At 47.1% G+C, this 288,358-nt stretch overlaps 1 protein-coding gene across 1 annotated transcript; it reads left to right on the top strand.

Annotated features, from left to right (window-relative positions):
• The first annotated feature begins 61,202 nt into the window (after positions 1–61,202).
• SLC37A3 (solute carrier family 37 member 3) lies at positions 61,203–258,524 on the top strand. Its single transcript, XM_078668180.1, has 15 exons — positions 61,203–61,338; positions 97,538–97,864; positions 123,103–123,217; positions 153,647–153,739; positions 160,031–160,114; positions 160,587–160,732; positions 184,216–184,312; positions 184,781–184,865; positions 191,578–191,762; positions 216,118–216,259; positions 217,645–217,746; positions 227,772–227,819; positions 248,365–248,516; positions 250,284–250,349; positions 257,754–258,524. Exons 2-15 carry the CDS (start codon positions 97,767–97,769, stop codon positions 257,844–257,846), a joined length of 1,506 nt encoding a protein of 501 aa, XP_078524306.1. The 5' UTR covers positions 61,203–61,338; positions 97,538–97,766; the 3' UTR covers positions 257,847–258,524.
• The last annotated feature ends 29,834 nt before the right edge of the window (positions 258,525–288,358 follow it).

The raw sequence follows: 288,358 nt of genomic DNA, 5'->3' as shown, positions 1-288,358 counted from the left end.
CTCCCGTAGCAGGAGCAACTGGAGGTCTCGCTCAACCAGGAGGTCCCCCGCCAGGAAGGGAGATACGGAGACGGCGGATCCTCCAGACACTCAGACGGCGGACTCGTAACAGGGGATGGACCCTTTTGCTACCACTTTGATGTCATGCTGAGATATGGGTCCAGTAAGCGATGATACCAGCCCGGCTGGTGCTGGTGGCTAATGTGCAGACACACTGACATACTGTTTTGCAGCCCTCTGATGCTACGCATGGGATGCGGGATGGGGGAGGGGGGGAACAGACAGTAAGGCGGACATTGCCTTAGGGTCCTCCGTAGGTGTTGCGGGCTCCCTTAAGGGGCTAGCTGGGAGTTGAGGGTGTGGTTGATGGGGATCCATTGGAGTGGGTGGCCCTCGACCTCCCATTGGGGGTTGGGGCGCCCCTGCACCGCGACAGATACTTCAATGTTACTGAGTTATAGGGGTGGGGGGAGCCCAAGTTTGGGGAATCTGAGTTGGGGTTGGGGTTGGAGGGTGGGGGGTCATGAAAGTTGGGGACCGATCGGGGTAGCCTTTTACTGCACGATGATACACCAGGTTCTATTGGGGTCTTGTATACAGATGCAGCCCCCTACGCCCGGGCATTTGGTCAATTACCCAGTTGATGGCGGCTAGGGGCCTTGCATTGGAGCCCCCCAGGGCAGTGTTGCGAATAGTAAGCTGGAATGTACGGGGAATGTTGGACAAAATCAAGCGGGGCGCTGTGCTGTGACAGGGGAAAAGAGAGAAGGCAGATGTCCTACTGATGCAGGAAACGCACCTTCTGGGTACCAAAACCCTTAGTTTGCAGAGATATGGATATCAACAGGTGTTCCATGCTGGCTTTGTTCGAGTGTCCCGGGGGGTGGCGATACTGATTCACCGTAGGGTTCCCTATGAGCACACCACACAGTGGGTAGATGTCCAGGGCAGATATGTGCTTGTCAAGGGGATGGTTGGTGGCGAGCCAGTGGTTTTTGGCAGTGTGTATGCTCCCCCTCCGCTGCAAGGGTCTCTGATGGAGAAACTGTTCACCATCTGGGCGGAGATTCCGGATGTGATGGCGGTGATCGGTGGAGACTGGAATGATGTTATGGATGGTAATGTTGATCGCTACAGACCGCGTGGCGGGCAGCCGATATCTACCCCCACTAGATTGAATGACATGGTAAAAGGTATGGGCTGGACGGATGCGTGGCGCTATCAACACACATATGGCCGGGAATACACATTTGTATCGGCGGTCCATAAATCCTTCTCCAGATTGGATTACATATTTGTTCCTTGCACCAGGATAGGGAGGGTGGAATCGACAGCTATACTGCCGCGCGGGCTCTCTGACCACTCCCCCGTTGCCCTTAACTTACTGATGGATAGTAGGCAGCAGCAGTTTCGATGGCGCCTCTCAACCTGGCACCTCCAGCAGGACGACTATCAGTCTCATATGCGGGAGGCCATTGCCCACTACTGGAATGACAATGAGGCGTCAGGATTAGATGACGTGACCCTCTGGGAGGCTATGAAGCCCACACTTCGTGGAATAGACATTGCCTGGTGTGCCTCAGCGCGTAGGAAGCGTAGAGAGGGCCTAGAAAGTGCGGCGGCTCGGGTCCGCGTCCTGGAAGAGCGATGTACCGAGGCGGGAGATGAGGGAGATGTTAGGCGGTTGCTACAGGCTCAGCAAGACTCTGCGTCCCTGCACCTAGAGGAGTCGCGCCAGGTTTGGCTTGCCAAGCAGAGCCGGATCTACCAGTGGGGGGATAAATCCAGCATGATGCTGTATAGACTTTGCCAGAGCACATTTCAGGCACAGCTGCTGCCGGGGCTACGAGATGCGGCCGGGGCTTTCATGTCAGATACGAAGGCGATTGCCGCCAGCTTTGCGAGCTACTTTGAGACACTGTATGCCCCCAAGGAACTCCTCCCAGCTGAGGACATTGATAAATTCCTTGCGGATCTCCCGCCACGGGGGATCTCGGATGACGATCGCAGTCGCCTTGAGCTCCCACTATCCGCGGAAGAGCTAGGTAAGGCTCTCGGCGAGCTGAATACAGGTAAGGCCCCGGGACCCAATGGATTCCTGTGCGAGTTCTTTCGGAAATACCACCTCTAGCTAGGGCGGCGCTACCAGAAGGCGCTAGATGCTGCTAGGGAACTGGGTCGCCTACCAGGGGACTGGAGACATGCGGAGATAGTGGTCTTTTGCAAGCCAGGGAGGCCCCCCGACCGTCCCGAATCATATCGACCTATTTCGCTGCTGAATATAGAGGCAAACATACTAGCTAAGGCACTTGCTAACCGTCTTCTCCCGTTGATTACGGACCTGGTCCACCCGGACCAGGACGGTTTTATGCCACACAGAGCCACGAGACACAACATCAGGCGGGCCCAGGTGGTGTTAGAAATGATGCGTGCCACCGGTACTCCGGCAGCGCTATTATTGGCAGATATTGATAGAGCCTTTGATTCACTGAGCTGGGTATACCTACACGCGCTCCTTCCTCGCTTAAACCTGGGCCCTCACTTCCTCTCCTACATACGGCTACTTTACACGGATTTAACGGCGTCTGTGAGAGTGGCAGGCGCGGTCTCGGGCGCCTTTCCTATTGGTCGCGGCACCCGGCAGGGATGCCCCCTGTCGCCGTACCTGTTCGCCCTCGCCATGGAACTGCTGGCGGCGTGGGTACGCATTGATGCACAGATGAAAGGCTTTGAATGGGAAGCTGGACCGTCTGATAGGATCGCGCTCTACGCGAATGATGTGCTCTTTTTCCTCACAAATCATAACAGGTCGGGACCGAGGGTCCTGGAAATTATGCGAGTCTTCGGGGAGGTATCGGGGCTCCAACTTAATGCGCGGAAATCCACTTTATGGACTCTGGGAGGTGGTGTGGAGCTAGGGGACTGGGCCGCGACCCTACAGAGGGCTACCGGGGGTATCAAATACCTCGGGGTCTTCTTGACAGATATACCGGGAGTTTCATGGGAGCGCAATGTGGCTCCAGTATGGGACCGAGTCAGGTCAGACATGAAAACGTGGTCCCGTATGCCCCTCAATCTCTATGGCTGCTCGGCCATCTTCAAGATGGTGGTCCTCCCTCGCCTGCTCTACCAGCTACAGAACCACCCATACCCAGTCTCGCCGCAGTGGTTTCGCCAGGTGAATTCGGCACTGGGACGCTTCCTTTGGGCCGGGGGCACTGTTCGGGTGGTGCTCCGCACCTGTTTCCTCTCTACTTATTGTGGCGGCCTAGCATCGTCAGATATCCTGTCCTACTATCAAGCTTCCCACTTGCTGGTGCTGAATGAGTGATGGTACGGGGATCGGGGAGACCCGGCGTACGCCCTAGAGAGATATCTGATGGAACCAGACACTATCCATACGCTCCTATACTCCACGGGAAAGAGGAAGAGGCTCCCGGAGGTTACTCAGGTGATCTTTAGGATCTGGCGTGGAACACTTCGCCGTATGGGATGGTGGAACAGGCTAACGGGGGAGACCCCGCTGTGGCGGAATGGACGACTGCCGGCCTTGGCGGTCTTGCAAGGATTCAGTGGATGGGATGCGATAGGGATCTCAGCGCTGGGCAATGTCATGAGGGGCACGACCCTTAAATCATTTCAAGACCTGAGAGACGAATATAACATGCCCCACACTCAATTTTTCAAATACTTGCAGTTCAGACATGCCATTTCCCCTGCCCTGGAGGGACTGGACTCCCTTCCGGAGTACAGCCCGCTGGAAGCCAAGTTATTTATGGGTGACTTGGAGGAGAAGAAAATATCCTGCATCTACCAGTCACTGGTTACTCACTGTTCCCCTTCTCTAGACATGCTTCCGTGCGCCTGGGAGAGGGACGTAGGAGATATAGATGAGGGCTGGAGGGAGGCTCTTGCCGCCCCGAGGGAGGCGGCCACTGCCGTACGCTTGCGCTTCATCCAATTTAAATACTTACATAGAGCCTATTTTACGAGGGAGAGGTTGTGGCGGGCCGGTTTGATTGCTTCCCTGACTGTCTGAGGTGTGGCCAGGAGGTTGGTACGTTCTTACACACAGTGTGGTCATGTAGGGTGCTGGAGAGATTCTGGATGCGGGTGTGGGATTGCCTGGACGAGGTTCTTGGCTGGGAACTTCCACGTATATCACAGCTGGGCCTTCTTCATGTCATGGAACAGGTGGGTGAAAACATCTACAAACGACACTTGCTGCTACTAGGACTCACGGTTGCCAAAAGGGACGTGGCCCGCGCCTGGAAGAACCCCAGGGCCCCCCCGATAGAAGTGTGGAAACAAGGGTTGGATTATTGCATGGGCTTGGAGCGTCCAGTATATGAGGCTGCCCCAAAAAGCATTATAAAATATGGAAGAGATGGGCGGAGTACAGAGGGTTGTGGCTTGCGCCGCCGTTGCAGCGGTATGTTGAGGATCATCATGTGTTATGAGAACTGAGGTAGGGGCGAAGTGCATCACAAATTCAAAAGGACTCCTTACTTTGTGGACCTGAGTGGACATCGTGCATAGAGTTAGGGTGGGCATAGGGAGGGGGTGGTTCTTATAGGGTTGGGGGGTGGATATTCTTTCAAATTATACTGGTAATTTGGCTTGCTGTATTGATTGCAACTTCTTGCATTGTGCCTTTTCTTCTCACAGCCCCTCCGGTGTTCGGAGTACTGTGGTCTTTTTGCAATCTTATTTTCAAATAAACAATAAAACTGTTCTGAAAAAAAGAATCTGAGAATAGCAACACCTGTAAAACACATAAGTACCGAGAATACAGTCTCTTAGCTGTACCCAACAAAGTTTGTAAAATAAAACCTCGCAACACCAACAAAACGATTTAGAAGCTACATTTAACATTCCATCTAAGCATTACAATTCCTATCACGGTCCATTAGGTTAATAATGTGTTTTATTTATTATCACTAAAATGATTATCCCCCGTTTATTTGGCAGAGAACAGGGTCACTGGAATTATGCCATTTGGCGGTTGTGGTGTTTTCTGCATAACTAAGGTCCATCAACTGCTGGATTTGCCGCATATTAACAAAAATAAACTAGCACTAAGGGAGGCTGACACCGGGGGACAGTCTGAGGCCTGGAATGCATGCTTAAGGAGCATGTGGGGAGCTGGAGTGAGAGCCCTGGGAAGGGGGACGGTAGGGTGTGTGGGAGGTGAAGGGCTCTTAAGGTCAGTTGGGGTGGGGAGCCTGGCGATTGTTGGTGCCTTCGCTTTGACTTGGTGCAGGTGGGTACACAGGCTCTGGCCGATTGGGGGACAGGGCAGTGAATGTTTGCCATGCGTGGGGAGTGTGTGGCAGTGGGAGACCCCGTGGATGGCGACGCCAGTTAGCTGGCTGTGGAAAGACGGACAGTACCACTGTTGGTATGTAACTGCCACAGTCTATTAACACGCGGATCTCATAATGTGCAGTCGGGCCGACATTTAGGGGGTTTGGAAATGGGGTTGTTGCGGGGAGGGGGGAGGTGGGAGGGAGCTTACCTTCCATGTATAAAGTGCACAATGGCTATTCGATTAAACATGTGCACCTCATATCAGTGCGCCGGGGCCTTGCGGGTGAGGGGGAGCCGCCGCAGGTGTTGGGACACTCACAGGCCCGTGGTGCACATGCCGACCGTGAAGATAACGCAGAGGCCCGATAGCACCGCCATGAAGTCTGGCATGTTGGCGGTGGGGGCGGGCACGGTCCATGAGACTCCACCGCTGCTCTGATGACAGGAAGCTCGAGAGCCGAGGAGGAGAGCTGCTGCTAATGGAGCGAGGTGGAAAAACTACATTTTGTATACCCCTCGTGAAGTCACTTTCTTATAACAGTAACATGAATTAATCGTGTGGTTTTGAAAATTAATCAACGTAGAATAGAAAGCACACACACAATTACACATGGGAAAACTAATTTGCTTATGTTGCAACCATAATCGACTAACTGAGTGATCTTGTTACATCCAACACTAATGCATTCGCTATAAATTAACCAAAAGCGGCATGAATGTGCTTTCTGTTTATGTATTTGTGGCAAAGACATGAAGAAAGGTGAGTATAAAGTGCATATGTGTTGCTTAATTTGCTAGGTAACAACTAACAGGGATACCTTAGTAAGGGGGGAGGTAAACAGAAGGGTTATATTTCAACAATTAACATTTAATTGTGTTTGTTTCTACAATAGTTCCCGTTCTGGCCTGTGAGGCCTAGAACAAGATGGACGTTTCAATAACTCCGAGATAGAGATGCAGTACGCATGTGCGTGATAGGAAAAGCTGCAAGTTGAGTATGAGCTGCTTGTGCCCGAGCAGAATGGTTCAAGGACAGTGTGCCCTGAAAGTCCAGCTGAGTGCCAACAAAATGGACATCCGTGGTGAGAAAGCGTGAGCACGCAGATCAATATTGCCATTTAAAGGACTGGAATGAAGAGGATATGTTTTGAACAAAGTACATTTTCATTGAAATGATCATGTGGAAATAAAACAATGAAAGGATGAGGTTATGCTCATCCACCCCATGGACTGACCAATCAAAAACTGTAGAAGACCCCAAATGTTTCAGAATTTAGATAGATTAGCTAGAGAAAAGGGTATAAAAGAGTATGTCCGGATTTAAGAAAAAACTCTCTCTTCTTCGATTTCCATCTGCGTATCCTGACATGCTGTCCGAATGCTGAATTTTCTTGAGGCGTAAGAACTTTGATATTTTTCTGAACTTTAATTTTCTTGAATGAGTACGAAGTCCTTAGATGAGGTTAATAGCTAGAGAGAATAGGGAGGTGAGCTTTGGGAACTATTATGTCTTTTGCTAATATTTATGTCCAATAATCCCAATAATAATGTGCTTATTTCTATGCTTTGAATTAAATGAAATATAAATGTATGAGTTAAATTTCTTTCTTTTCCTTAAATCTCTTTGCATTGAATGAATAAACAAATGAATAAATACAGGTCATGCTAGAAGTTTCCTCTTTAAATAAAAATTAGATAAATGAAGAATTAAGCTGGTCTTGTTCATCCTTAGCCTAATTTTATACTAGCAGATCAATCGACAATCAATGGTGGTGTGTCTGAATAATTTGTCGTATTGATGAAACCATGGTAAACAATTTAAACTTCAGATGTATATATTATAAATAGTTAGTTAAAATGTATTTGATTCACACCAATTCATGAAGTAGAGAGAAAGTGTGTATGAGTGACTCGCAGTGTTATGGGCCCCACTGATGAGTAAATGCATGATTTAATACTTCAGGTAAAAGGTGATGAGGTTTTAGAAATTATTTCCGGAGTAGCGCTGCATCACCGCCTCCCGGGTCTGGCCCTCTCCGCCCCGCCTCCTGGGCCTCGGCGTGTCGCTCCCGAGACGGGCTTGGCATGGAGGCTGTGTACGATGCAGGAAACAAAGGCAAACTACAAAAGAATATATGTAAGGTGTGGTGGAATATGCATGCACCAGCAACAAATAACAAGATGCCGTGAGCGTGCACATGGGCTGTCCAGGCACCCTCGTGAAAGTGAAAGCGTGGCAGAGCGCGAGAGGAGACGCGCGCGTTCACAGCGCTTGTCTCCTAAAGCGCGCGGTCACAGCCATTTTCTGCAATGGGTTTGGTAAGCTCGTGCACCTCTCCTGTCTTCACTTCGCGAACTACCCTTTGACAATAAGTCTCGCTACGCGAGCAGTGCATGCGCTGCATCGGTAGCGAGACCTAAAAACTGTCCTGGAGCCTTGTCTGCCTTTGCTGTTTTAGGTTGCCAGGCAACAGAAGGTCCCTTTGTTCCAAGTACCAGTGGGACATTATCAGGTGACGAGAGGTGGGAGGAGGTTTGAGGGATCAGCCAGACCAGACTGGCACAGCAGCAGTTTAGCAAAGTGCACCCCCCTGGACCTTGAATGAAACTCCCTCCACTGAGCCTTGCAGCACATAAAGTAGTTTCATGGAACTGGGAAAATAGTTACAAGTCCTGCTGTCAATTCTAAACCCTGTGATTCTGGGAAAATCACTTAAACCTCCCCATGCCTAAAAAATAGAATCTAACCTATTGTAATGTAACTGGATTCATGTAAAGCACTCCAATGACCCTGGGCCGAGTTCACACTATATAAAACTGCAGAAAAAAAGAGAAAGACAACACGATGTCACAGTCACCTCAGGTCCTGGTATTAAGCATCACTGAAGATTCATGACTTCCAAGTTTTCAAATTGTCCATGTGCAGGGGCACGCGACCCTTCCCCCTCAGCCCCTTCCTGCAGCTTTACATTAGCAGCCACAGCAGATGTGGAGTTTGTCTCAGTCTTTTCTTTCTGCAACTCCGTGGACAAAGGCTCATAATTAATGGAACAAGGGGGTGAGTGGGTGAATGAAATGATGGATGAGTGAAAGGGTAGATAAATGGATGATGAGAGAAACAATGGATGAGTGATCGGATGGATGAGTGAAAGGGTCAATGGAAGGACGGATACATGGATTCATGGATGGGTGCAAGGGTGGATGGTTGAGTGAAAGAATGGATGGCTGAATGAAAGAAAGGATGTATGATAAATGAGTGGAAGGCAGGACGGATGGATGGAGTGGAAGGGTGGATGGATGGACAGAGTGAAAGGCTGGATGGATTTATGAGTGAAATGATGGATGAGTGGGCGGATGTGTGAAAGGGTGAATGAATGGACAGATGATTGAAGGGATGAATATAATGTAAGAAGGAATGAGTGTATGGATGGACGGATGAGTGAAAGGGTGGATATGAGTTGGATGAGTGATAAAATGGATGGATGAGTGAAACAGAGGGTGTATGGGCGAAAGGATGGATGAATGAGTGAAAGGAGGAATCAATAGATTGATGTCTGAGAGGATGGAGGGATGAGAGAAAGGATGGATGACTGGATGAGATAAAGGATGGATAATTAATGAGTGGAAGGGTCAATGGATGTATGGGTGGATGGGTTGGTGAAAGGATGGACTTCTGAGTGAAAGGGTGAATAGATGAGTGTAAGGGAGGATGGATTGTTGACAGTATGAGCGGATGGATAAGTGAAAGGATGGCTGTAAGGGTGGGTGAGTGAAAGAATGGATAGATGACTGAAACGGAAGTTGGAGAGATAGATGGATGGATGGATGAGTAAAAGGGTGGATGGATGTGTGAGTGAATGGGTAGATGGATGAGTAAGTGAAATAATGGCTGGATAGGTGAAATGGTAAATAGATGGATGAGTGGATGGTGGAAGGATGTCTGGAAGGATGGTCAGAGTGAAAGGGTAGATGAATGTTTGAAAGGATAGCTTGATGGAGGAGTTGAAATGTGGCTGGAGGGATGGGTGAGTAAACTAATAGATGGATACGTTTGGGGATGGATGGATAGGTTTGGATATGGATGGGTTCACAGATGGACTAAATGGTGAAAGGCTGAATGATGGATGAACAAATGAATGATTGGCAGAATATAAAGGTGAAATGGTGGATATCAGCAGGTGGATGGAAGACTGAATGTATAGATGCTTGGATATAAGAGACAAGAGAGCTTTTGTAGGAAGGATCGTGATGACTTACTAGGTGCCATAAGAGCTTTGATTCAAAGTTTCCTCTGTCAGCCAGGGCTAGCTTCCTGTTATGACAAACATATTGTAGCTCTCTGAAAAGCCCCCATAAACAAAGTCTGACTCCCTTGTTTAAGTCCCACTTGCTGGCACACCCATAATGCATTGCCTTTAGTGCGTCCGCTACAGAACAGCATGCAATGTTGACGCAAGAACCTCTTAATGACTCCAAAAGTATAAGACCAATTCTCCCGGTATGAGTAGGGGGTTGGCTTCCAGTTTATAGCTAAGAAACTGAGCTGTGCGGCAGTAGCGTTGGGGCAAAACCTAATTGCAGATATTGTTTCTCTGTCCAAATGATATGAAGATCTACATTATCGCTTCACCACAGTGCATCATAGGACTTTCTTTTCAAGTCACAGTAAAAGGAATTCATATGAAAACTGTAACTTTCACCAGTAAAGACTTCCACCAGAGGTGGTGTCAAGTTACTTCTTCATACCATAGTTCATCCTGTTGTTATGTTATTTCCTTGATTCTGGTACTTGCCTTTTCATTTTTTCCTTATTAAGGCAACAGTGGTCCATTACAAATAATAATGCTTAATCAATAAATATAGACGAGGTCGTTGCTATATTTGAAAACGACATGCCCAGCCGGGCAGAGGTCTAGGTATTTACTTTTCAGTCAATGTAAAACATGAATAACACACAATATACAAGACAGGGCACAAGCCTGTACCCAGTCAATCACACATTTTCTTCCATCATAAATGCAGCAGTTCCAAGTGAAAATACGAGGTCACTTTAGCAATGCCTAAGAGCATATATAGTCCTGTGATGGCAATTTGTGTGATGTCACTTTGTGTGATGTCACTTCTTGTGATGTCACAGGCCAATTAGAGGGGCCTCACATCTTCCCTTTTGCCTGGGGACCCAAGCGTCCTAGGACCAGCCCTGTCGGCGGTCCTGGACAGAGTAACAAGGTCAGTCCTTCCCTTTAGCTGAGATGTCTCTAGCTGCAACCAGTGGTGCCCGTGCTGGCCCCCCTCCAGACCCCCAGGCACCCGAGTCTCCAAAGAACACAAACTCCTGAGCCCCCTGCTCTGCTCTCCCTCTAAGCCAACCACCAGGCATTCTAGGGGTGACCTGGCAGAGGGTCCCCTGGCCTGGAGAGGGAGGAGCAGTGGTGGTCTCCTCTGCAGAAAGGGGAGATTGTTTTTATTAAATAGTTTTACATCTTCAGAGCCACTGGAGCGAGGACAATCTTTCAATATAGTGCGGGACAGCGCCAGCTAGGTCACAAGATCATTGCAAATTGTAATTGTATGCGTCAACCACAATCCTAGTTATATTTACAATGCTTGGGGCAATAATAAACTCTGTTTGTCAACCACAAAGCTCTAGGCATAGAACACTCAGAGCACGAAATGTACCAAGCTGAGGTAAAGCAAATACAAGTTCAGAGCTGAGCCAAAGGGTGTCTCGGCCACTAAGGAGAACTACAAAACCAGCACAGCAGGCAGAGCTGCAAAACCAGATGCCAACGATTTTTGACTTCTGCAAAAGCAAGGAAATTCAGCATGCAGAGATCCCAGAAACTACTGACAAGACAGCCAATTAAGAACAAACATTGGCAAAGCCAATATCTCTAGAGGTATTGGCAATGTGTTTTTAGCCCTGGTGTACACAAGTGTGCCTGAACTGCTGTTCAGCATGGATAAAAGTTAGTGGCGTGGAGTCGGGTGCGGTGGGATGCGGTACACTGGAATAGATCAGGGTAGAATGGAATGGGGTAGATTGGACTAAAGTGGAGTGGTGTAAATTAGGGTAGAGTGGAGTCAGATAGATTGGGATAAAGTGGAATGGGGCAGATTTGGGCAGAGTAGACTGGGGTATTATTGAGCATAATGGTGTATATTATAGTGGGGCAGATTGTAGTGAAGTGTGGTAAATTGGAGTGGAGTGGGGTGGATTGGAATGGAGTGGGGACGATTGGGTGGTTTGAGGAGGTTAGACTGGAATGGATTGGTTTAGATTGGGGTAGATTGGAGTGGCGTTGGTAGATTGGAGTGGGATAGATCGAGGTAGACTGTGTGGAGTGGGGATAGACTGGAGTGGAGTGGTGTAGAGTGGAGTGGGTTAGGTTGGAGTGGAGTGTATTGGGATAGAATGGGGTGTAGTGGAGTAGATTGGGGTGGATAGGAGTGGGGTAGCTTGTGGTGGGGAAGATTGTAGTAGGGTAGAATGGAGTGGGGTGCAGTGGATTGGGATGGAGTGGGTTAGATTGGACTGAGTGGGGTAGATTGGAGTGAAGCAGAGTGGGATTGATTGGGGTAAAGTGGAGTGCAGTTTGGTAGATTAGGGTGAAGCGGAGCGAAGTAGATCTGAGTGGAATGGAGTGGAGTGGGGTAGATTCGGTGGGTTAGAGTCGGGTAGATCCGAGTGGACTACAGTAGATTGGAGTGGGGTAGATTGTGGTACTTTTGAGTGGGGTAGATTTGGATACGGTTAAGTGGGGTAGATTGGAGTGGAGTGGAGTTGGACATATTGTAGTGGGGTATAGTATGGTGGAGTGGGATAGATTGGAATGGAGTGGGGTCAATTAGAGTGGCGTGGGGTAGATTAGCATGAAGGGAGATAGATTGGAGTGGGATAGTTCGGAGTGGTGTAGATTGGAGCGGAGTGAGCCAGAATGAGGTAGATTGGGATGGGGTTGGAATGGGTAGAGTGAAGTGAAGTGGAGTGGGGTAGATTGGGGTAAAGTGGAGTGGAGTGGAGTGTGGAAGACTGGGTAGAGTGGTAAAGAGTTGGGCAGATTCGGTGGATTGAAGTGGGGTAGGTAGGAGGAGGCTATATTGTGGTAGATTGGAGTGGGCTAGATGGAGTGGGCTTGGATACATTGGAGTGGAGTGGACATTGGAGTGGAGTTTGGTAGATTGAATTGAGGTAGATTGTGGTACAGTGGAATGGGGTATTTTGGAGTGGAGTGGAGCGAGTAGAAAGGGGTAGCTTGGGGTGGAGTAGATTGGGGTAGTTTGGAGTAGCGTAGATTGGAGTTAGTTAACCTGGAAGCGATGAATTGGGGTGGACCGGGTTAGATTGGAGTGAAGTGTGTTAGAATAGAGTGAAGTTGAGGGGGATAGGTTGGGGTACAGTGGAGCGGAGTGAGGTAGATTGGGTGGATTGAAGTGGAGTAGATTGGAGTGGAGTAGCTGGTCGATTGAGTGGGGTAGATTGGGGTAGAGTGTGTGGGATTGGAGCGGAGTGGGGCAGATTGGGGTGGTGTTGGATGAATAGGAGAAGAGTGGAGATTGGATTGGGGTAAATTGGAATAGAGTGGGATAGATGGGACTGGGGTAGATTGGAGTGGAGTCAGGTAGATTGAAGTTGATTAGGCGGAGTGAAGTCGGGTATATTGGAGTGGAATGGAGTAGATTGCGGTGGAGTGTGGTCGATTGGTGTGGAGTGGGATAGACTAGAGTGGGGGTAGCATGACTTATTCAGACAACTGTGAGTTTAAAGCTGCCCTGAAGGTAAGAACTTCGTGGGAAGTTCAGACACTCGTTTGCAGTGTATGAGGTTGTCTATGCCATGGGGACCTGTCTCAGGTCAAAGACGAGAATGGAGAATAGAGGTTTATATACCTCCCATTCCAAATAAATGGAATATCTGTTAAGGTTAATCGCCAGAAGCCATAAATAATAAGGCTGCTCCTTCAATGGCCGTATGATTGTTTGTTCAAAACAGAGGGGTCTCGAGGATTCGCAGAACTTCATGGCCCCTGAAGGGTAGAGAGGGCCTTGTAATTGAGGATGAAGGAATACACCCTCACTGTCAAATACTACTAACCAAAGAGTATCCTTTCTAGAGTTCCAGCATCTCCACAAGGAAATGAGGGGGATCTTAGATGATCCATGCCTGTGCACACTCCTACTGGAGTGTGGAACTTAAAACAACACTTTTCTTTATTTAACCCTCACCCACTCTAATAGTGGCATGCTTCATCATCAGTATCACCGTGACTCCTAAAGGTCAGGGTGGGCTCGACCATATTCCAAGGAGCATTTACGGAGATTGTTGGTTGGTTAGGGAGCGTAACTTTCAAGATAAAAATGTTCCCCCTAATTCAACGTACCTCACACCAAATCTACAAAAACCACATCACCATTCAGGCCTTTTACTCCCCCAAGTATGACATTTTCCAGTGTAGTGTAAACACAACTCCCAGGAGCAATGATGCACTCACTGCACATCAACATAGTGTCTAGTGACAAGAAATAAGTCATATGAATCACTTCATACTAACATAGTGAGAAAGCCTTCGACACTGCCTAACAAACGCGGTGAATAAAAAATACATTTCCCAGCCAAGAAGGGAGACTACATTTCCCATGATGCCCCAGCAGACGAGCATGTATACATCGATCAGAGCTGGCATAAACATGGCGCTGCCGGAGGAGTACTGTTTCCTCCAAGCTCAGGTGCTGTCGAGGCCTTTCCTCTACTCAACCACATCTGCCACAACGACCATCTGCATGGCAGCTTCTGCCCTCAATTAGCCAATTGACCAATTATGAAAAAATCTGTACGAGGTCCATGAAGAGGAGACTTCTGAGAGGTCCATGAAAAGGAAACCTGTGAGAGGTCCATGAAGAGGAGACCTGTGAGAGGTCCATGAAAAGGAAACCTGTGAGAGGTCCAGGAAGAGGAGACCTGTGAGAGGTCCATGAAGAGGAGACCTGTGAGAGGTCCACGAAGAGGAGACCTGAGAGAGGTCCATGAAAAGGAAACCTGTGAGAGGTCCAGGAAGAGGAGACCTGTGAGAGGTCCATGAAGGGGAGACCTGTGAGAGGTCCACGAAGAGGAGACCTGAGAGAGGTCCACGAAAAGGAGACCTGTGAGACGTCCACGAAGAGGAGACCTTTGACAGGTCCATGAAGAGGAGACCTGTGAGACGTCCACGAAGAGGAGACCTGAGAGAGGTCCACGAAAAGGAAACCTGTGAGAGGTCCACGAAGAGGAGACCTTTGAGAGGTACATGAAGAGGAGACCTGTGAGAGGTCCATGAAGAGGAGACCTGTGAGACGTCCACGAAGAGAAGACCTGAGAGAGGTCCACGAAAAGGAAACCTGTGAGAGGTCCAGGAAGAGGAGCCCTTTGAGAGGTACATGAAGAGGAAACCTGTGAGAGGTCCATGAAGAGGAGACCGTTGAGAGGTCAAAGAAGAGTAGACCTGTGAGAGGTACATGAAGAGGAGACCTGAGAGAGGCCCACGAAAAGGAAACCTGTGAGAGGTCCATGAAGAGGAGACCTGTGAGAGGTCCATGAAGAGGAGACCTTTGAGAGGTCAAAGAAGAGGAGACCTGAGAGAGGTCCCGAAGAGGAGACCTGTGAGAGGTCCACAAAGAGGAGGCATGGGAGAGGTCCTTGAAGAGGAGACCTGTGAGAGGTCCATGAAGAAGAGACCTGTGACAGGTCCACGAAGAGGAGACCTGTGTAGGGTCTATGAAGACAAGACTGGTGACAGATCTACGAAGGGAGAATCTGTGAGAGGTCCACATCACAAAGATGTTTCCAGTTACACAGTGAGGACAGAAAGTGACCAGGGAGGTCCCTGTGAAAAGTAGATCACTGCAAGAGGCCTGGTCAGGTGAGAGAGAGAGCTGTAGAGAGTCAGTCATAGGGGTAGGACGTGACAAGGAAGAACCTTGTGAAGTGCACATCACATGGAGAGGCCTGGTTTGGAGGAAGAAGAAAGGAAGATGGAAGTGGAGAAGAAAAGTGTGGCAAGAGGCTGCAGCACTAAAGTGCGAAGAAGAGAATGGTGTGTAGTAGACACATGACACACCACAAAGTACAGAATAAGAACTGTGAGTGTTATTGCAATCAAGTGCATCCTTAAAAATATCCAAGGAGCACCGGACATCTAGAGTGGAGCCCGGTGCTTATGAAACAAGTAGAGGTCAATGATGCATATTAGCTCTGTGGAAGGCTAACCGCCCTGGAACCAAGTGAGTGCACTGGTGAATCTGACGCCTGCTGGTGAGAGCAATCTTAACCATTAGAACACCCACCCTGGGATTGCACGTGAAACTTAGATGTGGACCTGTTGGGATGCCTAGGAGAGGTCTGCACAGCCCACGGAGTCCCATGGCAATCCAGGGGTTCCCATGAGAGGGGAGCCCTACCAAGAGAGATGTGTCTGCAGCCGCTCCACAAGTATCAGGAAGCAACAAAAGCACGTATGGAGACTGGGTAACCCCAAAGACTGACATGTAGATGCCTGTGAACTAGAGTCTGGATGGCAGGAGTACACTGACCTTCGAACAACTACCCTTGAGGCAGAGCGAGTTACTTGAAGGTGGGACTGGTTGCATTGCCTCCATGGCCCCATGGTGTTGTTTGTGTGGGATACAGCGCAGTTCACACATCCCGTGGAAGCCTGGTGAAGAGGACCTTGTGGGACTCCCATGAGAAAGAAATCCTGTTAAGAGAGGGGAATCCTGGTGAGAGAGGGAAGCCAGAAGTTGTGCCACCATCGGGCAGCTGGAGGCACTACTGCATCCGAGGAAGAATCTGCGACAGTTACCTGTGCATCATCTGTCTTTGGAGGATTGCTATCCATGGAGCTAGGGCGGTTTTGAAGACGTATAATAATAATATTAATAATCCACATTTGTAAAGCGCAAACAATCACCCGTAAGGGTCTCCAGGCGCTGGGGGCCGTCAGGAAGATTAAGAAAGCTATTGCCCAGAGTCACAAGGTGCTGGGCTAATCTGCCGTCAGCACCCAGAATCAAACGTGATCCCAGGATTCCAGCGTCAGTCGCCCTGACTGTGGCGCCACACTTCTCCCAGCGTCAGTCGCCCTGACTGTGGCACCACACCTCTCCCTCGTATCAGCAACAGACTTCACTATTGCTCCAAATGCACCCTTACAGCGAATATTGTAAATATACTTCCACACAGTTAGTGCACAGAGTAGTCTAGTTAAAATGACGTAGGAGTGCCATAATGCCTGGTGCTCCCAGCTGCATCTGTTCACTTATCCTGTCCTGCAAGCAACCTGAATAGACTCAGTGGAGTTTTTATTTTGCCATTTTGTTCTCTCCCACAGGTTGGACTTGTTGTCCCATTTTTAATAAAGTTTGGGAGGGATGTACTGACCCTTCTGGCCACGGTCTAGTGTTTCTAGAATATGTGATTCCACCAGCCACTCCTTGATGGCTGGCTTCAACCCTCACCCCACACCCATCCATCACAGGTGTCACTGGTCAGGTTACCCTGCGAATAAAAGGGGGCGGGCACTTGCCCTCGGACAGTTCCAGATAGTGTAACACTGTGTCTGTGTGGTCATTTCTACTGCATGGGGTTCTAGGGCTCTGATGCTTACAAGGGAAAGGAAAGCTCACATATGAGAGATGAAATGGGAGACAAAAGCACACTTGTAAGGGAGGGGGCAGGTGCCCAAATTACAGGCAAAGGAGAATGATGAAAAGAGAAAATCCAACGAATTTAGATCAACACCAGCTACTCCTAGAAACACACCAGGAGACACAGCACTACCACAGGACAATACGTTGTTATTGTAACCCGAATACAACTCCAAAGGCTCGCATTGCTATTTAAACAGGGGAAACATAGTAAAGTTGCTGAGCAGTTTCCTGCCATTGGCACATTTAAGAAATGAGGACTTAGAAATAATAGAGTTCCTTCCCTCTCAAGGTATGCAAATAAACGAGCCAACACTAACAACATGGCATAGGGCTGAGCAGCCAGACGAAATCCTTCATGAAAAAGAAACTTTCAGACAGTGAGGAATCCAGATCACAATATACAAGCAAGCTGCATATCCAGTGCAGTTACTGGAAGATCTCTCTGTAGAGTGAAAACATAAACAAGTGACCAATGGAACCTACTCAGTGTTGAAAAACCCCATTGGAGTAAATTTAACCCACAGAAATATAAGTGATCAAGCATCGGTGATATGGGGAACACAAATTAATCATAAGGAACCTCAAGGGCTACGACAGGGTAACAAGCAATCAAAAAATCAAAGGCCTGATTGGTTGTGGTTACCATCAGTATTAGGAACTTTGGGTCTTGTGTATCGCGTTTTTGGGGTACGGTGCGTACGTACGCGATTTTGGGGTACGGTGCGTACTTACGCGATTTTGGGGTACGGTGCGTACATACGCAATTTTGGGGTACGGTGCGTACATACGCGATTTTGGGGTACGGTGTTTGTACGGTGCGTACACGACCAGTACCCCTTCATCGCGTATGTACGCACCGTACCCCACTTTCCGTGCCATCCGTACGCACCGTACATACGCACCGTACCCCTGTATTCATGGGGTGTACGACGCGTACATGAGGGGGTCTGTCTCGTACTGTTTTCGGGGCGTACAAGGTTTTTCCAGCACTTTTTGGCTCTTGTAAAAAAAGAGCTGTATGGAGTGCCGTTTGTACGAATCGTACTTGCCGGGTTGTAAACTGCTTCCGGGAATACATGGGAACGTCGTGTACAGAGCAATCCGAATCAGGATCGCTTGTATATACGAGTTGTATGGTCTTCTTTACAATTTGTATGGAGTGCGTCTATTTGTACGGATCGTACTTCCTAGGTTGTAGGGGCCTCCTTACAAGTACGAGTTGTATGGGGAAAACGCTCCATACCACGATTTGTACAGCGTTTTTCCAGGATCGGAATCGGCCCCAAGGAGTCCAGAGGTAGCTGGGGAGATGGGCAGGAAGGAGGTTGGTGGGGAAATATTGATAAAATGGGTACCGTGCAACAACATCATTCGCAGCTCCCGTGCATATTAAATTAAGCGGGCGTCGTGATTATGTGCGGCGCCCGTGCATATTTTAAAATATAATAATGATAAAATGGGCGTCATGCAACAACATCATGCGCGGCACCCGTGCATATATTTTTTTTTTTTTTTTTTTTTTTTTTTAAAAACCTTTATTCAGAAAAACAAGAAGATACATGCGCAGGCCCACAACCATCATGGCCGGCCGCAAAAACAGGCAGTCAATAACAGGAGAAATGCACACCAATCGGCAAACAGGATATGTTGAAATACACCAGACACGGTTGTGGGGACTGTCACAAAGGATATAAGGGTTTCATTTTTAAATTTTAAAGAGAAGTAGGGGCTGCCACCACAGGAATATAGCACCTCACCAAAAACCATAAGAGACAAGGGGGACATACCCCAATGGTAAACTGAGGCAGGCAATGACTATAGCGATTAAGTAAGCGAGGCCACCGAGACGGTAATACGAGACAACAGGCCACAATAAGTAAACAACATTCCTAAATATCACCCCCTAAATCCCACCCCAGAGAAGGAAGAGACAGGGCGTAGGAAGCCGCCCGAAAAAGAAATAAGGTGCAAGACCAAGGGACAGCCAGCCCTACGAAAGAGGAAGAACCCTCCAAAAGCCAGAAAAGAGCAAAAGGGACCGTAGAACAAAATAAACTAAAATAACAAACCCCCCCATACCCGCCACCCTGCACCCCTGTAATGGCTACGGCCTAACCCATAAACAGCGTGCCTGTCGCCCCGAAACTGCCCCAAAGAAGGGAAAAAAGTACAATAAGTACAAGAAGTGGAGGAGGAGAGAAAGAAACAACGAAGGCATCCAGGATCAGTGGAGGAGAAAAACAACCAACAGATACATTCCCGGCCGCCCGCTCCCGGCTCCCGCATCCGATACGATACCGATGGTCAATGCAATCAATGTCTCGCTCATACCACAGAGTCCCAGCAATGTAAGGAATAGTGACCCAAATAAACTGTCTCAACCTTGCCCCCTGCGATCAAGTTGGTCGATGGAGTCCAACAATCCAGCCGGCGCCATAGATGAAGGAGGCCCTCGGGACAGGCAGCACATAATGGGGGGTCGCCCACAAAAGTCCACGCTAACCACCATTGCGAGTCCGACAGCGAGACAAACATGAGCAAGGCAGCGCAAGAGTTCGTCAGAAACAGCCGGCCTGAGCGACCACAACAGCTCCAGGAGAGGATGGAAAGTCTCGCCACCAGCACACAAAGGAGATGAAAAACATGGCGCCCGGGGACGATTTACCAGCAAGTGCATGGAACCACGAACTCCAGACCTCCCCCGGACCCTCATGGTCGGCACTTCAGCAGGGTCGGCATCGCGATCCGCCAGCATCACCATAGGCCCCTCGGGAAGGAGAGCAATGTGGACCGGTGCAGAGTGTGGCTTAATAAGTAGCACTGGGGGGCAACCACAGCCCACAGAAGATATAGCAGCAAGACGGCACTCCAGATCTCGGGTGTAAACACTAAGGGCAACTCTAACAGTCTCCAGGGCAAACAGGACAGCACCCGTCCCCGGCGGTGCCTCAGGAAGAAAGTGCGTGTTTTTTGCACCGTCAGGGAGAAAGAGCACAGCAGTGGTCTCCAACCCAGGTTCAAGAACGTGTGGCAGTATAGGAAGCCGTTCGCCATTGGCACTCGTCACCCACAGATCATTCCGCCAACACTCCGCAAAGGACCACTGGGCCAGAGACTCGGGGGCGACTGATGACATCGCAGTATAGGCGGATTCGCTTTCAATCCGCATCTGGACCCACGAGCAAGCTCCAAGGATTCCACTATCGGGCGCTGAGATGCACTGCAGAAAATGGCGTCCGTCTCGGGCCGGGGTAACAAAGAAACGGGTCGGACCACATCCAAGCCGGGCGATGCTACAAAGTGGTTCCAGCAGACACAATGTAACCAGGCGTTTAAAAGCACGGGGCGGGACGAGGCGCCGCAGCGACCAGCACAACGCGGCAGCCTCTCACCAGCCGACCGGCTCCTCCTCCTCCGCGTTGGCCGCTGCTGTCGTGGTCACGTCCGGCCGACTCCGAAAACAAAGACCCGGCCCCACTGCCGCGCCGGGCCGGGAAGGGAGCGAGGACGGTTCAGCACCGATAGTGCATGAAATGCACAGAGAGACACATCAGCATGATCAGGATCGTTTCCCCATTGTAGTCGCTACGGGAAAATTCAGGATAAAGAGCAGGATGATAGGGGAAGGCAGGAGGGTCGGCGGAGCCGAGGGTCTAGGCGGCCATCTCGGTTGCAGGCTAGGCTCCTCCCCCACCCGTGCATATATTAATCAATTGACGGGCTGCTTGTAAAATAAAAACGTGCATCGTGCGCTGAATGTTGCAGGAAAGCATATGGTGCCTGCAGTTGTAAAAACACATTAAAGAAAGTAGTGCCTACAGACTTAAAAGACTACAGTGTAACAACCGGAGTAAAGGGGCCAGAAGCCATGGGAGGTTACAAATGAAGACAAGAAGCCAGCATTTACGAAGGACAAAGACACAAGTGAATGAAAAAAATGGGTGGAGAGTGGGCAAGGCTTCTGTTCCATACTCTACTACAGCAGATCGCCAGAGCAACGCATGCGCGCTGGCTCAGGCTCAACCGAAAAATTGCAATAAGGGAGGTGTTATTGTAGTGCTTGACACCGCTACATAAGTGACAAAAATGATTGCTCTTTTAGACAATCCAGAATATTATTTAACAGTCAAAATAGAGCCCACTGCTAGAGTGATGAGAAAAATACACTCCATTACAAAAAAGATCACTAGAACAAGGAATCATATGTCAGAAAGAATACTGTTTTCTGAACATCGGCCATCCTCGTACAGCTAGTATTTATGAGGTGCCTAAAGTACAGAAGAATAGCAATGATTCCCCATATTGTCTTATTCTTACCACCATAGGTTCAGTCACCAAACCCATTTCGAAATATGTAGACTTGATCCTACGTCAATGTATACCAAAAACTGAGTCTCATATCCAAGACACCAAAGATATGATTAAAACAGTGGAAAACCTTCCCTTTAATGCCAACAGAGATTCTTTTCACTCTTGACACTGAATCTCTGTATAGCAATATCCCTCAAAGGGAAGCTTTAGAAGCAGTTCAGTTGTTTCTAGATCTATCCCATATTGACTGTTCCACCACTTTTCTTATAGATATTTTACAAGTGGTATTAGAAAAAAATACTTTTGAGTTCAACCGTGATCTTTTCAGACAAATCAAAGGAGTCAGTATGGGAGCCTTCTAGGTATCGAAGCACTGTACACAAAACTAAGCAAGCAGTATAAACAGAAAGGGTAGCAATTTTAACAAATAAGCAGACAGTTAACTAAAAACATGAAAAAAAGTGGCATAGAAATAGGAGATATCAAGCAAAACAAATGCAACATTGATCGATCGATTAAGAGTACTGAAGAACCAGAAAAATGTGTTTCAGTTCGGATGGTTTCATGTCGATTTTTGCAAGTGGCTGGTCAGGAGCAGGCCTTCGACTTCTTTTTAGGTCTTGCCTGGCGATAGCAGCGCATGCACTGCTCCCTCCATGCGAGCGCCTTTTGCAATCGATTCTCTGGAAGCCTTACATGCACACGTAGGGATGGACAAAGATGGCAGCTCTTGGCATTTGTCCAAACCTAACAGCATGTGTGTGTACGTACGGACAGTGGACAGTCCAACGCCATCTTGTGCTAAGCTTTCCATTGTCGCGACAACTAAGCTGCCGCTTCACTTATGCAGCTTGCCGGAGTTCGCTGTACCACCGAGAGGCAATTTAATATGTGCACGCGCATGTGGACAGCCCAACGCCATCTTTATTTACTTTAATTAGTGTAGGGATGTCCACATGATGCGCATGACGGTGTGGTTTCACTTTTTGCCTCCCTCCCCTGTAAGTTTACTTTAATTAGTGTAGGGATGTCCACACGCGCGCTCATGGCAGCGTGCTTTCGTTTTCCCTCCCTCCCCCGTAAGCCTCCAGACAAATAAGGGACAAAAGCACAGGGCGCCCATGCCCAGCAGCAAGCACCGCCACTGGCTCCGACTCCCTCTCAGCTGTAGGCCGACCAGGGGTCCCTGCCCTCCCGGTCTCACCTGCTACAGTTACTTCCTATTTTTATAAAAAACAAGGGAACCCACTAGGTAACCAAGGACCTGGGGTATCAATTAACCTGTGAACAATTGGTCCTTGACAACAGAGAATAAAACTATGTAATAATTATAGGCCACAATGAACTCTATAACAAGAACAAAGTCCAGCCGGACTTGGAATTTAATTCAATGTTTTGAAAATGTACTTAAATCAGACGGACAAACAATAAAGCAGTGGGACACAGTCCTGCATCCACGATGCTACACATACATTTAAACATACAATCACAGTGGTATTTCAGGCAATTAGAAAACGTGAGCAAGGAGATTGTTTAGCATACACTTGCTTCACATATGCGAGAAACATACAGTTTTGGCACATAATAGTACACTTAATGTTTAGCCCACATATAGTGTCAACGGCGTTTCGATCCAATTATATTAAAGGATCATCAAAAAGCAAAAAGTCCTGGTGCTCGATCGCGCCTAGGAACAATCCTAGGCGCGACCGAGCACCAGGACTTTTTGCTGCGGTTCCACCGTGAACCTAAGGAGCATAATATCACGGCAATTTGGCCAAGACTCCAATCAAGGAAGATGACCCTTCTCCCTGATACCGCCTACCTTGACGGTCACATCATTGTCCTATAACTATATACCTGGGCTTAATTCTGATATTAGACCTATACCACAGACGTCAACTTATTCGCATCTACCCTTATCATCGGTCTGGACCAATTCCAGGCTGTCTACATTCAGGCTGACATTGAAAGTCCTGATGATGATCCTTTAATATAATTGGATCGAAACGCCGTCGACACTATATGTGGGCTAAACATTAAGTGTACTATTATGTGCCAAAACTGTATGTTTCCCGCATATGTGAAGCAAGTGTATGCTAAACAATCTCCTTGCTCACGTTTTCTAATTGCCTGAAATACCACTGTGATTGTATGTTTAAATGTATGTGTAGCATTGTGGATGCAGGACTGTGTCCCACTGCTTTATTGTTTGTCCGTCTGATTTAAGTACATTTTCAAAACATTGAATTAAATTCCAAGTCCGGCTGGACTTTGTTCTTGTTATAGAGTTCATTGTGGCCTATAATTATTACATAGTTTTATTCTCTGTTGTCAAGGACCAATTGTTCACAGGTTAACAGTTACTTCCTACTCAGCTCGGCTGTCACTCCAGGTGTGCTACCCCTCTCCGGGGGTCGCAGAGCCCACTACACGGGTGAGAGTCTCCAGGGCTGCTGCAGTTTTTTGAGGCGCGGCTGCAGGGGCAGCGGCACGGCGTCTTCTCGGTTAGTGCAGAGCAGCTTCATGGCATTTTAGCCCAAAGACTAGTAAACAACAAGCATTTACAATGCAATGGTTTCGCCTTTTGAAATGTTTGAGCTATTGGCATTGTAAATGACAAAATTTGTATTTATGTGTTGGTTTTGAAAACAGATCAATAAATGGCATTGTCATTTACAATGCCAATAGTTTAATCTCTGGCAAATGCCACACAAAAACACACAGACCCACACACACACACAGACCCACACACAGACCCACCCATACCAACAGAGCCCCACCCACACCAACAGAGCCCCCCACACACACACACACACACAGAGCCACACACACACACAGAGCCACACACACACAGAGCCACACACACAGGCCCACACACACACAGACCCACACACACACAGACCCACACACACACACAGACCCAGACCCACACACACACAGACCCACACACACACAGACCCACACACACACACACACAGAGAGCCACAGAGCCACACCCAGAGCCACACACACACACCAAGAGCCACACACACACACACACACCCAGAGCCACACACACCCACCCAGAGCCACACCCACCCACCCAGAGGCACACACACCCACCCAGAGCCACACACACACTCAGGAGAGCAAGCACAGCGAGGGGGCAGGGAAGCAAGCACAGCGAGGGGGCAGGGAAGCAAGCACAGTGAGGGGGCAGGGAAGCAAGCACAGCTAGGGGAAGGGGAACCAGAGGTGGGGGAGCAAGCACAGCCAGGGGGCAGGGAATAATAAACCAATATAAAAAGTGTATTCAATATTATTTTACCTATTCCAAATCACATATTAGTTTTCCATATATTAAATGAATGTAGTAGACTGACTTAAAAGGGACTGTGTCTCATCAGAGTAGGTCGCACCAGTGGTGGAAGTGAACTGTCCCGGGGTGGAAGTGGTCGGTAGTCTTCGAAGACAAATTCTGGGCACTTGCACTTTCTTCACCAAATCAAACACTGAGTGTGGAGGTGCGCATTGGGGCATGAACTGTACCTCTGTGTGAGATGGGACCTGCGTTGCTGGTGCCCATGAGGTGCGTGTCCCCTGCATGCGAGTAAGGGGCTGCCCAAGCCCAGTTGTTTCTAGTTGGGGAGAGTCTCGCACATCTGTGGTGATTGTGTGTGGCGGGGGACTGCACCGCTGCTGTTCACATGCAGTATGCCTTGCTAAAATTAAAAATATAAATCTTTACAAAATCCATAATAAAGGCTGGCTTTGCAGATGCTTGTGTATAAATGCAGTGGATGCAGAACACGCCTGCTGTACTTTTATTTCAGTAGTGTCGACACTTATCAGCGATAAATGTAAAACATTGAAGCCAGCAAGGCACTTGGATAAGTCCAGAGCTTGGGAAGGACAGGTAGTGCGTTCACTGTGGGTTAAGGTGGTGTGTGCCTCTTGCAGTCCACATTAAGGTCTGCAGGGCGCGTGCTACCAATGACTGCCACTGACTGTATTGCATAATACCCTAAACTAGAAGATGTCTGCGATTCTCAACACGAAATATCGAGGTCAAAGATCTAATCGCGGCTTTCCCACTTGACAGCGCTGTGTTATTCTTGTCAAATTAATGTCTCTGAGGTTTCCTTGCCAAAATCCTGAGCGCTTAATTCAAGCTCCGGAATTAAACGCTTTAAGACAAAGAGGAGGTAGAATAACGGCCAAGAGGCCTACCTTGTGAAGGTTCGAGCTCGTACGACCACCTCCTCCCTTGCAGACATAGCTGTACAAGTTGCTGCTCGGGACGGGCGAGCTTTTCCCCTCGAGGCCGCTTCCTGTGAGTTGAAATCTGGTCAGCAGCCAAGCACGAGGGCCTAAAGGGTCGCCAAGGGAGGTGGAACTTATTTATACTGGGTGCGTGGGGGCACCTCATGTTGCTCTGAGGCCCAGGGCTGGGCGCATCTGGACAGATGACACTGCTGCACCGCCCCCAGAACTTTTTGTGATCGCTAGATCGTCGTAGTGTGTGTGAGACAAAGCCAGGAGCGCTTATAAACAGGTATATTTGTACCACGGAATGTATTCAAAATGCACTTTACACAATTCAGATTAGCGAAACACAAGAAAAGAAGCTATTGACGGAACACATAACTTGTGTGTCATTACTTACGGCGTTAATGAGAATAGTGTCTCAAACGCAAGAGTGTGTAAACAAATGTGTTATGGCAATAAATGTACATCTATCTAGTCATTCGACAGTAATGGGAATGGATTCACAAAGTCAGAGGTATGGTTTCCGCATTCCCCAAATAGAATCCATCCTGTCAAATACAAAACAAACCCACCTCTCCTTAATCAGCGATAGCGGCGCCGGCTCTGCCCATCTACAGAGGAGAGGGTCCAGCCTGCACCATCCCAAAAATCCCGATGCCCAAGAGCCGCCTGTGACAAAGGAGGCAGCGGCGGCCACATCCTGCAGCTGTCACCTCCCAAGCACAGCCCTCGGAGGGTTCCTAAGTTCCTTCCTCATGCCTTGTAGCCTTACCGATCTTAATCTGGACGCTCTGGAACACCCGCAGCCCCTCGTCCTCCATCGCCATGCCGATGCCCCTGGTCTACAGCTGCAGGTGCGCAGCTTTCGACAGGCGAAACCTAAAAAGTGAGAATGATGTGAGGGAGGGATTATGGTTTGGTGTAAGTTGGACCTGCAGCAATTCTATTTCTTGTTGCCTCTTTGACAGCATAAGAATTTCTGTAAAACAGACATACTAGTTTTGATATTGCCTTTATTTGATCTCTTAACTATTCTAAACTGTTATCAGTAGGCAGCACTACCTCCTGCTTGGTCACGCCTTACCACCTCGCCAAACTACATCAAGGGTGATGGCGCTCTTAGGAGAAATGTGCTCACATTTGTCAATAGCTGGATTTAAGTGTTGCACTAAGTCAGGTTGCCTGCAGAGAAGCCCCGCTTGTTATTCTACCTACTTCTGGACAGTGACTTCCTCTGACAAACAGCCTTTTAAACAGCCTTCCTGCGAGAATGCGGTTCATTATGCACCATTTGGAGCCATTCAAAAGTACATCTTGGGGTTTAACTTATTGGTTACCAATTGCTTCTGGCACAATGTATAATACATGTTTACAGACGAGCCTCAACTGTTATTAGAGATGAGGAAGAAACATTTTTCTCTAGGACCGCCGGGATACTGCACGCAAATCCTTCACCATCTGCCATATTCCAGCTTGTTTCTCTCTAGAATTAGGTTTACTTTTCTGTGCGCATTTCCACTTAATCAAATGTTCTTTTTAGAGTTCTTAATCTCTGCGTGAATTGTTTGTATTGGGTTAAAGCTGTATTGACCAAGCTTCAGCGCATTTCCTGGGCAAAAATGCCCATGGTGAAGTGAGGTGGGAGCAGGCAATGTACTCATTTCAAACACTTGTATGTGCCGACCCTCTGTGCTGCTCTGGAAGAAACCCGCAGGCATGTAAAGGTGAAGACAGTCTGTGCAAGATACACAAACACACGCTCACTGCATGCAGGAACACAGATCAGACGCAGTACTGGTGACGATGGATTGAATTAATGTACTTCTGATTTTACTTGCGTCTTGTCACATCCCTGCTTCCCATCTGTGACACTGACATTCACCCACCTGCCTGACTTCCTAGTCTGGCTACTCCCTCATTAGCTTCACCCTCCCTACAACTCCCAACCTCTTCTCCCACAGGCGCTGCCGTTGAAAATACAGCCTAGCACCCGTAGGCTGCTGAAATCTCGATGTTGGTGACATTCCAAAATGAGAAAACCCTTACCCTCTAATGGATTTAAAAAAACTGGACAATGCAACTCGGGGTGACAACACAAGAAAGGAAGTAAGGAGAAAAGAGGGAGGAAGTAATGGCAAGAGGAAGGGAAATAGGAACAGTACCATAGGTGCTGTGGTATATGGAAGGGGTATTGTGGTATAGGTAGGTTTAGAGGTTCTATGGAATAGATAGGGTGAGGGCACTGGGTAGAGAGAGGGTAGTAGTAGAGGAACTAGGGCACAGGTAAGCAGGGTTAAAGATACTTGGTTCTGGGGAAGGGGAAGCGTTATGAAGGTATAGGAACCGAGATCTAGCTACAGGCAGAGATACTAGTGTCTAGGAATAACACCGTTTTGGTGGAGGTATTAGTATAAAGGCAATATGCTAAAGGTAGAGGTAAAGGGGTAGTGGTAGGAGTAGAAAACAAGCATTAAAAATGCAATTAGTCTCGCCTTTCATTAAGTTAAAGTCATTTGCTTTGCTATACAATACCATTAGCAAAGCAAATGGCTTTAACTTAATCAAAGGCGAGACCTGTTGCATTTTCTTTTTTTTTTTTTTTTTTTTTTTAAATATCTTTATTCAAGAAATTTTTTCCCCCCCCATTTTTCTGTTACAACCAATGTGTTTTTATACATTTACATATTCTTTTATAACAAATACAGATTGGTACTGCTAAATAATAGTAAAGATAATTTGCAGATTTAGAATGCTAATATTCAAAGACATGAGTGTGGCACATAATATAACATCTCTATTTAACCTTCTATCTTCAACACGATTCTCAATTATTGCCGCACACCATTTCTCCTATTCTTCCACTGATCAATGGGAAACCATATCTTGCACCCCATAGCTTTTGCCTTCCTTCCTTTCCTGTCATAAATAGCCCTCTCCAGGTTATATGTAGCTAATAATCTTGCAACCCAGGTCTGGAATGTTGGTGCAGTTTTGTCCTTCCATGCTTTTGCGACAATTATCCTATATACTGCTGCAGCCATGAATAAGAATTCTGGGTATGTCATATTATCCTCTGAGCTTACCCCCAGGATTATTAATTCCTCAGATAGTTTGATTTTTATATCCAGTGTATTCTCTAGAAACTCTTCTATTGCCAGTTTTAAAGTGTATAATTGTGGACATTGTGCGAACATATGTGTTATATTAGCTTGGGCTGAATTACACCTTGGACACGTTATTCCCGTGGAACCCCCCCAACTGGCTATTCTGGCTGGTGTATAATATAATGAATAAACTGTTTTGTAGTGTTGTGTTTGGAGTGTAGCAGAGCATAAGATAGTTCTACCAAAATCTAAGGAGATCTGTAAGTCTTCAGGTCTTGCATTTACCTGCTCTCTCCATTTACTACTGAATTTCTCTCTGTCATCAGTTTTATAGGCTTGTAATTCCGCATACAGCTGTCTTATTGAGCATGAGAAATTGCTTCCCAAATAATCCATAATCTTACATCTCGCCATCCCTCCTGCACCCCCCGTTTTGGTATAGAAGTAACTCCTCGCTTGTAGGTATTTAAAGAAGCTATGTCCAGTTATTTTATACCTATGCTGTACGTTTTGGAACGTTAAGATTGCTCCCCCTTCATCCATTAAATCTCCCAGTTTCTTGATCCCTTTCTCGTCCCATTCTCTCATAACTGTATCCCAAAAGATTTCTATCGGAAGGCTATCATTTCTATAAAGCCTTAAATATCGATTGTACCTTCCCAGTCCCAGTTTTTTCCTTATCGCTTTCCAAACTTTGTATATCGCAGTCAGTGTCTTAAATCTTGTGTGCTTAAAATATACAAAATCCACCGTTGCAACCAAGGCGTTTTCTGCCGCTTTACCTAGAAGTGCTTTATATACATTCTCCGGCCCTTTCCTCCCCATCTCCTCCTCCTGATCACTTCCGCCTAATAATCCTTTGGAATATTGTAGAGCTGCCACCCAGTAGTAAAATCTAAAATCAGGTGCTCCCCAACCTCCTCTCTCGCGCGGTAGTGTTAAAAACCGGTATGCTCTGCGTGTTTTCCCATGTGCCCAGATTAACTTATTTACGGCCGATTCTATTCTATTAAACCAAATCCCTTCGAAAAAAAGTGGGATTGCCCTGAACAGATATAAAAACTTCGGAAAAGTAACCATTTTGATAAAGTTGATTCTACCCATGAGAGTCAGATGTAAGTTATTTACTCTCTCCAAGTTGCTTTTAACTTTGGCTAGCAGTGGTTCCATATTTATCTCAACTAGTTTTTCTAGGTCTGCCGTAACCCTGACACCCAAGTACTTTGTGTCTGAGACAACTCTTGCATCTACAAATGTAGTGTATATGTTCTGAACAACCTGTGTTTTCCCCCTGTTTATTGAATACCCAGAAACCTCTCCGAATTTCCTGGCCTCCTGTTCAATTTCAGCCAGTGACTCCTCTGGTGTCGGTGTTATGACAGCCACATCATCTGCGTAGGCAAATAACTTATATTCTTTCCCGTGTAATATAACTGGGGTAATCGTCCTATTTATTGACAGTCTTCTCAGATAGGGGTCCAGATATATTGCAAATAATAGTGGTGAGACTGGACAACCCTGCCTGGTCCCTCGTCTAATCTGCACTGCCTTAGAGTATGATCTATTAATACGGATCCTTGCGCTAGGATGTTTATATAATGCCTGGACTGCCTTTATGTATCCTCGACCTATACCAGCCCACTCCATAGCCTTCCAAAGGTAAACCCAGGAGACCCTGTCGAAAGCCTTCTCGGCATCCAAAAAGATAGCCGCGACAGGATCTCCTGCGGCCGCTACAGCGTCCAGAATGGTTATCAGCTGTCTAGTGTGTTCCGTGGTTCCCTTCCCTGGTATAAACCCATGTTGTATAGGGGAGACCACCTTCTCTATCACCTTGCTCAATCTGTTGGCCAGTGCCTTGGAGAATATCTTCGCATCAGCATTAAGCAGTGTGATAGGCCTATAAGAACCCGGTTCAGTGGGGGGTTTATCTTTTTTCAATAATACAATTATGTCGGCCCCCGCCCAAGAGTGAGGGACCGTTCTGCCTCCTTGTGCCAAGCAACAAATTATCCAGATATCTTTAGCTAGTACATCCCAGAAAGTTTTGTAAAATTCTACTGGGATCTGATCTTGACCCGTAGCTTTCCCAGATGGTAGACTAAAGTTGCGTCTCTTATCTCCTGTAGTGTTAGTTGTGTATCAAGTTTATCCCTATCCTCTATGCACAACCCCTCCTGTTGGCCTTGCCTTAGATATTCCAAGCTCTTTGCTTCCATCTCCTCATCTTTTTTATCCTGCTCATATAGTCTCTCGTAAAACCTACTGAACTCCTCCTGCACCTCCTCCACTTTATTAACAATTATCCCATTACAATCCTTAATTTCTTTGATTTCTCCTGCCGCTAGGGTTTGCCTAGTTCTAATCGCAAGCAGATGTCCCACCCTCTCGTTACATTCATAACATTTCTCTTTGTGTGCTAAGTATTTTCTTGCTGTTTTTTGTGCCAGAGTAGTCCCTGTTTCTGATCTCTGCATCTCTATGGCCACTAAGATCTGTTCAATAGGTTCTTGTTTTTCTATTGCTTCTACTAGCATTTTTTCCATCTCCAACAGCTTTCTAATATCCTCATCCATCTTGTCTTTTTCCTTTTTACTTCTTGTCAACGAAAAGCTTAATGTCTCTCCCCTTACTCCTGCTTTAAAACTGTCCCACACCATATCTGCTGAGGTTGAGTATCTATTAATGTCCCAAAATTGAGTCAACCATTCTTGCATCCTTGCGACATAGTCCTCATCCTTCAACAAACCTCTCTCAAATGTCCATGCCGGGTTTGTTTTTTCCTCTTTTTGTAGTGTTGCTAAGCTTAACACCAGCGGATTATGATCCGACATTATCCTTGGGAGACAGTCTATTCTAGCCCTATTAACTATTGAGCTAGAGATAAGGAAATAGTCCAAACGGGCAACTGTTTGATGTGGAGCTGAATAATAAGTACTACCTGATCCTAATGGATTAAGCTCCAGCCATATATCCACCAACGCGTTGTGTCTAGCGAGATTTTGTATTGCTTTATGCACCTTTTTTTTTCTTCCTTGATAACCACCTCCGCTTGCGCCTATTACCCCATACAGCCCATTGATATTAAAATCCCCGCAGCAAATCACAGGCTCTGGCCACAAAGCTAACTCACTATCCAGGAATTCTAATAAATCTGATTCGTCTTCATTTGGACCGTATATTGAGACCAAAGTACATCTTCCCGCTGTTGTTTCTAGGTCTAGCATCACCCATCTCCCTTCGGAGTCCTCTTTTTTCCTTTTAATTTTCACCACCCCTTTTCTGGCCAGAACTGCCACCCCCTTGTTTCGCTCTTCTTGTCCTGTATTAGCAAGAATTTCCAACCCCATCTGACCAAGCAGGAATTTATCCCCAGCTGCTACGTGCGTTTCCTGTATACAGGTTATATCAATTTTCCAAAATCGCAGCAGTGCGGAGAGCTTCTGTCTTTTCTCCAAATTGTTTAGCCCACAGATGTTAATTGACATTATCCTAAGTGCCATGTTTCTAGTTTAGCTTTTACCATCGCCTCAGATATTTTTTTGCCTTTTTCTATATGCTCATTTACTACACTTCTACATTCTTTACAAATCTGTATTAACTTACACCAACACCTTTCCCCCGTGAATTCTTCCCTTCCCCCCCCCTTTAAGCCCCCCCGCCCCGGCTGCTGCCCCTCCCCCCCTGTGACAGGCAAATAGGTCATCCCTGACCTATGTGTGTCCGCTTGACGTTGTAGAGTCGCTCCCCCTCTCCTCCCCTCTTGTCAACTACTACATTGTACTATCAGGCATTTAGTCGCCATGTATGTATACTTTAAATTTCTTCTACTCCCTTCCTTGCCTATTTCCTTCTAGCCCCCCCTTTTTCTTTTAACTCTGTCAAAAACTCCCCCGCTTTTATTTCAGAAAAAAACATTCTGTTACGGCCCGCTACGACAACCTTAAGCTTTGCTGGGAACAATAGGTATGCCTCTGCTCCTTGGGCCTGAAATGCATTGATCAATTGTCTTAGCCGCCACCTCCTCTCCACTGTTATATGGCAAAAGTCAGGTCTTGCGAAAAAAGTTATCCCTTCCACCGTTTTTTTGGCATCAGGTCTGGCTCTCTCCATTAGCTCCTGCCTTGCGAGAAAGTTTCCAAAGAAGACTAACATAGCCCTGGGGAGTGTGTTTGAACCTTCCTTGTGTGATTTTTTTACGAAAAGTGGATATCTATGGGCTCTCTGCACTTCTTGGTCCCAGATCCATGGTGCTTCTGGGAACGCACCCTTTAACAACTTGACGACGAAGCCTCTCGGATCTTGGCCTTCAATCCCTTCCTCTATTCCGAGGAGTCTGACATTGTTTCGCCTCTGGCGATTCTCCAAGTCCTCCACTTTCCACTGCAGATCTTCCATGACCTTAGTCTGCCCCTCTCTAACTGATTGCCACTCAGTTGCATCGTCTTCTAGACGTCCGGTTCTTTCCTCGACTCCAATAATTCTTTCCTCAACTTCTTCAAACTTTTTGTTTATCTTCCTTATTGAGGCTTGGGTTTTTTTCGTGTCGTGCCTGGCCCTCCGACTTTCAGCCCTGGCTTCCATTTGCATCTGTTTCAGCATAGCAAACATTAGGTCCAGTTTCCCTCCATCTTTTTGTACCTCATTCTCGTCTTCCTTGTATATGCTGGAGGTGGCAGAATAATCCCATGCTAGCTTTTTATCTGTCCCCTTATGGAGGTTCTGGGGGGAGCCTGCTCTTCTAGATGATATTTTACGCTTTTTTTGTGTACCTCTGCCCCTCGAGCTGTCGCTAGCCTCTGAACTCGATAGTGAGTCAGAAAAGTCTCTTTCTTCCTCGCTGCTTGCCAAAGTTGAGTCTGATCCCTCAGGGACAGAGAAAAAATCTCCATCAGCTCCATCAGCCCCATCAGCCCCATCAGCACGAACCGTTTCTGCCAAACTAGCTTGTTTTTGCTCCTCGCGTATTTCAGCTTCTACCTCAATGAGGGCCTCAAGCATTAGCCCTGTGTTCAGCGTCTCACCCTCACCCCCACAGTCGGCCTCTCTCACCTCTTTGTTTGGATCAGAGTCTTGGGTTTCGTTCTGTTCTTTCTGGTGCTGCGGCTGTTCCTGCTCTGGCCCAGCGTCATCTCGCTCTGCTGCTGCTTGACTCACCACTCGAATCTCTGCGGGCAGCGTGAGCACCGTAGCCTCCGGTTGCATAGCAACGCCTCCGCTTGCGTCCTCGAGGACGCTCTGAGCAGCTCCTGCGGGCGGCCCGGTTGTTGTACTCTGCTGGGCTTCCGATGTTCCTGAAGCCCGTGCTGCCTCTGCGTGGATTTTGGCTCCGAAGACCTCGGATACAGAAGGTTGCCGATATCCAGTATCAGGTTTCTTTTTTTCCCCCGCTGCATCCCGCGTCGTTGTTGTGATACCGGTGCTTCTCACGTCTTTTGGTTGAGTCAGCATTTTTTCCTTTTCTCCGGCTCTCTCCAGTTTACGTAGCTGTGCTTTCGTGAGGGAAGAGACCGTGGGGGTTATCTTCTTGTTGCTGGATGGCACTTTTGTTTTTGAAATAGCGCCCAGTTTACCAGAGTCCTTTTGTATAAGATCTTTGTTTGTGATGCCTGGTATGGGTACTTGTTGCTGTGATTTCTCCTTTCCTCGGGTACCCATTTCTGCCAGTAATATATTACGGAGCCTTAAGTACCAAAATTTTGCTTTTTCCAGTAAGTCTGCAAGATTAATAGTTCCTCTGTGTTGGATTATAGCGGCGAATTGCATGCTGCTTTCAAATCCCCATTAGTGCCTGAATTTTCTGCTTAACTTCAGGAGAGGGGTCTGGTTGCGACTTACTCCCACAGCGCCTCGGCGGCCATCTTGCCCCCCGGAAAAAAAAAAAAAAAAACCGACCTGTTGCATTTTCAATGCTTGTTTCAATGTGGTAATTGAAGGGTTGGATCTAATTTCAGGAGGAAGAGCATTCCAGGTTCTCGGCGCCAGACCAGAGAAGGCTCAGGTATAGGTGTTCTTCTAATTGCATTTTTGTGGTTTCCGCAGTAGATTCTTAGAACTTCTTAGGGGTCGATTCAATCTGTATAGTTTAAGATTGTTTGCCAAGTAAACCAGAGTGTTACAGTGAAGAGCTTCATGTGTCAAGCAGGCAATCTTGAAATGAAGCCTTGTTTCTAAAGGAAAGCCACTTGAGTTGAATTAAGTATGGGGTGATATGTTCACATTTTCTTGAACTAGTAATGAGTCTGGCAGCAGAGTTCAGCGACTTTCCTTAAGGTGTTAAGTTGGTGATTAGCTCCTCTGGCTATTGCCCTGATGTGGTCTTGCATATTTAGGTGTTTGTCCAGTATTATACCTTAAGGTCTAGTTGAGTCCACAATATGAAGGGTGCATTTGAGGGCCGTTAGTTGTTTGAGCCGGTCATGAATGTGGGGGGTTGAGTGATTGCGAGGGGATATCAGGAGGTATTCGGTTTTCAAAGTATTTAACATAAGATGATTGTGGGATAACCAATTTAGCATTTTTGCAATGGCAGCGTTAAGTGTTTTGATGTCCGCCGGAGTAGAGATTTTCAAGTACAGTTGAGTATTGTCTGCGTACATGTGGTAATGTATATTTGAATGATTCAGAATTTCAGTGAGAGGTTGCATGAATAAGTTGAAGAGCGTGGGAGAAAGTTATAAACCTTGAGGCACTCCTATAGAGACCTGGGAACTGTTAGAAAGGGAATGGTTGATTTAGATTTTTTTAGTTCTATTTTGCAGGAATGAGGAAAACTAATTTAGGAATGGTCCTGCTAACCCCATGCTTTTTGTCCAGCAGAGCAATCAAGTGGTCATGTTTGACTGTGTCAAGCGCCGAGGAGAGATCTAGAAGTATAAGAAGGCAGCTTTAATTCTGGTCCAGAAGTCACAAGGTGTCGTCCACGATGTGGATCAGTGCAGTTTTAGTGCTGTGACCCGATCTGAATCCTGATTGGTGAAGGTCAAGGAGTTGAAATTGCTCAATGTGATTACATAGTTGTGTGTGCACACACTTCTCAATTAGTTTGGCTAAAGGCATTGTGTTAGAAATTGGTCTGAAGTTGTTGGGATCTGTTAGGCCCGCATTAGGTTTTATTGGGATGGTGGTAACTTGACCCATTTTGAGGCAAACAGGAATCAATCCTTGCAGGAGAGATTCATGGACAGTTTTCGACCAGAATTGTAGAACTGAGCATAAAAGATCTTTGACGAGATTGGCGGGAAGAGGATCATTGAATTGGTTTGAGGGTTTTAATGAAGAGATAGTGATAAATAACTCAACGTTGTCTGGGAGTCGGAAGGTATTCTACAGTGCTTGGTTTTTTGGAGATCAATACAATGAATCAGAGAGGGGCAATTGACAGGGGTGAGGTAGAGTTAGTGGATCGGGATACACCCTGTGTATCTGTAGTGATGCGCAATAATTCTAACTCAATCTTTCTTGTCTTTTCCAAGAAGTGTGCAGAGAATTCCTCGCCATTTGGGGTAAGTCAATGAGGTAGGTTGTTAATTGAGTGATTATTGGCTTGCTGTTTGATGACTTTGAACTATCTTTTCGGCCTGTTTTTGGCAAGGTTGAATTGTGCTCTAAAGTGGTCAGTCTTGGCACTACGGATATACTTGTTGTATGTGCTTCTTGTTATCCGCAGTTGTTTGAGGTTTGTAGCAGAAGGCGAGTTTCTCCAGGTTATCTCATCCATCCTTAACTTGCGTCTTTCATCATTAAAAGAGCAATTGAACCAGGGTTTGGATAATTTACTGTGAATTCTTTTGATTTGTTTAGGAGCAATTGAGTTGATATTAGCCATGGAATGAGAGTAGTGATCGTTGAGGTCCTCAAGATTTGTCAGGTTGGGGATGTGAGAAGTAGTTTATTACTGATACTAGTTAGCTCATTCAAATTGATGTTCCTCAAGTCTCTTGACCATTGTTTGGCCTTACGAGGTTGACTTGCCTGAGCGCCACTCTTTCCAAGATGCTGAAAGAAATTAGGTAGTGATCAGACCAGTCACAGGGGGAGATGGCGTCTACTTGAATAATGTTGTGTTTTGCAATGATTACGTTTAGGGTAGACCCTTTGATGGGGTAAGACCATTGCAGGATTGGGTGAAGTTTAGATCAGAGAGGAAGGCTTTAAAAGTGCACAGCAAGGGATCATTTGCATTATTGCCGTGAAGGTTGTCACCGAGGAAGATATGCAGGGGATTTACGTCCGCATAGGGGGATATGGTCTCCATTATTTGTTCTACAAAGAGAAGGTTATCGCTGGGGGGGTGATAGATTGTATGTAGTAAACATACTAAGTTGTGGTTGTTCCAGAGTTTGATGGCCATGTGTTCAAAAGAGGACATCGGCCAGTTTTTGTGTGTTTTAGGTTAAGAAGTGATCGAACGATGCAGGCTAAGCCCCCTCCGACTTTAAGAGGTCTGTCTAGTCTAATGATGTCACTGAAAAAAGGAAACCTCTTAACTGACCTATTGGTTTTACAGCTTATGGACTAAATCTCATCAATTCACATATGATGCATCATGAGAATTTTTTTTTTCAAAATAGCATATTATTCTTAAGTTTTCTATTTATTTTCATTTTCATAATTTAGGATGGAAATACATTTTTATAAAATTTTTCATATTTTTAAGAAATAAATACAGTGCAAAAAATTCATTAGTTATGGTAACAAGTTTGATACGAACCCCACAGAAAAGCATTGTCAAGTGCTATCAGTCTATCCATCAGTCATACAACATCATTCATTCTCAATCTTACATACTCACACTGGTGACAGAAATACATATGAAACAAACATAGTATTCGCATTGCTACGGAGAGCTTTTTTTTGACAAACAAACAAAGGACAATATTACATCTGAGATCCTAATTGATCTTTATAATTAGATAACCATTTTTCTTTCGCTTAGTAACATCCAATTTGTAGGTTATTTGGTCGTAGGCTTCGTTTTTGCTCTTTTATCGCCTTTATGTGTGCTTTCAGCTGTTGACTCAGTTGATGCTTGGCAATGGTGGGATGAGAAAATTAGTCGTGGAGGATAAGAGGAGGTTCCAACACTTCTCCATTTTTATAGGGTGGAGTGATAGGTTTTGAAGCTCCTTGTTTAATAGATGTAATTCCTTCTTGAGGTCTGTCAACTTATTCTCAATGTGGAAAGGGTGTAGGTGAGGTGTGGGTGGTTGTGCTGACAACTCACCATGGAGGGAGCTCAGTGGATATCATGTAGTCATGGAGGTTAATCAATGGGGAGGTGTTGGAAGGTTGAGTGCTAATGTTTATAGGGGGTGACCAATTGGGTATGGGGGGCCAGGAATCAGGAAGATGGCTTCCTGATTCCTGGCCCCCATCTTCCCTGGGTGTCTTTTGCAATGGCTCTTTAGAAACCTGAGTGTTAGTGAGCATAGTGTGTGTGTGGGATGTTCCTTGGGGCAAGGATGGGGCAGGGGAAGAGGCAATAGCTGAACTCATAGTATTCGCGTTGCTACGGAGAGCTTTTTTTTGACAATTAGAGAATTCATCAGTTTCAGGACACCTCGCTTCCGCAACTAAAGATCTTCCATTGCTTATTTGCAATTTTGATTCATACCTGTATATGACTCTGTTCCTCCCTTTTTTTATTTTATTTTTTATAATTATTTTTATTACAGAACATCGACATATCAAGCGATTATTATACACAATTAGGAGACAGCATAAATATCAGGCATTTGAACTAGTAAACAGAATTTCTGGTACACAGTGCAACATGTACAACACTTAGGGGGGCGTGAGGTGCATGTCTTCTTCTTGAGGTGCTGGCGGGGTGCATATGTCGCCCCTGTAAGAGTTCCACGATCCCCAGACCCTGTTCCATTTCCCAGGACATCGCCTTGCTACCTAGACCGACTTTGCGCGAAACATGCACCAGTCTAAATCATCCATCCACTACCCAACCCTAGGCACTTGACGGGCTCCCCAGTTCTGTGCAACATTTCTTTTTGCAATCATTACGGCTAGTGTTGCCCATTGCTTAGTGCTTACGTTGAGGTCAGTTGGCTCCCACATGTTCAAAAGGCATCTTCGAGCTTCAGGGCACAATTCTATCGTTAGGACTTTGCTAACTGTGCGGTGTATAGCTTCCCAATAAGTATGTACATGTACATGTTCACACACCTATAAAATATGGAAAAGGGTGCCTTCTCTCCCAAATCCATGTCTGCACTCCCCACTCTGTGTTCTACCCATACGCACCCATCTGGGGCCATCTACATATACTCTGTAGGTAATCTTAAGCTGTACCAACTGCAGTCGTGCCTCCTCATCTAGCTCCAGCCCATCTCTCTCCCATTTTCCTTTGAGTGACTGAAGTGGATCCTCCATGTTGTTAATTAGCTTTTTATATCAATGAGATATTCTTTTCTGGCAGATGGCCATCAAGAATCCTGTCTTCCAATGGGGAGACCGGCGGAAGGACAGATTTTGAAATAAGGTGTGGGTGAAGGGCATGGCAGACCTGTAGATATCTATAATGTTCTGTGTCTGCCAGGCTATATTGCGTCTGGAGTGAAGTGAAGGGGACGATTGCATCCCTGACCCAGAGATCTTTAATCTGGGATATCCCAATCAGGTCCCATTTATTGAAACCCTTGGTTTGCCACAAGTTCCCCAGCTTTTGGGAGTTCCAAAGAGGGGTTGCCAGGGTAAGTCGCCCCTCCCACCCCAGATACTTATTCAGGACATGCCAAACATGTACTGCATGCGCAGTCGGCCTGGTTAAGTGATGTTTACCAGGTTTGGAATAAAGTGCCCTGCCATAGTCTCCCCCGGGGAGGATCCATCTATCCATGGTTTATCCGGGATCGCCCAATTTCCCATAGGTCCCCTGGTTGATGGCCGCCAATTGGGCTGACCAATAACACTTTTTAATATCAGGGAGGCTGATGCCTCCATCAAATCAGTTCAGGGTGAGTTTGGTCAGTGCAAAACGAGGTTTCCCATCCCACAGAAGATCCCTCTGCAGACCCTCTCTTTCCTTAAAATACGATGCTGGGACTGGATCTAACGTATTCTGCAGGGCGTAAAGGAGGCGGGTAGGGCCTTCATTTAAAAAAAGGTGGATTTACCCAACAATGAGAGAGGCAAAGCTTTCCAATGTTTTATATCCTTTTTCAATCTTTGTATAGGTGGTAGTAGATTGCGCGTAAAACTGGTCAAAGGACTGAGGGAGACAAAGATTCCCAAGTATTGAAAGCCCTCAGTCGCTATCTGGAGTGGGCAGTTCCCTGGAAGGGCAGGAGGATCCCTCCCTAGGACATAGACTACCAACCTTGTTCGATTTATAGTAAAGCCGCAATATCTGCCACAGACTGCAAGGATATCAAATAAACATATCAAGGAAGCCCTTGGGGAAGTTAAATACAACAGAATACCATCCGCATATAAGGATATTTTGTCCTCCCAATCTGGTGATCATGAACTACTGGGTCCTTGCGGATCCACGCAGCGAGAGGCTCCAGGGCCAGAGCAAATAATAAGGGGGACAACGGACATCCCTGTCTTGTTCCCCATTGCAAGTGGAAGGCTGGTGATGAGCGGTTGTTCACCACTACTTGAGCCATGGGTTTTGAGTACAATAATTGGACCCAACTCACGAAGCTGGGTCCAAAACCCATCTTATTCAGTACAGCGAACAGGTACGGCTGCTCCACCATGTCGAACACCATGGTGCCGTCCAGCGAGACTAGGACCACCGGCTCTTGGATGGTTTCCACTCTGTCCAATACCCCATGTACTCTGCGCAGGTTCAAGGCTGTATTACGGTGCGGCATGAAACCTGATTGGTCGGGATGCACTAAACCATGGGTACTCACAAACTTTCTCTTGGGGGCAAATTTACAGTGTGGTTTGTTGCCGAGGGCCGCACAGGTGGGGGCGGGGTCAGTGGGGGACGGGGGCAGGTCTAGTGCAAAAAAAACTGTGGCCATGAGGTTGAACACAGGTCCCTGCAGCGGACGCCTTCGTCCACTGAGCCACCAGACCCGGCACACACACACTCCTCTCTCTCTCTCTCTCTCTCTCTCTCTCTCTCTCTCTCTCTCTCTCTCACCCTCTGTCACCCTCACTCTGACTGTCTCCCTCTCTCTCTGTCTCACTCCCTCTCTCTCTCCCTCTATCACCCTCTGTCACCCTCACTCTGACTGTCTCACTCCCTCTCTCTCTCTCCCTCCCTCTCTCTCCCTCCCTCTGTCTGTTTCCATCTGTATCCCTCCCTCTGTCTTCATCTGTCTCCCTCCCTCCCTCTGTCTCCCTCCCTCTGTCGCCCTCCTCCCTCTGCCTGTCTCCCTCCCTCTGTCTGTCTCCCTCTGTCTGTCACCCTCTTTCAACCCCCCTCTGTCTGTCACCCTCTGTCTCCTCCCCTCTGTCTCCTTTCCTGTCTCCCTCCATCTGTCTCCCTCCCTCTGTCTATCTCTTCCTCTGTCTCCCTCCCTCTGTCTCCCTCTCCCTCTGTCTCAGTCTGTCTCCCTCCCTCTGTCTCCCTGTCTCCCTCTGTCTCCCGTTTCCACTGTCTCCCTCCCTCTGTCTCCCTCCCTCTCTCTCCCTCTGTCTCCCTCTCCCTGTCTCCCTTTTTTTCCCTCCCTGTATTCCTCTCCCGCTGCCTCCTTCCCTCTGTCTCCCTCTCCCTCTGTCTCCCTCTGTTTCCCACTCTGTCTCCCTCTCCCTCTGCATCCCTCCCTCTGCCTCCCTCTCCCTCTCCCTCTGTCTCCCTCCGCCGGTCTCCCTCCGCCTGTCTCCCTCCGTCTGTCTCCCTCTATCTCCCTCTGTCTGTCTCCCTCCGTCTGTCTCCCTCTCTGTCTCCCTCTCTCTCTGTCTCCCTCTCCCTCTTTCTCCCTCTCTCTCTGCCCCCTCTCTGTCTCCCTCTCCCTCTGTCTCTATTTGTCTCTGTCTGTCTCCCTCCGTCTGTCTCCCTCCCTTTGCCTCCCTCCCTGTCTCCCTCCCTCTGTCTCCCTCCCTGTCTCCCTCCCACTGTCTCCCTCCCTGTCTCCCTCCCTCTGTCTCCCTCCCTGTCTCCCTCCCTCTGTCTCCCTCCCTCTGTCTCCCTCCCTGTCTCCCTCTCCCTCCGTCTCCCTCTGTTTCCCTCCCTGTCTCCGTCTCCCTCTGCCTCTCTCCCTCTCCCTCCCTCTCCCTCCCTCTCCCTCCCTCTCCCTTTCTCCGCCTGTCTCCCTCCATCTGTCTCCCTCCGTCTATCTCCCACCGTCTGTGTCTCTCCGTCTGTCTCCCTCTCCCTCCATCTCTGTCTCCCTCCCTCTCTGTCTCCCTCTCTCTCTGTCTCCCTCTCTCTCTGCCTCCCTCTCTGTCTCCCTCCCTCTCCCTCTCTCCCTCCCACCCTCACTCCCTCTCCCTCCCTCTGTCTCCCTTTGTCTCCCTCTGTCTCCTTCCCTCTATATGTCTCCCTCCGTCTGTCTCCGTCTGTCTCCATCTGTCTCCCTCCCTCTGTCTCCTTCCCTCTGTCTCCCTCCCTGTCTCCCTCCCTGTCTCCCTCCCTCTGTCTCCCTCCCTCTGTCTCCCTCCCTCTGTCTCCCTCTCCCTCCGTCTCCCTCTGTTTCCCTCCCTGTCTCCGTCTCTCTCTGCTTCTCTCCCTGCCTCCCTCTCTGTCTCCCTCCCTCCCTCCCTCCCTCCCTCTTCCTCCCTCCCTCTGTCACAACTCTCCCTCCCTGTCTATCTCCCTCTGTCTCCTTCCCTCTGTCTATCTCCCTCTGTCTGTCTCCGTCTGTCTCACTCCCTCTGTCACCCTCCTCCCTCTGTCTCCCTCCCTCTCACTGTCTCCTTCCCTCTCACTGTCTCCTCTGTCTCCCTCGGTCTGTAACTCTCTGTCTCCCTCCCTCTGTCTCCCCCTCCCTTCCTGTCTCCCCCCTACCTCTCTATCCCTCGTCTGTCTCCCACCCTGTCTCCCTCCCTCTCTGTCTCCCTCTCTCTGTCACCCTCTGTCTCCCTCCCTCTGTCTGCCTCTCTCTCCCTCCCTTTCCCTCCCCCCTCCCTTTGTCTCCCTCCCTATGTCACCTCACCTGGCATGCGTGTGGGGCTGACATAGCTTCCCGGCCGCACCGAGTACTTCACAGGTCTTTAAAAGACTATGTACTTGCTATTCAGGCTTTGTTGTATTTCACCTCTTCTTAGCGCCCCTGCATCTCCACTCTGACCTTAGCTGTAATCGCCCGGGCCTCATAGACGATGCTGCAACCGACAGTGTTTGCGGACAATCTTTAAAAAAAATTACAAAAACACAGGTAGGATGTCTGCAAGGTCCGCGGGACGCCAAGGAAGGCTTGCCGGGCCGCTGACAGCCCGCGGGCCGTAATATGAGTAACCGGAGATATGGGGCTATTTTGTCTGGCATAAGTTTGTAGAGTTCGACTGGCAGGCAGTTTGGGCCCGATGCTTTCCCAGAAGGCATCGCTCGTATCGCTTGGGCTACCTCTTCATTAGTGAAGTCAGACTCCAGATATTCCCTATCGTCAGTTGTCAGTGTGGATAGTAAGATATCTCGGATCAAAGAGCAGTTCTCTTTAAATGAGTATTTCCCTTCGGCACCATATGCCGTTTGGTAGTATTCAGCAAATCGGTCAGCGATTTCCTGGGGTTCAGTGATCAGGCCAATTCCCTCTACATGAATCTCAGGGACCAGGCACTAGTCCATTCCTTCCTATCTAGCCATGCTATCAGCTTTCCTGCCTTGTCCCCGTGCTCGTAGCTACTGTTTTGTGTTTCCCTTCCTTGTACTTTGGCTCGGTCTGTTGCAATGGCTTTGTATTCGTCTTGTTTGAGCTGCAAGAGGTGCAGCTTCTCGGGGGTAACTGATTTTTCTAAATCACTCTCTAGTCCGAGTACTTTGTCCTCTACCTTTATCAATTCTTTCTGCTTCTTTTTTTTCTTGCCTGCGATCAGCGACAGGGCTTGTCCACAGATCACGGACTTATAGGCTTCCCACAATATTTGGGAGGACTCCACCGTGCCCTCGTTTTCGTGACAGTATAGGACTGTACTTTGGATTCTTTTTTTACGGGTGTCAGGGTCTCGGATGTACCCTGGGTTAATGGGGGCAACCTTCCCCGCTCTCCTCTGGCCCAGGACTACTTGCGTCCAGATCGGTGAATGATCCGAAATACCTCTACTCAGATATCGTATGTCTAGCGCAAGAGCAGCAGGAACAAGTATATAATCAATACTAGAGAGACTACGATGGGCACCCGACAGTTAGGAATACTGAGACATGCCTGGTTATATGTCCTCCAACCATCTACTAGTCCCATGGCATCTACAAAGTCAGGCAACCATCGATGTGCGGGTCTGATGTTCCACGGAGGGTGACGATCCAGTGTGCCAGACACCACTGCGTTGAAGTCGCCCCCCAACAGGAGGAGACCTTATGGAAATGTCAATAGTATTGAGCCTAGATCTTTAAATGTGTTGCTCTGAGTGCCAGGGGGGACATATATTGAAACAGATTTGACGGTTCTGTCCTCTCGGAGACCAGAAATACCTATATATCTGCCCCTTTTATTGGACCATGTGGAGTGCAGAGCTAAGGGAAATACGTTTTTAAGTAATATGCCCACTCCTCGCGACCCAGTCGTAAATCCGGCATGCACTAACAGCTTATATCCTCCCCTATTTATAGCCTTACACAAATTCCCAACCAAGTGTGTCTCCTGTAAGAGAACAATGTCTGGGGCTTGCCTCTTGATGTACTGAAGGACCATGCTACGCTCGTAGTAGAACTGAATCTGTGTTCTAGCCACTGATTGTTATTCAATTGTATAACCTCATGTGCTATAGACCAACGTTTATTGATCTTTATGAAAGACGAGATATTTATCAGCATATCTGAATTGGGTTGTTTTTGTACCAGTCATTGCACCTGTTTTATGGTGTAGAATGATTTTAGAATGCATGTAGATACGATTGCTGTGCGAATGTAAATTACATAAATATTTATGAGGGCTTGTTTGAATAAAATTATTTTTGTATTGGTTTATAATATGGTGTTGTTCTCCCTATATGTTCATGTAAAGTTATATTATGTTAACTTTGTATACATTTGAGTTGCCCTATGTGTCTACACTATTTTCCATCCCGTTTGATTTGGGGGTCTCTAGTTGGCACAGGTAGGTACTTGTGACAAATAGGGACCCTCTCCTCTAGTCAGGATAAGGGGGATTACACTCCTAAAATAACCCCTGTTCACCCCCTTGGTAGCTTGGCACGAGCAGTCAAGGCTTATCTCAGAGGCGTTGTAAGTTAAGCAGTTGTGAACACATTCAGCAACCCAGTGACAACACTACAAATCGACACCACACAGGTTTTATATAAAAAATAAGTAGACTTTATATAAAGTTACCACAAGACCATAAACGACAAAAATACACAATACTATTACTTTAAGAAGGTAGATTTAAGCTTAGTTGAGTTCAGTTCTTAAATGCAACACTTTGCGTCAATATACCTTAGGATGCGTTGCGCTTCCACGACAAGCAATGTCGCAGGGATGGGAAATGCGGCAAAGTTCAGATACAAAGAAATAAAGACGTGAAGATCTTCCAGATGCGGCTTCTCGGAGATAGGAGAAGTTCTCGGTTCGATGCGTGGACTACAGCGGCAACATCCAAGATGCGACGGCAGCAGCTCCATAGTCGACACTCTTCTCCCACGATGCATGAAGCTTCCGCACGATGCGACAACTACAGCGGTGATATCCAAGATGCGACGGCAGCAGCTTCGACGGCGGCGCACTTCTCGGGGAGGCGAGGTGCTCTTGGTTGATGCGGTGCAGTGCGACAGTTCCAGCGGCGACACCCTCCTTCGGAGTTGCGACGGCAGGCACAGCGACGGCGACACGCTCCGACCTCGTTGCGAGATTCTTCTCCTGATGCAGTGCAGTGTGACAGCTCCAGCGGCGCCACCCTCCTTCGGAGTTGCGACGGCAGCAGCATCGACGGCGACACGCTTCCTCTTCGTTGCGGCACGCTTCTCTCCGATGCGGTGCAGTGCGACAGTTCCAGCGGCGACACCCTCCTTCGGAGTTGCGACAGCAGGCCCAGCGACGTCGACACGCTTCTTCTCGTTGAGTCACGCTTGCAGCTCCTTGCAACACGCAGTTCCTCAGAAGGCCCAAAACAGCAGCAGGCACTTCCAAAGAACTCTGGGGAGCTGGGGGTGAAGTCTGTTGTCCCTGAGACTTCAGCAGGAGGCAAGCTCTTTTCCAAGCCCTTCGAGATCTTTCACAAGTTGAAAGCAAAGTACACATAGTTCCTTTCTCCTTCCTTTGGCAGTAAGGCAACCACTGCAGGCCAATTCCTCAAGTAGCACTTCAGCTTGGGAATAGTCTCGCCTCAGTTTCTTCAGGTTCCTCTCCTCAGTAAAGGTTTCTTCTTGTGGTCCAAAAGTGATCTAATTTCTTGGGATCAGGGTCCCAATATTTATACCTCAAAATCCTTTGTTCTCTGAGGGGAGAGGGGCCTTTGCCCAGTCCAAACCAGTTCCTGAGCACTCTGTTTACCAGACTTCTCCTTTCCTTTCACAGTGTAGGGCAGAAACATCAGACGCCCCCCAGGAGGTGGAGCCAGCATTGTGGAAGGCAAGTACAGTCCTGGAGCACTTTGTTTACAGGACTCCTTCTCTTCTTTCAGTGTGCAGGACAGAGACATCAGTCGCTCCCCAGCGGGTGGAGCCAGCATTGTTGAAGACAGGCACAGCCCTATATGCAGATCTCTCTATTCACCACTGGGTGACTCAGCCTGTCTCTTGGAATCCCCCAGCCCGGTCACTCACAAAACCAGACAAAGGAATACACAACCTAGCAGAGGCAGGTTTGAATGGTTAGACAAGCAAATACCTACTTTCTAAAAGTGGTATTTGCAAACACAGAATATTAAAATAAACTTCACTAAAAGATGTATTTTATTATTCTGAGTCCAGGCATACTAAACTTGAATTCCTACCATGTTCTCTGTGTCTGTTAGGATTATAAACATGTAATAATCTAATAGCCTATTCTGGCCTATGGAGAACAGGTAGCCTTGCAATAGTGAAAAACGAAAATGGCTGTAATTCACTATTAGGACATGCCACACACATCAGGGCCTGTCCTACCTTATACTTACAATGCACCCTGCCCTTGGGCCTACCATATGTGTGACTGATATGAAGAAAAGGGAAGGTTTAGGGACTGGGAAGTGGGTGCACTTGCCCAGTCAGCATGACAGTACCAGACTGCACGCAGGCTCTGCAATGGCAGACCTTAGACACATTTTACAAGGCTGCTTCTGTGGGTGGCACAACCAGTGCTGCAGGCCCACCAGCAGCATTTGGATTACACGCCCTGGGCACACTCAGTGCACTGTACTAGGGTCTGAAAAGTAAACCAAACATCCAATCATGGAATCACTAATCCATATGATAGGTGGCACCCCTGAAGTGGTCCCTCTGTAGCAGGAAGCCGACTTCCACAAGGTCTCCGATGATTTATATAAAAAAGAACAAAATTGGATACCTGAAGGAACATTTTAGTCTGCTGACAAACCAGAAACCTGTGGTTGAATTTACAGTATTAGGAAGGGTGTAGACTTGCTGTGGTATCCACCCTTGTTTCTACGCTATGCTTGGATGTCCTTCTACTTCACAGTTGCCTAATTGTGAGCCTTCAGGAAGAAATGTTTGGAATGATAAGAATTCCAGAGGCAGTAAGCGAGAAGTCAGGTACACGGAAGAAGAATGCAGTCTACACCCAAACAGGATCTGAGACTAAACCTGGAGAACTAGTCTGCTACTACTGCAACTGATGGAGACACTCTTATGTTACGACGCTGTAACCAGTCCCGACAGCTACTGAGTACCTCATCACATGCTGCCAACAAGTCACCAACGAGGGAGAGTGCTTAGTGACGCACCAATGCCATGGTGATGAAAGAAGACTACACTGGAAAACCTTGGGTGGCAATGCTTCAAGTGATGCACGGCTGAAACCTTTGCTAGTCGATAGAGCCGAGGGATGCTCTGGAAAACTAGGGTGACACGGGGACAAAGCAGGTCTGGCTCCAGGAATTTTTATGTGGATGGGTCAAGGATGCATTTGGGTGGTCCACTGCGGGCCCGATTTGTCACTTATATGTCTAGCCAGGCCTACTTCAGGGCCCTCCTTTATCTCGCCTTAGTCTTACAAGGGCCCAGGAAAATGCATCCTTTTCCTTCCAAATCTCTTTCTAAGTGTAATGTCCCTTTGATGGGAAGATGAGGTTTCTGAGGTGGGACTATCAGGCAAGTGACACTTCTCAGGCTCTCCCTTATTACCCCCTCCTCGGATTCCCACACTGCCACCCTCCACCAGCGCCCCTCATTTCTCCGTAGCCCCCCTCATGGACCTCCTCCTTGGATATCCTCACTGCCACCCTCCACCAGCGCCCCTCGTCTCTCCGTAGCCCCCCCATTAACCTCCTCCTCGGATTCCCTCACTGCCACCCTCCACCAGCGTCCCTCGTCTCTCTGTAGCCCCCCTCATTGTCCTCCTCCTCGGATTCCCTCACTGCCACCCTCCACCAGTGCCCATCATCTTTCCGTAGGTCACCTATTGGCCTCCTCCTCGGATTCCCTCACTGCCACCCTCCACCAGCACCCCTCATCTCTCCGTAGCCCCCCATTGACCTCCTCCTTGGATTCCCTCCTCCAGTGCCCCACATGTCTCTGTAGCCCCTCCCCCTACTAACTTCCTTCTCAGGCACCCTCACTACCACCCTCCACCAGCGCCTCTCATCTCTCTGTAGCCACCTCTCTCATATGCATTTCATTTGTTGAATAGCGCTACTCATATTAGTGTAGGGTGTCACTGTACTTCTACACCACGCACACATTATACAGAAACAATGAATCATAAAGTATGTGAATCAGTCTACAGGGAATGTCACATAAGCCAATGAGGATTACAAGGTGTAGGAATCACATGTCATCCACTGGTGGGCAGTATATTTTAAGAGGGTTTGGTCTGGAGAAGCGCAAACACAGGATTTAAAGAGTACTCCAGTGGTTGGGGGTTGGCTTTACTGATAAAAATGTTTATCTGCCCAAACAAACTCATTTCAGCAACATTAGAATGAAAGACTGGGGAAGTTCCAACTATATGACAACACAAAATAAAAAGCTATGTTCTAACTATACAATTCAGGTTTGCAGGCAGCTCTTTGATGACAGTTCATAGGTCACTGTAATATGAAAGGATTGTAACTTCTCAACTGCAAGTAAAACAAGAATCCCTGTGACAAAGGCAGTTACCCACTGCGCTACCCACATAAAATACAGTTTATCTGCATTTCCAAACTGCCAACATAGAAATGGTTGCTCTCCAGCAGGATCATAAATCACCAGAGTTCTCTGGTCATTTTTTTTATTGTAAATGAAGCATACACGAAGTATGTGTCTTGCTGTGCCTTCCCTGATTTTTCAAAACAAATTTTTATTGATCAATTGCACACAAGGTGCAGCTCTCCACATTCAGGAGAAACTGCAAACAAATCAACAGCAGCAAATGATTGGCAATCCATACATCTTTCAGCTTCCCTCTAACCCCCTCCCTGTCCCTAGCCACCCCCCCACTGCCAACTCCCCCCCACCCGGATCCCTCCCTAGCCCACTGCACGATAACGTCTCATTCTCAAGTAGTGTTGCATGTAAAATCGTGTACACAGTTCCTCAATTTCGGCCCCCTTCCGCTATCTACGAGCAATCCTAACGTTCTGCCGGTGGTTCTAACCATAGACCCCTATATTCCGCCCACCTCTTCCATATTTTGTAGTGTTTCCTAGGGCTGCCCCGGGCCTCAAAAATAGGACGCTCCAACCCCATACAAAAATCCAGTCCCTTTTTCCACACCACTACTGGAGGTGCCCGTGAATCTTTCCAAGCTTGGACCACATCTCTCTTGGCTACGGTGAGGCCCAACAGCAGCAGATGCCTTTTATATATGTTACCCTCCACCCCCTCTAGAACATGCAAAAGACCTAATTGTGGGGTACGCGGAACTTCCCATCCCAACACCTCAGACAAACAGTCCCACACCCCTTTCCAGAACCTAACCAAGACACTACAGCACCATACCGTGTGAAGTAGGGTGCCCACCTCTCGACCACACCTCAAACAATCTGGAGACGCAATCAAACCCGCCCGCCACAGCCTCTCCCTAGTGTAATAAGCTCTGTGAAGATATTTGAATTGGATGAGTCGTAAGCGTATTGCAATGGCTGCACCTCGGGGAGCTTCAAGAGCTTCCCGCCAATCTTCCTCTTCCAGCGTTCCGACATCCCTTTCCCAGGATTCCCTCAATTTGTGTAGGGAGGAGGAACAGTGTGTAACTAGAGTCTGATAAATGCGGGCTATTTTCTTATCCTCTAGATCCCCCTTAAATACCTTTGCCTCTAGTGGGCTAAATTCAGGTAAGGAGCCAAGTCCCTCTAGACTAGGTGAAATGGCGTGGCGGAACTGTAAATATTTAAAGAATTGGGTTGGAGGCATGCCATATTCCTCGCTAAGGTCCTGAAATGACTTAAGGATCGTGCCAGACATAACATTACCCAGTGTGGAAATACCTATGCATTCCCAGCCCCTAAATCCCTGCAGGGACGCCAGTGCAGGCAGACGACCATTACGCCATAGGGGGGTCTCCTCCGTTAACGTGCCCTACCATCCCATGCGACGCAGCGCCTGCCTCCAGACCTGAAAGACTATCCGTGTAGCCTGTGGCAACTGCCTCCTCAACCGCACTGAACATAAAATTGTGTGCAGAGTGTCGGATCCCATAAGATAGCGCTCAAGAGCATAAGCCGGGTCCCCCCTATCGCCATACCACCATTCGTTTAGGATCAAAAGATGGGAGGCCTGATTGTATGACAGGATATCGGATGTTGACACCCCACCACAGTATGTCGATAAAAAGCAGGGGCACAGCGCAACCCGCACTGCACCTCCCGCCCAAAGAAAGTGCCTAGCACTGAATTGACCTGCCTAAACCAATGAGGTAAAATCGGGTAAGGGTGGTTCTGCAATTGGTATAGCAGGTGTGGGAGGGTGACCATCTTAAAGATTGCTGACCGGCCATAGATAGTCAGGGGCATACGGGACCACGTCTTTATCTCTGTTCGAACCCGGTCCCAGACCGGCACTATGTTGCGCTCCCAGGAGACTACGGAGGATTCAGAGAGGAACACTCCTAAATACTGAAGGCCCACCACCGCCACCTGCAACGTGGATGCCCATGGTCCAATTCCCGTGCGATCTCCCAGCACCCACAGGGTGGATTTACGCGGATTCAAGTAGAGTCCAGATGCTTCACCAAAGATTTACATTATCTCCAATATACGCGGTCCCGACCTATTAACATTAGTAATGAAAAACAGAACATCATCCGCGTACAGCGCGATTCTATCCGAAGGTCAGGCCTCCCATTCAAAGCCTTTCAATTGTGCGTCCAGGCGCACCCACGCCGCCAACGGCTCTATAGCCAGGGCGAACAAATACGGCGACAGGGGGCATCCCTGCCGAGTACCTCACCCTATGTGGAATTTGGTAAATGTGGCCCCGGCCACCCTCACCAACGCCGTCAGGTCTGTGTATAACAGTTTTAGATACGAAAAAAAACGGGGTCCAAGGTTAAGACGAGGCAGGAGCGCAAACAGGTAGACCCAACTCAACAAGTCGAATGCCCTATCTATATCTGCCAACAGGAGTGCTGCCTGCTCCCCAGTGCCTCTAATCGCCTCCACTGCGACATGAGCACGTCTGATGTTATGTCTCGTTGCCCTATGGGGCATAAACCCAGCCTGATCCGGATGGACCAGCTCAGTTATATAAGGAAGGAGACGATTCGCTAGCGCCTTGGCCAGTATCTTTGCTTCGACATTTAGGAGGGAGATGGGTCGGTACGACTCATGCCGTTCCGGAGGCCTACCCGGCTTGTGGAACACCAACACCTCCGCATGTCTCCAGTCTGCCGGCAGGCGACCCTGTTCTCTAGCCGCCTCCAACGCTGCCCTATAGTGCGCTCCTAATTGGAGGTGATATTTCTTTAAAAATTCACTCGGGAACCTATTGGGCCTGGGTGCCTTCCCGGTGTTAACCTCCTCTAGGGCCATGCCCAGCTCTTCAGCAGTTAGGGGGAGTTCGAGACTCTCCCGCACCTCATCTGACACCGCACGTGGCGGTAGGTCCGCTATAAACGTATCCACCACCGCCGCAGGGAGGCACTCCTGCTGGGCATATTGTGCGGCATAATATCGTGCAAAGCTGTCCGCTATCTCTTTGGGGTCTGTGATCGAGGCCCCGGCCGCATCCGTGATCCCCGGCAGCGTCTGCGCTTGAAGCGTATTTTGGCAGAGCCTATGAAGCATAGTGCCCGACTTATCTCCCCATTTATATATTCTGCTACACGCCGCCAACCACACCTGCAGAGCCTCGTCCAGTAACAAAGACGCAAAAGACTGCTGTGCCAGTAGTAGCTGCCCCACCTCTCTACCCTCCCTAGCTTCACTGCATCGCCCCTCCAGAGTCTCAATATGTGCTGCGGCCTTCACTAATTCCTCTTTGCGCTTTTTACGGGCTGCTGCATACCAGGCGATGTCCACCCCCCGCAGTGTGGGCTTCAGGGCCTCCCAGAGTGTCACAACATCTGCAACCGACCCCACATTATCTTCCCTATAGCCTCCCCCATGTGTTTTCTATAATCCTCCTGCTGAAGATGCCACGTGGAGAGACGCCACCGGAAAGGTTGCTGCCCTTTGTCTAGCCAAATGTCTACCGCAACCGGAGAGTGGTCCGAGAGCCCCCGTGGTAATAAAACAGCTGATTTCACTCTACCGATTGCTGCACGGGGGACGAACACATAATCCAATCTAGAAAAGGACTTATGAACAGCGGAAAGATATGTATATTCCCGATCGTGAGTATGGAGGTATCGCCAAACATCTACCCAGCCCGTCCCCCCAACCATGTCGCCTAGTTTAGTGGGCGTGTCCGCATGCTGTCCACCCCCTGGTCTATAGCGATCCATCCGACCATTCATAACATCGTTCCAGTCACCCCCAATTACCGATATTGCCTCAGGAATTTCTGCCCACACCGCAAACAACTTTTCCATTAGCGACCACTGCAATGGGGGTGGGGCATCCACACTCCCCAGCACCAGGGGCTCCTCACCAAGCATCCCTTTAATAAATATATATCGGCCCTGCGGGTCAACCTGCTGCTTCGAGTGGACGTAGGACAACCTGCGATGCACCAGAATGGCCAGCCCCCTGGACCCCCTAGTAAACCCAGCGTGATAAACCTGTTGGTATCCGTAGCGCTGCAAGCTAAGTGTTTGTTGCCTAGTAGATGCGTTTCTTGCAGTAGCAGAATGTCTGCTCTTTCCCTTTTCCACAACCGCAAAACTGCCCCTCTCTTCACCTTATCAAGCACTCCCCGCACATTCCAGCCAAGAATCTGTATAGACGCCCTGGGAATCATCGGCCTGGTTCCATCAACCGCCATCTAAGGGGATGCATGTCAAGAGCCCAACAGACGGGCCTAGAGGACGTATACACACCAAGTATTGAGTCCTCATATTTATCGTGCAGATCAGACCAAGCCCCCCCTCAACTCCCACCTCACCCCCCTCAATCCCCTCAAAAAAAACACACCCACCCCCATACCTCAAAAAACGCTGAAGTACCTGTCGCGGCCTGGGCGACCCTGATCCCAAACGCAGGACCTGAGGCCGTCCACACCAATGGATCCCCAAGAAACTACCCATTTACCCAACTCCCCCCTCCAACAAGCCTGAAACCCAGGGAAGTGGTCCTCCCCTTAACTACCCCCCACCCAATCCCAAAATGCCCCATATCCTCATAATCACTGTCATTTAGTTGTCACAATTACCCTTCTAAGCCCTGCGGCCACTCCGGCCGAGTGTCCCTTACACTTACAACCACAGGGGTATATGCACACCAATGTTCCATCTCTCGCCGGTTAAATGTTCAAGGATCTGTGGTCGGATGCTCCGGGGCGGCCTCTCCGCCGCCCGCGGCGCCCCCCGGTGAGGAATGCCTCCTGGATCTGGACCTCCAATTCCTTCTACTCTGCGAACTCCGGGCTGTCTGCACCTGTGATCCGCTCAAGGAGGAGTCTGAGTCATGGCCCGGCGGCGTATGTGCCCTCACCTTCACCGTTTCATCAGTCCAATAGAAAACTTCCTCCGGGGTGTCAAAGAAGTTGGCACGAGATTGAAACACGACTCGCAGGCGGGCCGGATAAAGCAAGTCATAGGGGAGCTTAAGATCATGGAGGCGTGCTTTGGCCGCAGTGAACGACTGCCTCTGCTGTTGGACAAGCCTGGTACAGTCCGGAAATATTTCACACATGAGAGAGTCCTTCGCCCTTGCTTTTCGCAGAATGGTATCGCGATCATGATAATTCAAGAGCTTGGCTATTACAGGCCTGGGACGGGCCCCACTGGCGGCTTCTGTACCAGAGCCCGATGGGCCGACTCAATCACGAAGCATCGTGATAGGGATTCAGGGGGGAGCCAACTCTCCAGCCACTGGGTCAAGAAGCAATCCATGTTGCCCTTCTCGCAGCCCTCTGGAAGTCCCACAAATCGTAGGTTGTTTCGCCGGGCCCGTCCTTCCGCATCTTCCACTCTAAGGGCCAACTCCTTCTGGACACTCTCCATGTCGGTTACTTTGCGCTTAAGGGTCGCCACATCATCTTCCACCCCCGAAATCCTGGTTTCGGCCTCCGTGATGTGAGCCACAGCGTTCCGTAGGTCTTGACGCAATAAAGTGACATCCGCACCCACGGCACCAATTTTCGCGTCGAGCATATCCCTTGACTGGGTGATCGCCGCCATCAACGCCGCATTATTGGATCCCTGGCTGTTCTGGCCCCCAGCGGCTCGAGCTCCACCACTTGGCCCCGTGTACTTATCGATGGGCCCCTGCTTCGCTGACCCTCCACCACTCCCGCCTCTGGTCATTTTCTTCGGTGGCCAGAGACACACTCCACCAGGATTAGCCACCCGTATACCCGGATGTCGCCTCCTATATCTCCGGTGTGCAGTGCGTGCTAGGACCCGCGGTGCCTCTCCAGTTCGGTTGCCCTATCACTCCCCCAAGGTCCTGGTAACTGTGCGTCTGAGATGTGCACCGGCCACACTCTGCATGAATGTCCCTCACCAGGCCTCACACTGCTGGGCAACTGACCACGGCCACTATTACGTGCTCAGAGCACTCACATTACCGCTGCCCACACCAAGGCCGATCCACCCCCGAATCACCTGCTGGCGCAGTCCGGTGCATGGGCTGTCCACACGGATATCGCGTGGCGCCGATCTTCAGTGGCGCCACCAGTCACTGGACCTCACTACACAATAGCCCTCGCAGCACGGGCCAAATGGAAAAATGTCGCCGCCACTTGGTGGGCCTTAGGGACTCCTCTGAAGGCACTGGCTGTTTCACTAACGTGGCCCCAGGTCTCGGGTATATAGGGGACCAACGCCAGAACCAGCCCTCCGCAGAACCTCCGACTACCGCTGGCAAGCCCCACTGCTGGTCGTGCACACCCCTGCGGCACCCACCGAGGGCCGGCCTGCCCCCCGATCACCTGCTGGTGTTGTCCCCCGTCAGGGCGCGCCGCTTCGGATGGCGTCAAACTCCAGCTCCCGGCTGTGCCCTGGACACTAGGCCACGGCCCCATTCGCCCGGACCGCACGCTCCTCCCTCCATCAATGTCCCACCATCAGCCGGGCCACCACAACAGGGGTCCTCCGATGACTTCAGGAGCGTTCCGGCCTTCCAGCACCTTTCCGCGGCACTCCGACGCGCACTGCCGCCCCCCGCGCTCCCTGGACGGGATGCGCGAAACTCGAGGTCCCGGCTGCACTCGCCCGTTCCAGGCCGCAATTTGCTCCTCCACTCTGCTCGTCAACCGGGGCCACCAGAGCTCCGCGAACGGCACCGAAGCACAGCCGCTCGATCCAGGGCACTGCGCCGTCCTCTAGGGCAGCGGGATCAGGACGGGAAACAGGATATTTAGGAGGATATTTGGTGGGCTGGACGGAGCTCTTCTAAGCTACGTCCGCCATTACGTATTACGGCCCGCTAAGCCACGCCCCCTTCCCTGATTTTAAAAAGAATAACAAATAGCCACACATTATCTTACCTGCTCAGCTCCTCGTCACAGCCCAGTCTGCTAAGCAAATGCAGGGGCTAGGAAAGGTAAACCAGGATAAGCAAACTTTTTCTCTCCAGCATGGAATAGAAAAGGAAATATCCACGCAGCAAGAAGGTTAAAGTTACCCGGTGCCAAAGAAAGGATTTGTCCCCTTCCCATGCCCCTATTTTACATGCATGAGTGAAGGTTAAGGTTACCCGGTGCCAAAGAAAGGATTTGTCCCCTTCCCATGCCTCTATTTTACCTGCACAGGTGGGTGGGGACACAGTCTACCTTTCTAAAAGGAGATGCGTGATTGGGGGTGCCTGTGATAGAGAGCCCAGGCCCAATCACTCAACTCTCAGAACAGGAAGGAAAACAACATTCGGAGGAACGTTTTCAGTGAAAGTGGCCATTTTCTACTGGCCTTCATGTCGGCACTTCCAGGGCCAAGGCTCATGTTTGGGTGGGCCAGACTCATGCTTGGGTAGGCCTGGCCCACCCGGCCCACCCTCTAGAACTGGGCCTGGGAAAAAGTGGGGGATAGTTAAGTATGGCGACATGCCTTTTATTGCTAAGAGGCTGAGTATCCCAAGATTCCTTGGGTTCACCGCAGGAGGGAGAGAGAGTGTGTGTTCTTACTGAGATGAGAGCCAAACTATCCAGTTCTCGTCGCCAGTGTGGTAATTAATGAATCACTCAAATGACCGGCTTTAGTTTAACAGCATATTAGATTCTTTATTAGTAGAAAGAAGATCCCATTCAATCAATCAATCAATCAGTCATTTGTAAAGCGCACTACATACCCACGAGGGTCTCAAGGTGCGGGGGGTGCTACTGATCGAATGATCAGCAGGTCTTGGGTCTGTCGTAGGCTCAGTGGGAAGGTGTTCCATGTCTTGGCGGCGAGGTGGGAGAAGGATCTCCCGCCGGTGGTTGTTCTTCGGATGCGCGGGGCGGTGGCAAGTGAGAGGTCAGCGGAGCGGAGCCGGCGGTTGGGGATGTAGAAGGAGAGCCGTCTGTTGAGGTAGGCTGGGCCGGTTTTGTGGAGTTCCTTGTGTGCGTGGATGAGGAGCTTGAAGGATATCCTCTTGCTGACGGGGAGCCAGTGCAGGTCCCTCAGGTGTGGGGTGATGTGGCCGAGGCGTGGTACGTCGAGAATCAGTCGTGCCGAGGCGTTTTGGATGCGTTGTAGTCATTTGATGAGTTTGGTCAGGGCTCCCGCGTAGAGAGCATTTCCATAGTCGAGTCTGCTGCTGATGATGGCCTGGGTGACTGTCTTTCTTGTATCTGTTGGGATCCATCTGTAGATCTTGCGGAGCATGCGGAGGGTGTTGAAGCAAGAGGAGACGGCGTTGACCTGCTTGGTCATTGAGAGCGTTGAGTCGAGGATGATTCTCAGGTTGCGTGCGTGGTCGGTGGGTGTCGGGGCTGTTCCCAGTACCGTCGGCCACCAGGAGTCGTCCCAGGCTGAAGGGTTGGAGCCGAGGGTGAGGACCTTTGTCTTGTCCGAGTTCAACTTCAGGCGGCTGGTCTTCATCCAGACGGCGACAGCCTTCATTCCTTTGTGGAGGTTGGCTTTGGCGGTGATGGGGTGCTTGGTGAGGGAGAGGATCAGTTGAGTGTCGTTGGCGTAGGAGATTATGTTGAGGTTGTGCTGTCGGGCGATGTGTGCAAGCGGGGCCATGTAAATGTTGAACAGTGTCGGGCTGAGGGAGGATCCCTGGGGTACGCCGCAGATGATCTCGGAGGCTTTGGACCATTCAACTGTCTCCTGGCATAGCCTCCCAGTTTCTCCACTACTAACATTCCATATCATCCCTACACATTCTCTCTGACAGACAAAGTTCTCTAATAGGTATTACCCATTTCATACATAATTGTTCACCATATATGGGACGTGAGCTTAAGTGGAACCGGAATCGTGCTTCCTACAGAAGTCATTCTTCATTGGTTTTAATATCAGCTCCTTTAGGGACATTCCTCTGAGTAAAAGCCCTTCTTTTTTACTGCTTCAAACATGTGACTGTTTTGTTTTCGAAGTTTTATATCACGCGAATTCAACCCGAAGGCACTGGAGCGCTTTACATGAGCACGTGGTCCTACTGATTAATTCAAGCACGGGAACATCAAGTTATTCGTACAAAATAAGCAGATTTATTTATTTATTTGTCTTTATTTATTTTTGCAATTTTCTATAGCGCGAACTTTACCCGAAGGTGTCAGAGCGCTTTACATAAGAACCAGTTGAGAACATAGCAAATTTTTGCTTTACACGAGAACCAGATGAAAACTTAAGGATTTAGGATTACATGTGTTACATAGAGGATACAAACAGAAAAAAATTGCACATGTGCAAGAGGTAGAGTCACATAAGGAGGAGATACAAATGGAAATACTCTAGGCATATACTGGTGATATCTCTATCTACATAGGGAGGGGATACACATGGATATACTCTAAAAGTCACGTAGGAATGGTAGAGAGCACAGCGGACTACTGCATACACTAGTGATTAGAGTTATCTCTATATACATAGGAAAGGGATAAGACTGGATATACTCTAAGAGTCACATAGGAATGGTAGAGAGCATAGTGGACTCCTGCAAATTCTAGTGGTTAGAGTTATCTCTATATACATAGGGAGGGGATATGACTGGATATACTCTAAGAGTCACATAGGAATGGTAGGTATTACAAAGGTCTACTACATATACTAGTGATTAGAGTTATCTCTGATGTCGAGTCAACACCAGAACTCGAACCTGACTTTTAAAGTTTATGTGTGTGTATACCCCGAGACAATAATGATATATTGCGTAATAGTGAAACATATAGTTCACAGTGTTTAGAAACAGCAGTGCGGCGTGAAGCGCTATGGTAAAAAGGGACGTGAGTCTGAGTGTATAATCTAAGCAGGTTTACTAAAATGAATGTGCTTCGTTGCAGTGTAAGAAACTTTGAAAACCCTAACCTAAACAAAGTGCAACCGCAAAACATAGTGTTCGACCATGTAAAGTGATTCAAGACACTTTGCATCCTCCACAGTAATTCTGAAAGGTACACTGTTATTTGTTTGCATTTACATATCGCGAAAAGGCCCGAAGGCGAGTTCCAATAACTGAAATTAAACTCGGGCGTATACATCGATAGATGCGTGTAGTACGAGATACCACATGAGAAATGTGTAGCAGTAGTAGCACATGTTTAGGTCTCGCAACCTATCGATGCGCGAATGCGCATCGAGCGGAGCGAGAATTCATGTCGGCAAAATCCTCTTCAAACTAAGGGCTTTCAGCCCGGCGTTTTCTTGCAGTTCACGTGAACATGCACGAGCATTCACGGCAAGGGCTTCTCCTCCCCTAACAGCACTCCTCCCACACCAGCAACTCCCCCCTCCCACACCAGCACCTCCCCTCTCTCTCCCCGCAAACACAGCCTTGCCGTAGCAGCACTCCTCCCACACCAGCACCTCCCCCCTCCCACACCAGCACCTCCCCTATCTCTCCCCGCAAACACAGCCTTTCCTTTCATTTCTCCTCCCCCTCCCCAGCCCGTAGCAGTTGCCGTAGCAGCACTCCTCCCACACCAGAATTTTCTATTTTTCTTTCGATTTGGTACGGGAACTAATTGTTCATTGCCCGGGTAAAGCATATTGCTTCTGTTTTTAATCCAGCTCTCATCATAATTGGTTCTCCAGGGCTTGCAGAAGTTCGTGGGAGTGAACCGTGCCGTTTTGTGAGAGCTGTGTGCGGTATAACTCCCCACCGCAGACCCCATTATGGGGCACCCGGCCCTTTCCTGGAGAGGCGAGCCTCGAGTTTCTTGGCATGGTTTCATCTCTTCCCCGTGCTTTGGAACAGACGTTACTCACAAACTGCCCACATTTGTAAACCAGCATTGCTCAACCTCAGCAAACTATGCAGTGTCCTTCACCCCTCCCTCGCTGCTCGCTCGTCTCGTATTGCACACGCGCCATGTTTGGTAACAGAGTCTCTGCCTCCCGCGCTCTTTACCCCTCCTCTCTCTATCCCTCTCTCTCTCCCACCCTGCCGCTCATTTTTTTTTCGCTCCCCTCCTCTCCTGTCGGACCATGCCTCCCTCCTCTCCTACCGCCCCCGCAGCCTCTCGTCCTTTTCTCCCCACTCCTCCACTCTGTTTTCCTAAACCCTCCCTGTTCAGCTTTCTTCTCTCTTTCTCCCCCGTCTCCGCTTCCCTCCTTCCTCCGCGTAGCTTCTCTTCGCACCCCCGTCTTTTTCACCCACTCTCTTTGACTTTCCTTCGACAATTCGCGCTCCCCGCCCGCCTTTCTGCTCTCGTTTTCCGCCCATAGCCTCTTCCCCCTCTCTATCTTCTGCCTCCTTATGTCTGGTATTTTCACGTGCTCTCTTCTTTCCCCCTGTTTTTCAGATGCACTTAAAGGGAACAACACTGCGGTGTGAGGCGCTGGATGTAGAAACAAGCATTGGCATAGCCAATAGGTCTCGCTTGTGGGACCTTATAAGTATTTAGTAACAAGGATATTGTGCTGCAAAACAAAATACTTATAAGGTCCCACAAGCGAGACCTATTGGCTATGCCAATGCTTGTTTTACCTTTGATACTTGCACAAGTGCCACCTTTGCCTACGTAACGCTTGTTTTTGTGCCTGAGTGTCTAGCACCTATTGCAGTATTATACCTCAAATTATACTTTGTTTTCTCTTGTAACTGCACACTTGTCACTTTTTCCTCTTGTGCACTTTTTACAACCTCATGTATTTTTGGTTGCTCACAATTTTTACTACCTCATGTATTTTGTTTGCTCACAATTGTCACTATTACCTTATGTAACGTAACGTATGCTTTTGTAATCTGTTCTTGTGTAATGTTTCTCATGATGTTTCATTTCTGTTCCTATTGTGAAGCGCTCTGACGCCTTCGGGTAAAGTCCGCGCTATATAAAAATGCATAAATAAAATAAATAAATAAATAGGTAAAAGGTCGAACACAGTTAAAGCATCATATGCAAATCCTGACTCCGGGTCGGATTGAGTCAGTACCAAACAGCAAGTTTACAGCCTCTTGCTTGGGTTCTCAGGATTGCGACACCGAAGACTTTTTAAAGCTAGACCGCACAAGTTAATTTACAGGCGGCCATGTTGGATGTAGGTCTCGGCGGGCGATTTGTAGATTAACGTTTTTTTTGGGGGGGGGGGGGGGGGCCTGATTGCTCAGTCTTTCTTGCTAAATGGAACAGCAGGTCGTGTTTTCCATTGGTCGACCGGGCCCAGCGGCCCCCACCCAGGAATCTACCAATGCCGCTTGATGACTACAACTCCCAGAGTGCAATGTGACTGAGCCGGAAGTACTCAATGCGAAATAGTCAGCCGGTTACGTGGCTGGGAATGTTATTTTATTTGGATGGCTCCTCCAGACCAGAGGACGCGCCGGAGAGGAAGTAAGGGATGGTAAGTAGGACAAAGGGGTGTGCTCAGTTCTGCCGTCCGCGGGGTATTTAGGTGGGCACCCACTGATAGCTGGAGGAGAATGTGTGATTGGAGGCACGTGATAACAAGCAGGGCGTCATCCAAAATTAAGGTTCTTGTGGGAAATACGAGAGGCCAGATGTACCCACTGGTAAAATGCATTTTCCATTTTACAACCTTGTTTGCTAGTTGCTAAAAATCGCCATTTCCAAGTCGCAAAACCTGACGGTTATATATGTGGCCCTAGATTTGATGGGCATTTTGGAGCCAGGTTAAGGAGGAGTCAGTTAGAGCATGGGTTCATGAGGAAGGGGTAAATAGAGACAGGGTTGCGTAGAAGTTGGACGCCTATCAAATTCAGACGCACAAACCGAGCCCTGAAAATGATTGCCATGTAAATTACACAGTTAACATTATGTAAAATATGAAGAAGTCGCTGCACAATTGAAAAAAAGTGTACTTCTTTAGCGTAAAGAAACTTTGACATTAATACATCACATTATAGAACAGCATTGATAAGTCCTTATTGACACTGATTTTTAAACATGAACTTGGAACCATTCTTGGCCCATCCTGACGAAAATGAATTAGTGAAGAAAGAGGCAAGACATTTATCACGTGAACCCCTCATGTGGCTCAGGTTCTTATAGATGGAGGTAAATTATACTCTATTAAATCAAACAGAATTGGTTTGTATACAGCTGGTAGTCTGAACTCACATATTTGGAAGTCCTTTTATTGAAGAAAAAAGCGAATCGATGAAATAAAATCTTTGCCTATGATTACTCGGCTTGGTTAAGCAGGGAAGCAGCGATTAATCGTGGTTTAACAGTTTCACTTTGTACAAATTAAGCATTAAAAAAGTATCCGTTTGTCTCACCTTTTTACCTCTAGTGTTAGTGTTTTGTTTTTACGTCTTTGTTCATGAGGGTAGACGTAGGTCGGCAGGCAGCAGTCACATGAAAGCTTGACTTGTTACGGGTTTGTGATACCAACAGGACCTCGAGCTGAGCCCAGAGCCCGGCTTCATGCTTAAGCCTGGCTCGGTCTTTCAGCGGCACGCCCACCTCTCCAGGTAATTGAAGGCAGGTTTGAGAAATTGGGAAATTAAAAGACCGAGGGGCGGATTTATGATGCCCTTTCGCCGCAATTGCGTCACTAAATGTGATGCAACGGCGGGGCAAACAATGCGCCCTATTTACAACGTGACGCATCTAAGAGATGCGTCACGTTGGAAAGCCCTGCGCCATAAGGAGGCGTTCCTGCGCAGGGGGGGCGTTCCTGCGCAGGAACGCCTCCTAAAAGTGGCTGAGTGATATCTATGAGATTTCACTCAGTCACTTTCTACGTCAATTCCTTACGCCTGCTTGAAGCAGGCGTATGGGTGACGCAACATGCATTGAATAGGAGGCTCCTGTGCATTGCAGGAGTCATGTCGCACTTGCGACATGACTCCTGCAATGCGCCGCCCGTACGCCGAGAGATGCGTCACGCATCCTCACTGCCTTGCACCATGGTGCGCTGCATCATAAATGCGGCGCACCATGGGTGGCGGAGCAGTGTCGCACTGTGGCGCATGTTAACTGGCGCATCCCTGGGGATGCGCCAGTTAACATAAATCTTCCCCTGAATGTATTTATTTATTGCATTTGTATATAGCACGAAATTACCCAATCAATCAATCACAGGCATTTATATAGCGCACTACTTACCCGGAGGGTCTCAAGGCGCTAGGGGGGGGGGGTGTTGCTACTGCTCGAATAGCCAGGTCTTGAGCTTCTTCCTGAAGGAGAGGTGGTCTTGGGTCAGGCGCAGGTCGGTCGGTAGGGAGTTCCAGGTCTTGGCGGCCAGGTAGGAGAAGGACGTCCCTCCCGTTGTCGTTCTTCGGATGCGGGGGACGGTGGCGAGGGCGTGGTTGGCTGATCGGAGGTGTCGTTTGGGAGCGTAGAAGTTGATGCGGTTGTTGAGGTAGCTGGGGCCTTGATCGTGTAGGGCATTGTGTGCGTGGGTGAGGAGGCGGAAGGTGATTCTTTTGTTGACGGGGAGCCAATGCAGGTCTCTCAGATGTCCGGAGATGTGGCTGTGTCGTGGGATGTCGAGGATGAGTCTGGCTGAGGCGTTCTGGATCCGCTGTAATCTCTTCTGGAGCTTGGCGGTGGTTCCGGCGTAGAGGGCGTTGCCGTAGTCCAGTCGGCTGGTGACGAGGGCCTGGGTGACCGTCTTCCTGGTCTCGGTGGGGATCCACCGGAAGATCTTCCGTAGCATGCGCAGGATGTTGAAGCATGACGAGGAGACGGCGTTGACTTGTCTGGTCATGGTGAGGGAGGAGTCCAAGATGAAGCCCAGGTTGCGTGCGTGGTCTGTCGGTTTGGGTGCGCTGCCCAGGGCAGGGGGCCACCAGGAGTTGTCCCAGGCAGAGGGTGATGATCCAAGGATGAGGACTTCCGTCTTGTCAGAGTTCAGTTTCAGGCGGCTGCTCGACATCCACTCGGCTATGTCTTTCATCCCTTCGTGAAGGTTGGCTCTGGCGGCGGCGGGGTCGTTGGTCAGGGAGAGGATCAGCTGGGTGTCGTCAGCGTATGAGATGATGTTGAGGTTGTGCTGGCGTGCGATGGCCGCAAGGGGGCTCATGTAGACGTTGAAGAGTGTTGGGCTGAGCGAGGAGCCTTGAGGGACGCCGCAGATGACTTCGGTGGCCTCTGACTTGTACGGTGGTAGACGGACTCTCTGTGTTCTTCCGTTGAGGAATGAGATGATCCAAACCAGTGCCTTCTCCTGGATTCCGATGTTGCTGAGGCGCTGCACTAGGGTGCGGTGGCAGACAGTGTCGAATGCCGCGGAGAGGTCCAGGAGGATGAGGGCCGCTGTTTCTCCGTTGTCCATCAGGGCTCGGATGTCATCGGTGGCGGCGATGAGGGCGGTCTCGGTGCTGTGGTTGGCTCGGAAGCCCGACTGAGAGGGGTCGAGGGATCCATTCGTCTCGAGGAAGGCGGCCAGCTGCTTGTTGACGGTCTTCTCGATGACTTTGGCTGGGAACGGGAGGAGCGAGATGGGGCGGTAATTCTTGAGTTCGGTGGGGTCCGCTGTAGGTTTCTTGAGTAGGGCGCTGAGTTCGGCGTGCTTCCAGCTCTCCGGGAAGGTGGCGGTGTCGAAGGAGGTGTTGATGATGTCCCGCAGGTGGGGTGCGATGATTGCGTCGGCCCTGTTGAAGACGTGGTGAGGGCAGGGGTCGGTCGGAGATCCGGAATGGATGGAGTTCATCAAGCGGATGGTGTCTTCGGTGCTGATCGGAGTCCAGGCGCGGAGGGTGGTGGTGGGGGGCGGTGGTTCGGTTGTGACGTGCGTCGGTTGAGTGCTGAAGCTGTTGTGTATGTCCGCGATCTTGTTGTGGAAGTAGGAGGCGAGGGAGTTGCAGAGGTCTTGCGACGGGGAGATGTCGTTGTTTCCGGCGTTGGGGTTGGAGAGCTCTTTGACGATGTTGAAGAGTTCCTTGCAGTTGTGTGCGTTGTTGTCCAGCCGGTCCTTGAATGCGGTTTTCTTAGTGGCGCGGATCAGTTGGTGGTGCTTCTGGGTGGCAAGCTTGAGGGCGGTCATGTTGTCCGGTGTTGGTTCTCTTCTCCAGGCTTTCTCGAGGGCTCGGCAGTTCTTCTTGGAGCTCTTGAGTTCGTCGGTGAACCATGGGGCCTTCTTGCTGCCGGGTCTGCTAGGCGGGGTCCTCAGTGGGGCGAGTTCGTCCGCGCAGTAGTTGATCCACTTCGTGAGGTTGTCGGCGGCCTGGCTGGGGTTCGTTGAGCTGGCGGGGGGGTGCTGGCTCAGGGAAGCGGCGAGCTGGTCAGCTGTGATCTTGTTCCAGTTTCTTCGAGCAACCGGTTGCTGGTGGTGGTGGATCGTCGTTCTTGTGAAGGTGAAGTGGATGCAGCTGTGGTCTGTCCAATGGAGTCCGGTGGCGTGGCTGAAGGCGATGTCTTTGCTGGATGAGAAGACGGCGTCGAGTGTGTGTCCTGCGAGGTGGGTGGGGGAGGATACCAGCTGCTTGAGTCCGAGGTTGGCGAGGCTGTCGAGCAGGGTGGTGGTGTTGCGGTCGTTGTTGTTCTCCAGGTGGAAGTTGAGGTCCCCCAGGAGGATGTAGTCAGCGGAGGGGAGGGCATGCGGGCTGACGAAGTCGGCGATGTCCTCGCTGAATTGTGTGCGTGGTCCCGGGGGTCGGTAGATCAGGGTGCCTCTGAGGGTGGTCTTCGGGTCGGTGCGGATCTGGAAGTGTAGGTGTTCGGCTGTTTTCAGGGTGTCGTCGGTGTTGGTCGTGATGTGGATTGTGTCCCTGTGGATGATGGCGATGCCTCCTCCAGTCTGGTTGACGCGATCTCTCCGGGTGATCTTGTATCCCTCTGGGATGGCGATGGCGATGTCGGGCGCTGAGAAGTCGTTCATCCAGGTTTCCGCGAGGAAGGCGACGTCAGGAGCTGTGGTGTCGCGGAGGTTCCAGAGTTCGATGGCGTGTCTGTGGACGGAGCGGGTGTTGAGCAGGATGCACTTGAGGTGGTTGCTGCTGGTGTTCGGCTTGGCGGGTGCTGGAGCGGGGCAGGTCCGGATGCAGGTGAACTTGCAGGCGTGGCAGCTGAAGGGTCCGTGGGTGCGCTTCGGGGTGGCTCGGTAGCATCCAGGGGTTCCGACGATGTTGAGTGCGAGGAGTTCGGTGGCGTTGTAGGACAGTCGGGTCGTCTTCAGTCGGTGGGGGCCTGGGCGCGGTCCAGGCGCGGACGGGCGCAGACGGGCTTACCTTTGGCGCGCCTTCGGCGCACAATCGGCGCGTTCGCACGGTCGCCACATATGGCGAAGTGCGAGGGAGGGCGGAGCAGCTGGGAGGCGGGAGCGGGGAGGGTACAGAAAAAAAGGGGCGTGGTTAGCGGGGGTGGCGGGAAGCGGGGAGCGGGGAGGGAGGAGACCGAGAACAGGGGACAGGCGAAAATACAGGCACAATACAAAAGTACAAAAAAGAACAGAAATTGAACACAATATTACTCAGCAGTCAGGGGGGCACACAGCAGGAAAACGGGGTACAGGAGCACAGCGCTATCACGCAGGAGACCACGCCGCTCGGAGGCAGGGGGCGTGGTCACACGGCGGCAGCAGGGGCAGCGAGGAGGCACACGCAGCAGCTGGTGGCCGTGCGGCGCGGGGGTGTCCTAGATTAGGTCACCCAAAGCTTCTAGAGCGCCTTACATTAGGCGTGCCATTACAGAGGGTTAAAAATTACCAAATCTAGTTACATAATTAATGAAGGTAGTGTAATTCTTTGCTAAGAGGTGACTGAACATGCTCTTACTGGAGAGGATTTGCTGCAATGTCTTGGAAAAAAAGGATTGAAAAAGGCAGTGCAATAACTAAACTGAGGATGTCCGGGCTATTGGGATGAGTTGTCATTAAAGATAAGTGACTTAGGAGCCACAGTCAGTAGAGCCAGAGTTCCCAATCAGAGGATTAATTACTTAGGAATGGGAATTTAAGGTTAGGATTGAAGAGGGATGTTTCGGACATCCAAGGCGGACAGCTCAGACTCGCCAGGTAGTGTGTGGAAGGGCTCAGCCAAGTCCAGTAGTTAGATGCTGGAGCTATTTAGAGGTAAGGAAGGGGAAATTCAAGGTAGGCCAATTTCCAGTTAGGATTAGTGATAGCGAACTGATGCTTAAGTGAAGTAATGCCTTTTAAAATATTTGTTTGTTGGAGGTTGTAATTGGAGTGTGGTGGTAAATTGGACCAGTAGCAGCTAGGGACTAAAAAAAGATGGGGTAATTAAGGGATAGATTTGGCTGAAATAAAGGCAGAAAGGATGTTGCAGGAAGAGTAGTTTTTAGGTCTTGTTTGTTTGTTTACTTTTTAAGCAACAGTGGCACCCGCCGCGCTTTAGCTTAAGATGTTCAAAGCTCTAAAGCGCCCGTGCTGCGATTGTAACCAAAAAGTACATAGGAAAAAAAATGTGCAGACCCTATTTTTAGGTCTCGCCTAGCGTTGCAGCTCGCATGTGGTGCTCGCTCGGCGAGAGATATTGTGAGAGAGGGATTTCAGAAGGGGACTTGAAGCCCCGCCCATCATTTTCATTGGGTCGCGTCAGCGTTTATGCTAAACGCTGGCTTCCCATTGAAATGATGCCTTTTGGCCACTGCCCTTTCTCCCTTTCGTCAGGCCCATCCGGACTGGGTCGTCTGCTTCATGGCTGAAGCACTTTCTTATCTTTAAGGGGGGCCATCTGTTTCTAATTGGCGATGCCATGCTAATAAGAAACAAATGGCCCCCCTAAAGATAAGAAAGTCTGCAGGCACTAACCTGCACACTGAGGCCCAAGCGAGCGAGTGTGCCTGTGCGGCTCTCCGGTCTCCACCTGGAGGAAAGGGGGAGGGGGCGAGTTAGCAGCAACAAATATGCCCTACGTTGGAGCGGCCCCCTATCAGGCGGGGGCCGCTCAGGAAATTTCCAGCATAACTGCCCGAGTGCCTCGAGCACCAATAACACAAAGAAAAAAAGAACGGCCTAGGCCCCATTCCCTGGGGCTGGGATTGGGCTCTGTCTCCCCTCACGGCTGCATACCTCAGGAGAGCCCTCACTCCTTGGGGACTGTCTTCTCATCTGGCAGCGCGGGGCTTCCCTCAGCTCATAGCAGCCCCGCCGACCAGCTGCAGCACCTCTCCTCACTGCTGGTGGGCACCCGCGAACAATCTCCAATGCGGGGTGGGCTCCCGCGCAGCACGAAAATAATGCGGGGTGGCACCCTCTCCTCGGCATCATGGGGAAACCCTACGACGGGGATTCCCTCTAAATAGACAGCAGCTCAGCGCTGCACAGCCCACACTCTCCTCCTTCATGGGGCAAATAAAGAAATGAAGCACAGCGCTCACGAGGTGCTAAAGGTTCAAAAAGTCTCCCAAAGTTCTGGAAAGTCAAAGGGAAAATCCCTCCCAGGGCGCAAGGGCCCGTCAGGGTCCAGGGGGCATAGCTGGGCCCAGGCAGGCCAGCACACGGGGGGTGTAGCTGGGCCCAGGCAGGCCAGAACACAGTGCCCTCTAGCTGGGAGGTAAACCCCCTTGGCAGTCCCTCCTGGGCACCAGCAGCAGCAAGCCTCCAGCAAGTCACACCAGCATAGAACCAAAACATGGGGTCACAGCCCCTACATTTATAGCACTTCCCTCCTTTGTCTGCAGTGCGGGGTTTGGGGGAACCAGATGCAACTGGTTCAGGGGGATTTGGAGCACTTTGTTTTTCAAGCTCCTCTTCCCCTTTGTCAGGTGGGGGCTAGGTGATCAGACACATCACAGGGGGCGGAGCCAGCATTGTCCATTCTAGGCACAGACCTATTCAGGGTCAGGGGATTACTCCTACTACTACTTCCAATGCAGATGTCCCATTCAGCCTAGTGCTGATTCACCCTTCCCCACCTGGAGCCACAAACACACCTCCCAGACATGCAATTCACATCAGGAAGGCAGACACATAGCACACAGAAATGCCAACTTCTAAAAGTGGTATTTCACAAATAGTCATAATAAATCTGCGCACACCATTGCGCAGCATTTATTACAATTCCAAAAATACTATACTTGACCACTCTGCTCCTCCCCTGTTAAGAATTACCCCTGACACACTGATCAGGGAATCCCCAATGCATTCCTATAGGAGTGCTGGCCAATCTTACCCAATGTACAAAGAGAGCGCACGCACTTTACACTGGACAGCAGTGCTAAAGTGCACAGAGGCCTAAAAACACCAACACCATGTCAGAAATAAGGCAGGGAGAAAGGCAAAAAGTTTAGGGATGACCCTGCAAAAAGGGCCAAGTCCAACAACTTCATGGCACTAGAGGACACCTCAAGGGTGTAATTTGCTTATCGCACTACACCACTATTAATATGTAAGTGGACGTAAGGTTACAGGGTGAACATGCTTTTATCGGTATGAACCCATTTCATATAGTAAGGGTGACATTGTCGCGACCCCGCAAATTCCGTGAATAATTTTTTTACGGATAGATCTGAAACAGTCTGACCAAACCCTCACATCCTTCGCTTCACCTTCCCACGTGGGTCCCAGCCTGCTGGCATGACATGGCCAGTGCAGTGGCACAGGTGCCTAGATGCGAGTGAGGCGCACTGCTGCCCCTTACGGCTGTCCTGGGCCATTTCCTTGCGTACAATAGGGTTCGTGGTACCACCTTCGGGTGACAGACAGCTAGTCTAATACATTTATTTTGCTTCCCCTGCTTCTTGGATTTTCCAGGACTCAGCCAGGCTTGTGTTAAAAAAAAATACACCACATGGTACCCATTGGATACTCAGTCGAACTGTACTGGCGCTTCTCAGCTGGGTTCATGCATATTCAGTCGAACCGTACTGGCGCTTCTCAGCTGGGTTCATGCATACTTAGTCGAACCATACTCGTGCTTCTCATGCATACTCAGTCGAACTATACTCACGCTTCCCAGGTGGGTTCATGCATACTCAGTCAAACCGTACTGGCGCTCTCAGCAGGCCTGCTAGAAGGAGACCTGGAGCACACATTTTTCTGTTCCAGTGTGGTAAAATAGCGAAGTAGGGTTTTGCACTTGCCGGTAGTAATCTACAAACAGCGCCTATGGGGAAGAGAGACGAGGTCGCTTTAACGTTTATTCTTCCAGGGCCGTTTGTGAGGTAACCGTACCCCTTTATTGTCGCTGTGAGACCGATGGACCCAACCTACATTCTGTACCATAACGTCTAAACCCCTAGCAAACATTTGCATTCTTAAAACCGGGACCGGCTCAGCGTGGGGGGAGGGGGGTTCAGAGGATCGACACCGTTTATTCCTCAAACCGAGGGGTTATTTTATTGCTGCATTTTAGTGCTGCAAACGTGCCGAGGGCTGCGAGCTGTGCCTGCCTCTGAACCCAGCTCTGGTGTTGAAAGCACAGATGCTGCCTAGGGTGCCGGATCTGGAAGAAACCAGCGCACACTACATACATCAATACTTCGTGTCCTAGGGATCAGCCGACGGATATCGCATAGGCAGGGACTGTGCAAGAATTCCCACCCTCACACAGCAATGTGACGGATGAGCCTCAATGAGTGAGATAGAAAGTAGCTAAGAAAGAAAGATAGTTGCATGCTTTGCACTCTTGCAAAATAAACAAGAATTGTCATAGCACATAGGTCTCGCCTTTTGGACCTTAAAAGTGTTGGCACTTGAGTATTTTATATTCGTTGAGGCTTGACCTAAAAGACTACATGGATTTTACTTGATGGGTGAGTAGAGCATGCCGAGGCATACAGGTAAAAATATATTGTGCCCCAATGTAAATAATCCAACACCAACCAATGGTCAACGTCCCCAGATTCGCATGAGGTGCAGTAGCTCACCTTCACAACATGTGGGGGTATACTTTCTGTTTACCCTTGACGAGTAGAGCTGCGCTCCTCTGGTGGACGGTAAAACAACATGGAACACACCCAAAGGACCTGTAGAGTGTGATCACTTCTGGGAGAAACAGGGGATCCCGCAGAAACGTTGAACAGAGGCAGTGTGACAAAACTGTCGACTCAGTGGCAAGGACTTGCATCTCCTCAATAACACACATAGGCACATGCAGTTTCTTTGTAAAGTTCATAAAAGGTGGAATATCCTGAAACAAAGCAGACACGCTAGCGCACACTCACACACTCTCTCTCTCTCTCTCTCTCTCTCTCTCTTTCTCTTTCTCTTTCTCGCAGGATGGCAAGGGAATTCAGCTTTATAAAAAAAACACACTCTCTTTGGTTCTGTAGAACACTTAAAGTGAGGTGAAAAGTGAGCAACTACGAAAGGAAGAAGAAATATTTTAGGAAACCTTCTCGCATCACGACAAATATAATGCCACAGGGCTGGCCCTGTTATGAGTATAACCATATAATCCCCAGGGTTGTCGCCTCTGGGTCCTAATGATGAAACAGCACTTTATCCTGTGTCTTAGCTGAAAAAGTATCATGTTAATGCTCACTCAGTGCGGCCATAGGATTCGATGCAGAGGGCTACTCCTACACGGTCTGTTATGTGCAGCCCAGCCTTTTATTCTTAAAAATCCACCGGAGTGCTAGGGTGATGTTGGCTCCTTAAAACAGAGTAGCTAGAGTCCCATCAACCCAAGGAGGTGTAGACGGCCGAGCAAGCGGTACAATGATGCCTGCTTTGCGGGTGTTCGGTATAGTGAGAGCTGTGTGCAGCACAGCGCGAGGGATGCTGATAAGCTGACTGATAAGCTGTGTGGTTGCCTACATGTCTTCTATTTTCGGAAGCTGTCGCCTAAGATATTCTAGCATCAACCTGACACTGCCGACCCAAGCAACCCACCTGCAGAACCGAACAAGTGACAGATGCGTGTCTGCATCACTGCCGCTTCAGAACACAACTTCCCAGGGTTGCGCCCTTTAGAGCACGGGCTCATTGCTGACACACACTGGAAATATTGTTTGATATGTAAACAAAAAGGCATACACAGGCACTGAGTCAGGGATCAAGGGAGCTGGAGCGAGGCAGAGTAGGGAATACAGGGCATGGTTTCAAGGCTAATGCTAGTGTGTCATGCGAACACCTACCTTCTCTGTGAAAACTGAAACGCAGCCACAATGTGTTTATTTTGGAGTGAAACAGTTTCTGTTGAGAGAAAATGAGAGCCTTGTAAAACATATATTTGGAGCGCGGAGACCTGAGGACGCGCCCGCGGTGCTGTCGGTATTGTAGCGTCATTGTTTTGGAAAGCAGAGGTGAACTCCCGCCCCCAAAGCATAGAATCCCAGCGCGTGCCGGGCTCTGAGGCTCAAAGGGCGTGCAGTGTCAGAGCGCTGCGTCGCCCCATGAGCACTCTGGCCAGTATGCCGTCGACACTGCAGACAGGGAGACAGCCTGACCGCCATTGTGTTTAAAAGGACCTGTCTATAAAAACAAATTGGCAGATGGGATGCTCTATGAACAAGTGCGGCTGCTCGGAAGTGAAACGAAAACAAGAAAAAACAACCATTAAAAATGCAATAGGTTTCAACTTTCATTAAGTTAAAGCCATTTGCTTTGCTATACAATACCATTAGTAAAGCAAATGGCTTTAACTTAATCAATGGCGAGAACAATTGCATTTTCAATGCTTGTTCTTCTTGGATTTGGTTCTCACATTTGGTTTACTGCGACATCTTGTTTCCGATGTATGAGGGTCAGAGAAAGGCCAAACTGGCGTATCCACCACGAAGAATTAAACAAAGTACATAAAACCGGTTTAGAACGGGGGTGGGACAAGCACCCATTTATATATTCTAATGCACACTGAGATGCGGATACAAAGTGTGGGAAGCAAAGGCAGTGGACGTGGACTTCAAAGCATAAGTACCTAGCAGGGAATTCAATGTAGGAAGTATTACTGGCGCATTACTTCAAGTAAGCTTCCAAGTTATAAACACCAACAATCGTGATGATTCATTTTTATATTTAGTTTTTAAAATACTAGACACATGCTACACTTTAAATAAACCCCTACTTTCAAAGTATTACACTAGTGTGGACCATTTCGTGGGAAGCGGACGAAATGCACTAGCAGCTTCAAGAGTTATTTATATTTCAAAGTCATTTGAAAGAAAAACGTATTTAAAATAACCAAATACGAGGAGGAGCTACGATAGCAACCAAGATGGCCGCGTGAGTTCCCGGCTCCGCCGACCTCCGTCTCCTGCCAGTAGATCCTGTCATAAATCCTGAATTTACGCCCTGCCTTCTTGTGTCTGAACTGGTCTGGATCGAAATGGTGCAATCCTGAGATTTCTGCCACTCCGGTGGAAAAAGATACGTCGTGTGGCACTTTGCGGCCTACACCAGCTTGAAAGCCGGGGTCTCGAGTACTGGCCCAGCCGGGCTGAAGTTGAACAACATCGGCTGTGGTTGTGTGACAGGGTCCGGTCAGCTGAGGTGGCAAGTTTTCTTTTGACCCACTACGGACGGCGATTAGAGTGCTTGGTATACATTGAAAGAGGGGTGACGACACATAATTGCAGCAACGGACTGGGGTTCCTGGCCCGGTGGGCCGGTTTTGGGAGCGGCCGGTGCTCGCTGGGGTTCTCCGCCTGCGGTAGCTGCGTCCGGACTATCATTGTCGCCAACGGAGTGTCCCCCTCTGCAGTCTTCCGTTCCGCATCCACTTGTTTTCCCCTCCGGGGGACCGGGCTCTCCGGAGCCGACACTATGATTGAGACCGAATGCAGTGTTGTGGAAGGAACCGGTAGTGTCCCGTCACTACTAACTGTGTTGGCGGCCATAGGGTAATTTCATGAGTGTATTGATGCACACCTACGCAAGATGAAAACTTGCTTGACTGGAATTGACCGGACCCTGTTCCACTGCGGGAAGCGGAATTACTCGAGATGCCCTTGATGGCCACTTCAACGGGGATCCAGACCCTGTGCTGTGGGAGGTGTCGGAGCCTTTGAACGGTGTTGTGTGTGAACGGAGAGAACACGAAGTGGTGACTGGATCGTGTAGCCTACGACTACTCCTGATTATGGATGGACTACCTGCTGCTCCCCTTCCGAAACCCAACGCTGGGAACTGTTGTCGGCCTGGGCCTGCGTTACTCCCCGATGTGTCTAGGCCGCCAAGATGGAGGCCGCAACAACGCTGTGCATCCATGAGGGTTAGGGGAGTCTCGGACCCCGGTGGAGTTATCGGCACTCTCCACCCTGTGCTACATCCTGGTTTTTACTCTGTCCGATCTTTTTATGTTTTGGCTATCCAGCTGAAGCGGCTGTTCGTCCGGAAGGGGTTCGTGTGTCTGCTCGAAGGGGACAAGGTTGAGATTGAGAGACTGAGTTTCACATCGAGTCTCGCTGGACACGGGGTTTGCGATGGTACTATCTATGGAAGGCAGGGCGGTATTTGAAGTTTCCCCTGTTACACTACGAATTTGCAGCTTACTACGTTTTTTGATTTACTTCAGGGGATTCTTGGGTCGGGCGTGGGGAGGGGGGCCGGGGATATGATAGACGATGCCCTCCTCCGTTTCTTCCTTCTTTTAGGGCTTAGTTAGCTGGGGCGACAGGCACGCTGCTAGTGGGTTGGGCTGTAGCCATCTGAAGGGTGGGGGCATGTTTTTTTTTGTCTTTATTTTGTTTCTATGGCCTTTTCTTCTTTCCTTTCTTTCTTGTACGAGATGTGGGTGGATTATCCTGAGCTGCTCTGTTTCTCATATTCGGGTGTCATGTGTTCTGGCTATAATTATCCTGATTTTGCGGGTGGACGGGCCCTGAAGGTTTCGGCCTAGCCGGGTTGTGGATTGTTATGTCCTTACTCCTGCTACGTATTTACTAGTGTCGACGTCTCAGTCATCGTTTAATTGATATGTACTCCTTTAGTCTATTTGCCTGTTTACCTCCGCAATGTGCTCTGTTGTACGGTACCCGATCTGTGTACTCACACTCTTGTTTTTCTTCAAATAATAAAAATATATATATAAAAAAAAATAACCAAATGTTAAACCAGATACTAACTCTGCGTGCTCAGTCATGTAAAAAGATGTGTTGCTGATGTTCGGTTTTAGTTGTTTACAAACCTGTGCCTATTTATGGAAGATTGCCATTACAGTGCGCACGATGCAGTCTGCAGTGATTTACTGGTTTGACAAGTGTCTACCACCAAGGAGAACTACCGTTATGAATAAGTGCATTACATCATGGCTTTAATTATATGCACTTTATTCATCTTTATACATCTTGGAGAGGCAGTGTCTAAAACGGAAAAATAAATATTGCCCAAATAACGGTGAAGAACCTCTCAACGTGCTTTACATTGCATCAGTGGTCATCCAGAGACTAGACAGAATGTGAACAGAGCATATTAAAGAAAATGAGTCAATGGCTGTTAGACATTGATCAAGTTCCACAATTTACAGGATACTATTCTGGGCCCCAGCTACTACTACTACTGCTCTCAATGTCTTCACGCACTGCAGCGTTCAAATCAAGGCAGATAACGTCCCCTTGTCAACTGTGTCTTCACGTTCTGTGCTATACATTAATCTGCACCTGGATTAAAGGCGTTTTTCACAAGCAGGGCATGTATTTCAAAGTGTTTGTGAGAAATGTAGATCTAAACTACTGCAGGATATCAGGTCTCAAAGCTTATGTCCTATAACAAAAGTACATCAGGGGACTAAGTGGGGGCGGATGAGCATCGCTTCAACCACATAAAAGGAGGGCGGGCACGTCGAGATCCTACCCCCGAAAACAAACACACTGACAAATACAGCAGGGTCTTGACAAGATTTTATTATAATAAAAAGAAATACTGCCCCCTTAATATGGGAGCCATATCCTTGAAATTAACATAGGGGGTGGGAAAGAAAATACCCATAGTTTCTAATTTTAATGGAAAATTTCAAGTCTTTCCCAGCAGGCATATGTACTTGGAATAAGTAAAGTTTACTGCTTTCCTTTTAATAGATACCACAGGAAAATACAACTTAACTTGGTGCAAAGGAAATGTACGAATGGCTTTTAATTAGTGTAAACCAAATACATAGTTTCAACCCATGACGATTACACTTGTAATCCACATTTAAAGAGCCTCAAGGGGTGGGGCAACAACAGTGTTCATGGCTTGGCCCAGGGGAGGCTATATATAAATACATTAAAAATGTATAAACAATTTAAAAAATAAAACACAGGGAAGGTGTGCAGAATGCAATGGGGAGGCATGAGGAAGCAGCACGGAGCATGCAGTGGGCAATTGTATATGGAACTAGGAGCACGCAAGGGAGCAAGTTATAAAACCAAATGCACTCTTATGAAGTATTTAAAGAAAACCAGCATTGGCATAGCCAATAGGTATCGCTTTTGGGACCTTATAAGTGTTTGGCCATTGCACCAAGAATATTGTGCTGAATAACTAAATACTTATAAGGTCCCAAACGCGAGACCTATTTGCTATGCCAATACCCTTGCATATAACCCCTGCAATTAATGTTGATTCAAGGTTAGAAACAACTCGTGCAGCAGCATCAACACAGTCCGGGCAAAACAGAGTAGTTTTACAGCAGAATCGGCAGTCGAAAATCCTAGCAAGGCACTAAGACGGGAGGGGTTGGTGGACGGGTAAGAAATGAAGAGACAGGAAAAAATTTAATGGGGGGAGGGAATAGGGAGGGGCCAGGAACGACTGGAAAGATCGCAGCGCAGAGGAAGAGATACAACAGCCTTCAAATGCACTAATATCGAGTGCTAGATAGCAAAATAAAAACTGTGCTCCGGGTACTTTAGCAAGAAAGGAAATATTAATCGAAAAAAGTTTGTTTACAAAGTTTCCTGTCCAACTTAATGAGTGCCTGTTGCAAGCCGGTCAGTAATGCCGTAGAAAAGGTTCTAAATGTTCCACCTCTTCCAGATAAGGACGTGGATGGTTGCTCACTCTATGCACGGGGAAAGAGTGGGTTGAGGGAAACCTTGCATTCATGCTTGGAGGGTGGGGGAGGGCTCAACACCAATCCGGAAAGTGAGAGCACTCCCTTTGAAGCTCTGTGGTGACCTGATAAACAAAACCAGTTAAAACACTGGGAGGGGGGAGGAGAAACACGAGAGACGGCCTGCGGCCGTCAAAGTGAAAGTACGTCCGGCATTGCTGTGGGGAGGGGGGAGGAGAAATGCGACACGCCTGGATATAGTGTGAAGCAGCAGAGGCCTTTGAAGTGAAGCTTCACTTCAAAGGTGTGGGAGGAGTGCGGCTCAGCTGAGCCAGAGCGCACGCTGGGGGAAGCTTGTGGGGCGGAGCGGGAAGAGCTGCAGGGGAACAGATGGCTGGCGATTTGATGCTGTGCACGCGCATTTTAGGTCAATGCGCTTGCGCATTGACCTAAAAGCGCACGGGCACAGCATCAAATCGCCAGTTAGTTAAAGTCTGTTTAAGCCCCTATAGTCTCGTGCCGCTCAATGCGCATGCGCATTGACAGGTCGCGAGACCTAAAAAGGACTTCCCTGAATATGAGCAGTGGAAGAATAAAAGGCATCCGAACGAACGGATGGTAAAGGGGGCTGTGTTCTGAGGAGGGAGAAACGCAGGAAAAGGAATGAAAGCAGTCGATTGAGAAGTAAACAAATGAGTAACAAAGACAATCAAAGGTATGCTGTGGGCAGGCTTGAAGACCACTACGTTTTTTGATACAGTCCACATGAGGTCTTTCACAGACATCCAAAAGCTGTCTTTTACGGGAAACCTAAAAATAACCAACAAATAAATAATAATAATAATAATAGTAACAATATGTAAGCGTATGTTTTGATTTACTCATAAGTCATTGCCAAAGTGTTAACAAAAAACTGATTTTCTGAACGAAAGCTGTGAAAGCAAGGTTATGTTAATGAAACATATACAACAACAAAAAAAGACTGTTATTCTTAGCTAAAGAATCCATAAAGCTAGCCATGACCCACCGATTAAGTTGCAAACGTAGATTAGATCATATAACGTGCCCAATTACATCTTCGATGACAACACTACTGCAAAGATTAATGGCCATACTAAAGACATGTAAGCTGACCGTAACATGACTTCATACCAACCACTTGCAATGGGCATGCCTGGAAGTCACTCATCTGCATATACCCAATGACTACATTGACAACTTGCATTCTGGTGGCTTTCATCCCCAGCTATCCATCCGAGTAGAGGACTTCCCTACAGAAAAACCTCAAACTGTCACTTACACTGATTTATTGGTACACTTTTAATAACAAACAAACAAAGGCTTGAGCCCCAGATGGTATTCTATAGTCTGAAAGGTACCCCAAGATCATACAACCTGAACACTTTCATACCTGTGTGCTTTGTTTAAATATTATGCTTATTTTTCCAATACATTTATACAGTGATTGTTACTTAAATCATGGGTAATCTCATATTCCTTTACATACCCAACCCATTTCACCCATCGCCAAGCTCCCCTTTGGTGCTTAAGTAATGCACTGTATAAGGATCTGTGGCTTACACAAAAATCACTTAGGTGGCTGTGTAGGCAATGACACCGAAACTGGATGGTTTAACTTGCACACTATGGAGCACAGGCCTAGACAGAAGACTTACAGGCAGAATTCTCATCGAAGGTTGTATTACAGGAAACCTATCACGCTGAATGATCTGCTTAGTTGAATGGAATGTGTAGAGGAGTATTAAAGTTGGACGCAAACATCAATCCTCTTACAATTTGAGGAGGGAAGCACATTTTCTTCTGGTGTTCCCTCCGTGATCTCAGCTGAGTCACTTGCAGAGATGAAAATATTTTCTGGGACCAATTGAGCTCCCTCAGAATCTGGGCAATTGCTTTTGAAACATGCCATCAGGCTTCAAGTGTCCAAAAAACCAACAATTACCTTGGATGGCATAATGATGGATGCCCTCGCCCGTAGGAGACTGAAGAGAGAAAACTGTGCAGTGGCAATCAGAAGGAAATAGAAAATGGTCTTGAAACACCAGTCCGTTTTCCCCAAACTTGAGCTGCAACAATTTTATCAGTAAAAAAAAAAAGTTACAGGTGGTATAAAGAGAACTGAAAACGCTGAATCTGGTTTCATTGGACGTCCTGTAAGGCTCAAGATTGTCAACCAAGGAAAACTTAATTGTCTCCCAAACTGAATTGCCCAAACTCCTTAAAGCGTGCCTATAGAGGATGGCTACAATGTGTGTGTGCTATGAGTATCTGGAATGTGTCATCAGGGTTATCTATGTGGCCTAATAGCCAGAGCTGCCGACTCTGGAACTGAAGACCCAGGTTCGAGTCTTGTCTTTGGCTCAACATCCTGTAATTCAAGGAAAATTACGTAAACTCCTGGTGCCATTAAAAACCAGAGCTGCCGACTCTGGAACTGAAGAACCAGGTTCCAGTCTTGTCTTTGGCTAAACATCCTGTAATTCCAGGAAAATTACGTAAACTCCTGGTGCCATAAAAACAGGAAAGAAGTACATGATCTTTTAATTGGTGCTCATGTAATCACTGAGATGGAATGAATAGCGCCAGGTTTGCTTACAAATATCTTTAGTTTATGTGATTATTTCTATGCCACTGACATGATTGCTCGTATTTAGACAATGAAGTGTCGATATACATGCTGCACTTTTTTTGTTTGTTTCTTCATAACCAAATGAGTCCAATTAGTAGTGTCACCATAAGCGCTAAAGGCCCTCCTATGCAACGCATGCACGCTGCATAGGCGAGACCTAAAAAAGCCAGCGAGTGGTGCGCGCGCTTGTGAAATCTGACACAAAACAGAAGGCACACTGCGCGCCTCTGCTCCTAGCCGCAAGCCCTAGACCGTTTCACATGCACGAGCGAGTGAAAAGTGCAGAGTGATTACAGGAAGTCGCTTTCCAAGTGCAGCGCATGCGCGCTGCGCTCGGCTCGACCTAATAAAAGGCGCTTCTGGAGTAGCTGGCCATGGAGAATTGCTTAAACAGGGGTTCCCTGGGAGCACACACCATAAAGATAGCTTAGTGGGCTGCGCACATGCTGCAGAAACCTGTGTTTCTAACTCACTGGTCACGTGCTCGAATCCCAGCAGACCCAGCTGAGGCGTTCATTCTTCCTAGTTCTATCATTGTGAAGTTGGAACACTTGTTGTTCAGAGCACCGAGAGGCCGTTCACTTTACTGTTGTGTGCCTTTGGAAAGGCCAGTACAGCGCCTCCTCTAACACTGGGTTAAGAGTCTGAATGATTGATTCCGCTGAAGATAAGTTGTAGGTCTGAACGTTCATATACACAGCTATTGCATTCTGGGAGTTGTTGTTACAGTGCTTCGAAAATGATGGACCTGCATTGCAATTGTGGGGGTGATAGAACTGCAGATCTGGGCCTGACAGGCCGCTTACGCGGTGACGTAGTCGCTTGGTAACCCTATCCCTGTTTCACACGAGCAGCGCCCTCAGACTTGTTATCTGACAGGATGAGCAAACTTATTTTCTGTCATTCCTGCCTGAGCCCAGATTAGGACCTCTCCTCTGAGAAGAATGCGCCACACAAAGCGACGGCTCAGAATAAAGGCAGCCCTCTGCGCGCAGGCAGTGGTTATTTTTAATTATAATACTCAAACCGGGCAAGCAGATATTATAATCGAGCCGTCTGGGCCGCCGCAGCTTCCTGCGAAGCTCTGGGTTTGGCTTGTTGCGGGAGAGCTGGCGGCGGAGATACCAGGCCGCTGCCGAGGGCACACGATGCGACAGTGGAGGGCTAGAGGGGCACAGGGACATTCTAAGACCAGGGACCTGATTTAGGCATGGGTGGTAATGAAAGACGCTCTGATGTCTAGAGAAAATACTCATCATGAAGTTGACGTCACAAACGGTGCTTCCTCCACCGTCACCATGCAACTCTAAATCTGGCCCGGCATGGGAAAGGGCCACACAGAGCCTGGTATGAGATTGAATATGCCCCAATCTCCCCTATTTCCCCCCCCCCCTCACCCCACCGCCCCAGAATCTTTCAGAGATACCTGCCTGAAGGTTTTTTGCCTGAACGGCTGCTTGCATGTATCCGCCCTACCAGTCTTCCAGATGCAATAGCGCAGCACAAAATTACCCACCGCGCAGGAGCTGATTATGGGCACCCTGTATTCCCTGGCCTTTGGCTGAATAGCCGCCCCCCCAAGGGTCAGGCCCCTCTGTGCTGCATGGGCTTGAGTTACCTCCCTGATCAGATGTAATTCTCTGACGTGTGCCTGTCTGCCCCATCTCTACTGCTTACTTATCTTCAGAGGGACTGACTAGATTGCAACTGACTCTACCTCAGCCCGTCTCATCTTTAAGTGGGACTGGTCCATGGATGGCACCTGAATAAATTAATCAAGTTTTTTGTTTTGCGCTTAACCTTCACTTCCTCTGATGCATCTTGTCTCGGGGTCATGAAAGCAGCAGCAGTGACCCCAACTTGTACTTTACCCTGCTCCTTCCTTGCACGTCTTCTAACTTTTCAGCAGTCAGTTGAAGTGTTTTTTGGGCTACGGATGGAGCAGTGGGTCAAATCTATGGTGTCATGTGGGACCGGGTGCCTGCTGGCATTTTGGTGACCCTACGCCCATCCACTGCCCTGACATGCCTAACTGTTCTCAGAGGCACCTTGACTGGACTCTCTGGCCCAGCCCTACCGGCCGCTCTGCATTCCATCTCGTTTTCTTATAGACCAGTGTAGCAAATGCTTGACTGCATTCCTATGCCGAAGCTGATGCCATTAGGCAGGCATCCTCTCTGGCTGCCAGGTATCTGGCCTATCGCGTGTCTATTCAAAGCAACACTGTTCAATATTGTATCATGTGAGTTTCCACCCAGCCAGCCCTACCAGGAGCAGGAAGGCGCGTGAAACCCCTGCGAGAATGAGGGTGTTGGGCAGCAGGGGTATGAGCTGCCCCTCAACAAGTCCTGTGTTTCACTTTGCATTCTGGTATAGGCCGCCACACGTTTTATAAAAGAGGAAGCAAAATGGCAAAATGCAAACCCAAAGTTTGTTTGTCAATTTTCTGAACGATAACATGTAGTACATTGTGCACAGCACAAATTAATATTTTCTCTTGGTGATTGGAATTAATATATTTCCAGGCAGTTGTTCCAAAAGTAGACCGACAAATGGCAGAAGCCTCCCATGTGTGTCCGCTTTAGCCAGTCCCAGCTTTTAGGCCTAGCACTTTTGAATTCTGTGACTTGTAGTTTCGAATTTGCTATCATAGGCACTGCTTCCCTAGTCCCCACCACCTCACGTGCTGTTAGCTACAGGGGTGTGGAATTTAATAAAATATCTACTTGTCCATGGGGCAGGTTGCTTCATAAACCTACTTGTCCTGTAACAAAATCCACTTCCCCTTTTGTGTCATGTAATACGTGACAAATTACAGCAGCAATCTAATTATACAAGAGTTCTGGTATAGCCTCTCTAATTATGCCAGGGCTCGTACCATAGTAGGGTTTGAATACTAGCAATTCCCTTCTGTTGCTATGTTTCAGCAGGTCTACATACTGGGGCTGAAGGTAGTGGTAAGTAATCAATCAATACTTACCTGTGAGGGTCTCAAGGTGCTGAGGGGAGGAGGGGGGGTTCTGCTACTGTTCGAAGAGCCAGGTCTTGAGGAGTCTTCTGAAGGTGAGCAGGTCTTGTGTCTGCCGGAGGTGGGTAGGGAGGGTGCTCTAGGTCTTTGCCGCGAGGAAGGAGAAGGATCTGCCGCTGGAGGTCGTTCATTGGATGCGGGGCTGGCGGATCGGAGCTGGCAGGTAGGGGTGTAGAAGTTGAGTCTGCTGTTTAGGTAGGCTGGTCCGGCGTTATGGAGTGCCTTGTGTGCGTGGGTGAGGAGCTTGAAGGTGATCCTCTTGACGACGGGGAGCCAGTGTAGGTCTCTCAGGTGGGAAGTGATGTGGCTGCGGCGAGGGAAGTTGAGGATCAGTCGGGCGGAGGCGTTTTGGATGCGTTGTAGTTGTTGCAGGTGTTTGGCCGGGATTCCTGCGTAGAGTGCGTTGCCGTAGTCCCGCCTACTGCTGACCAGGGCCTGTGTTACCGTTCTTCTCGTTTCGGTCAGGATCCATTTGTAGATCCTGCAGAGCATGCGGAGGGTGTTGTAGCAGGATGAGGAGACGGCGTTGACCTTCTTCGACATGGAGAGGGAGGAGTCGAGGATGATTCCGAGGTTGCTTGTGTAGTCAGTGGGTGTTGGTGCTGTTCACAGCATGGTCGGCCACCAGGAGTCGTCCCAGGCTGAGGGGGTCGGTCCGAGGATGAGGGCCTCTGTTGTATCGGAATTCAGTTTCAGTCGGCTGCTCCTCATCCATTCTGCAACAGCCTTCATTCCCTCGTTGAGGTTGGTTTTGGTTGTGTGCGAATCCTTGGTGAGGGAGAGGATGAGTTGGGTGTCGACGGCGTAGGAGATGATTTTGAAGTCGTGCTGGCGGGCCACTTGTGCGAGGGCGGCCATGTAGACGTTGAACAGCGTCGGGCTGAGGGATAAGCCCTGGGGTACGAGCATATGATGTCGGTGGCTTCGGATCGGAAGGGTGGGAGGCGGACGCTCTGGGTTCTGCCATGGAGGTGACCGTCCTGACTCGTTCAGAAGCGGTCGCTCCTCGCGCTCCCTAGCCACTTGGGTATCGTAGCGCTATACTGCTCACTGCCGCATTGCTTTTAAAACTATTTGTGCCTGATTATTATCGTAGTGCTCTATTGCTCATCACCATCATCGCATTGCTCGCATTGCTTTAAAAACTATTTGTGCCTGATTATTATCGTAGCGCTCTATTGCTCATCACCATCATTGCATTGCTCGCATTGCCTTTAAAAGTATTTGTGCCTGATTATTATCGTAGCGCTCTATTGCTCATCACTATCATTGCATTGCTCGCATTGCTTGGTAAATTAATTAGTGCCTGATTGTGCCGGTGCTACTGCCCATAGCTATATTCCTCATTGTGCCCCAATCTCGTCCTGTTTCGCTTTTGTTTTTGCTGCCATTTTGTTGTTGTGCCTCCTAGCCCGTCTCTCCACCCCGCTCCCGCCTCCCAGCGGCTCCTCCCTCGCTCCGCCCCCTCCACTATCCACTAATGACGAAGGCATTTGCGCGCAGCGTTCACGCCGAAGGCGCGCCAAAGGTAAGCCACTCCTGCAAGTTCGACTGCATCAGAACCCACACCAAATCCACTAACGCCAGACAGAACCCCGACACTAACCACCTGAAGTGCATCCTGCTCAATACCTGCTCGGTCCACAAACACGCCACTGAACTATGGAACCTACTAGACACCACAACGCCGGACGTCGCCTTTCTTACAGAAACCTGGATGAACGCCTCATCAGCGCCTGCCATCGCCATAGCCATCCCGGATGGCTACAAGATCATTCGAAAGGACCGCATCAACCAAACAGGAGGAGGCATCGCCATCGGTTCATAAGAACACCATCCGCATCACGACCACTTCCGACTATAACCTCGCAGCCGCCAAACACCTTCACTTCCAGATCCACACCGACCCTAACACCACTCTCCGAGGCACCCTCATTTACAGACCCCCTGGACCCCGCACACAATTCAGCGAAGACATCAAAGACTTCATCAGCCCACACGCCCTCCCCTCCGAGGAATACATTCTACTAGGAGCCTTCAACTTCCACCTGGAAAAGAACAACGACAACAACACCACCACCCTTCTGGACAACCTCGCCAATCTCGGACTCAAACAACTGGTAAACACCCCCACCCACTACGCCGGACACACGCTCGACCCAATCTTCTCCTCCAGCAAGCACATCTCCTTCAATCACGCCACGGGTCTCCATTGTACCGACCACAGCTATTCACTTCAACTACAAAAAGACCACGACCCACCACCACCCACAACCAATCCCCCGCAGAAACTGGAACAAAATTATCACCAACCAGCTCCTCACATCGCTTTACCAAAACCCTCCTGCCAAATCATTAGACCCAAATCAAGCAGCCATCAACATCACACAATGGATCACCCACAGCGAATTAGCACCCTTGAAAAACCATCAAAACAAGCCAGGTAGCAAAAAAGCCCCCTGGTTAAATGAAGACCTTAAGAAATCCAAGAAGATCTGCCGCACCCTCGAGAAAGCCTGGCGAAAAAACCCAAACACTGACAACATGACCACCTTCAAGAATGCCACCCGCAAACACCACCAGCTGATCCGATCCACCAAGAAATCAGCATTTAAGGATCGACTCAACAACAACGCCCACAACAGCAAGGAACTATTCAACATCGCCAAAGAGTTTACCAACCCCACCGCCGGCACCAATGACATCACTCCCTCTCAAGACCTCTGCGACTCCCTAGCCTCGTTCTTCCACAACAAAATCGCTGACATACATAACAGCTTTGGCGACCAGTCCACCCCACTTACCTCCGAACCAAAACCCCCCTCCAACAACCTTTGCGCCTGGAACCCAGTCACCACTGAAGACACCATCCGCTTGATGAACTCTATCCACTCCGGATCGCCAACCGACCCATGTCCCCACCACATCTTCAACAAAGCAGACTCCATCATCGCCCCCCATCTCCGAGATGTCATCAACTGCTCCCTCAACACCGCCACCTTCCCGGAAAGCTGGAAACATGCCGAACTCAGCGCCCTCCTGAAGAAACCCACAGCCGACCCCACCGATCTCAAGAACTACCGCCCCATTTCGCTCCTCCCATTCCCTGCTAAAGTCATTGAGAAAAGCGTAAACAGTCAGCTCGCCGCCTTCCTCGAATCTAACGGCTCCCTCGACCCATCACAGTCCGGCTTCCGAGCCAAACACAGCACCGAGACCGCCCTCATCGCAGCAACAGACGATATTCGAACACTACTGGACAACGGAGAAACAGCTGCCCTCATCCCTACTGGACCTCTCCGCTGCCTTCGACACAGTCTGTCATAACACCCTTATACAACGCCTCAGCAACATCGGAATACAAGGAAAAGCATTGGACTGGATCATCTCGTTCCTCCCTGGAAGAACCCAGAGAGTCCGCTTTCCCCCTTTCAGATCGGAGGCCACTAAAGTCATCTGCGGCGTACCACAAGGATCTTCACTCAGCCCTACTCTCTTCAACGTATACATGAGTCCCCTAGCATCCATCGCACGCCAACACAACCTCAACATCATCTCCTATGCAGACGACACCCAGCTGATCCTCTCCCTCACCAAAGACCCAAACACCGCAAAAACCAACCTACACGAAGGGATGAAAGAAGTAGCCAGTGGATGAAGAACAGCCGTCTAAAACTGAACTCAGACAAAACGGAAGTCCTCATCTTAGGATCATCCCCCTCCGCCTGGGACGACTCATGGTGGCCACCGGCCCGGGGCAAAGCACCCAAACCAACGGAACACGCACGTAACCTGGGCTTCATCCTAGACTCCTCCCTCTCGATGACGAGACAAGGCAACGCCATCTCATCATCATTGTTGGACCTGGCCCTTTTGGCAGGTTCACCCCGAAACTTTTTGCTTTTTCCTAGCCTGTTTCTGGAACCTGGGTTGGTGATTTTAGGCCTCTGCGCACTTTTTCACTGTGGTACAGTGTAAAGTGCGTGTGCTCTCTGTGTATGTGTGATGAGTGACCTGCCCTCCCATAGGAATGAATGGGGAATATGTATGCCCATGGTAGTTCCTGATGTGTGGGGAGTGCAGGGTCGAGTTTGATATGGGTGAACTCGTGAGATTGAATGCTGCGTAATGGTGTATGCGGCATGGTTGTGTCTAGTCTAGAAGTGCCACTTTTAGAAGTTGGCATATTTGTGTAGTGAGTCTGCTGGCACGTGATTGGCTGGTGAGCCTGGCCCAGGAGTGCCTGGGCCTGCTTGTGGATTGACTGTCTGGTTTGAGTGTGACAGGGGCTGCAGAGCCCCCAGGAGGTTGTCTGAGTCAGCCCGGGGATGAAAGGCAGCATCTGCTGCAAGGGAAGTGGGAGGAGATAGCACCTGATAGTGAAGGGCTGTGCCTGCCTGACCACAATGCTGGCTCCACCTCCCCGCTGGGCGACTGTCACCTCTGTCCCTGATACTGAAGGGACTTCCCTATAACCAGTCCTAGCTGGTTCTCACTCTGCCTGCACAAAGACTTCAAAGACTTTTCTGTGTATAAGAAGGGGTTGTGTCCCCTTCCAAAATGTTCTTGTTTTTTACTTGAATCTGCCAGGGGCGTGCTGCTGCTTGCACTCAGGGGAATCCCTTGGCCCTGCCCAGCCCCTGGACACCTGATGGACTTTCCTGGACTCTTGCGGGACCCCTCTGCCTTGCTTGGGCTGATGGGGGGACTTGGCTTTGCCCCCTGGGAATCTCTGGGACCTTTTGCAGCATGGAGAAGCTGCATTTTCCTTGCTGGGAGCTCTGTTGCTCCATCCTTTGATCTCCAGGACTGCTGATACCTTTTTGGATGGCTTTGGTTTTGCCAAGGCTTCATTACAGCCTTCCTGCGCCTTATTTTTGGGCTTGGGTGCTTTTATCCTGATTTTTGGCAAAGCGCTGTGGTTATCCCGTGTGGGAAGCGCTCCTACCCTTGGTGTGCCCTTCCGAGTGCTTCGTGTGCACTTTATTTTTAGGTACGGGTATTCTCCCGTTTATATGCCCCTCTGCGAGTGCCCACCTCGCTGGTATATTTCATTTTAGTCGCGAGGGTGCCCACCCCTCGTTATGCCCCTTTGTTCACCGCCGCGGCCCGAGCTGTGTTTCATGGCCGCCGGAGATGCCGCGCTGTGATTGGCGGGCCTGGGAGGCTCGCCCTGTGAGGCCGCGCACTGATTGGGCCGCTGTTGGAGGCGGGTCCCGGAGAGCCGCGCTGTGATTGGCGGGCCCCGGGAAGAAGTTGCCACGTCACGAGGGGCTCGTGTGGAGAGCCGCGCCCTGATTGGAGATCGGCCTTCCGGTCTCCCGTGTGCAGAGGGAGACCGGGGATTCTGCTGGCCCGGATGAAGGGCGGAAAACAGAGGCTGAGGCCGCTGGTAGCAGCGCAGAGCTCCCGTAAGGAAGGAGGGAGCCCCGCAGGTGCCGCGCTGTCCGCCGGCACAGGAGTCCTCTGAACCGGTGAGTGAGTGGGGAAGAGGAGAAGGGAGGGGCGCCGGGACACATTGTCTGTGTCCGCACCCCACCTCCCCCCGCAGTAGCGCGATCTCGCGCTCGTTGCTAGTATGAAGCCACGAGGGCTTCAGGGGGCATTTCTTTTGGCCAGTTTGGATTATTTGGAGCCCCAAGAAGGCTCCAGGCGCCACACTTGTTTTGCGAGCCTGAGAGGCTCGAGGGGCATTTGCAGTATCTCGACTCCAACCAAGGGCGGGCCCGGTTGGCAGTGGGTCGCCCCCACGTTTGGAGAGTCCAGTGAGGCTCTAGGGGGCACCATTGTTTTCAGAGCCTGAGGGCTCCACGGGGCCTATTGTTTTCAGAGCCTGTCTGGCTCCAACGTTTGACCAGTGTTTTTAGAGCCTGTGTGGCTCCAGCAGTGGTGCAGTTTGCGCCTAAGGGTCAGTGAGGACCCTGTCGCAGTTTGATTCCCAGCTGCCCAGCAATTAGTGGGCAGCTGCACCGTTTAGATCTTGGGATGTCCACAGGTGCCCAGCAAGTAGTGGGCACCTGCCACGTTTAGGCCCCTGACATTGAGACACAGGGCGTCCTAGCCCCAACAAGGCCAGTTGGCCTAGGGACTGCCACAGGTGGTGGCTTATGTGAGTTTTGCGCAATTGTATGGTTATTACACCTCTGAATGTGTTTTCTTGCATCGTGTGTTATTCCTGCACCTCTGAATGTTTTTAGACATCATGTGATTTCTGCGCTATTGTATTGTTCTGGTACCTCTGAATGTATTTTTATTGCATCATGTGCTTTGTTCTTAACACCGCTGAATGTGTAGGTTTATGCATCATGTGTTTCCCTTTACTACTCCTCTGAATGTATATTTATGCATCATGGGTAATGTGTTCTTTCCTAGACCCCTAAATGCTGTGCGATACTTAGGTGGTTGTTCTTTTTAGTACAGGTGGTCCTAGTGAGGTCCTGGTCCCCTGCGTGACATTCTCCTAAGGTGTTTAGGGATGCGTAGGTGGTACTTACCCGTTCCCAGTAGTTACTGGATGTGATTTATAACAGTGATTTTATATCCTTTTATTCTAATTTCTTACAGTATTTCTATTTCTAAAGATTCTGACAGTGGCCCATGTGGCCCTGTCTTGTAAATAATCCCTGGTGAATATTGCCCGTGCCAGTTGGCACAATGTACATGTGTGATTTCTATCTGATGTGTTTTGACAATACAGAAGTTATTTTCATATAACCTTGTGTGGAGTTCCTTTTGTGGTGTGCCTAGGATGTTGTTGCTGTAGTGCGCTGGCGCAAATGCTTTACACATTGCCTCCGAGTTTAGCCTCACTGCTCGTGCCAAGCTACCAAGGGGGTGAGCAGGGGTTATCTTGGCGTGTGTCTTCCTTTCCCTGACTAGAATGGTGGTTTCTGCCTGGCTTTGGCATCAGCCTTAGCCTACCAGAAATAGCCAGTTCTAACAATCATGCTTCAACATCCTACGTATGCTCAAAAAAATCTTCCGCTGGATCCCCACCGAAACAAGAAAAACGGTCACCCAAGCACTGGTCACAAGCCGACTGGACTACGGAAACACCCTTTACGCCGGAACCACAGCCAAATTACAGAAAAAACTCCAACGCATTCAGAACGCCTCAGCCAGACTCATCCTAGACATCCCCGCCAAGCCCACATATCCGGTCACCTTAGAGACCTCCACTGGCTCCCCATCAACAAGAGAATAACGTTCCGTCTCCTCACCCACGCACACAAAGCCCTCTACGACCTTGGACCCAAAAACCTCAACACACGCCTGACCTTTTACACCCCCACCCGCCAACTACGATCGTCCAATCAAGCCCTCGCCGCGATTCCACGCATCCAAAGATCCACCATGGGAGGAAGATCCTTCTCCTACTTAGCGGCCAAAACCTGGAACTCCCTCCCTCCTCACCCACCTCCGCCTCACGCAGAACCACCTCTCCTTCAGAAAACAACTAAAAACGTGGATATTTGATAAGTAACGTACCCCCCTCCCTCAAGCGCCTTGAGACCCTCTGGGTGAGTAGTGCGCTATACAAATTTTAACTTGACTTGGAGGAAGGACGTGGTCCAGTCGAGGGCCTTCTCTTGGATTCCGGCTTCTTGGAGGCGTGTCTTTAGTGTGCGGTGGCAGACCGTGTAGAAGGTGGCTGATGGGTCCGGGAGAATGAGGGCTGATGTATTGCCGTTGTCTAGTTGGCGCCTGATGTCGTCTGTGGCGGCGATGAGGGCTGTTTTGGTGTTGTGTTTTCTTCTGAATCCAGACTGGGACGGGTCTAAGACGTTGTTGTCCTCTAGGTGGCGGGTCAGTTGCATGTTGACAATAGTTCAAGGGTTGGAATGCCCTTTTGAGTCTTTGCAAACCTACTAACATGCATGTTTTAAGGGGGTTTAACCAAGTCTTTTCTTATCTTTTCCCATACTGAAAAGGTTAGAATGTATTCTTGACAGTGGAAGACGTAAATCTTTTTCCAGGGTTGGGAAAAATGTGGTTGGATGAAAAGTGAACTTGAAACATTCAGATTTTCACATGCACATTTGCTCATGCTAAAATGTAGTTCACAAATATTTTCGAGGAGTACTATTTCTTGGCCTACTTCTGTAACTTCTTGTGAATTCACGGATTTAATAAAATTCTGCCTCTCTCTCTCGCTCTGTCTGTCTACCATCTGGCTTCTCTGTGATTTAGAGTATTCCACTCTTTTACAAGGAGCATATTGGAACACAATGTAGTTTTGATCAGTGCCAGGAACTACTGTGGCAATGTGCTTTTTGAGACCAAAAATATGTTTTTGCTTTTGCCAATGCTTCTCAGAATTGTGCGGGTTGAGCAACTCCCACACCAATAAGGTTTTTCAAAAACCATGCTTAAACAAGTCACTCATTGACAAAACCAAAGGCTGACCACCAATTTCAGACCTACTGGCTCTGCCAATGCTTGTTTATTTTTGTTTCCCATAATGTTATTTAAACTCGTTACATTGATTTTCCATTATGAATATTTTTGGCAAATACAAGCATATGTCAACATGTTACTAAATGATGCTGCAAAGATATGGTACCTAAACTCTTATAGTAGTTTAGCAAAATATTTTTTTTTATTTTGAAAGCAAAGAATTATCACTCTTGCTTTCAAGCTTCTGCAAATATTTGCATATAATTAGAGAGCATTCTGAGAGCATTATACATAGCCTCATATTACTAAACTTTGAAAACGTGTGTACACATTTATACTGGAACCACCTTCAGTAGTGCAGGCCGAGCTTACAACATTTACTTTTAGTGCACGCCCTAATATTAAAGGCTTTACATTAAGCAAGCATAAATACAAGTTTGAACGGCATTAATACATGGACACACATATTACCTTAACTGCAAATATAGTCCTTCCCTTATCCATAATGTGGTACTGCAAACTGGAAGCCAAAGGGGTTGTGCTGCAGGGGGTTGGGCCTACTGGTCCCAAGGACAAAATACACATGAAAACTTGTTGCCCTTGACCCCGAACAATATGTCCTGGGCGTCGGGCTACAGGAATTCCACATCCCTGTAGCTAACTCAGTCTGCATTAGCACCTTAAATTCCCATTAACAGACCCAGCCCTGTATTTTATTTTAAAGAGAGTTTAGCTTATAGGGTGCAATAAGCAAAAACAAAAGAATCTGGTGCAGCCAGACTGCAAACTGTAACCATTAGTTGCTGGAAGATTAGGTGGCTGAGATGAGTGACGTGGCGGGCAGGAATGTGAAGGTGACCTAAAGATGTACTATATATCCCAGTGGATCAGCACAAAGTACGCTACAGAAGGACCCTGAGCAGTTCAACAAGCTGTTGAAACATGTGAAAGTCTTAAACTTCAAAGTGCTGTGAGTTGAATGGCTATGTCTTCGAGCGCCGCGTTAAGTGACAAGTCTGAGGCGCTCAGGGCCTCAGTGGCGTGCTTGTACCTCACAGTCCTACGTCATATCATGGTGGCTTTTGCCCAGAGTATTTGCATTCCTTCAAGCTTAGCCTCAGCCTCAAGAAGCGCAGGTGGCGCCTTGAAGCAGGGGTGTCGCTGGAGTTCGTCGTATGACGGATGGGTGATCAGACGCGCCAATGAGCTGTGAACGAAATAAGCCTCAGTGTCTAGTGTGGCTCTGTCGTCGGAGTAGCACCTCGGCGTGTAGTGCCGGTGCCTCTCATTAGCCTGCATTAGCCTGCATTCACTGACATCATTGGTACAAAGTGTTCAGGTTGGCAGCACAGCCTGCGCCTGGCTCAGGGACGCGCAAACCTTGACTCTGTGTAAAAGCGGGGTTGTACATGAGTGAAAAGCATGGAGTCTGTTGGGAGGGGGTTGCGGGGGGAGGGGGGACACAGGGTCTCCGGGGAGAAGCAATAGGTGTTGCTTTTGGTATTGTAAATTACAATTGTTTATAATTTTTTTACAATGCCAGTAGCTCCAAAATTCGCAGTTGTGAGACCTATTGCATTGTAAATGCTTGTTTGTTCTATGCATTTACTTTTGTTACAATCGTGGGACTTGCACTAATCTTTACGATGTTGAAAGCTACAGTGTGGGTGCCGCTATTGCATAAGGGCTCGCATTTGCGAGAGTTGAGCTGTTGGAATTGTAAATGGCAATGTCTTTCTTTTATGTGTTTGCAAAACCTGCAAGCTATGTTTACGCACTGCTTGCAGGTTTTTTAAACTCACAAATAAAAGGCATTATCATTTACAATGCCACTAGCTCACACTCAAGCAATTGCATGACCTATTGCATTGCAAATGCTTGTTTGCATTGTAGGTGGTGAAAGTAAAGAGACAAGGTGATGCAACTTATCTGGTATGTCTATCTCTCACACCATTCACACACCATATCACTAGGCTCTAGGTCCCAAGACAAGAAAAGTGCGCCTCTCTGGTCACTTCCACATGACACAACAACAATTACAACGTAGGCTTACAAGTAAGACAACACTTTTCGAACTGTTCAAGTATCTTGTTGCTGGTCCAGGAAGGTGCTTTGCCGCCCCACATAGGAGAATGAAGCACTGTGTAAATGCCTCAGTCAGCCTTTTGGATATAAAACAAAAAAGGCACAACGGATGAGCTGGTTTAAACAATCTAGGTGTTAAACGGCTCCATATGTATGAAACCCTAAGCCAGTAATGGCCTTCTAATTGTTAGCGTTTTTCATTCCGGGATGATAAAAGCGTAACGTCAAGTTGCAGTGTGCTATGCACATAAAAGGTCAGGTCAAAGATGAAGGTGTCACGTGACATGGGGCCGTTTGTCAGCTGTAAGACAATTGATATGCTATGACTAAAGAGGCGGTACATTTGAGATATTGCTGGTAAGTGAGTACCTGTATTTGGGTGGTAAGGTTCAGGACCTAAAATACTGTTGTATTTGGGTATACTTTAATTCTGTTGTGAGGGCGGACTGAAGACTAATGTGATGGATTTGACTACACGCTGCCTATGAGGTGTTCAATAGTAGACCACTTATGAATGAATGAGGTGGAATTTATATAGCGCGATGGCTACCCTGAGGCCTCCCAGCGCTGCGAATGATTACAGAGAGACAGAGAAGGAGAGAGTTATGTATGGCTCTTAAAAAGAACGTTTTTTAGGAGCCTACAGAATCGCAGCAGGTTAGGCTCCTTCCGCATGAGCAGTGGGAGGGCGTTCCAAGAGATGGCAGCGTTATGCGAGAAGGAGCGCCTGCCCCATATGACTTTCCTGATTCTGTGTGTGGCGACTAGGAAGGAAGACTTGAAGCGGAGATCTCTGAGAGGTTGGTAGGGGGAAATCATAGATTGAATTATCGCTGGGTCCTTCTTTCAGAAGGCCCTATGTGTCAGACACATGGCTTTAAACTGGATTCTCGCCTTTGTTGGCAGCCAATGAAGGCTCCTTAGTGCTGGTTTTGCAGATTGTCGACGAGGGATCTGCAGGAGCATGCGAGCAACACAGTTCGGGATGATCTGGAGTTTATAGATGGTAGATTGGGGCGCTCCCAGATAGAGGGAATTCCTGTAATCCAACTGAGGGAGGATGAGAGGTTGGACCATGATCCTTCTCGCTTGGAAAGGGAGAAGGGGGAGGATCTTGCGAAGCATCCTCAGAAGGCCGTAGCAAGTGGCAGAGATCTTAGCAGCCTGGTAATTAAAGCTGAGCGTGCGGTCGAGCCACATGCCAAGGCTCTTAATCTGGATCTTCGGGTCTGGTGTCTGACCGAGGCAGTTAGGCCAGAGCAGAGCAGGATTGAAGGAGTGGGAGTTGCCAAGGAGCACAAGCTTGTTCTTATCCCCGTTGAGCTTCATGCAAGAGAGCTCCATCCATCGGCAACTTCCTCAAGGCAGGGGACTAGGGTGCTAGATGACCTCTCGGGGTGGTTCGGTGCCACCACGAGCTGTGTCATCTGCATAGGTGATAAAAATCTAATGCCAGATGGTTGGACAATCTCCGCCAGGGGTCTCTTATATATGTTAAACAGTGTGGGAGCCCTGAGGCACCGCACAGCTGAGAGGCAACTGGTTGGACATAACATCTCCTGCAAATACTTGAAAGGATCGGTCGCTGAGAAAGGACTGTAGCTCGGTTATAGCAGTGCCAGTCACTCCCACATTCTTTAACCCGAGAATCAAAGTGTTAAGGTTGACAGTGTCGAAAGCGCCACTAAGGTCAAGGAGGATGATCGCTGCCGTACCTCCTTGATCCAGTATCCTCCTTGCTTCCTCCGTTACAGCAAGAAGGGCAGTTTCAGTACCTAGTTGGGGGCGAAAGACAGTTTGGGAATAGTGACGGTCATTAGATTCCAGAAAATCTACTAGAGTAGTATTTGTTTTTCTAGAATCTTGCTCATCCAAGGGAGGAGCGAGATAGGGTGGTAATTGGCTAAATTGGACTGGTTGAGGTTAGGTTTCTTTGAAAGAGCCTTTACCAGTTCACATTTCCATTCCAAGGGAATCGTTCCAGATGAAATGGAGGAGTTGATAAGATCAAGGACTACCAGGAGAATGGTGTCGGTAATCAAGGTGAAGGGCTGAGGCGGGGCAGGGTCATACGGGGAGGCCGAATTTATTTTTGCCATGATCAAACCTAAAGAGACAGGATCAACAGGGATGAATTGCCCTAATGACGTTTGTGCTACTGCAAATTGCTCTGGGCCGAAGTCACAGAATGTTGATTCTGGATAGCCGGAGGGACATATATATGTTATGGATTTTCTGTTGGAAAAACTCCGCCAAATTATTGCACCTTGTGAGTGCCCCCTTTGATGTAGTTTGTTTCTGCGGCAAATTGTAGAGGGTTTTAGCGATTCGCAAAATTTTATTTCAGGGAGTTTGCAGCTGAGATGATTTTCTACTCATAGAAGGCAGCTTGTGCAGCTTTGATTTCAGTTTTATATGATTTGCTCGCCTCTCTATTTAAGTTTCCTGGATTCTGAATAATTTTGTCTCCAGGATCGTTCAAGTTTGCTACACGATTGCTTTAGTTCTCTTAGCCTTGGAGAGAACCAGGGAGCAGTCTTCTGCCTGCTTTTTTGTGAATAGGTCTTTTAGGGAGAACTAGATCAATGGAGGTTTGGATCCAGTGATTAAACTTTTCGTTGGCTACAATGGGGTTTGTGTCACTAGCTGGTCTGGTAGCTTCAATCAATCAATTAATCATAGTACTTCTAGAGCGCGCTACATACCCATGAGGGTCTCAAGGCGCTGAGGGGAGTGGGGTGCTGCTACTGCTCTAAGAGCCAGGTCTTGAGGAGTCTTCTGAAGGCGAGTAAGTCTTGAGTCTGCCGTATGTGGGTAGGGAGGGTGTGCCAGGTCTTGGCGGCGAGGTAGGAGAAGGATCAGCCGCCGGAGGTCATTCGTTGGATGCGGGGGACAGTGGCGAGGGCGAGGCTGGCGGGTGGGGGTGTAGAAGCTGAGTCTGCTGTTCAGGTAGGCTGGTCCGGTGTTGTGGAGTGCTTTGTGGGTGAGGAGCTTGACGGTGATCCTCTTGTCAACGGGGAGCCAGAGTAGGTCTCTCAGGCGGGGGGTGATGTGGCTGCGGTGGATCACATTGACGATCAGTCGGACGAAAGCATTTTGGATGCGTTGTAGTCATCGTAGGTGTTTGGCTGGGATTCCTGCGTAGAGTACGTTACCGTAAGAACTGAGATCCAATGCTCTGTTGGAAGCTTGGACCAATTCCGTTCCGAGGCTGGGCTTGTAATAAGGGAAAGCGTGGACCTATGAATCTCCCAGGTTATGGGGTTTAAGAAGTGGTCCGACCATGGAAGTGGGGTGGGAATCCCTACAGTAAGCTCTCGAAGATTGCTAAAGACCGGATCCAATAAATGACCTTTGCTATGCGTGGGTTCAAGTAGTCTTTGAGTGAGCTGGAGTGCAGAGAGATTTGATATCAACTCATTAGCTGAGTGGTCAGAAGGGTCATCGAAATGGAGATTAAGGTCCCCCAGCACCGTGAAATTGGAAGGTGTGCAGGCTAGGTTAGAAATCCTGGTCGTGAGGGCAGTGAGAAATTGGCCGGGTGGTCCTGGGGGGCGGTAAATTAGCAGCCCAGAAAAGGTATTGGTTGGGGAGAAATCTATAGAAAAGGGCAAACTTTCACAGTCCACTAAAGGGTCTGTAGTAATACGCCAGTTAAGTGTCCTTAAAAACAACAGCTATACCCCCACCTCTACCGTTCTTATCCGCCCATTATCGCAGCTCGTAAATCGTTGCCAGACGAAGGTGGGGTGGGGGTTCCTTTGTGGGGACTTGGGGGGTATATGTCCCTTGGCAGATCAGGCTATGTTGACAGTCCTGTGCTACCAAATAGGGCCAGTATGCAGGATCAGTGGGAGGCAAGTCAACTTATTTCTAAGTGTTTGATTTGTTCAGTACATATCAATACCATTACAGTAAAAATGTAACTAGCAAAAATGGTACCAATCATCAGTAAAATGCTTTGCTCACTGCACAAAAATTGCCTAGAGAAAAACATGAGGCTAAATTATTTGTGTATGCAGCAGTAAAAATAACTGTGGCGCATTTATATACAACATCCTGTCGGGGACAGGAACTGAAATGTTACTTAAAAATAAAATAAAAATTCCGTTGCTTTCCGCCTGGACACTTGGATCTTTCTAAAAAATACATATTTTGCACTACGATTTTCTGTGAATGCATTCATTACACCCTGATAATTTTCCACCAGAAGGAAAATAACAACTTTGACACACATTGCTTTAATTTGTTTTCTTTGCACAACATTGTCAAGCACGTTCTTGTACCTGAAAGTAAATACTGCACCAAATATAAAAATATGAGAACATTTTCACTTCAACCAAAACACAGTGCAGACTTTGTCATTGGGATATAACATGTTAGTTTTGAAAGATACAACACACCAGCACGACGGGCAGTTTCAACTAATTCATATTTTTTCTATTTTCCAGAGAAAGAAACCGTGCACATTTATTTGTCATGCACATTTATGTCCTACTGTGTAAGCAAGTACAAACTTATGACATGTACATTTTTAATATATTTAGCTTTCTCAGCTGAAGCTTAATAAACATTATAACTTCTTGTTTTTTAGTACACAGTGTGAATACTGCCCTCTGCCTCCATGCAGTGTCCACCTACACCATACAGATGAGGACTGCTTGAGGACTGGTAATGGTTCTGACTGAAGAATCTCCATGGTAGCGGTACCAGATGAGGACCTGTACAGTGCTGATCCAGGCTGATGAAAGACTGTCCTTTTTGAGGCTACACCAGATGGTACACATTGACAACACTACCTTAATTAGCCGCTCTTTGGAAGGATGGCAAACCCTGACATTTTTAGAAGACCAGCTGCACGAGGCTTCCTGGCAACCTATTCACACCATCACATCGCAGTTTTTCTTCTTACTTTCTTCAGGTATCTCTGTTTTATTTTTAGTTGTAGAGGTGTGTATCGCATGTTGTACCATTAATATGGCTTTGGAGTGGGAGTTTGGGTACCTTCATGGCTTGGTGTGAATGGTTCCGTTAAAGACCGGAGTTTCATTTCTTGTTTTTGAGAGTGAACAATCAGTATTGTGGGTTTGAATCTAATGCTGCGTTTGGGTATATGTGTGGGCACATGTGGTAGGAAGTTGTATAAGAAAGTGATCACTGCCCGGAAAGAAATCCTCGGGTTACAAGCCTGGGATGCTCTCCAGGAAGAATATCCTTGGGTTGACCAGAAGTCTTTCTGGTCTACTACTAAACAGCCTTTTCTTAAAGATAACAATGATCCCTTGACCGACTCGTCCATTACCGGTCTTGACTGGTCTATTTTCTGTAGGGAAGTTTATTCCAGCGAATCTGGGAAAACCAGTGCTTCATCTGTTGTCCCAGAGGTGGGCTTTCACCCCAAGTACTGCCCATCACTGGAAGAGGTAATCCAGGCCAGTCCGGGCTGCAAAGCTCCTGGTCAGAATGGGGTCTCTCTGGACTGCTTTACGTGCAACCTAGAATTATGGACTCCTGTTGTTGCCAATGGCCTTACAGCAGAGAGCCTATCCATAAAGCACCCTCCTTGGTCTAGACCTCTTATTGTCCTGATCTTTAAGAAGGGTAATCCGGAGGACCCTGGCAGCTAATGTCCTATCTCCCTCCTGCACTCTGTTGTGAAGGTATTAGACCGCATCCTCCTAGCCCACCAGCAAATCTTTTGTAATGTGCTGTGGTCTTAGTTGGATCCAAGGCCAGTTTTAAAACTCCAAGCATCCCCTGTCTCAGATGTGGATTATTTTAATTATGTGCTAACTTTATATTGCAGGAGTTTTTGGTTTCCGCAGATAGTTAACAGTAACCAGTTTGCAAGAAGTATTAATACAGTGTTCCCCTTTGCCGCTAAGCTAGGCTTTTTGGCAAGTTATATGCATACCAAAAAGAGTTATGGTGTGCACCGAGTCCAGTGAGTCAACAAAGGTATAGCAGAGGATGAATTGGATAACACCTGTTAGAGGCTGGCGTTGTATTTGATGTCCACTAATGTAAGTGGGCACCTTGCACCAGTCCAGACAACCCATATGGTGATTTAAGAGTTCTCAGACAACCGTAGAAATCTATCCAAGTGGTAGCTGTGGAGAGCAACCTTCAGGCTTAGTCTTGAAGGAGTGTAAAGCAGCTTGTTTTACCAGAACGCAATCTTATAGTATAGATTAAATGAAAAAGAACCTCACAAAGTATTTATAAAAATATGTATTTATTATAGAACACTCTCTAGTAGGTTACAGTGTCTCCTAAACGTAGATAGACACAAAGCACACAATACTTTAGCAAACAAATCACAGTAAATAGCACTAATATCATCAGTGGGCCACAGGAGGAGACCAACCCATATACTAAGAAAGTGATATAAGAACCACAACTCGAGTCAGGACAATGTCGAGAGGACTTAGAATTGCTGGGGACCCACAGAACCACCCAAAGTAAGTAGATGGGGACCCCACGGAGAGCGTGTGCAGTGTGTGAACATGAGTGCGTGCTCCTTACAAGTCTACGTGCAAGTCGCAGTTGGAATTTTGAAGATTAGGCACCCTTCCTAGTGGATCCTGAAGAAACCCTGTGGAAGACAGAAGGTTGGAGAGCCATCCCACCCCACCCGTGGATACCGTGATACCCAAGTAACCTATCTCAGGAGGCCGGGTGCATAGGTGTGAAGTGGCGTTGGAAAACGCAGTCGAACCCAATGGAGGACTTCAGGAAAGTGCTGCTGCTGGAAGAGGAGAAAGTGTCTGGAGGAATCCAAATGTGGATTCTTGAAGAGGAGTACCTGAAAGTAGAGGGGACTGTGTCTATGTCACTCAGCAGTGATTAGGAGACTTGAAAGACAAATGCCCTCCGATGTTGGGTGCTTCAGGAAGGATGACGGTGACCTTGACTCTGCTGCGAGGACCAGGCGATGCTGAAGACGACCAGGACTTGGATACGAGCTGTCCCACGAAGGATGTAGAGTGCTTGGGGGTCGGTGTCCGACGGGAGCACCAACAAGCCTTGGAAAATGCAACCCACGCAGGAAGTCAAGAAGGTGCACGGTTGGGACCAGCAAGGTCCAAGAGACTCGCCACAAGCAGGGGAGTCGGGGCAGGCCCGAACACTCAGGGGAGCCCAAGGAAAACAAAGGTGACCCTCAAATGGACCCACAGGCCGGAGGCACAAGAGTCGCAAGTGGACCTCAAGCAGGTCACCAACGGGAGCAGGCCACGGTGCCTACAAGGCGGTGTGGCTGAAGATCTTGGTGGAAGAAGTTGCCTGAGGTTGGGGCTACTTGGAGCCCAATGCACTTGTCACAAAAGTTGCCAACAAGCGTATGAACTTGCAAAAGTACGCTGTGCACAGGGGTTCGGTAATGAAGCCCCCACGAGGGATTCTGACCGCAAACTCGGTGAGAGGACAGCTCAGGCTTCGAGAGACGTAGATAACCACCAACTTTGTTGTTGAACCCTACTGAGTCCGCGGGAGCTCGGGAACAGCAGACTGATCAGCAGTGTTGAGGTGCCTGCAAATGCAGGGAAGTGACTCATTCACTTCAAGGGAGATTATCTTCAAGTGTCTTGGATGCTCCACAGGTCCTGCACGGATCCTGAATGGTGATCAGACGATGCAGCAGACTGAAAGGGAGACTAAGTCAGTCCCAAACGAAGTCCTGAGTGCCCAGATGGTAGAAGTGCAGTGGTTTCAGTTCTGAATCTTGTCAACGATGAAACTATGGTCCTACATTCAGGTAAGCCCTTAAGTACCCTAAGGAAAGGGTTGGGAAGATTCAGGGGACCCTCCCAGGGGAAGGTCTGGACAGGGGGGGCGGTTACTCTCATGTCCTTTGTCCAGTTTCACTTCAGAGCGGGAGCCAACTTCCAGCAGCACTGGTTTGAACTGGACTATGCACAGGGACACCAAATGTGCTCCTTTTTTTTTAAAATATATTTTTATTAAAAGTTTTTTATAATTTTCCATCGTAACAAACCAATAAATGTTACAGCACATTTATACATTTCAGGATCATAATCATTTCATTACAGTATTCATACCAACATTATAACTCGTGTAATTAAAGCAAAAAAAAATTATAGCCTCAGCTAACTAATCGATACGATCAGACATCCCTACCCGATTTATCATTCCATTTTTCCAATTTGCCACTGGGTACCAGATCTTCTTTCCCAGAGATCTACTTTTTTTCCCCTTTCTATCATATATCGCTTTTTCTAAATTATAAGTTGATAATAACCGGGCAATCCACATCTGAAAGGTTGGTGGAACCCTGTCGAGCCATGATATTGCTATACAGATTCGGAAAACTGCGGCCAACATAAAAATAAACTCAACAGGAGCTTTCTCAGTTCCTCCCGAGACCCCCAACAATAATATCTCATCTGTGAGCTTAATTTTACATCCCAACGATACATCCGAAAATGTCTCTATCTCTTTTTTGAGGGAAAACAATTGTGGACATTGCGAGAACATATGTATAATGTCTGCCCCCTCTGAGTCACAACGTGGGCATGTTATTCCTGTATTGCTCCCCCATTGTGCTATTCTGGCTGGAGTATGATAAAGCGAGTATATAGTCTTGTAGTGTTGCGACTGTAAGGTAGCGGAGCATAAAACCGTTCGGCCCAGGTCAAGAGATAACTGGAAATCTTCTGGCTGTAACCCCAGACTATCCACCCACTTCCTGGCATATTTTTCTCTATCGTCGGTTTTATATGTGCACAGTTCTGCATATAAATATCGAATCGTACAATGAGGGCTACTCTCTATGTAGTCCATTATACGACAAGTCCCAAAACCCAACATTCCTCCCTGTTTGTTTGCCAGGTAACTTCTAATCTGTAAATATTTAAAAAAAGCTGTTATTTGTTACTTTGAATTTGCTTTGGATTTCTTGAAACTGTAGGATTTCGCCCTGTTGGTTCATAAGATTCCCAACTTTCTTGATCCATTTGTTATCCCAGTCCCTCATCACCATATCTCTAAAAATGTCGCTAGGTAGAGATCTATTTGTATACATTCGTGTGTAGCTGTTATGTCTCCCTAATCCCATTTTCTTTTGTAGCACCTTCCAGATACTATATGCAGCTTTTAAAGTTTTAAACCTAGTATGCTTGAAATAGCTGAAGTCGATTGTGTTTAAAAATCCGTTTTCCGCCCCTTCTCCCAGCAGTGCAACATAAATATTAGTGTATCCCTGTGTATCTTCTCCTGTCTCTGTGTCCCCGCCACCTATTAGTCCCTGAAAATATTGCATAGCTGTGGCCCAGTAATAAAAACGAAAATCAGGTGCTCCCCATCCCCCCTTTTCTCTTGGGAGTGTCAGGTGTCGATATGCTCTCCTGGTTTTGCCTTGTGCCCAAATAAATTTATTTAAAATAGCTTCTATTTTGTTAAACCAAAAATGTTCAAAGAAGAGTGGTATTGCTCTGAATAGATACAGGAATTTTGGAAAGGTAGTCATTTTGATCACATTTATTCTGCCCATCAACGTCAGATTAAGCTTATGTATCCTTTCCGTGTTCTCCTTCACTTTGGCTACCAATGGTTTCATATTTATCTCTACCAAGTTGTCTAAATCAGCAGTGACTTTAATTCCTAAGTATGTGGCTGCTTTAACAACTCTGCTGTCTTGATATATTATAAAGGAATTTTGTACTATTTGTATTTTCTCACTATTAATGTTATATCCAGAAATTGCTCCGAAGCCTGTTGCTTCTATCTCTATCTCAGGAAGAGCAATATCAGGATTATTGGTAATTATAGCCACATCATCCGCGTATGCGAATATTTTATAGCTGGTATTGTGTAGCCTAATTGGAGAAATCCTACAGTTTTTTTCCAATCTACGCAGGATAGGGTCGATGTACAAGGCAAATAATAGCAGAGATGCCGGACATCCCTGCCTTGTACCACGTTTGATTTGCACTGGATCAGTGTATCCTTTGTTAATCCTTATTCTAGCATTCGGTTCTGCGTACAATGCCTGAATTGCCTTAATATATCCGTCCCCCAGCCCAAACCACTTCATTACTTCCCATAGATTTTCCAAGAGACCCTGTCGAAGGCCTTCTCTGCATCCAGAAAAACGGCCGCGACAGGGTCCCCTGCAACTCATATGGCATCTAAAATCTGTCTCGTGTGTTGTGTGGTCCCCTTCCCTGGAATAAACCCGTGCTGCGAAGTGCTCACCAAGTGCCCTATAATCTTACTCAATCTTTGTGCAAGTGTTTTAGAATATATTTTGGCGTCTGCGTTCATAAGTGTTATCGGGCGATATGACCCGGGTTCTAATGGGGGTTTGCCTTTCTTAAGTATTACGATAATATCAGCCCCACCCCATGAGGGAGGAATTTATTTACCAGACTGTGCCTGTAGGAGAGTTTCGTGCATGTCCTTCTCCAGTACGCCCCTAAAAACTTTATAGAACTCTGCTGGGATTTGGTCTGGGCCTGTGGCTTTTCCTACTGGGAGGGGGCTTACTGCTTCCTGAACTTCTTGTACTGTAAATCTAAGCTCTAGGTTTTCCTTCTCCTCTTCCCGTAGCCCTGCGCAGTGTATGCCTTCCAGATATTCCGTGATCTCTTGTTCTGTATTTTCAAGTGTCTGATCATAGAGATTAGTGTAAAACTTTCTAAAAACCTCCTGTATTTCTGATATCTTATTTACTACCTCCCCTACCTCATTCCTTACTTCCTTTATTTGCCCTGCAGCCAAGTTCTGCCTAGTACGGATTGCAAGAAGGTGTCCGATTCTATCACTATACTCATAGCTTTTCTCTCTTTTAGTCAAATAATTAGCAGCTGTTCTCCTCACTATACTTTCGCTTGTGTCAGCTTTATTCAATTCTATATTTAAGAGTATATCTTCCAAAGGTTCTTGTTTAGAAATGGCTACTATTAGGCGCTCTTCCAAATCGGTTAAGTCCCTTTTATCTTTTTCGTCATTTCCTCTTTCTCATCTCTTGTCCTTCGTAACGTGTAGCCTAAAGTTTCCCCCCTGACACCCGCCTTGAAGGCGTCCCATACCATGCCAGCCGAGGTTGATCCTCTGTTAGTCTCCCAGAATTGGCTAATCCAGATTCTCATTTTATTCAGATAGTTTTCGTCTTTCAGGAGGCCTCTTTCAAACGTCCACATATAAGGCTTCCCTTCCCCCTTGTCAACGAGCGGGAGAGTTAATACAAGAGGATTATGATCCGATAAGATCCTTGGTAGTCTCTCTATGTGACTGTTGCCTAACAGAGAGTTGGAAATCCAGAAGTAATCCAGTCTAGCCACCAATTTATGCGGTGCCGAGTAGTATGTGCTCCCCGTCCCACATGGATTTTTATAAGACCAAACATCAGTTAATGCGTTATGATAAGCAAAGTTACCTACTGCTTTACATACTTTTTTTCCTTCCACCGTATATCCCCCCTCCCATCATACCCAGACCCATGAATCCATTAACATTGAAGTCCCCGCAACAGATAATCGGTTCAGGCCATAAAGGTAACTCATGTTCTAAGTATTCAAAAATCTCCGGATCTTCTTCATTAGAGCCATATACCGAGACAATAGTACAGAATCCTGCCTTTGATTCGCCCTCGATCATAACCCATCTCCCTCCTTGATCCTCTTTCTTCCTCTTTACTGTAAACACTCCTTTCTTTGCTAGTATGGCCACCCCCCTCGTCTTTGATTCTTGTCTCGTATAAGCTAATACCTCCAAACCCATTTGGTCTAACAGATATTTATTATTTCCCTCAATGTGGGTCTCTTGTAGGCATGTCTATTTTTAGCATTCTTAGCATGGCAGAGACTTTCTGTCTTTTTCCACCGTCATTTAACCCGCAGATATTTATGGTAGCTATCCTTATCGCCATCTAGGTATTTTTAGCTTTCCCTTCCTGTAACTCCACTCATAATTATTGTGACCACATGCAAACAGTGCTCCTTTCCAAAAAACTCTGCATACGTGACCTTCATCTTCTTCCTCTCTTAGTGCTGTATTTGCCAACTTTAGCTCCACCCCCCCTCATTACAGGCAGATAGGTCAATTTTGACCTATGTGTAGCCTCTGTAGTCTGTAGTGTCGCCTCTCTCCCCTACCCTTTCCTCTTCTCATTCAGTTTACAGTTGTAATCTTTCCATTTATATTGTTTACTCTACGGGGTTTTTGGTGGGCTTCTTCCTCTGTTCTCCCTCCCCCCTATGCTGCTCATTAAGCTCTGCCAGAAATTCTCCTGCTTTTATTTCAGAAAAAAACATCCTAGTGTGCCCCTTATTGATGACTTTTAATCTTGCCGGGTATAATAGGTATGCTTCTACGCCTTGTTTCTGGAAGGGGGCAATCAGTTGTCTTAGCTTCCACCTTCTTTCAACAGTGACGTGGCAGAAGTCAGGCCTAGCAAAAAAAGTAACTCCATCAAATGTTTTCCTGGACTCTGGTCTAGCCCTATCCATAATCTCTTGCCTCGCTAAGAAATTCCCTAGAAACACCAGCATTGTCCTGGGTAGTGTATTCTGTTGCACCCCTCGATTTTTCTTTAAGGATAGCGGATATCTATGGGCCCTTTGGACTTCTAGATCCCACTGCCACTGAGAATCCGGGAAGGCCCCTTTCAAAAGTTTTATCACATACCCTCTAGGATCCTGCCCCTCCAGCCCTTCTTCAAGTCCCAAGAGTCTCACATTGTTCCTCCTTTGGCGGTTTTCAAAGTCTTCGACCTTCCACTGCAGATCCTCCACTATCTTCCCTTGTTCGATTTTGAAGGTCTGCCAGTCCGTGACCTCGTCCTCCATCCTGCCGGTTCTTTCTTCCACCTGCGTTACCCTTTCCTCCACCTCTTCATATTTTCTATTTACTTTCCTCAGTGATGCTTGTAGTTTTTTCGTGTCGCGTCTTGCCCTCCGGCTTTCTGCCCTGGCTTCGATTTGCATCTGTTTAAGCGTGCCAAACAACATCTCCAGTGTTACATTCTGGGGCATAGACTTAGGTAGCCCGTCATTATCCCCTTCTCCTTGACCGCTTTCTTGATAGGTCCCTGGAGTGGCAGAGTAATCCCATGACAATTTTTTATTCGTTTTACTCCTAGACCCTCGCCTGTTTCTTCTTGCTTCAGCTTTCTTTCTTTTCTGTGTACTTATGTCTTTAGAGCCTTTGCTTGTATCTGAACCAGTAGTAAGATCAGTAGAGCTTCCCTTCTCCTCATTTTCAGGTTCACTAATATCAGTAGTGTCCGTCCCCTCATTAACTGAAAAGAATTCAGGAGATTCCCCTCTATTGCTTCTATTGCCTTTACTGCCTGCTTGCTCCTGCTCTTGCTGCGATACAATGCTTAACATACTTCCCCACTTAGGCTCTGGAGGTTGGTTGATGTTAGTGTTAAGCCCCGCTTCTACTGACAGAAGGGCATCTAGCATTTGGACATTATTATGTCTCTCCATCTCCTCTAGGGACCCCAGAGGCTCCTCAGGTGACTCTTTTGCTCCCTCGCTTGCCTTTGCTGCGCCTTTGCTCACCTCTGAAACAGTGCTCCCTTCTCCTCTGCAGCTGGCGCCTTCCGCGAGAAGCGTGCTGTCTGACGTGCCTGCCGGTTGCCCGGCAACTGTACCACCACCGCTTGCGTCCTGGAGGACGACTTTCCCGGCTTCTTCGCTGTCCGCGCTCAGCGCGGCTGGTTGCTGTAAATCACCGAGCTGATTTTGTGGAGCTGGGGGCCCTTTGAGAGCGAAGGATTCCGTCAAGGTAGGCTGCCGCATGGGGTCCTTTATCGGAGGAGGTTGTGCCCGATGTATTCTGCTTCCCTCGACATCCTGCGGCGTCTCTCTCTGTGCTTTGTTAAAGCTGGACGCGGCGAGTCTTGTCTCTGGTTTCCTCTCGGGTCTGTCGCCTTTTCTCTGTTGCGAAACTTTTGAGGAGCGACTGAGGGGATCCATTTGTTTCTTAGCACCAGTCAGTAATTTTGGGATAGCTCCTGAACGTTGATCGTCCGGAGTTGCCGGACCTTTATTCGTCCCGGTTATTGTTGTAGCCTTCTCTTTATCCTGTTTGCGCTGTGACATCGTGATGGGTATGTTGAAAGCGCTGATTATGCTTCTCCAATACCTGCCCCAAGTCTGTTTCGCTGCTAGAGTTACTTGAGTTAGTCGTCCCTTGCCAGTCGTTCCAGCAATAATGCGGTGTATCAGGCCAGCCGAGTTCCACATCCCTGTATTCAAACCACCGACACCATAGTAACAGGGTAGGAGAGAGGTGAAGTGCGACTTCCCTCTACAGAGCTACAGCGGCCATCTTGCCTACATCAATATTATTCTAAAGTGGGACACCAAATGTGCTCCTCATGCAGACTTTAAGGCACTGGCATGCGCACTCACCCAGCCCTAATACAGTAAATCCTGTCTGGATGGTGGTCACACCTCCCTGTGACAGGATGCCTATTGTTCTGCCTTCCCCTGCTTGAGCTTGGCTCAGCAGCAGGAGAGCAGAAATGTGTCTCAGGTCGGCAGCAACCATTTTGTGCTGTCTGGGACTAGAAGGCTGGTACCGGTAATACTGAGAGCCTAACGGAGGGCTCTCCTGGTGCTTGGAATCATACCTCCTACACAGTTACGATGTGGGGGTATGATTCCACCATGTTTAAAACCAAACATGATAGGATTCATAGCTGCCGTTTTCGAGATGGTCATCGTGCAGTAATGCGATGCTCCTCTATATAGTGTATGGCTGCTTCACTGACAACCCGGGAGAATGGACTCTGTAGGCTGCAGGGGTGTCCTCATGCAGGGGGACCCCCTCACTTAGAACCAAGCTCCCTGCCCTTAGGATTGTATAGGCCTGCTAGAGGGGTGACTTATAGGTTTTAAATGCAGTGACCCTTAGCTCTAGTAAACCTATATCTTTAGTAAGTGGTGCAGCCACCAACTTACACAGGCTGCAATGGCAGGCCTATAGTTCCATTTTGAATGGTCTCTCATGGGTGGGATAATGCATGCTGCATGCAGCCCATGGGAGACCTCTGTGGTACCTATGCCCTGGGTACATGGGTACCATATGCTAGGGACTGACACGGGTACCCCTGTATCCAATCTGGCATGTACCTAAGTACTGAACTCAACAGTTTAGGGAGAAAGCAGATCGACTGGGGTCCTGATTAGCAGGATCCCAGTCAGGCTAGTCAAAAACAGCATCACATCAAGCAAAAAGTGGGGGTAACCATGAGAAGCAGATCCTACTTTCCTACAACACCTTACTCCTAATTTAGTGGTACATGGGTGAGCAGTTAGGCGTATCGGAGGGCAGTGTGAAAGCATTTGTTGTACATACTCATTCAAGGTTGGAACACACACTCCATAACAAAAGTCCAGACCAATAGTTGTAAAAATATTACTTTAGTTAATTTTATTTTAGGAACCAAGTTGCACTCCGTTACAGCTAAGTAGACTTTTCACTTATGCAATACTTTCAAATTATTATTGGCAAAAGGTCTGTATAGCATAAAAAAATATTTTACATGTATTCCAATGTGGAAAAAGATATTTTGTATTCAGGATCAACACTGAGTATAATACAGTGAGAGACCAATGCAATCCTGTGAGAGGAAAGACAGGTGAGTAACTTACCGGTAAGTAAACGGTTTTCAGGTTCAGTCTCCGAGGGTCCAAGGTAGGTACTGCACCACCAGCGGCACTGGGGCGGCCGGGTGCAGAGGTCACTGGGCCAAATGTCCATATCCTATGGAGGCTGGGAGCACCTCTAAGATGTACAGGTTGCAGGTCAGTAGCTGCGGTTCAGGTACACCGGCCCTGGGAGTTGAGGTCAGCACTGTAGGGGCCACCAGGTAGCACTGAGTGCACCAACTCAGCGACACAGGGGTGGCTGGGTGCAGAGTGCAAAGGAGGCGTCAGATGCCCTCTGGGAAGCAATGGAGATCCTGGGTCGGGGAAAAGGGATGTAGGCTCGTTCCTGAAGACTGACTGAAGGAATTCATAGACTGGAGAGGTAAGTTGGATATTGGGGGGTATACGATGGCACCATCGGTTGGGCACACCAAGGCCTGGGGCTGCGGGTGCAAGGGTGTCTTTAAGCGTCGGGTTGTCTTACCGAATATGGTCCGGGGAGATGCTGAGGGCATCATGGGGAAGTTCAGAAGAGGTCGTCAAACGCTGGATCCTAGGTCAGGATTGCCGGGGGTACTTCACTCGATCAGTGGGCACCTGGACTCTGGTTGTGGGCATGGGATGCAGAGTGGTGCAAGGGTTGCAGATCCGTCTGGAACCGGATTCCTTGGGTTAGTTTCTTGCTGTACAAATCCGGTGTCCTCTGGAGAAAAGAGTCTTTGTTGAAGACAGCCCAGGTCTCTGGGGTTCTTGGAGGTTGCTGGCTGCGGGCGCAGCAGATTCTTGGAGCAGTGTCACTGAAGGAGGAGTCAGACCGGTGGAGCTGGAGCCAAATCAGTTGTTGTTGTCTTCTCCACTGCTGCACAGCTCTTCAGTCCTTCTTTGTAGGTAGTCACTGAGGAACAGGGTTCAGGGAAGTCCTTAAATTCTAAATTTAAGGTCATTACTGGGGTTGGAAGGCAGTAGCCAATGGCTATTGTCCCTTAGGATGACTACACCCTTCACATGTCTCATTCATTTGGGTGGAGGGGCATAGCCCTATTCCTATTTGGCCTAATTCTCCAAACCAAGATGGAGAATTTTCAAGAGAGGTTCGCCTCTCGCTCTTAACTGCATTGGATGATTGTGTTTGTTCTGTTGGTTGCATATTGTGATTGCCAATTATGGTTAGTAGAGTTGTAAGCTCGCTGACAAACAACTGCATTCTATATCTGAGCTTTGTTTGGTCTGTCGTCAGTATTCTATTGTATGCGTTCAGTCTGATGTTGCGTGTTTCATAGTGAAAGCATGATTGCACAACGACCTTGGTAACTTGGGATTCAAGAGTGTATTTGGAGGTTTGTGCTTGCCTCCGATACGAGAGTACCACCAAACGTGGCAGGCATGGAGGAATAGCCTCTGCTTATTGCTGCTGGGGCAGGCCCTGGTCAGGAGCTCCTCCTGTGTCTGAACTTAAAAATAAATCATTACTCACGAAAAAGCTACATGTAGTTTCCTTCCAAAATGGATTGGCTTGTCTTTCTGTACACTATGTTATAGGGGGTGCTTCTATAGCGCACGCCTACTCCGAGGAGTGTCCCGGCGCTGTCAGAGCCTCACAGGTCCAGAGTGGAAAGAGACAGGACAAATGAAGGGGGCATAGCACAGCAGGGCGGTGTTATTGCAGGAAAAGCAGGGTCTTCATGTCTTTCCTGAAAGCCAACAGATTGGAGCTGGATCTGAGAGAGAGAGGAAGATCATTCCACAGCCGAGGGGCGAGATGTATGAAAGAACGCCCCCCACAGCGGGCACGCCGGATCATGGGAGTGACTGCCTTGGCCTGGGTTGAAGAGCGCAAGTATCTGGATGGTGAGTAAAAACTGATCAATTTCTGAAGATAGCGGGCGCCTGTGCCATGCAGAGCTTTAAACGCGATGGTCAGGGCCTTGAAAGTGATCCGCTTCTTCATGGGTAGCCAGTGAAGAGTTCTAAGAAGCTTACTGGCCCTTGCTCTCCTAGAGAGGCCGAAGATGGCACGAGCCGCCGAGTTCTGCACCACCTGGAGACGTGATAGGAGGTAGTCTGGCAGTCCAAGGTAAAGGACGTTAAAGTAGTCCAGCCTTGAACCAATTAGGGCCTGGACAGTGGTCTTTCTGTGTTCCAAGGATAGAAGCGTCAGGAACTTTCTCAGCATCTTCAGGATGGCAAAGCATTTGCCGGCTAGGCCCGACACCTGAGCCCCAAAGGAGAGACAGTTGTCGACCTGAATGCCCAGATTTTTTGCAGCCCCTGATTCACCGGTGGGAGGGAACATGGCTGCCGGCCACCACTCTTTCCATTTGGGGTCAGCAGGGCAGCCGAAGAAGAGCACCTCGGATTTGTCGGAGTTACACTTGAGGCTGTGCCGACTAAACCAGTCGAACACAGCCCCAACGCAGCCCCGAATAGATGCCCCGTCTAAGTCATGACCCCTGTCACAGGTGAACAGGAGCTGAGTGTCGTCGGCGTACGACACGATCTGGGCCCCAAAGTCCTCCGCAAGTGCCGCCAGAGGAGTCATATAAATGTTGAAGAGTGAGGGGCTCAAAATTGAGCCCTGCGGCACTCCGACCTCCAGAGCCGGCATTGCGGCAGAGAAAGGTGGAGCCCAGATAGTTTGCTGGCGGCTGGTGAGGAATGACCTGAACCATCTAAACACAGTCCCCCTTAGACCTACCTCCCAGAGTCTAAATAGGAGGCGATCATGGGGGACGGTATCGAAAGCTGCGGAGAGGTCAAGCATCACCAGCATAACTTTTCCTCCCCTGTCCAGGGTTTCTTTAATCACTTCGGTGACCTCAAGCAGAGCTGTTTCGGTGCTCAAATTAGAGCGGAAGCCAGATTGGGAATTGTGTAAAATATCATTAGATTCTAGAAAGTGGGACAAAGTGGTGTGGACATGTTTTTCAACCACTTTCACCAGAGCTCGCAGAAGGGAAATGTTTCTGTAGTTGACATGTGATTCAGGATTCAGGTTGGCTTTCTTCAGAAGAGGCAAAATGAGGGCCTGCTTCCAAGATTGTGGTACTGAACCTGTGTTGAGCGAAGGGTTGAGTATGGGATTAATGAGGTGATTAAGGGTAGGGGCCATTTGTGCAAGAAATTTAGCAGGGCAAGGGTCGAGAGGAGAGCCAGATTTTAATTTGGAGAGGAGGTCTAGGGAGGACTGGAGAGACAATGGAGGAAAGTTCCAGAGGGAGGGAGTGGTTAAGGTCTGGGGGGGATTGAGAGATCCGGAGAGGGGGACTCAAATTGGCGGTCCCGAAAGAGGTCTGGATAGTCCTGATTTTGCTGGTAAAGAAGTCTGCCAGTTCGGAGATCCAGGACTCAGAATGAGTCAGTTTGGGGGTGCACCAGGGGGGGGGGAGATGAAATCTTTGACTAGCCTGAAGATTTCTTTGTAGGAGATGGCGGCGCCATCAATTCTGCTAGCCGGATAAGATTTTTTGCTGGCCGCGATGTCGTGATGATAGTCTCTGGTCATTGCCCTGTAGGTTTCCTTAGCACTGGCGTCATAAAATTTGCGCCAAGTCCGTTTGGCTTGCTTGCATTGTCGTCGTTTGGCAGCAAGAGCCGGGGAAAACCAAGGGGCAGAGGACCTGACCGAACGCGTCTTTGGCGGAATGGGGGGGGGCAAGGACGACAAGTTGTTGCGTCAGCCTTTCCTGAAAAAGATCAAGGTCCGTTTCGAGCGAGCCTGTTAGCAGGCAAGGGTGGGTCTCTAAGGCCTTTGACAGCATGGCTGGGGAGACATGCTGAAACGCTCTGGAAGGAAGCGCATCGCGCCATTGTCCATTAGCTACTTTCTTTATAGTGAGAGGGATCTCAAAATCCGCTAAAAAGGGGTCAGACCATAGAACAGGGGCAAGGGAGGTCAGAACCACAGGAACAGTAGAGAAAATTTTATCTAATGTGTGTCCTTTACAGTGTGTAGGGGAACTAAGGTACGGCAGAAACTGTAAGGAAGAAGTGATGTCCTTAAGCTTGATACTGTCCGGGTCGCCCTCCTTATCCATATGGATATTGAAATCGCCCAGTAAAAGGCAGTGGTCAGACCTAAGACATAGTGTGGAGATCAAAGAGTGGAGTTCTTCAAAGAAAGTGCCCATAGGACCAGGGGGCCTGTAGACCAGTAGCCCAGTGCAGGATTGGTGAGGTGAAAGGGAAAGCGAGAAAGCAAGAACTTCACAACCCGTAATGTTGTCCGAGGGAATGATGGAGCAAGCGATGCGCCTGTCGATAATCAGGGCGACACCGCCCCCCTTCCCATTGGCTCTGTCTTTCCTGTAGACAACATGGCTCGGGGGGATGGCAGTGGCAATGTCTGGTCCTGCGCCCTCATCCAGCCAAGTTTCTGTCAGGAACAGACAGTTGGATCTGGAGTCTATCGGGAGATTATAAATGTCAAGCACGTGCTTGATTAAAGATCTGGTGATAAGCAGTAGACAGCTGGTGCCATGAGAGGGAGGGGTCAAAGAGGTGATGCGGCCATAGCCTGGTATCCAGCCACAAGCCGGACACCTATTGTTTGACCGATGCGACGTAGGAAAGACCTTAGAACAGATATTGTTCGTGTGTCTAAGAGCGAAAAGCGCGTCCCTTGTAAATGTTATCCTGAAGGGCACCCTACAAGCCGGGCCCGCGCCCGGTCGCCTCCGGGGCGCAGATGGGCTTTCCTTTGGCGTTTCTTAGGCGCCTCCGCAGCGCGCGTCCGCTGCGCGGAGGGAGGTGCACCTAGTTTTAAGGCGTCGCTGGCCATCCGGCGCGATCCCGCACCACTAGACTGCCGCCCGCGAGCCTGCCCACCCAAGATGGCTGCCAAGGAAATGCGCGCCCGCAGATCCAAGAGCACCCCTCGGTGCCACGATACACCGGCTGGAAAGGCACGAGCACCCCAGGCAGAGCAGCGCGACACAGGCGAGGGGAGAATAAGAGGTAGGAGAAGTAGCAAAAGCTAAGAGGCCTAAGGTCACCCGGCTTTCCGCCTCAGGTGCCTGAAAGGAGTGTCACAGGTGCAATGTGCAGATAGCAGCAATGGAAGTGAAGAAAGCTCGAAGTCAGCTATTAAAAGTATGATACAGTTTTAGCAGCAGTGGAAATAAAAGAGCTCGTAGTCCGCTTTTGAAAGTATAATACGATTTTAGCAGCAGTGAAAAATGGGGAAAGCTCGTATTCAGCTTTTAAAAGTATAACACAATTTTATAGAACATCACAAGTAAAAATAGCAGTTTAAAAGGTCTAAAAACGCTAGTAGCGCTAGTAATCAGCACGATTATAGTTGCTCGCTCGCCCACACCCGGCGTCCGTCTCAGGTGACAAAGGAGAGTGAGGATATAACCTGAGCTTTTCTTCTGTGCAGTTTTAAGGCGTCGCTGGCTGTCCGGCGCGATCCCGCACCACTAGACTGCCGCCCACGAGCCTGCCTACCCAAGATGGCCGCCAAGGAAATGCGCGCCCGCAGATCCAAGAGCACCCCTCGGTGCCACGATACACCGGCTAGATACAGCCTGCCTTGTAGTGTTCTATGCTAATTTGCAAGGTTTAGTGTGTGTGTTAGGGGGTAATGTCCAAAACAATATGTGCAAAATATGTATGGGATCTCCATTAAATGCTGGTCATGACCTCTTCCTGCTGACTACAGTGCTTGCATCCCTCATATGAGCTTCAGCTGAAGTCTCTACTACTGCCCTCAGGCAGCAACCCACTTTTGTGTCTTATTATACGAAGTGCCGTTCCTGGGTGGCCATTATTTTTTTATTTAAAAAAAAAATCTTTTTATTTAAGTTACAGACCAAACAGCGGCCAACGAAGTCGCACATAAGGGTTGTTGTGACGCACCAGAGATCATACTCCTTTAACAACATTCTATCCGTAGCATGGCAGATACATTAAAGCGATCAAACACTTATACGTCTACCTCAAGCACCGTCCGTCTAAGCTGGGGGGGGTTCACAAATGTTACCTCTGTATTCATTCCATTTGTCCCACACCTCCCCCCATTTTTTGGGGCACCCCCGTGATGTATACACCGTTTTTTCTTGGAGCATATCCCGTTTCCATTCGTTGAGTCGAGGAGAAGGAGCTGCCCCCCAATGTCTTGCAATGTTGTGTTTCGCAACCATTTGACCAAGCGTTACCCAGAGCCTCCCCCTCGCAGTTAGGTCTGTTATCTCCCAGATGTTTAATATGCATCGTTTCGCCTCAGGGCGCAACTCTACCCCCCAATCATCCTGCATGCAGCGTATCACTTTTTTCCAGTAGTTCTGCAATATCGGGCACTCCCATACCATGTGGAAGAAGGAACCCTCCATCCCGCACCCGCTCCTACCCATCCTCTTCAGCCTGGTGCATGAAATGTACACTCTATGTAGTACTTTGAGTTGTATGAGTAGCAGTCTGGACGAGATAGCCACCTCTTTAGGGGCGGCCAGCGCACACCTCCACTCCTCCTCCTCATCGATCTCCAAACCGTCTGCCTCCCATCTCCCTTTAAGGCTCAGGAGCAAGTCAGGGAGGTTATTGATCAGTTTTTTATAAGTGAGAGAGATTGCATGTTCCTGTATGTGACCATCTAGCAGCCTGTCCTCCAGGGGGGAGGCCTGTGGGGGCATCGTGCCCTGTGGGATGTTTTTCTGGAGGGAGTGCCTGACCTGCAGGTATTTGAAGTACTCAGTTTGTGCGAGGTCAAATGTGTCTTGTAAGGATGCGAAGGATTTAACCCCGCCTGAGACCCAGAGGTCTTTGACCTGAGAGATACCGATGAGGTCCCAGTTTCGGAACCCCTGGGTGCGGCCCAGCCTCTCAGAGGCCCAGAGTGGGGTGGCCAAAGAGAGGGTGTTATGCCAGCCCATCTGCCGTTGGACAATGTGCCAGAGCTGCACTGAATGACGAGTCGGCCCTGTGAGTGCGTGTCTGGCGGGTCTCGAATAGAGTGCTGCTTCAAAGTTCCCACCTGGGAGGAGCCACCTGTCCATTCCGTACCCAGGATCGTTGCCGTCGCAATATGTGCCTTGGTTGACAGCCGAGAGGTGTGCGGCCCAGTAGTACCTACGGATATCGGGGAGAGCAATCCCCCTCCCCCCCCCCCCCCCCCCCCCCCATGGTACCATCCAAGTGTTAATTTCTGAAGGGCTATCTGGGGAGTACCGGACCACAGGAGGTTTCTTTGCGCCGCCTCAACAGCTGCAAGTATGACAATGGTACCAGATCGGGGTAGTTCTGTAGGACATAAAGAAATCTGGGCAACGCCATCATTTTAAAAAGTGCCGCCCGGCCTAGCAGGGACACTGGGAGCCTTTGCCAGGTAATGGAGTTGTGCTTGAGCCGCTGAAGGGGCGGGAGGAGGTTCCTTTCGTACATGGTGGCTTTGTCCTTGGAGATAAAAACTCCCAGGTATGTGAAGCCCTTAGTGACCACCCTGATGGGGCAGCCGTGAGGAAGCACCCGGGGGTTACCGTGGAGGACGTAGAGGAGAGATTTACTTCAGTTGATGCTGTACCCGGAGTTCTTACCAAAGTTCGTAAAGATGTCGAGCGCTACAATTAGTGACCTCCGGGGCCATGTGAGGTAAAGGAGGATGTCGTCAGATCCTGTCCTCCCAGCTATCCGCCCACCGGAGCCCCTTCAGGGAAACGTCCTGTCTAATCCAGGTGGCCATTGGCTCCAGGGATAGGGCAAACAAAAGGGGTGAGAGCGGGCATCCCTGACGTGTCTCCCTCTCCAGGGTGAAGGCCTCTGAGACTTTGTTGTTTACGACCACCTGGGCCAAGGGCTCCGAGTAAAGGAGCCTCACCCAAGAAATAAAACATGGCCCAAAGCCCATTTTTCGAAGGACCGCCATCATGTATGGCCATTTAAGGGTATCTAAGGCCATAGTGGCATCAAGCGATACCACTACCGCATCCACGTATCGTATGGCATCTCCCCATCACCCCATTAAGTCGACGGAGATTTAGTGCCGTATCCCTGCGGGGCATAAAGCCCGATTGGTCCGGGTGGGCTAGTGTGGTGAGGACTGGCTGGAGCCTGTTGGCCAGGACTTTTGCTAGGATCTTGGGTCCTGCGTTTAACAGGGAGATAGGCCAATAGGAGGCACAAAGTTCCCTGGGTTTCCCCTCTTTCGGGATTGCCACGATTGTTGTCAGGCGTTGATCGCGGGCAGTATCCCCTTGGATTTGCTTTCGTCGAACATACGTTTAAGATAGGGGCTAACGCCATCAGGTTTGAGCTTGTATAGCTCGATCGGAAGGCCATTGGGCCCAAGCGCCTTACTGGGGCGGAGTTCTCTAATAGCCTGCTCCACCTCCGCTGCCGTGAGCGGCGCCTCAAGGAGTTCGCGTTCTACGTCAGAGAGCCGGCATCCTAAGGTCAGCTAGTAATGCAACTGAGTCTTCCTCCGGGCGGTCAGACCCCTTGCTATACACGGTCTGGAAATGGCAGGCAAATTCAGCAACAACGTCTTGGGTGTCAGTGACCGCTGTGCCCGCTTCTGTCCGGAGCTCGGCCACCACCTTATTTGCTTGTTGCTTTTTGTCAAGCCAGGCAAGAAGCTTACCAGCTTTATCTCCCTGATCGTATATCCTGCCTTCCCTTGCGCTGGCCATCTTTTTAGCTGCTTCTGTCGCTAGGGCCTGGTACTCTGCGGTCTTGAGGAGCAGCCGGTGGTGCGCTACGGGTGTTTCATCTCTGCGCGCCGCCTCCTCTAGCGTCCTGAGATCGGTCTCAACCGAAACCATCTGCGCCTCCCTGTCTTTGCGCCTGCCTGCTATTGCCGAGAGAGCCTCAAATCTGATGACCGTTTTAAAGGCCTCCCATAGTGTCACGGCCGATTCCACCGACCCTTCATTACTTTTGAAATAACTGTCTATGGATAGGGTAAGCGCCTTTACGGATGTCTTCGTTACGTAAGTACCAGGCGTTGATAGGCGCCGTGCATCCCTCCAGCCTATTACAGATGGTGAGGTGGGCGAAGACAGGTGACTGGTCGGTGATGCCACTTGCCAGGTGTATGACGCTACATACCTCAGTGTCTCGATGTAAGGGGGTGAGGATGTAGTCCAGTCGGGAGAAAGAGTGATGCGGCCCAAGAAGAATTTATAGTGTGGGTCTGTCGGGTGTGCCAGTCTCCATATATGAGTGAGGCCAAAAGACTCAAGGAAGTCACTGAGCCATCTCTGTCCCTGAGGTATGTCCCTGGGAGGGTGCCTATCAAGAGTGCCAGAGACTACCGCGTTGAAATCACCCCCCACTAGGAGCTGCCCGTCTGGGAGGGAAAGGAGAAGTTTCCCCAGGTCGGTGTAGGCCTGGTTCTGGAGACCCGGGTGGATATAGGTGGAGACTAGAGTCAACCTACGACCCTCCCACCTCCCCGAGATTGCCGCTAAGCCACCCTGTGGATCTGTGTCAGTGTGATCTAGAAGAAAGGGGAAGGAACGACGGAGCAGAATTCCCACTCTCCGGCACCCCGAAGTGAAGCCCGAGTGCACTGCTAAATAGTACCCACATCTATTCAGGGCGTGACATGTGTTGCCTAGTAAGTGCGTCTCTTGCACAAGAACTGCATCAGGGAGGTGGCGTTTCACGAACTGCAATACCATAGTTCGTTTGAGTTTATCCCCCAGCCCATTGACGTTCCAGCTTAGTATCTTGAGGCTCTTATCCCATTTTTCAGCCATATCCACGTTTCACCGCTGACACCGTTCCTTGTACCTCGGCGCGTCCCATGACCCTCTTCAAACCAATAAAGTGCAAAAAGAAAAACAGCCCCCCCCCCCCTTCCAGAACTCCCCCATTCCCCCCAACCCCAAAAATAGCATGCACGGAGACAATCAAACTTTCTTGCTGCATCCGACCCAAATACCCCCCCCCTCCACCCATCCTCCCCCTCCAACCCTCCCCCTCCAACCCCATCCCCTTCCCGTCCCCAGCCCCAAGCAACCAACCCTCCATGTCCCATCCTAGCCCAACCGGACTCAAGTGCCCCCTCCCCCCAACAGGTCCCCTCCACCCTGCTCCCTAAGTTTCAAACTACCCACTACCCCAATTAGCAGAGCGCCTTTCGCCCAACCCCAACCCAGGAGTGAGGAAACCGCCCCCTCCTGAAGAAACTCCTTTATGGGAAACGTGTGCCGCCCCCAACTCCAGCCACCTAACCGCCACTGCCCCCGCATTAGTAAGGTCCCCGCAGCCGCGGAGCACCCATAGCACGGCCGCAAAGTCGTAGAGTCACTGGGCAAATTTGCACACCACCCCTAAACCGAAACAAAGGTATTCAACCAGCACCAGTACAATATACATTACAGTTCAGTAGGGTCTGGTCTCATGGTCCTAGTCCTCAGCGTGAGGCCGTGTCACGGTTAGTCCAACCGGGGACTGGCCGATCTCGAACACCATGAATGCTGGCTCTGCGCGTCCACTTCCGATCTGTCTGCCGCGGACCCAGGGGATCCGCTCGATTCTCCCTCCACGAGCTACGTTCTTGCTGTGCCTGCTCGGCCGGAGCTGCTGTGTCAAGCCAGTTTTGGACCTCAGCTGGCGTGGTGAAGAGCAGGGACCTGCCCCCCGCGATGACCTTCAGTTTGGCCGGAAAGAACATCATGTATTTTATGCCTCTTTCTCGGAGCGCCGCCTTTACTCCCATGAAGGAGCGTCGTTCCTGCTGGACTTGCAGTGTAAAGTCAGGGAAAAACAGGATTGTGGCTCCTTCATACTGTAGGTCGCCTTGTTGCCTTGCCACCTGGAGGATAGCGTCGCGGTCCCTGTAGTTCAGTATTTTGGCAATGATTGTCCTGGGTGGCGCCCCCGGCTTGGGTCTAGGGACCGGTGCACGGTGGGCCCGTTCAATCGTGAAGATGTTGGACAACCGTTTAGGCTTCAGATGGTGGAGGATCAGGTCCTCTAGGAAAAGTTCCACGCTGTGCCCTTCCGTTCCTTCCGGCACACCTACCACTGGAATGTTGCTTCTTCGGGCCCTCCCTTCCTGATCCTCGAGCCAAAGGGCCATTTGGCGGTGTTGGTGCACAAGGTCATTGATCTGACCTTCCAGTTGCTTTTCCGAGGCTTGCAATGCTTTGATGTCCGTCGCGTTTGCTTTAGATCTCTCTGTGGTCTTACCCAGATCTGTTCGTAATAAATTCACTTCAATGGAGATCTTATCCATTTTTGTCTCTAGGTTGGTACCCAGCGTCAGGATCGCGGCCATTATGGAGGTCAGGGATGGCTCCTTCTGACCCGCCTGGTTGTCAGTCGCCGCACCTGACTGTCCTTGACCCAGCGGCACAGCATATTTGTCCAGCTTGTTGGTCTGGGTGTTGGCTCCTCCTTTAGGCCTCATATTGAAAGAGTTGTCACACCTGTTGCCTAACCACCTGAGTGCTAGGAGCTGAAGGTCTGTTGGACGGCTGTGTGGAGCACTTGCGTGATCGTCGCCACTTCGAAAGGCCTGTCCCCTCCCTCAGCCGGGAGGTTATCATGCACCGCACTCCCTCGAACCTGCAGCAGTATGGACACCACCACCGGGCCCCACCTTGCCAGCCGCCGCTTTTACCGTTCCAGGCAGCCTCACCTGATCCGACACGTACTTGGCCCAGTACAGCCGTATAAATGCACAGTGCACCTCTGCCCCCGGGAGCACCCGGGGCACCCACCGTGAACCCGCGATCACACTGCCTGTGCGGTATTTTTCGCGTTGTTCTCCTCCGGGCCCCTCACTACTGTCAGGCCTTGGGTTCCTGACCCGGTATAGTCCAGCACCCCGTCGGGGCCTCCTCACCTCACGTCGTGCTGAAGATGCAGGGCCTGGGGCCCGCAGCTCCGGGTTCCACGCTGCAAGGGCATTGTCCCCCCGGGGTACCTCTGCGGAGGCTACTTGCTATGTCCCGAGGCTATATTCCGGCCTTCACCACCGCGGTGGGTGCGTGACTGCCCTCCACCAAAGCAGCGAGCCCCACTCTCGCACCAGGGGCGCTCGCACTGATCTTCGGGCCCCACTGTGCGCGTTTTCCAGCTACGCGCCTTCCGTCTCGGCCCCTGAGAAGGCGCGGTAAAATGGCGCCGCACCGTCGCTTCTCTGGGCACTCGTTGCCCCCGGGGGACCAGCGTCCCCCGGGGGCCCTGGACCCGCTGGGTACCAGGGCCCTCCGAATGATCTACTGGGCCGCCGCCCGGGTGCCGAACAGGCAACAGGCCCCCAGGCCGGTCGCTGGCCTCTGGCGTGAGCACTCTGGTTAGGCCCCAGGCCGGGGCCTCGGGTCCGCCGGCGCCCGACCTCAGGGCTCCATGTGGTCCGTCCCCGGCGGCCGCGGAGACACGAAGGGCCGCGACTCGGTCACCATGTGTCTTCTGACTCAGCTCCTTGCGCCAGTCGAGAGCGCTCCACAGCAGGGTTCCAGGGCGCAGATGGAAAGGCGCCCTGGTCAGGGTAAGAGTCGGATGTTTGCAGGGACAGTATCGGTCCCGGCAGAGCCCGGGTCCTGGCGGCCATCTTCGTCGCGCCTGGCCACGCCCCCGTGGCCATTCATTTTAAATGGGTTTTTCTCTTCAATTTCTTAATTGGACCTAAGCCGTATAGCAATAGGGCTTGTTCTGAGGTCTGAATAAGATTACAAAAATTGTCTAATTGTGAACTTTATTCACATTAATAAATTACAGTGCAAATGTATCAAAATAAAATCTGAGAGCAGCATTTGTAAAAGGCATACGATGGTGGTGGCTTAGTTTGTGGTTACTGGAGATACAGTGTAAAAGAGCAGAACTCATAGCTGGCATCATTATAGACTGACTGCTAGTAGGCATATGGAAAGTGCTGCGAAGTTGGTTGTGGGTCCTTCACCACACTCGCTTCTTTGCCTAACACCTACCTAACGTATGGTACCTCTGCAATCTTCGGCATTCGCTCATGTATAAAACCGTTGAGGGACGCACACCAGAAGATGCAGAGAGATTCAAGCCTCAAGATCATTGACGTGCTTTGTCTTACTATTATTAGACATGTTTCACCTGTTGTACAGTGCTTTATCAAGGTTAACATATAAACCAATAGTATACTAAATGTATTGACCACTATGAAACATTTGCATTTGAAAAGTAACATCATTACCTTAAGGCATTACACTTGTTAGTTTGAAAGTTTAATAGTTTCCAAGTTTGATGTTGCATTATAAGAGGCATACACCTGTTTCTGATTGTAAGAAATGTGGCGGATTACGGTTTGAGAGGAAAGTGGAACTTTCAATAACAAGTTCAGCTTTCCATTGTCAACCATGCCCATATTCTTTTCACGTAGGAGTTGACTTTCAGTGGCTTCACACATTTCCCCAATGGTTATGTTAAAGTGATTTATTGAGTGATTGATTACCCGGAGGTGTCTTGGCGCTAACTACTCAAGAAAACAGGATCATACCACTAATTATCAAAAAAGCCATCTTTCTAGCTCCTTTCTAACTAATATTAGGAAGGGAAAAGTCCAAGTGTAAGAAGGAAGAAGATTCCACATCTTGGTCGTAGCTGTTTTTTTTTTTTTTTTGCTGTGTTCATACCATTTAAAGCAGGGGTCTCCAAACCGGTCCTGGAGGGCCGGATCCATGCCAGATTTTGTGCATATCCCCATAGAGATACATGTAGTTATTTTAAAAATCTGGCATGGATCCGGCCCTCCAGGACCGGTTTGGAGACCCCTGATTTAAAGGCCTCCTTCAGAAATTCAGGGCAGACACACACAAGTGGAGTTTCCAAAAAGGATCACCTCTGTTCAAAAATGCAACTTTTGGGCAGTTTTTGCTCATTCATTTGCTGAAAGCTAGCATGCAACCATGAAACCTAATTCCAATGTTATTTTCGTTGTTCTATACTGACACCACAATTTGTGTGTTATTCGCATAGGAGGAAAGGGTGAAACCAAAGGATTTAATCAAAATTGCCAACACTGTAACATAAACGTTGAACAACGTTGGACTAAGTGAGAATCCTTGTGGGACTCCGCATGGCAGAGAAGTTTTGAGACAAAATTATCAAGAACCACACACAGTTTGCTCTCTACCAGCAAGAAAATAGCTCAACAGGGCAAGTGCCTTCCTTTTGACACCTATGTCCCTTGAACAGTCAACCAAAACCTTATGGTTGACCGTATCAAAGGCTGCTGACAGATAGATGAGAACAAGGGCTGCAGTGCCTCCCTTATCCAATGCGGCCCTTATCTCCTCAGTGGCCTTAATTGAGGCGGTCTCAGTTCTGTGTCCAGGTCTGAACTCAAATTGAGTTGGGTCAAGAAGTTGATCTTGTATAAATTGTGTCAGCTGTTGATTCATCACTTTCTCAATGATTTTTGCATTGGCTGCTCTTTTGTTGCTGTTTGCATGCTTGCTTCTAGTGCGGAGAATAACGTTTCACTTCCCTGCTTCTCGTTTATATGTTTGGGGTGCTGATTGCAAGGTTTCACTTCTCTACAGTTTATTTGCATTTCCTAATTTTTTTTCTGTAGAATGAGTTCTGTGTAACCTCTATTGGTTCTCTTTTGTAGTTATGCATTGCTCCATGCATCCAGGAAAACATTTAGTAATGTGAAGGTCAGCATCTCCAGCCAGTGGACTCCTTCCAGCCTAAATACCTCAGTCTTCGTTCTTCAGCCAAATGACGTAAGTATAGCTTACTACAGTTTTAAGTCAATGTTATGCTCTTCTCAAGGTTGAGAGCCCTCCTGCTTCCTGTGCAGGGTTTGTTGAATTCCAGCCAGAGCCTACTTTTGGAAAAGACGCCAGTGATACCAGAGTTGGGGTAATGCCACAGCATTCACAGAGCTAGTATTATTTAAACTAGCTTGGGTCTGGAGTCCTCCTTGTGCCTCTTTACCTGGATTGTGTTGGATTGCACCCCCTCTTGCTGCCAATGGTACCTGGCTTTGGTTGGTGCATTTTTAACCGGCTTGGAATAGGGTACATGCCATGATGTTGGTTGATTGAGGGATAGTCTCCTTAATGCCAGTGTTACCTAGTTTCTTATTGAGACCAGGTGGTGCTAGTGTTTCTCATTTTTGTTTAGGGGAGCTGTTCTTACGGGTGTAAGTATTAATGCATCAGGGTTGTGACTTCATGAGATGCTCAGTGCTGATTGTCTTCAATTGACTCATTGCTGAAGCTCTCTTGCTATTTTTGTTTTTCAAATTGGGACACATTTGTAAGTCCTTATGTTAAAGGCGCTCATTGGAACCTGGCTTTACATTGTCGCCCGCCAATTTTTTTTTAGAAGCTGAAGCGTTGTTTTAATACAATGGCTGCATTGATCCAATTGTGCACACACTTCATGCAAGCTGTTCCCTGTAGAAAATATCTTGTAATTATGTATTTGTTATCACTAAAGTCTGGTACCCCATATTTGAGGTTGCTGCTTGTATTATGTTAAAATGCTGCATGCCCTGAGCAGCATTAAGCTGGTAGCTCTCTCGTGTGTTTTTTTTTTTTCTTTTTTCTTTAATGGCTGTTTATCACTAGACCGATTTGTCATGTAAACACAGCTGTGAATTGTGAGAAAATATACAGAAATCAGAATGTGCACAGCCACTGGTGTAGAAGAGTTGTGAGGGTGTTCCGTGCCCCCGGGTATCACTCTCTGAATGTAAATGAATATCAATAAGGTTGCATCCCCACATCCATGGGGTGTGTCCCCCGGGCACTGGAAAAAGTCCTTACCAGAGGTTTCAACTTTTTAATATGTAGTTCAGTGAAACGCGCTATTTCCATTGGTGTCGGTATTTTTTAATATTGTTGTAAGATCACAATATTATCTCATCACTTTCTCAAGGACTTCAATTCCCAGAATACAATGTCTCTAGTGAGTTTGTTTCACAAATCCCAAAGTACTTCATTCCCAATGCATTTCGGCCATTGGCCTTCGTCTGGGGATTATCTGCAAATTAAATATTGTCTACTTAAAGTCTATAAAAACTTCCCTAAAAACTGTATTGAAACCTAAACTCCATTGGCATCTCTGGCCACAGGTAGGCCCCTGGTAAATTGTACCCTGGTAAAAGGACACCGTGACAAGAGAAGACCCCTAAGGGCTGCAGTACTTATAGGGCCACCCTTAGGGGCCCTGTACCTTGACACACACACACACACACACACACACTGCCTTTGCAGGTTGAGTGTCTGGGCACCATTGAGTCGACATGGCACACATCCCTGTGTGCCATGCCCACAAACACACTGCCCTGGCATACTTCAGTCACCCCTCTAGCTGGGTGCACTATGCCAGTAGTGTGGGCACAGGTGCATGAGCCCTGTGCCCCTACAGTACGCAGGGCCATTCCTGGGCACTGTAAGTGCAGTGATGCCATTAAGAGTATCTAGTGCTGGGAGGTTGTCATTACGAACTCCACCGCACCATAATGGCTACACTGAAGACAGATGTTTGGTATCAAACTTCTCAGCACATTAAACCCACACTGGTGCCAGTGTGGGATTTAATGTAAAATGCACTACAGAGGGCATCTTAGAGATGCCCCCTGAAACCTAACCCACTTCTAGTGTCCTGACTGCGTGGCTGCCGAGGCTGCCACCACCAGACATGTTTCTGGACCCCTGGGTCGAGAGCGTGCCGCTCTCGGGGGCCTGAAACAATGCACATCCTGGGACGAGGTGCCAGGCCTCCTCCCCCAGGATGGGCAGTGGAAGCTTCAAAGGCATGCTACCTTTTGTGAGCTTCCCCAGGCCAATTGCTGTACTCCGCAACTGGCCCCCACCGGTTCTGACCCCCACTTTGGCGGGAAGACATGCAGGAAACCCTAAGTGAGGAAAGTGGGTGTGCCAGCCTCTGCCAACCCCACCCCTCAGGGGGAGAGGCGAGGTGATTAACAACTCCGGGCTCCGGCCATCTTGAGGATGGGGAGCCCTGCCCAATCAGAGATAGGATCCTGTCCCCCTCCCACAGGAGAGGAGCTGGATAGGGGGTGTACTCACCCCAGGACAGGGACCCATTGGTCCCTGCCCTTACCCTACCTGTAATACCCCTAAATTTAGTATTTTGGGGCATCCTGAACCTTCCTTCCTCATATCCCGATTTGAAATCAAGAAAGAAGAACAAGAAGAAGGAAGACCTGCCGTGCACCTGCTAACAAGAGGACAACACCAACTGACTTGGTCCCAGCCCTACAGGCCTGTCGATCCGTGAACCTGCTCCTGCTAAACTCCGGCGTCTCCTGTGGACAGCAACCTCGAACCCTGGAGGACCTGCCTGCCTTGCTCATCTAAAAGACTGGGACACCCACGAGCAGTGGTTCTGCTAAAAAATCAACACCCCTGGTGCCAGGCAGGAACCGCGAATCCTGCACACTCTGCACCCGCCGAGCCAGACCTGTGCCTATGCCTATGCCCGAGTGAACAAAGACCCTGAGGAAGTCCCCCCGGCGATTGTGACCTGAAATCCAGTGTCTAAGGACCCTCCTCGACGACCCAGACAACGCCTGCAGCCTCACAACCAGGGACCCTTCCAACCGCGACCAGCTAAGGGTAAGATTGCCCGACGTCAAAAGACACCCCTGCACCCGGCACCCCACGGCCCCCTGTGCCCAGCCCCTTGGTGTCTATCTATCCTCCAAGATCCCAACTTACCTCTCGAAGTGGTGGTCGCACCTGAAGAATCTCTGTCCAGAGCCTGCAGCCTTTGTTCAACTTCCAGCTCTCCCATTGAATAACATTGAGCTCCGGACGGCTCAATAGCATCCTGCACCCAGCCGCCCGAGTGCTCCTGGGAGTGTAGCCATGGTTCTAATCTACTTTCCCATTTGCCCTAAGCAAGTGACCAGGAGCCCAGCTCCCACAGCCGCGTGGCCTGCACCCGGCTGCCCCTGTGCCGCTGGGGGTGTACAGCTGTACCTACGTGAACCTGGGAGACCCATGAGTCTATGCTCAGAACCTTAACTCTGCCAGTCGAGTATCTACCCAAAAGCCGATAACTCACTTTTCTTCTATAGGGTAACATTGACTGGTTTCACTTGGAAATTCTTCTAACTGACTCACCTGTTATCAGGAGAGATCCCAGTGCTGCATCTTGGTGCCCAGCACCGCACCTGAAAAGTAATTCTAACCGTACTTACCAGTAACTTGACTTTCCTTTTAATAGGATAACATTGCCTGGTTTTTGCTGAAAAAGTTTCTAAGTGTTGATTTTTGAAACTTACAAATACTTGCTAAAAATCGCCTGTCTGACTTAAAGGCATTCTTTTAATTGTTTACAGGAGATGCACCAGTGCTGGATCCAGGATCCAACACGGAGTAAGAAAAAGTAACGATAACGTTACTTACCTGCTAAGTGAATTTATTCACATATGATAACATTGGGGATTCTATGTGAAAAAGTTTCGAAGTGTCAACTTTGAAAATACAATAATATTCCTTGAAAATCACAACTGTAACCAAAACGCTTTTATTCAACTGTTTACAGGAGATATCCCAGGATCTAGGATCCAGTCCTGTGGTTAGACAAGTAATCCATAAAGTAATTAATTGCGTTTAACTAGAAATTCCCATTGAGCTCGATGTCGCATTGTTTGAAATTGTGTTGCCTATTGCAACAACTAAAACTACTGTACTTAAAAGTCTATTGCCTATTTGAAAAGTATTTAACTATAGTAACTCATTCTGAGGAAGTATATTTTGATACCTATTGTTGGTTCTGAAAATAAAACCACTATATATTTTTTATACAAACCATTGTTCAGTTCTGGAGTGTGTGAGACCATTTGCTCAACAAATACTTTACACTATCCTCTGATACCACCTTCCTGCTCGACCAAGCTACCATTTTAGAGAATAAGGTTATGTCTAACTTTAGCCTCTGCCACACCTCTGGGGACTGTGGACACTGTACCTTACTTTGGTCCAGTATATACAGAGCCACTTTCTTACATGAATCATTGTTAGTTTTTTTCAAAACCATGTGGTCCTCTCAAATCTTACAGGATTTCCAGAAGATTAGATCTGTAGACCTCACTCACTCTAAAGGCCTACCAATTCCATGTTTTGCCTTAAAACATTTCTAGCAAAGATTGGCAATTCATAACTATTTCTGTTGCTCTCCTTCTCTCGGATACATGCCAGACTTTCAGGAAATCTGTACAAGATGCATTTTACCAACTATGAATTTAAATACAAATGAATTACATTGTTGGCGGTTTACATGGAAAAATGGCAAGTAGGGGGCACATCTGTATACTTATGCATCATCGTTTTTTAAAAATAGGACATTATGCATTAGCATCTGAGCAGTTTAATATTTATTAATCTGAAAATATTGTATGGTATAAACCTATTGTCGAATTGGAGTTGATACCGTTTTTGCTTTTTGTAGCACTCCTGCCCTGACCTCTGGTTTGGTCAGTAGATCCCCACTGAATTTGAAAAGTCAAAAAACACAAATTGGAGCATTTTGGTTTTGAAATTGCATTTTCAAGAGTGACTGTTAGACTTGTCAGCCTTGGAGTGGTCTTCCTCCAAAAGTTATACCTGCTTACCTCCTTTCTGCTGGTTCTTTTTGTTGGACTTTTGACTTTGAGCACTTGACCACTGCTGACCAGTTCTAAAGTGGGCCTGCTTCTCCCCTAAACATAGTCACATTAGGTTATCCACAAATGGGATATTTAATGTATCTGTAAGTCCCTAGTAGAGTCATTGTCGGGCCTGTGAATTAAATGCGTCTAGTGGGCCTGCAGCACTGATTGTGCCACCAAGACAAGTAGCCCTTTAGACATGGCTTTGGCCTTCCACTGCAGAGCCTGTGTGTGCAGTTTACTGCCGTGTTGAGTTGGAATTTAAATCCCCTTGCAAGCCTTGATCTCCCCTTTAATTACTCATACGTCACCCCTAAAGTAGGCCCTAGGTAGCCCATAGGGCAGGGTGCTGTGTAAGTAAACGGTAGGACATGTGATTTTGAGCTTTGCATTTCCTGGTTGTGAAAAACGCCTACATTTGTTATTCACTACTGTGAGGCCTACTCCTCTCATGGTTAACATTGGGAATTCCTTATTACACTTTTAAGCTGTGATTCCTGTCATATTTTATATATTTGGAATGGTAATGATAAATCCTCTTTACTGGTAAAGTTGAATTTAACATTACTATTTTAGAAATGCCACTTTTAGAAAGTTAGAAGGAACATTTTCTCTAGCTGTCACATTAAGTGCAGCTTTTTACATGAACAGACTCAGACCAATCACTGATTACATTGATCTGTAGTATTTATTTACATTTCTGTCTGTATTTTTTCTAGACCATTTACTTTTTTCCTTTTGTGTCCCTACCAGGGAAATACACTATTTCTTATGACAATAAATATGTTTGTTTTGAACAGAGCTGCTGTTCACAGGTGATCCTGTCTTTGTTGAAGGCAGTGGGTCCTCCCAGGGGTTCTGGAGGTTGCTGACTGCAGGACAAGGAGACTTTTTGGCACAAGATCTCTGGAAACTGCAGACGGGCCGGTAGGGCTGGGGCCAAGTCAGTTCTTCTCTGCAGTCTCCTCTGCTGAGCATCTTCTTTCGTCCTTCTTCTCACTTCTTGGTTCAGGCTGCCCCCTAAATACAGTATTATGGGGAATTTTTAAGGGTCTTGAGGTCAGTAGCCTCTGGGCTACTGACCTTAGGGTGACTACACCCTTTGTGTGCTCACCCCACATGGGGGAGTGGGCACAATCCCTAATCCTGATTGGAGAGTGCCTGCCATCTGCAGAATGGTGGTACAAAAGAGAGTGGTGATGGACGGAGCATCTGAACCAATCACACACTCACACCCAGTCAAAAGATCTGGGTTTGATCCATCACTGTTCTTTGGCCCACTCTGCCACCCCAGTTCAGACATAGCTATATGCAAATCAGTCTGACCCTGTGCCTCAAGGGAACAGTCCAGCCCAAACTGCCAAGCCATGCCTTCCCTGGACCGGAAACAAGCTTCCGAGGACCGGTTTCTGGCATTACAGCCGTCTTCAGCCCGGCTTGCTTGAATCCAGTGGCAAAGTGAGCAAGGGACTCGCGTCTGAGCATACCCTGCCACACTTATGGCGGCCAAAACGGTACAAAAGGGGGTGGTGATGGACGGAGCATCTGAACCAATCACACACTCACACCCAGTCAAAAGATCTGGGTTTGATCCATCACCGTTCTTTAGCCCACTCTGCCACCCCAGTTCAGACATGGCTATATGCAAATCAGTCTGACCCTGTGCCTCATGGGAACAGTCCAGCCGGAACTGCCAAGCCATGCCTTTCCTAGACTGGAAATAAGCTTCTGCAGAATGGTGGGCACTGAGGAGTGGGCTTCACCTCGCCTCCCCACCTGAGGGGTGGGGTTGGCAGAGGTGGGCACACCTTCTGGGTTGTGCTAATTTTTCGGCCTGTCTTCTCTCCGAAAAGGAGGGGAGACAGGAAGGGGGCCTACTCCTGATAGCAGGAGGGCTGGGGGTCGCATTACAAAGCCGGCAAGGACTTTAAAGCTCCCCTGCCACAGATGGCTCTTCCTGGCCTGTGGGAGGTGTGACCACCTCTGTCCAGGAAAGGCTTTGTTTCTGAGCTCAGGGAGCGAAGGCTCCCACCCCAGGGGTCCAGGAACATGTCTTGTGGTGGCAGGCTGCTGGGTACCAGTCAGGAGCCCACCTGAGGCTTGTCGTTTTTCAGGCGGCTTCTCTAAGATGCCCTCTGAGTGCATTGGTTTTCCTTTCTGCAACTCTTCCTGCAACGTGTCTGCTCGATTTACCAAGGCTTGTTGGTGGTCCGGCTCACCACTGACCCTCCTGCAATTCATTGAATGTCATGGGATTGCTGGTGGATGGCTCCTGTGATTCTACATCATCGCCTAGTCTCCACAGCTGCAACTCTAATGCCTCCATCCTACCTTGAATTACCATCGAAAAGGGTGGGCATTGTGCTCCTGCACTTCCTGATGACTTTGGTGGTTTGGACTCTTGTCTCCTCTCTCCTCAGGCACTCCATATCCGGAATCCATGCCTCGGTTCCCCTACCTGGTCCGTGGGTCACGGTAGCAGCTAGACATCTGAAGATCCTCATTGATTTTAACGGGCGGTTCCGACACCATTCACACCTATGCACCCGGGCTCCCTGGTGTAGGTATCCTGCTTCTCTGGGTGTCCACGAGTAGGGGTGATCCCCAGTCTTCCTGGTTACAAAGGGCAAGTCAGGTTCATGTGTATCCTATATGTGGGCTATGGGATATGTATGGAGCAAACGTTCAGTCTATTAAATCAAGCAAAATAGGTTTTTGTACAGCAGGAATGACTCAACTCGCACATTGGAAGGTGCTCTCATATGTGATGATGAAGAAAAAAGTGGCTCTGCGAAAATAAAAGATTTGCCTAAGATGACATCATGAGACCAGTTTATGGGTCAAGTACATTACAGTCAAGTCGATTAGTCAGGTTACTGGACCTGCAGTCTTAGTAAAGTTTTTATGATTTTTCGAGGCCTGACTAAAAAGTTCTAATGAACATCTAAAGCCCTAACCTTCAGTATTCAATATACTTTTATCTCCTTCATGTTCTACAATCAAGACAAAAGCGAGAAGTTCCTGAATATTAATTTGATAGAAAAGAATTGGAGTTGTTGAATGTAAAGCCTTTCCCATGGAGCAGGCTAAAATAGAAGAGCCTTGAGGTGTTCCAGCAAATATGAAACCAGGTGTTAAAAAAAAAAAGGAGGTAACATATGGATTTTCTGGTTATTTATGGCATAATATATTTTTTAATGGCTATAAATAATTATTTGGAGAGATGCCTACCCTAGTCCCACATCACCCTTTGTCTGTTTCTTCAGATTATCCATACTCTTTCGCATAATACCTCCATAATTTTAAAATGGACATAAAATGATTTTCTTTGTTCATTTAAGTGAATGGGAGTAGTTTTGTAGTGGTGTAGTAGTCTATTTGCACACTGATCTCACTACACTTTAAAAACATTCATTTTAATGCAATAGGTCTTGCATTTATGCGAGTTTAAGCTATTGGCATTGTAAATGACAATGCCTTTTATCTATGTTTTAAAAACAAAAATAAAAGGCATTGTTATTTGCAATGCCAATAGCTCAAACTCGCGTAAATGCGAGCCCTATTGCATTGCAAATGCTTGTTTTAAATACGTTGCCAAAAGCCGTCTGCAAATGGAGGACAGGGGGTGGCGTCAATCTAGGCCACGCTTGGGGGGCGTCCTGGCTTACAATAAACCCCTAACGGCGCATCACAGAGACAAGTACTTATTATTTGGCTCCCTGGGTTTGTTTACTAAGAGGCCATGAAATGTAAGGTTACTTTCCCAGCTATATGGCAATCGGCTCCTAAACATGAAAGGCTGATTCAACTTATTCGACGGTTGATCCGGACAATCTTCACTTGACATCCCGACCCAATGATACTCGTAGCCACAGGGGCTCATGTAGGGCACAAAGGGGTCACTAACATGGACCATGCCCGTCTTCTGTCCCCAACAACAGCCAGCCCCCCAATGCACGTTAGGGGCAAAATTGTTCAAGCAAGTCCTTCACATGTCAAACTGTGAGAAGTAAAGTTCGACAAAAGCATTAAAAAGGGAAGCAATAGTAACCCCGCCCCCTCCTACAACCAATGAGGAAACCACCCCCATTAGTAAACCCTACTTATTAGGCACAAGAAAAACAAAATCCATGAAAATGTCCCAGCAAAAGGCACAGTTAGAGGGACAAGGTGAGTACATCATTCACAGCAGCTGCAGGGCCTGGAGTGGGCCGAGGGGACAAGTAAAGAGAGCGATTTCTCCTCCCTCTAGCCTCCACAGCATTCTTTGCATCCCTGACTGTGAGAGAGACCAATGCATTCTGGGTGTTGAAGTCTCGTGTGCTTCCATTGAACTGATTAGATCAACACACCTGAAATTAATTACTTGTGGGTGAAACGTTCAGCACTGGAGACCGTGTCTGTAGAGACCCCAGGGGGGATGGTCAGGACAGATACCCTCAAGGACATGTTTCAGGTGCATCCTGCTGCAGTCCGATGTGCTAAAACTGCACACAGTACAAGAAGAGAGAGACTGGACTCCAAACGACTAACACGCTGCAATGGGCTTCCAGGCACATAGGACACCCTATAGTTGCCCTCCTAAGTGTACCACTGCAACGCCCATCCACCATGCTTCTGGCATTTGGTCGACAGTGTGGGTGGGTAGGGGGATGTACTCCCAGAGGTGCCTAATCCAATGGCTCATAATAAACCCCATCAACCATCTCGTGCAAGGTGTGATTGCCGAGTGGAATCTGGCGGTTGACGAGTTAAAAATGTTCACAAGCCTTGTGGCCAAAGTCTGCCGATGACTCTATGACCCTCAGAATGCCATGTATTCCTGGACTTGGGTCTTTTAATAATTATTTTCAACTGCCGAAAACCTGGACTACAAGTCCTAGAGTGCAATAGTTTGCAAACTAAAATGCGGAAGTGGAGTAGACTGCCAGCCCTACTTACGGTTGGTTTATTTTTCCCATGTTGGGTGGCCGGGGCAGATGACTCGGAGATCGAGTGACGACTACACACGTGGTAAGGCACCTCCTGCGCATGCGCCTCCTAAACATACTCCCACCTCCGCATGCGCAGCATTTTACCCATGCAATTTCCGGGCACACGCGATTAACTCTTGAACTCACGCAGTCACTGAAAGGGGTTATTAAAAAACAATTTAGAAAAGGTATCCATTAAAAAAAATAAAAGGCAATGGTTTTGAAATTAGACACCGGGTCCCTTACGTCCAATAAAGGGAATACGAATTGTAAATGAGACATAATTACCATGACAAGGTTGAGGTGGGCGCGCGCCTTGTGTGGCGCAACAATGCAAACTAATCACGCATGGATCAGCAACATTACTTCTAATTAGCAGTGTTGTCCTTTAAAACCTTTCTCGCGCACGGACACCGTCAAAAAAAGTGCGACCGCAAAAGATAAGATCAGGGAGGATTGCAGCTGGCACAATGCGTGCCGCTGCTCTCTCCAGAGACCCCTAGGCCATGGGAGTGAAAGTTTTCAGGGAAGGTGGGACATGCACCCGTCCTTGGCCATTTGCGTGCTTTTAATTCCTTCATTTATTACCCCGAGTGGGACAAGTATGCACAGGCGTGAGTCCCGTGCTCTCCATGCCACTGGAATCAAGCTATCCTGGCTGATGAGGGCTGAGAGCCCGAAACCGGTCCTAGGATGCTTGTTTCCAGTCCAGGGAAGACCTGGCTTGGCAGTTCGGGCTGGACTGTTCCCAAGGGGCACAGGGTCAAGACTGTTTTGCATATGGCTGGGTTCAAACTGGAATGGCATGGTGAGCAAAAAAAACAGATGGATTTAGGCCCAGATATCTGTACTGGGGTGAATGTATGACATTGTTCTGCATTCTGTCCAACAACCGTGTTTTTGCATTCAATTATTGAAAGCCACACGCAAAGGCCAATGGGATGTGTGGAAGGAGGCCAACCCACACGGAGAGGGCTCTTGGAAGTCTGAAGTGATTCCAAGAGCCCTCTCCTAGTGTAGCTCATGCAGGCTGCGCTAGGCGAGACCTAATGAATGAATTTGAACTCCCGTAGATTGTGAAACCCTTTAAATGAGTTGCTTTTCGGACATTTAGTATTTCTTTTTACTCTTTCCCTTTTCTGTTTGTCAGTAATTGTACCTCTTTTCAGAAATACACAGTGGATACAAAATAATGTTGTTATGCGAGTTAAATATAAGGACATGATGAACACATTAAAAATATATTTGTATCTTTTCAAATGTTGTTCTGTGTACATCCTGGATAACCACATTAAAACTTAATTAAGAGATTTTAATGTAATATGTTAAATTTGACAGAACAATGAGGCTACAATTTTTAAACTCACTCAGATGGTCGTAGACTACGCAGTTTTCACGAATTTCAAACACTTTCAATGTACAATAGAAGCAAGTGGAAAGGAATGCTTTCAGGCACATGTTTGTTTCAAGAACTTGTAGCAGTACAAATGAGAACCATTTTCATGTACATTGTACAGGAAATGAATGATTCAAAGCTGCTTCTCCAGCAGCATGTTTTTCTATTGCAAGCACATTGTTAGTCAAGTAAACTTTCTAGTTCTTTTTTGTATGTTTGTGATCTTCACAAGTAGCTGTTCTAGGAAGAAGGCATGTATATATATTGCTTGATGCTTTAATGAGATTTGTCTGAATTCCAAGTTGTCAATATCCCAGTAGACATTGACTTCCTAAAAGCCAATCAAAATGCAATGTTATGGTACTTTACAGCGATCTGATTTACAATTTATATATTTGAGTTTAGGTTTGAATTAAAGCTACCTGGGGCCGCATTGTACATGCTATGCACTTTCTTTCATTGCGCTGGGAGCAATGAAGGAAACTGCAACGTATTATGATGAATGTGCTGCCCTCCGGGATGCTGGAACTCGCGCTCCTAGCATATTCCTGTGAAAAACAGAGCGACTGCTTTGAACCCGATCCGTGTTTTCACAGTGCAGGCACTTTTGAAGGAGAATAGAGATCCCCTTGCAGGCTGGTGCCCAGGAGATGTCTGGGGGGGGGGTCCATAGGACCCCCTTCTCTGCCTTGAGAGGGCTGCTCTCTGAGGGGTGCACTGTAAGGCTCCTGCAGGGGTATGGCATTTAATAAAAAATCTACTTGTCCATGGGACAGGTTGCTTCATAAATCTACTTGTCCTGTAGCAAAATCCACTTGCCCCTTTTGTTCCATGTAATGCAGTGACAAATTATGGCAGCAATCTCGTTATATAAGAGCTCTCAAATAGCCTCTCTGATTATCTTGTGTGATGGAACAACTCATTCCTCCGCAACGCATGCCTGAACCACGCAGTCTTAACCACAACTGAATTTTTACCATACATGCCTTTACAACGCAGGCCTTTACCGTGCAATTTCGTGATAAAGACATAATTGGTAAAGGGACATGTGTGATAATGATCACACTCCTGCCCTGAGCCCTAAAATTCAGCCCTCCTCCGGTCTAGTTTATCCACCACAGCCCTCTAAACTTTCCTGACCCCTATCCCTATACTCTACCCCCCCAGTCCCTGAAAACAACTCCGACCACAGACCCCTACCCTGAGCACTAACTCCAGGCCCCACCCCAAAAACCTACCCCCAGCCCAACTGCCCTCTTGACCTGAAAACTGTCCCTTTCCTGTCCCCTGAACTGAGCCCTAAAACTACTCTGACCCTAGCCCCCCCCCCTTCGATGAGCCCTAAAACCTGCCCCAACCCCTAAAACCTAACCCCTGCCCAACTTATTTATTTATTTTATAGTTTTATAGCGCACGAACCAGACCTGTGAGGGTACCAGAGCGCTTTACAGGATTAAGGGGTGGTATGCAAAGCGTAAGGACGGGAGGGATCAAATTGGGAATTGGGGATACATTATACAGGAAAAGAACACCGTCTAAAGTCCAAGCTACATGTGCTATAAAAATTAAAACAGGTAAATATATTATACTAGAAGGCACGCAGTCTCAGCTCTTGGGGGGGGGGGGGGATGCCCAGGAGTGCAGAGTAGGTATCATCCATAGAGGCCGTGGATAATGCCGAGGTGGAGGGTGGAACATGTCGATGAGGTGATTGTAAAGTATTCATTAGACGAGGTATTTTCCCATTAAGAAGGTTTTGGTCTCCTTCTTAAAGTGTGCCAAGGACAGAAGTCTTCTGATGATGGGTGGGAGAGATTTCTACATTCTTGGCGCAGCCCCAGAGAAGGCCCGATTTGTACTTGCCGTTCTAAGGTCGGACACATCGAGGAAGGGTTTTAGGTTTCTTAGGTAACTCAGGTGGAATCTAGCCATTTTGGCCATCGAGTTTATATGGCCATGCATGTTCAGGCTGCCGTCAAGGGTTATTCCAAGGGATTTTGCCGAGTCAACAATGGTAGGAGGGCAGTTTAGTGCTGTGATGGTCTTGATCCATTCCTGGATGTTTGGATTGGGTTTGGGTGGGGAGATCAGAAGAAATTCAGTTTTATTTGCGTTGAGTTTAAGCTGGTTGGCGGTGACCTAATGGACTGTCAGCTTCAGGGCCTTGTTCAGGGAGAAAATGTCGCTCTGTGTATCGTCTGTGTACATAAGGTGGGAGATGTTGGTGGCACGTAGTTCCTCGGTGAGAGGTTCAAGGTAAAGGTTGAGGAGTGTAGGGGAGAGGGTTGATCCTGGGGGGACTCCAACCGGAGAGGGGGCGGATAGATCACCGTTGATGAGGACTCTCTGTGAGCGGTTTTGGAGGAAGGATCTAAATCATTCAAGGACGGTGCCATCCAAACCCCATCCTGAGTTTGAGGCATTCTAGAAGAATTTCGTGGTTAACCGTATCCAAGACGGAGGAAAGGTCTAGGAGGATTAGGAGACAGGTTTTGCCTAGGTCGAGGGCTTGGAGGGCGTCATCCGAAATGTGAAGGAGGGTGGTTTCTGTGCTGTGTCCAGGTCTGAACCCTGATTGGAAGTCATCTAGCTGGTTAAAGTTGTTTATGTGTAGGCTTAGCTGCTGTTGCACACATTTTTCCAGCACTTTGGCTAGGAGTGGGATTTTGGATATGGGTCTATAGTTCTCAGCGGAGGCAGGGTCCAGCGTTTTTTTTGTTGTTTTTTTTTAGGATGGGGACAACGGGGCCAGGCATGAGCGAATCAGGAACTGAGCCCTGTAGGAGGGAGGCGTTGATTATTGAGGTCCAGGAAGGGATGATAGCCTGAGAGGCGGCAGCTAGGCAGTTAGATGGGAGAGGATCATTAAAGTGATTTTTCGGTTTTAAGGAGGCAACAATTCTCGAGAGAGTGCTCGTCATAGATTTTAAAGTTGGACCAGTGCGCTAGGTTTTTGGGTGAGGTTTGGGAGGACAATGCGGAGAGGAGAGATGGAGCGGGCAAATTTTGATTTTGGTGGAGAGTTGCAGATTTAAGTTTATTTCCTAGGGCAGAGATTTTGTCGCAGAAGAAGGAAGAAAATTCCTTTGATATTAGGGGTTTCTTTGGAGTTTTTCGCTAGTTTGTTTGATTGGTGTTTGACCAAGTCGAACAGCTTGCGAGGTATATTTTTGGCGTTTTTCAGTTGAGTTCTGAAGAATTCTTTTGAGTTTTAGATGTGCTGCTGATCGGTGTTTCCTGTTACGTTCAGTCTGCCGAAGGAATCTCCTCTTCTTGATAAGGGATCCACTGAACCAGGGATTTCTGTCTTTGATCTGGGTTCTTTTTCATTTTAGTGGTGCTGGGTCATCGAGAATGTCGGCTATGGTTGAGGAGTAATGATCCACTAGGTTGTCGACCGAGGTGCACTGAGGAGGTGGGGGGATATCGGACTCACAATGCGCTGCCAGTTTCTCATGTTCAAGGTTCTTGGTGTCTCTAACCCATCGTTTGGGAATCACAGCTTGAGGTGTCCATGTTTTGTGGGTGGTGGGCAGGAGGAAGATGATGGGGTTGGTGGTCAGACCAATCACAAGGGTCAATAGAGATAAGTTTGACCGCTGATTCCTTAGCAATGAACCAGTCTAGAGTGGCGCCTTTCGAATGAGTGGGGAGGGAGCAGGCTTGGATAAGGGCTTGATCGGCCAAGAAGTCTCTGATGGCATTGACCTGGGGGTCCTTAGGATCGTTCAAATGCAAGTTAAAGTCGCCAAGGAAAATGACTTTGGAGTTTGGAGAAACATAGGCTGTGATGATTTCCATGAGGAGGTATGTAAAGGTGTCGTTCTTGCCTGGTAAAAGATGTAGAGTTTGCCCAGCTGTGAGGTGTTGGAGATGGAGAGTGCAAGGTATTCGCAGAAGTTCGTGGGGTCCACCGGCAGTTCCGTAACAAGGAGGTTGGAGCGGTAGATACAGGCAATTCCCCTCCCCCTGTTTAGGTCTTGCACCTGGCGATGCAGCGTGAAGCGCTGTCGCCAGCGAGTCTTATTGTCAGCGACTTGCCTCTCAAGCGGTACAGACCGGGGCACGCCTGGCGATTGGGGGTCTGTGGATGCGCACGTACAGGCACGTGCACATCTCCTGTCCCGCAGGCAAACCAGCATGCAGTTTCACTTTCGGCCCTCACTTTTGCCCCATCTTTGGAGCGGCCAGCAATGGCGGGTCCGCTCAAGAAATAAACATTGATACTGTGCCTTCATCGGCACAAATTGAGAATCCCCCACTCACCCGGTCTGCGGGGGGAGGATCCTCAACGGCAGCGGATGGCGTCAGGGAGGGTGCTGCGGGGCGGAGCTTGGACTGTGTGCCCAACGGCCGCATGTGTTCACGCGGCTAAACGTACGTGGCTAAACGTGTGCTCCGGCTGCCTGTAGCGCAAGGCAGGTCTAAGTAGGCTTGCAGGCCCGGGCATGCGCCTTCCAAAGAGCGAGCATCGGTAACCGCCCACTGCGGCGAGGTGATGCAGTAATAAACCCCGTGCTAGTGCGCGGGACCCTTGAGCCAATTAACAACCTACAGGCTCAAAGCTAATGAACATCGGAGAAGATCTCTGCAGCCCGCCCTCTCACGAGTACCTAAACCTATCCCAGGCAGCGACATAAGTGACTAAAATGGACACTAGAATATGTATCCGGCTGTCTGATTGGTGATGAGGCTGTAGCGCTTGGTATAACTAAGGAACCAAGCAGCTTGTTTTACGGTGTAAACATTCTGTAGTAAATAAAAGACGCATTCTCCAGGAAAAATCCCGACCACTGAAGCTGCAGATCTAAATGTGTTCTATCTAATCAGCAGTTAGTGCCGTAATTATGGGAGTCCTTTGAGCACTGTTGTGCTAGATTAATAATAAACCCTGTCTTCACTGTAAAATATAACTGCACGCTTTTCTTACGAATTCTGCTGCGGAGCGATGTTCCTTGGTTTTATGCACTGCACGCTCAACATGCGTTCCTTCCCTCGTTGCCTTTCGATGCCTATCACTTTGATTGATAAATTGCCCGCGCGGTGCCAGTAACACTACTGCAGCAGGCTCACAAGCATTGGCAACTCGCCATGATCAGCCTGTCACCATGTAGCAGAGGATTCCAACCAGCTGCTGCCCCTGGACCAGCTGAAGCGCCTCGGCACCCCCAAGAACCTGGTGAGTACCGCAGCGCTACTTCCCTTTTCGACTGCTTGCTTCTTATGCTGTGAACATGCCACCAGGGGCTGCCATTTTCTACCCCACACCCACCTTCCCCATGTCAATGTGTCCCTAACTCACTGCCCATCCTTCCCCTCATGTCTATAATCCTGCCCACTCTTATCCTCGTGTCTGTGTTCCTGGATGCTAGTATCCTCGTGTTTCAGCTCATGTCTGTGCCCCTGCCCGCTACTCTGTGCCCCTATCCGCTCCTGTCCCCCTGCCTGTCCCTGTAGCCCTGCCCATAAACCTATACCCAGCTGGTCCCTATGTATGTGCCCCTAACCCCATGCCCGCTCCTGTCCTCGTGTATGTGTCTCTTTAACACTACCAATATCTGTACCCCTCCACCCCCTAACTACTACTGTCCTCTGTGTTTGTGTCCCTGCCCACTCCTTCCCCGGGTGCCTGTAGCCCGGTCAAAAACACTCTACCCACCCCTACCTGCTATAGGTGCGCCCTGCCACAACCTACTTCTACCGCGGGCTCTGTATGCCTGAACCCACCCCATGTACACTCATGCCTCGGCGTCTATTACCCATAATCACCACCCCTACTGCTCCCTCGTCCCTCCACTAGCTCTGCCCTTCCCGCATCTGTGATTCTACCCCCTACCTCCAATAACCACATCTAGTAACTACGCCCTCGTCACTCCAGGGATACTGCCCTTTTTGCCCCAATGGTTCTATCCTATCACCCCCAAACACCGCCCTATCAACAGCTTCCTCCTACCTCAAGTTGCTCTGCTTTTCCTGCCTCGGTGATTCTGCCCCATACCCTCAATAACTGCCCCTAGTAACTGCGCCTTCCTAACTCCAATCATACTACCAACGTGCAGTTGTGCAATATGCAATGTACTATTTCTCTGGTCTGTGTTCCGGAAGCTGCAGTATTAATGTAGGTGGTGTGTGCAGGACTGTTTTTCACTGTCAAGTATTTATTTAATAGTCTATATAAGAAATGTTTAATTGCTACTGTCCAGGGGTATGGGGGATGTTTGTCGAGTTAACTGTGAACTGCTGTAGCTGTTTGTGAAGGGAGCTCCTATTAGTAACATGGTGAAGCCTTTGGCATATTGACAATCCGAATCTCTTTAATAATTAAGAACACTCGGACCCTCTATTATGTTGTATTTTTTTAGGTCTCGTCCTATTAATCGCGCAAGCGATAATAGGACGAGAGTATAGAGGCTCATCCAAGCTCTGAAACCATTGCGGATTACGTCGAGTGCATGTGCACATGCACGTGCTTTTTACCATTTGCTCCCCGAGCCGCCTGCCTCCCGAGAGCTTCACTTCAAAGGGATCCGCTACCCGCCCCCTGCTTCACACTTTTCACGTCCGCCAGGCCATGTCTCGCATTTCTCCTCCCCACAGCTATGCCAAGAGCTTGTTTATTTATTTTTTCCTGAGTTGCTTCTTTTCCCTCCCACCCACTACTTCTAGTTGCTGAACCCCGTCCGTCGTCTCTCCACTGCTTGCGCTGTGTGATTGAGGTACCTTTTATAAATGTATTTTGACTGTTTTCATGCATGGCACTGTTGCTGCTACTCACCCTCCCACTCCATGTTGCTCCCTCCCTCTGCTTTCCGCCCCCCAAACACCACAAATTGTTTTCGAACTACTATTTTTATTCATTAGCTATAACCATTTGCGAAGCAACGCGATGGTTATTGGTTTTGCCAATGGCTGTTTGTTTAGCTAACAGATTCGGCAATTGGGCCCTCTTTTATTTTGGTGCCCTGGCCTGCTTTCTGTCCCTGTCCAACCCTGCCCTCCCCTCAAGTGCCGTTTAGCTGTACGTGGCTGCCCTCACTGAAACCTGAGAACAAACCCAGATCTGGAATTCTTAAACACTGCACCAGATAGAACAGCAAAGCATTCAAAGGGATCCGCTCCCCCACCCCCTGCTTCACACTTTTCACGGCCGCCAGGCCGTGTCTTGCATTTCTCCCCCCCCACCCCCCCCCTCTACCCTCCCCACAGCAATGCCAAGAGCTTGTTTAAAATGGGTCCCTGCTCGTCGCCAGCAGCTATTTCACTTTTTTCCGCTTGTTAATGTTACCTTCACCCCAGCCCTCAAACCTGTTAATTACCCTTTACACATACAAATCTTACCCCCTGGCCAACCAAACGCCTCTTTGTGCTCAGTAATTCATCACACCAGCCGCCTGCATGGAATTCGCGCCCCTCCCCGTGCAGGCACATTTAAATGCATATTGTCTGTGAAGCTCGCGCCCATGAATAAAATCACCACTGAAGTAAGTCTCCCTCAGCCTTCAGGGGTCTCCAGGGTTGGTGCACCATCTCCCTGGTGAAGAATTGTAGTCCGAAATCACATCCTAATATTGACACGAGTAGACAATGAAAGTGAGTTTAAACACTAACACTGCACATTGTTATAGCTCGGACCGCCCTCTTGACTCTACAATAATAATGCGTGTCATTCGCGTCTGCTAGTATGCCTTGTTTTTTTCGCAGGTTGATGTAGCACCAGTTACATTAGATTTCGTAGTACGCTTTCTTTTCTAGTCTTACATTTTTATTCTTTGTGGTTTTTTGGACGTGAAGTTGCAGAAGTTGCTGATAGCTGTTATTTAAGACCATTTATTGCCCTGTCGGTGGCTCGGGAGGCAGCGCTCAGCCGCCCATTAAGGTTTCAGCACATGTTAAACGTTGAACTTCGGATAATAGAAAACGTGCATTTATTTCAGCTTTCTCTCGGCGTGGACAGGGCTCTGCCTGTTGGATGCTGCGGACATCGGGGCTCTACACATTTGTTCCCCGCTTATAAACGAGGATGTTTAATTTTGTTTCCATAATGTTATGTTATGTTATTTATTCTTTTGTATAGCGCAACGGTTACTCAAAAAGAGTGTCACGGCGCTTTAGGTAAGGAGAACTACATCACCATAACATAACACGATAAAATGAGAAAACAAGAACAAACACAGTAAAAGGGGGACAGAGAGGCCTACTGGGTGAACAGCCAAGTTTTAAGACCTCTCCTAAAAGCAAGAAGACTAGTGGCTCCCCGAAGTGAGAGCGGAAGCGAATTCCACATCTGTGGTGCCAGCAAACCGAAGGACCGGCCACCCAGACGCGCTTTCTTCACTCGCGGAACAGCCGCCAGGAATAAAGATTCTGACCTCAACGAGCGAGCCGGATGGTAAAAGGCAAGTCTCTTTTTGAGGTACTTGGCTCCCACCGCCTGGAGAGCCTTATAGGCCAAAGTCATTGCCTTAAAGGCAATCCGTTTGCGGATGGGTAGCCAGTGCAACGTCAACAGTAGACCCGAAGCGCTGGCTCGTCTATTTAGACCAAAGATGGCCCTGGCTGCCGCATTCTGCATTCCTAAATATATTCAAATTGATGGCCAAGCAGGGTTCCGGTATGTTTTATTTAAAACAACAAAAAAATAAGTAGAACATTGGGTTGGGATGTAAGTGGCTGCAGGACGCAGAGGCACCGACGGGCTGTGTGTGTAAATACATATATTTTTAAAATACATATGTTTTTAAGTTGTCACCTCCTGCTTTTTGTCTGTATTGTGGTGGGGGTGGAGTGCACTCTTGTCACTGGTTTCTCCTTCTGCCCCCGTGATTCTGTGCCTTTTTTTCTCCTTCTGACCCGTGATTCTGTGCTTTATTTCTCCTTCTTCATTGCGTCTTTGTCTTCTCTGCTGTCCCCCCCTTCCATTCCGTGCCTGCTAACCTTCACACCTCTGCTTCTACACTCCCAACGCCTTCATTCTTTGGGTCTCCGCATGTGCGCTTTAAGGCTGTTACAATGTGTCTCAAACTAACTAGGCAACGCACAAGGAGTTAATATTCTGAAACTGATTCATATGCCCCAAAATTCCAATCCCCTGTGAGTGGACTGTTCACACCTTACATACATTTACTTCCTCCCCCCTCCTCCCCCCCCCCCCCCATTCTAACATCTGGTATGCTAATAAGGCCTGCCCCTCGGTGGCATGGCTCAGGCTGGCCAGTCTGGCAGAGCCTCCATTCAGTGCCCACTGCTCAGGCCAGCTGCCCCCAGAGCACTTCTACTGGGCACATCTGCAAAAAAACCAGAAACCATTTCTAGACACACTCTCTCCTGGGAGCAGCCTTTTCAGCTCGTCCATTAATTGCAGAATAACACTGGGTTTTAATAAAATGTAAAAGTAATTCCAGCATGTGCGTTAACGACGTGCGCCGTAGTACATAATGCCACCAGATTATGCTCTGAAAGATTTAGCTCCTGAGATATTGGGTGTTCACAGATTCATGTTCCACTGTATCTAGGTGTAAAAGGAGGGCGTGCGGGCTCCTGTGATGTTGGGTGTTCACAGATTCATGTTACCACTTTATCTAGTTTAGTTTTTAATGATTGCATTTTTTAAATACACCATACGCTTTGTTTATTCTGTACAAGTGGCGGTGGGCTGTGTTTGATCTGTTGGCTGGCAGGCCCGAAGAAATGTGCTAAGTTGCTGTAAATAGAACATCTTTATGTTTGTATTTGCTGTAGCATAAATATTCACAGCAGAGCACCCCTCGTACAAATTTGGAGGCTTATAGCCTCATAAAGGCATGATGATAGTAGAGGACCAATGACACTGCCTCTCCCTTTCTCTGGCACTCCAGCCCTGTCCCCTTACGCCCCCTCTTCACTTATCCATGTCATCCTGGATTGTGTGGAAAAGTACGTCATGACGTGCAGGCAGGAACTTTCAACAACCATGTGTTGCTACCTTTTCACTCTTGCAAATATTTCTATCACTCATATACACCATACCTTCACCTTGTGATTTGCACCATGTCAAACGTGATCTTTTACTAGCACACACTTCACTCTAGTACACCACACACCTCGCTCTCCATCATATGCAATAATGCGCAGTTACTGAAGCGGAGGAAAGCTTACACTGCTGCTGCCTGTGATGTATAAGTGCGAAAACTTGTTCTCATTTTGGTGGTCTTTCATGGTGCCAATTTGTGTATTTCACTATTTGTTTACATTCTGCACGCTTTTCTTTAAGTGTTTTTTTTATTTCCAGTGGGTAGCTACCAAAGAGTATCTATCTATCTGTCTGTCTGTCGCCCTCACTCTATCTGTCGCCCTCACTCTATCTATGTGTCGCCCTCACTCTATCTGTCTATCTATCGCCCTCACTATCTATCTATCTATCTTTCTATATATTGCCCTCTATCTATCTATCTATCTATCTATCGCCCTCACTATCTATCTAGCTATCTTTCTATCTATTGCCCTCTATCTATCGCCCTCTATCTATCTATCGCCCTCACTATCTATCTATCTTTCTATCTATTGCCCTCTATCTATCTATCGCCCTCACTATCTATCTATCTTTCTATCTATTGCCCTCTATCTATCTATCTATCGCCCTCTATCTATCTATCGCCCTCTATCTATCTATTTATCTATCGCCCTCTATCTATTTATCTATCGCCCTCTATCTATCTATCGCCCTCTATCTATCTATCGCCCTCTATCTATCTATCACCCTCTATCTATCTATCACCCTCTATCTATCTGTCGCCCTCCCTCTACCTACCTGTCGCCCTCCCTCTACCTACCTGTCGCCCTCCCTCTACCTACCTGTCGCCCTCCCTCTACCTACCTGTCGCCCTCCCTCTACCTACCTGTCACCCTCCCTCTACCTACCTGTCGCCCTCCCTCTACCTACCTGTCGCCCTCCCTCTACCTACCTGTCGCCCTCCCTCTACCTACCTGTCGCCCTCCCTCTACCTACCTGTCGCCCTCCCTCTACCTACCTGTCGCCCTCCCTCTACCTACCTGTCGCCCTCCCTCTACCTACCTGTCGCCCTCCCTCTACCTACCTGTCGCCCTCCCTCTACCTATCTGTCGCCCTCCCTCTACCTATCTGTCGCCCTCCCTCTACCTATCTGTCGCCCTCCAACTGTCGCCCTCCCTCTACCTAACTGTCGCCCTCCCTCTACCTAACTGTCGCCCTCCCTCTACCTAACTGTCGCCCTCCCTCTACCTAACTGTCGCCCTCCCTCTACCTATCGCACTCACTCTATCGCACCACCACAGCATCACTCAGGGGCACCACAGCATCACTGGCACCACAGCATCACTGGCACCACAGCATCACTCAGGGGCACCACAGCATCACTATGCGCTACCACAGCATCACTATGCGCTACCACAGCATCACTATGCGCTACCACAGCATCACTGAACGCCACAGCATCACTGAACGCCACAGCATCACTCAGGGGCACCACAGCATCACTATGCGCTACCACAGCATCACTATGCGCTACCACAGCATCACTCAGGGGCACCACAGCATCACTATGCGCTACCACAGCATCACTGAACGCCACAGCATCACTCAGGGGCACAACAGCATCACTATGCGCTACCACAGCATCACTGAACGCCACAGCATCACTCGTCGCCACCACAACATCAATCTGTGCAACCATTCAACAACAACTGGTTCAAATATGTCTCTCAATGTTTCAAGCTTTATTACAAATGTCACAAAAAGATGTTAATATTTCACTTCTGTTCTTGGATTTTCTTAACAATAAAATACACTGTACATAATCTTCACAAAAGTTATTTACAAAAGTTTAAGCTATTGCCATTATAAATTACAATACCTTTTATTTAAGTATTATTTATTAAAAAAAATTAAAAGCCACTGTTATTTGTAATATCAATACATCTAAGTCACGTAAATACAACACATATTGCATTACAAATGCTATAGGTGTCACATTTGCGAAAGGTATAACTATTGGCATTGTAAACGACAATGCTATTAATTTCGCTATTTTCAAAACTAACACATAAATAAAAAATTTGTCATTTACAATACCAATAGCTCAAACTTTCCTAATGCGAGAGCTATTGCATTGCAAATGCTTGTTTTTATGTGTTGTCTCTATAGCTTACACCATAATCACATATCTTTTGTTTACCAAATACGAACTCCCATTGTTCTGTTCTGTGTGTGCATTTTGTGCCAAAGTGGCATACTTAGATCTGGCATTACTGAATATTACAGCTATTGGTGTTGCTTTATTATTTGCAGTGCCAGAAGCTTAAACTTTTACTAATGCAAGAACTATTGCATTACAAATGCTTGTTTCTTTGAGTGCCTGTCCATTCTTACGATGTTCTAGTTGGGCGGGACTAAGAGGTCTAGGTAGGGCAATGAGGATTCCTTGGGCCAAGATTCAGTCAAGATCGCTAGGTCCGACTTATGACTCAGGATGAGGTCGGCGACATCAGATGCATGCTTTACAGCTGACCTCCGTTTATTAGGAGGCCGGCTAGGGAGGGGTAGGAGTAGGAGTGAGTGTCGAGGGTAGAAGCAGAGGTGGGAACTTTAGCTAGATTGCTATTGACTGCCCTCTTGGCTGTAAACTGACCCTTTTCTGTCCCGCGCCCTGAAACTCCCGACCCCCCCGCCCCAGCCCTGATAACTAACCCGACACCTCCCAGCCCCCAAAACTACCCCCAACCCAAACAAACGACCACCGTCCCCTGCCCTGAGCTCTAAAACACCTGACCCCCAGCCCTGAAAACTACGCCGCCCCCTCAGCCCCCACAACTACACCAACCCAAACAATCTACACCCCACTGCTTGAGTCCTAAAACTCCGAACCCCCCCCCAAGCCCTGAAAACTACCCCAATAAACTACCCCCCAAAACCACACTTACCTTCTCGATCTTTCCTCTTCCTACTCTTCTGCCGAGCTGCAGCCAGCAACTAGACCACACATATTCCTTAACCACACATGTGTAGTTAAGGCATATGCATGGCTGAAGCAGTGATACCCTCAGATTATGCCAGGACTCCTTCCATAGTAGAGTTTGAATACTAGCAATTCCCTTATGTTGGCCCGTTTCCGCAGATCTACATACTGGGGCTGAAGGTAATGGTAAGCAATAGTTCCAGGGTTAAAATGCCCTTTTGAGTCTGTGAAAATCTACTAACTTGCACATTTTAAGGGTTTGCACCAACTCTTTTCTTATCTTTTCCCATACTGAGAAAGGTTGGAAATTTACCCCTGACAAAGGCCGACATAAAACTTCTTCCAGGGTTGGGGAAAAAAAGTGGTTCGAGGGAAGTGAACCTTTAAACGCAGATTTTTGAATGAGCAAATCTACACCTGCATATTTGCTGATGCTAAAATGCAGTTCACAAATATTTTCTAGGAGTACTATTTCTTGGCCTACTTCTGAAAAGTCTTGTGAATTCATGAAAGTCTTATATCTGCATTTAACGCAAGGACATGGGTGTACTTTTGAGACTTTATTTAATAACTGGGCCCCTAGTTAGGTCTGGCGTTAACCATGACTTTTGTGTTTATTACATTTCTGTCTCTCTCTCTCGCTCTCTCTCTCTGTCAGCTTCACTGTGAGTGACCACATTCTGTTCTTTCAGAAGGAGCATATTGACACAGTTGTTTTTTTTTCAGTGCCAGGAACTACTGTGGCAATGTGTGCTTTTTGATACCTAAACAATTTTTGCTTTTGCCAAAGTGTGTTATATTGGTTAGGGCCCGGCAGCTCCACACCAATATGGGTTTACAAAAACCATGCCAAAACAAGTCATGCATTGACAAAACCAAAAGGCTAACCAACAATATCAGAACTACTGGCTTAACCAATGCTTGTTTATTTTTTTGTTTCCCATAATCTTATTAAAAGTGGTTAACACTGATTTTCCATTATGAGAATCTTTGGGAAATACTAGCATACATCAACACATTTTACTAAATGATGCTGCAAAGAAATGTGTTGTAACAAGCCTCCTTAAACGAGCACAGAATACTACAAAATGGTACCTAAAATTTTACAGTAGTTTAGCAAAATGTTTTTTGCATTTTTTTGTGAACATTTTACTTTGAAAGTAAGGAATCATCAATCTTGTAGTCCAGCTTCTGCAAATATTTGCATCTAATCAGCGAGCATTCTTGGAGTATTATACTTAGACTCATATTGCTAAATATTGAAAACGTGCTTACCCATTTTTATACTGGAACCACTGTCAGTAGTGCAGGCTGAGCTTACACCATTTACTGAGAGCGCTCACCCTAATAATGTCTTTGTATTAATGCACCATAAATGCAAGTTTGAACAGCATTAACCCATGAATAGAAATATTACCTTAACTATAGGCAATGCCTTTCCCTGATCCATAATGTATTACTGTAAACTGACAGCAAAGTGTTGTGCTGTAGTGGGTTGAGCCTACTTGTCCCAAGGACAAAATACACATGAAAACTTGTTGCCCTTGACCCTAAACAGTATTTCTCGGACGTCGGGCTATAGGAATTTCACATCCCTGCTCCTGAGAGCTTCACTGCCTCTGCACTCACTTCTGTAATATGGCGCAGACGCAAAGGGATTCCCTCATTTGCAAATGAGGGGATGTCCCCGGAGGTTGCTCTTGCGCTAAATGTGCGCCATCATTATCGGTATTACAGAAGGGGCCGCAGAGGCTTCTGCGGCCCCTTCTGTAATACCGATAATGCCCCGTGGGTGTGCAAATCAGGCACAAACGCCTGTTGCGCCCCCAGGGCACTTTGTGTAATACAGGCCGTGATGTGCAGTCATCTGTTATCTGCCGGTCTGAACCTCTACTCTTTCAAGAGAAGCCTTTTCTGATAGTACAGAACTATGGTAATCAAGTGATTTTATTGGACTTTAACTCGTTCTTGAAGACTTTCGTTCTAGAAGAGATTAGGTAACTTCACCAGTGTGGAGCAGTACTTCAGAACACTTGCAGCTTAAGCTGGGCTTTGAATACCTCAATTCATTCACTTTTTGGTATGTTCCTGCTGAATGCTTCTTTATCAACCCTGCCAGCTCTGAGACTCCATTACTTGGAGATCTGTCAACCTCCTCGCCTGTATAATGTTTGTAAGCAAGGACCCTGGTCCGCTTTATTTTGGGCAGTAATCCCACAGTGTTTTCCTGAAGGTTTGGCACTCTAACCAGTGTCCCTTATTGTTAGGTGTGTCTCCCACATATTCTTCTGTTTCTAATAAGTGTGGGATATAAATTATAGCATATTGTGCCAGTTAGTATGCCTGCACAGCATGCTGTTGCATGAGGTGCATTTGAATGTGAGCCACACTTTTCCTGACTATCTGCGTACAGACTCTCTTAATGCATTGTTGCTTGGTACATTCTGTAAATCATTCCTTTGGTTCAAGAACAATCCCCAAAGTCTGTATGTGAACAGGCATTGAAAGGGTATTGTCCTGAATCCGAATCTCCTCTTTGAAGATAATGAATTTCTAAAGTGCTTGAGAACCAGTTAGATGTAGTATAGAGTAGGGGAATGAATGGCATTTGTATTCACCCATAGTGTGAGAAAGTGTCTCTTTTGACATGGTTAGCTCCCCACTTTTTGCCTGGAAAATGATGTGGTTTTGATTGTAAGGGCACAGGGTCCCTGCCAAACAACTACCCTGTGCCCATTCCCTAAAATTGTACCACAATGGGCATCTTCAGCTCCCTAGTAAATTCGTACCCTTGGTACCTAGGGAATGTGGACGGAAGAGGGTCCCCTAGACATCCCTCACCAAAGCCATATCACTGCAGCTTGCATGCCTTGGTGCAAAGAAAAGTGACATGGTCGACATGACACACTGCCTGTGTGCCATGTCCAGCAGCACTGCCCAAGGTATAGGTAAGTCACTCTTGTAGCAGTCCTTACAAGCCCTAAGGCAGGGTGCACTATATTTTAGGTGTGGGCTTATCTGCACAAGCAGATATACCCCTAAAATATTTAAGTCTATTCTTTAATATTGTAAGTGGCAGGGAAGCCATAAAGTGTACATGGGCTGGAAGCTCGACAACTCTAGTTCCCCAGCACCATTATGGCTTCACTGAACCCAGGAGTGTTTAGTACCAAACCACTCCTCTTAATAAACCCACACAGATGCCAGGGTTGGATTTATTAAAACATGTACTCAGAGGGCACCTCAGAGGTGCCCCCTGAAAACCAACCAACCCTGGTGTGGTCTCTGAATGGCTTTAGGTAGCCTGCCGCCACCAGACCTGTCTCTGACGACATAAACAAAGCACATCCTGGGCGGAGTTGTCACACTTCCTCCCCCATGATAGGCTCAGCGCTCGAGAGAGAAGCTTCGAAAGCCTGCCACCTTAGTAATACGACCCTAGCTTGTGCTGCTAGCTGCAGAATGCCGCCCCTGGTTCAAACCCACACTTTTGGTGTGAGAACCGGCGGGAAAACGTAGAAGGAATAGGAGGCGTGCCCTCCTTTGCCAATTCTCCCCCCCTCAACCCCCCCCCAGGTGCTGGAGGCGAAGTTAGGCACACTTTTCAGTACCCACCATCTTAAAGATGGTGAAACATATCCAATCAGGGCTAGGGTAGCATAAAATTGAGTGTAGACAACCCAGCTCAGAAACCCATTGGTCTCTACCAGTTACTTCCTTGAAACGCCCTTAAAACTAGTATTTAGGTGGCTCCCCCAGACCCTGAAATCAGATTTCGACAACCGTGCAGCAGGAAGGACTGAAGACACCCACTGACTCAACCCCATCCCTGGAGTCTTTGGGCTTTCTCTGGTCCTCGGCTGTCCCAGCCACCTGGAAGATTTGACCACGGCCAACTGTTTTTCAGATATGGGCCAACTGTTTTTCAGATATGGGCATCCAAAGTTTGGTACAATCTACGGGCCTCAGAGTATAGGCTCAATATTCTATTAGTACCCCCTGGAATACAGAAAGACCAGTTAGGCCCTTAGCTGGTTCTTCAAAAGCGTAACGAGCACCCCCAATACTGTATCTTCCTACATTCCAAAATTTCCTGTCTTTTTACTTGTAAATGAAAGGTGTATTATTCTCTGGATATATAGTACTGGCTAGACATTGAGTGTGTTACTTTATGTTTGTATTTACCTTAAATGTAATTACTTTTTGCATACCATTTGTGATGAAAACCTTGCCAATCATAGGTAAATTAGTTTTGAAGAAAACACTTGCAAACCCAGGCGTATCACAGCAACATATTTTCAGTGTTTACATTCCACTGGTTCTACAAGGAAAAGAACAAGACCCAAATTAATTTGCAAACTTCAGCCATAGTTATGAGTGAAAAGGTAATTCTCTCTAAAGGAGGTGTGGTCTCTCTTTTTTACTTTCCTAAATTCTGACCACTTAATATTTACTGGAGCCTTTGAACCAATTTTTGTAATGAAACTACTCTGACACCCACAGCTAGTGCTTGAGATTAGCAATTTTTTGTCTTGGCTAGTGTGCAATCACTTTCAGGCTGCTAGGTTTGACTTGACTAAGTTTTCGGTCTTTACGAATATCCTTGCCACCTTTTGATCCTCCACTTTATTTTGGAACTTCTGCTGTTAGTATTCTACTCTGTCAAATCTCCACCCTCATCTTTCAGCTAGTGATTTAACGCATTCCACGCTCATGACGAGCTGAGCTCGTCATCAGTTGCGCCGCTCGCATGCTCATGACGAGCTCAGCTCGTCGTGTAACGCGGCTTTTTAAAAAAAGCCGCACAGCGCGAAAAAAGCCGCCGCAAGCATGCGGTTAACCACCACCACCACACCACTAATGCTATTAAGAAGAATTTCTTCGCATACTGCTTCACGTAGGTGAAGAAGTGCTTAATCCCAAGCTAAATATGATGATTGCTTGATATTTCAGAAGTAGGTAAAAGTTGGAGGAAAAGCAAAAATTCATCACCCTGTCCATCATATTCCAAGAAATATCACAAAATAGAGTGGCAGAGAATGACGGTTTGTAAGCTTAGGATTTGACGTCCATCAGCTGATAGTGTGTAATTGGAATGGCATGTGTTTACAAACGAAATCAAGTGACAAGACAGCCAAGATAATATGAGCTATTATTGATTTATGTGAAAGAATTAGTGATAGATCCCTTGGTGGCTGACTTGCAAGCATTAGCTTCAAGATTGTGCCAGGGACAAGGCGCTCCTAATTTAATGAGATATTACATTAATATAATATGCTATGTTTTTTGTGCTGTTGACAGTTTTTCGAGGGGTCTTGTTGGACGTGGTATTAATTTTGCCCATGAAAGATATTACAGAAGTGGTGAGTGGTGAAACATAGGCCCAAGGGCAGTCCTGTATGGGTCTGAACACCTTTCCTTCCATCCACTTGAGTTTTACAATTTGCAGATAGGGACTGTAATCCAGCTTTGATTTGGACTAGCAACCTAACGAATGTGGTGTGCCAGTCCTTCCGAGACAACATAAAGAAGTGTACATCCACAGGATCTTGGATGGAGTTCAGTCTGTCCAGGATATGTGGTCAAATGGAACACTGCATGGTACCTGTGCTATCTGGACTGTTCTCTTGCTCCTTGTGTTGCTTGGAGAGTGCCTATGTCACTAGATAGTGCCAGGATTAGAGATCACCTGATACCGCACTGTTTCTGGATTTGGTCTAGACCTTTTAATTTGGTTGTTGTGAAGCGCTGCTGATTCCTTATTGTTGCCTCTGTGTGCTTTCAGTATAGACTTGATAATGGAAAGTGTGCAACCCTTTGTAAATTGGTTTCAGTCAATCTTTGGGATGTGCATAACTTTCATCGTACTTCTACAGAGCCTGGGCTGCTTGCTATATTAAGCTATAGACAATTTGACATTCCGGTTATCTGGAGAGAGTAATAGTTGTTGCATTGAATCCTATTTGGGTGATGCATTCCCGTATTTGCAATTTTCTTCTCAAAGTGCATTAGGTGGCTGGTCAAATTCATATTCCAACCAAAGGCTCTTATGAGTCATTTTAGCCCCCGCAGCTTCTGAAGATGTGAAGCATCCTTGATGCACCTCCGATGCATGGTACGTAGCAAAGTGTTTGTGCATTAGTTGGGTAAAGGCCTTAAACTTGTGGGTTTTTTTTCTGTTCTAGGTCTGGAATAGTAGCCATCTATTTCCAGATGCGGATGCTGCTACCCTCTTCTTGGGGCTGTTGGACACCATCTTTCTCTTTTCCTACGCAGTGGTGAGTCACAGAAGTGAGACAGTTGTCTATGTATGGATCACCTTTATGAGCGCTTGTTATGTGTATGAGGTCACCTAGGAGGAGGCCATAGCCTTGTTCACTCTGATCCTGGAGACCATCTTCTTGCATTCAGTAATAACCATTTTGTCTTTCTGCGAGTATTGTAATGGTGAAATCCTTTTGTTCCTAATATTAATCAGTATCTTTGAGGCAGGGAGGCTATGATTGCTTGTGAAGTCTGCTCTGTGTGACTGTTGCCTTTCCCTGCAAACCTACATCCACCCCAGCTGTGATTCCCTCATAACGCTTTTTTGGTATAATCTGGGCCACTAAAAGGTTGTGGCAGGGAAGCCCCAAATTATGCGGCAGGATTTTCTAAACTATACAGCAAGAAAAGGCAAATTTATGTGGCAAATTTTTTATAGTAATACTTCATTATTTTATAATTTGTGCACATAGCAATACTGTCTGGACAAAGATTTGACCTAATTGGTACCTGTTTAACATAACAACCAATGACAGAAATAAGCCATTGAAAGATGAACAGTTAGCCTTTGTGAAGGATCGTCCCCTATGTACAAATGCGTCACAACGTTTTTAGTAACTTTTGATCCGTTTGAGCTAGAAACTGTTTTTTAAGTGGAAATCAGCAAAATAAGTGGCGAATCCATAATTATGCAAAAAAAGCTTTGACTGCAGAAACTCATAATTCCAGTGTCCCTGGGTATAATGAAGGCCTGTGTGATGAAGGGTAGTCACCAGTTTGGAAAACAAAGTGTGCAAGCTGATAGCCTCAGTGAAATTAGACAATTTGTGTGGTGGGTAGATGGAAGACCAGATTCTTTTCTCTTTTTGCCTATAGGGCAACTTGTGTAGTGAGACGCCCCCACTTTCATCACCCTATTTAGCCCCAGGTTTTGCTTTGGGTCTGTAACCGCTCTGGCTCGCCTGGGTGAATGATTGTCATCTATTGACATGGTTTGTGGTGTTACTTGGCTTTCCCACAGCTGCTGCTGACCCAGGACACTTCAGATGGAGGATGGAAAGTATGACAGTGATTTTAAAATCTGTGCTTTCTAGAGTCATGCTATTTTAAATGGCTGGGACAAGTTGATTAATGCACCTTAATTTTTAGGACTAGCAATGTATTTAACTGGTACTGACTGCAGGCCGATTTTATTGTATATTTATTTTCCTTGCATATTTATTTATTTTATTGTTTGTCATATTACTAAATTGCTATGCGTGGTGTAGGGCAAAAGCTAACTGGTATGTTACTTATGTAGCATATGTGAAATATGCTGACCCTCTAACTTTGCCATGCTGCTCTACATTTATGGCCATTGTGTGAGATGATTTTTGTTTTTTGTTTTTTTCTCATGCTGAATACTAGAGTGATCTCATGTGGGCTTATGTTTTTTTTTTTTTTTTGGAGGGGGTTACTGAAGGAAGCTCATTTTTTTTATTTTTTATTCGGTGCATTAATTTTCCAACAAACAGTTTCAGGTGTACAGTTACAATTTAAAGTTACGATTTATACAGCACGCTTCATCTTACAGTGGTTCGTTATTAAATATACAGTTATTGCATTTAACATTTTGGACAGTGTTTGACATTTTTCCACACTCACTTGTTTAAACTCTAGTTTGGATCTGATTTGCTCGGAGGGGTGGCTCTGATTTTATTTTTCCGAAGTGCTGGTCTTAGGACAACAAGTTTTACAGATGGGAGTCCACGTGATCATGCCTGTTGTCTATAATTCATGTGGAGTTTTGAGGATATAATCTGACAATGTTGAGTGTCATTTTGGTGGTTAGCAGATGAGACTTTGTTCTTATTGCGTTCAGTAGTAGCCAGAGAATTTTATTTGAACATTTTATTAAATGTTTTTCCAGTGTAGTGATTTTTGTTATGTTTTGGTCCATCTAACTGTTTACTACACATACGTATACATGCTGACCGTGGCCACTCTAGAACAACAATTAGAAATTTTCAAAGCTTGCATAATAGGTAAAGCGTATCACATTCACATTGCAATTGTTTTGAATGTGAGGATGATATGTGAAGGGCATTTTACAAAATGCTACTACACCACTAGGCTGATCCTACTGCTGCGTTTTTTGTTCTATTTTTTTTTTTTTTTTTTTAAATATGCCATTATGAGTTGTAAAGCACACGAGTACTCTTGTTGCTAGACCGAACTGTAGGGAGCAAATTAAAGCAAAATGCAAGAAAATCATTGACTGACTAAATAACCAGGTATTAAGAAGCTACCCATCCCACTCATCCCCAAGTAGCATGCCTAAAGATGGCAGCATTCAACAGGTTGGCTGAGCCAGAGCTTAATGCTCTACCAGGAATATACTGCTCAAAGCTCTTCGTAAAGAAGGCAGGGGGTTTTCCATAAAGAGTTTTATAGGCTAAACAAAGAGCCTTAAAAGTAATCCCATGGCAGACCGGAAGACAATTAAGTTGTCTAATAGTGGCCCTGACTGATTGATGTTTAGGAATTACCTAAAGATAACAGGCTGCTGCATTCTGGAAGGTTTGCCATTTTTTAGGCTGAACTTTTGAGAGGCTAATAAAGAGGCTATTGCAGTAGTCCATTTGTGACAGAACTAGAGCGATGGCCACTCCTTTCATTAAATCAGCCGGTATAAATGTTTCAATTTTCTTTAAAATTCTAAGATGAAAAAAAGAAGGTGAGATGATTTGGTTGATTTGATCTTTGTATTTTAGTTCTGTCCAAGATAAAACCTGCATTTTTTACTTTGGGAATCGGCTTGGGTTCTGCACTTATGTCGGATGGCCACCAGAGGAGAAACCAAATGGCTGGATTGTTCCCGAATTGGATAACTTCAGTTTTGGAAGAATTAAGCCTTAAGCAATGATCGGCCATCCATTTGCTCACTGCCCTCATGCAGTTGTTAAACGTGGCACCAGCAGCGCTTACATCTTTAGCCAGAGACACTATAATCTGAGTATCATCAGCGTGAGACGCTAATGACAACACAACAGATTAAATAAAAGCTGCAAGTGGGGTGACGTAAAGATTAAACAGAGTGGGGGGCAGGGACGATCCCTGAGGGACCCCACACAGCAGACAAAGATCCTGAGTCAAAATCACCAAGTGACATCACTTGTTGCCGTCCTGAAAGGAAGGATTTAAGCAGCGCGAATGCTAGGTCTCTTATCCCTAATTCCCTCAAACGGTCAATCAGTAATTCATGGTTGACCGCATCGAAGACTGCAGAAAGATCCAACAGAATCAGAACGGCATTGCTTCAGCAGTCGAGAGATGAGCGAATTTGCTCAGTGGCTGTAAGCAAGACAGATTCAGTGCTATGATTTGCCCTGAAACCAAACTGCGTGTCATCCAGGAGATGATTATCCTCCAACAAGTAGGAGAGGTGTCAGTTCATGAATTTTTCAGCTACTTTCCCTGGAAAGGGAAGTCTAGAAATAGGTCGATAGTTGTTGGGATCAAGAGGGTTGAGTGTGGATTTCTTTAAAAGGGTAAGCACTGACGCTGCTTTCCAGGTAGTAGGAAAAACACCAGTATCAAACATAGAAGACCACTGTAAAAAGGTATTGTGCTATGACTTCAGGAGCCATATTAATAAACTTGGGGGAGGTAAGAGGGGGGGGGGGCACGGTTCAGCAGGAGATCCCACTTTCACCTGTGAAATGAGTTCAATAATCTGTGCTATTGAGGGGGTATTATAATGCTCCAGGATTAGTTTAGGACTAGAATGAGGTGTCCCTTTCGAACGATTGTAGTTAGTAAAATCATTGAAAATATTAAGCACTTTAACCTGGAACGTGCTTGCTAAGGAATTACAAAAATCTTGATTGGTGAACGCCTTGTCTGTTCGTCTACTAGTGGTCAGTTGTTTTAAGGTCTGCAACAGTTTTTGGGGACTTTACTGGCAGCTTTTATATGTGATTTATAGTACTCGATTTTGGTCTCCAGAATTGATTGTTTATAATTAGACATGCTTTATATATGTCTCTCTCCTCTGCTATATTTTGACTGCCACCTACGCTCTTGTCTGCAGCATTCTTGCTTAATTAATTTAAGCAAGTCAATATACCAGAGCTGGGAGGATTTTTTATGAGATTTATTCAGACTTCTGATTGGCGCAATGATATTGAGGGCTGAAATAATTCAAGGATCCAAGGATGATAGTTCTCGGCCATCTGATCTGGGCTAGAATCCTTTCTCGTGAGTGATTGAGCGTTGAGATCCTAGATCCGCGGGTTCGATTTTATTACACGGCCAAGACAACGGACGTTGATTCTGAATCCTAGAGGGAAGGATGTAATGTAAATTTAGATTCCATAGTATAGCATGATGATCAATCCAAGTTAATGGCCTGGTATAAGTAGTATTCATGTTGGGGCTGTTTGTAAAAATCACATCCAACCTATGGCCGGCTGCATGATTGGGGTCTTCTACTATCTGGGCTAGTCCGAGGCCTGCCAGAGTATCTATCAAGAGCTCTGTGTCGGCGTCCAGACAATTTTCCAAGTGGAAATTGAAATCCCCCAACACCGTAAATTTGTCTTCACGAGACAGGATTCAAGTACTTGGCTGATTTTATCCACAAATAGAGTTTTTGACCCCGGCAGATGATAAATCAGCAGGCCATTAAATGATTGAGGTTTAGAGAGCTTGATGTCTAAAATTACCTCCTCAGTACCATCAAAGCTAAGAGGGTTGAACACTGCTTGCAGATGTTCTCTGTTGAATACTGCAAGCCCCCCTCCCATTTTAATGGGTCTATCAAGACTGAATACCGTGAAGGCAACCGGTGTAGCCGCAATGAATTCATTGCCGGATAGGTCGTCTGCCCAAGTTTCTGTGATGAAGAGCATATCTAAGTGGGATTAGAAATCGGATCAAAAATCTCCAGGTGGTGATTTATTAATGATCTATCATTAATAAGGGCACAAAGCAACGATGGTCCAACATTTTGGGGGCGAGTATTGCTTCCAGGGTTTTGCAAGCAGTAGGGGTTATATTCTGACAAAATCAAAAGTCAGAATACTGATGCACAGAGTTGGGCACTCAGGACAGGGTAACGCACCAGTTCACAATGCAGGGAACATTCCTGTCCCAACAACAGGCTACCACTATGTACGTTTTACATCATGCGCACTGTAGGCAAATTCCTGCCTGTGCGCCTAGGCTTCAGTGCCTACGGGGCAGGTGAAGGGTACTGCAGGCTCGCATCCTTCAAGACATTTTGGAATGGGGTAAAACTAGGGGAAAAGGCTGAGCTGATATCAAGAAATACCCGTAAGCAGAGGCCTGGTGGAGGCGCAGAATTTGGGTTGTGCTGTGATGAGAGCGCTGACTATTTTCAAGTGGTGGCATTAAAGTGTTGGAGTAATGTTACCTTTGCTAGGAGACTTGGCCAGTGTGGTTAAAAGTGGTCTTTAACAGCTTACTCACACAGGACCCAATTCACAACATATTTCCTATGAGCAGTTGCCTTATTACTGCCCTGGGTATAAGTTACTGGTGTAATTTAGGAAAATAAATCAACCATTATTTTTTTGTCTAGAGCTTCATGCTTAAGTCACACCTAACCACGGGGTAAGACACAATTATTTGCAGGAAATGCTTTGTGAATCAAAGCTGCATGTTCAGGAGATAATAGAGGCCGAATTCAGGAGTAGATCAAAACTATTCATTTACAAAAAAAAAGCTGTGTCAGTTGCCTCAGTGATGTAATGAAGCCTCTCCTCTGCAGAGGAAATCCGTCCTATTTCTTGCTTGCGTGGGCACCCTGTATTGAGAGTGATGTTGTGAGTCTGGTTTCTGTTCCTTATCGTGTGCTGAGGCAAGAACATGGGATATCCATTGCACAATCCTTTGTTTTATTTTTTAGTGTGCTAAAAAGTGGGCTCTATTTTATATATTCCAATCCTGCGCCTGACTACAGTGGCAAATAGCTAGCCCTATATATACGTCCCACCCCCCACCAGACTTTGAGGGTGCAATTGCAAGCCCATTCTTAGCAAGCTCAGGTGCCTGTAAGCATCAGCTGTAACAGATGTGACTGCAGCAAGGATATGTACAAAGAAAGACTAGAATAAATGCATCATTTGTAATGGCTTGTACTCCCCATCCTAAGACACCATGACTGCATTGCACGTCCCAGACTAGTTTTGCGATTACCTAATTATTGTACAGGAGGATGGTGACCTGCTTCCAGGTAGCAGAGGTGTATTTGTATTGGCAGGTGATCTAACCACTGTTTTTTGTTCTTGTGCTTATTCTAGGGGCTGTTTATCAGTGGCATTGTTGGCGATCGATTGAACATGCGCTGTGTGCTGTCGTTTGGCATGTGCTCCTCTGCTGTCGTGGTGAGGCCCGTGTAGCAAGGGTTGGGGCTGGTGAACTGTTGGGGGCCGGGACCATGAAAGATAAATCAAGGATATTTGTGTGTTTCTTCCTCTTTCGGTGTTGCCCTCGATATTATATAATTCTTACTTTTCTTTTCGTCCTCTCTTCTTCCCTCTCTCAATTCTTATTTATCAGTCTCTGTTCTTCCTTCTTGCTTTTCTCTCGTTCTGCCTTTATCATTATCAATCGTGTCTGTCACTCTTGTTAATGTTTACCACAGTTAATGTTCTATTTAACTCCTAGTATTTGTCTTCCTTTGAGCCTGTAACCTTTTTCCCACCCTTTTCTCGAACTAACTTTTTGTTCCACTTTTCTCATCTCGTTTCTTACTGTTTCTCTCTGTATGTTTCTGTTTCTCCCATCCTTTTTCTTGCTTTAATTATTCTTTTGATTTGTCCATAGCTCACACTTTTTCTTATAATTTAATTTCAGGTATTTTTGTTTGGCACACTGACAGAATGGCTGCATTTCTATAACAAGATTTACTACTGCGCACTCTGGATCTTGAATGGTTTGCTGCAGTCCACCGGGTGGCCCTGTGTGGTAGCTGTCATGGGAAACTGGTTTGGGAAAGCTGGGTGAGTCTTTTCTGTTGTATTCTGTTTATTCCTCTTATACGTGAGTAGTTACTTGTAATGCCAATAATGAGGGTGAGTAGAGGCTGCCGCTTCTCTGCTTTTTGTAGATTTTATCGGAACTATTTACATTCCCACTCCTTTTAAAGCATTTTTACTAAAGAGATTTTTTCCCTCTGGTTTTGGAACAAGGATATTTCATAGTGATTTCCACTGCCCTTCACTGCGTGCTGCCATTCATTCTTGTAATACACCTCTCCTTGACGGGCGCTGCAAAAGTATCCTTTGCTATCATTCACAGCTACCCCCATCCCCCCCCCCCCCCCCCGGCTTTAAAATCTGTGTGTAGCAAGGTCAGTGATGTATGTGTCTGAACATACATGTGCATCACTTACCTGTTTGACATGATGAAAGCAGACCATAGTGATCTATGCTGCATAGATCCGTCGGATATAATTTGTTCCAAACTCATTTGTTCCCTTAAATGCCCTCTACCCTGTCCAGGTTACATTACAATCCAGAGTCCGTCCAGGATACATACAATCCTGATGGAAGAATATTTTGGTCTGCAAACAAAACAAATAGTCTGTTAGTTTAATAAAATTATTCACACAGGTCTTTGTTCCTTCAATCTTTATTTTCTTATAACTCTTCTCAGTAGCCAACGCATTTCGTCCTCTTGAAGGACTTCTTCAGGCCTCCTCAATCTGTATGTTTGTCCCACTGAGTGTCCTTCCTCTTCAAGTCAGGCAATAAAAATCAGATACCTCTTCTGTATCACTATGCAAGTATAGTCTTATATTTGTGGATGCACTTGTCTTGGGCTCCCTTCAAATTCCGTTCAAAGTAGGTATGCCTCAGTCGTCATGAAATACGAGAAAGACCTTGAATTCCTCTGTCTTAAATCCTACTCAGCCTAAAATTTCAAAGCAGGCAGGTACTAAACGGATGACTCCTCCGTACATGATCCTAGTCTCCATAATGCACAGTGCATTATAGAGACTAGGATCACGTACGAGTGTATCCGTTTAGGAATGGGTCTACATTGACCATATACTGTTTGAGGAGTCGTCCATTTATACTTGCATAGTGATACAGAAGAGGGATCTGATTTTTATTGCCTGACTTGAAGAGGAGAGGACACTCAGTGGGACAAACATACGGATTGAGGAACCCTGAACAAGTCCTTCAACAGGACGAAACGCGTTGCCTACTAAGAAGAGTTATAAGAAAATAAAGATTGAAGGAACAAAGACCTGTGTGAATAATTTTATTAAACTAACAGACTATTTGTTTTTTGTGCGGACAAAAATATTCTTGCATTTGCCTGTTGTGGAAGGCTTTTCACAACAAAGGGTACCAAAAGGGTTTGGTTTTCTTTGGCCAACGCACCATATGTGATTAAATTTCCCATTAGCTAAATAAGTGCTGTTCTATATCCTATATCCTTTTTGTGTAGATCATTTACATACAATCCTTAGTCCGTACAGGGTGAGCAGGGTAGAATTCTGATCTAAGGGTTCAATATGATTCAGTTGGTGTTTTATTTATGTTCAGCTGCAATGCAGGTACTTGATTATTAGCTCAACCAAAAATGCTGGAAATAGGCCAGTCAAAATGATGCGCAGGATTCTTGCTTTATAACAAAACAATATATATAGATGGTGGCTACTGGGGTAATGGGATAATAATTTTCTATTTTCCAGGCTATTCCTATTGAATGGATCTAATTCAAAGTAGCAATAACTTTCTTTAGAGACCGAAATAAGATTAAATGCCTGCCATGACACCTGAAACAGGAGCGTAGGTGATGCACATAGACATAGAAAGTGACTTTATAGTAATTGTTAAGATAATCCTGACTTATTTTGGTCAGTTGGTGGCACCTTTGGGGCTGGAGTGAGGAGGAGACAGAGTTGACAGTCTATTCCTTTAGCTTGAAAGGGCTGGGATCAACGGTTGTTGGATTCTCTTAAAATTGCCTTGGGGGGGCTGGTGAAAGGAGAAGGGTGACAATTTTGGTGAGTTCTTCTATGAAAAGTTTGAGCTGTCGGAAGATTGGGCAGCAAGGGTAACTGAATTCTAGAAGACCAAGAGGTTTATTTTGATTATGTGCTCAAATTATTTGGTTTATCGTCTGGAAGTGGTGGTAGAAATTACTTGGGGAGATCGTGCCCATCCCACACTTTTATTCCTTTTATTATTTCTTTGTAACTGGTGCTGGTGGAGTGGGGCACATGTGCAGTTGGTGTTAAGTACTGCTGGTGTCGCTGTATTGTTTGGGTAGATCCATGCTCCAGTCATTTTGATAAATTCAAATGCTGATGTTTAAGGGAAGAGTTAAGTGACCAGTGATTTTTTTTTTTTAAACATATTTTATTGGTTGCATGTTGACAAAGTACAAGATACAGTACAGGTCACAGCCATAATTCTCCGAGCCATGTTCTAGAACTTTTTCATTACATCAGTTCCAAAGTAATCAATTATTGCATCAGTTCTCCAATTCAATAGTGGCATAGTGATCTATTCGTGATCCCTACACATACCTCTATACATACCTCAACCTACTTACTAATCTACTTCTAATCCCAACTAATACCCACCCCCCTCCCTCACCACTGGTGTGTATCACATTAAGCACAAAATATAAAACACATTTCGTGATCCAACTGCAATTCAAGTGTACCCTTGATGGCCTTGTAAAGGGCCTCCTTTAAGAACAACTCCCTCCATTTATCCATCCTCTGTTTGCTGATCAGACAAAGATTGCACCAGAGTCTCCCATGCTCTCGCCAAGTCCAATGCCTTCTCATTATTTGAGCGTCGCGCCTGCTAGAATCTGGCAAAGCTCTCGCTACTAGCCCATTTACTTAGCTCAGCCCTCCATCTGTTACTGTTGGGGCCATCCTTCGACTTCCAGTGCATCGTTATTTCTCTCTTCGCTAGTAATAACCCCATATCAACAAATTTACTTGTCACCTTCCTTTTGGATGTGTGGGGGAACCAGTGTAGTGTGCATGTAGCTATATCAAAATCTAAGTGCCGTTTGGTGACTGCATTCAACAGGTCGCCCACTTCTTCCCAGTAATCCCCCTAGCTCCACCCCTCCTCTGGCACATCTAGGACATGCTGAGTCCTCAGCCTGAAAGTATTTCCGGATCTTACCCGGTGTTTAGTAAGCCCTGTGCAGTATAAAGTTAAGTGACCAGTGATGAAAGATATCTTGTTACTGATGTAGGTTTTGCCCCAAAGGCAGAATAAGAGATCTTTTTAGTATATTACACATTGCTGAACTTAGAGATCAGCATTTCATCCATGGGATATGATGAATAGGCTTGTGATGGGTCTGAGGCGTGTGGTTTAATGAAGTCTTTAATGTTGATGGCAGGAGGAAGGGGCATGATGGGTACATAGGCAATAAGAAGAGTGAGAAGGGCAATAGAGAAGGAGGTAGAAATCTTGTGCACATCATTAAAGAATTGTATCCAAGTTACTCAGACGACTCAGTGGGTTGGCAGAAGTCCCGTCTTCAAAGGAGTGCATGGAAATTTAGCCCAAGTTATTTTAAGGGGAGTATTTGGGCAGCTTCTGAGGGAAAACATGAGATGCTGTGTGAAAAGTTGAAAGAACAGGATTCTTGTTGAGTAAACTATGGTGACCTTGGTACAGGATTGCGCTAAGGTGTCTGTTGCCTTCTTTTTAAAAATATAATTGCTGCTATTTTTTTTTAATCTTATTTTAAAGACTGTTCTTAACTTGTGTTTTAACTTGTGTCATTCTCAGGGGAGCTGTGTTCAATGCTCCGGGGTGGGGACGTAAGGGATTCGCACAATTATAAGGGCTCATGCTGGGTAGGCGCCGGGTCAGCGTTCTAGTAGGTGGACCCCACGCACAGCTGACGGCATGAATACGCCAGAAGGCGCGACCGTGCATCGATCATTAGAGGGGTTCTGACCTTAGTACAGGATCGCGCAAAGGTGTATGTTGGCTTCTTTTTAAAAATATAATTGCTGCTGTTATTTTTCTGTTTTAAAGACTTTTCTTAACTTGTGTCACTACTGTTTAACTTGTGTCATTCTCAGAGGAGCTGTGTTCAATGCTCCGGGGTGGGACGTAAGGGATTCGCACAATTACAAGGGCTCATGCTGGGTAGGCGTCGTGTCCGCGTTCTAGTAGCTGAACCCGACGCACAGCTGACGGCATAAATACGCCAGATGGCGCGACCGCGCCAAAGGCAAACCCGTCTGCACCCATCCGCGCACGACCAGACCCAGGGGCCAGAACCCCTGGATCTGTGCCCCCAGAAAGGCTCTACTATGCCAGTTCATTGCTGAAGCAGTTAAACAGGGTCCCAGGTCCCAAGTGTACTCTTACCATCTCCTTGTAGGAGCATCAGGATAGGTGCTCACATTGTGACTTCAGACTCACCCCACGAGATCTCCCCGCACTCCCAACGGGGCCCGCCTATAAACTACTCTTACTCAATTGTAGATCCCTGCCCAAGAATACGACTGAGATTTTCATGCAGCTAAAGGACTTTGGTCCAGAGTTTCTGTTCCTCACTGAGACCTGGCTCAATGAAGCTCAGAGCCGGACATTGTCCAATCACATCCTCCTGGATACTTAATCCAGAGGAAAGACAGAACTTCAGGAGTGGTCGGTGGGATCGCCATTATCTACAAAGACCACTTGACCTGTAGACTACTAGAGAGTCCATTATTAGACTGTGAGCATGTTCATTTTCCAATGGAATTTACTCCCTCATTGTCATTTTCCGGTATATTGATGTACCGTCCACCTGGGTCAATGGGCCAATTTGGTAAATCTCTGTTGAAAACAGTTATAACCTTGGCTAGCCCCTCGGCTAATTTCACTCTGCTTGGAGATTTTAATCTTCACTTTGACGATCCCCTGGCATCTTCGATGACTGAACTAGCACAAGACCTGTTGGCATGCCAACTTCACCAGACGGTCTCCCAAGCAACTCCTATTAAAGGGCACCTCCTTGATCCATTTTTTTCTAACCTGGCGGAACTAAAAGTAATAGTCCCCATCCCCGTCCCCATCCCCATCCCCATCCCCATCCCCATACCATGGTCAGACCATTTTTTGATTCCTTCAATTTGGGCCCCACCATCCCCTGTTTTGCACACACAGTCAACTCTAATAATAACCCGTTCCTGGCCCAAACTCCCGGTGGAAGGATGGATCCAGGAAATGGAAAATTCCAGACCGAATCTGGAACTTAATCCAGTCACGTATTGCCAGAAGTTCACACACTGGATTGAGGAGACACTGAACACTGTGCTCCCAAAGAAATCAATCCAGAAGAAAGCGGGTTACAACAAGTCTGCATCATTCTCTCCAGATCTGCGTACGTTAAAACAACAATGCAAACGACTAGAGGACATGGAGGAAAGATTTCTCAAATATTAAGAAACAGGATATAGGACACCTATTGGAAAATATAAGGTTGAAATAAAACGAGCCCAGCCAACTTATTATGAGGAAAAGATATCAGTAGCAGCCAACTCCTCCAGAGAAACCTTTCTGATTGCAAAAAAACTTCTCAAAGTCCCTGATCCCCCTGCGGCACCCGATCCTTCGGGACACCGGTATAACAAACTTGCGGAATACTTTGTTCATAACATTCTCAAGCATCTCCCACAAAGAGACAATGATACACTTGAGCCGACCGCTGCGGGCCCGCATGGAAATAAACAACACCATCTGGAGATTTTTATTACGCTGACGCAGGAGTCATTCTTAGCTACCTTAACTTCAGTCAAATCGGGGTCACCATTGGACCCTGCACCACCTAACATTTTTAAATTGGTAACACCTACAGTGGCCCCCATTATGATCAGTCTGATCAATTCTTCCCTCTCATTAGGGATAGTTGCCCCCGAATGGAAGATGGCAATGGTAAAAGCTCTGCTTAAAAAACCTAACCTGGACCCTGCAGATCTGGGCAATTATCGCCTTATCGCGCTCCTCCTGATAATTGGCGAAATTGCAGAGAAATATGTTAACCATACAGTCTCCACGTTTCTTGAGTCCAACAACCTGCTCCACCCCTCAAAAACTGGCTTCCGCCCTCGTCAAGGCACTGAGACTGCCTTATTAGCGGTGGTGGAGGAAGCGAGAAAAATTCTTGATTCAGGAGCTTCAGCTGCCATAATACTCCTCGACATAAATGCTGCCTTCGATACGGTGAACCACCGTACCTTGGCTCACCATCTCAGGAATATAGCAGTGTCCAGCAAGGCGTTATTGTGGCTCCAATCCTCTTTGGAGGACTGGTGTTTTCAGGTGTTTGAAGGTGACATCTTCACTAATCCGGTCCCCCTTAGTTGTGGAGTCCCAAAGGGCTCATCTTGGAGCCCGACCTTTTTTAATGTCTATATGTATCCATTGGTGGACGTTGTTGCCCCCTTTGAGATTCATATAGTCACATATGCCGATGACATTCAGTTCATGCCTTTGGGTGTTAAGGCTTGTCATCTATTAATTAATCTATTAATTTAGAATATATTCTTTTGAGTCGTTCTTTGTTCTCACTCTCCCCTTCTGGGGGTTGATTATACAAGTCTAAAATATGGAATTTCACTTCAGCGATGCTGTGTTGAGTTTAGAAAATGTGTATTTCCACTGGATAATGCATATGTTCAGTCTGACCGACTATCACTCTCCTGGGGTGCTCTGCTCCAAATTCAGGAATCCTGCTGCGGGACCTGACAAATGTCAGTGGTCACGCTTGAGGCTGTTACAAGTGCCTGGGGCTCTGCTGCAGGCAGGCCCTCACACCTGGCAGGAAGGAGTCCTGCTGCAGGCCCATACAGTAGGCAAGATCCACAGGCCACACTGCAAAATGCCTCTTGTAAGGAGCCACGCTACAGGTTGTGACACTTTTCCTGGAAATTTTGAAGTGCAGGTTTCCTAGCTGTCTGCTGTGTGCATTCAAGCTTTGGAAAATGGATGGACGCCATTTCTAGAAATCAAAATAGAGGTACGGCGCTTCATTCTCTTTCATGTGCCACTCTGCTAACTTCTATTTTGCAGTTGTTTGTCTTAAGCATTGAAATATAGGAGATTCTATTCATTTCATTTACTTGTAGAAGATTGAGGAAAACGTGACTTCTGTTGGTGCTGTGATTGGTGTTTATCTACAATGTTTCTGTCCCTATGATCTGTTCACAGTGAATTCTGATTTAATTCACTGCACTGTTCCTGGTTACCAATGTACTCCACTGTAGTAGGACTTCGGTACTTTGCAGCAGTGTGCGCGGTGTCTGATCTACTTGACTGCAGTGTTCATTGTGTCTGCTGTACTTGACTGCAGTGTATTCAGTCCCTATGCTTTTAGCTGCGGTGCTATGTGCACTCACTGGAAGAAGCTTTGCACCTATTGAATTACTCTGCAGTATGCTTGCTTTGTGAGACTAATACTCCTCACTGCAGCGTGTTTTATGCTGCACGGTGCTCTATAACCAATGCCTACTATGCTTATTATAACAGGTGCAGGGCATGTGTTAATTAAAAATAAAAACCTAAATAAAAGGCATTGTCATTTACAATGCCAATAGCTTAAACTCTGATAAATCCGAGACCTATTGCATTGCAAATGTTTGTTTACAATTGTTTCGGTGTTGGAATATAGATCAGCACAGCCTAACTCTTCAAAGCTATTTTTAATATATTTAAGCCACGGTATTAGAGATGCGTTATCAAGGGACATCCATTTTTTTAAGATCAGGTGGCTAAGAGTTAGTTCTTTATTCATCCAACACTTTAACCAAAACACAAGGGGGCGCAATGCCAGAATGTCGCTTAAATAGGGCATCCCCAGTTCCTCGTGGACCACCAAGTTAGACAGGCCACGCAGGACACACAACATGCGCTTCAGGAAAATGTTCTCTACTACCTGTAATACATTTCCCGAGGTATGCCCCCAGATTTCGCGTCCGTAACTAGCTATAACTACACTTTTAGCTTGATAGATTTTCAACATGGCTTCAATTGGTCTCTTACCAAGCTTAGAATAGAAGTTGAAAACGGCTGTGTTCACCCAGGCCAGGACCCATTTTATTCGATCGTCGAATAACACCCCTAGTTAAGAAAAGACATCAGAGCGGGGGCCTTTAGCGGAACCTACTCTAAATTGAAAGCTTCTTTTAGGACGAGTCCCCACCTGCATTATGTAGGATTTTGAGTTCTTAATTGATCAATCTCGTTCCGACAAAGTTTGAAAGCTGTCTAACAGAGATTGCAGACCTCTAGCAGTCCTCGATAAAAGAACTGGGTCATCCGCATATAATAGAACAAGGAGGCCGCGTCGCCCTGCATACGGATAATCTACCTCAGTAGCTATTAAGGCACTATCGAGGTCATTGATATAGAGATTAAACAAAAACGGGGCCAGAATGCAGCCTTGCCGTACACCCCTCTTTATATCAAAATACCGCAAAAAACTGAGGTCCTGGGAGAATCTCACATTGGCCTTGGTTGCACTATGAAGGTCCTCAAGGAAGTTGACAATATTACTATCTACCCCCATAGCCCTCATGGACTGCCACAGTTTGGCCCTAATCAAATGCAGGTGACCAGTCCAAGAAGGCAAGGTAGACAGTAAACAATCCAACCATCTAGCATTCTGGAAACCACTAAAAACCTGGATCTTTCCTTAGAAGGCAGGTCTTACTCTGGTGACCACTACAGCGCTGGAATGCTCCCAGGTAGCCATGCGCTATACAAAAATCCTTCTATTCTATTCTATGGGGTGATGCAGTGGTTGATGCTGTGTAATGGATAATGATGATGCATGAGTGGGAGAGATGGTCTCTGGCTGCATGAGTGGTGTGCAGCCTAACTCTGGCCTTGGGAATAGTGATTATTGTTCCTGTTAGTTGCTGAGGAGCTGTTGGGTATTAGCTGGTAGTGTTATTTCAGTATGTCTGTGGGATGGCATCTTTGAGGATAGTTTTACAGTGCTACACGGACCTGATATTCATCTTTGCTTAAACATGGTTTGGAACAGGCACATTTTTCTGTGAAGAAGGAACTTGAAGGATGACTGTTCTGTACTACTGAATCCCCTTTTTATCACCTTTGAAGAGTCTCCTGCTTCTCGATCATCACACGTCCTCTGGCAACCTGGTTTCCTTTTTAAAAATGTTATGTCTAGGAGTCATCTAGAATGTGTTGTAACCAATGCTGTGGGCCCTCTACAGGCTTCAGTGTATATGTATATTGTGAGTTACCTAAAGCTGAGTGGTGTGTGAAGTCTAGGCTATATATTTGGAGTTGCAATTCACTGTGTTCTAACCATGTTATTTGTGCTGCTCGGAGTGTTATTTTAACAGTAGTACATGGCCTGTTAAACAAAGAAGTTAGTTACTAAGTACCACGTTTTCTAATAAAAAGTGGACATAAAGAGCAGAACTGAATAGAAACCTCAGCTCTTTAGCCTAGAGTGACTTAAGACACCTTGCTGTTTATTCCAATAACAGCACATTATTTATTTGCTTTGCCTACAGCAGTTCTCTGCATCGCTTGCTGGCCAGTTGGATTTACCACTTTGAAAACAGGGCAGTTCTTCTGCTTCCTTACTTCCTGTCAGTGGCATCACTTATAGTTTGAGTTAACACTGGTTTAGCTTAATTCATACCTATTTTATTAACTGATGGAATAGCTATAGCGCATTTAGCCAACATGCTTTGAAAATGAATCGGAATGTACAGTTTTAAGATGAAAAAGAAAAAATGGAGATCAAAGAAATGACAACGAACACCAGGAAAAAGTCCAAAGTGAATAAACTGGAAAGGTTTACAGCTGTAATAATAAATGACACCCTATTTAAATCTGTCTCTCCATACCTTTGCCATGTGTAGAAATAAACACCCCTTCTAGAAGAACCAGTGCCATGAGCTTAGGGAACCCAATGTTTCCATATCCAGTGGTATGCCTTTGTCTGGTGGTAAATACAATTGTTGGCTTGAATAACCAGCACAAGGAGCCCACAGGAGCTGTCAAGGTGTCGACTGAGAGTGATCGCAAACCCTAGAAAGGTCGCATAAAGTGAAGGCAATAATTGGAGCATATAGTCATGACCCACTTTCTGTTCCCCATGATGGAACTAAATGGTAGAGGAGGGGAAGCACCATCAGATAGGAGGAGCAGCTCGCTTACCAGTGGCAGCATGAAACATGAGATATGAGCCGCTAAGCTGCTGAAGCTGAATATCCCATGGCCTGAGGTGATGTGCTGCAAGTGCCTCAGCAGCATTGGTGCCACCACCGAGTCAGTCTCACTGCAGGAATCGCTTTAAGTATCCCTCATGCCCACTGTCAGACGTTGCACCTGTGGTTTTCACTTGTGTTCACAGTTTTAACAGCACTCTATGAAACTGTGGTTGTTTTAGAACAGTTGTGACTGTGAAAAAACCTTGTAATATCACAATATCATCTTGCACTGTTATGAGCAGGCCCTAGTTTTAAAGCCATAAGTCTAGTGTTGAAGCAATATAAATTATATTATAACACTTAAAAAACAAACACATCTGTTGCCACTGGAGTTTTGGTTCTCTGGTTACTGATAACTTGTTAGAGGAAGATGGTCAGCATTCAAGCCATAAATAAAAAAATTGTTTTAAGGAATTATGAAAGGAAAGATGCATATTGGTATTGCTTCTGTGCAGCATGACGAGAAAGGACTGAAGGACTTTTGTGTAGTCTTCTGAAACTGAGAATATCCAGAGACCACTGGTGATGGGCCGTAAGGTATGGGTCACAATGAGCTTTGGTGAGTTTGGCTTTTAGAACCGTTGACCGCAGCCATTAACAGCCTGTTTGGCTGGAGGCGGATTTAAAAGCATTCCTCTGTGAAACCTGCAACCATTTGAGAGCTGTGGGCTCTGTCTAACCAAATGTGATTTGCTAGGAAATCCTCTGCCATCTAAGTTCCACCTGCCCAAAGATAGTGGATGAATTGAGCCTTGTCTTTTTGGAGACAAAGCTAAAAAATCTGTGTTTGTGTTGAAATTCCATTTGGAACAAACCCAGAAACTTTAAGAAAAAGAGTGGCTGTATTACTAGAGATTCTGGTGTGCGACATGAGGGAGAGCGGCTCAGGAGTAACAATCGAGAATATTTGTTTGTGAGATGGAACATGTTGGAAAACTGCCTTCTCTGCAGGCTCACCCTCAAACGTTTTGCTTTCCTCCTCCTACTTTTTGCTGACTTTGTTTTGGTGGCTTTAGGTCTTTGAGCACTTTACCAGTGCCACCAGTGCTAAAGTACTTGTGCTCTCTCTTTCTAAACATTGTAACATTGGTACATACTAATAATTAAATTAAATATACCATTTAAGTCCCTGGTAAAGTGCTGTACATGTGCACTGGGCCTGTAAATTAAATGCTACTAGTGGGCATGTGGCACATATTGAGCCACCCACTTAAGAAGCCCTCTAACAATGTCTCAGGGCTTCCATTGCCAAAGCTGTATGTGCAGGTTACACTGACATTTTGACCGGGCAAGATAAACCACTTGCCATGCCTAAACCAGGGTCCGAAAAATCCAAAATGTCTTACTAGACCTGCAGGCCTAGTAACTTCAAAAATCTACTTAACCTAACTGTAATGGACTTGACCTCTGTGAGCAAATGTGACAAGGTAACAAGATTTAAAGGCATTTTATTGCTCATTCACTTTTTGAGCAATAAAGATGCCTTTAAATCTTGCTATACATTTGCTTTGCGTTCAGAGACGGAAGTCAAAAGTCAGTCCGTCTTCCTACTCACCAGAAAGGGCAATTAGGACCTAAAAATAGCTCGCCCTAATTAAATCTGGCTCGCAAATGTGATTGGAATTTTCGAGCCCTGTAAACCTTTCCCCTTTTATATGTGTAAGTGATCCCTAAAGCATGCCCTGGGCAACTCGGAGGGCAGGGTACAATGTTTTGAAAAGGTAGGGCATGTACTTTTAGGTTTTACATGCCCTGTAGTGAAAAACTCCCAAATGTGTTTTTCGCTACTGCAAGGCCTGTCTTTCCCATAGGTTAACATTGGGATTAATTTATGACATTTGTAAGTGCAATTCCCAATATTGAAGAGATAGACTGTTCAGGTTTAGTGTCTGTGGACTCACAACTTATAGTGAAGTCTCATTTTAAATTGCAAGTCTGAAAAGTCCACTTTTAGAGAGTTGCCAATTTCTTACTTTCGCCAATCTGTGCCTTCTGCCTGTCTCTGAGTACATGTCTGGGTGGGTGACACCTAGGCCATACGCATTCCCTCTAGACCGCCTTACACAAAGGGAGCTTAGGTGTGGCTGATGGGCCAGCTACATCCTGATTGGCCATCCTGGGCAGGATGAGAGGGAAGAGCTGGACACAACCTCACACATTTACCTGAATAGGCTGTGTCCTGTCCCCAGGCCCACACAAAAGACTGCTTAAGCCCCGGTACTGCGTCTAGAGCCAGGGCAGGAAGGGAGGACCTCTGTGCACTTCAAAGCCATGTCTTTGAAGTCTCCCCTACTTCAAAGGCACAGCTGGGTATACGTATTGGATCTTTGACACCACAACTTCAGTGCACTTTTGGACCTGTGACTTCTCTGCCAGGAAGAACTGCTGTGCTGCTTGAAGGACTGCCAGAGTGACTCCAAGGACTTGCCTCCTCTTATAAGTCTCAGGGACAGCAAAACCTTCAGCTCATCCTGCTACAGCACCGGGACTTAGCTTGCTCCAAATCTTGCCCTGCCAAGTGGTGCCAATCCAGTCCTGGGCCCCTAGAAGTGGGTATAAAGTGCTGCTTCAACCAAAACCCATGTATCCTCATTGGAACCGGCGCATGTTCGCTTTGCATGAGTCAGAACCAGCGCATCCTCATCGTTGGCTGGAGTGGATCCGGCGGATCGCCTTCGGAACCAGTGCATCGCCTTTGGAATCAATGCATTGTCTACTGTGGGATCAGCAGCCACACACCGCAGTTAGAACCCTCGCCTTGCACTCAAAACCTATGCAGTGCTGCAGTTCAGTGAAGAAAATGAATGCATCTCGTCCACTGCGTGGCTCGACACAGATGTATCTCTTCGGCTGCACCTCACATCTTCGTCGAAGAGGATGCATCCTGGGTCAAGGTACTTTGGATCAGCGAGCCCAAGTGGTCTAGTGCGACCACATATCTCATTTGGTCACTTATTGCTTCTGAGCACTATTTTAAAATTTATTCTTTAAAAATTCATATCACAGTTTCTACATGTTTGATGTTTGTCGTTTTGGTCTTGTTTTGTTTTATTTATAAAATCGTGATCTATTTTTCTAACCTAGTGTGGAGTCTTTTTGATGTTTTCACTGTGTTACTGCTTGAAGTGTGAAGTGTTGCACAGATACTTTACACATTGCCTCCTAAGCCTGACTGCTGTGTGCCAAACTACCAGAGGGTGACCATAGGATAACTTAGGGTGTACTGTGACTTAACCTGACTAGTATTGTAGTTCCTGCTTGTACAAGGTGCATACCTCTGCCAACCAGAAACACAATTTCTGACAGTACACATAAATAAAACTACTTCTAAAAAAAATGAGTGCCGCAGGCATTCATCTAGTGAACTGAAAATGGGCCTGTGTGCCAAGAGCAGGCTGGAACCTGGATGACTGAATGTAGGAAAGTGTGTTTCTGTTGCTGTAACACCCCACTTTTTGCCAGATTACTGATGCACTTTTTCTTGGTGTGCCCTGTGTACCTGCCAGTCAGGTTCCCAGGGTCTGTGTTCTCTTCCCAAAACTAACTCAATTGGCATCTCGGGCCATAGGTCAGCCCCTGGTAAATGGTACCACAGGTACCCATGGCACTGTGACCGGGGAAGACCTCTAAGGGCTGCAGTACTTATTGTGCCACACTTAGAGGCCATGTACCTTTATACAAACACACACTGCCTTTGCAGGCTGCGTGTTTTGGTGCAGAACAAAGTAAAGAGTCGACATGGCACCCATCCCTGTGTGCCTTGCCTACAAAAAACTGCCCTGGCATAGATCAGCCACCCCTCTAGCTAGGTGCCCTATGGCAGTGGTGAGGGTACAGGTGCATGAGCCCTGTACCCCTACAGTGTCTAAGTCCATTCTTAGACATTGTAAGTGCAGTGCTGCCATTACGAACTCCACAGCACCATAATGGCTACACTGAAAAGTTTGGTATCAAACTTCTCATCACATTAAACCCAAACTGATGCCAGTGTGGGATTTAATGAAAAATGCACATAGAGGGCATCTCAGAGATGCCCCCTGAAAACTAACCCACCACTAGTGTCCAGGCTGAGTGGCTGCTTGAAGCTGCCACTCCCAGACATGTTTCTGGACCCCTAGGTCGAGAGCCTGCTGCTCTCTGGGGCCTGAAACAATGTACATCCTGGGATGAGGTGCTAAGCCTCCACCCCCAGGATGAGCAGGGTTCACGAAGGGGAAGCTTTAAAGGCATGCCACCTTTGTGGGCCTCCCCAGACCATTTGCTGCTTTCAGCAACTGGTCCCCACTGGTTCTACCCCCTCACTTTGGGTTGGAGAGCCGGGAAAAACAAATCAGGGAAAGAGGTGTGCCCACCTCTGCCAACTCCACCCCTGGGGTGGGGGAGACGAGGTGAAGCACAACTAAGACCCCGCCATCTTGAGGATGGGGGGACCCAACCAATCATGGACAGGCTCCTGCCCCCTCCCACTGGAGGGTGGCACGATAGGGGGTATACCCACCCCAGGGAAGTGACCCATTTGTCCCTGCCCTTTACCTACCTGTAATGCCCCTGAATCTAGTATTTAGTGGGCACCCTGAACCTTGCTTCCTCAAATCCAGAAACGACAAGAAGAAAAGAAGGACTGAACAGCCGTGCAGCCAGTTAACAAGAGTAAGACGCCCACTGACTTGGCTGAGCCCTACAGGCCTGTCTCCCCTCGAACCTGCTCCTGTGAAATCCCGGTGTGTCCTGCAGCCAGCAACCTTGAAAACCCAGGAGAACCTGCCTGCCTTCACTTCCAAAGACTGCTTCTCCTGTGAACACCGTATTTGTTCAACTGCAACCTCTGACAGCAGCCAGAGACCACGAATCCAGCCCACTCTGCACCCGCCGAACCCCGCCCGAGCTCGAGTGGAAAAACACCACGAGGAGGTCACCCCGGCAATCCTGACCCGAGATCCTGCGACCCCTGACCTGCCTCAAGCCTCCAGCCAATGCCTGCAGTCTAAATCCGTAAGGACCCCTAACCGTGACCAGGAGCTGATAAGAAGATCCGACCTCAAAAGGCACCCTTGCATCCGATGCCCCAGGCCTTGTGTGCCCAAACATACGGTGCTTAACCAACCCTTAACTTCCCAATTTACCTCTCAAAGTGGTGGTCGCACCCAGAAGTCCTTCGTCTCTCTGCATGCAGTGCTTTTGCAAACCAGAGGTTCTCCATAGAACACGGGGCACCCGATGTTGAAACAGCACTCTGCACCCTGCCGCCCCAGTGCTGCTGAGGGTGCACCTTTTTGTGCTTCTTTGTTTCCCCATTTGCCCTGACCTAAACCCTAGGAGCTTTGCTCCCACAACCCAGTGGCCTGCTTGCCAGCAGCCACCAACCGGAGGCATCCTTTCCCCCATTGGATAACATTGGGCCTCTACACTCTGCACTCGGCCGCCCTAGTGCTGCTGAGGGTGTAACAAGAGTGCATCACTGACCTTGGGGGACCCCCGAGTCTAACCACAGATCCTTAACTCCCACAGTCGATAACTTACCTGTGAACTGATAATCTGTTTTTTCTCAATCGGATAACATTGACAATTTTCTTCCAAAAAGTTTTTTAAGTGTGGAGTTTTGAAATCTAAAAATATTCTTTAAAAATCGCACGAATAACCAAAACGTATTTACTTACCTGTTTGCAGGAAATGTCCCAGTGCTGAATCTAGGTATCCAGCACTGAGTTAGAAAAGTAACGTAAAAAGTAACTTAACTGTCATTTAATGAAAAAGCCTATTCATTTCAATGTACTGTATTTGCTAAGTATTGCAACCTGCTGCATTCCCTGTAAATCAAACAAATTTCAAGTCCTATTGCATTTTCAAACTGTTCTACATTCAGCAACTTATTACTGTAAAATATTTAATGCTTACCTGTGCCAGGCTTGCTTGGTTCTAAAAATAAAACAGTATATCTTTTTATACAAAAACAATTGGTCTAGAGTTCAGTCCTTGAGTGTGTGAATTCATTTGTGTACATCAATAAGCAATGGTGCCAAGATGGCCGCCTGGTAGGAGCTCTAGTCCGGAGCTCCTAGTGCTTGGGATCCCTTTCTTGGAATTATCCCTGATCTTTGGCGAGGAAAACAAGTAACTGGATTGAACACAAGTAACTGGATTAGCATTCTAAAAGTAACTGGATCGAATAGTAACATCGGTGTAACACACGTACCTGTAGCACTGGCGGCTGGGACCCCTGCAACTTTCACCGGAACATCGTCGGAGCCCAGGACGGCGGGTGAGAGCCTGCTGTTGCTGCCGCGGTCGCCGAGGAGGCTGGTAGCGGTTAGTGACCGGGAGGCTGTGGGCGTCGGAGAAGCGCTGTCGTCTGGGGCCCCGACACTGCCGTGACTGCCTGCCGTGACTGCCTGCCGTGTCTGCTGCGATCACCGGTCACTAGCGGTCACATTTGGCCCGCAAGGCATCGGATCTTCATCGGTTCCCCTGTCGGCGGTCTGGAGCCTGCCGTGACTGCCTGCCGGGGCTGCAGTCACTGCCGTGCAGCCTGTGGGCGTTGGAGAAGCGCTGTAGTCTGGGGCCCCGACACTGCCGTGACTGCCTGCGATCGCCGGTCGCAGGTGGTCGCTTGGAGCCCGCAGAACGGAGCGAAGCGACGGGGCCGACCCTCCTGCGGAGAGTGCCGACGTTGGAGGCAGCGAGCATTGCAGAGGCCCCGGAGGATTGTACCCTGCACTGGAGCGCCAAGCCCTGGTCTACGCGGCTCGCGGCGGAGGTACATCTAGCCTCTCCCCTCTGACCGGATTGCCCGCCGGGAGCTATGGCGATGAATGGCGGCGGAGCAACTGATCAATAGCGGTTGGGCTGCAGTGCTTAGTGGGAGAGCTGGGCGGTGGGTCGGCTAGATCACGGCTTGGCGGTCCCCGGAAGGCCCGTGCTGTGGTTACACACGGAGAGAAGGCGCATAATAGCCCCGCCCCCACAGGCAATGCACTGAATAAATGAAAACAACGCTGATAGCACTACCATCGGCTATCATTCATTAATGGAGTTCCTATTTCTATTGAACCTACAACTGGAAAAGAGGAATGCACACACCGACAACGTGGAAAAAGGGCGTGTTGAAGCCAGCAGATCAATCTTCTCGGATAAAAAACGACCCCAGGACTATGGCAAGGTATCGTGCCTCCTTCTCAGTTTTTCATTTTCATTTTTGCACCGCTTTTTAAGCTGATTTACAGAGACTTTATTTTTGTGATCCTCTGCCCAAAATGGCTGGGATCATAAAATTGTAGTATTTACTCGACTCCATTTCCCTGACCTCCTCAGAAAACAGATCTTTCACCCAAAATGGCTGGGGTCATAAACCTGCAACAACAAATTGCCAGACCCTCACAAAGCTAATCAAAAAGCACTGCCTTTCCCTTGGTCCTCCAAAATAGACATAGGACTCACCTCTACCCTCCCAGTAAGATAGAAGCAGGACTTCCTCAAAACTTGTCTGCTTCCCTGATCTAAGGACATAATAACAAACATAGGACTACTATACTCTTTGCTGCCTCTCTATCCTGGTGGCCATCTTAGACTAGTCAATCCTCATCTCCCCACCATACCTAACGAAGCGGCCATCTTAGGCTAGTCAAATTCTCTACCCCTCCATACACACTTCTTAACTTTTTCTCCCACACCTCCCTCGCGCTCACCATAGCTCCTTTCCCACACCGACCCTCACTGCCTCTTCCCCTTTGTCCAACATGGAACGCACGGGCAAGCACACATATAAAATTAACTACCCCCCAGAGCTCTCCAAAAAAAACGCAAAACGTTTTAAACACAATTTCTTAAAGTCCCACCCTGAAACCCCCTTTTTAGACACCTACTTCTCCCTCACCAATGGAGCTAAGAGCACTGATATCATTCTTTACACTGTACGCAGAGCACAATGGAGAAAAGCATTCCTCACCCTACTCACCATCACGACCTCCAGGAAAACTGCCCATGGCATAACACTTTCCACCACACCATCCCAATTCTACCCAGCTAGAGCATCCATCACTATCTACAATAACGGTACCATCTTAATTCAATCCACAGACAGAAACCTTGACCTATTTGACAACCTGTTCCCCACTTTCAAAGAATACATTTCCAACGCGCAGATCCCACACCATCCGGCCTCCAATACCAACATCCTCGACCCCAGAGCACCTCCTACCAATAACACGCACCTCCTCCCTCCCCCAAGTGTTGTACTCTATCACCCCCCCGGCTACATACATTTCACACTCCTCAATCCCAGACGCGGATCTCCCCTCTGCCACCAACACCCCCACCACCCGACAGAACGAGAACCCCACACTTCCGACTAGCTTCTCAGAACAACCCACCTCACCTGACCGCACCCCACACAACATGACTCTCTCCCAACCCATCTCCCTCCCACTCTTTGCACTCCCGCCACTCCTAGCCCTCACTACTCCCTCAACCTCTCCCCCACCACTCTTTGCACTCCCGCCACTCCTGGCCCTCACTCCTCCCTCAACCTCTCCCCCCCCCACTCTCACTCCCTTCTACTACACTGTCACCCCCGCAACGCCCAACCTCCACACGTCCCGCAATTGCCTCACCCCCCTACCATTGATTCCCTGTCCATTAACACCAACACCATCACTAATCCTTTCACTCCCCCCCCAACCTCCCTACCTACCCGAACACAAACACACTCACTATCACCCCCAACTCCAACTCCAATGACTTCCCTAACACCCTCGCCCCTCTCTCCCCCTACTCCAATAACCTAGACACTTGCTCCCCTTCAGTGCCCTCCCCCAACTCCTTACCCATCCCCACGCTGGACACGATCATGACCACCCTCCTCCAAGTGAGAGAAGAACTCCACACCCTCAAAGAGTTACTCCTCACACACCCCAGACACCCCCCTCCCACGACCACTTCTCAACCTAACAACATATCCCCCTCACATCCTACTCACCCCCTACATTGGACCTCTATCCCTCTCGCAATACCTCCAACCGCCCCCAACGCACTAACAAGACTCTCTCGGACCGCGACATACACACCCAACTCCGCACATATGTCCCGGCCCGCCAAAACCTCTTAGCCACCACACAACTGTCCATTCCTAGGATTCTCTCCAACCCTCCCAGACACCCCATGCATAACAGAGGCTCCGTCCCCAACAACCTCACAAAAGTCCCTCTCACTCTTGATCCCTCCTCCTCCCTCTGCACCCCCAGACTCAAATGCACACTTCTCAACTGTAGATCGGCCCAAACACACTCATCGGAGGTCGCTGATCTCATCATTTCTTTGAACCTTGACCTAGCCATCCTAACTGAAACATGGTTAACTGAATCTTCTACTCCTATCATGGATATCCTAGTCCCCCCCCAACTACTGCATCACTAGACTTGACCGGTCCAACAAGACAGGCGGTGGAATCGCATGCATCTACAAGAGCAACCTCTCAATTAAAGTGACCAAACCTTCTCTTACCTCCTGTGAATACCTCTGCCTTGATGTCATCAGTGAAAACAAACCTGTATGTTCACTACACATCATCTACCACCCACCTGGGGACAACCTCACCTTCTCCCAACAACTCATGGACACAATCTCAATCCACTCAGGACGGCAAAACACACAAATTTACCTTGGCGATTACAATCTTCACTGGAATGATTGCAGTGACGCAGTGGTTAATAGCCTCAAAAATTTCCTTAACGCTTCTGACCTCACCCAAATTTGCAACAGCCCGACCCATGACAAAGGCTCTATCCTCGACCTTATCATCTCCAAAGAAGGCAATATTCAACTTGATTCAATCCAACCCTGTGACTGGTCAGACCACCATATTGTCACATTTTCATCAAGGAAAAAGTTAAACGTATCCCGGTCCGATCCTCCAAGCCCAAAGTCTGGAAAAGAGACCTAAAGAAACTCAATCCAAACTCTTTACCCCCTAACGGCTGCAATCTCCTACTCCACCCCCCCCCCCCCCCCCCTACCGACGTTACCGACGTCCAGTATTTAACTGACCACTATCTCAACACTATGACCTCAATAATCAATGAGGCTGCACCAATGCAACTGAAAAGAGTCTCCACCAAGATATCCAACCCTTGGTACGACGGGAGTCTCAATGAAGACAGACGGGTTATGTGAATGGCAGAGCGCACCTGGAGATCTGTTCCTTCGGCACTACACCTAAAAATTCTGAAGAAAAAGAGAAACGCATACTTCAGGAAAATAAAACACTCAAAATCAGAGTTCTTCAGACTCCAGCTCGACCAAGCAAAAAACCGTCCAAGAAAACTGTTCGAGCTAATCCGATCACAATCCAAGGAACAACCCCAAGCAGTCGACACTATGAGCAATGCACCTTCCTGTGAAGATTTCGCTGCATTCTTTAACCAAAAAACTGACAACATAAGGAGCGATCTCCTCATTGACGCAAGCCTTTACTCCAAACCCCACCGCATAACACCCACTGAACCACAAAACAATGCGACATGGTCATCCTTTGGCACTTACTCTGAAGAAGAAATTGACAGACTACTCAGCACCCTGAAACCATCCAATCACCTCACTGACCCTCTTCCTGCTAACGCTGTAAAAGACTTCACCCCTTTGCTCCTCCCACTCTGGACTAAAATTATCAATAGCTCACTTCAACAAGGAACCATCCCTGACTCCCTCAAAGTTGGACAAGTTACACCTTTACTAAAGAAACCAACAGCCGACCCCACTGATCTAAACAACTACCGTCCGATTACCAACATTCTCACTCTCGCCAAACTGTTGGAAAAATGCGTTCAACTACAACTGACAAAGCACATAGAACAGTTTGATCTCCTCAACCCTCATCAATCAGGCTTCCGAGCAGGGCACAGTACAGAAACTGCTATGACTCCCATAATTGACGACGCCCTCCAAATTTTAGATCAAAATGATACTTACCTCCTCATCCTTCTTGATCTCTCTTCAGCATTCGACACTGTGAAACATGAGAACTTACTCGAACTCCTAAACACAAGAATGGGTCTCTCTGGGACTGTTCTTCAGTGGTTCACCTCCTTTCTACACAACCGATCTCAAAAATTCAAGAGCAACAACTTGATGTCCGCTCCAATACCTGTATCGTTAGGTGTCCCCCAAGGATCCTGCCTATCCCCTACCTTGTTCAACCTAGTTATGGAACCTCTCACCACCTTGCTACATGCATCCAATGTACATTTTCACATGTACGCCAATGACACTCAACTATATCTCAAACTACAATCCCCCAAAGACATTATGCGTCTGAACTCAACGATCAGAAGCACCCAATCCTGGCTGGCTGATAACCACCTCAAACTCAATGCTATGAAAACTGAGTTCCTTCTGATCTCACCTCCCGCGAAAATCTCTACCACTCAAACCTGGCTTAAGCACCTAACTGCACTCAATGTCCAACCGACCATCGTGGATTCAGCAAAATTTTTAGGCATAACACTTGACGCCAATCTCAACATGCAGCAGCATATCAGCAAGGCAACTAAGGGAGCGAACTTCCAAATAAATACCATGAGGAAACTTAAAGCCAAAGACTTCCAAACTGCAGTACAAGCACTAGTCATCCCTCGCATAGACTACGGCAGCATCGCCCTCTGCGGTCTCCCCCTAACTACAACTGCACCCCTAAGAGCTTCACTAAACGCGGCAGCGAGACTCATCACTGGATCTAAAAAACACTTGCATATCTCCCCTGACTTTAAATCCCTGAACTGGCTGCCTTTTGAAGCCAAAATACATCTGAAAATTGCCTGCATGACGCACAAGGCTATACACTTGAAATCACCCGGCTACCTCACTCAGAAGTTGACAATTTCCGGCGGGTCCAGAACCACCAGAAGTACAAACAATCTTCTGCTGAAGCCTTGAAGATACCGGAAGGAAAAAACTTACAAACGCTCCTTCTCAGGAATGGCACCTAGGATCTGGAACTCACTCCCTCCTGAAACCAGGCTCATCTCATCCACTCTTCTTTTTAAGAGTTGCAGTTAAGTTAAAGCTATCCTCATGGCTAAATACACTTGAACTACTACTCTTGATCTTTTAAGACTTTGCGTTGAGCTATACTATTTGTTTGATCCCTTTGCACATGTGTTTTACTTGTATTATTGACCTACCTGATTGTTCATGCTCCCTCTTATTTGTACTACTTGCATTGACCTACCTTACCTTCCTAACTATGCTCCCTCGTGTACCCACCCTACCACTCATTTATGCCTTTGTAAAGCGCTCTGTTATCTGCAAAGATCTTGTTCGCGCTATATAAAACTTTCACAAAAAAAAAAATCAAATGCTTAACACTGTCCTCTGATACTGTCTTACTGCTCGACCATGCTACCACTTTAGAGAGTAAGGTTTTGTCTAACTTTAACCTCTGCCTACCTCTGGGTTCACCTGGACTCTATACGCACTATACTCATTTTGGTGTAGTATATATAGAGCCAGTTCCTTACACTGAATAGATCAGTAGCTTATCAATGTGAAGCTCCCAGTATTGCTGTATTGCATCCAAGTCGGTCAGCTTGAGCCAGCACTTTTAGTACGCATTGCTTCATTGTTGCTGAGTTACCATCCAGTTAGTTAAAAGATCTTTTCATCTTAATGAATATAGTTTCTCTTGCCATCCAGGTCTTACATTGTTATTTCAGTGGCAAGATAGACATTTCAGCACTTCATTGTGGAGGATTGAGAGCTTCCACATTGTTGTTTGTGCAGCGAGTGAGAGATCAAAGCACCTCCTTGCCATCTTTCGGGTTACTGGGTGCTGCTCTATTGTCACATGTCAGGCAAGTGGAACCGCCTCTGGGGTGAAGTTGGACTGGCCTATCACCATACGTGTCACAGAGAGGTGGAGCATTGTTAATGGTCGCATAAGTGGTGAGTGCCTTATTGCTGTCTTTTGGTTGGTTGGAAGTTGCCTGATCAATGCTCTAAGACTAGTGGGCATCAGAATGATCTGCCTGGATGCTGCAATCGAGTGATTTGCTACAGCTCAGGCGCAACCTTTTGATTAAGACGAAGTTGGCTTGTGGCCAACTTCGATCACCATTTGAATCATGATTTAGAATAGTGTTTATATTGAATAATCAGTTGAACTATATCTATTTACAATTTGTATTCATAATGTTATGGTCAAGAGTTTGACACTCCACTTGTAATGTTTCATTTTTTGTATGCTCTCACTGTTTTTAGGAGGGGGTTTGTATTTGGACTCTGGAGTGCCTGTGCATCCGTGGGGAACATTCTGGGGGCCTTCCTGGCTTCATCTGTGCTACAGTATGGATATGAGGTGAATATAGCATCATAATCCTTACCTTTTACAAAGCATATTGTCTCTTCACAGTGCAGAAGCCATGTGCCTTCCAGTCCATCTACATCCCAACCTTCCAAATGGCTATTGTTCTGGTCTTGTGAAATCAGCCCTTCTTTCCGTTTCTGTCACTTCTCCATAGCTATGATTTACTACTCTTTTCCCCTTTCTCACCTTCTCTAACTGTTCTGTGCTGGTTCCAAGACTGATCCAATACCATTCACTCTTCTGCCACCATTCCACTATGTCATCTTCCCTTTGCTCCCACTAAACACCTCTGCTTCTCAGATTTATAACTTTGATTTCTGGCACCGCTCTTTTTCTCTATAACCTTGCCTGTTTATCCAGTCTACCCCTCTTAACTTCTTTGTTTCAGTCCTTTTTTCAAGCTCTGCTTGTGATCATAATACTAGGTGCTAATGGTAGACCCTGTGCTCTTGCTTTCAGTATGCATTCCTGGTGACCTCGTCTGTGCAGTTTGCTGGTGGGATAATAATCTTCTTCGGACTTGTGACTTCTCCCAAAGAGCTGGGTATGTGCATGTCTACCAAAATTAAAGGATGCTCAAGCAACATCAACAATCGCTGCCAGTGCCAAACGTCTCTCTCAATAATGTTTACATAGAGGATGTTTCAGATTGGTGCTTAAATGTATTTTCTTCATTTTGCGAGTATTATCTTGGATTGTTTAGTTGTAGTTAAATGTTTAATTTTGGCAGGTCTTACGGGGGGCGGGGAAGTATCATGTTCATATTGAGCACAAAGACTCCCTGGTGAAGTACCACTGCACATGGCATCCGGTTGTTTTTGTTCATAGTTACAACCTAGCAAATGTTTTTGCACATCGTATTACCACCACCCCGCCTCCCCCCCCACCCCCCCCCCCCCCGCCGGCATTATTTTGCCTGCCTAATTTCCTCTAGGTAGGACCTGTAGCAAATTGCTCAGGCAAATTCTTGCATTTCTGATGTTTTGCCAACTCTGAAAGAGAGGTGTAGAGTTTTATAGCAGCCATCCAATTCCTCTTGAAGTGGTGCATGCTAAAGAGAATTCCTGTCCTGCATTCCATGTGCCAGTCCAGTGACTAGTTCCTATAGGATTGCTGTGCCTTTAAGATGCTAGGTTCCCATCTTTTCTCGTGTTTTTTTATTCATCTAGGCCCCTCACGCCCAAAGCACCCTTACGGCGAGGAACAAAATATCTCCGATAAAGAGCCCCTTTTTAGAGTGCCCGTCGGGCATTGCAGCGTCGGACCGACGAGGAGTAGGCTCATATGATGAAGCAGGACACCCAGCTTGCTGGGCGTGTGAGAGCCCTAGTTCTGAAAGGAGGAATTCCCCCTCCTCCCCACCTGTAGTACCTTATTGTATAAAAATAGCTATCTAACTTTATGAGTGATTACTATATCACCTAGGAAGTCCCTACCCTTCTTTTGTAGAGTCTTTATTCTCCCTCCTATCCGCCCTCACGCTGTTTCTGGACATGAAACAGAAAACCTCTACAGACAAACCATTTTGTTTCGTATTTTAATGGCTGCCCCTGCAGACGCTTGTAATTTAAAGGACATACAACAAAACATCAATGCTGACAAGCTGCTACTGCCACGGTCTAGCAGGAGGAATAGAATGACTTTATTTCTGCTCCTCGAGCCAATGTACGTTTAAAGAAAACATTGTTCCACAGAGAGAAGAACTGCAGAAACGCCACTGGCTCGCTGACTAAATAAAGCGTGACTGTAAGAAAGTGGCTCTATATATACTGGACCAAAGTAAGGTACAGTGTGTATAGAGTCCCCAGTCTCCAGAGGTATGACAGAGTTAAAGTCAGATATGACCCTACTCTCTAAAGTGGTAGCTTGGTCGAGCAGTAAGGCAGTGTCAGAGGACAGTGTAAAGCATTTGTTGTACACACTCAGTCAGCAAAAGGTTTCACACACTCAAGAACTGAGCTCTAGGCCAATTGTTTTAAATCAAAAGATATAGTTGTTTTATTTTAGAACCAACAGGTCAATATGAGTGACTTTAGGTAATTATTTGCAAAAAGGCAATAGACTTTGTAAGTACAATAGTACAATAGCTACAGTAGTTGCAATAGGCAACACAATTTCAAACACAATTTAACATTGAGCTCAATGGGTTTTTCTACATAAATGCAGTTGATTACTTTAAGGATTACTTTTCTAACAACAGGACTGGATTCTGGATTTAGTGCCGGGACATAAGCTGTAAACAGTTAGGTAAAAGCGTTTTGGTTACAGTTGTGATTTTTAAAGAATATAAATGTATTTTCAAAGTTGACACTTAGAAACTTTTCAGTGAAAACCAGTCAATGTTAACCTATGGAAGGAAAGTGAGTTATCAGCTTTTAGGTAAGTACTCGACTGGTAGGGTTAAGATTCTGGGCATAGACTCGGGGGTCTCCCTGGGTCGGAAAGGTACGGTTGTTACACCCTCAGGGGCAACCGGGTGCAGAGAGAGTAGGCCCAATGCAATCCAATGGAGGGTAGGGGTCCTTTGGTTGGTGGCTGCAAGCAAGCAGGCCACGTGGCTGTGGGAGCTGAGCTCCTGGTCACTTACTCAGGGCAAGCTGGGAAGTAGAGCAGGGTAGTAGTTGCACTTCCAGCTGCACTCGGGCGGCTGGGTGCAGGGTGCTTTTGAGCCATCGGGCGCTCAATGTTTTCCAATGCGGAAGTTAAAAAGTGAACAAAGGCTGCAGTATCGGGGATGGAGATTCTTTAGGTGCGACTACCACTTCGAGAGGTAAGTTGGGATCTTTGAGAAGAGGTAGGTACCCAAAAGGAGAGCACAGGGGGCCGTGGGGCGCCGGGTGCAGGGGTGTCTTTTGGCGTCGGGAAATCTTACCCTCAACTGGTCGCGGTTAGCGCGGTCCCTGGTTCTGAGGCTGCATGCGTCGTTTGGGTCATCAAGGAGGGTCTTTGGGAACTGGACTTAGGGTCCCAGTCGCCGGGGGGATGTCCTCGTGGTCTTGGATCACTCAGGCACAGGCCGGGCTTGGCGGGTGCAGAGTGGGCTGGATTCGCGGTTCCTGGCTGGCACCAGGGGTATTGCTGTTTGAGCAGAACCACTGCTCGTGGGAGTCCCAGTCTTTTGGAAGGTTCAAGGCAGGCAGGTCCTCTGGGGTTGTCGAGGTTGCTGTCCGCTGGAGACGCCGGAGTTTCGCAGGAGCAAGTTCAAGGATCAACAGGCCTGTAGGGTTCTGGGGCCAAGTCAGTGGGCGTCGTCCTTTTGTTAGCAGCTGCACAGCATGTCTTCTTGTTGCAATCTGGATCTGAGGAAGGAAGGTTCAGGAAGCCCTTGAATACTAAATTTAGTGGCGTTACTGGTATGGCAAGGGCAGGGACCAATGGGTCCCTGCCCTGGGGTGGGTACACCCCCTATCCTGCTCCTCTACTGTGGGAGGGGGGCAGGAGCCTAGCTGTGATTGGGCAGAGCTCCCCATCTTCAAGATGGCCGGAGCCCGGGGTTGTGCTTCACCTCGCCTCTCCCACCTGAGGGGTGGAGTTGGCACAGGCTGGCACATCCCCTTCCTGATGTAGGGTTTCCTGCCAGTCTTCCCGCCAGAGTGGGGGTCAGAACTGGTGTGGGGACAGTTGCTAAGTACAGCAAATGGTCTGGAGAAGCTCACAAAGGCGGAATGCCTTTAAAGCTTCCACTGCCCATCCTGGGGGAGGAGGCTTGGCACCTCCTCCCAGGATGTGCATTGTTGCAGGCCCAGGAGAGCGAGGGCTCTCCATCCAGGGGTCCAGCAACATGTCTGCTGTGTGGCAGCCTCTCAGACAAGACGTGGATTGTAGGTTGGGTTTCAGGGGGCATCTCTAAGATGCCCTCTGTAGTGCATTTTACATTAAATTCCACACTGGTATCAGTGTGGGTTTAATGTGCTGAGAAGTTTGATATCAAACTTGTCAGTCTTCAGTGTAGCCATTATGGTGCTGTGGAGTTCGTAATGACAACCTCCCAGCACCATATACTCTTAATGGCATCACTGCACTTACAGTGCCCAGGAATGGCTCTCGGTACTGTAGGGGCACAGGGCTCATGCACCTGTGCCTGAGCCACTTGCATAGGGCACTCAGCTAGAGGGTTGGCTGATGTATGCCAGGGCAGTGGGTTTTGTGGGCATGGCACACAGGGATGTGTGCCATGTCGAGTCTTTGTTTAGTTCTGTACCTAGACACTCAGCCTGCAAAGGCAGTGTGGGGTGTCAGGGTACAGGGCCCCTAAGGGTGGCATAATGAGTGCTGCAGTCCTTAGGGGTCTTCTCTGGTCACCATGCCCTGGGTACCTAGGGTCCCATTTACTAGGGGCTGGCAGGTGGCAGGAGATACCAATTCGATTTTGGTTTCAACACAGTTTTAGGGAAGGAGCACAGGCCCTGGGCACCTGGTTGGCAGGAGCCTAGGGCACACTCAGTCAGGCCCATCCGCAATACAGCAACAAGTGGGGGCATACCTATTCAAGAACGATGGCGCTTTCTCATAGTGACTCAGCATGCCATATCTGCCACTGAAAAGCCATCGAGAGAACTTGTCTGCAGCGAGAAATGAACCGGCAGAACTCATCTGCTTTTAGCGACATGCTCCTCAAGAAAATAAAAGCTGTAAACAGTCTCGCTGAGTAAATTCAGAGGAGGCATAAACAGCTGCTGAGTGACATTCATATTGTTTTTAGGCAATTGCAGCGGTGAGATTATAGAAAAGAGAAACCACATCATCTCAACTCCCATGAAGGTGGTCCCTCAGCACTGCAGTAGGTATGATGCCTACATTCCAAGTCCACAGCAATGTAAGCTCCACAGAGCTCACTGGACAATATTGACAACCTATGCAAACTGTGCCTGCACTCGGCTGACCCATGAAGACAACAAGCATTTAACTCCCCATAATTCAACACGCCACTTTAATGCTGCGTAATTCCACAACACACAAATACACACCGCATAATTCCACTACACACACACACACACATTTCAGCTTCTCATAATTCTGTTGCGCAGTGAACTCCACGCAATTCCACTCCATATCATTCCACTCCGTACCACATAATTACAATCCAACAAATTCAACACCACATATTCCTACTCTGCTCCATGCCACCTACTTCCACTTCACATAATACCACTCCACGCAACATAATTTAACTCCACTTCAAACCATTTATACTCCATGCAACACAATTCAGCTCCGGATAATTCCATGACAACCTACAGAATTGCACATCACGCCTTATAACTACACTCTAAATATTTCCACTCTGCTCCAAAACACACAATTACACTGCATAAAATTCAACCCGCACATGACATTAGGAGCGAGAGCAAAGCCAGACAAAGCCAGACATTAGGAGCGAGAGCAAAGCTAGACAATCTGACACTATCCAGGTAATGACTGGATTATATCACCAATAAAACATGGAAAGGATTTGTGGCTCCACATTTCATAAGAACCACAATTTCCCAAAATGTTTATTGGATTAAAAGTTGTGGACAATAAAAAAAAAAAAACAAAAAAAAAAAACAGAAGCTACATCAACAAGTTTCCAAACTCTCAATGGTGCTGTACCCCATAGTCATCTCACGCCTCCAACTTGCCACCAACTTCTTTGTTAGTTGGGAAATTTTAGAGACGCACCACCTGAATCTCACTTGAATCTCACTGATTAAGCCGCACCCTCGCATGTGCTGTACATGTAACTTGCCTACAAGTTTGTTATAAATGGTGCCTAAAGTGTATACTTGCACCATCTACATTTGCGACAACAGCTATTTCTGCTAGTAGTACCACTGTGTTGTATTGTAATTTCATTTATATAGTGCTTACTACCCCTGACAAGGCGCGAAGCATTTTTTTGGCGAGTTGCATGCTACTCCGGAACCCATGAAGGATTAGTAGTGAATTAGTATAGTGAAATATGAAAGTAATTTGAGAGGTGAATATGTTTGTCAGTTATTTGGCTTGAGAAAGATAGTGGAGAGATATGAGGTAAAAGGTTTGCATTCATATAGCGCTTGCTACCCCCGATGAGGAGTTTAAGTGCTTTTTCAGCAAGTAGTGACTTTAATCTTTAAATATCTAATGAGGGCAAGAATTCCGATATTCTGAAGAAACTGACCAGGAAGTACTTTCAAGGTGGGGCATAACTAACCGACTTCCTTGTACGGTGTCTATGCAGAATGGCATACCGCATATGGCAGTTTTATGCAAACTGTACATCCGTGAGCAAATTTAATTTTGCACTTAGCTAAGTAAAACATACCCAAACCTACCGGTAGGCTGAACCTGACAAACTGACCTAGTTAACATTTACTCGTTAAAACTTTAAACCCTTTGACAGGAGAGAAACAAATAAAAGAGTAAGTTCCCAACAAAGCATTTAAGTAAACCGATTGGCAATGATGTTTCGGTCCTACGTAGGGCAGTAAAATGGAAATGCTTTAACAGGACTATTAATTCAGTGGTGGTCAAGTTCCTCAAACAGCTCCCCACCCCTCATCTGCTTAAAAGGCTTATCCAGTACAATCTGACAGCGTCCTGGATGAGCAGGAAGTTGTGATTAGAGTACTTCGGAGACACACAGCAGATTATACAGGCCAAGATCCCATCATCCTCGCAGAACAGTTTCAGCCTCTCGTCATGCTAGTCACATTTCTCCTTGGTCTTTACATTGTTATCTTTGACTCCTGTTGCTGCTTCCTTCACTAGGTTATCGAGGACACGGTTGGTGGTGTACTGCATTCACACTAGGCTGTAGTTTAAATGTACTAAACACAACAACATGATGGACGGAGTGCTGAAACTTTTCAACACTTCACCCCCCTGTCACAGATCTGGGTTTAATCCATCGTTCTTTTGCTCTCTATGCCACCTCAGTGTGGACCCAGCCATATGCAAATCAGTCTTTACCCTGTTCCTCATGGTAACAGTCCAGCTCAAACTGCCAGGCCAGATCCTCCTGGCATGGAAACAAGCATCCTGGGACCGGTTTTGGAGTTTGACTCCCTATTCAGCCAGGCTAGCTTGAATCCTGTGGTACAGTGAGCACCGAACCCACGTCTGGGCATACCCATGGCCCCACAGGGCCACAAAGCAAAGCCAACAAGATCATGGACAGAGTGCTGAAATTTTCAACTACTCACATCATGTGTTAAGAAGGAAGGCAAGGGAGTGTTTGTAGCACTTTGGGTGACCTATTCTTGTTATTGACTGATAGTGGTTGTCTTCGACAGGTCTTCCTGTACCAGGAGAGGAGGAAAATAACAGTCCTGATGAGGATGCTCACAGACCACTAATCAGCAACTCTGATATAGAAGATGACGACGACCGGAGTTATTCCATTCAAGCACAGGATCCTGTCCAAAAATCGCAGGCCATTGGCTTCTTCCAGGCTTTCTGTTTACCAGGAGTGATTCCAGTGAGTATTGTCTGAAAGAGAATGTGTGATATTTTACTCTTCAAGTTGCTTGCAGAGAACATACAACCCCTGTGCTGTGCGTATAGTGGTGCAGTATTTGTGGGGTGGGGAGGTCTAAACATGCTAGCATGCCCATTCTGTGAATGTTGTGGCTGTTCTCAGTATTTAGTTGTAGTGTAGACAGTGTGGTTTGTAGCATCCACTGCTACATGTGGAAGTGAAAGTATCTGATTGTGATACAGACTCTCAAATTAAAAGTAACATGCAATGTTCACTAGTGCTTTCTTGTGAAAAGTTGAGGAATGTTGACCTAAGAGTGTTTGAGTGAGATTTGCAGGCTTGGCAAATAGGAAAAAGGTGACCACTCATTGTTTCTCTTCTGTGGGAGCCATGAATTAAGGGACACCCTGATAACTCCAGAAGGAAATGGCTTGTTTTTGCTTTCTTCTCTTTCCCTAATGACTGAAGAGTTGATTCATCTTGTGTGAAGCCTGGCTTACCGTTTGCCAGAGAATCCATCTAAATCAACTGAATATGGGGGCTGACTTCGGAAAGGAAATAGTGAAACATGACCGGTTAGTATAGTTTTCAGGTAAAATTATCTGCTTAAACTTGATAAGGGGCATGTGTGTCATTGGTAATCTATCAAATTCTAGTACCTTCCATAGCCTAGCTTTCCAAAACGCATATTTCCAATAAAAAAGTAAATATCATAGGGACTTCAGAGTTAAGACTCATTTTAATCATGTCATTTTTTTACATCCCAAAATCATCAGCAGTAAGCCTCTTAACACAGATCCTTCATATTTGCTTTAATAATCTTCCTTTGTTGGTTTCTTCGCTTGCACCGTAATTTGTGACTATGCTCACTTTAATGCATTGCCAGACAGACGCCTCTTTCTGTAAGGTTCTTGCATCCATATTGCATTCAGATGAGCAGCATTAATGTTAATTAAAATACAGCTCTTATATTTCAGAACAACGGCTTAGCCTGATCAACTCAACTTTGCAACAAAAAGTGCATTTTGGCCGACACTGCCTTTCCAATTATATTCCTGTTTATGGGGCTCTATGCAGGGGGTTAAGACAGTGACACATTATCTGAGCACAATTCTGGCACCCTTCCCGAATCCATGCCTGCTCTGTCATTAGTAGCACAGGACAGTAAATGTGTAATTAAATTAATTTGGTTGGGCCTTTGTTTGTGTTTTTTGTTCCGTGGGGATCTTTTGCTTCAGAGCCCCGAACAATAGATTGTCATCCCTTTGAGCTTGCGCGCCCCATACCATGTGCTTGACTGCATCCTGAGAGATGCATTCAACTGGCACAGCACACATAGTTTCTAATAAAGGACTGAAATATACCACCAGAGAGCAAAAAACGAAAGTACCTAACAATAGTACAAACTGAATGGCGCTAAGTTAAATTTAAAAGTAGATCCGTTAAGAAGACCGAATTTTGGAATCGGCAATGTAAAGAGGCCACATAATCCCAGCTGTTGCTCACTGTGACAAATTTGAGCTGGTTCAAATATATATGGAATAGCTTCTTTGGGTCTGCTGTATCACATGGGGATATTGCCCACACAAACAGAAAAGATCAATGATATGTTTCCCTCGGACAGGGGAAACTGCTATGATACAGAGATCTGGCCATCAGTCAACCCCTACCCACTAGGTGCAACCAGTTTTTGGGAGTGTAACTAAAGATATGTATGTACAGGCTGTAGTGCCTGACATGGAATTTGGCAGCCAAGAAGGGAAACCACTAGCTATTACAGTACAACCATAGAGAGTCAAAGGACCGCAGCACTCAACCGTCCCGACACAAATGTCAATTCTTACATGCATGCTTTTCTTCTAGTTCCTACAAATCTATACAGGATCTGCATGTTTAGACAACATAAACTAAGGGATTGGTGTCCAGACTGATTCCAGACACCCCCAAAGGATATGTTAGTCTGTAGACCAGCTAGCTCACAGTGCCACTATAAGCCCCACAACCTTACCAAGGAGCAAATAGTTTCTGGCAACTAGAACATGACAACACTGACTCCTCCTCGTGGAAACAGTACAGTACTTTTCCCTCAGTCACTCGTGCTCACCCGGTCTCAGAGACATATACAGAATAAACGGTGGGGACGTTTTCAATAAACATTTATTGAACCTGCATTATACTAGTAATAAAATGTGTGCTGCAACAGCCATTCGACAGGAACAGATGTATACGGTTATAAGGACCAAAAGATTAAATAAAAGGTAGAATTCTACCATGGCGTTAAAACAATGAATATATATGCAGGCATATAAATACATGGCAGTAATCACAAGTGTTCCTAAGATGCAAACCCTAACTACATGTACCTAAGTGTGCCTAGCGTGTATGTAGGCGTAGAGCCAAGGATCCCTCTAGTAAAGAGCCAATGCCATTACCTGATGGGAGAGAATGAAAGACCCCATCATGGTTTCGAATTGGACACCCCGAGAGGGATGTCAGACCACTGCGTGCTGGAGTGTCTACATGCAGGGACTTCAGCGTCCTGTGTCAGCATGGAAGCTTCTCCTCTGGTTTGCCCAGCGAAGATGTGATACTTATATACCAGAAAGGTACCCTCAGGGGTTCTACCTAGATGTTATGGTACTGTGAACCTGTCGGTCAAGGATGATGATAGTGGTGACTTTAGTACAGAGTTATTGTGCAGAAAATGGCAATCCTACTGTGGTAGTAAGAATCCTCATGCATAACAAATGAGGCTCCTTTTTGAAGAAAACCACACAACGTTTATTAACCACTTAACTAGGTAAAAGGTCAGCACCAGAGCTGTTATGTAGAGCCAAGTTAGGTAGGTAGGTAGAAGGTTGTGTAACTACCTCTGCCTATATTGGGGTACATTGGGGCTCATAACACTTTATACATGTCTCAGATATTATGAAGGCCAAGGGCACCAGTTTGGGTAACTGATCACACCCTTTACAGGAAGGGCTGGTATGCAGTCCCCCACTCGACTATAATGAAGAAGTATTGGCAGAGCCAATGGGTCTAGGGATTGAAACCTATAGGCTTTGCAACAGCTTTTTAATTGTTTTTAATCATAGATAGCTGCAGTGAGTATGCATGCATTGAAGGTGTGATCTTGAAACGGGATATGTGAAAATATAAAGTGCATAAAAGATGGCTTCCATGCATGCACTTACATCCATGTTAGCCATATTTTAATACATTTATTTTATTTAAAATAAAGGTTCTAAGAGGACCACTGTGTAAGCACTCCCATTCACAGTGGCCACCTTTTGACTCAAATTTGTTCCAATAAAACTTAAATCCATTGGAAGGTGTATGCCACTTGGAGAAGGCTATCTCAAAATGATCAAAAGCATTTAAGATGGCTACCTCTGATAGCGCAGTGGGTCGTGAAAAGTTAGCAGTGAAGATGGATGGGATATAATGGGGGTGTTAAAGTGGGATAAAAGAGAGAATGGGGATGATTATTATTATCATCTTTATTTCGACAATATTGTCATAAAAGAAATCACATTACATTCAACAATAAAATTTAGAACACTTTAAATCAATTCATTGCCTTAAAACCAACCATCAAATCGTATCCATTGAGCTATAAGATCACAGTGAGATACAAAATCGATAAAAAGGAATTAAAACATGATCATCAGAGAGCCCTACCCTTGTGTAATTAATAATCAAGCTCCCCAAGACTATAAGCATGGGTCTACACACTCCCGCTGGGCTGAACATTCAGATAGTTCCGTCTCATAAACCACGTTGCTGCTAAAAATTTGGTTACAGCGAAAACAATTGGAGGGGAAAGATCAGTTTTTAGTATTCGCAATGATTCATAGCACTATCTAATCCCCAGGTTTTTACAGATTGGAACTAACCACTTTTTTCTTGGGATCTGATATCCTTGGGCAAAAGAATAAGACATGCAATTCATTTTCTGACTCCGCAGAGCAGCCTGGGCAGTTTTTTGGGGTAGGAGGACACCATTTATTTGTGAGGGTTCTAATTGGCAACTAGTCATGTCTCCATTGGAGATAGAGTTTCCTAGAGCCAGGAGGGCTGATGTCATTCAGAACAGACTCTAATTTGTAATAATCCTTGGTCATTAAAAATGCATTGGTCAGAGTTCCTGAATGGGTGTTTGATAGGCGGGCAGATAAATTGTATTCAAAGTACAGATTAGCCAGCTGCTTACGTGATATGTTAGTGCATGCTTGCTCCGGGTTACTCCCCATAAGAGGGAGGCTCAGCCTCTCAAATTCCTGTCTTATGTATTTCAGCCAGGAGAGTTTCCATGCATTAGGCAGTTTTAGGACCACCACAAGCTCTTGCATGTAGATATTAAGCTCTGGGGTTACCTAGAGTCGCCTCCAAAAGGTCAGGGGTTTGAGGCCCAATTCCTCATTAAGTGGTCTGAGGCCCAGGTCAAGCCTTAGAGGCAGCAGTGGCGTACTAGATGGAAGTGAGACCAGCTGCCTGAGGAACTTATTTTCCGTGGCGACTATCGCGGGGGCACAGTAGTGGCCCCACAATTCGCCACCGTAAATTACCGCCCCTCGTGCCTGCAATTTATAAATTTCTAGCGGTGGTCCAATTGGCTTAACAGTGGCTTTGCTTAAAAGTTTAAGAATGCCCCCTGCCTTCTGAGTGAGCTTTAGTTGCGATTTTATTTGATGTTGAGCCCAGGTCATACTCTCATTGAGAGTAAGACCCAGGTACTCAAACGTCTGCGATCTTTCAAGCCGGGCTCCTCCAATCAGAGGACTTGGGCGCGTTATTTTCAGGGGATTGAAAATCATGATATTTGTTTTGGAAGTATTGATTTCCAACCCCCGTTCGTGGCAAAAACCTACAAAGGCGCCCAAAACTCGCTGGATACCTATAGGGGTCTTCGAATGTAGTAGGGTGTCATCCTCGAACATAATCGCGGACACCCCAACCCCAGCTAGCCTTGGAGCGTCTCTGTTGGAGACCGCATTCAGGTGGCCAATTACCCCGTTGACGAAGAGACAAAACAGGGTGGGCGCCAAGACGCACCCCTGCCTCACCCCTCTGCCAACGGGGAATCTAGATGACAGTTTTCCTTTTCCCACACCTGACCTGCGCAAAATTCTCTGTGTGGAGTCGGGTTATAATGTTCAGTAAAGGGGCAGGAATGCCCATGTCCGAGAGCACACTCCACAATTTCCTACGTGGGACCAAGTCAAAGGCCGCACGGAGATCCACGAAAACCGTGTAGAGAGAGCCGCCCTTAATTTTAACCGTTTTCCAAAAAAGCATAGTTAGTCGGAAAATCTGGTCCGTGGTCGAGACTTTCTTTCTAAAGCCTGCCTGATATGGGCTTAACGTATCAAACTCCTCCATCCAGCCCTCAAGGCGGTCTAATATCAGCCTCGCAAATAGTTTCTGTGAGACATCTATTAGGCTGATCGGCCTGTAGTTGGCTGGGAGCAGAGGTGATCCCCTCTTGAAGATCGGGACTATCTTTGCTCCCAGCCAAGTACTAGGGACCGCCATGCCCCCTAAAATTGCATTAAAAATCAACGTTAGGTATGGGGGCCATATCCCGGGCTCATGTTTAAAAAGATCTCCAGGGACCTTATCCAACCCCGGGGCTTTCCCAACAGGGAATCTAGTGATAGCATCCATGACCTCCCCTTCAGCAAACTCATAGTCAGATAGAACTAGAACAGAGGTAGGCTCTGTGCCACATATGGGCAGATTCCCAATAGAGTTATCCCCCTGGTATAGGGTGTGGAAATGGTCTTCCCACACCTCTGGAGCAATGTTGGGTGCTACTGCCAGCTCAGGTTCGGCCGTACCTGTAGTTATAATTTGCCAGAACTTGCGGGCATCCTTCACTGCAAGGGCTGTTGTTAGGTTTGCCCAGTACTCGTTCCCCCACTCAATCTGAGCGTGGTGAATTAATTGGCGATATGCTATCCTCCTGAGCTTCATGAGTGCCCTGTCATTGTTCTGTTTCAGTGCCTCAAGGAGCTCTCTTTTCGCCAGTCTACAGGAACTATTATACCAGCTGGGCTTGCTACCTGCCCTGCTCCCTCTGAGATCCGGAGGGTTTAGGATTTCAGCCAGGCTAGTGAATAATGCCCTGTTAAGTTCTGCAAGTATACGATCTCGGGTAAGGCCATGTGGCGATCCCTCGACCTGAGCCTTATTCAGTGTCTTGGTTTCGGGCCCGGTACCAACATGCTCGTCGCCCGAGCTATCTTCAACGGCCCCAAGGGCCGCATCGTCGTCTCCTACCTCGTCGACGACGTCTTCAATATCGACCACCCAGGCACTACATTCTACTAAAATATAATCAAGGCGTTCCTCCCTCCCTGGTTTGTTGAAGGTGTTCATTGGAGGGATATCCGAATTCACCCTACCATTGCAGGCCCTGATTGAGTGGTTCAGCGTCAGGGTAGTTATTTAGACTGCCAGGGGAACCCATGACCTTACCGAGGGCCTAGCCACCTGAGGGATTTTCCACACATCATCCTCCTCCTGGTTTACACCATCCAACAGACCCGCAAGTGGCTCAAAGTGGGAGTTGAAATCTTTCCCTATCTCAAGAGTCACTCCCTCGGGGATGTCACCTAAGAAGGAGGCAAGCTCCTCGATGGCTCTGGGCTCAGATGGAACACTCACAGGTCTGGAATAGATGTTAACCAGGGCGAGTCTGGTACCATTCCGCCACTCCAGGATCACACATTGTACATCCTCTGATGCCGTGTTCATGACCCTAGCGGTGCAGCCTAAGTCGGCTCTAATCCAGATCGTTAACCCTCCTGACGGTCTGCCCTTTCCCCCCCCACCTTGCGGGGACTGAGTATGAGGCATACCCTATTCGAAATTGTTCTTCCCGTGCCCACGTTTCCTGGAAGAGACATACGTCGGTCATGTCTATGAAAGAACCCCAGTCCAGACAGGCCAGTTTGTTACCAAGACCTGCCACATTCCAGGAAACTATTTTTATTGTGGTTGTACCACGGGAACTGCCTTGAGCTAGAGTGGGGGGATCATTTACACTAAAGCCTATCTGGATTTGATTAGTGCTTACTTGCTGCATGACCCGAGTATCTGTAATGTCCACCCCTGCCCCCTGCTCGACTGCAGTGTCAGAGTCTATTTCCCGAATGTTAACCCGAATTGTGGGTACAGACCCCGCAATTCTGCCCTGGGGACATCCTTCCCAATGAAGTCAGTCTACTTGGTCAAGGCTGCTGTACCTATGGGGATGAAAGATAGGGAAAAGGGAGATGGTTCATCCCATTTAGTGCAAAGCAAGGGCTGAAGACCGCAGTGGAAGAATGCCCCGTCCAATCGAAACACTGAGGCCAAAATGCTCCTGGGCGGGACAAATACAGGAAAAGGAAAGAAAGCCTCTAATTGGGGACAGGGAAGTTAGAAATGCACCAAATCTATTCAGTCATGAGCAGAGGTGATCCAAAGCTTACTTGAAGTATATGTAATGCTTTCGAAGCATTTGGTCTCCTTCTGTAGCAGAGACCTAAAAAGGCCTGTGCCTAGACCAAAATACACACAAGGCTAGCAGTAAGTAGCTGCTGCTAGATTTAGAAGTTCGAGGCATGTGGGCTGCTGAATTCATATCTTGTGCATAGATTGCCGCCTAGTGTTGGGTCCGGATGATTGCACATTGTTGTCCTGGAAGAGTCTTCGAAGTATCACGAGATAGGTGGCTCCTCCCCTGGACTACAGTGCGCATGGGCATCGACTCCTTCCTCAGATTGTTTTTTTCCGCCATTGGGTTCGGATGCATATTTGTTAACTCAAGTTCGGAATCGATAGAAAACTTTCTTTTTGGCCGCCAAAAGGCCTTTAGTTATCGTCGATATTGTCTTGCGATCGGTGCCCAGTTCTTGTTCCGGCTCGGTTAACGAGCCGAACCTCCAGAGGAGCCGCGTGGCTTTTCGACACTGAAGGCCCGGTCGACGCCAGAGACCTTATCGACGACCCATCATGGAACGGAGCCCGTTCAAGAGATGTCCCGTTTGCAACTCCAAGTATCCTCATATCGACGTCCACCCGGTGTGCAACAAGTACCTGTCTCCGGATCACGATGAAGCCAGCTGTATGGCTTGTTCTCGTTTCCGCTCCAAGAAGACGATTCGACTTCGACGCGCAGCGCGCAAGGAGGCCCAGCAGACGGCACCTGACCCGGTGAACATTTTCGATACCGAAGAGGATGAGAGAGTCGAGCAGCAAGTTCGAGAGTCTGATCCTGCATCGGAGATCGACTCCAACTACGACGCAGATGTCGAGATGGTCGATATTGAAGACGTCGTCGACGAGGTAGGAGACGACGATGCGGCCCTTGGGGCCGTTGAAGATAGCTCGGGCGACGAGCATGTTGGTACCGGGCCCGAAACCAGGACACTGAATAAGGCTCAGGTTGAGGGATCGCCACATGGCCTTACCCGAGATCGTATACTTAGTTCTACGGCCTCGCCTCAGGGCCCGGCTATGGACATTTCTAGCGAGCCACTGGTTGACCAATCGAAACCGAAAGAAAAAGCATCGGTGTCTACACAACCGAAAGCACTGGAGGCAAAATCGAAACCAAAAGTGCGTATTGCTTTGGTCGGCTCGAAGTCCTCCGACCTATCGGCACCAACGAAGCAGAAGAGTGTTATCGACCCGGTGGGGTCGCTAAAGGGTATCGAGCCGAAGACTGCGACACCGAAAAAACTGGTCAAGGACGTCGACCCGAAAAAGTCGGCGCCGAAGGCCGTCAACACAGAAAAAGGACTCGGAGCTCAGAAGGTTCTAGATCCTACGCGTCGACCAGATAAGGCTAAAAGCAGTACAAACCTCGAGCCCACACCTGGCGGTGCCTCGAAGGAACCCGTCGAGTCGACGCAGCCGTCCGCCTCCTTCTCCAAGCAGGTGTCGGAATCGCTGAAACGCATTACAGAGAAGGCTTCTACTGTCGGACCGAAGGACACCCAGTCAAAGGGGAATCCCTGGGTAAACACACACACCTGTCACTCCAGGCCAGTCACTCATGAAGAATTAATTAATTACTAAATTTCCACACTAAAAGTGAACGTTCACAATCTTTTAATGAAACTTAAAATTTACACAGGAATGATTTAAAAATTCAAAGAAACTTTGAATAAATACAGTGCAAAAGAAACAATTGATCATGTAAATTCATAAAACATCATAAAAAAAATTCTAATAGACATCAAAGTAAATACCATTTCATTTATACTAGCTAAACATATCACAAACAATTGGAAAAGCAATTTCAACAATCAACACAATTTAATACGGAAAAAAAAACCCTTTATGTTGTGGCCTATGGATTACTTTGCCACAGTTTTACTTAGATCCAATGGTCCTTGTATATATACACGGTATGGTCAATAGTGTCGCCAACATGTGGATATCTATTGCCCCCTAGACCCTGTTTGGATTCTACACAGAAAAATAAATGCGTCGACGCGTTTCGGTGCTGTGGACACTTGATACTGTAGCACCTTCTTCAGGACTGCCGTTTCTTTGGGGTCACCGGCATCAAAAGTTATTGGTTTACACCCTCATTCTGTGTACAAGGGGAGAAAAACAAGGTATCACTATTCTATAGTAGGGCATGGCATAGTTTATATTCTGCTTTTTCTCGTCCCCATTACCCTTACGTATCTTGGGACTTTAATTTGACTCATTGTCGGTATTCCTGTATGTTTCTAACATCTGCTTCCAATTATTCTATGCAGATCAAGGGCTATGGTGTTTTTATCGTCTTTCATGATGCAGACACCCTTATTACACCCAGGCAAGTGATTACCAACGGTACAGTTTCCATACCCAAGATATACATCATACAAGGCGGAAATTTGGGACATTTTTTCACTCTTCTATTTCTCCATTCATTCCTCACTTTACAAAAATACACCATCCGTGGTGTATTGTGGAAACCCTTACTATATCCGGGTATCGTTTTCTCAGCACAGCTGATCATATATCTGGTACATGCATCCCACAAGGAAGAAATTTACAACATTGTTTTTCTGCATTCCTTATCCCTCCGTTTCTTCTTTAGTGTGGATAAATAGGCTGTGTGGCTATATCCTTACACACATTGTGGGGGCACTCGTGCACGCTCTTACCTATTGGGAATTGCAGGGTACACCTTCGGATATTTCTTAAATTTATCTCCTTGGCTCCGCACTTCTTATTCGGGGTGGAGATCTACCTAGTATAACGATATAAGGATTCTTAAGTGTCTTTGTATTTTTCCCCCTCTGTCTAATATTGATGTTACTAATTGGGGGATCAGTTACCTTCTTATTTAAGAGAGCCCGAATGTATAAGGCTTCTTTTCCACTTCCCTGTGGTTTCATTCAGGCGCTTTAGCTTTTCTTTTTTGTTTGTCTTTATATCTATTTAGGTAAAGAATTATAATTATTAAGATGTCGCCATCTAAGACAGTGACCTTCATGCTCTTTTAAGGGTTTCTGTTTTTTACTACTTTCCATCATCAACCACATTTGTCATTTCTCTTACCTTTAAAAATTTTAAAATTTTCATGGACGGGCATAATATCTGCGTACTTCCTCGAGTTGACTTGATATGTCCTGTCAGAAGAATAAGATATATATGTATGTACGGGTATATGCACCCACTTATAAGATGATTCATCCTTTACCTATTTAGGTTGCTATTTGCAATTTTTTGTTCCCTCTTTAACACCTTTGCACCACTTTTGCGCTATTGTTTTACTCACTAGCATTTAAACCTGGATAGGAGTGCTCCCTATCTAGGTTGGTCCTCGTTATTCTCATCCCGCTTAACACTCCTTCACCCCTTCTGTACCAATATTATACTCGTTGGTAGCCTCGCCTGGATGTTGCTGGCTGCATCTTGTATACCTTTGTTGGCTATTTTCCTATGCGTCTACCGTTTCATATCTGTTAGAGCATATCTTAGCATCTACAGTACAGACCGCCCTCCTCCTTTCTTTACGTCCTTAGCCTTTTGATAGTATGTGTCATTTCGCCCAAACCATAAACAAAAGTGCGTGCTACGCTATCTTCTATTAGTTAGCACGGGTCCCAACTCCCTGGTTTTCTGAGCAGATCCCCTACTCTTACCTCGTCTCTCTGACGGTCGCGGTTCTGCCTCGTCCTCTTCCCGTTTTCATATTGAGGGGCCGGGCGCGCTGTTTTTAAACCTCATTTGGTTCTGACAATTGCGTGCAGCTGCTGCCTGCGCAGGCGCACTCTCGCTGTAGTTCTACGTTTGTTTGTTCGCCATCTTAGAGTGGTGATTTTTAAAGAACGGGGCCGCTATTCCCGTTACATATAGGGATTTTATTTTATATTCAGTAGATAACTTTCTCCATAAGTCGTCATATCAGTTACCATAGGGTTTGCTCGGGGAGAGATTCTAGTGGCTATTCTACGTGTTGTGACAGTTTGGACATTTATTGTAATACTATATTGTCTATACGAGTTTTGCATTTTATTTCGTTCTAGGGGCCATTGCCACCTCTTCCTATTTTTATTTGATTTTTTCTATAATCTTGGGCGCAAGCCCTTCTTGCCTGTGGATCTATTCGTACCTCATCACAGGCACAGTATTGTTGTGTTTGGCTTATTCGGGACTCTCATTACCGGTTATGGTTCTTTTTTATTTACTAAAACAAGGGGAGATTCTAATGGATAACATCCATTAGAATCAAACCCTATGGTAACTGATATGACGACTTATGGAGAAAGTTAGATACGTCCGGGATATATCGGGAACGTAAATAGACCTGAAGTGCAGGAGAAGTGTTTAATAGAATAAATAAAGAATAGTTATCTACTGAATATAAAATAAAATCCCTATATGTAACGGGCATAGCGGCCCCGTTCTTTAAAAATCACCACTCTAAGATGGCGAACAAACAAACGTAGAACTACAGCGAGAGTGCGCCTGCGCAGGCAGCAGCTGCACGCAATTGTCAGAACCAAATGAGGTTTAAAAACAGCGCGCCCGGCCCCTCAATATGAAAACGGGAAGAGGACGAGGCAGAACCGCGACCGTCAGAGAGACGAGGTAAGAGTAGGGGATCTGCTCAGAAAACCAGGGAGTTGGGACCCGTGCTAACTAATAGAAGATAGCGTAGCACGCACTTTTCTTTATGGTTTGGGCGAAATGACACATACTATCAAAAGGCTAAGGACGTAAAGAAAGGAGGAGGGCGGTCTGTACTGTAGATGCTAAGATATGCTCTAACAGATATGAAACGGTAGACGCATAGGAAAATAGCCAACAAAGGTATACAAGATGCAGCCAGCAACATCCAGGCGAGGCTACCAACGAGTATAATATTGGTACAGAAGGGGTGAAGGAGTGTTAAGCGGGATGAGAATAACGAGGACCAACCTAGATAGGGAGCACTCCTATCCAGGTTTAAATGCTAGTGAGTAAAACAATAGCGCAAAAGTGGTGCAAAGGTGTTAAAGAGGGAACAAAAAATTGCAAATAGCAACCTAAATAGGTAAAGGATGAATCATCTTATAAGTGGGTGCATATACCCGTACATACATATATATCTTATTCTTCTGACAGGACATATCAAGTCAACTCGAGGAAGTACGCAGATATTATGCCCGTCCATGAAAATTTTTAAAATTTTAAAGGTAAGAGAAATGACAAATGTGGTTGATGATGGAAAGTAGTAAAAAACAGAAACCCTTAAAAGAGCATGAAGGTCACTGTCTTAGATGGCGACATCTTAATAATTATAATTCTTTACCTAAATAGATATAAAGACAAACAAAAAAGAAAAGCTAAAGCGCCTGAATGAAACCACAGGGAAGTGGAAAAGAAGCCTTATACATTCGGGCTCTCTTAAATAAGAAGGTAACTGATCCCCCAATTAGTAACATCAATATTAGACAGAGGGGGCAAAATACAAAGACACTTAAGAATCCTTATATCGTTATACTAGGTAGATCTCCACCCCGAATAAGAAGTGCGGAGCCAAGGAGATAAATTTAAGAAATATCCGAAGGTGTACCCTGCAATTCCCAATAGGTAAGAGCGTGCACGAGTGCCCCCACAATGTGTGTAAGGATATAGCCACACAGCCTATCTTTCCGCACTAAAGAAGAAACGGAGGGATAAGGAATGCAGAAAAACAATGTTGTAAATTTCTTCCTTGTGGGATGCATGTACCAGATATATGATCAGCTGTGCTGAGAAAACGATACCCGGATATAGTAAGGGTTTCCACAATACACCACGGATGGTGTATTTTTGTAAAGTGAGGAATGAATGGAGAAATAGAAGAGTGAAAAAATGTCCCAAATTTCCGCCTTGTATGATGTATATCTTGGGTATGGAAACTGTACCGTTGGTAATCACTTGCCTGGGTGTAATAAGGGTGTCTGCATCATGAAAGACGATAAAAACACCATAGCCCTTGATCTGCATAGAATAATTGGAAGCAGATGTTAGAAACATACAGGAATACCGACAATGAGTCAAATTAAAGTCCCAAGATACGTAAGGGTAATGGGGACGAGAAAAAGCAGAATATAAACTATGCCATGCCCTACTATAGAATAGTGATACCTTGTTTTTCTCCCCTTGTACACAGAATGAGGGTGTAAACCAATAACTTTTGATGCCGGTGACCCCAAAGAAACGGCAGTCCTGAAGAAGGTGCTACAGTATCAAGTGTCCACAGCACCGAAACGCGTTGACGCATTTATTTTTCTGTGTAGAATCCAAACAGGGTCTAGGGGGCAATAGATATCCACATGTTGGCGACACTATTGACCATACCGTGTATATATACAAGGACCATTGGATCTAAGTAAAACTGTGGCAAAGTAATCCATAGGCCACAACATAAAGTTTTTTTTTTTCCGTATTAAATTGTGTTGATTGTTGAAATTGCTTTTCCAATTGTTTGTGATATGTTTAGCTAGTATAAATGAAATGGTATTTACTTTGATGTCTATTAGAAATTTTTTTTATGATGTTTTATGAATTTACATGATCAATTGTTTCTTTTGCACTGTATTTATTCAAAGTTTCTTTGAATTTTTAAATCATTCCTGTGTAAATTTTAAGTTTCATTAAAAGATTGTGAACGTTCACTTTTAGTGTGGAAATTTAGTAATTAATTAATTCTTCATGAGTGACTGGCCTGGAGTGACAGGTGTGTGTGTTTACCCAGGGATTCCCCTTTGACTGGCTGTCACTGTACCCTGTTCCCTGGTGATAGTGGGGTACTCTCTCTTTAGATAAAATGGACCGAAGGACACTCCAACACCGAAGTCTACCACTAAACCTCAAAAATCGTCGGCGCCCATCCAGTTCACACTGCCGCCGAAAGTGGTACCTAAAGCCTTCGCCCCTAAAACGGCCGTCGAGGCGTCCAAGAGGGTCTCCACAGGGCCGAAGCCTACAACTGCGGAACTTGTCACAAAGCATAGACAGCCCCCGCTTGAAGAGCAGTCGAGGCAATTCATCGACGCAGACACGGGTAGACTTTCTATTTATAAACGAAAGATTGCCCCTGAACATACTATGGAGTCCTATAAAATTCCATTGAAAAAGAAAAAGGATTCTACTACATCACCTCTTCTTGTTGAGCCTATTTCACCGCATGGCCAAGACACTGCTCCTATCTCGCCAACTTACTCGGATGTGGAGACAGGGGAAGGTGACAATGAGGAGTACAGTTATCCTATAGACACTGATCCTGAAGATCACAATGAACCCTGGGCAGACGTTGCTGACCCAGGAGATCCACACACTGCCCCAGACAGTCAGATGTATGCTGTGAAAACCTCGCCTACTGAAGACTCAGCGGCGTTTAATGCGCTTATTGAAAGAGCAGCCAAAAATCATGATGTCCAGCTCCCTGCTGACCCTATTGAAGTGGATTTTTTGTTTGACACCTTCTCCACCTCGGAGAGAACTGTCAAGACTCTACCAATGCTAAAGGGTGTCTTAAAACATGCTGGAGACATTTTTAAAGAAAACACCAGAGCAAGGGTGATAAACCCCAGAATTGAAAAAAAGTACAAACCAGCACCTGGGGACCCCACCTATATCAAAGGACAGTTGCCGTTGGACTCTCTAGTTGTTTGTAATGCCCGAAAGAGGGCAAACTCGCAAACAACGGGTGATGCTCCTCCCCCTGACAAAGAATCTAAAGTGCTAGAAACATCAGGGAAAAGGGTGGCAGCTCAAGCGGCCAATATCTGGCGCATTTCCAACACTCAAGCACTCTTAGCCAGATACGACAGGGCTCATTACGATACACTTGAAACCCTGTTACAACACTTGCCAGATGAATATAAGGAGGCAGCAGAGATGCTCATTCAGGAAGGGAAGCTTGTATCAAATGCATCTATCAAGTGTGCGCTGGACGCGGCAGACACCGCGGCCAGGGCAATTAACACCAGTGTAATGTTGCGCCGACATGCCTGGCTGAGAATCTCCGGTTTCAAGCCCGAGATACAAACGACCATACTAAATCAGCCTGTAAACTCTGACCACTTATTTGGACCAGAGGTGGACACCACCTTGGAAAAGATAAAAAAGGACACTGAGACTGCAAAGTCTATGGGGGCTCTACAGTCCCAGCAGTTCAGGGGTGGTTCTTTTCGTCGCTCAAACAATAGAGGAGTTTCCAGAGGCCAGCGGTCACAGCAGACACACTACAATAAAGGAGGCGCGCAAACCACCTACACCAAACAAAGTAGAGGCGGCTATCGTGGAAACAGCACCAAGGGTAGAGGTCGTGGAAACAACAGCTCCCGTGTCAGGTTTGGCTTTAGGCTTCCTCGGGGCTGTGTTGAGAGTCCAATACCCGACCCTACCGAACTACCTCAGTGCTCAATATGCAATGACACGAACAATCGAGATAATTCAGCGGGGCGCGGGAAAGGAAGGGGACAGCAGGGAGGGAGATCTGTAATGACAAATAACAAGAGATTAGAACACCCTGTTCGAGGCATATGGGCTGCAGATGGTACATTTATGAATAGATCGCCATCTGGTGTTGGGCTCGGATGATTGCACTTTGTTTTTCTTTTGGAGAAGTCTTTGTCGTCATAGATGACTCCTCCTCTTGGTGTTAGTGCGCATGGGCATCGGCTCCATCCTTAGATTGTTTTTTTCCGCCATCGGGTTCGGATGAGGATCGAAGCGCTCCGGACCGACTTCAACAAAGAAGGTTATAACCGGCGCGTACTCCTTTCCAAATCTACGGTATCGTTATCGAACGCGACTTTACTCCATACCGACGCGGTTCGAAGGACGACGACTACGAGAAACTCGACGTAGTCCAGCCCGGGGTCCATGGAAAGGACTCCATTCAAAAAATGTCCAACGTGTGGTGCTAAGTTCCCACACAAGGACCTACACGAGGTGTGCAACCTCTGCTTGTCCCCTGAACACGAATCCAGGGACTGTGAGGCCTGTGCAGCGTTCTCTTCAAAGTCGACGATTAGAAACCGTCGAGCCCGAAGACACGAGGTATCGAGAATGCAGTCACAAGCAATCCCGGAGCTGTTCGAGGACCAGCACCCAGAAGAGGAGGAAGAAGAGGCCGACGAGGCGGGGTCAGAAGCGGACGAGTCCGACGTCGAGGAAATCGACGTCCAACAAACCGTGAGTGACGACGTCCCTTTACCAAAGAACAGACCCCGCATGGTGTCGACCCCGCCCTCGAGCCCGGTCAGACAACCGAAAAAAGTTTCCAACGCCCCGCCTTCGAGCCCGGCAACGAAACAGAAACCGAAACACTCGGTCTCCCATCATAGTGGTTCCGGTTCCGATAAACAGACCACATCGACACCGAAGCACCAAGTCAAGGAAAGCTCGAAGTCGAAGCAGTCCATGTCGACACCGAAGCACGCTTCGGCGTCGAAAACACCCTCGACACCGGGGACATCTTCGATACCGAAGAAATCGGATCCGAACAAAATCTCGGCACCGAAAATACAAATGGACATTCAAAAGAAAAAACACCTTTCGGAACCGAAAACTGCGGTACCGACACAGGAACACGGGACGGATCCTAAACAAAAGACTTTGTTTATTGACCCAAAGACTGGCAAGGTAGTCACAGAACTACCTAAAAAGAGGAAGAATGAACATTCGGACGACAAGACTCATCCGAAGAAGAGAACAATGGGGACGAATACAACTCCTCCCTCTTCTCCCAAACCACACACAACATCTTCTCCTCTTCCTCACAATAGGCCAAATATTCCTCCCACACGACCATCTACACCTACAACAGATGTAGAGAGTGACACAGGGGAGGGGGAACATCCTGGGGATGATGAGGACACAATCCCAGAGGAGGCAGACCCATGGGAAGAGTATAATGTAGGGTCAGATAATGATACCGACCCTGAATCGTATCCCTCAAAACCTTCACCTCCTGATGACAATACTGGGTTTGCACAACTCATTACTAGAGCAGCAACATATCATAAGGTAGACCTACATACAGAACCTCAAGTACAGGACTTCTTATTAGAAACACTACCTACTGCACAAAGAACATCAGGAACACTACCAATGCTTAAGGGCCTTCTCAGTCATACATCGGAGATATTCAAAGACCCAGTGAGGGCTAGGGTATTGAACCCAAGAATCGATAAAAAAAATATAGGGCAGCTCCAAAAGACCCAATATACATTAAAGGGCAAATTCCTCTAGACTCACTAGTGGTCACAAACGCTCGCAAGAGAGCAAACTCTTTATCTACAGGAGAAGCTCCACCTCCTGACAAAGAGTCTAAACTAATAGATGCCTCTGGCAAGAGAGTAGCATCTCAAGCGGCAAACAGTTGGCGCGTAGCTAATACGCAAGCACTACTTGCAAGGTATGACAGAGCGCATTATGATGAGTTAGAAAAACTCATCACACATCTCCCTAAAGAACATCAAAAGAGGGCAGATCAACTCATACAAGAAGGGAAGTTAATTACTAACACTTCAATAAAGTGCGCCCTAGACGCGGCAGAAACTGCGGCAAGGTCTACAAACACAAGCATCATGTTAAGGAGACATGCATGGCTCAGAGTATCAGGGTTCAAACAAGAGGTACAAACATCGTTACTGAACCAACCTTTTGATGGGAAAACACTTTTCGGCACAGGGACAGATGAGGCCCTAGAAAAGATGAAGAAGGATACCGAAACGGCTAAATCAATGGGAGCATTGCAACAGCCGACACAGAGGTTCCTTTCGTAGATCCACCTATAGAGGAGGATCCAAAAATACAGGTACAAACCAGCAGCAAACCTCTTTTACACCTACATCACCCAGAGGTAATTCTAGAGGTGGCTACAGGGGTAACAACAACAAGGGTAGAGGTCGCGGAAACAACAACAACCGCAACTCTCCAACCCCAAAACAGTGACTTCATAGAGCTTCCCCCAGACCATATAACACCGGTCGGGGGACGCCTATCACAGTTCCTACCTGTCTGGGAAAACATCACATCAGACAGGTGGGTAAGACAAATTATCCAACATGGTTATTGCCTAGAACTCACAGCTACCCCACCAAACATCCCCCCCAAACAGCGTCCAATGAAACAAGATCACCTGACACTGTTAAAACAAGAAGTACTATCACTGCTAGAAAAGCATGCCATAGAGAAGGTTCCACAGCACCAACAAGGAACAGGAGTATACTCCCTATACTTCCTAATTCCCAAAAAGGACGGGTCTCTAAGGCCAATACTGGACCTAAGACCTCTCAACGCATACATAAATTCGGAACATTTCCACATGGTCACGCTCCAACAAGTACTTCCTTTACTGAAGAAAGGGGACTTTCTTTCTACACTGGATCTAAAAGACGCTTACTTTCATATCCCTATTCACAAAGCCCACAGGAAATACCTCAGGTTTGTGGTAGAAGGACAACATTATCAGTTCAAGGTCCTTCCGTTTGGTGTCACAACGATACCAAGGGTGTTCACAAAATGCCTGGCAGTGGTAGCAGCTCACCTAAGAAGACCACAAATTCATGTCTTCCCATACTTGGACGACTGGCTAATAAAGGCCAGGTCACAAGAGGAATGTCTTCAAAACACACAAAAGACAATTCAGCTACTACACCAGCTAGGGTTCACGGTGAACTACACAAAGTCACACCTACAACCAAACAAGGTTCAACAATATCTGGGGGCTACTATAGACACAGAAAAAGCCAAAGTGTACCCCAACCCAGTCAGGATCCAAACAATGCTTACAATCATTCAAAGATTTCAGCCACAACACTCACTAACAGCAAGAGTGTTCATGCAGCTATTAGGCATGATGTCATCCTGCATACTGCTAATACCATATGCCAAACTACAAATGAGTCCGCTACAAGAATGCTTAGTGACACAGTGGAATCAGGCTCAAGGGCAGATTACAGATCTGGTGTTGGTAGACGACCGCACACACCGCTCTCTGAAGTGGTGGAACATAACAAACATTACCAAGGGGCGGTCGTTCCTAGAGCCAATTCCACAGGTGACAATAACAGCAGACGCATCGCTCACCGGATGGGGAGCACATATGGACAAGTACACAGTACAAGGAAGGTGGAGTGTGCAGGAAAGAACACTGCACATCAACCATCTAGAACTACTAGCAGTGTTTCTAGCATTGAAAGCCTTCCAGATACATGTTACCAACAAAGCAGTCCTGATCAGAACAGACAACATGACAGCAATGTATTATATTCAAAAACAGGGGGGGACGCACTCTCTCCAACTATCCAGACTAGCACAGGAAATTTGGAGATGGGCCATTCCTCAAAACATCTATCTGTTAGCCGAACACCTACCAGGAGTCCAAAACCAGATAGCAGACATCTTAAGCAGACAGTCGGAACAAATACACGAATGGGAACTGCACCAACAAATACTGCAGCCATTCTTCCAAAGATGGGGACAACCAGAGATAGACCTCTTTGCCACTCATCAGAACGCAAAATGCCAAAGCTTCGCGTCCAGGTATCCACATCACCTGTCGCAGGGCAATGCGTTATGGATAAATTGGTCCAACAAATTTGCATACGCTTTTCCCCCTCTCCCACTAATTCCATTAGTGGTCAGGAAGCTGCAACAACATTTAATGACCATGATACTAGTGGCACCCACGTGGGCAAGACAGCCGTGGTACACCACGCTACTGCAACTCTCACAAGTGCCACACCAAAAATTACGAATTCTACCCATGCACCTTACACAGAACCATGGAGAAATAATGCACCCAGATCCAACTCAATTGAACTTAGCGATCTGGCTCCTGAAATCCTAGAATTTGGGTACTTAGATCTACCTCAAAATTGCATGGAGATAATTAAACAAGCGAGACGTCCCACCACCAGAGCATGTTATGCAGCTAAGTGGAAGAGGTTTGCTATACACTGTACTAATAACAATATCAACCCTCTGGACGTTTCAACAAAGGAGATTATTTGCTACTTATTATACTTACAGCAATGTAATCTAGCGTACACATCTATCAGAGTACATCTAGCAGCTATAGCAGCGTACCTACAAAACAGGCAACACATATCACTGTTCAGAGTACCAGCTATAAAGGCATTCATGGAAGGCCTTAAAAGAGTCATTCCACCAAGATTACCACCTTCCCCAGTCTGGAACCTCAACGTAGTACTCACCAGACTAATGGGGCCACCCTTCGAACCTATGCATAGGTGCGAAATACAATTCCTTACATGGAAGGTGGCTTTCCTTATAGCCATTACCTCACTCAGGAGAGTAAGTGAATTACAGGCATTGACAATACAAGAACCATTCCTACAGTTACACCAGAATAAAGTGGTTCTTAGAACAAACCCAAAGTTCTTGCCTAAGGTAATTTCAGCATTCCACATCAATCAGCCAGTGGAATTACCAGTCTTCTTTCCAAAGCCACAGACGGTGGCAGAAAGGGCTCTACATACACTAGATGTCAAAAGAGCCATTTTGTACTACATAGAAAGAACACAAAACTTCAGGAAAACTAAACAACTATTTGTAGCATTTTCCCCAACACATAAGGGCAATCCTATCTCTAAAGCAAGCATCGCTAGATGGATTGTAAGATGTATACAAATATGTTACATTAAAGCAAAGAGAACATTAACTGTTCCTCCTAGAGCTCATTCTACACGAAAACTAGGAGCATCTATGGCATTCTTAGGGAACATTCCCCTAGATGACATATGTAGAGCAGCAACTTGGTCTACACCACATACATTCACAAAACACTACTGTGTTGATGTACAGGCTGCACAACAAGCCAGAGTGGGCCAAGCTGTATTAAAGACTTTATTTCAAACAGTTGCGACAGACACTGGTGACCACCGCTAGGGAGGTAACTGCTTTACAATCTATTCATAAATGTACCATCTGCAGCCCATATGCCTCGAACGGAATATGCTACTTACCAGTATGCATCTGTTCTTGGCATAGAGGGCTGCAGAGTGGTACATGCCCTCCCAGCCTCCCCGGAAACCTGTGTCTGTCCCAACATTATCTTATTTAGATACACTTACATGGGCATATCTTTATGTACTATACTACACTACTCCATCTAACCCTACTATGGCAAAACAATCTAAGGATGGAGCCGATGCCCATGCGCACTAACACCAAGAGGAGGAGTCATCTATGACGACAAAGACTTCTCCAAAAGAAAAACAAAGTGCAATCATCCGAGCCCAACACCAGATGGCGATCTATTCATAAATGTACCACTCTGCAGCCCTCTATGCCAAGAACAGATGCATACTGGTAAGTAGCATATTCCATCTCCCTCACTCTATATAGTGTATTCTACTTTGCACTCCAATTAACAAATACCACCCCACTGTGTATGAGTAATACCTGTAAAGGAAAATACACAAGGCTCTAATCCTAGTGGGGACAATGATGTGGAAGAGGTAAGAGGAACTGTACCCAGCTGAAAAGACAAAACATACACTGCTCAATGTATACTGGTGAATGGAACAGTAATTACGGTTGTAGATCAGAAGGTACCCTACACATACCATGAATATTGCATCATATCAACTTGTATGGGTAAACCACAATTCCCTCTCTCAAGACCCCTCCTGTCTCCTGTAGAAATGAAATAAGAGAACAATAAATTCTGCTTCATGCGGGACCTCCCCGAGAATAACAAAGAAAAAGCTCCTTTGGAATGGAATTTAGTGTTGCCGTCACACTACTTTTCAGAATTCCTTAAATGTGCCTTACTTCTGAAGGAATCAATGTTTTACTCCTTCAGGGTAAATTAGTAGCGAGGCTCAGTGATAAGTTTCAAGTGAGTCCCATCGCATGTGAACCAATATATATATATATCCTAATATATACACTTCGATTTTGTGCTTGGCAATGAAGGTACGCAAGGTCTCTGTAGCTCCAAAACCCTTAAATGCCAAACACGGTTCAGGACCAACAAACAAGGTTATGAAACTACGAGATATACTTAGCCGAGTGAAGTTTCCTTTCTCTGTTACAGCCGGCCGGTGTGCTGTTGGGATCGATAGAACCAACGCCTCACACCGCCTCCTGCCAGCCTACTCACGGTTAAGTTCGACTTGGTAAAACAAGTCCGTTTACCACCAAGGTTCCTGAGCTCCAGAACACGTCCCTGTAACCACGGAATTATCGGCGTTTCACCGCCGTCGGATTCACTCCTTTATTTCCTGGCATGCGCGCGCACCCAGCGTAGTACGCGACGTACGCGAGGCATGCCGGGAACTGTAGTTTCATTGCTCCTCTCGACAGCCCGAGAACATTAAACACCGCGGAACATGACAGTCCGATCCTCCGCCACTAATAAACAGTGACGCCTTGTCACTGCCCCCGACCATGCCGCACCAGTCGGGGGGAGACTGCAACAGTTCCTACCAGTCTGGACATCCATCACTACAGACAGGTGGGTGAGAAAGCTTATCCAGTACGGTTATTGTCTGGAGTTAACATCCACTCCACCCAACATTCTTAATGTATGGTGTCAACTATTACAGTTGTTGACTCCATACATTAAGACAATACATTAAGAATGTAAACAGAGCTTTGTGGGGCAGGCACCCCCAAAACATACAAGGAAATCAAAGGGCTACATTAGAACGAATATGCTACTTACCAGTATGCATCTGTTCTTGGCATGTAGGGCTGCTGACATTCATATCTTGTGCATAGATTGCCGCCTAGTGTTGGGTCCGGATGATTGCACATTGTTGTCCTGGAAGAGTCTTCGAAGTATCACGAGATAGGTGGCTCCTCCCCTGGACTACAGTGGGCATGGGCATCGACTCCATCCTCAGATTGTTTTTCGCCATTGTGGCAGAGATGGAGTGTAACACTGTGAGTGATGACCATGCTTGCTTAGAGTAATTGGAAATGCTGCAGCCGCTACAGGCGCCGGGGAGGAGGGCTGTCGATATGAATGTCAGCAGCCCTACATGCCAAGAACAGATGCATACTGGTAAATAGCATATTCGGTTCGAGGCATGTGGGCTGCTGAATTCATATCTTGTGCATAGAATACATAGCAGTCCCTCCATTAGCGGCGGCCGCCTGTGCCAGCTGCAGCAGTTTGAAAAAGTGTTTTTAGAACAGCCTGTCCTACAGCTGCCTGCTGTTTGGAGTGCACATCCACACAGTAGTGTTTTGTAAATGTGTGTGTGGTAGACCATGTGGCTGCTCTACATATGGCTGCTCTACATATGTTTTAGCCAGAGAAGCACTCGGACGAGTAATAGACCCCCTAGAGTCCAAAAGGTCCAGTCTCAGTTTACCACATTTCAGAAATATCTGCACCCTTGTTTAAGATCCATTTTTGTCTGAGTACATTCAACTGAGTCTGACCTCTTTGACGTAGTGATAAACATTCTCTCCACCTTCTCCCCACCCTGCTCCTAGCACCAGGTTCTTGCCAGTTCATGGGCCCAAAACGCTCCAATCATATATTTCAAAACTACAATTTGCAGCTCCATATTCAAACAACATTTTTCTCCTTCCTCTCTTTGTAGCGCTCTGTCCGTTTGTCCTACAACTACATGTAATGCTCACATTGGCCCCTTGCAGTTGTGTCCTTGTGCTTCTACATACACCAGTTATGAGGCTGTTTGCTGTCAAACACAGATGCAATTCTGCTGACTCCACTTCCATGTAGTGATCCCATTTCCGTACATCCACATACATAGTACAATATGCTCACCTGTATTTGACCAATAGTATTGATTATTCTGTTTGTCGTGATCTCGCATGTGGTGCTCTGGGCATGCTAAGAATAATCTTGTTTATGCTGTTGTCTTTCTAGTACTCTCTGGCCTATGCCTGTCTGAAGCTGGTGAATTACTCCTTCTTCTTCTGGCTCCCTTTCTACCTCAGCCATAAATTTCAGTGGAAGGAGGCTGAAGCTGACCAACTCTCCATCTGGTATGACGTTGGAGGAATCATTGGTATGTTTAAGTAGGCGTGTCATAAGAAATGTTGTGCTCACATTTGCTATGATATGAACTACATTACCTACTTGCCCTATAATATGATCACTGATATATGCAAAAAAGACAAGCCTATTAGAACCTTCAGCTTCCTACATTGGCTCAAATTGGAACTTGGATAGTAACTATGCAGGGAAATTTAGTGTTTCTGCACAGTTAAGAACCTGCCGCATACCCTATGTTTCTCTCATGGGGTGTGCTTCCATGCTGCTTGTCTGAGCGCATGAGACTGGGTATCCTACACTGCACCAAAGTATACTTTCTTACCTTCTCCTGCAGTGATGATAACTTTAAAGGGTCTTTCCTTCAAGGACCCTATACCAGCTCCATATACCGTACAGATAATTATCTTACTGTCCTCAACACAGTGTCTACCTTCTCTCTTCCCGTCCCAGATATTCCTTGTTTAGCTAAAATCGCAACACCCCTGTTCATAACAGACTGTCTGGTTGCTGTAATCAATGTATATCCCAACTCATTCTGTATATTACAATTAATTCAGGGCGCAAGATGTCAGGGTTTATCAACCTTACATGGGCAGCTACTCGCTTTCTTTTATATACATTATTCAGTCCACATACGTTGAATGTACATATGCGTAAGCCCCTATCAGTCCCCTTAGCAGCCATTTATCAAAGAGCTTTCCCAATTGTATCCCTTTACCATGAATGTCTCTGCGTGAGTCTTATTATCTCTGTTCTCTGTTATATATGCTATGTATTGATTTTTTTCTTCCTATAGGTCAATAAGGGGTGAGAGAGGGAATTGAGAATGTAACTCGGTAGTAGGATAATACTCAGGGATGGGTGAGCACTAGGTGGGCTATTCACCAAGCATCACGGGGCGATTGGCCCTAAGGCCTTATTAGTGGGGAAGGGTCACCTGGGGGTGGGATCCGGGGGTAGGTGGTGGGTTAGACTGGGGGTGGGGGGCACCTGGGGGTAAGCGGAAGGTGGGGCGAAAGGTAAAGGGGAAAAACTCACTTCGCTGTGGTTCCTTAAGGGAATTTCTGCTGATTGCATGTCAGAGTGTAGACAAATGAAATCTTAAGACTCACTTCCCTCAACAGGTAGAGCCCAAATAATCCCCCATAGCCACTCCCAAATGAGCAGTGCTTCATTTTGCGTTGCCTTCTTTTGATGTTTCACTCCTTGTATTCTTGTTAGATGGTTCGTTGCAGGAAATGTTAACCTCCTTAGAGGATTCTTCTAGATCAAATGTATAGGGTCTGTTGGAGTCCGCATTAAGGGTATTTGTGCACTGTGAGAAAGTGGGATGTTTACTTGTGGGGTTTTGCTTTTGTTTGCTATTCTGTGCTGAGGATGTTTGTTTTCTTTTTGGAGGTGGAACAATCCAAGGCTTAATCTCAGACCTGCTGCAAAACCGTTCTCCGGTCCTGGCGGTGAGCCTCGTATGCGCTGTAGGCGCTCTCTTCGGATACAGCCGTGAGTATAGAGTGGGGTGCTTCATTGTTTGACAGGACACGTTCTCTAGAAAATATTAGTTTGAAGCATGTGCAATCTCAATCACCTTTGATTCCTGCCTTTAAATATTTAGCAAACCATACAAGGCGATGGACGGAATGTTGCACAATGGCAAAACCGGTTCTAGGAAGCTTGTTTCCGGTCCAGGGAAGGCATGGCTTGGCAGTTTGGGCTGGACTGTTCCCATGAGGCACAGGGTCAGACTGATTTGCATATGGCCATGACTGAACTGGGGTGGCAGAGTGGGCTAAAGAACGGTGATGGATTAAACCTTGATCTGTTGACTGGTTGTGAGTGTTTGATTGGTTCAGATGCCACGTCCATCACCACCCCCTTTTGTACCGCTTTGAATAATCAGCAGCAGCATTTGAAATGTATGATTCTATGTTACTTGGTGAGAAAAGTATCCAGTTCAAATGAAGTTTTGTTTGCAAATGGATCAGAAATGCCATTTATATTGAAATTGATATTCGTTCCAATCACTTGAAGAAAAATAAATTGACTTCATTTATTTTTCTGTCACTTCTTTCACACTCAAACCTAAACACTGGACTTGCTGTAAACTAATTAATCCTATTTTTTTATCCACACCTTTCTGCTTTTTTCATCTGCTCTCCGTGATGGCGGAGGTGGAGGTGTGTGTATAGGGGTCTCGTGCAAGGCTTGTGCTTGGACATCATCCTTGCTTTTAGCATGCTTCCTGGTTGGTGTAGCAGATGTCGGATGAGGGTTGAGCGACACCTCATGGTGGGGTTGCAATGGGACAGTTAACGGTGCACATTGGAGCAAGGGGTTTTGTTCAACCCTCGCCTTCAGACTATTTATTGCTCCCATTGCATCCCACCATCTTGGGTCTCTTCTTTCACTCTCTTGGTTGAGAGAGGATAGGATGTTGCTTTACAGCTTGAGCTGTCGACCTCGGAGCTGGGGGACTGGGTTCGAGTCTCGGCAGGGACGCTCTACTACCTGTGATTCTGAGCAAATCACTTAATCTCCCTGCTCCACCGAAAATGAATGTGTCCATCTGTAACGACACTGGTGCTCATGTAAAGCGCTCTGCTACCTGATATCTTCAGGTCAAGTTTGCGCTATATAAAACTAAAAAAAAAAAAGAAGAAAAATTTGAGTAGGTTCCACAAGTACAAATCAAAATAGTGAATTTCACATGGTTTTAATTTGATCTTTGTGGGTTTCCTCATGTGCAGTTTGCTAATGCTTTCACTGAAAGCCTCCTTTTGCCTCTCGTAAGTCTAATAGCTGAAAGTTTTTCAAAAGCTGTTTTTTCGACAAGGCTGTCTCTAGTCTCTTTTCCTCAGACCTCTTGGTTAGATGCCAAAGCAGACTGTGAGAAAGTGCCTCTTTTGATATGGTTAGCTGCCACTTTTTGCCTTCTATTGATGTGGTTTTAATTGTGCAGTGCTTCTTCCCTAAACTATTCCACAATTGGCTGTTCAGTATTGACCCCAGTAAATGGTAGGTGTCTATCAAGGGCATTGGGACTGAAGAGGGTCCCCTAGGGACTCCTCACCTAGGTCAAGCAGACTGCCACTGCAGCATGCATGGCCTGGTGCAGACAAAATAGCAATGTTGTCATGCACACTGCCTATATGCAATGTCAACTGGCATTGCATAAGAGATAAGTCATCCCTTCAGCAGGCCTTACCAGCCCTAAGGCAGGATGCACTATATCACAGGTGTGGGCATATCTGCATCAGCAGATATGCCCCTACAATATTAAGATCTATTCCTTACCTACCAACCCTGGTGTGGTGACACTGGCTGTAGGCAGCCTGCCACCACCAGACATGTTTCTGGACCCGTTGGTCCAGAACCAATATACATCCTGTGATAGAGGTGTCACACCTCCACCCCCAGGATAGGCACAGTGTTCAAGAGGGAAGCTTCAAAGGCCTGTCACCTTTGTAATACGACCCCCAGCCTTTGCTGCAAGCAACAGATGGCAGCTCCTGATGTACACCCCAACTTTGGGTGGGAAAACGTAGGAGAATAGGAGGTGTGCCCACCTCTGCTAACTCCGTCCCTAAGGTGAGGGAGGAGGGGTGAAGTACAACTTTTAGTCTCTGCCATCTTGAAGATGGGGAACCGCCTCCAATCAGGGCTAGGTCTTTGCCTCCTCCCACAGCAGGTTGGCATAATTGAGGGTGTAGTCACCCCAGCTAAGAGGCCCATTGGTCCTACCTGTCACTCCCTTGAAACGTCCCTAAATGTATTATTTAGGTGGCTCCCCCAGACCATGAAACTAGTTCCTTCTGACCGAAGCAGGACAAAGAAGACACCTGCACAGAAGACTGTCGACGGCTACTGACTTGGCCCTAGCCCCACTGGCCTGTCTACAGCTTCAAGGACACTGCGAAAAGAACCACACCTGTCCTGCAGCCAGTGCAGTGTTTTTTTTTTTTTTTTTTTTTTTTTATATTGTATTTATTGGCATTTCATAAGAAACAGCAAAGGACATATTATGTCCAACATTTTGGTACTCATACTACATACAACTGAACTGTATTACAACACTCCATAACCAGTAGAATATTACATGGTAGACATATCTCGCCAAAATTATCACAATGCGACATCGCCTTCACTCTGAATGTACGTCTGAGCTCAGTAAATAGTCTGCCAAATAAGTCCAATAGTCTTTAGGTCGTGCACGTGGTGGCAGCTCTTCTTCGTACAACTGAAAATTATCCTTACAATATATCATATCTCTGATCCAAGTCTTAGTTCGTGGCGTTTTCCTACCCCCCCCAACAGATTGCTACAGTCCGTTTAGCCAAAAGCAGTGCCAGAACACAGAATTTGCGTTTTCTTGCTCTAACATTTTGTAGTATATTCAGTAGGCAGGTCCGTATGTTACATTGAATCTCAATCCCCACCATCTTACTCAGCATTTCTGTAACCTCCAGCCAGAATTGAGCCACCTCCCTGCAGTACCATGCCATGTGTATGAAATTTGCATCGTCTGTTCCACACCTTTGGCATCGTGAGTCCTCACGCAATCCATATTTGTGTAGTCGATATGGCGTGTGGTATGTTTGATGCAAGTATCTAACGTGTATCAATTTGAGGTTACCATTAGGTGGTAATATTCCAGTAATCATGCCCGCCGAGGCCCACTCCGCTTCAGACAGCGGCAGTCCTAAACATTCATTCCATTTTCTAAGCGCCTTGTCCGCAGTAGCCCCTATTTCAGCCTGCAATGTAGTGTACAGTCTAGAAACCAAGTGTATCGGATTAGGCGGTGTGATTAGTAGTTGCAGTGTCAGTAGTGCGTCCGGTTCAGCAGGATAAGTCGGGTAGTGTGTTCTCAATGCTTGTTTCAGCCTATAGTACGTAAATTTGAATAACAATGTCTGGTTCTGTATATATTCCAGCTCTTCCAATTTCTTAATTGCCCCCGCCTGATATAGGTCACCTAATGTGTCGAAACCCACCTGTCTTAGCAAGTCCATTCCCACTGCCTCCTGCGTTACTGAGAGAGCCGAGTGATAGTTAAGCGGCAGTTCTGGTGCATATATCCGTTGTTTGCCGACCTTTTGCGCTATTGCTTGCCACGCCTGTGTCGTAGCATCTACCGTATTGATATCTTGTTTATGCAATGCCGGCCGTTTGTGTGTTAGCACCTTAGTCGGTGGTATTGGGAGGGCATCTCCCTCTTCCACAGCCACATGTGTGATGTATGGAGTGGGGTGAAACCAGTAGTGCGCATACTGTGCTTGCGCACATAAGTAATATAGTAGAAAATCAGGCACTTTAAATCCCCCCTTTGCATATGGTAGCGTCAGCGTATGAAGGTTTATTCTCGCTATTTTACCCGCCCATATCAATTTTAATGTGATCGCTTCAATCTCCTGGAACACAGGGGTAGGTGGCTTTATCGGAATGTTATTAAAGAGATAGAGCAGTTTTGGTAATAGTACCATTTTCACTATAGCTATTCTGTCCACCATAGATAGTGGCAGATGTATCCACCGATCTATTTTTTGATCCAGCCCACTTATCACTCTGCCTTAATTCGTGCGGATCACCACTTCCGGGTCCCTGTGGAACCAGACTCCCAGATAGCGCACTGGATCTGTCTGCCAGTCCAGGGGGTAATCTAGCTGGAAGGATGTAGTACCATCCGTGAGGGGTATAATCGTTGATTTCGCCCAGTTAATGTGCAGGCCAGAATGGTAACCAAATTTAACGAATTCTCTCAACAGCGGATTTAAATTCTCTTTTGGGTCTCTGACATACAGTAACACATCAGCATAGAGCGAGATGTGCAGTGGTCTTTGGGGGAACTGCAATGCTGAGTTTTTATATTCCTGTCGTATTTTACATGCCAAGGGCTCTATAGCTATGGCGAATAATAGGGGCTATAACGGGCACCCTTGACGCGTGCCTCTTCCTATTTTTATTGGGTCCGATATATATTTGTTAACTTTAATCCTCGCTATTGGCTTAGTATAGAGGAGTGCTACCCACTGCAGGAACAGTGGGGGGAAACCCATTCTTCTCAATATGGTTTGTAAGTAAGTCCAAGCAATGGTGTCAAACGCTTTGGCTGCATCCAGGAGCACCGCCGCAGCTTTTGTTTCAGGAGATAAGTAGTGTGCTAGTGCAAACAGGGTCCTCGTTTTGTGATGGGTCGATCTAATGGGAATAAAACCTGCCTGGTCAGGCAGTATCAGTCTCGTCATCAATACCTGTAGTCTCGCCGCTAATAGTTTAGACAGTATTTTTGAATCCACGTTTATGAGAGACAGTGGCCTATAGGAGTCGCACTTCTCTGGGTCCTTCTCCGGTTTCAACAATGTAATAATCATTGCTTCTCTTAAGGAGGCCGGTAGAACCCCTTTTTCATGTGCATCGCCAAACATTTCCACTATATGTGGGGCCAGTAAATCCACAAAGGCTTTATTGAATTCCCCCGTGAATCCGTCTGGGCCCGGCGCCTTCCCGTTCGGCAGGTAGTTTATTATTTCCGACACCTCTTCCACTGTCACCGGTTGAGCTAGGAATTGACGTTGTGCATCCGACAACCATGCTAGCGCTATTGTGTCGCAGTATGTATTTATTTCCTCTGTCTGGGCGGTGTTGTCAGTTTGGTACAATGTGCCATATGCATGTCGGAACGCTTCCAGTATGCCTTTCGTGTCCTGTCTCATCTCCCAGTTATGATTCCTTATCCCTTCAACCATTTGTTGTGGTTTCTGCCCGCAAATTTTAGCAGCCAGTGTCGCCCCCGGTCTCCCTGACTCACCATATTGCCTTGCTACTCTCCGTTTATGCACATATGTCAGCTCTGTCTGCTTGTTTTTGAAATTCTGTGAGTTCGATCCTAATTTGGCCCAGTATAGCTGGGTCCTGTGATCTAGTGTATTCCAACTCTAGCTTCCTGATCTCCGCTTCCTTGATTTCTAGTTGCTGGCGTAAGTACTTGAGAATGCCTGCGGTGGTGCATATACAAACCCCTCTTATTGAGGCTTTGAAGGCCTCCCATAATAGCCCCGCATCTTTCGTTGTGGGCTTGTTATTCTCAAAGTATTCCGCTATGGCTGTGCCTATCGTAGTACGGTAGCACTCGTCTTGTAGGGCTTTACCATTAAAGCGCCAGCTGAAAGGAGGGGACACGTAGTTGGGTAGTTTTATCGTAAGTAATACTGGGTTATGATCAGATAGTGTTCTCGGGAGGTGTTCTACGTCATCTAGCCATTGTAGCACTTCCCGCGATCCAATCCAGTAATCTATTCTAGACCAGCTGTTATAGGCCGCAGTGGTGTGGGTAGCTTCTCGTGATTCAGGATGGTGTGTGCGCCATAAATCTACTAGCTGCCTATCGGTCAGAATGTCACGTAGTGCATGTAATGCTCGTTTGTGTGTCTCCGTCGATGTGTCAGATCTGTTCAGCTCGCAATTCAGTGCCATGTTAAAATCACCCCCCCACAGTAGTGGTACGTCTGGGAGGTCGGATATCTTCGTCCAGAGGGTCGTGAAGAATTGGGGGTCATCAATATTGGGAGCGTAGATGTTCCGAAGGTTAATTCGGTGTCCCCTAAGCACCCCCGACACAATGACATATCTCCCTTCGTCATCAGTGTGTGTTCGTTCCACTTTGAAGTGTAACCCCCATCTCAGTAAGATCGTTACACCTCTGGAGTAGGAAGAGTAGGTAGCACTATGAGGCTTCCGCCCATTTGTGTCCAACACGCGTGTGTGTGCGTGGGTCCAGGTGTGTCTCCTGGAGACATGCCACGTCTATTCGTAATCTAGTTAGGTATGCTAACACTTGCCTTATTTTTTTAGGGTTGTGTAAACCACGTACATTCCAGGAAATCAGTTTTAATTTCTGCACAGACTCAACCATTAGTATACCTTGGCAGCTCTATTGTGAATCGTAGGTGACCAAGAACAGTCTCGGTCCTATAGCATCTCACCCAGTGTCTACTCCGTACATATCGCACATTACGTGTCTCGCGGTATCTGGCAGTGTTTCTCAAATACAGTTTTGCCAACCAACATTCCCCAACATACCCCCTCCTCCCCGCACCGACTTCAGCACCCCAATCATGCCAAAGATATACCATGAGTACAATGAAAACTAACAATGCACCAATGTGGGGGGAACACCCCGTGGGGGGGTCCGCTCGGGTCACACGTCTCCATCCAACATAGTGGATGTGGCCAGAGTGGCTATAGAATACAGGTGCTGCAGCACACAGTACACATACAGTTCCCATTGTCGGAGATGGGCACTCCCAGCATATATACAGAACAACATGGCGGTTATATAGCTAGTATTTTTTGCATATATACTGTGTCTGATGGCAGTTCGGCCGCAGTCTATCTTCTACTACAGGCGCAGTCCTGGTCTATACTACTCCAGTGTTCCGATTGTAATCTGTAAAGTGGGTACTCTTACCTGACCCTCCAAACAGACAAGGATTGCAGCGCGCTCCACAGCCCGCAGAACAGTAGTCTCTAGCACTGCATAACAAGGCATATATTGACAGGTATATAATGAACAAGTAGTCACGCAGTGCATCCCAAGGTCTTGTACCGACATACCCCCAGGCTCAATCTCCGGTACACCATGACACGTTTGACCACACTTTATTTGTAGATTGTCCTGAGTAGTAACCGTGGCTGAATGTGGCAACGTGCGAGGAGGTCCCCGGTCCGGTCGTTCTCCAGGTTTTGCTCTCTCCGTTTTCGTTCCCGACATCGTGGCCTAGGCAATTGCAGCGTATCTAGTCCGATTCTTGGTTCTGCTCCTGTCTCCGCCGCTCCCGCCTTTGTTGATTTCGTTTTTTAATATACAAGTGTGCCTCCTGAGGAGTGTGACAGATTGTTGACTTGCCATCCTGAGGTATTTTCAATCGTGCCGGGTACAACATCGCATATGGTATGTTCATTTCCCTCAGCTTCTGTTTCGCTGCTGTGAACTCTTTGCGTGCCAGCTGTACATTAACGGTAAAATCTGGGTAAAATTGAATCCTGTTACCTTGATGTTCAATCTCTTGTAATTCCCTCGCCAGCCTGAGGATCACATAGCGATCTCTGTAATTGAGTAGTCTCGCCACTAACGGCCGTGGAGGGGCTCCTGGCTTCGGTTTTGGTGCAAGGGTTCTATGAGCTCGCTCAATGATAAACACGGAGGATAGTTGGTCTTTTCCAAAGATCGACGTCAGCAGGTCCTCCACATAAGTCTCCATCTTCCTAGTGTTGGTCGATTCAGGAACCCCCGCTATGCGTATGTTGTTTCTTGTGGACCTCGCTTCCAATTCTTCCGACTTATTTTTGATAACTTCTAGGATCTTGTCCATTTCTGTGCACTTCTGCGTCGTCACGTGCGATTCATCCTCCACCGCCGACAGCCGCGTCTCCGCTTCCTCCAGGCGCTCACCGTGCTTATCAAGCTTCGCCGCCATGTTGTCAACACGTTGCGTGATGGAGTCGAGTTTACTGTGGACATTTTGTAGGCTTTTATGTATGGCTCTGAGGGTCACTTCCATGGTATTTTGCGACTCAGCATCAGTTTCCATTTCCACATCAGTCGGTGCAGTGGCCCCTTTAGCGCCTTTCTTGTTGTCAAAGGGTAGTTTCGACTGCACCTTCTCCGGCTTACCTATTGTTCTCTTAGTATTAGCCACAATCTGTTCTGCGACTCCTTTGCTGTTCGTGGGGGGGGACGCCCAGCCTGTACGAATATCCTCAGTTTACTAGTCTCTGTGCCAGTACTGTAGAGCTCCACCGCTTAGCCTCCTCGACCAGCCTACACAGGTGTGTGGAGGTGATTTATCCTGATTACGCGTGCATGGGTCGCATAGCCAGTGATTACTAGGCACGTTCTCGCCAACACCGTGTTTGGTACCCTTCTCTAGTGTAGGCCTCGTTTGGAATGTTCTTCGCACCGGTTTCGGCTCTGTAGACACTGCTGCCAATCTAGACGCCGAGTACAGGCGCCTACTCGTGGTCCCGGTGTGTCTGTGTGTGTTTGCGCCGATGCACCAACTCTCCTCTACAGCCTGCAGACACACAGCGAGCGCCGATTTACCCCTGGAGCCAATTCGCTAGTGGTGTAGTTTGAGACAGACCAAGGGAGTCCTCTGCTACGCGGTCTCAGGACTCGCGGTATGTGCCGCGATTCAACTGCTTGTGGACGCCGCCATCTTGCGCGCTTTGCCGGACGTTAGCAGTGTTGATTTACGCGCCCGTTATTTTCCCAATACCAATATCAGGGCACAGTGGCACTCTACGCACGTCGCACCAATTTGATCGCTAGTGCTTCGCCAATGTTATTAGAGCTGGACTGTAGCAGGTCGTACTAGCTCTATAATGTCACATAACGCAGTTATCTTCATACAAGTTTGCTCAGTCCATGCTACTTTTGACACAACAGCAGCCCGCCAGCTCCGCGATCATTGTCATCCCCTCCAGCGCTAAGTTTGCCGCTTACCACCATTCGCGTTGCTGTGTGGCACTTAGCGGACAACCGGGCTCCTCGGCTGTAGTCAGTGCGAGTCCGCTTTTCTACCCGTCTTTCACGGAGCCGCCATCTTAACCTCCGCTGGACAGTTTCGCCGCTCGCTGGTAAAGCCGTTTTTCGGAGGAATGATCGCGTCCAGAAGAAAACTGCTTAGAGTAGAATGCTCCTCACATCTTCCGATACATTTCAGTTATAGTCACTGCCGTGTGCGCACCATATACCCGCCGTTTAAGACCGTTATCGTCTCTGGCCGGCGGAGCTGTCTTAGTAGGCAGCCATTCCGCACTGCGCCCTCTAGCGCCCCCCCCAGTGCAGTGTTTTAGCATACCTGAACCTTGACCTCTGATGACCCTGCAACCTGAAATCTGGATTTGTAAGTTGGTTACTTACCCGTAAAATCGCATTATTTTTTATTCCATAAGTTAACGTTTTACAATTTTCAGTCTTTGCAAAGTGTCCACTTTTGAAAAACGAAAGTATTTTTCCTGAAAAAAAAATTTACGTTTACAGAAGAACATTGGTCTTAAAATAATAAAACTCAAAGCTTTTTTTTTTGTTGTTAAAATTGGTTTGGATGTTCGTTTTGAATCTTGTCTCGTTTATTGGTCATTGTGTGCGCAACAAATGTCTTACACTCCTCTGTGTTCAGCCTAAGGCTGCTCGCCCACACTACCACTAATAGAGCACTTTGGATCTACATAAAGCCCTGTACACTTCTGGGGAAATCACTGTAATCCATGCACGAAATAATCACCTAGTGGAATACTATATACAGAGCCAGCTTCCTACAGACAGCATCTGGTTTTTGTGGTTAACGGTCTAGATTTGAGTCCATACAATGAATCTATGTATCTGCAGATGAAGAAATGAGAGGTCTGTGAGAACCAGGTTGGGTACAGTCTGGTCAGCACTGTAGCTGTTTATCTCATAATCCTGTTCTATTTCTCTCAAAACATGCTAATGCCGCTCCTATTTTTTTTTTTTTTTTTTATAGGATCCCCCAATAACAAGCCAATCAATGCCCTTATCATGGCCATTACAGGTACGTGCATTGGTCTGTCTCTTAGAGAAATGTAAATATGCTAATGGATGATATGCATATTAAGTGAGTTGTGTTCTACTTTTATTTGTTGCAGTTTAGTACAGAATGAGACACATTCATTGCTAAGTTCCCTTGCTCTTTACAGTGGTGTTAGTTTACTCAACCTTTGACATTTGTTTGTTGGCACACATTTCTTACCTATATTGGCAGCAGTGACTGATTAATTCACAATCGACTTGCCCATAATGAGCTTTATTCTGCCCTGGGGATGTTCATGCAAAGCACTGGGCCCTTCGTATTTGGCGGATAAATTCAATCCTTATCTGCCTGTACGTACCCTCCGGTCTAGTAACCAGTTTCTTCTCCAAGTGGCTATAGTAAAGAAGGTAAGACAAGGGGGAAGAGCCCTGTCTTTTATTGGCCCTACTTTATGGAATAAACTTCCTATCTTTCTTAGGCAGTGCACAGACCATCTGACGTTCAGGAAAAAGCTGAAAACCTTTTTGTTCCAGGCTTAGTACCTAATTAGTACCCCATCTTTCTTCTTTGTCTCTCACTAGCTTTGGGCGTAGAGATACTCCTTCGGGAGTCGATTCAAGCGCGGTACAAACTCGCAATAATAATAATAATGTAGAGGGAAGGGGGCATAGCTGGGAGAGGTAGCTTTTGACACTACTTTTAACAGGGGCTGAATTCGTTCATGCCTCCACATGCTTTCACTGTACACTTTTCCTGCCCATGTGGTAATTGATGTAATGCTTTTTCTTTGGGTGTGTCAGGGAGCCAAGCTTCATCATTTTTACCCAGCAGATTTGGTGTGCCATTTTCTCTTTTAGTGATCTGAGCAGGGTACAGTATAAGGTCTGTGTGCTCTGTCCTGATTTTGGAGGTGATGTAGCCTTTTATGAAAAGCAGCTTGGCGACATCAACCTAAACATTGGGCATTTGATATTATTTAGGTAATAATTAGACTAAAGTATTTTTTAGTCAACATATTAAAGGATTGCACTGGTTGAATTGTTATAAATAAATGTAGGTGACAAAGGAATGCTCTTGCCAGGATTTGATGGGAATGGAAAATGCCACCTCAAGGATACTATCCAAGCGTTTAGGGCTAGTAGTTTTCACCTAAGGAGTTTTAACCACCAGTACTGTGGACATCATATCCCTTGTGTATGGAAGTTCTCTTTCAAGAGCCAAGAAATGGAGACGTTCAGATCTCATAGCACACATTGAAGGAGATTGTCCTAAATGTGGTGGCGAGTGATGAAACCAGTTAAGCAGAATTTTTAGAATATCCTATAATAAACCTAACTTTGTATTTAAATTAAAAATATATTTTGAGTGGAGTGTATTTTAGAAACTTTATTTTGGAAAATCATATTATTGCTGTGTTTTCTTTGAAGTTCAATTATGCATGCCCTTCCTTAGACATGAAAACAGTTTTATAAATAAATTAAACTGCCATTTTATTTTTATAATTGAAATATACTATACATATGCCTGTAAAAAGTTAAAATCCTAGATGTAAGACTGTAGAGAAACTTTACTCCCTTTACAACAGAACAAAACCTCCAATGCTCTGAGAAACAGCGAAGTGGTAGCACCGACTAGTCCATTGTTTGTAGAATTAAAACGAAATCCTTTTTTGAATTTACAATGCCAGATTCAACACTTCTAAGTGTTTATATGAGAAATGTAAGAGGCCTGGGGACACGTACATTTAACCTCTTGAGTGTGAAGGATGAGACGTTCACATTACCTTTTAGAATGCAGAGGCCGTGAAGGTCTCATCCTCCACATTCAGTGAGAAAATCCTTCTGATGTGAGTACCAGAAGGATTTGTTTTTTGAAAAATGTTGGAACTCAAAGAAGGACCTTCTCTTGTGTCCTAACATTATTTTATTTCAGTTTGATCAGTGTTCGGGAAGCACATCTCAGCACCACGAGCACTGATCCAAGTAGGGCAATGTCTCCTTATTCTGTTTTGGGTCTTTAGTGTTGCAGGCGACAGGCCCTGCGACACAAGTGGGGTATCATTTTTATAGGGAGAAGTGTTGGAATAAAGAATATTATAACTTTTCTGTTATTAATTGACTTTCTCTTGATTAGTGACTTCTAAATGTGTGCAGGAAAGAATGTTGTTTGCAAAATGCCCTCTGAATCACATGATAGTATGGGTGACCTCCAAATATCTACTACTCCTACACATCTCGGGCAAAAATGCAAAAGTTTCCTTGATGCCCATTTTTCATTCAGTAGCTTTTACCTTATGAATTGTTTCATGGTCAGGTCACACACAGCACCTTTCTGCTCAAACCACAGAAATTCCATAAAAAGAAAACATACATTCGAGACTTCTCGGGTATCGCCCCGAGAATCTGGAACTCCCTGCCCCCTGGGGTCAGACTGAATCCCAGTATTGCCTTTATCAAAAAGAAAGTTAAATCAATATTGATGAAGAAACGTCTGTCTTAGAACCCTAGTTTCCAAGACTCTCGAGGACACACTCTTTTTTTTTTTTATGAGACTGTGATGATTGTATGTTGATCGGTTTGTTTTCTGTTACTTCCTCCTATACCTTTCCCGATTGCTAAAGTGTAAAGTGCTCTGGTAACCCCTGTGGTCCTGTTCAGTCTATATAAAACCTTTTTACATAAGAAAAACAAAATCCAAACACTATAGATCCATGCAAGCATAATAGTTGATGGGTGCAACAGTATATTACTTCTATCAATCTGCTTTTGGGACAAAAAATTACAGATGAAGAAGTAGCCGATTTCCATTTTGCATGCATATTTTCATAATTTTTTCTTATTTTAACAATTTGCTTCCTATGGAAAAATCATGAGTGATCTACACAGTTGATATCATGCTGAATTCAGGATTGCATCTACTTTTCAGATAGGTTAATCTTTCAGAGCTCACAAGAGGGTTTCATACTTATTTCCACTACAAGCTGCTAGTAGGTACAAACCACAAAAAATAGAAAAATTCTACTACCACTTAGAAAAATGTAAAACCTTTGGTGACAAAACAAATCTTTTGAAACTCTGCTTGTTCATGAAAGCTAGGAAGATGGTGTTCTCTAGTGGTAGAATTTTCATAGTGTTGGAACAGAAATGTCCTTGCATGGAAATTGACTTGTACCCTTGCCCTGAGTGCACAACTGTACTGTTGTATGGATCCCTATTGCTGACTTTTGTTGTCGTAGGCAAACCCTGATCATGTGTATGCATCATGACAAAGGCCTATCTCACGGATTGCGGTCCTTTTGTACTAGGTGTGCCGAAAGTGCTACCCTCCTAATGGTGGAAGGTTGGCCACCTTCACTAGAAGTTAAGCAGCACAATTGCAATGATGGCAGCATACCATGTAGTGATCTGTAGGAGTGAACAGGTTCTTTTTAGGTCATAGCCTACCAGACCGCACAGCTGTCTTTTTTGCTAAAGACATCTTGGGAGCATTCAGAAAGCTGACCTGAGAATGCATTCTGTCCATTGCTGACCATTATGTTTGTAGCTCACATTTTTCTGACTTTCTATTTGCTAGATTTATTTGTTTTAGGCAGTTCTGCTTGAGTTCGTCCCTCCCGTAGACCAAATCTTTTTGACTGTTTTCTTCCACAAACTCACTTTCTGTAAACAGCCCTTTAAATCTTGTTCTTATCTTGTCACATTTGCTGTGCATTCAAAGACAGAGCTCAAATGTCAAACTGTTTTCTGAGGGAGCTTACAGCCTGATTCATCAAGCAAAATAGCGCCCGCAATCGCTGCGAAAATGCAATTGCGGGCGCAATGTCCGTAATCGGCATTCAACATTAAGTCGCAAACACATAATACTGAAATCGCAATAATATTCGCAGGATCCCGGTAGGAGAGCATTAGCGAATCGGAAAATGCGAAAAACCACGGATTCTGCGAAAATAATTGCGAATTCGCTATACAATCGCTATCGGTATTCATCAAAATTTTCAAATAGCGAAAAACCCAAAAATCGCAGTTTGCGCGGCGCAAATTAAAGGCAACTCAAAGCAGGTGGTAACCATAAAAGCCATTCAAAAAAAATTTCAAAAAACTGTTGGCCAATCAGTAACAGGTTCAGGCCTGACCAATCACACATAAGGACAATCAGCAGCAGCATTAGGAGTTTCACAATGCCAGGAATGTACATGGTGGTCAGGCGGCGAAGGCTACAGCGAGCAGCACGGAGGAGAGGCCGAATCCAGGACAGGATATTCCGCCAGCGGGTCACCTTGCTGGGGCAAACCAGAGAGCAGATATATGCTGAATACAGGCTGAATGGGGAAATGATAATTCAGCTGATACATGACCTTGACCCCCTGATGCAGCACCCAACAAGGCGTACCAATGCGGTGCCTACACATGTGCAGGTATTGTGTAGCCTGCACCTCCTGGCCTCCGGGAGCTTCCAGGGGATAGTAGCGGTTTCTGGGGGGATATCCCAGCCCACCATGTCACGCTGCCTCAAGACTTTTGTTGACGCTATGCTTACCCAGCTACACCGACACATCATTTTTCCCACCAGCCAACAGGATTTGGACTTGACCAAGCTACAATTCTACAATGTAGCCCATTTTCCACATGTACTCGGATGCATAGACTGTACCCACATCGCCATCTGCCCACCAGCTGCCACGGAGTATATGTTCCGCAATCGCAAGTCCTACCACTCCCTCAACATACAGATGGTCTGCAATGCCAAGACATACATCACTGACATTGTGGCCCAGTACCCAGGGAGTACCCATGACTCCTACATTTTCCGGCACAGCGGCCTCCACACACGACTGGCCAGGGGAGACTTTGGGGAAGGAGACCTACTTGGTAAGTACACTTTGTCGACAATGTCACATTGCTATGAAGTAGCAGCGCAGCACAGGCACTCACCCTCTGCTCCTCTCATTCAGGTGACAGTGGCTACGCCCTCCGTGATTACCTCCTCACCCCATACCTCAACCCTGCTACACCCCAGCAACGGCGCTACAATGTTGCACACATTCGGACAAGGAATTGCATAGAAAGGACATTTGGGTTGCTCAAGAGCAGGTTCCGCATACTGCACAAGACCGGTGGGGCCATGTATTACAGTCCTGCAGTGTGCTGCCGCATTGTGGCTGTCTGCACAATTCTACTTAACATTGCAACCAAGCGCCGGATACCTGTCGACATCTCTGGCAGTGAATCTGAAGGGGACGACCGGCCACCTGCACATGCGCGCCATGCACGCGGGGAGAATCCAGCTGAAGGCCACAGACGTCGCAACCACATCACACTGAACAGTTTCTAATGCACCCTCTTCCCTCACCCCACAAATCACAAATGCATGCAAAAAGTAATAATGACACAACGCCAATGTGTGCTGCTAAAATAAATATTATTGTTTCATTCACAATTATGGTAACACTTTAAATGTTGTCATTGCTAACAGTATTTCAGCATACTGCTGTGTGACAGGACAGGGCAGGCTTATACTCAGCCTGTGCCTGTAAGATTCATATGAAGTCATGTGCGCCTCCTGCGCGTACCACCCAAGCGCCTCTGTGGCTCATCCTCATCCAAGGCACGTGCAGCTGCTGTGGGCCTGGTGATGCGCCTGCGTGCCCCTACGTGTGAGGCAGAGTGGCTGCTCACACTCGATGTCCCCTCACTGGCATCATCACCCCCAACAGTGGCAGGTAGAGCAGGAGGGTGTAGTGCTATCACGGCACTGGTCAGGTGCTCAAGGACCCTGGCCACATCCTCGCAGCACTGGATGAGCTGCTGCTGCTGCGCAAGGGACCGCCGCGACAACTGTGATGTGGCATTGCCTATGATGTAATTTGACCTGGTGTAGGCGGTCAGCCGGGTCAATAGCTGACGGTGGCGGCGGCGTGCTGCGTTGCGCTGCGATGTATTTGCAGCAGTGCTGGCCTCCATGGCTGCAGTCATGCGGGCCATACCCTCCCCCACACCTGCCATGGCTGCAGTCATGCTGGCCATTCCCTCCCCCACACCTTCCATGGCTGCCGTCATGCGGTCCATCCGGTCCCCCACCCCGGCAACATTGCGCCCAATGTTGTACAGCTGTAGCTGTATGGCACCTTGCTGGCGTGCTTGCAGCTGATGTATACGGAGCATGCGTCTTTCCACGCTCACTCTCACATGCTCCTGTCCATTCCCCCTCCTGCTGATAGGTGCATTGGTCTGCAGGTGAGGCCTGCCACGCATGCTCTGCTGGCCTGACACAGTGGGTGGCCGCTGTGTTGCCGCTGTCGCAGGCCCTGATGTTGACGCACCAGCTGCTGGTGGTGTCACGGCAGGCGTTGTTGGTGCGGCAGGGGCTTGAGGCACCCTGGTAGTGGACCTGGCTGTGGGAGTAGTTGCTGCGCCAGACGCAGGAGGCACACTGGTAGTGGACCTGGCTGTGGGAGTAGTTGCTGCGCCAGACGCAGGAGGCACACTGGTGGTGGACCTGGCTGCGGGAGTAGTTGCTGCGCCAGACGCAGGAGGCACACTGGTGGTGGACTTGGCTGCGGGAGTAGTTGCTGGGGCAGGGGCTGGTGGCTGTGTATGTGGCGGCACCTCCTCCTCATCCTGTGCCTCCTCATCTATTTGCAGCCTCTCGCTGTCGCTGCTGTCTGCACCACCTGTGAGGGGAAGTGGACGTTCATTAGTTGCATGTATCTGTCACACGTGCAGTTGCTACATGCATGCTGGGTGACATTCCCTGACTGGCTATGGCTTTGCATACTTTGGAACCTGTCTGGCTGCATTGTGGTACATCTACATTGTGCCCACACTACATGTCCCACAATGCTTCAGGGCTTTACCTGATGTGGAACGATGGCATGACTATGGAACAATATGGGAGGCTAATTGGTCGTGGACATTCATAGGGGACAGGGTCGCAGTCGCATGCCACTTACCTTGGTTGTCTTGGGTGGGGCGGGATGAGTCCAGATGAGTCACTCCGATGACCGCCTCTGTCTCCAGGGTGTTCTCTACTTGGTCCTCCATGGGGGTGTTTGGAGGGACTGTAGGTCCTCCCCCTCCAGTGCCCGATGACTCTCCAAGGCGCTCAGCCACCCTCTCTTTGGCACGACCTCGGAGGTCGTACCAGCGTTTTTTGAGTTCGTCCAGCGACCTATCAGCCACACCCACGGAGTTCACCGTGGACGCTATACCCTGCCAGATCCTGCGTTTTTCCTGTTCCGCCACCCTCCTAGAGTCCTTCCCAAACAGTTTTGAGTGGTTGGCCACCACCCCTTCTATTAAATTCTCCAGCTCCTGCTCGGAGAATTTTAACTTTCTCTTCCGCCCTGTGGTGTTGCTGGGCCAGGAACTGCTTCCTCAGACATTGCTGCACTGTACTTTTGAGTTGTATCAAGAACAGAATTGCTGGAGCTCTCCCAGTTGCTGACTCGAGGTCTGCCTCACTGTGGTGAATGGGGGTGGTCCCTGGCTGCTTCCTGGTTGTGATGTCATCGCTGTGCTCGACATGCGACTTCCCGTTTTCCCGATCTCGCGCTATTTGCTGTCCCGCTATTGACGAACTCGCTATTAGAGAATTCGCAATTCCGACACGGATGTAGCCGGTAATTGCGTATTTTATGCGATTTTCGATAGTCGCAACCGGAATTTGCGGCCGCGTGCGATTCGCTTTTCTTTCTCTAAAATAATCATGAATATCGTTTTGCGTGTCCTTGATAGCGAGTCGCTATTAATCGCTATTAGGGCCACGCAAAACGTCCCGTTGATGAATCAGGCTGTTAGTGTTAACCTTTCGTTCTCTAACTTCAAAGTGTGAGACTTTGTGACAATCCTGCTGAGTACACATGTAAGAGGAGAGGGTGTAGAATTGTTTATTTTCTAGCACACAACAACAACAAAAAGAACTGTGCTAATGTTTTAGAATAGATCAGAAATCGTACAAATTAAGCAAATTTTTCGTAATTCTGTAGTGTGGTGGAAACAAATATTGGAATACAATCCAAACACATCAATAACCCACCCTACTCCAAAACACCAGAATCTACCCCACTGCAGTCTCCCATTCCACTCCGACCTACCCCAATCCACTCTGCCACACTCCTCAAATATACCCTACTCCAATCTAACTCAATCCACCCCCTACTCCAATCTATTCCACCCCAATCTGCACTGCCCCATTCTACTCTATTCCAATCTACCCCTATGTACTCCACTCCAATCTACCCCACTCTACCCTACTCCAATCTACCCCGCTTCACTCCAATCTACCACAATCATCCCACTCCAGTCTACCCAATCTAATTTACCTACTCTAATCCACCCAATCTACCCCACTCCACCCTAATCTACAAAACTCCTCTCCAGTCTAACGCACATCTACCACACTCTAGCTCACTCCACTCCAACCCCCACTCCAGTCTATCCAACTCCACTGTACCCACCCAGTCTATCCCTCTCCACTCTAACGCACTCATTCTGCTCTACCCAATTGACCTCACTCCACTTCACTCTAATCTATCACTTCACTCAAATCTACCACAGTCCAATCTAACCCACTCCACCCCACTCCTTTCCAATCTAAATCTGCCCCCTCTTTCCCAATCTGCCCCCTCTTTCCCAATCTGCCACACTCTACTCTAACCTGCCACACTCTACTCCAATCTGCTACACTCCAATTTACCGCACATTGGCCCCATCTGCCCCACTCCACTCTGCCCCACTCCATTCTACCCCCATCGGCCCCACTCCACTATACCCCCATCTGCCCCTCTCCAGTCTTCGCCTTCCCAATCTACCACTTTTTAATATACCCCACTCTAATCTACCACAATCAACCCCATACCACACCATTAACATTTAGCTATACTGAACAGCAGCCACAATAGTGTGCAATATGGCTAAAAGACCCTACCAAAGCCAATAGCTCTCGCATTGGCGAGACCTATTGGCTTTGCAAATTTTGTTTCCCTGTGTCACTGAAGTGAGGCTTACAGGCTCACTCATCTTTTTAAAGTTCTGCAGCAGCGTGCTTAACTCGCCCCATGGCCTACAAAAGTTAGATGTAAAGTGGAGGGGTAGGGACTCTGCACTGGTTGTATGTGTCTCTGGAAAAGGTAAAGTACAGGGATAGAGCAGTGCTGTCCAGTACCTGCATGGTGAGTGCCTGTACTTGGGTGTGTGTATACCTGCAAGGAAAACATTACGAGAGATGTAGTTCTGTGTAGTGAGTGCATGCTGAATGTATGTACTAGGTGGTTGTGTACATGCATGAAGTACAATACATGAAGGATGTAGTTTTGTACATTGTGCACATGATGAATGTGTGTGCTGGGTGTATGTGGGCCTGTACTGGTACAGTACTGAGTACTGTGCGTGAAGTGAATGTGTGTGCCGAATGTATGCGTCTGTGATGGCACAATACCTGGAGGTAACATGCTGGACTGTGTATATACACAGGGTGCAAGTGTGCCTGTAATGGTACATTACATGGAGGACCTTGGGTTTCATTTTGTAAAGCCCAGGCCTGACTGCCTAACTGCATGCTGAAGACATGAGGAGGTAGAGGAATCCCACTAAGACAGAATTGTGTGTTCCTTCATTCCTGTAAGCTAGGTGAAACACACTGAAGAAGGGGGAGAGAGAACCATCCCTCCCCCTGTGCACTTCTAAATGGTGCTCTTTGAGTCAGTGAGAGATCACAAGGAAGGGGCCTGGACAAATCTCAAGAAGGAGATGGGTCTGATGAGGGAATTATAAAGAGTAGGGCTGGGAATCCTGGAGTAACATTTTGATGCACATACCACTGTGGCTGACATCCTGGTGTGAACTCTATCTATTCCCATTGCCTGTGTTGCGGTATTGTGCATTTGGGTAGAACCAACAGCACATTATCTGTCTGGGTGGCCTTATGCTGATCTGGGAATTCCCACCCCATTCATCAACTAGAGGAACCATTGTTTGATAGTGTATGTTTTGTGTACTGTTTGGTTAGTAAATGGTTTGTTCAGTGTTTATTTAAAATATTTTCTGTGAGTTAGTTTGAAAGAAGTGCAGTCTTGGAAGATCTTTGTGGTGTTTTGTATGTAGTGAGGTGTGCTCGCCACAAAGGAAGTTGTAGCTCCAATAGTCTATTGCTCAAGCAAGTTATATTCTACATATGGATTACAATTTAGGTGTTAGTCTTATGATGCAATTTTGTTCGTGTAACAGTGTGTTAAGTGTATGCTGTTTTAATATGGGTATTTGTAGGGTGTTAAGGGATATGTTTGTGTGACAGCATCTGTAGTGTGTCCCAAATGAGTAGGACTACAATTCGTGTAGACTTAGAAAATCAATCATGCAGAATGCGTTTGGCCATACACTCACTGCTGCATGACAAAACTAAATGTGTCATAGATCCACTGTACAAGTGCACCTGTGTGTTTTTGTGGCTGCATGGGTCCCTGTATGTGTGTTGGTCTGTATGCTTATCAAATCCTGTAACAATCTTGTATTGTGCGTCTCTCTGAGTATGCAGTATACAAAAGCCAAACTTGTTGGTTTTGTTGGTACACACTTTACAATCATTATTAACGTGTGAAAAAAAAATTCAATTCATATTTTTAATATTTTTTATTGTACTTGCTTGTGGGAAGGTGGAAAAGACAATAGTGTATTCTAATCATGGCAAAACTGAAAACCAGAATCTGTGCTAATGAAAGTAACTGTTAAACAGAGATTCCTTTAATATCCACATGCCCACCATAAAGCAGTTGACCTAGTACTCATGTTATCATACATTTGTTATGTCACTAATCTGTTAATGAAGTAACAAATGATTTATTTATAGAGCATCAATTTGCGTGTATTAAAGTGCATAGAGCAACACAATGAATGGTTTTTAGGTCTCGCTAGAGCCAGCACATGCATGAAATTTTCTGAGACTTGGATAGAAGTAAGCTGGTGGGCAGAATAAAAGGTATGCTTTGTTCGCCATAAGTTGGCAGGGTATGCTCAGACTTGAGTCCCTTGCTCACTTTGCCACTGGATTCAAGCAAGCCTGGCTGAAGACAGCTGTAATGCCAGAAAACGGTCCTAGGAAGCTTGTTTCTGGTCCAGGGAAGGCATGGCTTGGCAGTTTGTGCTGCACTGTTCCCATGATTTTTAAAGGAAAACAATATCCCAAAGGGTATGAATAAACAGACAATTTATATTGCATGCACAAGGCATTACAACAGTCAGGGAAAGGAGCCGCTTATACACAAGGATTCAAATTACAAAAATGATCTTTAGTCTCTTAATATTAAATTCATATCAAGATAATTTCATGCCACAGAGAATATGTACAGCACATAAATGGACAATTCAAATGACAACCGATAAAACTTGGTGCTCAATATATACAAGTGATAAGTGGCGACGCAAGTGAAGTAGGTGAACAGCGATGAACGGCGCAAAGTGAGCAAAGTGAAATATATACACAGTGATTAGCTCAACAAGTGACCAACAGTCAATAACTTTATGTAATATAATTCACAATTTTTTGTTAAAGTCATAGTAGGATGCGCCTATAAATTGCGCTGTGGAGTCGACGACGTTTCGGTCCATATCAAATGTACCGAATCATCAGGACTGGGTTGTCTCGTTTGGAGTGCTGTGGGCTGAAAGTGCTGGAGTCCTCCTCCGAGGAGCTGACACGGCAAGGGGTACACCTATGGGTACTTAATCTTCTAAGGCAGTCTCAAACAATTTGGTGGGGCGAGAAGTCCAAGGGACCAGGGGACCTGAGTAAATGCAGGCGCCTGTCACGTAATAAATACGTGTGTTCAATCAGCCGGGAGCCAAAGAGCCAGCAAGTGGCGTCCGAGTCGTGGCTCGTAGCTACGACTCGGACGCCACTTGCTGGTTCCTTGGCTCCCGGCTGATTGAACACACGTATTTATTACGTGACAGGCGCCTGCATTTGAATTGTCCATTTATGTGCTGTACATATTCTCTGTGGCATGAAATTATCTTGATATGAATTGAATATTAAGAGACTAAAGATCATTTTTGTAATTTGAATCCTTGTGTATAAGCGTCTCCTTTCCCTGACTGTTGTAATGCCTTGTGCATGCAATATAAATTGTCTGTTTATTCATACCCTTTGGGATATTGTTTTCCTTTAAACTTCTGAACCCCAATCCCGATTGGTTTATGGGTCACACTCCTGTTTCTTTTTAAAGGACTGTTCCCATGAGGCACAGGGTCAGACTGATTTGCATATGGCCATGTCTGAACTGGGGTGGCAGAGTGGGCAAAAGAACGGTGATGGATTGAACCCAGATCTTTTGACTGGGTGTGAGTGTTTGATTGGTTCAGATACTCGGTCCATCTCCACCCCCTTTTGTACCGCTTTGTAAATTAATCAAAGCATGAAGAGTTGCAGAACAACTCCCTACCTCTCAATACTACCACTACAGCTGCCAAACCTTCGTCTGTTGATTGGGGTACCTTACTCCAGGACATTATCCGTTTGCGAGTGACTGAAACAGATTTTTAATGTTGACGAATCTTCCTGCCATGCGTCCACTGATTTTATTGGGATGAAACTGGTTAGTTTCCACACATGTGCATTGTTCCCACAGATCCAGAGGTCTGCCCGTACTGCTCTCAGACGGGCACTTCAGGCTTGGGAAGCTCTGTCTTTGTTTTGAGTCTCTGAATTGTCTTTTGTTTAAGCAGATCGCCATTCCTTGCCAGGTTGCATCCTTGTGTGTGTGTGTGTGTGTTCAGTCACTGACGGGAAAGGACGGGTTGTTTTGCTTTCTGGCATTGATGTAGCCTGCTGCACTATGTAAATAAAGAAGTAAGCAGCAATGGCAGCCTCATAAGCTTAGTACACCGTGTAGACATTCTATGAATGGTTTGTTTTCCACCAGTTAGGAACTCGCTCCTCATTTCCTCTTTCAACTAGCCTTCCCAGAGGTTTTAGACTAGTCGCATCTCCAGCACAATCAACACTTAAACAGTGCTGTTTGTAACCGGGTTCTGGTTGAACTTACATTACTGAACCGTAAATATGTAACTGGGAACATACTGTTTATTTATTACAGTATTGCTAGAAGGCCTTGCCCAAGGGCAGCAGTTATTTTACATCGCACATATGTACACGTTACTCCGTTGCACATACTTGCATTGCATTTTACGTGTTTCCAAATCGAGGCAAAGGGAATGAAGGAGCTTTGCCGAGGAGAGATGATTTTTGGTCATGTGCTGCATATAATGACTCATTTGCTGATTCTTTGCCTGCGAGTATCAGGGTGGTTTTTCAGGACCACTGACCCCCAGGGCCGTCTTTAGTGCTGGTGGCACCCTTTGTGACAATCTTTTTTGTTGCACCCCTTCTGTCCTCCTCCTCGGATTCCCCCACTGCCACCCTGCAAAAGTGCCCCTCATCTCTCCAGAGCCCCTCTCTCACACACATTTCACTTGTTTTAAAGCGCTGCTGTAGACTGGCTTTACTAATCCGCTCAGCTACCCACACAAAAACCAGACCTGTTCTTTGCACTAGCCATGTTAACCCTCTGCACTACTTTATGTCGAGTCAAAACTGCCACTAGACAAAACTTTCAACTCTCTCTAGCCTGAACATTAATCACAAGAGGTTTCTGATATTTTAATTACTGACATAATCCTGGAAGCATTAGCAAATCTGCAGCAGATGCTTTTGAAGTCTGTTATTGCCAAACAGCGCCCCCTCTGAGGTCAGTGCCCCCATTCCCCTAGTCAGCGCCCAGTGCAGCCGCACCAGTCGCACTGCCTTAAAGCCGGCCCTCATTGGCCTGTTGTCACTGTGGGAACTGTTTTTCTGTGGCTCAGCATCTTGGTCGTGGGGTAGAAAGAGTCATGTCAATTGTCATAGCACAGTACTGTACGCTGACATGTCGACCGCAGGCAAGAGATGACGCAAAGGGCCATGGGAGAAGTGCTGCAGTCACAGGAGTGCGGTGGGCTGGAGGGGAGTGAGGCAGTGAGTGTGGTAGCATATGTAGGACCAGCCGTGTCTAGCGTCTTTCCTTTATGACACACATACGAGGCTCTTTAAAAAAAACATGCACTTTCTTTTGTATTCGATTTCATACTGTACACTTTAGTAACTGGTGGGGCATCATAGCTTTAGTTGGCATTGGTTTATATTTCACAAATGAAGTTTACTCCGAATATTGTGAAGTAAATATTTCAAAATCACTTACAGTAGGGTTGAAATTCTGACACTTGGCACATACTTGTTACTGGATGTGCTCTTTACCCGTCTACCCACCCGCACAGGGACACAATTTATTCTGCTGTATTGAGGTACTTTGCTACAATAGTATTTTTCTCATTGTTTCTGGTTAATATTTATTGATATGTGTTTGTGTGCCCCCCATAACACATGCCTCAGTGTTTAGGAATAGAATACTTATTTATTTAAAACAAGAATTGCAGTTTAAAAATATCAGTGGCGGCACATCCTCTGCTGCACCATTTTAGGCCAGGCAGTTTGGGGGGCTGTTCCGATTAGCGGGGTTGGTACTGATTTGCATAAGGTGGGCCTTTGTCTGGTGTGGCATGGTGGGCGTAGAACGGTAGACTGGAATCTAACTGACCGATCGCCAGTGGCTAGGCTGAATTCAAGCATTGCATCCATCACCTTAATGTTGTTCCAGTTGACACCATTTTAGGAAGCAGTTGCCTCAATTTCTCGTTGATTGCGTTTTTCTGTATTGCCCATGGCTGAGAAGGGTGCCTAATGTTATGCAAATTGAGGGTGAGGATAAAAAGCAACCAGAAGTGCCGTGTAGTGCTGGATGTTCCGTTTCAATCCTTCCTTTCCGTGGGAGCGGGACATCATCCTGTGTTTCAGAGTGACCTGCTGCATCAAACGCATTGAACAAGCATTGGCGTAGCCAAGAGGTCTCGCATTTGGGACATTATAAGTGTTTAGCAATGAAACCGTTGATGTTGTTGCACCAAGGATATTGTGCTGCATAACTAAATACCTATAAGGTCACAAAAGCGAGACCTATTGGCTATGCCAATGCTTGTTGTTCATATGCTAAAAATTACTTCAGGCTTTACATTAAAATGGTGGATATGTGTTTAGGATCCCAGTGCCGTCAACACATGTATTTTTGTATGCTCACCCATAAGAATCACTTGTTTTCTATTTGTAAGCATGGCCCCATTAAAGACATTGTTTCAATAATCATGACCTTGCCTGTAAGCTATTAAAATATGTATTATCCGCTCTGCTTCTAGCTTCCGAATCTTTGAGACTGCAGATGAGGGCAAGACAGCAGCCCTGAGTCTGTTGAATTTAAACTCCACTTTTGACAAGGTTTTCCATGGCCTACTTCTGGAATGGCTATGGGATTTCTTACATGACCGTTCATTCTAGGTTGTCAAGCAGTCCTACAAGTCCGAGATTCGCTCCTTGTTGCAAGGGGTGCCTCAGGGTTCGGCTCGGAGTCCGACCCGGTTTAATGTCTATATGCGCCTTCTGGCAGACATAGTGGAACGTCATGGGGTCAAGATGGTTTCATATGCTGACAATACTCAGCCGATTATCACCTTGGTACATGACAGAGTTGATGATGCCCCTAAATTTAGAGCGTGCCTGGTGGACCTGACAAAATGGATGACATCCAGCAGCTTGCAATTAAATGTTGGAAAAACTGATATTCTCTTGGTTGGTAAGCAACCATCCATTTGGTCCTCTGTTGAGTGGCCACGAGAACTGGGGCAGGTCCCTGTCCCTAAATCTAAAAAAGAAAATCTGGCGTTCTGGTTTGACACAGCACTATCCTTTGACCACCAGATCTCATCTCTGACTAGCACTTGCTTTGGCATCTTGAAGATGCTTTGCAAAATCTTACAGTTTCTGCCAGAGTCAGCCAAGAAAACAATCATCCAGGCGTTGATAGTGTGTCGCCTGGACTACTGCAATTTCCTTTATCTCGGGGTCTCCAAGGGCAGAATAAGAATGTTGTGAGCGGGTGCAGAATACCGCCGGTCATATGCTCCTTAATATTCCTAGGCGCTCCCCTCTAAGCTCGGCTCTTGTAAAGCTCCATTGGCTCCCTATGCCGGCTAGAGTGGCCTTCAAAGGCTTATGTTTCTACCACAGAATTGTAAATGGGAGAGGTCCTCGCTTCCTGTTCCCCCTGATTAAACTCTATTGGCCCAATCGCAATCTTATATAGTCGGGAATAGTTAAACTGATGTTATGTTATGTTAAGCTGTTTTATAGCGCGCACAATTACTGCCGGAGTATCCTGGCGCGGAAGAAGGAAAAAGGGAAGTATAGCAGCAGAGCCCTGAAGTAACATAACAATTTACACAGCTAATCTAAACAAATGGGTTTTTAGTGCTTTCTTAAAAGCCGTGAAGTCCACCGTACTGCGCAAAGAGACTGGGAGCGCATTCCATGCTCGCGCAGCTCTCACTGTCACAGAGTGCCCACCCAGCCGGATGCGCCGAAAACGCGGTACTTGCAAGAGGTGTTGAGATGCTGAACGCAGATCTCGGTTGGGAGTGTACCGCAGGAATCGTTTCATCAGATAGGCAGGACCGCGCCCATTGATGGCTTTGTGGGCCAAAGTCAAGATTTTGAAGGTAATTCGATGCTGCACCGGAAGCCAATGCAAGCACTCCAGGTAACTCCTAACGCTGATCCGCTTGGAGATATTCCCCAATAATCTAGCGGTAGCGTTCTGAATAACCTGGAGCCGCCCTATCAAGTAAGCCGGAGAGCCACTAAACAGAGCATTAGCGTAGTCCAGGCGCGAGAGAATTAAAGCTCTCGCGACTGACTCGCGGGCAGAGGCCGGCAGAAGCGGAAAAAACTTTCTGAGAGACTTCAAGGTCCCAAAGCAGCCTCCAGTGAGCCTCTTAATGTGCCCCTCAAAACGGAGGTCCTCCCCAAACCAAACCCCGAGGTTCTTGGCCAAGGTGTTTGAGGCACCTGGAATGGGGAAGCCATCTGGCCACAATAGTGACCTGAAGTCAGGGGGAAACTGGCCATAGAGCAGGATTTCAGTCTTGTCCTCATTACACTTCAATTGTGATGACGCTAGCCAATTGAAGACTGAGGACAGACAATTTTGGATCTGCTTTGTATCCAGTGCCTCACCTGGCCAAGTGAACAACAGCTGCGTGTCGTCCGCGTATGCTATAATTTTGGCTCCCCAATGTTCGGCTAGTTCAATCAGGGGGGTCAGATATATATTAAAGAGCAAGGGGCTCAATGTCGAGCCCTGCGGGACCCCTGTCCGGAGTGGTCTAGCCGAAGATGAAAACGGAGGGAGCCAAACCTGTTGAGATCTAGCCAACAGAAATGAGCTCAGCCAGTCCAAAGCAAGATCACAAATACCGATGTCGGCGAGCCTGGACAGGAGGCGCTGGTGGGGAACCGTGTCAAACGCGGCAGAGAGGTCCAATAAAATTAGAGCCGCTCTGCCGCCCCCATCCAAACATTCCCTGACCGCCTCAGAGACTTCCACCAGCGCCGACTCCGTACTGTGGGCAGTGCGGAACCCGGATTGAGCCTCGTGAAGAGCTCCAGATCCTTCCACAAACTCATTAAGCTGTTGGAAGGCCAGCCTCTCACCGATTTTAGCCAAGGCAGGAAGCAGCGATATAGGCCGATAATTGGTCAGTACCGCCAGATCAGCGCCGGCCTTTTTCAGCAGAGGTAGGAGCTTAGCTTGTTTCCACTCTGCAGGCAGACTGGCAGCTTTGAAGGAGAGGCCAACTAAGTGCGACACCTCCTCAACCACCACATCAGCAACAGCGGCCAACACTCTTGCTGGACAGGGGTCAGAGGGAGACCCCGATTTCAAAGACTTGATCACGGCAAGAGTGTCAGTGATAGAAGGTGGAACAAACTCCGTCAGCTTGGTTGAGAGAACCTTCCGAGGAAGAGAGAAGTCCTGCGGGTTAACAAACGGACTGGTAGCAGCAAAGTTTGACTGAATAGCCGCTATTTTGTCCACAAAAAACCCAGACCGGCTCTCACACCAATCTTTCGAAGCTGGAACTATCCGCTGCTCCGCGCAGGGGGCCAGAAAGCTATTCACAATTGAAAAAATCTCCCGACTGTTATTATTAGCTTTAGCAATTCGGTTGGCGTAATAGATACCTTTGGCCTTTTTAATACTGGCATAATAAATGTTCTGTTCCTTACGCAGTATTTCCTTGGCCAGAGGGCAGTACGATTGACGCCAATCCCGCTCGAGTCTTTTACAGGACTGTTTATGGAGACGTAACTCCTGGGAGAACCAGGGTTGTGAGGCGGTGGAGCGCAGTTTACCTCCCCTTCCTTTAGAAGAGGTCGAAACCCCCGCAACCATCCACTCATTGAAGGACGACACTGCTGTAGTGAGATCATTACCCAGCGCAGGCCGATTCTCAACTAGGGTGGCCACCAGAGTTTCGTTATTGATTTTATTAGCACACCATGATTTAATCCTCGCAAAGGGAGTCCCCTGGGATGACCAAGCAAACTAATTAGCTGATGGTCGGACCACGTCAAAGGTTCAGGAGCATCAGCCTGGAGGAGAAAATTGGAGCAGATCACATCCAGGGTGTGCCCTCCCGAGTGCGTGGGTAAAGAGACCCACTGAGACAGGTGCACAAAATCCAGAAAGTCTAGAAAGCTTTTGCTCTCCGGGAGACCCACCTCATCAAGATGAATGTTGAAGTCCCCAGAAGCAAAAAGCTCGGATATCTGAGGGCTCGGGGGGTACAAAGCTCAGTCAGAGCCGTAAGAAACGCACCCACAGGTCCTGGGGGCCGATAAACCAGGGAACCCCCAAGGGTAAAGTGCGGGGAGAGAACCACAGAAAAATTCATAACTTCGCCCCCCACCAGGGTTATCGGGGGGTCTACCTGAAGAGTTAATGAATCTCTGAGAATAATAGCGACACCCCCCCCTCTTCCCAGTGCTCTGTCCCTCCTATGTATTTTGTAGCCACGTGGGACCGCTAGCTCGACATCCGGGGCACTGGCCTCAGTGAGCCAGGTCTCCGTCACAAACAAAAAATCGAGCGGGCTGTCGACAAGCAGCTCAAAAATATCAGCAGCATGTTTACACATCGACCGCGCGTTGACTAGGGCGGCCGAGAAAACATGGGGGACTGGCTCCCGTGCAGAAGGGGTGGAGAGAGTATCCAAACAGCAAAAACCACAGATCGAACACGGGTTGAGCCATGGACAGTTCACTACAGCGCCTCCCGCATCCAAACATCCTGCAGGACGTAGAGACAACAACTGCTCCCTAGTGTACCTGACTGCAAGGTCTTGCACAGTCCAAGGCTGTTGAACAGCCCGCTCTGCGTCCGTCACGGCCGAGGCGCGGACGGGCGCAGACGGGCTGACCTTTGGCTTACCTTAGGCGCGCCCGCCACGCGCGGCCGCTGCGCGACAGGAAAGGCATGGTAATTTATGGCAGAGCGTCACTCCCCCGGCTAGACCGCTGCCACAGGTTTCAGCCGGGCAGAGGACTCCTGCTAAGATGGCCGCCCGCACTCCACACAAACGGCACACAGCCGCGATGGAACAGGGTCGGGTAGGCTCACACAATACACAGCAACTGTCAGGTAAGTTTAAAACATCCCCACAGCGTTTCTACAATTTATTTAGCTGCCCCCAGCAGAGAGACAAACAGACTCGAAAAGCGAGTCAGATGAGTGAGAAATAAAAAGCCCCAAAGTCGCAATCACAGTGGGTTTCAAAATGATTTTAAAAGTTATTTAAGATCTTAGCACATGTGAGCAAAACGAGAAGCGGTTTGATAATGAGCGCTGCCACCACTCACTCCCAAAGTTCACAGAGCTTGTCTGGGGGCAGATCTTTTAGTCTGCTTGCAGCAAAAATGTGGAACCTTTTCCAACTGGATCCCAGAATGCAGCCCTCAGAAATGCTGTTTCATAGGAATTTGAAAACCTGGTTCTTCAAGCAATCCACTGTCATTTATTGACTATGCCCGGCTTGTTGGATACTTCTGAGTGACGGTGAAGTAGAAAACCTAGCGCGGGGGCACTCCGTATTAGAGTAACTAGGCGCTTTACAAATTTCTATATAACACACACACAACACATTATGTCACTGTCTCAAATGTATATTTATCATATTAGTAAGGTGCCTTTTGCATCACGTTCCAAGATGGCCTGCACTTAGGAGTTTCTATATGTATTTTAAATAAATGCCTAAATGTTTGTTTCTGTATGTGTTTATGCATTTGTAAGAATCATCCAGCTGGAGCCAATAGCACCTCGATGTATTCACATCACTGTTATGTCTTTAAAAAGTAAAATGTTTGTTTCAAACTCAGAAACTAAAAAGTGGATTTGCATGGAGTTATGGGCTGCTGAGTAGCAGTCTTTCAACATTTTCTGCTTGCTGTTAGCAAACATCATCAAATGACAGGTTATAGCCGCACTATTTAAGGAACCCACAGGCAAATCCTGCTTCTGCCTCTTTTTTTCTTGTTCATATACTTTCTGCTTCTTGTGTTGTAGTACTCATCCAGATGTGTGTCTCTCCCCCAGGGTTTTTCATTGGTGGCCCGTCCAACATGATCAGCTCGGCAATATCTGCTGACCTTGGACACCAGGAGGCAATCAAAGGGAGCAGTGAGGCACTGGCCACTGTCACTGGCATTGTGGATGGCACTGGCAGCATTGGAGCTGCTGTGGGACAGGTGAGCCCAGTGGGATATACTGGCATTAGGCATAATATGCAAATGTTGGTAAACCTTTTTCCCATCTATGAAATATATTAATTTGTCTAGGAACTATGACATTTGTACAAACATTTGACAAAAGCAACACTGATAGAACATAGAATAATACGAGAAAGATGGCTAACCTAAATTTTGAAAAAAAACAACAGATATGATTTTGATTAATTGCACTAGCTATGTGGCAATTGCTGGTAAAGACGCATGTACATGTGCAACAAATAGAACCTAGTTGACATAAATAGCAAGGTGTGAAGTGTACACACATCACATTAGTATGAGTAGAGATTGCCACTCATTCATGTCCTTCGGATTGAATTTGTTGACATTTCAGTGCCATTTTTGAACACCTGAAGAGAGGGGCATAGGCCAAATGTTTGGTGGAGGGAGTTCCCATGGAAAGGTTGTGATGGATAGACGGCCCACAGTTTGGGCCCAAAACAGAATGCGTTGAAGTTCGCTCTTTAAACAAACCAGTCTTCTATTGGCAAACCTAATTTCTTCTTTAGGCTTTTGAACCAGAATGAAGATTTATTTCACTGACAGCCGACTAGTGATTCCCAGATATAACCAATGGTTATACCGTCATATGATTGAACACCTCCCACTATCACATTAAGAGTGATCTTTCAAAAAAAGGGCTGAATGATCATGAACATTTGACTTCTCTCACCCCCTCAATAGCTGAGCCATTGAGAAGGCATGCACCACCACAGCCTTTGCTGTTATAAATACATGGATCTGTTAGGTCTTCATTTCACAGCATAGCAGCTTAAACTAGAGCAGACAATATTACAGTAAAGCTTGTGTTGTTGAGAAACCCGTAAATATATTCTGATCGCCAATAGCATTTCAAGAATACAATGCATCATAGTTGCATGTTAAAAAAAAAAAAAGGTGTTGTCGTCTTTGCGCACGAACCTGTCGGCAGAGAAGTAGACACAAATTGAGACTGCCAAAGGATCCCGGAATATAGGGACAGGGTAGGATGTCGGGTCTCAGAGGTGCTAGGCACAACAGTGGCTCACACACCACAACTAGTGTCTTTAGTAATTTTGGAAGAGGCAGCAAACATTAGTCTGATACATGTCCCTCTTCTGTAATGTCGTTCCGTTGGTTGCTCGACAAGATATGTTACGGGTGTGCGGCTGTGCCGTTGTCCCGACATTACAGGAGTGGTAATCTAATATGGACTGGTGCACGAGGGTCAAAAAACTGGTGTATCAAGCTAGGGGATGTCGCAAAATTTTTTAGAAAGTGCGATGCTCTTTGAGAACTGTCGAAGACTCCTATTCGTGATGCTGGCTAGATGGCCCTGGGTGTGGTGCAGGGTTGGAGTACGGATATGGTGAGGGAACGGAAGAAAGTTGATCTTTACACTGCTAGGTCCTCCAAGGGCACATGCCTGCCGAAATGTGTGTATGTTCTGTGGCCAGAATGTGATGTGTTGATTGGACCGGGGTGCCTCAAACAGCTGTTTTGGTACTCCTTTAAAATATTTTTTTTAAATGTAAAAATGTCAATAAAAAAATATATTTTTAATAAAAAAAGATTTTGTCTTAAAGACATCTTCCAGTGAAAACTTGTGCCTTTAAAAATCAGTACATATTAATATGGCTAGATTAATAGAAACTGTAGTCTCTATCTAGCATCTTTTACCATCTGCCTTGTTGCTTGTATGTTTCCCTTAAAATTCTTGGTTTAATTCTTCTCTCTTTGATATTTCAGTATCTCGTGTCTTTGATTCAGAACAGCCTGGGCTGGATGTGGGTTTTCTATTTCTTCATTCTTATGGTAAGACTCATTGTATCTCTACATTTCAGAAGAAAATAACCAGTGGCTGGACGTTGAAAAGAGTGTAGTTTGTGGAAGGAAGGCGTGAGTGGGCTGCCTGTGGAAACAAGTTGATGGTGACCAATGGCAGGAGAAGGAAAGGAGAACCTATAAAAATAATCACTAGAGGAATTATTAGTGAATGAAAACCTTGTTAATCCTGTAATTATGTATTAGGTTAGAGATTTAAAGGTTGGACAGACCTTAAGAAACCTGATAGTGTACGCTTCAATATCAGCGCTATTATATAACGTGGGTGTTAAGAAAGAAATATAGATGGAAATTGCAGGGGATAGAGCAGTATAGGTGGTGCGTTATCCTCTAGCTTTCTGTCCTACCAACAGCTTTTGAACTTCATGCGTTTGTCAGGCAAGAGTTTAAAGTTTCTCTAGAAGAACACTGTTTCTATAACGCTGTACTGTTCAGTCCACTGGGCAAGGCTTCTGCATATCAGCCCTGCCCGGTGTACCCAACACATCCATCCATTTCCTGTTTTTTTTTTATGCCTGTCGGGCTGTATTTAAGACTTTGCTTCTCTTGCAAACTCCTTGCATCTCTTTGGTTTTTTTTCCAAACGATTTTTATTAGTGTAATCCATATTTGACATTGCAACGCTGCTTGAAAAAAAAAAGCATATAATCATAAGGCATGAAGTTTGATGGTACTCACTATAGAACCAAATCCACCAAGGATATTGTCCACTAGTTGCCGAATCCCAAAGTTGGGTGTTGTACCAGTTTCCATGCAGCAACAGCCTTCTGTTTCGTCAGTGCCAGTGTTACCTGGGTTTGATGATGACACGGAGTATCCACAAAATGCCTGATTTCGCACCTATTCCACATAAGGCAACCACAAGGAGCTTAAAAGAAAGGCTTTAAAAATTAAACTGGGACTCAAGACAGAAATAGACCTACTTTTACTGGCCTTTCTTCAATTTGCAAACATGAAAAAGAGGAGGTCAAAGAAAATTATTAAATCGGTGTGGGTACTAGACATTATTGCCCTGGATACCAGTCAAGTCAGATATTTTGTCTTTTGCAGTACTTAAGGTTATAACCCAACCTTCAGTGATGTCCTTCGAGTCCTTAAACATTTCTGACTCTAGGAGAAAAGGAATGTTGAAATTTACTCTTTGTAACCTGGCATGTGCATGAAAGAGATTAGATCAAACTCCTCAATTTTCCCTCAATGAGCTTGAGTCATCCCCACAGCAGTATCTGAGGCTTTCTTCTTCAAATCCAAACTCTGCACATTATACCTTCCAGTTGTTTTATCTTAATGTTGAGGTGCCCAGGTTTGTTGTATTAAATTGTATCATGATGCCCTTCTTTGGCAACTTTAAGAACAGGACTTCCAGCAGCTACTTAAGGCTCCTTTACTTCTTCTGTACCTTCTGGAGAACATGAGATTCCTGTAGGACCCTTTTACATTGCAGAGGTGGAAATGGGATAAAGGCAGACCCGTTTCTATACAAGACCTGGCTTTGTAGTGAATATTTAGTTCCCTTGCCTAGGTCTAATCCTGTTTTGACTCCTACAGAAAGTGAGTCTTTGAATCTTTAACAGAGTGTGCATCAAAGACCAATCTAGACTACCCATTCTGCCCTACACGACTAAAGAAAGCACAGTTTGTGCAAAGGTGGTCACAGGTAAAGACTCGCTTAATTAAGTAGTTGGCGAATCTTTGACTTCTACAAATAAAGTTGATGCGCTTTGACCTAAGGCTATGGAGTCCTTAGATCATCTTCCCACTTCTAAGCCTACCTCTTCAGCTGCTTTTTGCAACACTTTTTTACTAGTGAAAACTGCATCGGGCATGAAATAATTTTTAATTGATCAATCTATTCTAATGTTGAGCATTTTATTCTTAAAGCTTTAAACAGCGTCTGCTAGACGCACATAGTTGAACCCTTCAGTACTAGGGGCAATTAGCCTGTGCAACCCGTTGTTGTCACAGTAGCAGTAGGTGAAGGGAAAGGATCAGCTTAAGCTTCTCCTCCACTTCCTTAAGGTGGGAAGCTGAAAACTTATTTTTTTACTGGAATGCTGGTCTTCCCTTTCTCTCTGGCACATCAGTGCACCGCATACATGATGAGCTACAGCTTGCAAAACTGGGATATGATAGACAAATTTAAATCCTACATGCTTTTTGATGCAGCAGAGAATTAATTTTATTGGCTGTCGTAGAGAACATGAGCTGTCTTAAAGGAGCTGCAAGTTAGCAAAGACTTGATAGCCTCGACAGCTTGAGCCATGAACTGGTATGTGTTTATAGACCTCATGGGCGTTTACATACCTGCTCATTGCAAATTGATATTCAGGATAAAGTCCTGAACTATTTTCGGATTTTAAAACTTTTTTTTCTGAAGAAGTCCACCAAAACCATTTGAATATTTCACTGTCATGGTTTGGCAACATCTTATCTGTAGAAACATAAAATAAAAGTCCTTCCAGCATTCTTGGGTCTTTAAAAAAACACAACAGCGGAAAGGTTATTAGTCTGCTGTTGATAAAAACTGGGATTTTATACAAATCCAACTCCATTCCAGTAATCTGCAAATCAGGGCTGAGGAAAATCCGGTTAACTTTCTCTCTGATATGCAGCAAGCACCTCTGAACATCCTAGAACCTATATTACCAGTAAGACGTAATGTCTCCTCTCTGTAGACACTTGAGTGCCGACCAATATCTGAGAGAGCTGTGATTTAAACTGACTCTGAGCTCCTCTTTCCTGTCCTGCAATATTACAGAAACCTAATTCAGATCTTCTCAAGGAAATATAAAAATATCATGTTCGAGGCATATGTGCTGCAGATTGCACACTGTGCATAGATCGCCACCTAGTGTGGGTCCAGGTGTTTGCAGATTGTTGTTGTCCTGAAAAGTTCTTTGGAAGTCTCGAGATAGGTGACTCCTCCTTTGGACCACATTGCGCATGGGCATCGGCTCCATCCCCAGATTGTTTTTTTCTGCCATCGGGCTCTGATTCCTGCGCTCCGGTTTGGAACCGAATTTCCTTCGGAGCGCAATCGTCACCCAACTCAGTATTGTTTCGATCGCGCTCCACATCGACGCGATTCTTTACCACTTCGAAGTCTTCGATTCGGGTGGTCGTCTACGATGGCCTTCAGGCTTACCTAGGCCTTATTTTCTGGCTCATGGAAAGGATGCCATTCAAAAAGTGTCCTCAATGTGGGTCAAAGTTTCCCCACATCGACCTACATGAAGTGTGCAACCTTTGCCTCTCACCGGAGCACGAGGCCAAAGACTGTTCCGCTTGTGCCTCCTTCCGCTCCAAGAAGACGATCCGGGACCGACGAGCTTGAAGAACAATGGTTCGCTCGTCAGCTTCGATCCCCGACGACATCTTCGAAGAGGGCGTCAACGTGCCAGAACACCAGCACGCCGAGGAGAGTACCAGCTCCTCAGACGCCGAAGACTCTGACGTCAAGGAAGTCACTCCAGCTCAACGGGTCGTAAGTAAGATCGTCGACCCCAACCCTTCTGTAGTAGGGGATCTCTGTGTATAGTCATAATCTAGTGAATAGTCTCACCCATGTGCGGGTACCCCGGAGCAATCAAAAAATAATCTCTTAAGCTGTCTTCTTTGCAGTCCTGCATAGACACTTAAGAGAAAATCAAAGGCAAATAATGCAGCCTATAATTACAAGGCTACACTGGCCAGTAATTCAACTTAAAGGGAAAAATATAGCCAAATAAAATCAAATTATACACATATTGCCAAGTTTCACCCATAGAGAAACTTCCCTTCACCAAAATCCTTGAAATGATCGAGAGGAAGGGTTGGACAGACAAGCCCCCACAGGCTGCCATTATGTGTCTGGAAAAGGGATACCGTGCCTTTAAGGAACTCTCCAGAGACCCTTGGTATCCCAGGATGCACAGCCTAGTATCTATTACTTCTCAGCGGAGAGTTAGTGAACTACAGGTACTAACCATTCAAGAACCCTTCTTGCAAATGCATCACAATAAGGTAGTTCTGCGTACTAATCCAAAATTCTTGCCCAAAGTCAATTCTCCCTAATATGCGCGAGACAGATAAAATGCACTGAAAACTCTTCAGTGGTAGAAATGACAGTTTAGTGATGATCGTACTTTCTCTGCCACCCTTAGCAAGAGCTTCCAAAAAATGTTTGAAATAACTTGTGGCTGCGGCGGGGGTGAACCGGAAAAGGGAGAGGACATCACAGCGGAGTTGGGTCAGGGCTATTGACATTTAACCCCTTGGCCGCGGCGGTAATTCCGCCGCGGTGCTGGGGGGCAGAGGGGAGCCGCGCGGCGCCGACATGCTGGTGACGGAACCACTCCGTCACCAGCCACGGGTGGGCTGTGCTAATGACGGAGTGGTTCTGTCACGGCCCTGCCCGCCTAATAGAATGCACCGCGCAGGCGCGAAATCAACGCCGCGTAGGCGCGGCTGTGACGGAACCACTCTGTCATTAGCACAGCCCACCCGTGGCTGGTGACGGAGTGGTTCCGTCACCAGCATAGAAGGGGTTAAAGAGTAATTGGCTACTTGGTTCTTTCATAGCCTTTTTAGCTTCAGAAAGGTATACTAAATGCTGGGCGATTATTCAGGCGTCTTCCAGTTGGTTCCAATTTTGGATGCAAATTCTCATAATGGTTTTTTATAAATATTGGACCCAAACATTACCATAGCGTACTTTATATTTGAGACAGGCAATAAAGCATCCATTTGTTGCTTTTGGTGGCACATGGAGTGGTGTGGCTCACTGGTTAGAGGCGGCAGACCCGTAAGCAGAGAACGGCCCGGGACCAGGGTTCAATCCCCGACGCGGCAGGGTCGTGGACCAGGGTCAAACGGACTCGATAATTCTCGCCTCGGTGCCTACTCTAACCAGGGAACACCCTCGGCAACTCTGGGCATTAAGCTTGCCTCATCTCTACAATGGCCCCCCACAGACGCCGGGGATGCCTGGTTTCACCTTGGAGATACCCAGAAAGGGACCATCTCACAGGGAAAACCAGGACGGGTTCCCCAGCGGTCTTCAGCGCCAGGATACTCCTTGGAGTCACAGTGCGCTTTACAAGTACACCTACATTTACATTTACATTTACATGGTGTATATGTAATAGTCCTGTTTCTCCTACTACAGTCAATGTTAATGCTCAAAGGCATTGATTTTTTCACCACACGCACAGTGTGGTAATTTGAAAGTGTAGGACGTTTATCTATTTCCAAGCGGCCTCTGACAGCTCAGTGGCCCAATACTTTGTGATGCGCCTTAGATATAGACCCCATTTGAGTTTGAATCATTTAGCTGGTCTGGATCCATGTTCTCAATTTGTGTAACATAATTGCATATATGTGTACTGGCTGATGGTCAAAGCTAAAGGCATCTGGAAACCCCACTTAGATTACGATTGTGACCCTGAGCATTTAGTCAGGCAAAGAAGGAATTTGATTCGGCTAAGAGTGTCTGAAAACAGGGATAGTCTTAGAAATCTACACTTTCATCCCATAGTTGCAAGTTTAGCTTCTTCTACCCTGCAATAGAAGTGCTGTCTCTGCTACTTCTACCTGAAAACCTTCTTTCCATCTACATTGGGAGCTAATTATGGTCAATAAATATTCTTGGGATCATTGGATGGTCCGCTCCCACATGCTCTTCTAACACCTCTCCCCACATTGCTACAGTGAGTGGTTGAGATGCTCATTGCCCCCAGATATAAACCCTCATGCATCGCATTGTCAAACGCCATCAACCTTGACCGTATTCTCTTGACACCTAAAACACCTGAGAGGACAAGGTAGCTTTAGATTGACCATTTATGCCGGAGGCCAGTGCTTGGTGTGAAACTGGAAGAAGATCTTATGAGGGACCCTTATGGAAATGCAATCCTGGGCTTCCAGTGAGACAGTTGTCATTTTATGAAGAGACACTCCAAAAGGGTCTTGGACTTCTTATCAACCCCCCAATTTCACGATCTGTTAGACTTTCTATTTCAAGCAAAGTCCACACTGTCCTGGATTAGATCGGTTTTGACGACAAATGGAGCAAACTCTGTGTCCCTTCAACCTCGCACGTCCCTGTCACCCCTCCCGACTCACTACCTATACAGACGCTCTGCATGTCGTTTTAGGACTTGTGATGTTCTGTTATTGATGATATACTTAGTAATGAGGAGGATGTGGTTGGATGTGAACAGGGAAGGATGTAAGATTTTTTTATTTGAAAAACTGTCTGAAAGCATTTTTGTGGACTTGTCAGATGACCTTTGCATATTGTGTAATATTGCATATTGTGTCATATTGTCATCCATCGGTAATGTGTTACATTTCTAAATTAATTTTGCCTTGCGTGTTAGAGCTGATTCTGCCTCACCCCCTGAAACAAGACTAGTCTCTTGCCTTTTAGATGGCCTGGGACTTTTTTGTGGGTTTTTTAAAATTTCTTTTGGCTATGTTTGGGAAATAGCAGCAGCAGGCAAATCCTATGTAACAACTGTTCAATAGCTCAGAGTTTGCAGTGAAACTGAAGTTATAACGGCACAGATTTTGTAGATTACTGTGCATGTTTTGCAACTGGGAGTATGAAGAATAGGGAATTGCCATCTTTTATATATAGTATGTATAACTGCATCACTCTCATTACTGCTCCTCTGCTGAAGGTGAGGAGTATAGGAGTGGCAACAGCCCCAACCATAGCCGTCCACCAATAGCACTCTTTGAGGCAGTCCAGAGGGTCCTCTTTTGGCCACTAGGGTGCCATGTAATTACTGCGGCTGTGACTGCACCCCATGGTAATGTTCCTAAACTCTCCTCCTCTGTTCTCCCCACTGGACATGAGAGGATGTTAGCCACACAGAAGATGCCAGCGATAAAGCAGACCATGGTGAACTGCCTGCCACAGTCACCACCAGACTCAAAGATGGTCCAGGTCTAGTTGCAATATGTGATTTCCCACAGACACAGCATGAGGGTACCGGATAAAGCAGGCTGTGCAGGTTGATAGACTAGCCACGTCCTCTCAACTACGCAGATCTTCCCCCTAGCATCATAGCATCCTCCGTCAGAATCCTTCCCCAACTAACTAATTCTAATAATACATTTCTGTTACCCATAATCCTCTTCTGGACTTTGTCTTCTTTCCAGATACCAGTTTTTGGGCTACTCTGCTACTTGTTAAAAAAAACTTGGTCAGGAGAGAGAATTATAACCTAAAACCTAGAGTGACCGCATTCTTTTGTAGAATCACTTACTGCTCCAGCCTGTGATGCACACGGAATTCCAAACTAGTTGTGTAGAAGGAGGGAAGGGCCATCGAATTACCATAAATCTGTGCAGCTGCCTGTTACTAAAGTGTATTTACTCTTTCCACAGACCAGTCTCACAGTTGTGTTCATCTCTCCATTGATTGTACGTGAATTACGAACACTGGTGCAACTAAGACGCTCCCGAACACTCACAGAGTAACTGTCCTCCTGAGTAGGCTCAAGTAAGGCCAGTGACCCCGTGTTAAGAAACACTACAGACTAATGGTGAAGAAGGGACCCCACGCCAGACGATAACCAATCATCTTCTCAGGAGCCGTCTGATGTGTTTAGCTCGTCCACTTGGCCATCATAGCGCTTGAAGCCAAAGGCCAGCACACCTGGCCATGGTGCCTGTGCTGCAGTGTGAAGGCCTTGCCCAATTTATGTACTGTAATGAAGCTTCAGTTTCATCTGGAGTTGGTCCCCGCCGTGCACCTGCATGTGCATCATCATTCCTCTTGCTATTTCAGAGCATTCGATCAAAGGCCAATTTGACTTTTTTGCTGATTTGCTAATGAAGAAAATGATTTATTAATAATTTAAAAATGTCATTGAATGATCAAATTGTGCTTTGCACCATCAGGACAGACGTGCCTCCTTGTCAGCGTGTTAGCATTGTTACTAGTTCATTGGCAGCATGGCTATTAAGTTGCTATAATGGTACGGTAGATGCTGCCTTGTAAACGTAAGAGATGGAGAGTGGGCTTCTATGGTTAATTAAGTGGCACTTACTATTGATTACGAAGATTCAACCAGGTTTTGATTTTGATCGCAGGGAATACGACCGTTGATTTAAGACAATATATGTAAATCATCAAGCTTTAACAGGTGGTACAAATGCTGTGTAGTTTCTTTTGCCTAAGTGAATTTGAGAATGTCCACGAATCCATTTAGTATAAAGGGTGGGGGTGGGGTGTGGGTGTGTGTGTGTGTGTGTGTGTGTGTGTGTATATGTATATATGTATGTATGTGTGTATATATGTGTATATATATATATATATATATATATATATATATATATATATATATATATATAATATATATATATATTTTTTTTTTAAATACATAGATTGGCTCGGTCCTCATAGCTTGGGTTAACCTTGTCAGGACCAGACAAACACAATCATTGTTGTGAGGACCCATCCTCGTAGTTTGTTTAGGTACTTTCGACCTAGTGTATTAAAGTAAAAGCGCAGTTAGATTTGCCTCGGTCCGCTTCATAACCTACCCTACCTACCCTACTATCAAAGCGCACATGGAATTATAATAGTAATTACCAGTCCTCATAATAATGGGTATGTTATGTTGTGTGTCTCTTTGCTGAGCTTCAAAGGGAGTAGTACCATGTGAGAGAGATGAACAATGAAATTGTTCTGAAATGAATCGTTGCGTGCAAGCTGGTGCACCAGTACCGAAGCTTCATGCCTAATTCTGCAGGTGAGTGTTTTTGAGCAATTTCTGTTGAGTAGTTGAGGATGTTTTTTTGATTGAAGCGTGAGGGTGTGGTCTGCTGCGGATTAATGTCATTAACTTAAAGACGTAGATCCCAGTTGACTGAGAACCATTACACATTCATAATAGTTTAACACTGCAAATGATCAAAATCGTGATTCGTTCTAAAGTGGGATCTGATTGAATGAGGGAACTCTGTGTTGAAGCCTGGTTGCTTTCACAAGGGTTCAGTGACAATTGATTAGGGAGGAGTTGATCAAGAGTGGTGTCCTGTATGGCTGAAAAAAAATAAGGATTTGTCAAGATTGCTCTACCTTTTGCTGATGTGACCTTGTTGATGTGATTTTCTAAGTTCTGAATTGTATACGTGGCTTTTTTGTTTTTTAAGTCTAGTCTGTTTCTAATTGATTAGGGAAATTTAGGGACCGCTTTAATGAAGCCTTATAGATCTTTGCTAAGAGGATAAAGAAATGACTGCATTTTTTATAGCTGAATAATATGATGGAATGTTTTTTTACTATGTCTACTTGATGTAAATGTTTCCGATCGTCGGAACTATATAAAAAAAACCTGTTGAAAATGGTTTGTATGTTTTGTAAAAGCTAGTTCTATGAACTTTTAAAGTGAAGCAACTGAAAAAGCAAGACTTTGACATGCACAATCTGAAAGCAAATTACTTTTCTGACTACAGTGAACTGAGTGTGGAGGTTGTGTTCTTGAAGAAGATACACAAGACACACCAAGTCACTCTATGCCTGGTTTTCTGGCTCCTCCTTCCTCCATTTTTTGAATGATATTAAACATTACTATGTAATTCATTTGTGTAAACATAACCTTGCACATCAAAAACAGTGCTGATTTCACACCCCTTAGTTCTAGTGAACTCAAGATTGAAGTATGCCATCTGAAACCATGACTTAGTTGATAAATAAAGCCCATATACGGATAAAACACTACAGAATGACTCAAGCGATTTGAAGTAATTCAACTGGTGTGTTTCCTCCCACACGAGTCATGAAAATGGTCACATAGAAGGGTGCACATTTAAAAAAAATATTCCCATTGAAACGTAATTTTGAGTAGCCACAATTTGAATGCCTTACTCTGTGTGGGGGAAGACATAGGGGGAGACGACACATTCATATTTTAAGGGCTTGGCTGTGATTGGGGGATTTTCATTAAGTGGTAGGACCTGAAGTATCTGGTAGCAACATTCTGTGTCGCCCATTTCTTTAACTATCTTAAGTACTGAGAAACGTCGGCTGTGTTAATTGAGCGAAGGACTTTTAACTAACTCCTGTACTCTATTGGCAGCCAGTGGAAAACCTTTATTATAGGTTTTCGTGTGTTTGCTTAACCACTTGGCTGCTAATGACAAGGGTAACTCGTCATGGAGTTTCCATTGATTTCAATGGAAATTACATGGAGCTCCTAGTACACCCCTTAGCATCCAAGTGGTTAATCATTTTAAGGCATCATCTCATTTTTTGCTATGTTAATGATATCTTCTAAAGCTTGCATTCCCGCAGTTAGAGGTGGAGAAGTGTGGCTCAATGGCTATAGCGGCAGACCCTGATGCAGAGGTCTGGCCCGGGACCAGGGTTCAATTCCCGCCTCGGCGGGTCTTGGGCTCAATTTCCTCGGACCTGATAATGAGGTGCCGGGTTTTTAAGAACCCGGTGGTGCCAAGGGATAACACTCGAAGACCTCTGAGTTCTCCCTTGTTCCGGACCACAGAAACACTGAGTCTTCTAGTCGCAGTCAGAGATCAAGTTTTATTGGCAGCTACCAAGTAACATGTGTCCTAGAAGCACGATAACGCGGATCGCGTGTTCTCAGGAGACTGTTCGTTTTTACAGAACAAGCCTTCTCCTTATATACAGAAATAATAGCTGCAAGCAAGAATTCTTGAGTTTATGATACGGCTGTACACATATTTCTACAATAATACAAAGAGCGAAGTCATGTAGGCAAGCCCATATTTTAGACGTCCAATTCGTAATAGATTACCCAGCCAGTCCCGGAACTCCCATCAGATATCGATGAAACCCCAATAAAGAAGGGCACCTCCTAGTCATAAAACTGGCCATAAACAGGGTGCGTGAACAGGTGTGTGTGTGTAGAAAACATGATCTGTACGCGGTGAATGGTTTGTGGTATGTTATGCATTGATGCTATCGTATTCGGCCACTGGGCGAGGAGCTGCCCGAACAGGTGTGGCTGGAGGCAAGGGAGTCAGTTGGGACAGGTCAGGGGGAAGTCAAGGAAAGGTGGACGTGTCCTTTTAGATCAAGCTCGACCTTACTCAATTGACTTATCATGAGGGCAAGACACAAGATGGATGCCGTTTACAAAATGGAGTCTGAGGGGTCGGAACAGAAACTACGATTTAGGGGTGTTGGCATTCCTTGATCATGACGCAAATGCATAGGAATGATGTCCTAATCATTACCGGTCTGTTGATATCAAATTCATCATGGGATATTGATATTTTGTGGCACGGGTATTGGATCTCGATATCGTGATAACAGTAGGGTCCAGAATTTCAGAACCACAGACCCTCCTTTTGCCCTTATGTAAGGCAATAACTCATGTTAATCTGAGTCCAAATCTGTATTAATGAATTCGTGGAGATGCTGCTGTAGCATCATTCTGTTGCTCAGTTCGTCCCTTGACACAGGCTTCCTTACACATGAGGTAGCACAGAGGCCACATAGTGCAGGAGCGCACTGTACACACAGGCAGAACATAAACAGAAGCGCTAAGATCATCCCAACGAAGATCAGTGTTTTCCATCCCCAGGCAGTGATCAGGCCCCAGAACCACCCTAGAAGGGACCAATCTCCTTTTTCCACGTGAAGGGAACCAGATATTTCGTGTAGTTTGGAGATGGCCTGGTACACTGTCGGTGCATTATCAGGGATGAAAATACAGCAACTAGATTGGATCACTCTGCATACACCACCACGATCGGCGAGTATGATATCTAGGGCAACTCGGTTCTGAAGGGTCATAAGTCGATCCGACTGAAGCTCGGTCGTCAAATTGTCAAGGGCTCCGGCCGTTGTAATCACGGCGGATTCAACTATCCTCGATAACTGGCGAATATTCCTGCTGTTCACCATAGGCCCCCAAAATGGCAGAAAACCCTTTGCAAAGTCTGCAAATTCCTGACTCGCGGTGTCGTCTTTACTCACGACACCTCTAGCTGTCCTTGTCCGATGGTAATCTGCTCTGGCCGTGTAGGTGGGAGGCAGCAGAAATGAGATGAAGCATGTACCTGAGAAGTCAGGGGGCAACCATGTGTAGGCTTGGTCGTGGCAGACGAAGTACGTGCCTTTGGCTGCTAAGAGTATAGGGGAAGTTCGGGAAGCGAACACATATGTTTCCGTGCATATGCTCTTTCCTAATTGTGCTTTGGGATCCCTACCGATACCTTGTAAACATAAGTGACCTCGGTGGGGTACTATCCAAACTGGGCGGGATTTCTTTGCTGCCTGGCTCTTCAGGTAAACCCCATATTTAGTTACGTTCCAACGAGTGTATGGAGTGAGTTCATCTTTGGGAATTGTTTGATATGTGTCGAACTCTCTACTCATATTTCTTATCCCTGCTACTAGTGCCTTGTTACTGGAATCGCTCTCAGTGGAACGGGTCGGGTATGGTTCTAGGGCGAATAGGAACATGGTCTGGAAAGCCCACAGAGAACCATAATAACTGAATGGCAGGATGAAGTATGGGATACCCTTATCCGTTGTGTGTGGCATGAGTCCACATATCCAACAGTTCGATGTGTTCATTATGGACTGGTGTTGGTGTAGGAGTTGAATAAATGAGTTATTTACAAATTCGAGTCTTCTGGCAGACTCGTGTTCAGGTAGAGGGTGAAAGGAGTGCGGAGAGAGAGTGGGAGGAGGCGTTGGCCGGGTGTCATTTGCTAAAGTAACTTGGAATACGAATAGATTATAACCAGTCAAAAACATCGTTATGCTACACAACATTAAAATACATGTTATCAAAAACCTTCTTTTGGCCAGTACAGTGCATAGTTGTCTTTCAAAGTTCGTGAATCTGATAGGTCTCTTTACCCTAGGAAACTCCATCCTCTAGTTGCTGCCCGCGGTGGTAGATTGATTCTGCCAGGGAGTGCGCTCTGTTCAGTCCGGGGTAACTCCCTTGGACCAACCAGAACCGTTGACCTAAACGTCCCCAGCTGCACTCCCCAGACTTCAACCGCGACCCTAGCAGCAGAACCGGATGGCGGTTCGAAAATCAAAAATGAGCAAGTTTCCTGAGAGTGAGAGAGCTGAAAAATCAAAAATAGTTCTTGGGGGAAGGGAAATCACATTAATTTGCTTTTTATTAGTCTCTTTGTCTTGACCTTAGATTATATTTTTGTTTCCCAGGTACGGCGTGGTCTTCAAACAATGTCTTAGGTTCTGAAGTGTCCAACTGCATTGACGGTGGCACAAGTCCTTGTAAAATATGATCACTCTCCTTTTCGGTACCAGTTTCTTTTAATCGTGCATCGCTGAAAGGGATGAAGCGAGGTATGGATTCTGTCTCAGAGTCGGCAAGTCCTTCATTGACCCACCGGTCGTATGGGAGGGGTAGAGGGACCCGTTTACAATGGGTCCCGTGCACCCAGTTCTTTTTGCCTTCCACCCGAACGGCTGATCTTGTGGAAAGAAGTACCAGGTAAGGTCCGGTCCACCTCGGCTGTCCGTGGTTTGTGCGCTGGAAATTCCGCACCAAGACCCACGTGCCGGGTTCGATGGAGTGACCTGGATCGTCCGAGGCTGGCGAAGAGGAACTGTGAACCTGTTGGTGTAAAACACGCAATTTAGTTGTTAATTCGCACAAATAGTCAAGCAGTACGGGGTGTTCTATTTCGCTGAGTTTCTTTGGCCTTGGCACGCCCCAGACGTTGGCTGGGGCGGCCAAACACTATCTCATGGGGGCTAAGTCCTAATCTGGAATGGACGGTCATTCTGTTTGACAAGAGTGCTAGAGGCAAGGCGTCAGGCCATTTAAGACCTGTACAGGCTTGGATCTTGGCTAATTTGAGCTTTAACGTGCCATTGTAGCCCTCTAATAATCCAGCTGATTGGGGGTGATTTGCAGCGTGGAACTTTTGGTGTATGCCTAGACACTCACACACTCTCTTCATCACGTGTCCTACGAATTCACTTCCATTATCACTCCAGACGATTCTAGGCATACCAAATCTAGGGAAGAATTCTTTGACAAGGGCTTTGGCAGTTGACAAGGCGGTATTGTCCTTAAGGGGGTACGCTTCCACCCACCTTAAAAAAAGCGCAAACAACAACGAGCACATACTTCAGATTGTTGCACCTCTCCATGTGGATGAAATAGAGCTGCAAAACCTCGAACGGATACGTTGGAGGCGCAAAATGACCAGCTGGAGTTGGGGTTCCCTTACCGGGATTATGCTTCAAACACACCATACATTTTCTGACCACGTTCTCTGCATATTTTGGGATATTACTATTCTGCCATACTGGGGCCAATAGCTTACATATTCCTTTCGAACTGATGTGCGCAAATCCATGAGCCATCGTTACTACTGCAAGTACATAGGCGTTAGGTAATAGCCATCGCTGGTGTTCTGACAATTCGACCCAACAACCATTCGCATCTAACCTACCCTTACTCTCTCTCCATTCATTCACCTCTTTCTCAGTTGCCTCGGCTTGTATAGATTTCACGCTTTCGATGGTGTCCTCACACATTCCCACATCAGTAATCCATCTAGCGGGACCTACAACATACATCCGACTCATTGTGTTCCTTGCAGTCTCTTTCGCAACCTCGTCTGCAAATGCATTCCCGCGGCCAACATCGTCTTGAATCTTTTTGTGTGCACTGCATTTCACAATGGCAACTTGTAGTGGCAAGGTCAGTGACTCGAGGAGCTCATTAACTAGCTGACCATGCTGTATCTTTGCACCATGTGACCTCAGGAATCCACGTTCACGCCACAATCTCCCAAAACTGTGAGCCACACCAAAGGCGTATTGGCTGTCAGTGTACACATTCACTCGCTTTCCTTTCGCCAACACACATGCTCTTGTGAGTGCAATTAGCTCTGCAGCTTGTGCAGAATTGTGGGAAATGCGCGCGGTCTCCTTAATGGTGTGTAATGTTGTTACGGCATAGGCTGCAGTCGTATCACCATTTGGCAACTTGAAACATGAACCATCAACCCATAAAGTATCATTGCATTCAGGAAGGGGAGTGTCCTGTAAGTCTACTCTCCCTTTTGTCTCTTCTTCTGTCCTAAAGCAGCAGTCATGTTTATCAATCTCGTCTGTTTCTGTCGGGATGGGTAGTAGCGTAGCGGGGTTGAGTGTATCACACCTCTTTATGTGGATGTGACTTGCTAACAGTGTAAGTTCGTAACTGGATAGTCGAGCGCTAGTGAGATGTTGTGTCTTCGTCCTGTTTAGCAAAATGTCTACTGCATGCGGGACCATAACGATCAGAGTATTATTCATGACTAATCCAGCGGACTGTCGAATGCAGACAGCTGCTGCGGCGGTAGCCCTCAGACAACTTGGTAGGGCTTTAGCCACAGGGTCTAGAGTTGCCGAAAAATACGCGCATGGGCGCTGTTTGTCCCCAAAGTGTTGTGTTAGGACTGATAATGCACAACCTTCCTTCTCATGGACGTATAATGTAAAAGGCTTACTGTAGTTGGGGTTTCCCAACACAGGAGCCGAACACAATGCATCACGCAACTCGTGGAAACTCGTCTGACAATCTTCAGACCAGGGCATAGGATTGGGCGTGTCTTTACAGGGTAGTGCCAGCAAGGGTTTGGCTAGTAGTGAGAAATTCGGTATCCATTGTCTACAGTACGATGTAATGCCCAAGAAGGCTCGAACCTCTCTCTGTGTCCTTGGGGCACTCAGCTCTGCAATTGCCTGTATTCTTTCTGGTGTCAGTCTCCTTCCCTCCTTCGATAAGATGTGACCTAGGTAGGTTACTTCTTGTCGACAAAATTGTAGTTTGGAAAGAGACTTTGTGCTTCATGTCACATAAGTGACGCAATAATGACAACGTGGCTTGTTTGCAAATTTCTTCAGTGTCTGCAGCGATCAGCAGATCATCTACATACTGAATCAGAGTTGACCCATCTGGTAGAACAATAGTGTCCAGTTGTGTTTTCAGGGCCTGACTGAATATTGATGGGCTTTCGCAGTAGCCTTGAGGAGCGCACTTGAAGCGGAAGCTTCGTCCTCCTACATTGAATCCAAAAATATCCCTACTCTCCTCAGCAATCGGGATGCTGAAGAAAGCGTTCTTCAGGTCAATCACCGAGAACCAAGCTGCTGAAGCTGGAACCATTGTCAATAAAGCAGTAATGTCGGGGACAACTGGAAACTGTGGGATAACTACCTTGTTCACTTCTCTGAGGTCAATCACAAACCTGTACACAGGGGGCTGTGAAGGATCAGTACGCTTTAAGACTGGTAAAACTGGACTGTTACAAACATTTCCTGTTGTTTCTTCGATGACATCTTTGTCAATCAGATCATAAACAATCGTCAACAACGCTTTTTCGCATTCGCTTGATATTTTGTATTGGGGAATACGTGGCAACCTAACGTTGGCTTTCAATGTTATGACATACGGTGCTATCTCCAAACGACCTACATCATTAGAACCATTAGCCCAAAGTATATCAGGAAGACACGACAATTCAGTTGCAATATTTTCTTTTGACACATACATTGGAGAAACGACTTTCTTACCTAAAGTAAGCTGTACTCCCAAGGGAGAACAGTACAAAGTCGCATACAACCTCTTTAGTAAATCCAAACCTAACAAATTTTCACCGCAACCTGTTGTCAAAATGAGGGGTGCTTCTAATTCGCATGGGCCAACAGAAAGGGACATGGGACTAGAGATCGGGTTTCTAACAGGGGCGCCAGAGAAACCTACTGAGACATTCATTTCGCCAGACAAAGGTGCGCCAGGAAGTTTTGAGTGCATAATAGAACTTTTTGTAGCACCAGTATCCAGCAGAAATGGCTCTGACACTCCTGAGGTAATTACCTCGACATAAGGTCCATTCTGATCTACTGGAACTGAAACGACTCCCTCTCTTTGTCCATGGCTGTCCTAGCAATCATTACCCTCATTTTCGTGTTCGGTGTAATAGTCGTCAGCATAGTACTGAGCTGACCTAGACGATGCATTATTCTGTTGGTCAAAGCTGTTCATGGAATTCTGAGGCGGAAAAGAAGCTGTGTTCTGGGAGAAATTTCCACGGCCCCTACCTCTAGGGGCATGTTGAACACCTCTTCCCCTTACACCTGAAACACCGTTTAAACGTCGCGCAAGAGCCGGACAATTACTTTTGAAGTGACCCTCTTCCTTGCAATACGCACATTGATTCGGGCCATACGGAAGACGCTGATGGGAAAACTCGTTTCCTTGCGCGTTTCTCGAATACTGCTGTTGTGGTTGATAATTGGGCTGACTTGCCATACGAGGCGGATAGGCCTGCTGGAGAAGAACCTTAGTTTTCAAATCTTTAGTCTTTTTGTTTACCTTATCTAGCTCGTCTTTGCGCCTATTTTCATAGTACTGGGCCGTAGCTAAAATCTGCGCTGACGTAGAGACAGCCCAAGCACTCTCTGAATGTTTTAGTTTAGTACACAGTTCAGGAAGCAAATTATGTACGAATTTGTCTACAAACAATCTTTGACCACCCTCGGTAGCCATATCTTGACCACTATGATCGGTGAAAGTCTCCTCAAATCTCGTGAAAAAGTCAGACACATTCTCCTCTTTCTTCTGCTTGCACGCAGATAGCTTGTCCCAGTTTACGCGTACTTCAGGCATTAATGTTTTCATGTACGCGATAATCCTACCGGGAAGTTCGGCTATTAACGGCTCAGGTTTAGAACCACCAATTTGTCTAGCATCTATAGCGGTAATATTAGCCCATGAATCACCTAGTTCTTGGTCATGGTCCGTATGACGAATTTTACTCCATAAAGGATGTGGGACAACATTCCCAAACAACATGTCTACATCTGCTAAATTCATTATGCATGAGTTTGCAGTTTGCGATAACTCCTTATAATACCCAGTCGGGTTTTTACGGGGATCAGGTAGTGTCTGCTTGAGTGCTAAAACTTCGGATCTTTTCCAGGGGACATGTACCCATACACGCTGGAAATGAGGCAGAATTGGCGGTACTACATTCGCATCGCCTTCCCTCCAAACCGGAGGAACCTCTCTCATGGGGTACTGTCTCGCTCTTTTCCTACCTGATACGTCGTCTTCGTGCAATGATCTAGAGACGTTTCCCTTACTCCTATAAGAGAGCAATAACTCTATCGCTTTCTCAACATCTGCACCTACAATCATACCTTCATGGAACTTAAAACGCGTACGCCATAGTTCGTCCATTGTGTATTTGGGATCATTCGTCTCCAAATCTTCGTACAGATATACACGTCTCTTCGAATACGTGTCTCTGAGTGGGTGCATTCCATTGACGGAAAACTTCCATAACAGACTGAACATCATATCTAACAGTATCCGTAATCCATTGGCGTGCTAGTTCATCCAGCACTTTTCTTTCCTCGTAATCAGGCAGTTGACTACGTAACTGTCTATCTTCTGTTTTAGGGGTCGTTTTAGGCGACCCGAAAAAAGGTGAAAGCAGACCAGTGACGGTACCTGTCACTCTTTGTCTAATAGAAGGAGAACCTTGCGGAGGGGCAAGTGCATCGGAAAAGACCGGCTGAGGCAAAGAAGAAATCGAGGCCATAGCGGAGGAAGTTGAAACAGTGGCAGACGTAGTATCATAGGGAACAGTTGGAGCTGTAGGCAAAGTGGTAGAAGTAGATGGAGTATGTAGCAAAGATGGCGGCCCTTGAGAAGGCTGCGCCGGAGAAGTAGAAACCAGCTGAAGAGGAGCTGGCGTTCGTGCAAGAGCTGGGTTACGTGCGCCGGGGCGCGGTATAGTAAAATGCTTTGGTGGTGCTGTAGCGTCTAACGCATACGGCGGTGGCGAGTTTAATAAGTGGGACATTAACGGATCTTTCTCGGACCTTTCCTCTTGACCTCGTCCCCTATTTGGTAACATCGGGTAACATTTATCTACTGCTAGTTTCTTGCTCCTAAGTATTTGTTCGCTTTCCTGCTCTTCCTCGTTATCTCTGTATGCAACGGCAGCTTGCACCATTGACATACCTCTTTTAATCCTTTTTGCTAATTTTATTTCTTTCTGTTTGGCTTCTTTGCGCCATAAGCGAAAAGAGTCAAACATCGCCGGCCGGGCTTTTTTCTTAAACAATTTGACCTCTAGGTTATCTAATATTTCTGAGTCAAAACTACCATATTGGGGCCATTTTAAAACACCATCCTTGCGGGTGTATTTTATCCACACTTCATTATATGTGATGGGACCTACGCCATGCTTCACATAGAGCTCATATGTTGGAGTTCCAATCGGAGGAACCGGACAAGAATCCTCTAATCGGGAGTCCTTACTACAACCAAGACAAAACAAGTTTCCAAGTCTGCTAAAACCAGGCATCTTCGCTCACTAGTCTAGCTTCAAACTTCAAAGGATTATCTGTTACGATATTTCTCGTGAAAACACGAGTCCTTCGGCTTTGGGGCTTGCAAGTACCAAATCAAAGCGTATCTCAAGGATACCAAAAACTAAGGATCAAACTAAGGACTGGGAGACGCTCCACTTATACTTAACTGGAGTATTTGAAGATCGATGACGTCGCTAGAAGACTCGTCTATCGTTTCGCTCTACCAAGGATCACTGGGTCCAAAACAAGGCGATAGTCAGGGCAGCAGTCCTTCGTAGCCGTCGGGACGCGGGGAACCTCGCAGCAAAGACCTTCGGAACCACGTCGACATACAGGGGTCGCTGAAGTGGCTGGCCGTCCTCTGGAATTTTCACACGAAGCTCCTCACGAACATCTGGCTTGGACCGTCGCCGCTTGATACCGCCCCGAGTTGGGCGCCAACTGAGGTGCCGGGTTTTTAAGAACCCGGTGGTGCCAGGGGATAACACCCGAAGACCTCTGAGTTCTCCCTTGTTCCGGACCACAGAAACACTGAGTCTTCTAGTCGCAGTCAGAGATCAAGTTTTATTGGCAGCTACCAAGTAACATGTGTCCTAGAAGCACGATAACGCGGATCGCGTGTTCTCAGGAGACTGTTCGTTTTTACAGAACAAGCCTTCTCCTTATATACAGAAATAATAGCTGCAAGCAAGAATTCTTGAGTTTATGATACGGCTGTACACATATTTCTACAATAATACAAAGAGCGAAGTCATGTAGGCAGGCCCATATTTTAGACGTCCAATTCGTGATAGATTACCCAGCCAGTCCCGGAACTCCCATCAGATATCGATGAAACCCCAATAAAGATGGGCACCTCCTAGTCATAAAACTGGCCATAAACAGGGTGCGTGGACAGGTGTGTGTGTGTAGAAAACATGATCTGTACGCGGTGAATGGTTTGTGGTATGTTATGCATTGATGCTATCGTATTCGGCCACTGGGCGAGGAGCTGCCCGAACAGGTTTGGCTGGAGGCAAGGGAGTCAGTTGGGACAGGTCAGGGGGAAGTCAAGGAAAGGTGGACGTGTCCTTTTAGATCAAGCTCGACCTTACTCAATTGACTTATCATGAGGGCAAGACACAAGATGGATGCCGTTTACAAAATGGAGTCTGAGGGGTCGGAACGGAAACTACGATTTAGGGGTGTTGGCATTCCTTGATCATGACGCAAATGCATAGGAATGATGTCCTAATCATTACCGGTCTGTTGATATCAAATTTGTCATGGGATATTGATATTTTGTGGCACGGGTATTGGATCTTGATATCGTGATAACAGTAGGGTCCAGAATTTCAGAACCACAATAATACTCGCCTCGGTGCCTATTCTAATCATGGGTCCCACTCTGCAACTCTGGGCAATAGCTTGCTTAATCTCCACAACGGCCCCAAAAGCGCTGGGATGCCTGGCTGCACCTGCGGGGTGCCCAGGAGTGGACATTTCCCAGGGAAGCCAGGAAGGGTTCCTAAGCGGTATACGGACAGCGCCGGGACACCTCCGGTGGAGGTAGCTGTGCGCTTTACAAATTCCGACATTTACATTTACATTTTAGAGCAGTCCCACACTTGCTGAGACGGACACGTTTTTCTTTGGCCTCTAAAGCAATTGTGATCTACCATTTTCAGAGTTGGGAATAGTATTCACAATCAAAAGTCTAACACAGTAGAATCTCATCCTCCCCAGCTAGTTTATGTAACATTAAAACAAGAAACTGGAGTAATGACTGTGTAGCTAAGTGTAATACAAACTGTACTTTAAAACAAGGCTTAAAAAACATTGGGCCTCTGCCAGAGTGACTTCAGTGCTACAAAGAGAGACATTAACCTAATTTTTTGGATGATTTTCCTATCTATCTGTTCATCAAGTGACACCACTGCATTTCCATCATCCATTTGCACAGTAAGTTGAATCACTGTATTACAAGTCGTATATCAGCGCACAGTGGCATCACATCCTGCCTTCTCCCTTCTCCATTCAACTCTTCAGGGTGTCCCATCGCCTGGACTTCTCCAGCAAAGGGTGAATACAGGCAAGGGTATTGCCTGTTTGGTCCTGTTGGGGCCAGATAGCACCTTGTTTATGAACCCCAGTTCCAATGAAATTTTCCAGGTAAGATAAAATCATGTACCCCATGCTGCCAATCTCACCCTGATATAGATGACCCATACACTTGCATAGCATTCACGCAACACGTAGACCCAACATTGAACACATCCTACTAACTACCATAAAGCCTCAAACTACCGAACACAAATTCAAAGTATGCTAATCTTATGGAGACTTCTGGCCACAAATTGATTACCTTGGAATATTCCCCAGGCATCAGACTGGAGCTGGAAATGTTTTAGCTGTTCCCTGTACGCCAGTAGGTGGCATCTTTCGGCTATGTGCTGGATGTGATGCATGTAGGGCCTCTACAGGCACCACCGAGCATGCTGATGTCAGTTATTTTGTTTCCGTGCCAGTCATAACAGATCTGGAGAGAGCTATCCCAGTCTTTTTTTGTCCGAATTTTGTCTCAAAATTTTGCTGAGGCATTTTCCAACATTTCATCTCCTGATGTGCGAGGGTTGTGTCCCAAAAAGACTACAGGCTTCAAACCATGTAGTGTCTGTTAAAGGCCGGTAGCTGCGACTGACTCACATCTGGTTTTCCTCTTGTGTTTGGAGTGGGACTACGACTACAAGACCTGCGAGGATTGCCATGCCATGAACCCCAATTTACTGAGTGAATGGGTCCTCAAGCTCCTGGCCACCTGATATTGGACCACCCGAGACTCTTTCGATTCCTGTCCCTGAGATCGTCCCGGATCCAATCACGGAACCGCTCCAGACCATCATCATTTCTATTTCAGTCATCGGATAAGTTACATACACAGAAGTTGAAGTGCTCTTCAAGTTCTCCGCACTGGTCCAAGTCATTGGACCCAGTGCAGGAGGGCCTGTAGTCTAGGCCTCGCTCCAGGATGTGCCAGGATTGGTTCTGCACCTCCCAGAGTTTCCTGGAGCCTGAGTGACCACACCCAATTGAAGGGGTTTTATGATGCTATGGATCTCATAGTTGGGTGGCCGACCTTTCTGGAGTGTCTACAGGCCCCTGGGATATGGGAGGGATCCCTATACATTCTCCAGCCGAGGGGTTAGCCCTCTGCACCAGTCGGGCCCCTTGAATCTGGAGCGGCACCGCCCATGAAATCTCAACCTTCCCTGATGCCCGCTCCAGTGCCATTCCTCCCGACGCGTCACGGTGGCGCAACCCCGTCATTATACCAGACTGACACAGAGCTGGATGGGCCGAAAAGTACAATGCGCTCCGAGCCGGAGCCAGTTCCCTTTTCTTTTGACCAGCCGGGAGGTGACGATTTAAAGGGGTCAGAGGACACTTATGGTTACCATCACACCCTGGATGATACAGAGGAGAACTGGTAGGAGGAACTGGTGAATGCCAGTGGTTTGGACACCTCACGAGACGGTGACCTGGTCTACCATACCATACTGTGGCTACAAAAGAGGGTGCCTCATTCGCAGTGATGGTGCAGAGGGCAGCTTAGGTCCAGGACCTTCGATTGCTCACAGTGTCAGTTGAGACGAAAGTCTTGATAAAGGTGCTCTAGCTGGGCGTTGCCCCTTCAGAAGCCTTACTCCCATTCAATGAAGCCCTTACAGATGTCCTCCTTACAGAAGCCCTGCACAAGAGCTCTTGTGCGCAGGACAGTTGCCAGCCTCTATCGCCCCGCTCCCGGGGACCCAAGTTTTCTCATCCAGCACTCCACCCCGGAGAGCTTGGTGTTCCAAGCCTCCACTTCTAGGATCAATCCGGTGCGTTCCCTACCACTCCACCGTATAGGGAATCCAAAAGGCTGGACACCTTCAGTAAGGGGATTTCCTCGTACTCCAGTCTAGCACTACAGTTGGTCAACGTTGCATTATTATTGGGTCGATACCCACACAATGTCTGGGTTTCGGTAGCGCACGTGCTGCCCATGGTCTCTGAGGAGGCCCAAGCCATACTCTCACAAGCAATTGCTGATGGGCCATCAGATGTGGACTTGACACGACTGATTCACTGGGAACAGCAATTTCATCGTCCATTGCACTGAGATGCTATGTCTGGGTGAGAACCACTGGCTTTTCTTGGGTTGTCCAAGCTTTGCTCATTGATATGTCCTTTGATGTCTCTTTGAGACATGGTTCCCAAAGACCATGTGGGAGCACAAGCCAGAGGTAGAGTCAATCCACCACCCCACCGGTGGCAGCAGTCTGAAAACCTCATTAGTATGCCCATATACCAGAATGCGTACCCAGGGGAGGCTGGATCCGCCATTATTTGCTCCACTCAAAGTCAATAACATTCGACATGTGGGTTTTGCAAATTATACTGGAGGGCTCCTCCATCAATTTTCCGCAAACCCATGCCATCCACCTATAATTTTATTTATTTATTTTAAGGTTTTATAGAGCGCGAACCAGACCCGTGAGGGTATCAGAGCGCTTTACAGGATTGAAGGGTGGTATACAAAGGGCATAGGAGGGGAGGATATCAATGGGATACAAAGGCTTATGTACATTGTGCAGGAAAAACAAGCAATCTCAAGTTCCGGATACATTTGTGATAAAACAGGTAGTGTCATACAAGAAAATAAGTAGTCTCAGCTTCCGGGTGGGAAGCCCAGAAGGGCCGGGAGGTTTCATCCAGGAAAAGTCAAGGATAATGCTGTAATGGAGGGTGGTACAAGGTCGTAGAGGAGATTGTAATGAGATTGTTAGGCGAGGAATTTGCCCATAAGGAAAATTTTGGGCTTCTTTTTGAAGCGTGCAAAAGATGCCAGTCTTCTGATGGTGGGCGGGAGAGAGTTCCATATTCTTGGAGCGGCCCCAGAGAAGGCCCGATTGTAGGTTTATTTATTTCCGGAAACAAGCTGGTTGGAGCAAATGGTCTATGACAGACCGGAAGTTTCTGGCCCCTTCGGATATCACGAGTTTCTGGGCAAGGAATGCAGGGGAATTTGAGTATAGAGCGTTGTGAGTAATGCAGGCCATCTTAAGTTGGATTCTGGCCTTTAGAGGAAGCCAATTCCGTGCTTTCAGGTGGGGAGAGGCGTGGTTGAATTTCCTTGAACCGGTTAGGAGTCTGGTGGCGGCGTTGAGGCAGGGTTTCAGTGGGGCCAGAGAGTTCTTAGGTAGACCTGCAACAGTAGAGCCACCGTATTCTAGTCTGAGATGACTAGTGCCTGGGTTGCCATTTTTAGGTCGGGAGGGTCGAGGAAGGATTTCAGGTTTCTTAGGTAACTCAGTTGAACTCTGGCAGCTTTGGCCATCGAATTGATATGGCCATGCATGTTCAAGCTGCCGTCTAGAGTTATTCCCAGGGATTTAGCAGAGTCCTCAATGGTAGGAGAGCAGTTTAGCGCTGTGATAGCCTTGATCCATTCTTGGATGTCTGGATTAGTTTTGGGTGGGGAGAGAAGAAGAAACTCGTTTGTTTTTTTTTGCGTTAAGTTTGAGCTGTTTAGAGGTGAGCCAGTGAACAGTTAGCTTCAAGGCCTCATTCAGGGAGAGAATGTCCATAGGAGAAGAGATTTTTATGTAGATCTGTGTGTCGCCAGCATACATGTGGTAGGAGATATTGGTGGTGCGTAGCACCTCTGCGAGTAGTTCCAGGTAAAGATTGAAAAGGGTAGGGGACAGGGTTGAGCCTTGAGGGACTCCCACCGTGATCGGAGCGGGTAGATTGTCGTTAATTAGGATTCTCTGTGACCGATTCTGGAGGAAGGACCTAAACCATTCAAGAACGGTGCCATCCAAACCCATCCTGAGTTTCAGGCTTTCAAGGAGTGTTTCGTGGTTGACCGTATCGAAAGCCAAAGATAGTTCTAGGATGATAAGGAGACAGGTATTACCTTGGTCCAGGGCTTGAAGGGCATCATCCACAATGTGGAGGAGGGTGGTTTCGGTGCTGTGTCCACGTCTGAACCCGGATTGGAAGTCGTCCAGTAAGTGGAAGTTAGTGATGTGGAGGCTCAGCTGCTGTTGCACACATTTTTCCAGAACTTTGGCTAGGAGTGGGATGTTGGATATAGGTCTATAGTTGTCAGGAGAGGTAGGATCCAGCGTAGGTTTTTTTAAAATGGGGGCGACTCGCCCAGCTTTAAGAGAGACGGGTATCGATCCCTGTAGGAGGGAGGCGTTGATTATTGCAGTACAGGAAGGGATGATGGCCTGAGAGGCGGCGGCAAGGCAGTTAAAGGGGAGAGGATCATTGAAGTGATTGTTCGGTTTTGGGGAGGATAGAATTTTCGAAACAGAGTGTTCGTCATAGACTTTAAAGCTGGACCAATGCGCTTGATTTTTGGGTGATGTCTGGGAGGGCAGTGCGGAGAGAGGAGGTAGAGCCAACGGAGTTAGGGAGAGAGTTGCAATTTAAGTTCGATTCCTAGGGCAGAGATTTTGTTGCAGAAGTAAGAGGAGAATTCCTCCCAAGATATTAGCGGTTTAGGGGTTTCTTTTGAGGTTTCTGCTAGTTTGTTGTATTGATGTTTGACTAAGTCGAATAGCTTGCAAGGTCTATTTTTGGCGTTCTCTAGTTCTGTTCTGAATTCTTTTTTCGAGTTGAGGATTTTTCTATTGTAGGCATTTCTGGCCTGTCGGAGAAGCTTTAGGTGGGCTGCTGACGTGTGCTGTTTCCAGTTACGTTTTGTCTGCCGGAGGGATCTCCTCTCCTTGTTGAGGGATTAGTTGAACCAGGGATTCCTGTATTTGGTCTGGGTTCTTTTGAGGTTTTGCGGAGCAAGGTCATCGAGAATGTTGGATATAGTAGAAGAGTAATGTTCAGTGAGACTGTTGACCGAGGTGAGGTGAGGGGGAAGGGGGAGGGGAGTCGGTCTCACAGCTCGCAGCCAATTTTCCGTGATCTATGTTCTTGGTGTCTCTAACCCATCGTTTGGGGATGACTGGTTGTGGTGTCCATGTCTTGTGGGTGCCGGGCTGAAGGAAGGAAATAGCGTGGTGGTCGGACCAGTCACATGGGTCTATAGAGATAAGCTTGACCGCTGATTCTTTGGCGATGATCCAGTCTAGAGTGGCACCTTTTGAGTGAGTAGGGAGTGTGCAGGCTTGGGTAAGGGCTTGGTCGGCCACGAAGTCTCTGATGGCATTGACATGCGGGTCTTTGGGGTTGTTCCAGTTCAAGTTGAAATCACCAAGGAAACTGTCATTAGTGTTAGGGGAAGCCTTGGTTGTGATGGTATTCACAGGAGTCTGTAGGATCAGCCAGTAGTTCAGTAACAAGGAGGGTAGAGCGATAGATGCAGGCAATGCCTCCTCCTTTTTTTTTTTTTTTGATTGCTGTCTAGTCTCACGATGTTGTAATTGGGTGGGACTAAGAGGTCTAGGCAGGGCGATGCGAATTCGGTGAGTCAAGATTCCGTCAAAATCACAAAGTACGATTTATGGCTCAGGATGAGATCAGCGACATCCGAGGCGTGCTTTACTGCCGAAAGGCAGTTAATTAGGAGGCCGGATAGATGGGGGTCGGAGTGTGTGTCGTGGGTAGGGGCAGAGATGGGTACTATCGCTAGGTTGCTATGGACCACTACTCTGTTGCGGACGGTAGAGGGTCTGTTGGGGTTGGCTGCAACCGTGCGGATAGGGTGTTCGTCATTCAGGTTTAAAGGGCAAGGGGTTGTCTGCAGATTCGTAGCTGGAGAGGAGGGCTGCAACTTCTTCCTCTGTGAGGTCTAGAGGGCTAGGCGTGATAGGGGTAGGATTGTAGGTAAGGAGGAGGGCCAGAACTTCGTCCTCCGAGAGGTGGCAGGCTGCTTGCGGGGCACAGGTGTCTCAGGGATAGCGGTAATGGGTGAAGGAAGGGCTCGGAGTAAGGGGGGAGGATAGAGTTCTGCGAGAACTTGAGATTTGAGAAAGAGAGTTCGGTGAGGTGCAGGAGGTTCTTTAGATCCAGAATGGCGTTGTGGATGCTCAAGGTTAGTTCAGTGGCTCTGCGGTGGAGAGTATCAACATCCCTATAAGAGGGAAGCACTTGTGGGCAGGGTGCCGATGGGATGGGAGTGATTCTGACGGGGTGAGCTGGTAGCCTAGTGGTGTGTCTAAGACGACCAGTGTTGTGAGCCCTTGCAGGAGTTTCAATAATCATATGGGAGGGAAGATTTTGCGAGCAGGAGGTAATGGGTTTGGGAACATTTATGTTGGCGTGTACTGGTAGCATGGTAGTGGGGCTATGACTGCTAGAGGCGTGAGCCGTAGGGGGAGTTTTAGTAGCCATAGGAGAGGTGGGAGCTAGCAGGCCCGAGATCGGTGGTATAGGCACACAGTTGTTAGTATGCGCTGGTGGCGTGGTAGTGGGGCTGGGTCGACCTGTGCCGTGATCTCCAGCATGGGAGGTTTGAGAATGGCTAGGCACCCTTGGCGGATTGGGTGAGGGGTGTTGCGGGGGGATCGTGGACAGAGGAGGGTCGTGCACATATTTTTTAAGGCGGGTGAAGAAGTCTGCGAATTTAGTGAGGTCTCTGGGAGGAGCTTGTATAAGGATGATGCCGTTTTTGTAGAGAGTGATGGTGAGCTCAACACGCAGGTTTGCGGTTGGAATGATCGTGAGTTTGTTGACTAGGTGACTGAGGACCATCTCTTCTTGCTCTGTGTGAAACTGTTGGCTGTTTAGGTCGTTTTAGCCAAATGAGCTATCAAGAGGGTGCCAGCATCAGAAGTAGGCCATGGTTGCTATTCCCTCTACTTTCTGGTGTTCAAAAAGGGCGGAGGCCGTCGTCCTACCTACACCTGCGCCTTCTCACCTTCTTTCTGTAAAAGAAGAAGTTGAAAATGCTCACCTTATCTCAGGTTTTTGAGTAGCTTGAGATCTGAAGACTCTGGTCGCCAGAGGAGTCTGGACTTCACATCAACCTGCTGCAGCTCCAGGCGATCCAATTGGCATTGAAAGCCTTTCTTCCTTTGATCAAGGAATGGCTTGTGCACGTGTTCACGGATAACACCACCGCCCATGTTTTACTGCAACAAACTGGGTGAGGTGAGGTCATGGACCTGTGTCAAGAGGCACTGTGCCTCTGGACGTGGCTAGGACGTCTGTGCATTTCCCTGGTCGTTGGACACCAAGCAGCTCTCTGACTGTAAGGGTAAATAAACGTAGCAGTCGATGCCTAGCGGATAACGAATGGCATCTCCACCCAGTGCAAGGTCTCTTTCAAGAATGGGGAGAGCTTTGGGTGGATCTGTTCACCACTGATGAGAACGCCCAATGTCAGCAGTTTTGTGCACTGCAATTCCCAAGGCGGGTCTCGCTTGGAGACGCTTTTTGTCTCAAGTGGCACTCTGGCCACTTGTACACCTTTCCGCCAATACCTCTCCTGCCCAGAGTTCTCAAATATATCAGGAATGATCCGGCCCATGTAATTATTGTGGCTCTGGATTGCGGAAGAAGAGTTGTTAAAAGCAAAACTACAATCGTGAACATTACCTGCGCCATCTTGTCTGATGGAAGTTCCTACGTGCACATAAACTGCAGTCATTCTGACCAACCGCAGCCATTTTGTATTCCGTTGGTCACCTTTTGTTTCAACCTGCCCTTACTAGCATCCCTCTGACCAACCTGGTATGTGAGCTGGGGGCTATAAACTATTGCCACGGCAAACATCAACTTGCTGCCACAAACTCGTTTTTCCTCTCATCTCTGTTTGCAGGCAAACCCATGGACACCCTTACACAAACAGGTTCCAAATACCAAACAGACTCTTGCAAACATGGTTTATTGCACTGCACACAGCAAGACTTGTTTTTGCCAACAATGGGACCTGTTTTATCAACAGAACGGACTCTTAGATATGCCCGGTCACACATGTTTTAGACCCTGAAGCAAGGTCCAGCTGCAAGATTAGATTGTCTGTTATGACCTGGGTGGGAGGAGAGTTAATGTTAGCTTGTGTAACCATGTGGATGGAACAATGTTGGGCTTGTGTGACAAACCTGCCCGGGGCATAGACTCCAAGCCTGTAACCAGGATAAATAAAACAAATGCATTGTGTCAAACCTGTATAAAAGGAAGAGCCAGAAGGAGTGGCCAGCAGAACACCTCCCTAAAGACATCCTGGTATCTGCAGTTGACGTGGTCTCCTCTAGAGAGTAATAAACCTTTTTCTTGTCTTCCAGTTCCCAGCGCTTGCCTCATTATTTTTGATAACGAACCCCAGGTGAATTGGAGGTGGGACCCTGCCACCAGGCAGCATTGGGGGTCTTAGGAGACTCGCTGCTTTTCACAAATTGGCGACCCAACATTGGGGTCCATCAGCGACACGTGGGTCCGGTAGAGAGGTCCTAACGACGGAGTGAACGACTAAATGATTGGAGTGCACCTGCCCGAAAGAGACCCTTGTCTGGCTGCCGATCGACTGAACTTCATCGTTTCCGAACGGACCTCTCTCGAGTGACCTGCGGTCCTGACTGGGATCTTACAGGAATGCCGCATTGATTGTTGGAGTAAGAGGACAACCAGGCGCTGGAAGGGGAAGACGAAGAACTGTCCATACGGTCCGGGTAAGGTCGTGAAAAATCGACTTTAATTGATTGATTGAATAGTTTGATCGAATACTAGTATTCCCTTTTTGAGTTCCTTGAGACATTCCCTGCTTGCAAACAACAGAGAATAGGAATAATCTCTCTTTGCAGACAGCGAAGGACGGGTAGTGCAGGCTTTTTGTCTATATTGTTTGTTTGAGATATTTATATTGACCGTTAAATACGTCATGCCTGTTTTCTCTAGATTGTTTTGTAGTTGGACCGGACTGTTTGTTAGAGGTCAGTCATCCGGCACCGCCGGAAGGCACCCCTAACAAGGACATGTACGTAAAGTATGGATTAGCCACCGTAGCTTATAGCAAACTATGGCATAAATATACTAGGAAGGACTGGGTAAATCAGTGGCCACTGACGGGATCTTTCAATCCCGCTAAAATAGAAACGCTAGAATTAGCTCTTCACAAAAAGAAAGCTAGACCAGCCATCTTTGATAGTTTTGGTTTATGGCGGAAAGAGGCAGCTCAACGTAAGAAAAGAGACAAAGCTAAACAAGATAAAGAAACGCGAAAATCAGCTTACCAAGCCTGTAAAAAGTTAGAAGAAGAACTAAGAGAAAAGGAAATCAATAAAAAGGAACAGGAATCAAAAATACCAGGTCAATGCCCTGTTAGAACGCCCTCAACTCTTTACCCTGAGTTACCAGCAAAACAGAGGGTAGATGATGATTTATTGTTAGGTCCCCCAATGATATACATGCCACCCTCTTATGCCCCTACTCATCCCGTAGTACAACGCCAGGACCCCCAAAGTATAGCTGGAGATGGAACGATCGCCTCAGTCTCCAACGCCTCTGCTCCCACCGAGTAACCCACACCAAATGCCTCATCAAAGGGTGCAGTAGTAGAGGTAGGAACAAAAGAAGTAGGAACAAAAGAAATAGGAGCGCCCAGGGTCCCGCGATTAAGTAAAAATGAGCGAGCAGGCATTGATAAAATAGTTAAAACCCTCATAGATAGAAAAAAAAAACAGAAGAATATGTAACAGACATATGCGCCTCCTTTGTTGAAAACCACAAACAATACGTCTCTGTTACCACACCCTTACTGCATATGAAGAGAAGTACCAAGATGTAGGGCCCGAGAGACTAGTGGCTCTCTATAGTGAGGTAGACATCGGAGATGAAAGTGACAACGATGTTGCAGAACTATTCTCATCCACACTAGAAGTATTGCGTCACCTCATAGAACAAGGACAGATAGATAGGGACAGGACAACTAAGATAGCAGGACCCACGGTGGAAAAACCAGATAGCATGATGACGATATGAATCATCAAGACGCTTGAGGAAGGGTGGTCTACAATTGGGTGTACCAGCCATGGGACAGATGGGACATTTTGATGTTCCGTAAATCTTTACCGGATTTACGAAAGAACCCCACCGCCTTTTACACCGAGCTAGGTACTGCTCTGGGATCGACAATAATGACACTTGCCGACATAGACTTGTTCTTCGGGTTATGTTTGCCAGCAGATGTGTGGAAACAGATTAGGAAAGTAGACCATACCGAACTGCTGGGTCATACCTGGGAACAACTCAACATACTAGATAAACAGCGGAACCCTGGTCAGAAACCGGTTAAAGCAATATTGGACCTCCCTGACAAAATTGTGCAGAAAGTGAAAACACTGATCCCAGAGAAAAAGATAGACTGGTCCATAGTAACCGCGTGCCGCCAGAAACCACAGGAGGATGTCTCAGAATATTTCTCCATATTTGTAACTGTGTTCTCCGCCGATTACAGTGGACAAGACCTGTCCACCGCAACCGGACACCACTTATTTGTGCAGAACTACGTCAAAGGACTACTGCCAGATGTATCCCAGAAACTGCAAGCCAGCGAAGTAGTTGGGCAGCATCTAAACCGGCTGCCATTCTCCGAATGACCCAGTACTACGAGCATCAGAGAAACGAAAATGACAGGGCTACAGAGAGGAAAAAGAAGGATTTGAAGGAAAGGGTAATGATAGCACAACTCCAGGGGGCGAATACAGGAAGGGAGCAATATAGTGGAGGAAACCAGCAAAGTACCCCTAGAGTACAGCCTCCTAGGAACAATCCATCGACATCATATGTAGGACGCCAAGACTTAGGACAGGATCAATGTGCATTTTGCAAAGAATATGGACACTGGAAATCCCTATGCCCGGCTTTGTTAGGAGCTGGTAGGGGCAGAGGGGCGAGGGAAATAGCAAGTGGACAGAGAGGAAGAGGACATGGGAGAGGGTATGCGAGTGAAGCAAGCGAGGAAAGGCCAGGAAGAGTGAACACATTTGACCATCCCAGACAGAATCGGTACCAACAGACAGATTACGACAACACGTACGACTTTGCATAGGACAGCCAAGGGCAAGGGAGGGATCCAGTCGAGCTCTATGTTGATCAGCAAGGCCCTTATGTTACTGCTGAGGTCCTGGGCACAAAGTCGCCATTTTTGGTAGACACGGGAGCAGCACGTAGTGCACTATCCAAATGACTGCTTCCAAAGGCACCCTTGTCAGGCTCACATGTGACCTCAATAGGATTTGACGGTACGCCCTCCACCAACCCTTTGTCCCGACCGATCCCTTTTAATCTTGACAGCAATGACGTTGAGGCGACATTCCTCCTCTCATCTAACACCCCAGATGCCATTATGGGTCTCGACCTTTTGAGCACTTCCATGCGACTATCAGATGCTCACTGGACGGAGTGCGTGTCATCCTGTATGACAACCTCCAATGCCATAGAAAGAACCCTTTTCAGCACATGTTTTCCATCTCTGAGACGGACGCATCCCTACTAGACACTTTGTCATCACAGTTATGGGCTAGGGCTGATTCAGACGTAGGACGAATGATGATTGACCCAGTACGCATAACAATACGACAGGACGCAACCCTACCGAAAATACCACAGTACAAAATATCGCCAGAGAGTGAGAAAGCACTGACAGAGATCATACTCTTTGGTAGAGGCAGGGGTGGTAGAGGAAGTAGTGAGCAACATTTGTAACAGTCCCATACTACCGATTTATAAGAGACTGGGAGAGGGAGACGGGAAAGCCTACCGCTTCATCATTGACCTGTGGGAGGTAAACAAAATTGTAGTACCACAATACCCAGTAGTTTCCGACATCACGACAATTTTGACATTAATCCCCTCCACTGCCACCACCTTCACTGTGATCGACCTCAAGAACGCCTTCTTTTCCATACCTATACACGAGGACAGCTGCTATCTTTTTGGATTTACCCTAAATTCTCGTTCGTATAGATTTTGTAGAGCACCCCAGGGGTACACAGAGAGCCCGAGCATCTATAGCCAGGCGCTTAAAAGACAGTTGGACGCCATACAATTGCCAGACGGAGTAGCGTTAATACAATATGTAGATGACATCCTTCTAGCAGCAGACACCATTCCAATAGCCGTCGCAGCCACCATCAAACTACTCCATTTCCTTGCTGAGAATGGTCACAAAGTCTCCCGAAAGAAATTGCAGTTCTGTTAACCACAAGTAACCTATTTAGGTCACCGTTTGTCAAAGGAAGGGAGGAAATTCACACCTGACAGGATCCAGACAATCCTAGACACCCCTGTCCCCAAAAATCAGAAGCAAGTCCGCTCTTTGATCGGCCTCACCTCGTTTTGCAGACAGTGGTTACCGAACTTTAGCCTCATTGTCAAACCCCTTCTCTCCCTCCTAGCTTAAGACATCCCCTCGCCTCTCCCCTGGACCCCTGAATGCCAATCAGCCTTCAAAGAACTACGCAATGCCCTTTGCTCAGCGCCAGTCCTAGGAACCCCAGATTACTCCAAACCATTCTTCCTCTACACGAAAGGGAGGGATGTGCATTGTCTGTCCTAACACAATCAATTGGTCACAAACAACGCTCTTGTGCATATTTCTCTGCCACCCTCGATCCAGTAGCCAGAGCACTGCCAGCGTGCCTGCACGCTGTGGCAGCTGCAGCAGTATTAATACCCCAGAGCGAAGGAATAGTGCTCCCCAATCCATTCACTGTTTTAGTACCCCATGCAGTCGACACACTACTGAACCAGACCAAAACCCAACACTTGACTAGCGCCCGACTGACAGGATATGAGTTGACCCTGCTAGCACCACACATTACCCTAAAGCGATGCATCACCCTCAATCCAGCCACACTATTACCCCTACCAGAAAATGATCCTAGTGTGGCTCCACTACACAACTGTGTGACACTAACCGATGAACAAACAAAGAGTAGAGTAGACCTCAGAGACACAGCCTTTCTAGTGCCAGATGGAGAACTAAGGGTGGATGGCTCGTGCATCAAACTCCCTGACGGCACCACCTCAGCTGCATACACTGTCACCACAGCCCAAAACATTCTAGAAACAGCCCGTATTGCCCAACGTTCCGCCCAGGCAGCAGAACTCATTGCCCTCACACGAGCATGTATTTTAGCAGGCGGCACAACAGTTAACATATACACTGACAGACAATACGCCTTCGGGGTGGTTCACCATTTTTGGGGTTCTAGGGAAAGAAACAGGGTTCCTGGCTTCACACGGTACACCCATCCTGCACGGAGATTTAGTCTCCGCCTTGACGGAAGCAGTCCTCCTCCCCAGAAAGCTAGCAGTGATAAAATGCCAAGCACATAGGAAAGTGACAGATCTAATTGGACAGGCAAATGCGCTGGCAGACGTTACTGCCCGAGCCACGGCAGAAGACCTGACCTGGTCACATACATTCGTGTCGTAGTTCGAAGCTGAACAATGGACTGACACTAGGACCACTGTAAGGGACATACAGACGACAGGCACACAAGACGAATTGACCGAGTGGGAAAGGGTGGGACTAAAAGACGAGGAAAATTTCTGGAGAACTAAAGACGGGAATAAATGGCTGTTACCCAATGCCTATCTAATCCCCATATTGACCATGGCACATTTACCAGCACACATAGGCTCCACCCCCATGATCGAACTAATCACCTGAGTATGGCATAATGTCAAGATAACCGAATCTTCAAAGCGCCTAGTACAACAATGTATAGTCTGCCTACAACACAACCCAGGGAAGGGGACCGTAGTACCACGGGGAGGGTTTGGAGTCCCTGACCACCCCTTTGAAGTCCTTCAAATGGATTACATCCAACTAAAGAGGTGCCATGGTCTAAAATATGTTCTGGTGGTTGTGTGCGCTTTTAGCAAATGGGTGGAGGCCTACCCCACCCGCGACAATACCGCCTTAGCAACTGCAAAAGTATTGCTGAAAGAATTCTTCCCCCGGTACGGTCTATGTAGAATTTTATGGAGCGACAACAGCCCCCACTTCGTAGCTGAGGTGATACAGAACATACTGATAGGGTTGAGGGTAAAATAAAAGTTCCATGCCGTCTTCCACCCCCAATCAGCGGGCCTGGTAGAAAGACACAATGCAACATTGAAGTTAAAACTGGCCAAAATAGTTGCCATGACTGGGTTGAAATGGCTCGACGCCCTCCCATTAGCCTTGGTATCAATGCGCTCCACCCCAACTAAACACAGACTGACCCCTGTATGAGGTGGTATTCGGCAGGCCTACGAGCATTTGGGCAGCGCCAAAACCAACCTCCATTAACAATGTCCCAAACATAGTAATGTCAGATTATTTGTATAAATTGACAAACGAGCTAACGATTATCCACCAACAGGTGCAGCAAGCCTTACCAGACGCATCCAGGGGCCCAGGACACGAAATAATGCCTGGTGACTACGTCCTCGTCAGAAATTTCCATAGGACGAAGAGTCTGGAGCCCAGGTGGACGGGCCCCTGGGAAGTCTTGATCACCACCCGAAGTGGAAGGAAAACGAAATTGGCTGCACGCAGACCATTGTAAAAGAGTCCCTCCAACGCTGGCAACCTGTGAAGAAGTCGAGGTGCAAGAGGAAGTACTGGCAAAAGACCGACCTGCTCTGAGTTGCTACCCGCAAGAAGGGACACTTGAATTGACAGAGTTTCCCGACCCCACGGTGCCATCCAAGAAAGGGTACAACCTAAGATCGACGAAAGGAGGGTGCTCCAACAACCAGGCCACTAACTGAGTCAAGGTCTCAGATCGGTAGCACAATCAACCAACGCTACCAGGAAAAGCACTAGACAAAAAGTCTGTGGCCCTGTCCGTCGTTGAGCCCCTCGAAGATGATGGAAGAAACTGAGCACCTGAAGAGCAACCGAAAAGACACCAAGACTGCGAACCTGCATAGCACAAAGAAAATTGCACTTGTAGCAGCATTTCTCACCTGTCTCCTGCTAATGGCCACCTTCTGGATCATTGAAGAGAATGCTCTTGCATACAAAACAATGTCACCCACCATGTAACCAACCACCAAGAAAGAACACTATCTGGTATCACTGTCGCCACATCTCAGAGAACGACGCAAAGAATTCTGGAATAATTCTTTCGTGCAGATGCTGCACCAGCACAATCTTGCCACAAATGCCACCAACTGTTGGGTCTGTGGGCTGCTACCACATCTCACTGAACACTCCATCCCTTTCATCCCTTCACCCTTTTCTGTTCACGGATCTTGCCTTGCCTGGATGATGCTCCTACAAGAAAGTTACAGAGACAATGCCACTTCCGATGGGACAATCGCTCAGTTCTACAGCGAGTTCTGGTTAAACAAAACCGGAAGAACAGCCGCTCCCTTTTGCCCTCACACCTCCAATGCGACATTCCCAATGAATGTCCCCTCCAAAGAACAAGTGGAAATACAAGTGTTCAATAATCCTGTCAGACCCACATTTTCCTACCTGAAGGAAAGAACTGCTGCAACACTGACTGTGGCCCTATCTGTGGTGAGTCTCCGGCCTTGTATGCATTGAAGGCCATGGGACTAGGAATGTGGGTCACAGCACTTGTAACATTGGAAAGACTTTGAACCTTGCCAACCCTCCAGCATTTGTTGCATCACCCAATATGTACTTTGTCTGTGGAACCAAAGCCTACACCTGGCTCCCAAGAAACTGGGGGGGGGTGGAGGGGGGAGGGAGGGTGAGGGGGGGGCACATGCTACATCGCCTTTGTTTTGCCACCAACCTACACAGCCCCTGCAGAGCATCATCGAGAAAAGCGTTCTAAAGACACTGATCAAGCAGACCTGCCGCATCACAGTTCCTCGACGCAGCAAAAGGGCTCATCCCGCTATGGGGTCCGATGGCAAACAGCCGAGCCATCAGACATCTGTCTCAAGCGGTAGAAACTGCCCTGAACGTCACAGCTGGCATCCTCACCAACAACACTACCGAGCTTCAAGCGGTCCGTCTGGTGGCCCTACAAAACGCATGGTCCTGGACGTGGTACTAGCGGACCGTGGAGGAGCATGTCGCATCATCGGTGCCAGTTGCTGCATCTGCATCCCTGATAGTTCACCTTCTGTCTATGAAGCAATCGAACATCTCCACAGACTGTCTTCAGAAATTCATCAAGGGTCAGAGACTTGGACAATTGGAGGTTGGCTTTGGGACATCTTGAAGGAGTGGGGTTGGAAAATATCAATGGTTCTCTTGGTCCCAGTATTGGCAATATGTGGTTGTTGTGTGGGTGTACACTGTATACCACCTTTGTATAAGTGCCTTGTGCACTGAGACTATGGACACTCAGCTTACAAAAATGAGAGTAATATATGAGCAAGAAATACAGGACATTATGGAGATCGAAATAGACTGACAAGCTGTCTAGTTATGTTCAAAGGGGCGACTGTTAAAAGCAAAACTACAATCGTGAACACTACCTGCACCATCTTGTCTGATGGAAGTTCCTACCTGCACATAAACTGCAGTCATTCTGACCAACCGCAGCAATTTTGTATTCTGTTGGTCACCTTTTGTTTCAACCTGCTCTTACTAGCATCCCTCTGACCAACCTGGTATGTGAGCTGGGGGCTATAAACTATTGCCACGACAAACATCAACTTGCTGCCACAAACTCCTCATCTCTGTTTACAGGCAAACCCATGGACACCCTTACACAAGCAGGTT

Source organism: Lissotriton helveticus, chromosome 1_1, assembly GCF_964261635.1.
Source record: "Lissotriton helveticus chromosome 1_1, aLisHel1.1, whole genome shotgun sequence".
NCBI lineage: Eukaryota > Metazoa > Chordata > Amphibia > Caudata > Salamandridae > Lissotriton > Lissotriton helveticus.
Note: the sequence above shows the minus strand (reverse complement) of the source record. Positions and strands in the feature narration are given on the sequence as shown.

What these genes read in the sequence shown, in the direction of transcription:
- SLC37A3 (XM_078668180.1), top strand. Translation starts at nt 97,767, where the DNA reads ATGGCAAACCCTGACATTTTTAGAAGACCAGCTGCACGAGGCTTCCTG. An exon ending in TTTCTTCTTACTTTCTTCAG is followed by an intron (nt 97,865 to 123,102) that starts GTATCTCTGTTT and finishes TCTCTTTTGTAG; the next exon opens with TTATGCATTGCTCCATGCAT. An exon ending in TGACGTTGGAGGAATCATTG is followed by an intron (nt 216,260 to 217,644) that starts GTATGTTTAAGT and finishes TTCTTTTTGGAG; the next exon opens with GTGGAACAATCCAAGGCTTA.